Source organism: Macrotis lagotis, chromosome 3, assembly GCF_037893015.1.
Source record: "Macrotis lagotis isolate mMagLag1 chromosome 3, bilby.v1.9.chrom.fasta, whole genome shotgun sequence".
Taxonomy (NCBI): Eukaryota; Metazoa; Chordata; class Mammalia; order Peramelemorphia; family Peramelidae; genus Macrotis; species Macrotis lagotis.
The window spans coordinates 175,658,617-175,910,314 of record NC_133660.1 but is presented as its reverse complement, the minus strand read 5'-3'; the positions used below and the strand labels follow the sequence as shown (position 1 = coordinate 175,910,314).

The following is a 251,698-nucleotide window of genomic DNA, read 5'->3' as shown; positions in this document are numbered from 1 at the left end:
GGTACCACATGATGATGTTTTCAGAATTACAAAATGAATCAGAACCATTTCTAAAATTAACAGCTCATTTCCCCATTTTTATTGTTTATTGCTTTGTTGGTCTGATCTACCATTACAAACATGATCACCAGCTTAAATGTCAGTTGTTAATGTGTTCCCTCTTGCTTGGTTAATTCATTCATGCTATTCTACATAATCAAGCTTGGCACTAGATTGCTGATTGGTTCCAGGGGATAAATGGATACAAATCATTGCACTGTACTGTTATCCTTGTCTGCTTGCTGTTACCTACCTTTTCTAGGCATCATAATAAAAATTAGACAATTTCTTTGGGGCAAAGAGATTTATTTAATGTAATTTAAAGACTTTTCAATAGAAAAATTCTATTGAAAATATATAAATTTTGCAGATTTCAGCAGCCGATGGTGCTTTGTTGTGGTGTCTGTTGGAAGCTTACTGCCATTATAGGAATATTCAACTCTAGCCAAAAAGAACCTGGCTTCTTAGCTTCTCCAAATTTTTAAAATTGTTAGTGATAATGAATTTTATAAGGAGGTTTTGTTTTGAGCCACTAACTTCTTGTAAAGGGAGAATACCATATATAACATTGAAGTAGTGGAGGGGGGATGTGTGTCTTTTGTCTTGGTGGGTGGGGAGGGGAAGGTGGAGGGATAGTGGGTTGGGTTGGGTGGGGGGGGGTTGGAATTTGTCTTGAGAATAAAGACTACAATACACTTTTGTACACAAATGATTTTTTAAAAATAAATACACATTTTAAAAGATGTTGATTTTTTTCACTGGGAATGCTTAATAATAAATGCATGTTTCCCTGAAAACAGTTCTCATCTTCTTTCTGAACATTTATATTTTGGTTAGGCCATTCAATGAAATGTGAAAAGAACAGGCAAAAATTTCTGCTTGACAGATATTTGTAGTGATTACTAAGTACAAGATAGTCATTTTTTATTAAATATTTAACAACAAGATGATGAGCTTTAAAAATTTTGGTATGTCTTGTTTGTTTAAACATATTCTGCTTAGTTTCCAGATCTTTGATTGAGAAATAATACGTTATACAGCTCATAACTCTTACTTTTCTGGACAGGCCTTTTTGCATAGCAGACTGTATGTAGGTAAAGATCTAATAGTATTTTTCTGTTGGTGATTCATAATCACTGCCTTACCACATCTCAGCTTGTCAACAAGAGCTACAACATAGCTCATTTGGGAGGGGATATAGGCCCAAGCGTATCATTATATGTGTATCTGTTTCCCACAGCCAAATTTAAATGATTTAGGAGTTAGGCAACTTCCCAAATCTCCATCCCTACAGATAATTGAAGGTAAAACTTCTTCACTGTTTGATTTAGAAATAAGTTTTCATTTTGTATATGCATTTTTTTATGTCTTGATATCACAGATTATTGATAAATATTGTATGGCAGGCTGCTGCTTGCTTTTTTTAAAAATGGAAATGAGACCCTGGTTGATAATGTTCAAGGCAATGCCATCCCTTATATATTTAGAGCAGGGGCAGGGAACCTCTGGCCCATGGTCCAAATTGGTCTGTTGTTGCAAAAGCAACCACAGTCAGGACTCAACGGTCAATAAATCTAGTAGCTTTTCTTGCGAGGGGGAGGTGTATTAGTTAAATCTTTGACCAGATATAGCCCCTCAGATGATATAAATATTCAAATGGCCCTGGCAGAAAAAAAAGGTTGGTCACCCCTGATTTAGAGCAATGCCTAAAACAGAGAAGTTCCTGTTGGATAATTGAAAGAGTCAATAAAAATGCCTTATGGAGAGTATATGGTTTAATATACTAGTGAACAATTCCTTCTATCTCTCTTTGAAGTGGTATTTTTTCAAAATTAATCTTCTGTCAGATGTCTGTTTTGAAATCTGAACATCAAATCAAAATGATTTATTCACTAGCATGTATTTATTATATATAGGAGCTATTGATAGATGTGTGATAATAGAGATTCACTAATGTTTTTGCTGTTGAAAAATTCTTCCATCAAAACTTATTCTTGGGGCAGCTAGGAGAACTGGCTCTGGAGTCAGGAAAACCTGATTTCAAATCCAGCCTCAGCCTCATGAGAATAGCCTGGCTATGTGACCTTGGGCAAATTACTTAACCCCATTGCTTTAAATAAAATAAAATGGCAGGGTATAGATGACCTTGAATTTTTTTTTTAAGACTATAGAAGGGGAGGGGGAACAGATACTGCCAAGTGGGAAAATCTTCATAAATGGGCCAAAGAATGGGTATTGTTTGAGAATCAACTTGAAGTTTTGAAGCAGTTGCCAAGTTAACTGTATATTTGTATAGGTTGGTCTCCAAATTCAATTTTGCCATTGTAATGCTTTCAGTTGTGTGTAATATGTGTTAGAGAGCAGGTCTCAATGCCAGAAAACCTGGGCTTAAGGCCACCCCTGACACCTGGTTGGGTGACCCTGACCTCTCTTAGACTTGATGAGAGTAGACTGATCTAGTAATTCTTGTACCTTTGAAATCACAGGTACAGTCTCTATGAATATCAGTAAACCAACAGTTTATTAGTTAAACATTAAGATGTTAAACTAGAGTCAAGTATGAATAAGTGGTTCCTCTAACAATAAATATAACCATTAGTAGAGAAAAAGACTTTTGTTGCCAAATTGCCTATTACTATTTAATACTTGTCTAAAGGCTAAACATGTTTGGCATTAAAGACTGATCATAGGAGAATATTTTCTCATTACTAAGTCTCACTGCTTATTCTTGACAGCATTATAGCTTTATCATATGCACAGAACATAAGAAACTAGCACCACTTCTTAATTGACAATATTAAGTTTTTTGCTATTGTGTTAACTTATTTTTATGCTATTAAATCTTATATATTATTTTAAAAATAACGCTTCACATTTCTCAATAACTCCCATCTCACCATCTGTTCTTCTCATAATAAGTAAAGATAGTCAAGCAAAAAAAATTCAACACATTGACCATGTCTGAAAATGTATGCCATCACACACAATGTTATCAACCAACTACTTCCAGTAAAAGGTGGGAGACTTGTTCCTGCATCATTGTTTCTTTATTGGTTTCGTTGAAATTATTGTGGTCATCATATATAATTTTTTTCTTTGTGATATCCATTCATGCAACTCTATAGTTTCCCTAAAATTTTCAGTCATTTCTTATTTATGTACAGGTTTATTCAACCATTTCCCTCTTTCTTGTCAATCAACATTTAGTTTGTTACTATTTCAAAGAGTACTGTTGTAAATTTTTATTTATAGGACCGCATCTTTGACTTGAGTAATAAGGTGAGTATAATTTTTCTGAACTGCATTTGTGATTTCATTGGTATTGGTAAATTTTTTGTTAAGGGAGATTGTCACCTGCTCTGTAGACATAGTTAGTTGGAATATTTTAAAGTTGTGACTTACCCAGCTGGAGTTATGCATCCAGTTTATGTCAAACTTGAAACCATGTCTTCCTGACACTGTCATATGTAGTTAATGTGGCACTTTTTTGAAATGGAGTGGGGTAAGTGCAAAATTTTAAATTGTTTTCCTGATGAATAGCCCAGTTCAAAGCTCTTAATATTTATTATTCATAATAGTAATGATAATAATCCCTCATTATTAGTAGTTAATTTTATTACATTTTTTATTTTGATAATTACTTGTTCATTTCCTTTGACCCATGCTTGAGCCTTTTATTACATTTTCTTTTCTAAATGTATCAACATTCTGCATTTTCGCAATTTTTATTGTTTTATTTATGATGAATATAAGTACTCAAGTCAAAAAAGTAATTTAAATGATTTTTTTATACACCATATAGCATGGCAGAGAGGATGAAGAATTCTGTCTGAAAGCTATGCCATTAACTCTTGATAGTCTTTTAATAAAAAGTACATAAGATCACAAAGTAAACCGATTGCATTAAAAGAAAACTATCAAAATAATATAATCAGGGGTTACAATTAAGAACCACTCTTCTCAGGTTTGACTGGTGGACCATGATTGATAATCCAGGATTCAAAGAGCTTCATTCAACTAAATTAACTCATCCCGTCATTGTGTAATTTTGGTGAAACATCCTTTCTCTTCTATGGTTAAGAAAATTTTCTTTTGGTAATTGTTGAGTGATCCATATGTTTCTTATTCCAATATTAAACCCAAACTACCAAGAGAATGACCTGTGTCAGACCTGCCCCAGAACATTTGGCAGTAGTTTTGTAAGATTGAAAATGGAATGAATTCTTGTAGTGCAGCGGAAGATGAATCATGATTGGCCTCTATACTTCTAATGGTGTTTTTAATAATACTTCCAGAAAGGTTGTGTGTTTGTAAGGCTTCCACCCTGCCTCTCTCCCTTAAGGACTGCTTTTAACACGTTCAGTGTCATTCAGAGTGTTCCCTGAAGGGCAACTAGGCCGTGCAGTGGATAGAGAACTGGTCAAGGAGTCAGGAGGACCTGAGTTCAAATTCAGCTACAGACACTTGATACTGATTAGCTGTGTGACCTTGAGCAAGTCATTCAACCTCATTGCCTCACAGAAACAAAAAGATTGTAGTGTGGTTAGAAATGCTGAAGAATACTGGAAGAATCTGTTGGTAGTTGAATTTGTAATAATATTTTATGTGTTGATAAATATACATTCCCTCTAATTGGTAGGTGTGAACCCCCCTTTTCACTCTCTAGATTGTCATTTTCAACATTTGGGACTTTTTTTTTTTAGGTTTTTGCAAGGCAATAGGGTTAAGTGACTTGCCCAAGGCCACACAGGTAATTAAGTGTCTAAGGCCATATTTGAACTCTGGTACTCCTGACTAAAGGGCCGGTGCTCAATCCACCGAGCCACCTAGCTGCCCGTTTGGGGCCTTTAATGTGACATTTGGGAAGCCACTGAAGTCGTGTATTTTATAGAGAAGCATTAGAGAAGAAACTGCTTTATTTTTCCCAGTAATTGGGAAATATTTCTAGATTTGAGGATATATACCAATTGTGTATCAGTTGATTTCATGGATGGAGTGTTGTAGTATTTTCTAAGGGCTCAGGAACTCTCCCTTACTGTAAGAGCATTGCTATTGGCACAGAACCAGAACATGTGTCTGGCCTGCTGGGGTCTCTGACTTATTTTATTTTTGCTTATGTCTGGGCCCCCCAGCATGAGTGGTCAGAGTCAGGCCTGGGCAAAAAGTGGAAGATGCTCACTTTAGTCTAGAGGGCAACAAGAGCCCAGTTCTGTGAAGTTGAATTGGTTTCAGTTAGACTCGTGATCACCAGGCATCAAATGGAAGCCCTATTGCTACCATCTGGGAGAGATTCAAGGCCCAGTAGAGACCTGTTCCCTGCCATAGGGAGGCAGCATTACTACAGCATTTTGGGGCAGAGTTCAGTTGTAGCAGTAACTTCAATTAAATGGGACAGGATCAGGACAATCACATGACTATTGTCTTGTTCTGGTAGAATAGACAGTGGCAGCAAGTTTCAGCAGGTTTGGCCTCAATGGTAAATAACAGGTCCAGTATAATGTGGATTATCCAAGAATTTATTGGCCTCTCCTAAGTTGTTGCCAGTACAACATCCAGTGTTTATTGGACAATTCTAGGACTAAGGTTGGGCTCTGGTTAGGATATTGCTCTTTGGCAACAAGGAGGAAGAGAAAGTACTTGGAATGGGGGCTGTCCATTAGGAACCTCTAATGGGACAAAAAGATTTAATATTTGGGCCCCTCTTACCCCTCCCACCTCCCATGAATCCTGGTTGGTTTGCAAGGGAAAGGAGGTGGTGGGACTAAGCAGTTCTCTCTAACCTGCTGTGTTTGGAGCAGTAACAATGTAGGAAATAATTAACTCTACTATAATCTTGACATTCTTGGTTCTGCCCCTGCTTGAGGCCACCTTTGTATATCAAAAGACCCACTGGGACCTGTAAAGATTGGCATCATTCCCTACATAAACTGGATCATTTGGATCCCAGGTCAGCCCTTAAAAGGTGGATAGGTAAAAATTTTGTTATTTTCATTTTCTGCTATTCTGTTACTCCTTTGGGGGTAGTTAAATATTTTTGTTTTTACTGACTTTCTGTTTGAGTTTTTCTCTTAATTGCTTTCTACATGAAACATCTTGCTCAAACTCTAAGGTTATATATAAGGGATGGAAAGTCCTCCAAAGCTTCTTGAAACATTAAAATGTAATTGGGAAATTAAAAATAACAAAATAAAAAATAGATAACATTGCATTTCAATACTGTCAATATATGGCCTATAGGGATCTTTATGAATGAATTAGCGAACTCTATTTCTAGTTAAATTTAATGACACTACTCCAGAAAACCTTAAGGACCTTACTTCCAGGGGGATAGACTTGGTGGGAGCAATATCCTAATATTTTACCTCCCATCCTAATTTCCCTTAAAATGTATTGGAATTCTTTGAAAGTTGATTTGCTGAAAAGATTAAAATTAAAATTCTGATTATTGATACTGCTTCTCTTGTTACATAATCATAAAACAACCAGGAAGACTTTCAACCTTGTTCTGAAATTCTTAGATATTAATGATTTACAGATGAAGAAATAGAGGCTGAGAGCTTTTGCCTTTACCAGAATCACACAGTCAGTAAACCCAGGTCTTAGTCTCTAATCCTGGTATTTGTTACATAGATGCCTTCTAGAGCACAATGAACTATTAAATCACATGCATTTGATAATGTGTACAATAATACATTTAATGTCTTTATAATCCATCATACAATTGCATAATGTGACAACAACATTGTCATTTAACAGATGAGGAAATGAGAGATTGAGGTTAAATGAGTTGCCTAGGATCACTGAGCTACGTGTGTATCTGGGGCAAAATTTGACTTCAGATTTTCGTAACTCAAGTAAAGTTTGAATGGATGAACTACTTAGCAGTCTCTTTGAAAAAGATAAAGGACTTAGGTAAAGGTAACAACACACCTTTGCTAGGCTTCTGGATGAATGCTTATACTTGAGTTTCACAATTCTTGGATTTTTAAAAGTTGATTCTATTCAAAAATTGAAAAATGGAATTTTTAAAAATTTATTTTCCCCCTATTATATATGCATAGTTTTCAATATTCATTTTTGTAAATTTTCTCCCTCCCAACTTCGCCCCCCACCCTTAGCAAATAATCTGATTGATAGAGCTTATACTTGCACAGTCATGTCAGCATATTTCCATATTAGTCATACTGTGAAACAAGAACAAAGGGTTTGGAAAACTAAGAGAAAGAAAAAAAACAAATTTGAAAATAGTGTGTTTTGACCTGTATTCAGACTCCATAGTTCTTTCTTAGCATTTGGATGGCTGAAAAGTGAAATTTGAAGAGTCATTACATTTTGTGTCATTTAGAAGAACTTTGAGCAGAAAATTAGTCCACACCAGTTATCTGCCAATTTTTAAACAAGATTTTAAGTTAATTGAGTTATGGAAATAAGTGTTTTCTTGAAAGCTTTCCCAAATCATAAATGGGATGTTGTTGCATGTTATGGAAATCCCATCCTAGACTCAGTGTTTTTATAAACTTGAGAAGATATTTATGAGTTTAGATCTATACTTATTGTGTATCCTGTGGCAGATCCCTTCCTTTTCTCAACCCTTTCCCTATGTGCAAAATGGGGCTAATAACAGTTATCTCAGAGTTGTGAAGATCAATATATGAAAGAAATGTGTTGGAAATATATGAGAAGTGCTTTGCAAGCCTCAGAATTATATATATCCTCAAAGCAACATCATGAGCATAACAGCCAAAATATCTCTTTGATAATGATTCAAATTTTTTGAGATTTTAAGGCTTTTTTCACTTTTCCCTCATTCTCAAAGCTTTATTCTTAAAGGTTTTAGTAATCTATGCATGTCTACTTGGACATTAAACTCAATGCTTTATTTTTTATAGGAGCTTGTGATAGGTATCCCAAGTAAGCTCTTTGACTTTTACAACCTCTGTGAACAACTATAGTTTCTTTTCTTAGCTCAGTCTGTTAACTTTTCTCCATCAATTGATGAACTGTCCGAACCAGGTAGTTTAAGAAACATCTACAAAGGTACTTAATGGGGAGGTGACTAAAACCAAAACTACACAAGCCATTCAGTTATGTGATTATATATGTGTAGTTCTTCATTTTGCAGACTGATGTCCTCCCCCCATAGAATCTAATCAGTTCTTAAGTCTTAATGATTTTAACTTCATTTCTCATTACATTCATCCCCTACTGTCTTCCTACAACCCTAATTCATCTTATCACTTCTCACCTGGGTATACTTTTATCCTCTTCTCATCTGATGCATTTTTATCACATTTTTCTAAGGTAATAGTCCTGAGGCATATTGTCTATTGGTCTAGGCTTTGGAAAGTTGGGGCTTTGGTTTGAGTCCAAGATTTACATGATCAACCAATCAGAAACGAGGAATTCTTATCTTGAAATCATAGAAGTGAGTTCTAGCACACTGATCCCAACATTGCCAATTCTTGGGCTTGACTCCAGAATACCTGCACCTAACCTTTATCCTCCCAAACTTCCAGTCCTATCTCCCTCTGCTGTGCAAGAACCTTTTGGCTTCTTTTAGGTTTTTGCAAGGCAATGGGGTTAAGTGGCTTGCCCAAGGCCACACAGCTAGGTAATTATTAAGTGTCTGAGACTGGATTTGAACCCAGGTACTCTTGACTCCTGGGCCAGTGCTTTATCCACTGCGCCACCTAGCCGCCCCTCGGCTTCATTTTTTGATGGTGGGCAGAGGATCTGGGCAGAAAGTCACATGAGATGAACAGATATGGATGGGTTATGATTTGGATTATAAATAATATCTTACCCCAAAATCATGTCTCTTCCATACTTCATTACTGTCATGGCCACCACTATTCCAGTCATCCAAGTTTTTATAATTTTGTTATCTTTAACGTCTCTTTTCCCCCCACTCACATTCCTATATCTAATGAATTGTAAAATCTCATGTTTTACCATCACGTGTCATCACTTCTCAACTGCATTATGACAAGTTTTTTTTTTTTTTAAGGTTTTTGCAAGGCAATGGGGTTAAGTGGCTTGCCCAAGGCCACACAGCTAGGTAATTATTAAGTGTTTGAGACCGGATTTGAGCCCAGGTACTCCTGACACCAAGGCCGGGGCTTTATCCACTGTGTCACCTAGCTGCCCTACAATAGTTTTCTACTTAGTTCCCCTATTTAAAATTTTTTCCTGTCATTCTCTGCCAAAGTGATTTTCCTAAAGTACAATTTGACCATGACATGTAGAAACTAAGATCTCTCTTCAGTATTAAATATTTCCTCAACTTTTAAAAAATATTTTTTTCATTTTATAATTTTCATACTGATATGCTTAATCAAGAAAAGTTTGGGACCACTGGTCTGTTGGGCAAAATAGAAATTGCCTGCTAATTAATTAATATCCCTGAAATCTAGCTCTCCCACCTTCTAGCAGCAGTTGACTTAGTGGATAGAAGGCTAGAATTGGTTCTGAATTCAAAAATCTGTCTTCAACAGTTGCTAACTGATTTGACTGGGCACATCATTTAATCTTTGTCTCAGTTTCCTTATCTATGAGGATAAGAGCAGCAGCTGCTTCCCAGGGTCCTTGTGAGGCTCAAAAGAAGAAGAAAGGAAACCAGCATTGCTTCAGTGTCACAGTGCTGAGCACTGCTAAAAGCTAGATCTAGATATATCTCATTTGATTCTCCTAAATATCCTAGATAATATTTGTCATGTATGATGCACATTTTAAAATAATCTTTATAAATGCTTGCTGTCATTCTTTACAAACTGTGCTACTTAGCCTGGATCCCTGGTCCCTCTTGGGACATATACTCCCATCTTTATCACCTTGTCTCAAAAATGTTGCTTTTTTTTTTTAAAAGGTGCAATTCCAGTTGCTAATCCTAATTTTTAAAATTGTTCATCATTCTTTCTTCAATTGTTCTTACTCTTTGCTTTATTATGTATGAATGTATTCTTACCCTCTCTACAATTGTAAACTGAATTTAGGGACGGTTCCCATTTTTCTGTATACTTCTAGATACTGCATTTTGCTTGGTATTTAAATTTACTGAATTTCCATATGGAGTCTCAGTGCAATATTTTTGATGTTTTCACTTTTTTTGACTTTATAAAATGACAACAACTAATATTAACTAATACTTTTAAGGCTTGAGTCTCACAAATCTTCAAAATCTAATTAGATACTAACCCTGTGAGATGGGTGGGGGGTAAGTATCCCCGTTTTCCAGAGGAAGAAATTACTCACACAGCTTGTAATCGACTCTCATCTCAAATCACAAATGTCACTGTTTCTTTAAGGAGGAAACAAAGTAAAATACCCTTTAGACCAAGGGTTATTGACTTTTTTTTTTGAATATAAAGAAACTCAATGGCATTAGAGACATATAACCTAGCTGGGAAAATTCAGAACTAAGGCAAGATGAGTAGTTATACCACGTTTCCTAAGAAAATTAAAAACCAAACATTTGGAGACTGAGGGTTATTCCTTTAAAAATCTGTTAAGAAAAATCTGGGGAGTCGTGCTGGTGAATAGAAGCAGTTCACTGAGAGCTTGAACTGGACAAGAAAGTGGGGAGAGCTGACGGTGTTGGCCGGAGACCAGAGCTCGCCATTGGCTGCCCGCTCCACCTAGAGTTGGAAAAAGGTGAAGCTTGTCTGTAGCATTTCTTGCCACCATTAACTTGAGAGTAAAATTTCTGGTTTTGTGCAGTGTTTTGTAATTGTGTTCACGTGCTTCTTGTGTATGCAGCTAAATTCTAGAGTATTTTACAATGTCTGTTTAAAATAGAATTTTCTTACCTTTTCCTCCTATTTTTGTTGGCAATATTCAGAAATGATAATGCTAAGCATTTATGCCCTATAACTTTGCTGAAGTTAATTGTAGTATTTTAGCTCTCTTGTGTTCTCTAACCCATCAACTCATTTTTTTCTTATTAAAATGTTTAACATTTGTAATACAATATTAAATAGTATTGGTGATAATGAACTCTCTTGGATGAACATCACCAGTTATCTTACTGGAAAACCTTTTAGAATATGTTCATTTCAGATAATATTTTCACTTTTTAAATTTTTTTTTAGTTTTTTTTTTTTTTTGCAAGGCAGTGGGATTAAGTGTCTTGCCCAAGGCCACACAGCTAGGTCATTATGAAGTGTCTGAGGTCGAATTTGAACTCAGGTCCTCCTGACTCCAGGGCATGTTCATGTCACTTTATGCTTATGATTTAGGTCAGTTTATGCTTATGATTTTTGTAAGTGAATAGTATTTTTATTATAAGTCTAGCCTAGTTATATTGTATAATTTTGTGATATATTGTTGCAATCTTTTTGCTAGTGTTTTATTTAAAATTTCTGCATCAATATTCATGAGGGAAATTGATCTGTAATATTCTTTCTCTGTTTTGCCCTCCCTGGTTTAGTCTTCAAAACCATATTTGTATTATAGAAAGAATTAGGGAGAATTTAAGTTTGCATTTTCCTTTTTTTAAATTTTTCTATCACCCTCCCTTCCCACCCACCCCCATGGTAAAAGTTGTATATTTACAATAGTGTTTTACATAAATTTCCATATTAGTCATATTATGAAAGAGGAATTAGAATGTATGGGAAAAATCATTAAGGAAGAAAAAACATAAAAGCAGTTTCAAAAAGTGAATATAGGATGCTTTGCTCTGCATTTGGACTATAGTTTTCTCTTTAGATATGGATGACATTTTCCTTAACAAATAGCTCTCAGGATTGTTTGATCTCTGAACTGCTGATCCATCATAGTTGATCATTTTACGATATTGTCAATATGTACATTGTTCTCTTGGTTTTATTCATTTTACCCAGCATCAGTTCATGTAGATCTTTCCTTTTCTCAAGTCCAGCTCCTTCTGATTTTTTGTTTTGGTAGTTTGTGGGTTTAACACATAAAAACGTGCTTTTTACTCTTTTTCTTCACTCAGTCTAGCTGGATTGATGATCTTGATAGCTAGCTGAGCTGTTCTCTCAGCAATGACTTTGCAATTCTTAGAGGAAACAATTTCAGCACAGTAAGATTTGTTGCACATCACGAGCACTTCATTCTCTGACATTGTGCACCAAAAACTCCCTGAATCCACTTGGTAATATAACTTCCTGAATCCACTTGGCAATATATATTTTGTCTTCTTTTTTGCTTCCATAACCAATATTGGGCATTAAGATCTAGCCCTTGAATAGTCTTTGCACTCTGTTGTCATTGCCTCTTCCTTTAGGCCACTTTCTCTTGATCTCGACATCTGTCAGACTGGTATCAGATGAACTTCTTGGTTTTCTTCTTGATGATTTTGGGCTTCATGAGGGATCTGAGGGCAGGCATGGTGCTACCTGCTGCTTTCCCGGGATAAGTGACCCTCGGGGCTACTGATGAGGCAACGATGGCCTGCTCATGATTTCTTACAGAACAATAGGACTCCATAACATTTGTATACCAAAAATAAAAAAGCATGCAAAACTTATTTTGATATTAACCCCATCACAAAAAAAAACAAAGCAAGAAAGTCATATTTCAGTTTACACTCAGAATTTATTATCTCTTTTTGGAGATGGATAGCATGAGCCCTTTAGAAATTGTCTTGGGAGTTGATGATCATTTCTGTTACTGTGCATGATGATTCCCAGGTTCTTCTCACTTCCCTTCACTCAATGCCATGTTTTATTTCTTTTTCTGAAACCACCCTAAACCATCCTACCTCATAATTTCTTATAGCACAATAAATATGCCATCACAGTCATATTCTACAACATTTTTAGCCATTACTCAAGTAATGAGCAGCCTTTCAATTTCCAATTCTTTGTCACCACAAAAAGAGCTATTATAAATATTTTTTACCTTTTTGGTCTTTTGTAAAAAATCTCTTTTGGATACAGACCTCAGTGATATTACTGGGTTAAAGGGTATGCACAGTATTATAGCCCTTTGGATAATAATTCTAAATTATTTCCTGAAATGTTTGGACTGGTTCACAGCTGAACCAATTGTTAGTGTATCTATTTTCCCTCTAACAGTTGTCATTTCTGATAGGTAGTTGTGAGATTATACCTTAAAGTTGTTTCAGTTTACCTTCCTATAATCAGTAGTGATTTAGAACATTTTCCCCCTGTGATTTATAGATAGCTTTGATTTTTTTCCCTGAAAGTTGCCTGTTATATCCTTTGAGCAGTCATCAATTAGGGAATGGGTCTTATTTCTATAAATTAGAATCAGTTCTCTTTATAGTTGAGAAATGAGAAAAACAATTTTTTTGTAAAAGGTTTTTGATAAAAATTCATTGTTTGTGGTACCTTTTTAGCAAAATTTCCTCTTTTCATTAGATCTGTTTTTACTTTTGCTTTATCAGAGATCATTATTGCTATCCCTGTATTTTTTTTTACATTAATTGAAACAAAATAGATTTTGTCCCAGCCATTTTATTTTAACACTGTGTGTTCTCTTGTAAACAACACATTCTGGTTTCTAATCCATTTTGTATTTCACCTCCATTTTATGGGTGAGCTCATCCCATTCATTATTATGATTACTGTGTATTTACTTGTATCCTATTTTTTTCTGCTGATCCTTAATATTTTCATCCCTTCTCAAAAGTCTGTTTTGCTTCTGTTGCCTCTCTTAATCCACTCTTCCTTTTATCAACCCCTCCCCTGCCCTTCTGCAGTTTCCCTCCTAGGTAAGATGAATATGTATTCTTTCTTCTTTGAACCAATTCCAAAGAGAGAAGTTCAAGCATTACTCCTCCCCCATTTTTCTTTGCACCTTAAAAACTCTAACTTGTATGCTTCTTTCATGTCAGAAAATTTCCCCATTCTACCTCACCCTTCTCCCTTCTTATCACTCATTTCTTTTCCCAATTTTTCTTCTACCACTCTTAGTGCTTTCTTTAATTCTTTCAGAAATTCTTGTTGGACTTGGTTCCAATTAGCTTTTTTTTTTTTTTTTTGAGATGTTTGTTTTAGTTGTTTCACATTGTTATCATCCTCTGAATTAATAGCTTGGTCTTACCTGCTACAATAGTAGCTTTTTATGGTCAAGTTTTTTTTTGTTTGTTTGCTCATTTTCTCAGTCTATTTCTTGACTTTTAGTTTTATGTTAATGTTGGACTTTTTTTCCTGCTTGTGAGAAGGCACTGTTCCAAGCATAAGGCTACTTTTGTTTGCAGAGCTATCTTGGGGGTGGTTGGGGCAGGTGGGGGAAGTATCTGCCAGTTTTCAGTGCTCCCTAAGTGGGTGATCTTGAGAGTGATTTGGTTACAACTCTCCTGTTAGGTGCCTGGTTTTTAGCTAAGAAGGGCCCCTGGTTCCCTATACTCCCAATACTCCTTGTGAAAGCCATGGAACTGATGCCTAGTCCTCTGATTTTCTGCAACTGTGAGGACTAGTGTTCTTTTCTACCTTGAAAATGTTAACAGGACCCTTGCTTCCTTTTGAATGGATCAAGGATTTCTATTTGGGGGGCTTAATTTTTATTTTGGTTGCCTGCTCAATTCATCGATCTCTTTTTTACTGTAGACATCTAGAGATATAAAACTTTCCCTAAATATTGGTTTGCCTTCTTCAAACAGATTTTGGTTTTTTGCTTCATTGCTGTTTTTGATCCTTTTTGTTTTAGGACCTTTTTTTTTTTGGTAAGGCAAATGGAGTTATGCCCAAGGCCACACAGCTAGATTTGAGCTCAAGTACCCCTGACTTCAGGGTCTGTTCTCTATCCGTTGTGCTACCTAGCCAACCCTATCATTGATCTTTTATGAAATTATTGGCTTTTTTTTTTATCATCCTATTCCTGTGGATTAAGTTATTTAGTTTCCTTTTATTTTCAAACTCTGCTTCAAGGGTCTTTTGCTGAATTTAATTTGTATTTTTGTCAAAAAAATGCGTTTAATATTTCTGCTTTTCTTTATTAGTGAGATTTTTGTTTCCAAACACAGATCACATTTGTAAAGATGTCATGCACAGTTGAATAACAGCTATTCTCATTCAAAGTTCTCCAAAGTTCTATCATATCTAACTTTTCTAAAATTTTCTTCTTTTTCTTTATTTCATGGTTTTATTTAGATAAATTAGATCTGAGGGAGAAATTATAGTTCTTCTAACTACTACTGTCTATTCTTAAAACTCATTGAATTTTTTCTTTAAAAGATTCTTTAAGAGTCTTTAAGTCTCTTTAAGACCCTTAATCTATATCCTCCCTTTGACTCTATTTTCTTCCCCACCTTTTTCTTATCCTCTCTCATACTTTCCTATTTAGTTAGATGAATTTCTGTACCTTCTGGTCTTTGTGTGGATTCTTCCCTCCTTGAGTTTAGAAGCATGAGATTCAAGTATTTATTTCTGCCCTCCCAAATCCCCACTTCCTGGTATACCCAAATTATGTGTGATAATTTTTCCCATTCTCCCTCATACTTTCACTGTATTTTTCCTCCCTACCTTTTCAAATTTCTTTTAAGATCATCCTAACATAATACACAGGCTTCCTTATTAGATTTCCTCTAAGACCCCTAGTTCTGAAGTGTTAAACTTATCTTTATCCTATAGAAGGATGTATTAGTGACCTTTTTAAGTATTTTAGGAATTCTCAATTGTCTTTAGTTTTCTGTTTTTCTCTTTTTTCTTGTCTTTTCATGAGGAATGAATTTTTCATGAGGAATGAATTTCATTATCAATTTTTTCTCTTGTAGAATTACACTCACTTTTGTGGGTAGGTTATTTTGCTTTCTGGGATATTATTTCTTCATTGTGGTGGCAGCTAAATCCTAACTGTTGCTTGTCATGGCATAACCCACCTGATGTCATGGTCTTATTTGAAAATGAAGGACAAACATCATTAAGTTCCTATGGAGATGATTTGTGAGAACTAGGCAAAAATGTTTCCTTTCTCTTTATCTCTACCTCTCCAATGTCATTATTTTACTGATTGTGTAGAAAGAACACAAAAGTGGATGGGGGTTTAAGAAGCTCGAGTGGCGAGTAGGCAATGTGATGATGGTCTGTCTTTGGGATTTCAGACTTGCTAGAACATTGGAGTGGGCTAAGTAAAAATCTCAGGAACAGGATGTCTCACATTTTACTTTAGGGCAGGCCAGGGGACAGAAAGATTAGGAGCCAGGACTCTCTTTTACTCTTTGCAACTCTTACTCAATCCTATTTGGCTTCCTTATGATACTGAAACATTCAAATTTTTCAGTCTTTTTAAAAATGTATCCACAACTGATGGTATTCTTAAGCCCCCTTCCCCATTTAAAAAAAAATTTCTACTTTGATACACTCATTGTATCCTAAAATTAAAGTTGTTGTCAAGTTATACCCCCTCCCCCCCCGAATTTGTATAGGGAATATAAAATCCCAAATGTTGAACATTTCTGTATTGAATGACCTCAGTTTTGGTCAATTGTTATAGAATTTTTCTGAATCTTAATGCTGTTTTACAGTGGATTAGTTGCTTATTTTATATCTTTTAGAAATTGCCTAAATGTTTTCCATCTTCTGTATCTATTATTTTTGCTTTTATAGATTTAAAGTTTCCATGTGAACTATTTTTTTCCTGCTCTTCTGCCCTCTAGTTTTGTTTTTCATTGAATTTTTAAAATTAATTTTCAAATAAATTTTAATTCTTTCCCTGGATATATCTAAACTGTTATACTGGAATTTTAGTTATATTCTGTTTATCATGATTTTTTAAAATTTCACATTATTCTTGCATTCCAAAGAAATCCTAGTTTCTGGTGTTTCTATGAATTTTTTTTAATGGTCTTCTAAATTTACACTATTCTTTCATTGTGTTGGAGTGCATTTATTTTTTTGTTTTCATTTAAACTTTTTAACTTTTTTAAAAATTTAAACCCAGATTTCCCCATAGGGCAATTAATTGGCACAATGCATATGATGAAGACCCAAGATACTTAACTTACTAGCTGTATGGACAGTATTCTGGTAGAACAGTATCAAAGCAATCATACCCACTAAATCCATTCAAAACCTTCCTTTGCGTTTGATTTCTTTGTGTTACAGTGGGGGAAGTGCCGGAGAGTGAAGACCATGTTCTAGTGACAATATGTTCTGGGCCTGGTTCCTCAACTTTATGAAATAAGGAAAATAAGGAATTTGAATGAATACTCTGTGGTCTATTTCATAAATCCTTTGCTTGTCTGACATGATTTATTTAGGAGGAACCTAAAAGATTCAACATTACGGGTCTACGTGCCTACAGCATGCTCAGCATAGCCATTAGGATTCCTATCTGACTTCAGTCTTCAGTCAAATTGTCCCCTCAATGCCATCTTCCATAACTATTTTTGGTACCTCATAATCTCTAAATTCCTTCAAAGCTGGGGGGGCGCTTTCTCTATCTTGAAGATACTTTGCATAATTTCATGTAGAATGTCAGCTGCTGGAGACTAGATCTGAATGCATTAATAGGTTCTTAATATTTCTAGCTTTTGCAAGTCCTAGTTTGATTTGGTAGCTTCCTCCCTCAAGGGCTGCCTGACAAAAGTATGCTTGGCTTTTATCTCCTTTTCTTTTTCTTTTTTTTTGCAAGGCAAATGGGGTTAAGTGGCTTGCCCAAGGCCACACAGCTAGGTAATTATTAAGTATCTGAGACCGGATTTGAACCCAGGTACTCCTGACTCTAGGGCCCGGTGCTTTATCCACTGCACCACCTAGCCGCCCCTTTCATGTTAAGTAATGAATTCCCATTGTTACTTGTCTAGTTACTTTTCAAAGAAAGCTGTTGAATAAATCACTGAAAATAATTGATACAGGGGAAAGTGTAAATATTTTTCATGAAGATGTGTATCAAAAGTCTGGCTTCATAGACAGTCCTAAATCCTTATCCTGTCTTAAAGATAATTGCTAATTGTATGTGTAGTTTTTGTAACTTCTGGAGAAATTTTATCACCTCCAACTGGCTCCTTCTACAAGGAGTAGCTTTCTGTGTTACTGTTCCTACACTGCAAGTGACTCTTTTCAAGGATATTCACAGCAACTAGACCCTAGTCACATGCCTTCCCAACCCAACCCAACCCAACCCAAACCATTCATCCATGCTATAACTTCCAGATGCTTTTCCCCTCCTACTCTCTACCCTATACTCAGATGGGTCTTTCCATCTTCCCTGCATTTGAATGCCATATCTGTGAGCTGTTTTCAAATGAGACCTATTTCTCTGATCAATATTGCTTGTAATTCCCAATACTTACACATACCCATTTCCTGGGTTTATTTTGAACAAAATGTTCCACATGCCTCTTTTCTCCCTTATCCAAATCTTATCCCTTCCTCAGTGAGCTGCAGAAACCATTTTATGATTTTTCCTGACTACTTTGGGTCTGAAGTTTTCAAAAAAATATCTTTTCCTAATCATATGTTGATTTGAATTTTCTAAGTGAATTTAAATAATTCAACCAAACATTAGCAAATACAATGTGTTCAGACTGAACAGTGTATTTTGCTTAGGATTTATCTAGTCCACACACTTATAGTTCAATATGTAAAGTGAATCAGAAGCATACTGAACTGTTTAAAGAACACATACAGCTAAAAAGAATGTCTTAAGAATAAAATAATCAAATTCTCTCTGGCTACACATTGAATTAGATACATCAATATGCAACAATTATGCAGTTATTTAATTACATTTTCTATACAGAAGTACACCTTTCACTAAGCTCTTGTGGAACAGAAGAATAAATCTTAAAATGTTGGGTACAAACTGAATGAGATTATCCTAAATGTCTTCTTAGATAGCTTTCTCCAGGACAGGGGGAGTAAGGGGGTGGGGTGGGGGTGGGGGGAAGTCAGGCTCCTAACTCATACTAGATCTCTGAATTTCACCAAGACTTCTGGTGGGCCTATGAGAAATGTGTTTTTTCACCAAGCTGACTATATACTTGCAAAAAAATCTGGCTTCACAGACATTCCTAAATCTTTATCATTTCCCATTGTTAATTGTGTGTGTAGTTTTTTTTGAGGTGTTTTGTAATCCACTGGCTGCTTTGACAAGGAGAAATTGCTTTGTAGCCTTGGGAAAGGATAAAGGTCTATTACTGAAAAACGGCTTATTAAGTAGAATTTCTAAGTAATTATTGTTAAAAGTTAAGGAACTTTTTATGAGATAGATCACAGAACTCAACTTTTTTATATTTAATCCTTACCTAGAAACTTTACAAGTAGATTCCTGAGCAGCTTTTAAGTGGAAAATGAAACTAAATGTAGGTTATAACTGGCATTTTTCCTCAAATCACCTTTTACATGGGGAGTGAAAAATTGATATTCCAAACAAATACTAGCTGGGCACTAAAGAACATAAGCAGGGTTGGCTAGGTGGTGCAGTGGATAGAGCACTGGCCCTGGAGTCAGGAGGACCTGAGTTCAAATCCAGTCTTAGCACTTAATTACCCTGGCTGTGTGACTTTGGGGAAAGTCACTTAACCCTAGTAGTGCCTTGCAAAAACATTGTTTTAGCTAATTACCTTTCCTTACAGATGGTGAAATCAGTGTATCCAGTGGTAAGTGCACACTGTGCTTGTGGTCAGAAAGCAGCTAGGGGGAAACCTGGCTCTGAAAGAATCTCTATTATGACTGCTGGGAATCAATCTCGAAAAATTCTCTTTCTTCTGGATTTCTTACTAGCAGAGATCTCTCTGCCATGTAATTAATCACATGGATTTTGATCTATTGATAAAGTGGGGGTGAACAATGACTCACCTGCACTGTGAAATGCTTTAGAGGGATTCCTCAAACTAGAAAATGAAGGTTCCAATTTTTTTTACACAATTGCATAATTTTTGAGGTTCTCTTACCAGCCTTAGGCTCTCCTTGGCTTACAGAATTGATTCAACCATTTAACTAGTGGTTGGCATTTAATTATTGATTACTATTTAACCAAATAGACTGAAACATTTTCTTTTATCTTAAGAAATACAGGAGCATTTAGGGGTCAACATTACTACAACATAATGCTGCATTTCTTGGTTTTATTCAAAACAATCCATGTTTTTAGTGTTTCATGGTTTTTACACTCTGCATTTACACAAATTACAATGTTCTGCTTCATTCTTAAAAAGAAAATTCTAAAAATCCAGCCCATGTGCAGCACAAGAGTATGTAAAACTACTATACACGCTTTGTATCAAAGAGTATAAAATTCTGGTTGCAGTATTAGACAAATTACAAGGATTCTCAAATTAGACACAAAGGGTTAACATTAAGCTCTTAGCTCTTAATTGCAAATCTCAATTTTTCCATTTTGATTAATTTTGAGATGTGAACAACAGTTTAAGAGGAATTAACTTTGCTTAAAAAGAAATCAAGTTTTTGTTCAACTAGGTTTTTCCCCATTCAAAAGCGCTTAATCTCTTCTTAATCCCATTTTCCTTTTTTTACTTCCCTTTAGGTTAAACATTTGAATGCCATAATTAAGTCAGGTGCACAGTCCTGCCCATTCTTTCTATTAAAATCTAGACTATGGTTCTCTGCTTGCTTTTCCCAGTCAACATTCAACTGCAAAAATTCAAAAGTCAGTGCAGCAACACCCCACTATATTTGACAAGGTCCCTGTATCAGTTGCTTTTTGGTTTTCAATAGTGAGTTCCAGGGGGAAAAAAAAAGGTTCTCCTCCTCTCCTTAAGGGCTTGAGGGTGCTGAAGTTAACTGGTCTAATAATAAGAGAACCTGACAAACTCCAATGAGGATGTGTCCCATTTTTCATGGATTACCAAAAGTCACTGTCATAAACTTCTGCATAGTTTTTGATTTTCTTCTTGCCCCAGAGTCAAGGGATCAAGTCTGAACTTCATTTTTTGATTTGCATTATTACAAAGCCATACTTTAAAGAGAAGGCAGTAAAAAGTGGTATAGGGCCAATTTTACAGTCTCCCAGAACAATAATTTTCTAATATTAGTACAGGTCCATCTTATAAACAATTGAATTAAACACCTATATTTTCCACATACATTATTAATATACAGTCAACTCTGGATTATCCTGGGGGGGGAGGGGGTGGTAGAGATTTGTCTAATCTAGATCTTGCTTTCAAATTGATGTGAACATAATTGAACAAAGCAGGTGCTAATTCTTTGTTTAAATAATTCCACACTTGTTTCACCACCGCCTCTGATCAACTGTATAGACACATGGCGCAAGGACCCTGACAGTCTACTCCAATTGAGGCTCATGCTAAAAGCACAGTGGAGGTGCTTGATCAGTACTTAATGACTCTAAGGAGATGACCCTCTAGCAGGGGATGATCCAAGGACCCTCTTTCGTTTCATTTTTGTATGAGGTGCTTCCACGTCATAAGACACATCGTTCAAAGTAATGTGTGAATTGACTACTCTTAACCCTCCATTATCACAGATAACAGAGAGCTGACTGTAATCACATCAGCTAATGCTGAATCCATCTAGCCTTTGCATATAAGAAAAATCCATTTAAGACAAGAAAACATATTGAGAGATTAAAAAGCAAGAACTATATATGATACCTAGAAGCATTTATTTTATGCAACCAACTTAAATATATGATCGTGTGTACACAGTGTACACGTTTAACTTTGCCGAACAACTCCAGGAAACAATATTGGTGCAACAGTTGTCTTCTAAAATTTAAAAAAAAAAAAAGGGTGTGTGTGTGTGTGTGTGTGTGTATGTATGTGTGGGGTTCATACCAGGAAACAAAAGGCAAAACAAACATTCTTACATTTCCAATTTTCCTTATGAAGCTGCCAAAGTCCATTTGCTTAAAATTGACTTTTTTACATCAATAAAAAAAAAAATCTGGTGATGCACATTACAGAACCAAATCCTGAATTGCCTTTACTCCTTTAAAATTTGCAATATTCCAACATAATAAACACTGGAGTAAAAACCTTTTAAAGTGATATTCTTTATAAAACAAACAACAATATGTACATTTATTGTAAATTATATTAAACTAAAGTGAGGGGAAAATTAAAAAATGAAATGTTTACTTGCAAATCAATAATTTTAATTATTTTCTCATTCTGATAAAAATCAGAAAGCAACATTTATAAAATTGCCACCACATGACTTTTCATAGCAGGGAAATGAAATCTGTACATCTTATTTTTGCAGAAAAGTAGACAGGCGGAAAGAATTATACATAAAAGTCTTCAAAAGCCAAGAAGTACTTGTTCCGATCTTTTTTCTCCTTAAAATTAATTCAGTAGGCTTTTTTTTTCTTGTGTAACATGGGCATTCCTGGCTCTAGAATTATGAATTTTCTGTGTCAGTGTAAGGACATCCTGTGACTTTCTTTAAAAAAAAATGCAGCATGGAAAAGAACGGTGTGATGCACTTTAAACTCCAGATATGCAGGAACTGGAACCAAGTGTTAAGCAATTTGCTTAATTATTGACTTTTCATAAAAAAAAAGTCTCAGGGGAAAATAAGTACAGTTGCTTTTAGCACTCTTTCAAGAGTTTCTGCTTTACATTTCCATTCAAGAATTGATGTCGTATGAAAGGGAATAGTTTTTCAGTTTTCAAGGCAGAAATTGGGTATTTTGAAGTAATCTCAGTTTCTGTACAGGTACACTTTGAATTCTAGTTTTTGCAGAAGCTTGAGCCTGTCTTATTTGACCGTCATTTCCTCCCTTTCTGAGTGAGGTTTCTTTTTACCTTATAGAGAGGAAAAAAGTTAATATTAGAATAGACATAAGAAAGGGTAACATAAAGCAACTCCATACACAAAGACCAAACTCAATCATTAGGTTGTGACACTAAATAATGGAGAATTCAATATGGGATTCTACAGAATAAATGTATCTTCTTCTGGAGACTAAATAAGATATGTTGTGCACAAAGTTAGATGCTACTGGACTTGAGAAAACACAGATTCATTTCAAAATACTTCTGAATTTATCTTTTCTCAATGAAAAAGAATAATACAACTACCAGCATGGAAGTAGCTATAGTTTTTTGATGTTAAAAAGGGAAGCTTCATATTCAAAAGGGTTGCCCTAGAAAACTACTTACATTTTGAATCATATCATTTTTCATTTAAATCTTTTTGGAAAAACAACCCCAAACTCATTATTTAAGAAAGTTTTTTTTTTGGTAACTTAAGAACAATAAAATTTAATATTTACATATTCCAACTATGCATTGGGGGAAAAGACCTATTTATTCCAAAAAGTTCAGGAGAAAAGTGCAAGTACAGTGTATCAAAAGGATGATTATATATACTTCAATTTTAAACAACAAATCAAAATCTGACCTCTAAAACCTAAAAGAATGCAAGCTAAGAAAATTCTTGATATTAAAACATGAGAAAAATTATTCTGATTATTTATGGCTGATTTATGGCTAAAATCATTATACTTATATAGAAACAAAATTAACATTTGTATCTATGACAGTCCTATAGAAGCTGCCTTCTGCACCTTAAAGAAGCCTCCCTTTGCTAGTTCTGTATCCTCAGTATCTTCCTGGCTGCTTTCACAGACTTTTAAATGATCCAGGTCCCTGGGAGAATTTCCTGGACTTGACTCTATGTCCCAAAATGAATCTCCATCACTTTCCAGTACTTGGTTTCTGAAAGATTTTACATTATTGTGACATAAGCTCCTTGATGAAAGAATCAGAATAACAATTGAGAAGTGATTACTTTAAAAAGACTTAAAACTCTAATTCTGTGTGAAAGAGAATAAGACAAATAAATAAGAAATATTCAAATAACACTAAAGGAGGCAATGTGCCCATGAGGATTCAAGAGGATCTGGCTTCAAATCCTGTTACTATTATTATTTGAATTTGACAAGTCATTTTACCTAATTGGTCTTGGATTTTTCATAAGTAAAATTAGAGGGGTGGATGAAGACTGAAACAGATAATTGCTAAAACTGTTCCAATTTGATATCCTAGGTACTAATTTCTTCCCAAAGATTTGGAGGAAAGCTTTTTTTTTTATGCTAAATCCTGACCTGGTCTTAAGCTTTTAATTATAAATATGAATTAGATCCCATTCATTCCTGTATGATTTGAGGGCATGGATACCTTTTTTTTCCCTGGAGGTTCAAAACTTACAAAGCACTTTTAGGTTTGCAAATCATTATATAAGTATTATCTGTTGATTTTCATATAACCTTGTGAATCTGGTATTATTATAATTCACATTTTACAAAAGGGGAAATTGAGCTTAATTCCACATTCCTGAACAGAGTCAGAATTCTAAGATGCTAAGACAACTTCCCAAAACTAAATATTTGCAAAATATAATTATCCAAAATTTGGCAAAAAGTTATATTAATCTTTTTGAATAACAAAAGTTATACAAAAAAGTATATTAGTGTAAAATATAAATATTGTGAATGACTAGGTCACATGAGTCAAGTCACATTCTTCAAAGCTATATATATCAAGTTTTCCACAGAGCAATCATGTAATTAACTCCTTTGAATAGTCCAGTTACTATGGAGGATGAATGAGGCCTTGAGCTGAAAGGATAGATTTTGAGAGAGAAGCAAATTTGAAACTCCCCTCCTTGATGTGCTTACAAACTGTGGAGTCTTGGCTCATGCTAGTCCTCCCCAATGCAGAATGGACAATTCCCCTTACCATTTTTCGAAGATCCATGGATCCCTCCTTTCTTACCTTTCTCCAAGTCACAAAACCTCACCCCACCAAAAGCAATCAAACAAATAAGCTATCAGGTGAAAATGATCCTTGCAAGATATCTCATAGCATTCTCTCTCAATCTCATCCTGCTCTGCTGTATCATAATATCCTATAAGGTTCTTTAAGGTAGACTGAATGTTATCACCAGGGTCTAGCACAGTACTGTTAGTATTTTTCTATTACCCACCTATGTCCAACGACTGAATAACTGTAATGAAAGCCATAAATTGTTGCCTAGGATGTTAGGTGGTATATTTAGGGGGATTGGTTTCCAGCCCAAGATTATTTAAGAAACCTGGAAATACTCAAATGTTAAAATATGAAGTATAAACTTTTAGTTTCTTTGTACATAAAATTCTGTTTTGTAGAATAAAATTCAAAATTATTGAAAAGTTAGAGATGATCATTAGAAAACAAAAGCAGTTTTGACTGTATAGTCAAATTATATAGTAAATTTATATTTAAAAGCTTTTTCAGTAACAAAATCATTATAATCAGAAGATACTGTTAATTACCAAGTTAAGTAAACATCTTTGATAAAAGTCAGCTACCTACAATCAGAAGGAAAGTGATATAGTTAATAAGAAGAGCTATTCTATGACAAGTTTCAAAAGAAATATAAACTATCAAACAAAATTGATAACTGTTGCGAGGGTGTTAGGGAAGAAAGTTGCTAATACATTAGAAAGTTGCTAATACATTGTTGGTAAAGTTGTAAAATGATCCAGCAGTGGTGGTGAACAGTTTAGAAACATTTCTAAGAAACTTAGTATTATACTCTCTAGAGTCTTTGTTCTAGAATACCACTATCAGACATTTGTTCCATGGATTCAAAAAGACAGAAAAAGAAAATCATCCTTTTCTTCCATAACAAAAAATTTTAAGTAAAGTGCAAATCCATTTTTGAGAGAACAGTTCAGCAAACAGTAGTTTATGAATTTATGCTACAACAAATAACGAACATGACAAACTCAAAGAAATATGAGAAAACAGCATGAACTAATGCATAGTGAAGGCAGCAGAAATAGGGGGGAAGGTCTACATGATGAATTTAATAATGTGTAAGTAAACCAGAAAAGCCCAGAAAGGTGGGGAGGTTATAGGTAAGGATTCAAACATTTATTTTCCAGAAACAGTCAAAATGTATTGACGTATTTTTCTTAACTAAACTTTTACGCTAGAAAGAGAATAGTAGGGGATGACTGATGTTAAAAAGTGATGTTGAAAAAAAAAAAACCCCAAACCCCAAACAATCCCAAGATAATTCGAAAGGACTCAAGATGAAAAGTGTTCTCCAACTCCAGAGAAAGAAAGGTTGTTTTTTTTTCAATGAATGTAAAAATTGTTTTTACATGTAACTGGAGAAAAATAAAATATTATAGAAAGTGCCAATAATCAGAAAAAAGACCTGTATTTTAATACAAAACCAATGAAAATAGTATATGATTGAAGTGAATTCTATTATATGGAACAGCTTAGCATCCTAATACTACTGGCCTAGACAATTCTGAACATAAAATGTTCTTATTTGTCCCCATGCATATACCAAAGTCAATGAATTTAATGAATATGTACATTTGGCATGTTATTTATATAATAATGGTAGGATTATACCTATGTAATTTAATATTTATATAGACATTATTAAATCTTAACATGCACTTGATTTATTTATTCTTCATTTTTTTTTTTTGGTATAAAGCCCTAAAAGGTTATACCTTTAATCCAAGAATGCCTTGAAGAAAAGAATAAGATTTAGGCAATTTATTATTCAAATAAAGATCAGTTTCTCATAAAAACAGATAAGCTCAGGAAAAGAGAATTTAGTTTGACAGGTAGAGGACAGGCTGAAGGCAAGAGTAGGGGCTTTGGGAGCAGATAGTTGAAGAGTAGCTAAAAATATTTATTTGGAAAAGATAAACTAAAAAGTGGAAGGATTATGTAGGAGAATGGGGAAAGGAAAGGGAATGATTTTGGGAAAATAGAAATACAGACATGTGGGTGGCTAGGCTTTTAAACTTAAGATAATGATCCTGTGGTCATCATATAATACATTTGGATACCTCTGTTATAAACAAAAAAACTAAAGAAGCTTAAAAAAAAACAACTCCAAAGAAATTCTTTTGGCCTAGGCAAGGCAAGGACTGGGACTGGACTGGCTACCTCTAGTTTTAGGAGGATCACCTTTTGTAGGCATTTTAGGTGAACAGGGCCATAAAACAGACAAAACAGAGAAGGAAGTTAATGCTTAACTATCTACTGGAGGGTATGCTAATAGAAAGTGGTGATGATGAATAAAGTAATAAAAGCAAAGGAAGCAGAGTGGGAGGTGGGAAAGAGAGACCCATAGTAGAATGGACTACAAGAAAGGTAAAAGCAAGTAAAATTACACTAAAATCATCTTAAGGTCTGAGATAGTGCAGAATGATTCAGGGTTCATTTCTGCCTAGGAAAAGGAGGATAGAAAAAACTATGGGGGCAGAAATTATTTTATTTTTATCTTTCTATCTTAGCATTTACTTATCAGTACATTACATACATTGTTAATTTAATTAATTCTTTATGCCTGCAATATCTCAAGTTAGTGGTGGTCACTTACATAGTAATTTTTTCTAGTTTTAGGGTACTGAAATACTGAATTATGACACACAAACTCTACATCTAAATTAGAGGTCCTAGATGAATTTCTGCTGTGTTCCTGGGAATATTCATATTCGATCTGGATAACTCCAAATTTCTAAGTCTTTATCTTCATTCTTGATTCTAACTTAGCCATCATGCCTGTCTCCAGACTTTGCTCCTGTAGGTCCACACGAGTCATGTCTCATTTGCTGATAAGGCCCATCAGAGCCAGGTACTGGTACCTCTGTCCTGCCCCTTCCCAGGTCCATTTTTACATGCTGTTTTAAGAATAAAAACACAATGAGGACATGGATGTTCTTTTTCCTTATATTTATATCAGCTCTTAGCACAGTGCTTGATATATGCTTGCTTAATGACTTTGCCTCTTAAAAAAAATTCAGAATTAAAGAATCTTAGAGATAGAAGGGGCAAAACTAGTTAATCTAACTCACACTCCCAAAAGAATCCTCTCTATATTACATCTAAATTTTTAATGAAGAAATACAGTTAAGGAAGTATACCAATGCCCTCAGTTCTGTTTCTGGAAAATTTGTCCTTACTAGAATTTAAACTGACTTGCTGCCTCTACATGATGATCTTCTTGCCTGCCCATTCCCACCACTGGCTTCTATAATCTGCCTCTCCATGTTCTCTGTCAGAGCAGCCTTAACTGTTAAATGCTTTGTTAAAATCTAGGTGAGCAAACATGTACATACATTAAAAGCACTCTCTTGAATGGAAAAGTCTAATGACATGACATGATTCAATAATAAAATGAGTTTAATCTAGTAAGACTTGGTCTTAATAAAAACCGTGTTACTTCACTGTGAACAATGTTTTTTTAGTTATTTGCTAACCACGATTGCTGCCCTAAAAAACCTTTTAACCACAAATTGAAGTCAAGTTCTCTTGCTTTTCTCTTCCTTTTCTTTTTTGTGAAATAAATGCACATTAAACTGGCCCCTGTTCAATTCTGGAGTACTTCCCTCACTCTCTAGGGCAAATCTTTTTCATGGGATTTGCACATAGGTATGCTCCATTGTTGGGTGGAGAACATGCATATTGCTACAGAAATATGAAGTTCTTAGATATTCTAGTTCAGTTGTTGAGTTCCCAAATCTCCCTTTCTTTTCTGCCTGTCATGAGATCTTGCTCTATGTTTCTTGCTTGAGATTTCACATTGTTTAGGAATGCTTTCTTTGATTTCTTCTGGCAGAAACATTTTTTTTTTTTTACCTGAGGAGAATTGTAAGAAATGGGGCAAGACATTTCTTTTTTGTAAGAAATGGTTTGAGGGGGCAGCTAGGTGACACAGTGGATAGAGCACCAGCCCTGGAGTCAGGAGTTACCTGGAGTTCAAATGCAGCCTCAGACACTTAATAATTGTGTGGCCTTGGGCAAGTCACTTAACTCCACCTCATTGTAAAAAAAAAAATGGTTTGAGAAGTTTCAGAAAGTTCTGTCATGCCTTGGCACACACACTCCATCAAGAAAAAAGGTCCTTTTACTGCTTCAAGGAAATTCATTGGGGGCTACCACCTCTGTCGAAGGCTTCTTAGAGCATCCATTAAAGGACAAGAAGATGCTTCACCAGAAGCTCTAGTTCAGGGACTTTTCATGGATTGGTTGCCATTTTTTGGATGAATTAACACTCAATAAAATGGGGTTTTTCTTCATAATCTTATTAAAAACTATTTTTAAAAGGGGTTCACAATTTCCACCTGATTACCAAAGGGATACATGATACACAGAAAAAAAGCTCCAGAACTCATCTGGCTCTAGTTCCATCTTCTCTGTTTGTCCAAATTCTATCTGTCCTCAGCAAGGAACAATGGAACATTTCATTTTCCTTAATAACCTGGACAATAGAAAGCCATTCATTAAGTCCCTTCTATTCTACAAAGAGCCAGTTTGCATTTTAAGCATAGATAAATAGACAGGGCAGTCTCTACTTCAATGGTGAGAAATGTAAAAAAGTATATCTAGGTGAAAAGAAATGAATTCTAGGAAATCTGTGTATAGGATATGGGAACCAACTCTTTTAATGCTGCTTTGTTTAGGAAGAAATACAGGTAAGGAGAAATACAAAAATACACTGTTTCAAATTAAAATGAAGTAAAAATTAAATAAATGTTCTCATTTGAAGGGTAATTCCTGGTGGTTTCTAGATGAGAAAGTGAATTTTATCAGTCTTATAAGTCTCCATTCATCCATCTTCTACCCTTCAGGGATCTTGCTATTCTTGACTATGGTCAGAGTGAAAAGTGCCCATGAACCAGAGGCTAAGTGGCAGAGACACAAACAGGAGCTCCACTCCAGTGGGTCAGAGCACAAGCACACCTGCACAAGACTGGAAAAGGCTACCTGTAGGACATGGTAACAACTGTGCCTGAGAGCTCAAGTGTGTGGAGAAGGGAAAGCATTCATGGCATGGGGACAGCAGAGGAGTCACAAGCCTGCTGTATCCATGGAATAATGCTTGGCAGGGAGGTAGGAGTACGGTGGCAACATGTCAGCCCTGCACTTTAGGGGCTGAAAGGGGCATGGATTGAAATGGTGAACACTGGAGGCAGGCAGACTAACCAGAAGGACAGTGCAATAATGAGGGCGTGAAGTGAGGAGGGTCTGCATCAGGGTGATGGAAATTGGGGGTGGGGTATATCCTAGGGATGTTTAAAAGGGAAAAACAACAAATCTTGGCAATAGCTAGAGAGATGGTAAGAAGCACAGGATGACTCCTAGGTTTTAAGCCTGAGGTTCTGGGAGGGTGATGTTGCAAGAATGAAGCCAATCAGAGATTGAAACAGGAAAAGTAAATTTGAGAATCATTAACATAAAGATGATAATTACAATCCGTGTGATGAGACCACATATTGAGACTGTATAAAGGGAGAACAGAAGAGCACGAAGGACAGAACCATGCAAGACACCTATATAGTCAATCAAAGGGAGAGATCTGGTTGAGGATCCAACAAAAGAAGATAAAGCAGGATCATTCAGATGGAGAGGAGAACTAGGAGAGAGTAATATTGCAATTAATATATAGAGAAGAGATGATTAGGAAGAAAATGAAAGTGATTAACAATATCAAAGATTTCAGAGAAATTGAGGAGAATGAGATTTGGGAAAAGGCCTTTGGATTTGACAACTAAGACATCATTAGTAACTGCAGAAGGAGCAGTTTCAGTGGAATAATAAAGGAAGTAATGTAAGAGTTTTAAGAAGAAAGTGAGAGGATATAAAGTGGAAGCACCTAATGTAGATGGGCCAGAGAGACAAAGGATAATAGCAGAGATGGGGAATGGATAGATCAATCTCCTTAGGATTGAGGAGAAAAGGGCATGTTTACAGTCAGTAGAGAATGAGCAAGAACAGCAAGAGAGGGAGAGATGGAAAATAAGTGATAGTGATGAAGACAGAGGGAGAAGCACTCTTATCAAGAAGGATTTTCTGTTGGGAATGAGAAGGCTCACTATTGTAGGGTAAAGACAAAAGTAATTTACAAAGTAAGAAATAACAGATACATGACAGAAATGACTAATAACTAGGAAGTAGAAAAGAAAGAACTGAAAAATTATATCCTTTTAATCTCCAAACAATTTATTCGTTCCTCTATGATGTAGCAATTGGTAGTATTTTTCCAACAGGGCTCCTGGAAGGCTAGACAAAAATCCTTCCCTGCTTCCCCCATCCTCATTGTCTCCTATTCTTGCTCATTCAGCTTTTCCCTCCAGTTTCACTGTGTTCTCTGGAATCCTGGTTTTATTGTTACCACAATTCCTTTAATTAAGAAGTTCCTCACATTGCTTTTATCATTTTGCACAAACCACTCTCCTCCAATCTTCTGTCCCCTCCAATGCTGCTGTCAACAGCTCCATTTTTAAGGTTAGTTTTATCTTTTGACATCAAACTACTAAATTAATAGGGACAATTCTCTTTCCACCCAATCCTGTCCTAATTAAAACAAGAAATGATGATCTAGTACTGGGAAATTCATCTCAACACAACTTCTTATTTTGCTATTTCTGTGACTTGCACTTCCCTAATCAGTTCTTCATTCTCAAAAATCTTTACTTTTCAGCTGCCTACAAATCTGCTGAAGGATTCCTCTGCTAAAATCCTTTCTCTTCTCACTTTCATGGCCAAACAACTCTCGACAGGCATCTCTAATCAACTTCAGTTCTTCTCCTCTCACCCACTTCTCATCTCCATGGCAATATGGCTTTTGACCTTAATACTTTACTGACACTGTTTTCAGCTAATCAGATGCTGAGAACTCAGCTTGCTCAATCAAGAGTCTTATTATCTTCTTTTTTAGGTTTTTGCTAGGCAATGGGATTAAGTGGTTTGCCCAAGGCCACACAGCCAGGTAATTATTTAATGTTTGAGGCTGGATTTGAACTCAAGTACTCCTGACTCAGGGCTGGTGCTCTATCCATTGTGCCACCTAGCTGCCCCTTTGTTTTTGTATTCTGAAAGTCTTGCAGTTATTTTTTCATTTTTGAAAAGCTCTTCTAAGATCAGGAAGGTAATGTCTTGATTTATGAGTGAGAGAGTTTTGAGAAGTCCTCAGCTTACTCGCTCTTGTAGTATAATCAAAATCTAGTGGCAACACAAAAATTGAGACAAAGTGGTGATGGTCTTAGATTGCAGTACCATGACCTATCTGCCCTAGCTTTAGGGGCTCCCCAGGACCTGCTTCAGCTACTTTTATGGCTGTTGGGGTAGACAATGACTTTAAAAGTCTGTGGGTCACCCTGAGGCTGGCTGATCCTATATGCTGAGATGGTTTTATTGGGGTGCGGCCACAGTCCATGAGATAGATTTTTGGAGCCACAGTTGAAATGCTTAATTATTTGAATCTCAATAAATTCTGTATAAATAATTAAATTTGATAGTGTTAAAAAATTGATTCTACTTGTACACATTTTCAAGCATACTCACTTTAAAATCTCTTAATCACAGTTTTCATAAAATTTTAGTGAAAAGCTAAAAAAATACTGTCAAATATATAGTTTTACAATGCCTTAAGTAGATTAGATAAACTTTTTTACATGTAATGTTTTGTGCTAAACTTAATTTCCAAACAAGCAACATTCCTTTTATTTAAACCTCTGGTTAGGCATTTATATTTGAATGATTAAATATTTTCAATCTAAAAATTAGCTCCCAATAAAAATGCAAATTAGGAAACTCCTAAGTGAATATAAAATTAAGTTCTTCATTAATATGCTTAGGAATATTCCTGACACAATGCTAATTATAATTTCTATGAACAATATATATTTTATTGGGAAGCTTGATGAATGAAACAGTCTCTGAAAATCAAAAGATTCAAAAAGTTCAAGTCAGGAGTGAACTTAAAATTGCCATTAACTTGTTTCCTTGCTGATAAAGGCAATTAATATGCAATAATCAAAATACTTCTTGAGTACTGGTGCAAGAAAAAAGATTTTGTCTTTTTATTTCCAGTGTCTACCATAGTGCTCCTCCATACACGAGAAGTAATTAGACATTTCTTGGTTGACTGACTGACATGTTAGAATCAAGATCTAAATTAATGAGATGAAAACAAAATATTGTAGAAAGAAAAAGTAGGTCGTTTTTCTGGGTTTTATCTTTTTCTATTGCTTCTATAAAGTAACAGACTATAGGAGTTATTCACAGGTTGATTCAAATGTGCTAGCAACTTAAAAAATGTTTAAAATGTTTCTACAATTCAAGATTTCGAGAGAAGTTACTTTATTTTACCTTTGTAAATCAATTTGCCTCTCTGCTGATGCTGCTTTTTTGGCTACATCTTGTAGTTTGGGTGCTTTGGCGTTGCCTGCCTCCAGCCCCCCGGGACTCTCCTGACCAATGGCAGCCCTCTTTCTTCCCCTCCCAGCTGATTTATTTGTCTCATCATTTTTTGTTGCACTGCCCTGAGATTCAGACTTGGGCCGACGTCCTCGTCTGGCCTTGGGAGGAACAGGTGGTCCTGTCTCATCTACCTTCTTCTCTTCAGTTTTCTGCTGGATATTCTCTGCTCCAGATGCTGTTGCCGTTCTTTTCTTTCCTCGGTCAGTGCTAATGTTGCCCTGAGTAGCCTGATCAGAGTTAATCTCCTACAAGAATCCAAATAAAAATCTGGTGAACACATACATTCCCCACATAGTAACCATCTGTATCAAAAGCTATTGAAAAGGAAATGTTAAAGCAGGAGATGAGATTGTGAAGGTCTGGGGGTAAGAAGAAGAAATAGCAACTCACACTTTTCCCATTATCTTAATATGTATACCTGCAGAGGAAACGTATTCAAAATAAATTGAACTGACTATCATCTCCTCAGGGATAACGTTTTATCTTATTATTTAAGAAAAGAATTTATTAAATTCTTATGGGTCTGAAAAAATAAATATGGATAATACCAATATCATACCAATTAAAATTAGTTTCAAAATAAGAACCAATTCACTGAATTTATTTAGCACTGACTGAAAATGGAAAAATTATATAAAAAAACTCCCAACACCAAAAATCTAGAATTTCAAAAGAAATGCAGATAAATTCTAGACGATTTCTCACACAACATTTATCAACATCTAGGGGATCAGTTGAGGATAATAACTTCCAAACACATGGTCTATGTGCAGTATATACAAATACTTTACTAATTTTTAAGGATTTACTCTGGGAGTTGTTTAAACATTAAGATTCAATAATTTGAATGTCTGCTAAAATACTCTGACATAACATTAAAGCTATATATATAGAGAGTACTCAAAAATATGATTGGAAACAACAGTAAACAAAAGAGCAATAGGAAATGAAGAAAAAATGAAGATATATTAAAAAAGTAAAATTAAAATTAATTAAAAACATTTAATTTGTAAAGTTATGCTTACATACAATTGAAGAAAAAAACCTATAACATATAAAGCAAGATATAATGATATTTTTATAGTAATTGAATTTTGGAGTTTTAAGAAGACCAATCATCATTAGACTCTGGGGTTTAAATAATTCTGATCTATTTATTTCCAATAAGTGGCTTATTAATAGTGTAGTCAGAACAACAACTTAGATATGATTCCTAGTCCAATATTTTTTTTTTTGGGGGGAGGGAAGATTGGGAAGCAAGGCAGGGCAGATCACTGCCAATTTTTACAATAGTCAATATTATTGTGTGGGAGGGAGATGACAGACATAAAAGCTATATTCTGAATCCTATTTTCAGATTCTATTGTTAAAATCCCAATACACAAAATACAAGATTAAAAAAATGCCCCAGGCAGAACCAAGAGAACATCAAACACATTAACAAGATTGTGAGTTGATCAACTATGATGGACGCAGTTCAAACAACCCTGGGAGACCTGATGAAAAATGCTATCCACAACCAGAAGGCGGGGAAAAATAAAACTCAACCAAAAAACCAAAGAATCTGAATAGACACTGTATTTATTTTTAAAATCTTCTCTTATGTTTTTTTTCTTCTTATCCCAAGATTTTTTCCTATTCCCTGATCTTAAATACCTCAAACACAAAACAGAAATATGCATATACAACTTTTTCCAGACTCTTTGCCACTAATGGGAAAGGGGGAATGGTAGAAAAATGTGTACCTTATAAACATGCAAGTGGATGGATACTGAAAAACTTTTATAAATGGAAAAATAAAATAAGATATCAATAAAAAATGCCTCAGTTTACAGATAAGGTCTGTTAGAACTTCATATTAGTTTTTAATTTTCTAATTAGTACATTTTCCTCTCCCAAACAGGATTCAATATTCATAAAATGAAGGGCTGTTTAAAAAAAAACAAACTCCAAAAATAAGAAAACTGAGACTCTGAGTAGTCATATGGCTAATAAGTAGAGGAGAAAAGCTTCAAGTCACCTGGCACTGATTTCATATGCAAACTATACTAAGTCTGACAGGATTTTGTTTAAAATTTGAATTTTATGGCTTTGTAGTTTTCATTCTATTGTTTTATGCTTCCTTGGTTTAGGTATTAATTTATAAATAGATATTAATACCTTATAAAGGATTCAGAAAAGGTGTTTTCTCCTTCACAATTAGAGAATAATATCAAATATTCTTTAAAAGTTTGATAGAATTCTCCTATGAATTCATAAGGATGTTTTTTGCTTTGGTAGTTCTTTATAGTTAGATCTATTGCCTTTTCTGAGAAGGGATAATTTAAGATATCCATCTGTTGGACTTCTGTTATTTTGGGTATTTTTAATATTTTTGAAGGTGTATTTGTCATTTCTTTTAGAATTTTAGTTTTGTTAGTATATGACTACTTAATAGATTTTGATTATTATTTTTTATTACAGAATAAAAGTGAAGGGCTAAGAAAATTTATTATGCATAAAATGAATTCAAAAACATAGGAGCTGCAATATAAGTCAAAACCATATTTCATCACTGATAACCTTTCTATTTCATACTGGCTGAATGTTTACTTGAGTATCTATAGGGATTAAGTGTCTGTTTCAGTTTAAAGTGTATAAGGAAGATCATATTATTCACTTGGCTATTTTTGTAAAATAGACCCCAGAGACTGACATATATACCTGTTAAAACAAAGAAAAACAAACCAAAAAAATTTAAAAGTAGGTAAAAAAAAATTTAGTGAATAAAAAATAAAACAATTAGTTTACAACCATGTCCATGAAGCAGGGGAAAACTTTCAAAAATGAGGCACCAGTTAGTTGGCAGCTGTGTGTGTGTGTGTGTGTGTGTGTGTGTGAAACTGGGGAAAAAGAAGAGCTACAATATCTTTACTAATAACTTGCCTACAGTGAAAAGGAACCTGAATAGGTTTGCATAATATTCTCCGAAGAGTCACAAATGGACACATGATTACCTTGTTCTTTACAGGTTCAATCTTTACTGGTGTTACTGAGATGATTCTCACAGGGTTCTCTTCATTTTCACTAACTCCGGTTTCTGAAGCTTCTGAATTTGGTTCCCTGTTAAAAAACATTAACTAAGAAAACTTTACCATATACAAGCAGAACAAAGTGAGTAGTGCAGGTAATAAGAAATAACATCAATGAATTCCAACATATACTTCAACACATTATATTAGAAAATAAAAATTCAGACATAACATTTTGGAATTTGAAGGACTTCAGAAATCACAGTGTGATCCATGACATTTTACAAATAAGGATATGGAAAACCAAAGGAGGTCAGTGACTTGATTTTCAGTCTAAGGTACTTTAGACTATACTAAGCTAAAGATTCATAATTTGTTTCACCTTAGAAGACATAAAAATTTATTTATATATATATACATATATATATATAAAAATCAGGCATTGTGCTAAGGTATAGAAAACATTGACTAGATAAAAATTCTAAGACAAAAAGTCAGTGACTAATGAAAAGGCATAGGAAAAATAGTATTTTACAAAAACAACTATTTCATTTATCTCTCCAGAGAGGGAGAAAACTATCTGATAAAGAAGTAATCATCTTTACCAACGAAATTCTTAAAAGATCTTATTTGGCTACTACTTTGTTAAGCATTTTCAATGGAAACTCAAACTTAGTATTTAAAAGGTGGGTAACACTATCAACATTTACTTTAGTTTTACATGTTTTTATGCACATAATAAGCAGTACATCACTGAATCCTAACTTTTTTAATCCCTATTTTTTCTTACACTTATACATGGTTGACAACATAACCAGATTTATGATTCTTATAAAATAAATGGGGATGGAGGATCTCAATGCACAATAATGCCATTTTAGTAATCTATGCACTGAATACATGCTTTTTCAATTGATCTTATATACTATGAACATTATAATTATAGTTGTAAAGTTCAATTACCTGAGACTGATACATCTGAAATCAAGTTCCTACTCATTTTCTTTCTTAGAGACAATGCCTTCATTACATATAAATGTTTCACACTGTATACATTGTATAAAAGTAGCATCTATTCTGTCTCTCCCCCTTTATTACTATTTCACACAAGCACGTTTCCTGAAGGCAAAAGAACATGATTTGATATAGTGCTTTCAGAATAAATCAAGAGATGAAAAAAGTCAACAAAACAAACGAAACAATTAGAAGGAAATTGCCTTGATCGATTTCCTGTTGAAGGGTTCAGCTCCGAGTTAACATTAATATTGCTTCCAGGTTCTGTTCCTGTGCTTCGGACATATGGTTTCCTTCCTGTTGCAGATAAAGGCTTGTTTACAGCACCTAGTACTCCAGCAGGTTTTGGCTAAAAGGGACAAAGGTATTATTATTTTACTAATAAAAACAGAGTGTTCAGATATTTTAAAAAGTCAAATGATTATTGCTACCTTAGATTAAATGGAATTAAAAAGAATTCTGAAGAAAAATATAATTTTCTGTTATGCTCGAGTAAAATGGTAACCATGGATAAAACAGTTCCGTTGTTGTACACACAAGTTGAAGATATATGTAAACTTGCCATATTTATTCTTCTATTATCATAAAATGATGCTCATTATTGGAATTTTAAATTCCACATTAACATTTAAAAATTTATTTTAGGGAACTTTGTAGGAACAGTAGATATGTTAAGTATTTGGGAAATCAAAGAACTAAAATTATCTGAGAATACCTTTCCTGTTAAAAGGAGAACTCTTGTTTCTTCAGAAATATAACTCCTGTCATTACAGAAATCCTGTTTTAAAAATAAATAGTAATAAAAGTTAGTATGTACTGATTTATTTTGTTGTTAGTCTTTTATTAAGACTTTATTTTGAAAGACCTTACCCAAGAGACTCTAGTGTCATCTTAACTCAAACACAAAATACTTTTTTTAATCTGGCTTTCCAATCCACAGATTAGTTAAAATGGTATCTGAGGTTTCTGGAGCTAGGCATACTGAAACCAAGTACTAAAAATAGGCAACCTTGTGGAGAGGGAAATGACTGCATATAATTTAATAGGATATGAAGGCACTGTTATGTTATGGAATCAGTGAATAATTATAAATTTTCATATTGAAAACCCTGTGTTATTAATAAAATTTATAGTGTGCTATCTGTTCTGTTTAAGGAATCATGGGATAAGCATAACTATCTGTGAATGGGTACCACCATTCTGGAAAGTGATTTGGAATTATATTATACAAAAAGTTACTAAATAAATAGTGTGTTATGTTTTGATTCAGTTATAATCGCAAGGTCTATACTCAAAAGAGACTTTAAAAGTTGGAAAAGGTCTCCTATGTATAAAAATCTTTTTTTTTTTTGGTGGTGGCAAAAAACGTAAACTAAGGGGTTGCCCATCAAGTGAGGAAATTTATGGTGTTTGAATGAAGCAGAAATAGATTTGTTCTATAATAACAGTATTCCAAAAATGAAAATATTTAAAAACTTTTAAAACTGATTAGGGGCGGCTAGGTGGTGTAGTGGATAAAGCACCGGCCTTGGAGTAAGGAGTACCTGGGTTCAAATCTGGTCTCAGACACTTAATAATTACCTAGCTGTGTGGCCTTGGGCAAGCCACTTAACCCCATTTGCCTTGCAAAAAAAAAAAAAAAGCAAAGCTGATTAAAATGAAGTGAGTAAAATCATGCATACATTTTAACACTATAAAGGAAAAATTGAAAGCTGTAATAAAGAACTATGATCAATAGCAATCCTAATTGCTGAGTAGTGATGAAAGATGCTATTCACTAAACAGGTAATAGATTTAGAGTAGCAGAACTGAGAAAATATTTTTTCTATCAGCCATTGAGGAAATGTAATTTGTTTGACTATATATGTTACAAGAGGGGGATGACTAAAGATAGGAAATGTTGCTTACACTCCTACTCAAGATCAATGAATTATTAATTTGAGTTATGTTTTACTTTGCTACAAGAGACTTCTTCATGAAATGGAGAAATCTGCAAATGTATATAATGTAAAAAAGCAAAATATATTCATGAAGTGGGGGAAATCTTTGGTATGTGAATGGGGTAATGCTGAGTCACTTGAAAATTTCATACATAAAGAATATTAATTCTATTATAATTCAACAGAGTATGAAAAGTATAATTAAACAACTTTAATTAATAAAAAGTCTCTGATTAAAGACATCTATTTTTTTACTCTGAACTATTCTTGTCTCCATCCAATTTGCATGGCATAAAAACATGCTTTTCAAGAAATGCAGCAGAAGGGGTGGTCAGGTGGCGCAGTGGATAGAGCATCGGCCCTGGAGTCAGGAGTACCTGAGTTCAAATCTGGCCTCAGATATTTAATAAATACCTAGCTGTGTGTCCTTGGGCAAGCCACTTAACCCCATTGCCTTGCAAAAACTAAAAGAAATGCAGCAGAAAAAAAACCTGCCTACGAATTCATTTTAAAAAGAAAGCTTTTGGTCTAACTTCTGATGACTAATGCAAGAGAACAGAGTTGAAACTAAATGAAATTTAAGTAATTTCAGTATATAGGAAATACTTACCTTTTCAGGTTGAGTGAAAAATTTGGTTGGGAGGACTGGGTCCTTTGGTGAATCTGCATTGCATAAAGCACTTTTACTATTTATAACACAGAGAGCAACATCACATACTGTATAAAGTTTCTGAGGGAGAAAACATAAAAAGATTTTCATGAGATTACAAGATATACTAGTACCATCCACATAAAAACAAAAAACAATTCATATAAAAGAAAAATTATATGGTTACTGATTGCACATCTAATGCCTAAAAGTTTCTGCTGTTTGTGAGCATATTTTTTTTTTTCTGTAGTCTCCTAATATGCTGAAATATTCTTAGAGATTACAATTTGATGTCTGTAAGGGACTGAAGACATGAAAGCTAAACCCAGTTGATCCATGTTGTTACTAAAGATTTAGGGCCTCACATTTACGAGGTGGCATTCAATATGGTGCTCCCCCAGAACAACTAAAGAGAATATTTTGTTTCTTTTCCATAGCACTACAAAATTCGATAAAGCTAGAATATGTTTACAGTGAAGGGCAAAAACAACACACTATTCTAAGGTTTCATTCACAATTTCCAAATCAAAGTTGTTGATTTAACAGAAAGTCAATGGCCATGGAAAAACAGAATGGTCCCTCTTGTAAAATAATAAAGCACCCAACAGATCATACTTCATTAGTCTTAGGCTCATCAGGAGACTGGGCATCTCTGGTTAACTTGATGTTTTCTGCCATCTTCTTCATAAAGGCGTGGCTGTTATTCTCATTCTTTGTCATTAAAACTTCAAGCATGAACCACAGGCACCTTGAATAATTTTATATATATACACACATGTAAGATGCAGGTTGATATGGGTTGATAAACACATACATATACAGAGGCACTGTTAATATGTAGGTTAGCCTTAATGGAGATATATTAGGATAAAATTCCTGTAAAGTGGGATCTAATTTTCCACTTACCTTTTTTGAAAAATCACAGAAAGATTATTTTTAGAAAATATACTTGATACTCAAATAGGAAAAGATAAAAATTGTACTAATTTAAAAATTATAGGAAAAATAATTTTTTGAATTTTGACTCTACTAAAAAATTAGAACATCACCATTTTTTTGATGCCTCCCTTCTTCCTTTCCTCCCATTAGCAACATTAGCATGCTCCAATTAAATTTAAAGACATATATTTATTAAGTGCCTAATATGTAAAAAGGCACTGTATTAAGTAGTGGAGATATAAAAATGAAAAAAAAAACAGGACACATTTAAAGTACTTAGAATTTGTAGGGAACAATTGGATTGTTTAAAGAGATATGATAGAGAGTGTCTTTAACAAAGGTAAAGGAGGAGGTCTCAAGAGAGTGATGAGAAAGCTAAAAAGGAAGGGATAGGAAGAAAGGCTTATGAAATCAGATCTTAAAGAAAGAGATTTCAAGAGGACAGATATGGAGGGCCCACTTGGAGACAGGAGTTTTTCCAGGCAAGGTGAGCTGGACTGAAAAGTTGTGTGGGCAAATGAGTCTGAAACAAAACCGAAATGTTACAGACCAAGGAGTTTATGTTACGTTATCCAACAGTTCATGTGGAGTCACTGAAAATTTTCAGCATGAGTTAAATGTGTGAAAGATCAATTAAAGAAGAGTGTAACTGCAGAAATGACCATTCATAACAGTCTAGCAAGCAGTGAGAGCCTAAGTTGAGGTGGCAGCAATATGAGAGAAGAAAGTTGCACAGGTGTGTAATACGACATATTTTAGATTTTTTTGCATGTATTCATTTTTCCTTTATTTTTTCTAATTATAAAATCAAAATATATTTTTAAAAACTTTATTTAAGGCAAAGGGGTTAAAGTGACTTGCCCAAGGTCACACAGCTAGGTGTGTATGTGAGATGGGATTTGAATTCAGGTCCCCCTGTGCCACCTAGTTCCCTGCTCAAAATTTCTTTAAACGATAATAACAACAAAAATCCCTGAACCAATAGTTGTCAATTGATTGAATATGGATCTAAACATGTTCTCTTTTCTTCACCTGGATGTTTACTCTGTCCCATTACACAATACCCTATGATTCTACTTAGCTGTGTATCCTCCACCTCCACTTAGAATGTAAGCTCCCTAAGGGTGGGGGGATAGAGTAATGTCCTATTTTTGTAGTCACAGAGACTAGATACAAGCAGAATCGAAAATCTTCATTAGCGAACCCAATAATTTTATGAATTCAATGATAATATATCTTTCTTCTCTAGCTAACAGCTATGGGAAAAAGACAAGGCTGCCCACACTGGCTCCATGAAAAAAAGAGTTCACACTGATGCTGAGTGAGATGAGCAGAACCAGAAAAACACTGTACACCCTAACAGCAACATGGGAGAGATGATCAACCCTGATGGACTCACTCATTCCATCAGTGCAACAACCAGGACAATTTGGGGCTGTCTGCAAAGGAGAGTACCATCTGTATCCAGAGAAAGAACTGTGGAGTTTGAACAAAGTTCAAGGACTATTCCCTTTAATTTAGAAAAAAAAAAAAAAACAGCTATCTTATTGTCTGATCTTGTTACTTCTTAAACTTCTCTTTAAGGATATGATTTCTCTCTCAACATACCCAATTTGGATCAAGGTACAACATGGAAACAAAGTAAAGACTGACAGAATGCTTCCCATGGGGGGGGGGGGGAAGAGAACGGAAGTAAGATGGGGGGTGGGACTGTAAAACTCAAATAATATCTTTAATATCTTTAATAAAAATAAATTAAAAAAAAAAGAAAAAAATAGTTCACAAATATAGTCCTAATGGTAAGACGGAGCTTGACTGGGCCTTACTATTGGCCCAGCCTTTCCATCTTCCAGATCCCTGGGCACCACCAATAACCAATATGGCCAAAAGGAGTTGGAGATTATTCTTTCTCCTCTGAAAGTTAACTCCTAGTCACTGAATCCCCCAATTAGAACAAGAGCTCCTTAAGTGCAGACATTATAATCCCTTTGTCTTTCCAACAGTTAAAAGCATAGGTACTTGGCAGACCACTAATGTTTAATAAATGATTTTTTGTTCATTAATCTGTAGAGACAGTGAGATTACCTTAATTTAGAATTCTTTTAAAGGAGAAATTATTTCTAATATGTTTATAATGACATGAATAACAGCTTTCCTTATTTCTGTCTCTTGATTCCCAGGCTGAAGGAACAAATTGACTTGTCCATTAGGTTGTGAGCTTTTCGAGGGCAGGAACTGTCTTTTTCCTGTATTTATGCCTAGCACTTAACATAGTGGTGCTTAATAACTCTTTACTGACTGACTGATTAGAAGAATCACTACTGGCCTGATCTCTATAAGGTGATCCAGTGCAACTGCAGTATGACTTTCTTCTGTTTTATATAAAATTGCTTAAATTATTGATGATGGGGTTGGGGGTTTGAGAATTAGAAAACTGTGCATTTTACCTAAATGTAACTTTTAAGTTAATTTAATTACCTTGATTTTTAAAAAGTAAGGATCTAGAATAAGTAAAAGAACATGTCACATTTATATTCACTTACTCTTCATTTAAAAACACACATCTAAAGATATCAGCAGAGTGAAAAGTAAACATTCCAATATATTTTTCCTTCCAATATGTTATTCATTGTCATTGTTTGAACAATATGATAATTTGAGTGATAAGAAAACAAGTAATTAGGCACAGCTTCCAGTTCAATGTAGGAGAGAGAAAAACAGATGCATCCATTGTGGCTGAAGGGACCATAAAGAAGTCATCTCATTCAGTCTTTAAACTGATGCTGCCAGCCCTTTCTACACTGCTAAAAGTCAGAACCACCTCTGCTTGAGGCACATGATTCCTCTGTTCAGCAGTTTTAGCTACAAGGAAATTCTTTCAGTGAGTCAAATCTGGCGTTCCAAAGTTGTAAAGTATTAATTCTGCGCTCAGAAGCAAAGTCAGGAATACAAAACAGAATATGTTTACCCTTTTTTGTATGAAAGACCTTTAGAAATTTGAAGATGGTGATCCCGTTCCCAATGTCTTTTCCATGTAAATATCTTAAGTGTATATAATTTGCTATAACAAAGATGACAAGAATGTATGGTATCTGAGAGTTAATACATTAATAGCAACACTGTATGATGATAAACTATGATACTTAGGTTTTCTCAGCAGTCAATTGTCTCAAATACAATTCTAAAAGACTAGAGATAGAAAATATATTTGACATAATTGTACATGCATAATCTTTATCAGGTTACTTGATATTAGGGGAAGGGGAAAGGAAAGTAGAAAAATGTGAAACTCAAAATCTTAAAAAAGGAAACGGGCAGTTAAGTGGCACAGTGGATAGAGCACCAGCCCTGGAGTCAGGAGGATCTGAGTTCAAATCTGAACTCAGACACTTAATAATTGTCTACCTGTTTGTGACCCTGAACAAGTCACTTAACCCCATCACATTAAATTATAAATTTTTTTTTTAAAAAGTAGTCAGTTCTTTAAAAAAACCAATAAAGAAGCTAGTGGACAAGAAATGAAAATTGCTCTTAAGTCACTGAATAAGTTGGATTAAACAAAAGGTTAAAAAGACTTTTGGCAAAAATGGCAAACTTTGGAACACTTGTCATATCTTTTTGAGGACAGATTTCTTTCAAAACTTAGAATTATTGAAGAGAATTACACTTACTCTTTGATATCACGAAGTTGATCAACATCTTGAGGTTTTGTAAAATCTGGGTCATGTGCCAGTAAGTGAATCATATATGGAACTACATATTCAGGCAGCAGGGATAAGAGCTTTTCTAAAATGAAAATAAAAAAGCTATAAAAATTGTTTTTGCATACTTCTTTTTTTGTAGGTCAGACATTTTGTGCTAATTTACAAATTAGATATGATTTATAAGGGAGGACAATAGGAAAATATTATTCTATTGTGAAGAAAATGAATGTTAGTACACCTAGAAAGATTTTTTTCAATGTAACAAAATGAGTCAGTGTTAAAGTTATGAAGAAAACATGAGATCCATGTTTCTTCTCCTATCACTGAGGTTCTCCACTTTATTATTTGTATGAAAGGAAAATGAACAGCTTAAAAAAAAAAACTATACACACACACATACAGTGTTTTTGCAATTAGTCAGAATTTCAGTTATTTTTAGGGCATATAAAGTGTAATTGTTAAATATACTCTTCATCTAAAATTATGGCACATTTTCAGAAAAAACACTAATGTCTATTGCAAGAAAATTTCTCTCCCCAAATGCTGTGAAATTTTTACAGTGTATTTATACACTTCGATCCCAAAAGTCCAAAAACAGTGTGAAACAGAGAAATAATGCAGCTTGACATTTTGAAAATAATGAAAATAAAGCCTTCAAAAACTATGCCTCTGATAATTTTTGATGTCATTACTAACCAGTAGCCATGGGGTTCTGTTTAATATACTCCCTTCGTATGCTGATGTTTTTCAGCAGACATTGTCGGGCATGGGCTCTTCTCTCTTTCACAGGATCTTTGGCACACAAGGCAAAGATTGCCATGTACTCCAATGGGAGCAGTAACTTCACAAGAGCCTTGTGCAGCTTTTGAGCAAATATCTGCCTCACTTGGTAGCACTCATCCTATAGCAAAAGAAAAATAAAACAAATCATGCAAATATTAAAAAATCCACAGAGGATGAAATATTAATTCTTTTGAATGCTGAAAAAAATTCTTTAAAATTAAATTTATCAATCATAATAAATTAAAGTGGTTTATCTGCTCACTTTACCTAATGAAAGAAAATATACTTTTCAACCATTTGTAGAAATGTCTTAATTAGGTCAAATTACAATAGACAGTAATTAGTCTATGTAATAAATTCCTACTCAATTGTGGTATTTATTTCTTAAATCTAGGACTGCATTGTTACTTACATTAATAACAAGTGCACAGAGCTGAAACTGTTCTGGCGTGATAATTTCATGGTAACAAGGCTCCTGAGCAAGTTTCATTATGGCACTACCAGCAGCCAGTCGCAAACGAGACATATCAGATTTACTATAAACAAAGAACAGAAAAAAATTTATTCAATGAAAATAAACCAAGGTGTTAAAGCTTTGCTATCATTGACAGCTGTTACTAACTTCATTTTTAGTTCTAATTTGCATTTTCAATTATAACCAAGAAAATATTTTCTGTAAACAGCTTTATATCTCTACATTTTTTCACATCGAATTTTTAGCCCTTTTAAGAGTATACTTCTTTTAAAATGTAATTCCTTCCAAATTCTCCAAAATGTATTATAAAAATACCTGTCTCCACATTCTCTTACTTTCAGGAATAAATTGGTTTGAACAGTCATTTTTTAATGAATATGAGATAGTATGTCATATTACTATGCTCATTAGCCTCCTGACTCTTATCATGTTAGTTCCCTAATAAGAATGAATAATTTCTTATTCTATGCTGTCCAGTTTTCTACAGAAATTGGCACAACTGTTTTAGGGCTTGATGATGTTTTCTTCCTTTAAAACTTAAATGGATTCTATTGATATTTTCATAATGCAAATTTCATTATTTCTCATGGGTGACTCTTGCCCTTGTGTCTTTGCATAAATTATCTACAAAACTATTACCTGAGTAACCCACTTAAGAATTGCTTTTGTCTTTTTATTATTATACAGTGAAGATTTAACTAACAGTGAAGTTTAACTATCAAGTTATTGTATCTACATATGATGACTGGTTCACTTCCATTTCCTGGATAATCTTACTTTGCATCTCAGCAATAGTTTTTTGAAAAGGGTGTGGTGTTCTATGATTCTCACAGTAGATGTTTGCCATGACTAAGGAATTTAGTCCCTGCTTGTCTGCCTAATGGTCATAAATCTCCACACATAGAGAAGCTGGTACTCAGATATCTTACAACAGTTTGTTACTTAACCCATCCTTAAAACTGTTCCAGCATGGTATTGCCTCAAGACCTTGTGCTTTGTTGGCTTATCCTTTAAGAACTAAGGGTCAACTCTGCTATCTAGAGAAATGCCAACAATGATAAAAAGACTGGTTTCTGTTTCAAGAACAGTATAGGATCATTGAAAGTGCCGAATCATTTCATGAAAACACTATTTTTTACCACCTCAACTTGGGGGGCCAGGTCTGAGTTCAAAATGGCCTCACACACTTAGAAATTGCCTAGCCGTGTGACCTCAGGCAAGTCACTTAACCCTATTACCATAAATAAATAAAATTTAAAAAATGTACAAAAATAAATGTATGCTGATGAAGTATTTTAATGGGCTATCTGATTGCATTTCAACGAAGACAAAAAGACATTATACTCTCCTCTGTAGTTCGTTAGGCTGAATTCGTCTGAGTGATTATATATGTTTTCTGAGATCAAATGCTACTACAGTATCCTCATATTACCAAAACATGCAATTCACTCTTCCGTGAATTGAAGATGTGTGGATGATAATTACAGGGGATAGGGAATCATGGAAGGGTTATGACTTCCACAGGTAGAGGCTGGAGTCAGGCTGCTAAGGAGGAGTTTTGTATTTGATCTAAGAGGTAATAGGGAGCCAGTGAAATATAACGGGCAGCAGAGCAGCATGGTCAGACCTGTACTTTAAGAATATCCTTTGGTTGGGGCAGCTAGGTGGCACAGTGGATAGAGCACCGTCCCTGCAGTCAGGAGTACCTGGGTTCAAATCCGGCCTCAGACACTTAATAATACCTAGCCGTGTGGCCTTGGGCAAGCCATTGCCTTGCAAAAGAAACCCTAAACACACACACACACACACACACACACACACACACACACACTTTGGTGGGCTTTGTGGAACATGGCTTGGATAAGAAAAATTGGTGGCAGGGAAACTAATTACAATTTCCTTACTGCAGAAATATATAAATCCTGAACTAGTACATGCAAGTGTAGTGCAAGTGTAAAGCAGGGAAAGAATGTTAGAGATATTGTGGAGGTAGATAATTAATTAGATGTATAGAATTAAAGGGACTGATGAGTTGACTGCAAGGACGGGAAGCTAGGGTGATATGATTTTGCTCAGAGGAAAAAAAAAGTTCTTTTTTAGATATTTTGAGTTTAAGGTAAAGTTGGGGTTAGCTTTTTATATCTGAAAGTAAATAGCATAGCAAAGATAATAAAAACACCTAAAAGATGCTGAAGTCATCATGAGAGCAATAATAGGAACAGAAAGGTAGGAAAGAGCTTTGGATATGTGGCTAATTTTTTTTTAAAGTTATTGCAAGGCAATGGGGTTAAGTGTCTTGCCCGAGGCCACACGGCTAGGTAATTATTAAGTGTCTGAGGCCGGATTTGAACCCAGGTACTCCTGACTCCAGGGACGGTGCTCTATCCACTGCGCCACCTAGCCACTCTGAATATGTGGATAATTTGAAAAGAGATTGAAGTGATGTGAGACAGGACAATCAAGAAGTCCTTGTCATAAAAACCCAGGGGAAAGAGTATCTAGAAGAAAGTATTAAGTAGTGTCAAATGTTGCAGTGAGGTCAGGAAAGATAAGGATTGAAAAACAGACCAACAGATTTAACAATTAAGGTAACATTTGTTGGCTCTGGAGAAAGCAATATAAATTGACTAATGAAACACACATACTAATAGTTGTTTTAGAGGAGAGAAGGAAACAAATGAAGCAAAGGTGATGAATGTAGAAAGATTTTTATCACAGTTTGGCTATGAAATGGAGGAGTTAAAGGAGTTTGCTTAAGGCAAAAAGTTCTAGGATAAGCAAAGATACAGCCAAGTTGTAGGAAGTAGGTAAGATTACAGATGAAAGGGTATGACAGTATACAGATAGTCTGTAGGAGGAGACCTGTTGACAAATTATAAATAAAAAGGTCTGTTTTAGTGAGAAATGTTGAGTTATAATTGAAAATGGGAAGATATGATTTCAAGTTTTGAGAGGTACAGCATATTTCGTATGAAGTATGAAGTGACAGAGTGGGAGGATAATGTGAATGGAGAGGTATTTAAAGAAGAGAATGTAATGGAATTAAATAATAGGATGAATACAGAAGAATAACAACGCTTTTAAAATATTTAGAAATCAACAAAACTAAAAAACCCACAAAACCCCTATAATATAGACAGGGACTTCAGCTATATAAAAATATACTAAAAACATCACTTCCTCCATGAAATTTTTCCATTGCAATCTTCTAGGGGCTCACAGATATTTTGTGATTATTTTGCATATACTTCATATATATATATACTACATATATTGTTCATACCCAATAAAATGTGAGCCCTTTGAGGGGAGAGGCTCTTCTCAGATGCTAGCATAGTATCCTGTGATGTACTCATTAAATGCTTGTTGAAGGGAACAGAATATATATACTCCCCTTTCCCATACATCCACCCCTCAAAAAGATGGTGTTAACTCAGTTAAAGGAGATGGTGGGGGTGGATAGTAGGGGGTAGCTGTCAGGGAGAACAGATTTAGAAATAAAGGAGACATAAAAACAAAAGATATCATTACATCTTTAAATTATTTTTAAAAAGCATCAAAATGAAATGGACATATTTAAGAAGCACATACTTATCCAGAGGAGGAATAATTCCCCTTACCAGTAGGTAAATAACATGTAAAATCCATCAGTCAACATTTAAGGACTTCCTCGATGACAAGCACTGTGCTCTGTGTGTGTGTGTGTGGGGAAGGGAGGTGTACAAAGAGAGGTAACAACAGGTCTTGCTCCGGAGGAGCCAATTTCAATTTGCAAACTACTAAGGAAGTCTTCAAATTAAAAAAATTAATTTTTGTTAAGTAAATGAACAATAACTGTACATTGTGGTGGAGGGAAGCATTAAAAAATGGAAGTAATGTGGTTTTCATTGATAGGGGAATGGCTGAGCAAACTGTCTAACAATTTCAACAGTAAGAAATGACAGTCAATAAAAAATTATAAACTTCCAACAAAGTAAATGAAAAGCACTTTAAAAAGCCAAAGCTGAATGAATGCTACATAATTACACTATTATTATGTTAAGTAAACAGATCTGGAGAAGACTCAAAGCACTGCATCTTCCTATTGCTGCCCAAGAAGTGGGAAACCAATTAAGTTACCAACTTCAGTAAGTGAATCAATCCATCAGCTTTAGGAAAGGAGCATTTTCTTCATTCAGTTTTTCTGAGGGTGGGTGGGTGGGTGGGTAGAAATGCTTTTATAAGTATCTTTCTGAAAAATGTACAGATTACAAGCTTTAGAGTTCAACTAGCATTAATGACATTTTCCCTATTACTTTCTTTAATTCAGACAAACATGCATTGAAATGCAGCTGATGTCTGAACTCCAAGTGCTCACACTGGCAGGAACTGACCCCAGATGCTTGAGTTATCCCCTCAGTTTTTTCTCCTTCTGCCTATTTAGGACATTTCTTCTATGCTCTTAACTAAACAGTAATGATTCTTTCTAATCCTTGAATATTCTGGATAAATGCTAGCTCTACATGCTCTGATGATGGCACAATTGGTTGTGATGGATTTCACTACTATGGGTCTATTTGGCAGTTACAAAGTTAATAGAAATTTATCTTCCTAAATTCCAACAGAAATATATTGGAGGGAGGGCGTGTGGGTCTTTGATTTCTTGAAATCTAGTACCCAGACTCATGGAGTCATTAGAATTGGCTAAATTAAAGCCAATTCTAAATTCTAACTTTGTTCAATAAGGTTTTACAGCTCTTTTACCAAGCTGTTCTCTTTTCATAGTTCTCATTTCTTTTCCCATTTTTCCTCTACTATTCTTATTTGAGTTCCCCTCCCCCCCAGGTTATTGCAAGGCAATGGTGTAAGGGACTTGTCCAAGGCCACACAGCTAGGTAATTATAAAGGATCTGAGTCCTTATGACTCCAGGGCCAGTGCTTTATATTCACTGTACCACCTCCTAGCTGCCACAAGTTTGTTTTTCCTTTAACAAAACAAAACCAGTCTAGGAATTCTTATTGGGTCTGGGACAAATCAGCATTTTTCTTTGAGGATTTGCTTGAAGATATTTTCAGGTAATAGTTTTCCTGAATTTGTGTCTTAAGCTTCCCCAGTCATCTAATATCTCTTCATTTTGGGTTCTTTTTTATTTATTCATTTTTTAGCCAACTTCATTTCAATCCTGGGCTCTTCTTACGTTATGGGGTACATGTGGGGTGGGACTGGGGTGGCAAAACTCTGGCTTTTGTCCTCATGTCTTTGTGCTGCTTTCACAGTTCAGTTTCAGGACCTGCAAGTTTTCAATGTTCCCAAAGAGGCATGATCTGGGAAGAGGTTTGTTCACTATCCTTTTGGTCTGAGCTCTCCAAGTTCCTGACCCAGGTTGGGGTCTATTAGTGTGTGGGTTGCTGCTGGACTCTGGCCACTATCAGCCAGCTAAGAGGCTCTGCAATGGCTAACAGAAGATTCTGTAGGTTCAGAGCTGTGGAACTGCTGGCTCCCTTACTGGTCTAGGTCTCCTGGCCTATGTGCTGACCTAAAAGTTAGAATGGAGAAAGTACTCTGCCCCTGGACTCACAACTGTTTCCAAAACTCATTGCTTGCTTAGTACTCATCTAGGGCTCTGTCAGCTCATGACCACTTCTATCTGTGATGTGGAACTGGGTGATGGAAGAGCTGCCAGTAGGCACCCTTTTCTGTACCCAGTACTAGACTCAGGGATTCTTGGGGATCTCCTCCTATTCCTGTGCTTTGTGTCGTGGTACCCTGTATTTGGCCCCCCTCTCTATTCCTAAGTTCTGGAATACTCTAGGCCATCACTGTCATTAGGCATTCCCATCCTAGGGTCTAAAGTCATTGTAGCTCTGAGTCAGATGAATGGGTAAAGTTGAATTGAGAAACTTGAAAAAGGCAAGGGGCTAGATTTCGCTATAAATAATAATGGGATAAAAATCAAGAAAATATTTGAGAAAAAAAGATGAACCAAATGATGCTAAAATTCACAGAAAACTCATGACAATTTAAAGATTGCATTATAAAATTTAATTACTTATGCAATAATTATTTATTTAGTACAATGATTTTCTAACTATTTGTTGACTGAAGTTTCTACTCAGTGATTTGCATTCTTGGCATTGCTCAACACTAAATATTATGTGTATTATGTTCTAAGCTCTGTAAATCAAATTTATTCTGAGTTGAATTTTTAAAATTTTTAATACAACGCCAGAGCACTTGAAAGTTATTATTTTACATTTTAACTTTAGATCTGGCCAGATTATTTCCCTTCATTCTTACTTTTGTTCTTTATCTCCCTTGATAGGCTTGACCCACTAGTATTGTATCAAATTAGTAACTTTTAAGTAATAGTCATTTTTTCTTTATCAGCTAGGACAAGCTATCAAGTCTTTAATTTTCATTCCATATGGGGTGAATAGGTTATAAACCTAGTTCTTTCATATAAAGGAATCAATACATTTGCATACCCAATCACAAAGAATAGAAAGACAAAGACCAAGGAATATTCTTTACAATTAGCACAACCTGTTCCATTGACAAGTCAGATTTGAAAAATGGATTATTATTATGTCTGTCAATATACAGTTTATTAAAAAATTTTCATGATAAAAATATTCTATGGAAAGTCCATATTCTCTTCCACAGTCTTAATAACAAATGTATTCTATAACTCATTTTATATAATGTTAAAGACAGATATTGCTGGCAAACAAATTGAAAAAATTCTTACCTGATTCTCTTTTGTTCTGTCAGGTCACCCTCACTAACCAGCATTGCTGATAATAATCGAAGAGTTGAATTGGCAGACTTAGACTGGTTGTTTTTCATCCCTAATAGCCATCGTACCAGAAGTTTAATTGCTTGAACCTACAAATAATAAAGAAGCTACAAAATACTACCAATATATAGTCATTATGGACAACTACATCAAAACCATTTTGTTCAGTTGTAGCATTGTTTTGTTTGTCCTTATGAAATAATTTTTCAGAAACCAGGGGCAGGTAGAATTCATTTTTCTTTTTTAGAGTGAAAGTTTTCTTTCTTTCTTTTTGGTTTTTGCAAGGCAGTGGCGTTAAGTGACTTGCCCAAGGTCAAACAACTAGATAATTATTAAGTGTCTCAGACCAGATTTGAATTCAGTTACTCTTACTCCAGGGGCCAGTGCTCTAGCCACTGTGCCACCTAGCTGTCCTTGAAGGCTTTTTTTAAAGGAAAAAGATAATGATGTTTTCTTTGCTCTTCATTATCAAAGAAGACACCATGATATCAGGGAGGATTCTGGATTCAGTGACCAGATATGAGTCAGGAAGACTGGAGATGGCCCTGGATGCAAGTTAAAAGTGACTTGCCCAAGGTCACACAGTTAGTTAATGTCAAATGTCTGAGGCCAGATTCCAGCTCCAAGTCCTCCTGACTCCAAGGTCAGTGCACTATCCACTCCACTACCTAGCTGCCTAAAAGAAAAAGATAAGCTTTATTCTACCTCTGAAAAAGACTGTCACTAAGAAACTATTTATCTAAGATCAGGTAATGCCATTTGTGAGAGAACAAAGATGGCTTCTTATGAGGTTTTGCTGGACTCAATATTATTTAGTATTTTATCAGATCTGGGTGAGGGAATTGAAAATACGCAGATATCCATACTGGAAGAGATTATCAAAGAAGAAAATGTAATCTACATCTAAAAACAATTCACAAAATACTGAATGTCCCTAGAGCCTTAGTTAAAATTTAAAATTGCATTTATGTCTCTGGGTATACCTAATGTATATCTCGACATTCATTTGCGGTCTCTAATTCTACAATCATTCATTTAGTTAAAAAGTTGAGTAGAGAATTTTTCAGAAAGTGAGGTTATATACATCACTGGGAAAACAATATCCATAGAACAAACACATGGCAAAAATAATTATAGCTGTTTAATGAAAACTAATATGAAAAACTATTTCATATTCAGAAATATCTTCATCTGTCTTAAAATGAAATATTCCATGGAAAAATGCTTATATAATGAGAAAAGAGAGTTATCATTGAATTAATAACTGATGTATGACACAGGGCAGTATGAAATATAAAAGGAGTGCTTACTTTGGCTAGTACTTCTGGGGAAACTTCTTCATCGGGAGACCATAATTTTCCATTCTTCTCACCTGTTGACTGTAGATACTTGAATAAATTTATTTTAGAAGAAACATTTTCAAATGCTTTGCTTTATCAAGCTCGTTTTGATATCCCCTTCAAAGTTAAAGAGTACTAAAATGTCTTCCTTCCTGAAGTATACTCAATATCCTAGACAGTCCAATTACTTCTCTGCTCCTATGTCCTCACTCAGCAACATGGATAAGCATGAATAAGACAAGTCATCTCAGTTTGCTTCAGATATGGATATCCTCGGGCTAAGACCCAAGTCTCATTTCTGTCTTTCCACACAGTAATTCTTTCATGTGGCCCACTTCAAAAAAAAAAACAAACCACTTCTTTTTCTGATCAAAAAACTTGGGAAGTAAATACAATGTGAAATAGTGAGCTATTCCTGCTTTTTTCCTTTAGAATAAAGAGAAAAAGATAGTTTAGTTAAACTCAATTACAGGGATTATGTAAAAACATTTGATGAAACTCTGAAGTTTGATTTATAAATCTGAGTTATTTTTCACATGAAGGATTATCTATTTTAGAAAATAAATTGAATTACTTTTCAATAATGAACTCTCACTTCAATTAAAATATTTCATTTTTAAAGTCTTTTAAGAATACTTTATTATATAAAACATGTATTAAAAATTTATAAAAATATCTAAATCCTAATCAATTCATTTCAAACTAGTGATATAAAATTTCAGTACTATGAGAATCCAAATAGTCTGTGAAGTTTATTAAAATGAGATATTTCTTCTTTTACTTTCTTATTTGTTAACTTCATTTTCTTATTTGTTCTTTCTCAACGAGTAGGACCTGGGTTAAAAGCCAACCTGGGTTTGTAGAAGGTTTTCTCTAAGTCTGGGTTGTCCAAAATGTGGCCTGCAGTGTGATTTTTATGCAGCCCCCTGTGAGTTTTCTAAATGCTTTTGCAAACAAAGCTGAGCTACCACAGAGCTCCCACTAAAATGGCAAGTCAAAATATATTAGGTATTGTTTCAATAAAAACTTTGAAAAGTAAGGTTGGACAACCCTGTACTAAGTAATAAGGGAAAAAACTGGAAGAGTAACACCAATATGGACTACTTGAAAATGATGGGGGGTGGAGGGGAGAAGCTAGATGGTAGCTAGATGGCACAGTGGATAGAGTACCAGCCTGGGAGTCAGGAGGACCTGAGTTCAAATTTGACCTCAGACACTTAATAATTACCTAGCTATATGACCTTGGGCAAGTCACTTAGCCCCATTGCCTTTAAAAAAAAAGAAAATTATGGCATGATCATACAGGATAGCATAAATAACAGTGATTATTTGATCTATTTGATCTTATTTTAACATAGATTATCAATTTAGATTTTCTTATTAAAGATAAGGAATGTCTGAAAAACAAAATTAGAAAAAAAGAAAACATAAAAATAAATTAGACTTACCCTGTCATTCATTAGAAGATCTTTCACAATAAAATTTGCTACTACAGATTTCATTGGAGAGGCAAACTGATCTGGAGCTAACATGGAAATATGGCCCAATGAAACTAATGGGGTTATAAGCTGTTCTGGAACATCAGCATTCAGACTCCTGCTGAGAGGCTGGGAAAATAAAATGATATAAATGAAAATTTAAGGGGATAATAGTTAACCTTCAGTGCAGTATCTACATAGGCTAGTAGAGTATGGAATAAAACAAAATCCTCTTTAAATTTTCCACGTGGACATTTTCTTATTTCCTAATATGTATATAGTTACTTAATGGCAACAAAATAAGAATAAAAGATTAATTCTTTTCTCTATTAATTTTAATAAGATAAAATGAATGCAAAGAAGGCACAAAAAAACCCTTTAGAAAAATTTCTGACTAAAAGGAAAGAAAAGAGATATTTATGATATATGGTGTAGAGTTATCATTTACCTACTTCTGCTTCCTCTAGCTTTGACCAAAATACCAAACCATTCTACTATAACTAGCATATTCTGATGGTGATATAACTAAAGGAAATCTTGCACTCCTGGGACATTTAAAATAATTTTAATCTTCAGGAAATGGAACTCATTATGCAGTAAGTCAAATACAAATCCAATTTATGGTGGCATAAACTAAACTGCTTGGGAGTAAACAAGAAACTAATCCAAGGGTAAGGGAACAGATTTCCCAGTAGCATCATCTGGTCTTTTAAATCATGAGAATAAAGCTGGTCATCTAAATTCATATTGAGAAAGTGTGCACTCATCTCTAAAACTACTAGTCAGTCTAAAATTAAGATAGTCCTTTTTATAGCATGATATCTTTGAAGATACTGCCCCTTGAATAAACAAGAATTTAATTTACATAGCTACAAAGCAGACAAACGTTCAAAGCCAACAAAAGTCAACAAAACACAAACAAAAAAACCCCCTGTTATACCTACCTCAAAAATCTGTGCAAGTTGTACTTCTTTATTTGTGAATATGGCATGGATACAATGGACAGCTTGCTTTGCTTGATGTGGTGTACCTCTCTTTGCTTTTTGATGTAAAATAGGAATTAAGGTGCTGTAAATATGAGAGTAACACTCTTAAATTGTAGTTTAAAAAATCATATACTTCATGCAATTCTTTTAATTGGATTAGTCATAACTATTTTAAAACATAATACCTATGGGATCTCTGTCTTCAAAATAATCTCCAGAGTGTACAAACTATTCTTGAAAATCCCTACCCCCAATATGACTATGACATTTTAGAAATGTCTAATGAAATAAATAAGCTACTTGAGGAGCTTGGACATAGAGCCAAAATTTCAATGTAAAAGTTTCTGATCTAGAGTCCACCCAGAAGTTTCTAGATAATAGATTAAATGAAACATTTTCTAAGTTGTTAAAGTCTCAAAAAATTAAAGAAAATAAAAAATTAATTACAAATTTAGCCATAATTGACAATTTTCTGTTATTTTTATGGTAGCCAAAGAACATATTTTTTATGAGAAGACTGAGGATCTTTGATTTTAAAATTCTTTCAAAGAACTTTAAAAAATACAAACTTAAATCTTAAAAAATTTCCAACAAGCCTAATTTTTATCTTTGAAACTTCTGCATATCTTCAGTTTCACTGGTTCAATTTCAACCAGTCCTCAAATATCCTCAACTTTCTTTTCTTCATCTTGGTTGCCTGCTTCTGGATCATATCCCATATGTCTTTTCTAAAATGTGCAGCATAGAACTGATACAATATTATAGAAGTATTCTGGCAAAGGTGGAGTGCCAGATGGACCATCATCTAGATTCTGCTTGGAATCTATTTCATTGTTACCACAGGTCCAAGACAGGACTGTCACAAAATACTGTTATAGAATGTAAGAGCTCAATGAAAGCAGAGATTGTTTCATTTTTTTTTGACTTTGTATTCCTAAAGCGAAACATGTAATAGGCACTTAAATACTTTTCAAATGGATTAATGCATACTGAGGTTAAAACATAGAAATTTTCAGAATTTTTCCCCAGAGAAATTGCTCTCTAATCGTGACTCCTACTGTAGATATATTAAGTCAGTTCCTTTAATTCAAATGAATTTCACCTTATTAGATCTAGCTCAGTTTTCTAGGATGATGATACTTTTTTGAATACAATATGTGAACTATCCCTCTCACATTGTGTCTTCTGTGAATTTTATAAGGATACATCTATGCCTCTTATTGAGTCAGGTTAGTCACAAAAATGTTAACTGACATTGGAAAAAGCACAGCTTGAGGTGACTGTTGGATATGTCCTTGCAAACTGATATGAAATCATTAATGACTAATTTTGGGTTCCAGTCTGTATTCTTGTTTAGTCCACATATCTGCAACTGGTATAAGAAGACCATGAAAGGCTTAATCAAATATGTGGCTAAAATCTTAGATAAACTTTTATTTTCTATATTCCAATGGACCACTAGTTTAAAATAAAAAGAAATAAGGTTACTTAGGCATTGCATACTGATTTTTTAATCACTGCTTTAATATTTTTAACCAATTCACTATCTCTTTAATAACACATTCTAGAGTTCTGCTGAGAAAGAAGTGAAACTCACCAACCTAGTTTGAGGATTATATTCATCTCTATTTTGAAAAGAGGGACACTTGCCCTTCTCCAATTCTGGAGAACCTTTTTTACTATCCAAGGTCTTTCAGATTAGCATTTAGAAGAGCTCAGCAATCACATATACTAGTTCTTTCAGTCCTGAAGATGTAGTTCATCTGGTTCATGTCACATGAACTGATCAAATGCAAGGTACTTTTATTTTGGTTAAAAATTCCTTATTAGCTATTTTGGTTCTTTCATTCCTAGGCAAAGGCCATACTTTTTGGTAGAGAAAAGACATAAGAATGAAGTCACTCTACTTCCATTTGTTATTGAGCAACATGTACCCTAAAAGAAGTGGACCAATTTCTTTAGGGCTATTTCTCTATTCTGCAACAAATACTTGATATTAAAATGATCAAAAACAAACCATAACCACAGAGGAAAAATTTGTGCTGGAGAAAAGGAAAGATTTTTGAGCACGCTAAAGGATCTATTTTCAGGGAAGAAGCAAGAGAAAAAAATGTCTTTTTTTAAACCAAAAAAGACCCCAACAACAAAAAATACAACCCCCCCCCCCCAAAGACCCAACAATATGAAGCTGCTGGACTTCTTTCCCAACTCTACAAAATCTCTGGGGACAATCTACTTATATAGCAAGGTGACTGTTGCTGAAGACATGAAATAGGCTACAATCAGGTAGCTTTTGTAAACTATATTCACTAACAGACTTCATATTGAGAGTAACTCATTGTCTGAGTTTACTATCTGCTACTCCCATTCCGTTGCATCGGTGGCCAGGTTATACTGAGAATGTGTTCTGTATTCATTTCTACTCCCAGAACCCCCAATTCCTTTAAGTCTCAAGGATCATTTTTGACATACATTCTTTCCTGATCTTCTCCACTGATGGTGCCTTCTCTGTCAAGCTTCCTTGTATTTAAAGACCTTATATTGATTTCCCTTATTCCACATCTATCTAGATATATCTCTGGAATTTCACCCATCAGAATATGCGTTCAATTATTAGTCTTAGTATTCCAGAGGAGTGATGGTCCATAATTCTAGAATAAGTCCTCTGTATGGTGTTTAACCCAATCTATCATTTCTGCTACAAAGGATTGGGGCACTAGTTTTGCAGTCCAGCTCTAGCACTTATTCAACTTTGTTCATGGCCAAGATGAGCTTCTTTGCTCACAATTTGTAAATGATACTTGGGTGACCTATTTCCCAGGATTATTTTAGAGAAAGAACTTGGAAAAGCTCAAAATATGATGCAGATGTAAATTACTTACTATTCTCAAAACATGACATGCTAGAGAAACCCTGGGATGAATGATATGAGCATCTAATATTAGTTTTTCAGTTAAAAGCCCTTTATAAAAATGGTTATTCATTGTTCAAAAAATTACTATTACAATGATTTCTCTCATTTATTTCTAAAATAAGGAGTGTGAATGACAACTGCCTTACAATGCAATGAAGAAGGAAGAAGATATAGATAAAGTCTAATTTGTAAAAACCTGTTGACCTATTATTTTTTCTGGTTAGTTAACTTTCGATGCATGTACTGACAATTCAACAGCAAAAGGAAATAAAAAATACTAATTAATGGAAGATAACCTACTGGATACATTCTTCTATAGAAAAATGGAAGACAATAAATAAAAAATGATTCAAACATATTTTAGCAGTGAAGCTTTAGTACACCATATAAAGAAAGCAACTCACGATCTTATTTGTGGAAGGTCTGTTTCTATTTTATGTCCTGTATTCCTAAAAATCTGTATGGCGGCTTCTGCTACTTTGTCATCTTCCATTCTGAGGCACTGCAGCAGGGACTCATATGTCTCTGCTGAGTGAAACGAGGTAGGATGTGTGAAAGATAGAACCTGTGTGACAGACAAAATGCTTTATGAGCATGAATAATCACAAAAATCCCTAAAAATATATTCTACAGTTGAGAAATAAAAACTAAATCTTCTTAATTTTTAGCAAGTACCATATTTCCCCATGTATAAGATGCACCTTTAAAAAAAATTTGGGGTCTAAACACTGAGAAAATCTTTATATAGTGGTTGTAGATTTTTAAAACTTGCATTTCCCACTTTTGCATGCTTATTTTTGTGCTCATTGTTTTGTATTTGGTACTGGTATATTAGGTTACATTTTGCCACATTCTGCCCAGAAATGGCTCAGAAAGATTTTCATACAGTGCTGAATTCAAGTTGAAAGTGATCCAGTTTGCAAAAGTAAGAGGAAATTGTGCTGCTGAATGCAAGTCTAATCCTTCTCCAATTGAAAAAACTGGTTACAGGAAGAAGAAATCTTATTGAAAATGCCCTGGAAGAAGAAGGCCATGAGGGTCAAGTCAGCCAAATGGTCTGATTTAGAGAAGGAATTGAAAAAAGAAGTGACTGGTTTCAAAGGAAGACACAATTAGTGCTTCAGGCTCATGAAATTGAATGGACTAAGTAAACATGCATCCATGCACCAGACTTGCCCAGGGAGTGCTTGTGGTCAACCACAGACCAGAACACAAGCAGAAGAGCAGGCAGAACCTCTCATATGACAGCGATTGGTCATCAAACACAGATGAAGATAAGTTAGTGGATGGGAATTTTGACAGTGATAAGGAGTTGTATGAATTGTGATGAACAAAACTTCCATTTTTTTTTCAAATTTTGGGCTCCAAAATTAAGGTGCATCTTATACATGGGGAAATATGGTACTTTTGAACATTACTGATAATCAAATAATTCAAATGATGACAATTTAAAAGAAGGATGTTAACTATAATAAAAACCTCTCAAAGTGTTGATGTACTTTAATCAAGGCAGGTAAAGATATAATATGGTGCTATTTTGAATGAATAAAATAACTTCAAAATATTCACATCTCTATCTCTAGTGAATAGCACAGTGCTGGCCTTGCATACAAGTAAGCAAATAATGATGCTGCTTCTCTAGCACCAGCACCACCCACCAGCAATGTCAAGTACCTTGTGGTGCAGAGAGGAAAGGAGTTCTGTCTCTTGACAGTGACAAGGTGAGTGACCATAGGTAAGTAATTCAACTTACCTTCTTAAGTTGATTTATCTGTTAAATAGGAATAAAACCAATAGTACCAACCTCCCAGAAATGTTTTGAAACAGAAATGAGTTAATGTAAATAAAGTATTTTACAAATATTAAAGCACAATTTATGCCAGTTACCTTCAATCTTAATGTGATAATTTTTTTTAAATATTTTGATTTTAATTCAAGAAAGACAAAATGCCACTGTACATCTAATCAGCTATAAATAAAAGAGTAGCTTGAAAAAACCTGTAGATGATTACAATTAGGTAAGGATTAATTATTTAATAAAGAAATTTGGAAAACTGGTTGGCATTTGGTTAATAAATAAATTTAGGTCCAACTTTGTATTAGGTACATCAGTGAATTTCAGTGGTATGAGACATTTAAGCATTAAAAACAGCAACAAAAACCCAACAAATATGAAAAAAAAAGTGAATAGATTCATCTTAACAGTAGAATACAGCCAATCAAACCTTGCCCTGTCTCTTCTCATTTAGCAAATGGAAAGAATTATTAGAAACAAAGCAGATTTGCTTAACTATATTAAAAAGTTGAATTTCTGCACAAGAAGTCAGCATAGGTAAAATAAAATCCATGAAAATATCCCTCACCCAATAATATATAATAAAGCATCAAAAGAGAATAGATAAGTTCCAAAAGCTGAAACAATATTTAATTTGGGGTGCAGAACCTCACAAATAATCAAAGTGATTTGAAGTCAAACAACTTTCAAGTACTACCTCACCTTCACAAAACTGGCAAAAATTAATTAAGAGCAGGAAGCTTCAATCCTGAAACAACAACAGTTTGTTGCTGGATGAATTTCAAACTTATGAAATATCTCTGATCCAATAATTTTTTTCCTTCTGTGATGGGTTATTAATGAAACAAAAAATGAATAACTAAAAGGGAAACCTGCTCCAGGGAGGCTTTCAGAAACAAGCCAGGCTTTAGAGCTTATAGATTCAATGATGAAGAAGTTGTCTTCCTGGGGAAAAATTTTTCTGAGATCCATTCAAAGATTTTTTCAGTATCATCAGAAATAATAAAACAAAACAAAACTAGAAATTATCCATGTCCTAACAATAAGAGAATAGTTTTTTATAATTATGGTACCCTGTAATAATGCCAATTATAGTACAATAAAGATTAGTGGGCATAAAAAATTTAAAGAAAACTGCAAATTCTCTTACTAATGAATATAAAATGAAAAAGCAGAACAGAAATTGGATACATATGAATTTCAATCACATATGAATGAATGGATGAAGAATTCTGATGGAAAGTTAAGGAGAGAAAAGTTCTGGTATTTTAAATGCCAAAAATAATTTAAAATAATTCCAAAATTAATTTATTTTGATGGATATTCATGATGCTTTAGTAAATCATAATGTCATTGCTAAATGATAAGATTCCACAGCAACTACAGATAAGAATTATGAATATTAATACTCTCATGAATAGCTTCCCTTTCCGATATTATTTTAATAAATTTTCCTGTATTGAAAATATATTGTAATTAAATTTATTTTATAGTTTTGCTATTGAATGAATATACACACACACACACACACACACACACACACACACACACATACAAACACATCTTGTCACTGAAGACATGGGTTGTGGAGCATATAATAATCTCACTCGAAATGCATTAAAGTATCAAGAGATGAGATAATTTATAAATGCAGAAACAAATAATTTAAGATACTGAGTTTCACAAAAGTCAAAGTCATGATAATTCAAACAACTTTGAACTGATAGCTCACCTTAAAAAAAGTTGGCAAAGGGGCAGCTAGATGGAGAGAGCACCAACCATGGAGTCAGGAGGATCTGAGTTCAAATTTGGCCTCAGACACTTAATAATTTCTACCTCAAAACATTTGCTCCAGGCATTAAACAATTGTCTTCCCAAATAAATTATAAACCCCTAAATTGGAATAATCCATGTCATTCATATATTTCTGAACAGCTAATCTGGTATACTGTGAACCAGCAAGTACTTAATAAAAAGTAAAAATGGTTTTCTTTTATATACAGGAATAAAATTAATCATTTAAGTGAAATATATTTAATCTCTTAGAAGATATTCCTTGATATAATATGGTGCCTGGTAATAGCATATAAGTTGATTTAAGCAAATGCACCACAAATTATTTTTTATTTTATTGATTTAATTATAGATCAAGGTTTTCTTTCTACAAATGTAGAAATGATGAAATTAAAAAAACAACAGTCTTAGAACACATGATAACCTCTGCAAGGTTGCAACCTTCTAGAAGGTAATCTCGATGGTTTTCAAGATGCTTTGCACAATGGTAGGTGTTTAATAAATTTTTGCAAATAAAATAAAAAATATAAAAATAAAATAAAAATAAAAAATAAAATTTTGCAAGTCAGAATAAACAAACCCTAAAATAAAACAAGGCCAACTTTTTAAAAAGTAATAAGTTTAAAATTTTTCTTAGAAGTTGACTTATTGAAAAATCAATGGGAAAATTTTCTTGAATTAGTGAAAAAATTTCACCATGAAATGATTTTGAAATTACTTTAAGGCATTTAAAATGTCAAAACTTTTCTGTCACTATCTATTAAGTGAAGCAACGCATCTAGAACAAGGGAGGTCTTGCTGTACTTTGTCCTATATGCTATAGGTTTGAGAAGGACATTGAGACAGTTAGGATAGTAAATATATAAGAATATAAACATATTCCTCTGGAGAAGAAAAAAGCCTTAAAGATCTTAACCATCTTTAAGTATATGAATGACTATTATCTCTATAGATAAACAATGTTTTACAATTCTGTCTATAGACAAGGGCTGTCCAACCTTACTTTTAAAATTCTATGTGTCTATGAAAAAAGAGTAAGCAATTATATTTTGATTTGGCATTTTTGCAAGAGCTCTGCAGTAGCTTGAACTTGTTTACTAAAGCATAAAAGAATAACAATTTTTATGATTACATAATCCAAAGGAAGAAAAGAAGAAATACGAGAGCTGATCAGTGCAATGAGTACTCATGATTCTAGAGTATGGGACATGCTTCCTATCACTGGCAGAAAAATGCAGAATGAGACATATAATTATACATATGACCAGTGTGTGTATTTTTTTTTTTTTTGCTTATTCACACTTGTTATGAGAGGGCATTTTTAATGGTATTGGGAGGAAAAGCAGGGAGGGAATGTGAAGAAAGGAGTGACAGTAATATATAAGAGAAAAGAACAGAAATGTCAATTAAATATTTTAAAATACACAGAAGAGAAAACAGAAAGTTGTTAGGAAGGTGACAAGCAGGGAAATGATGGAACTACCTTTCTAAATTTAATATATATTTTATAAACGAAGTTGTGCATGAACAAATTTATGGTTTCAAATAAAAAAAAAAGAGAACCAGCTTCTTTGGAAATGTTGTGTGTTATGGGAGGGGAAATACTGTATTAAATATATATTATAATATCAGACATTTAAAATATTATAATTAATTTTGTTGATTGTCGTTTCCTCTTTAATTCTTTGTAAATAGCTCTAGAGAGAGGATAGATGGGTATATTGTGAAATATAGGTTAGAAAAATAAAGATAATCAAATGCAAATAAAAAAGGATACTTTATAGTAGAGTCATTGGAAACTTAAGAAGATGTGGAAAATATAGTATAAATATTGAAAAGTTGTGTCCCATAAATGTATAAAACTGCAACTCCAGGAAGCATCTCTCACTTACGAGAGTCTCATATTTGCAAATAATTAGTAGACTTTTCTGCACTGAAAATATGATTTCACTGGCATAAAGAACTCCTACTTATTTCTGCAACTTATAGTCTTTGAAAACAGCAATATGAAAAACTGAGAAATAAACTCACTTGCCCATTATAACAAAAACCAGTATATGACAGAGCTGAGTCAAGGCCACTATGCAGTACTGTGCTTAGATATCCAATAATAACTTAAAACTATTTATCTAAAACCAAAACCAATTATCTTCTCCATTCACCAACTAGCTTCTACAGTTTTTTCCTTCAATATTCCATTACTGTTTTTTGATGTAGTAAATATTGATGAATATGGAATCAGGAAACCTGGATCTGATCACTGCCTTAAACATTATGACTTATAATATTAGTTTCCTCATTTATAAGAAGGAAATGATAATTTAGCACCTGCTTCAAAGAATTGTTGAAAGCTTTTATTACATTGAAGTCACCACAGAAAGGTGTTATTATCCTTCAAAGTACATAGGTTTATAATCTTGTTATATTTGCATACTCTCTCTTTCTATCCTACGTATGTCTATAAATTTGGCCTATTGCTTCCTTTGAAATGTTTCCTCAGTCTCTCACAATCTCCATTGCTGTTAAATTTCCAATGAAGACCTATACCATTTTATAATGGGGTTACTGCCGAGCTAACGACAGTTCTCTACATTCTATTCTAACCTTCACATCAGTGACAATTTATCTTTAATAAAATCTTTTTTGATGTTACAGCATATTTTTTTTTTAGGTTTTTTGCAAGGCAAATGGGGTTAAGTGGCTTGTCCAAGGCCACACAGCTAGGTAATTAAGTGTCTGTGACCGGATTTGAACCCAGGTACTCCTGACTCCAGGGCCATTGCTTTATCCACTGTGCCACCTAACCGCCCGTTACAGCATTATTTAACTAAGAATTGTTCAAAAGCATTCGTACCAAGTCCAAACGCTTGAGCACTGCATAGGAAATGTTACATAAGTTATACAATGGCCTTTCTTTTCTCATTCCTTCCTTCTTATTAATCCCTAATTAATTAATACTAATCATAATTGGGAGCTTTTCTTCTGACAGACTAGTCTCCTCACTTTCCAAAATAGGCAATGTTCATTTCCACATCTAACTTTTCTATAGCTACAATCAATTTTTTTCTGTTGATCAAATTTTTATTCATTCTACAAGACTGAATTAGTTATCTCCATTAAGACTTGTTGATAATTTTAGCTTATATGGATCTGCCAGTTCTTTGATTATTTAGTATTTACTGATTAATCAAATACCATTACTGATAATTATATATTTCCCATTTGTTTATTCTTTGTTTATTTTTTAACTATTCTTGTTTTTCACATTAAAGTCTTTGCAAGCATAGAATACACTTTAAATCACCCATGGCAATAAATGAGAGATAAACACCATATTGAGTCTGCTAATAGCACCTCTTATAAATATGAAATAATGACCTTGATTCTTTTATGACATAACAATGGAGGGGAACAAAATTTATAATAAAAATACCTTAAGTAGTTCAAGTCCTGCACGAATGGCTGTATCTGGACTCACACCCTCCTCTTCATCATCAGCAGTCCCTTCTATTGACTTGTTCATCAGCTTCACTAGTGCACTATTCAAACAAGAAAGTCTAGATTGGTTTGCAACTATCCCAGAACATTGAAAATTTTTTTTTAACAAATCTGAATTTAAGGTATGTTTAAAAAAATTTATAAGAGCAAATCTTAAGAGCAAGAAAATCAGTTTCTTTCATTTAAATGGGCTGTGAATTTCACAAAATCTTCTATATGATCAAATATTCAATATACTTTTAAAATATATTTATAATCAAATTAAAAATTAAAAGAAATTATATTTTACAATTATCTGGCTACTTTAATTATAATAACTATTTTTCTTTAACTATAAATGTTTTCTTTAGTTCTATAATAAAATGCTCTATTCTCTATTTTTCTTCACTATTCAATTGATGAAAGGAGAGTTAATCTTTATAAAAATGCAACACAGTGAATAATATGAAACAATTTTTAACTAAAAAGTATCTTACTAAATTGATCTCCTATTCAAGGATTAATAAAAGAATTTTGATTAAAGTTCAGCAATAGACTTTAACATTTTACCTATATGTGTTATGCATGAAACTGTTGAATTCTTTGATGACAGAGAGGCTTCTTTCTGTAGGTGACTAAATGTAAATATCTTTAAGTGTCATATATACTAAATGAGAGGCCGAAGAGAGTCAGGTGTCTGTCTACTCAAGAAGAATTGGATTTAAGTGCTACTCTGATGCATAAAGGTTGCATTATTATCATGAGAAAAACTTCTCACAATCCCAGATAAGCCTCCAAAATAGAAGTCTCAACACATACTCCAGATGAATTTAGTTACTATTTTTTTCTAGTTTGGTAAAAGAGTTATTTGGTGTTTTATTGGCTCTGAATAAGTAATTTGATTTGGGTAGAATTGTCATTTTTATTATATTAGCTCTAACTAACCATGAGCAATTGACATTTTCCCAATTGTTTAGATGTGATTTTATTTGTGTGAGAAGTGCATTGTAATTGTGTTCCTAAGAGTTTCTGGATTTGTCCCAGGAGGCAGATTCCCAAATATTTTATGTTGTCTGTAGTTACTTCAAATAAAATTTTTCTCTGTCTTTGCTCTTGGGCTTTGTTGTTCATATATAGAAATGTTGATGATTTATGTGGGTTTATTTTATATCCTGCTTACTTTGCTAAATTTGTTAATTGTTTCAAGTAATTTTTTTTAGTTTTTTTTTTTTTGCAAGGCAAATGGGGTTAAGTGGCTTGCCCAAGGCCACACAGCTAGGTTATTATTAAGTGTCTGAGACTGGATTTGAACCCAGGTACTCCTGACTCCAGAGCCAGTGCTTTATTCACTGTGCCACCTAGCCACCCCAAGTAATTTTTTTAGATGATTTTCTCAGGTTCTCTAAGAATACTATCGTATCATCTGCAAAAAGTGAAAACTTTTTGATTCCTTCAATTTCTTTTCTTTAATTACTACAAATACATTTCAAATACTATACCGAATAGTAATGGGCATCCTTCGTTCACCCCGATCTTAATGGAAATGCTTCTAGTTTAATCCCATTTCTTGAAGTGGAAAGGGGAAAGGCAAGGGGGAATGAGTGAGCCTTCATTTTCATCAAAAATGGCTCAGAGAAGAAATAACATACACACTTAATAGGTGAGGAAATCTATCTTATTCTAGAGGAAAAATAAGAAGAGAGGGACAGAATAAGGGGGAATAGGTGATAGAAGAGAGGGGAAGATCGAGGGAGAGGGTACTTAGATACAACACAATTTTGGCCAGGGCCTGATTGGAGAGAGAGAGAGAGAGAGAGAGAGAGAGAAAATAAAATGAGAGTGGGGAGAAATAGAGTGGAGGGAAATACAGCTAGTAATAGCAACTGTAGGGAAAAATACTGAAACAACTTCTCTGGTGATTTATGATAAAGAAAGTAATTCACCCTAGAGACAGAGCCATTGGAATCTGAACACAGACTGAAATACAATTTTTTTTCCTTCTCTATTCTTGAGGTTTCTCACCTTTTTTTTTTGGGGGGGGGGGGGGCAGTTAAGCTTACTCTTATAACACATTCTATTTACATCAGTGCATAGCCTGAAACAATGTAGAGACTACCAGATAGCCTATATAATTGGAAAACAAATAAAATGTTATAAATGAAAAAAAAAATCCCATTTCTTATTTGTTGATGGTATTAGACAGATACTGCTTATTATGTTAAGGAAAACTCCATTTATTCCTATACTCCTGTGTTTTTAACAGAAATGGATGTTGTATTTTCTTGGTTTTATTATTGATTTGTTCAATTATATCCTGTGTCTTCCTAATATTGAACTATTCCTGCCTAACTAGTATAAATCCTACTTGATCATTTTACATTAGCCTAATTACAATTTCTTGTAATAGCTTTGCTAAAATTTTATTTAAGATTTTTGCATCAATGTTCATTAGGGAGATTATTTTTTTTAATCTTTAGGTATCAGCAACATATTGATGTCATAAAAGAAATTTGGAAGAATTCCTATTTTTAAATAATTTACATAGAATTGGAGTTAATTGTTCCTTAAATGGTAGAATTTAATTAAAATTCTATCTGGACCTGTAGACTTTTTCTTAGGGAGTATCTGAAATGGGTTTATTTAAGTATATTATTTCCTCTATTCTGTTAATGTGGGCAGTTTGTATTTTTGTAAATTTTCATCCACTTCACTCAGGTTATCAAATTTATTGGCATACAGTTTGGCAAAATACTTCTGAATGTCTCTTTAATTTTAATTGCTACATTAATGCATTGTTGGTGGAGTTGTGATCTGATCCAACTGTCCTGGAGAGCAATATGGAACTAAACCCAAAAAGCAATAAAACTGATCATATCCTTTGACCCAGCAATACCAATACTAGGTCAATATTCAGAAAATTATAAAAAAAATGAAAAGTCCCACCCATTCCAAAATATTCATGGCAGCTCTTTTTATAATGGTAAAGAATTGGAACTTGGAGGGATGCCCATCAATTGGGGAATGGCTGAACAATTTTTGGTATATGAATGTACTATTGTTCTGTAAGAAATCATGAATGGTCGGACTCTAGAGAAGCACAGAATGAATTACAGGAACTGAAGCTGAGCAAAGGGAGCAGAACCAAGAAAACATTGTACACATTAACAAAAACATTGTGAATTGATCAATCTAGATGGATGCTATGGACAATGCTACCCATATCCAGAGGAAGAAAAACAAAACAAAACAACCCCTGCAAAATCTGAATGAAGACCACATTCACTTTATTTTTTCAGCACTTACTATTTTATCTTTATTTATTTATTTATTTTTAGGTTTTTGCAAGGCAATGGGTTAAGTGGCTTGCCCAAGGCCACACAGCTAGGCAATTATTAAGTGTCTGAGGACGGATTTGAATTCTGGTACTTCTGACTCCAAGGCCAGTGCTCTATCCACTGCGCTACCTAGCCACCCCCCACATTAACTTTTTAAAAATGTCTATTATGTATTTCTTTTCTATCATGATTTTCTTTCTTTTCCCTTAATCCTAATTCCTCATACAGAGAATGACTAATCTATAAACATGTTTAACACAAATGTGTATGTATAATATTCACCAAATTGTTTGCTGCTAAGGGGAGGGGGGTGAGAAGGGAGAATGCAAGGAAATTATGTAGTTTAAAAATATGCATATGCATGTGGAAGAACATGTAACTGGAAAAATAAAATAGCCACTATAAAAACCCCACAAGTTACTAATATGTATTAGTGGTAGGAGTTTACATATGAGGATTTCCTCTTGCTGATGAGATTATCAGGTCCAACATTTTTTAAAATGAAGAATTTTGAAAATCATTCAGTTATTAATCTTGATACTTTTTTTTTTAAAGATTTTGCAAGGCAATGGGGTTAAATGGCTTGCCCAAAGCCACACGGCTAGGTAATTATCAAGTGTCTGAGGTTGTTCTTGATACTTCTTATATGATGATATCATTATTTAGTTTTGCTATACATTTAAACTAAGCAAACTAAACTTTTCTGAACTTTGAGAACAAGTCTTTTTTTATAACAGGATTAGTTGCTATTAGTAGATTAAAAAGAAGGCAGTGTGACTGATACTGTAGCACACAATATAGCCTTGATGGTCTCAGACTTTATTTTATTCTCATATAAAATCCCATTAGCTGTGACTGACTTAAAGTAAGTTGGCTCATGGGTGGTATTCTAGAACTTTTTGCTAAAAGTGGCTAAAACCACTTAAGTGTCGTTTGGATCAATTCACTGGACAATAGTGTGGCAAGGTAAACCTAGTTCACTTTTTTTGTCCCTGAAGATCAATAATTGCAAAGAGGAAACCTGGAGCTATGGGTCAGCTGACATTCCAAAGCAATCAACTAAATTGAGTATGAAGGATGGGAAGCTTAAAAAAGAAGTTCTGATTATGCTAGGAATCCTTTAAAGATGAGGAAGCCTGGCCTAGGTTGGATTCATGGCTCAGAGACTACAGGTGAGTTACTGTGTTTCAATATCCTCATGTGGAGAAGAAAGATAATAACAACTGGATACCAACTTCAAAAGTTAAAAGGAAAATGAAATTTCATGGTTCAAAACCATTTAATTTGTTAGAAAACAATTTTCCTATCAAAAATAAACCACATAAAATCAGCTATATTTAGGAAGATAGTTAACTTAAGAAGTCTGCAAATTCTGGGTAGTACAATAAAAAAGAAAATTAGTATGTATTAAAGATATGTCTATATTTGTAATTTTGTAAAATGGCAAAGCTGATCACTGATTATAGAATAGAATATTTATAGGTTAACAATGTGTCGCCCTCTTTACCTGATGGCTTCTGAGTCAATGTGCACAGGAGCAATTCTTTCCAAAAGAAACTTGACCATCTCAAGGAAAGGATTAGTTGGCTGCTTGGGGTTTGCAAGCTTGCGAGCTATTTCTCTCTATTAACAAAAACAGTCATGTTACAAACATAAAATTAAATAGGAATTTACCCTACAAAGTATGTGTATCTATAATTCAGATTGAGCAATTATACACTCTAAATAGAGTTAAGTTCACTAAATTTTTACTCTGACATGTCATCATGGTTGCAGGTAACTCATCTCAGGGGTCTAAAATAGGTACTAGTTTAATCACAAATCCAACATTTTCCTTAGAACTGACAGTACAGTTGAAAAACTTAGAAAAAGTTATTATTTGCATATAACTTTTTTTCCAAGTGGGATTAAGTGACTTGCCCAAGATCACACAGCTTTGTAATTATTGAATGTCTGAAGCCAGATTTGAACTCGGATAACTCTTGACTACAGGGTCAGAACTCCATCTACTGTGCCACTACCTACGCCACATATAAATCTTAAGGAGCTTCAAATAAACAACTAAGGTTACATTTCAAATGGCTATAATAAAAATAAAGACTATTTTTACTAATAAAACTAGGGAAAACAAATTATGCAATATGAAACAAAAATGATTAGTATTTTTTGGAAATCAAGCAGTTTAAAAGCACTGAAGGCTTTTGATTTTACTGTATGCCTAAGAAAGTTTCACAAATTTAAGATTTACTAGAAAGCACGTCTTCTACCTCCTAGTCTCATGTTATTATTACTATTCTTATTTTTTGCAAGTTACATATTGACTAAATTTATGCACTAACTACTGTAAAGTCAGTGAATACATAGAAGCACAGTCTTTTCTCTGAAGCAATGTATAATCTATTTTATTTTCCATAATACAAGAATTTGACTATCACATCAAAAAACCAAAAGAAACATATTTTACCTTTCATATGAAATACTGCAAACTGAACTTGTATAATCTCTCCTCTCATATTTCAACATCTCTATTCTGATACGCACAACACCCACTCCTTGAGTTGATGCTCAACTTGTTTTGATAGAGGTGGAGTGGTTAAAGGGATTCAAAGGTATTATGTTTAAAAGAAGTTTTTTAGGAATTTATATAATATGAAGTCAAAGATTAGAATTGAATAGATTCCATTAATTCAAATTTTTCCATGAGAAATTTGCTAATTAAGGTAGCTACTCTTTTTTTCCATTAGAATACAAAAAAAAGATTTAAAATAAAGAAGAGTAAGTATGCATTTCTATAGTTCTTACAGGTTGAGTTATATATGAAAGGAACAAGGGAATGTTCTTCTCTTTTCCTAGGTCTCTTTATTCTAGACATTCTTAATTATTGTGTGTATCTCTTTTTCTTTTCCTTGGCTACAGTGGTAGAAAGAAGACTAGTCTTAGACATTTGAGTTTGGATCCTACTGCTGTGAACCAGACGTGTGGTGGTCAGGGAAACATTGCTAAACTTCAGTTACAATTCCATCTGGGGTTATAAAAATAATATTCTACATACAAAATAGGAGTGTTGGAAAGGTTTCATAAACAGGGTGTATTATTATCTAATAGTGAATTAAGGAAGTCTAGATTAAAGAGACCTAGGAAAAGCAAAAATATACTTACACTTCCTTACCTCTGTACTATCAGAAAATTTCCTACCATAGAAGTTCTTTATAGCAATGAGATATACATGCTCAAAGCTACCCCTAACCCTAGGGCTCAGAATACATTAGAGCAACATTGATGCCGAAGACCCTAGCTTATGAAATGTAATAACTCAAGACTTATACATTTATGTGATCATTGCAAGAAAATATTATATACAAATGTTCCTAAGAAACAACCTTTTATGAATTACTCTACGTTAAGTTAAAGGTAAAAACAAAATTCACTAACCACACAGACATCTGCCTGTTTGCATGAACATGTAGGGCTGATTAGTAACTCTAACTGGGATCGAAGTTTTTCATCATCGCCAAGGACCTGATTGAATTTTTTCACAAAATCTTGTGCTTTTCCAGGATCAGGCAAATTCTCTGTAAAATCAAACATAATTCAAATAATGAATTAGTCACTAATGCAGATTTACAAATAAGTACCATATTTAAAAATATTCCCATGTCCCTGGGAAGTAAATTGGTAATGAAATTAAAAAAAAAAGCATTAGGATTTTCCTTAGACTGACATGAGCAAAGAATAGGTGAGTGTTTATATAACTAATTATAGGTAAAAATTTATTAAATGTTTTATTTACCACTAATATTCCAATTCTCAATAACATTAATGGTAATCTATCAAGTAAAGAGAAACACTTACTTGCTATGGTCATAAGCTTTCCAAACATGGCAGAACTGTTAGCTTCTGACTGAAATAAAACAAATAATCATCTAAGTATACCCAATAGATTTTCATAAGAAAAATAAAATTCTTTTGCTAATTCCTGAGAAAATGAAAGTGACTTTTACTCTAACTGTCCCCGAGACAAAATAGTGAGATCAGAATATAGACTCTAATAATCTAGTTTTTGAGAGAAAATTTCAAATGATAAAATGGAAAAGAACACTACAGTCACTTTTCTGTGAAGTGTTGTTCTTCCTCCTAAAACAAAATTTGAGGCAGCTAGATGGCTTAGTGGATAGAGCACTGAGTCTGGAGTTGGGCAGACTGGAGTTCAAATCTGGCCACAGACACTTACTAGCTATATGGTCCTAGTAACTTAATTTCTCTCTGCCTTAATCTACTGGAGAAGGAAATAAGAAAATACTCAACTATCCTTCCTAAGAAAACCCCATGGACAGCATGACTGTCTAGCCTTTTAGATCTTCTAAGGCCACACACCCCAACAAAAACTTGAGAGTCACAGATGGAATTTAATAATCACTTATGATTACAATGTAATACATATTATCAATGAGTATAATAAGAAAATGTAATAATGAATGGGCTTGTGGTCCGTGCACTTGATGTACAGGGTCATGAAGAGTCAGGCAAAACTAAATCAGTGAACAACAACAAAAACAAAATTAAAGAGGAGAAATAATGAGAATGGATTATGGTGGTTAACACAGGACATTTTAGAGACAATCTTGGAACAATAGAAAAAGAAGGAATAGAGAATAAGCAGTGAATTTACTTTCAAATAATTGATGCCTTGAAAAGAAACATATAAACCATACAATAATTAGCCAAACTTATTGCTCAACTATGTGCTATAGAAAACATGTAATTCACTGTAAAGGAGAAGGAATTTCCCCATCTCTGCAGCAATCCTATTATTGTTCTACTTTTTATAATTTCTTCCTTACTAAGTACTATGTCAAGAATGTAAATGTAAAGAAAATGTCAATGTCAATGTAAAGAAAAATATATACCATTTTTTAAATGTTTACATCATTGTAACTGAAATCAGTTGCTTTCAGAGTATTTTCTTAAATATATGAGTCACTATCTGTTTGGCAGTTATGGCACTTCAATATACCTAATAAGGTACCACAAAGAGTTCATAACAATGATTACAACACACTAGACTAGGGGACAGCTAGGTGGTTCAGTGGATAGAGCACTAGCCCTGGAGTCAGGAGGACCTGAGTTCAAATCCAGCCTCAGACACTTAATAGAAAAAAATTACTAGTGCCCAAGAGAGGTTAAATAACTGAAACACATTATACATTATTTTTCCTCCTACACTCTACGAGCCAAACTAACTGGCCTTATCTTGTCTGCATACACAACACTCCACCTCTTCTCTGGATATCTTTTTTTACAGGTAGGTAGAAAAAGTATTCCTTCTCCTGCTTTTACTCCATAGAATACTTCTTTTCTATAAGAAAAGCCCCTTCTACAAAAAATCCTTCCTGATCTGACAGGATTTTTTTTTTGGCAAGGCAATGGGGCTTAAGTGACTTGCTCAAGATCACACAGCTAGGCAATTATGAAGTGTCTGAGGTCCTCCTGACTTCAGGACTGGTGATCTATCCACTGTGCCACCTAGCTACCCATCTGCAGATATTTATCATACATTTAAGCATTTTGTATTATTAATGACATAGTTTCTATTTTTCTTCTTTATATATATTTATCTTCTTGTCTCTTTGATTAGAATGCAATCTTCTATATGTATAATCTATATCAGACTGCTCATTGTGAGGAGGGGGGAGGGAAAGGAGGGAGGTAGAAAAATGTGTAACTCAAAATCTTACAAAAAATGAATATTGAAAACTATCTTTGAATGTAATTGGGAAAAAAATAAATGAAATAACATTTTAAAAAAATACAATATCCTTGATAGGAATTTTTCTTCATTCTTTAAAGCTGCGTTTCTAGAATCCTGTACAAAATAGGCACCCAATGTTTGTTGATTGATCAGTTCCAAAGGCAAGTTCAGCTATTTTCTACATTATTTTCATGTACCAGAAATTCAGGTATAGTACACAATTAGCTGTGCTAATTTAAATAGCTGATTAGACAGTGAACACAGTATTTCTCTAAAAACTTTTGTGCTGATTTTTAAAATAGATGCAACTATAATGCCTGAAATATGAAACAGCATATATCAATGGACACAATGCTAGCTTTAGAGTCAGAGGACATGGATTCAAATCTAGATTTGCAACCACTGAGCTAAATGATGCCCTTCCCAGCTCTGATTCTATGCTCCCATGATATTCACCTGCAAGAAACAAAGATCTGAGAAGTTTCTTCTCCTTTAATGATCACACAGGTACAAAAACTACAAGACTTTTTGCCAATAAAGGTGTGCCTGTCACATACCCCTTCCCCCCTTTTGCCAAATGAACTCACAGTCGGCTGTTTGTGCAAATCCAGTAACTCCCGCACATGACTCCTGAGTAGATTCTGGCACTTCCACATTTCATTGAGTGCCCTGTAAACACAGTTTTAATTTGGGAAAAAGTAGGCTGCATACAAATGAAGTTATCAAACTTTAGCATCCTTCTCTGACAGGAATATCTATTCTCATGAATGCATCTATTTTTATTTACCTTTCTAAAATCTGAAGCAACATCAAATTTGATTTATATTCTTGCTACTAAAAAGAATTCATTCAAATGACAGTCAATCAAAATAATATGGCAAATTATTCTCTTAAGAAATAAGAGCATTATAAAAAGGACATATAAAGTTGTGAATTGTCTTCAGTACTCCTAGCCTCCTGATTCAGAGTTATTTTCTCACCTTTACTGAAGTGCTCATTCCTACACCATGTACATTAGTATAAATCTGATTTATGAAATTCATCCATGAGTAAAAGATAAATTCAAGTTACCTGTGAGTATATGATTTTTTTCAGAAAGATTTATTTTGAATTTTACAAATTTCCCCCTAATCTTGCTTCCCTCCCCCCAGAGAAGGCATTTTGTTAGTCTTTATATTGTTTCCATGGTAGAGTATATGATTTTTTAATAGTATTTAAAGTCTTAAATAGAAAAATTTCCAAGAGTAAAAATTTAGGGTTGAACCAGTGAAAATCATGGAACATGTTTATCTGTAGCATGTCACTTTCCCCCAAAGTCGTATCGTATAAGCTGACTGTGCTTACTGGCTATCACTGGTTATAAACTGATGTGTTAGTTTACTTTGCAAAAGTAACAAATCTTAAACTAATTTCACTAAATGAGCTATTAAAAATAAATGTTTCTTCAAAAGAGATGAAATAATTTTATAAATGTTTCAAAGATATTCTATTAACTTACTTTACAGCATTTGGATCTAAGCTGGCATACAAATAATACAAACATTTCATTCTCTCTTCTGTTTCAAGATTGTGAGGGACAAGGTATTGAGCAAAGATTTTTTCTACCAGTAATCTGTGAAAGAAAGAAATGACATTAAATTACATTTCTGAACTTTCATAAATTATTACGTAATTTTTAAGGAATTTTCACAAAGTTGACAGGTCTCCTGGTAAATTTTGAATTCATGCAATCAACTAATTCTTTCATCACCACAACTATATTAATTTACTTATAGTTGTACTAGCAGCTTGAAAAACTGTGATTTGTGATTTTGAATTTCCCAGGAAATCAATCATTCTATGATCATTGAGGCTATAACTTGAACTTTTGTAATCATTTTACTTCTCAGATTAGTCAGAGTAATTCACTTTGATTTCATTTCAGTTTTTTAACTAAATGATTTCACAAGTCTCAATGGGATATTTTACTTTGGAATGCTCTAAGAATTTAAATATGATCTGCTAAGTAATATACATCAGAAATTCTATGAACATGTCATTAATGTTTAATATTATACCAATACCATTTTAATCATCTTAGCTCATCCTATATCCAAGTAAAAGAAACTAGAAAACAACAAAGTTTTTTAGGTTTTTGTAAGGCAAACAGGGTTAAGTGGCTTGCCCAAGGCCACACAGCTAGGTAATTATTAAGTGTCTGAGACCGGATTTGAACCCAGGTACTCCTGATTCCAGGGCTGGTGCTTTATCCACTATGCCACCTAGCTGCCGAAAACAACAAATATTTCAAATTATTAAAATAATAGTTTTGCTGGATGTGTCTGTTGGTTCCCTGCTACTAGGGAGACTGAAGCTAGTATAACTGATCAAGTGTCTGCACTAATTCTGACACCCACAGGATCAGCTCTAAGGAGTAGAAATTCACCAGGTCTTTAAGTACAAATTTGTCCAAGTAAGAAACAGAACAGGTCCAGGCTTCCTTTCCCCAGGGAGAGGGAATGTCATTCTTCCACAGTGGAAAACAGTGACGTGGAAAATGTTTACCTCTTTTTTTTTTTTTGTTAAGAAACCAATGTTTATTTTCCATCTGCATTTTTCCGACACTATTAGAGCATCTGGGTAAAACTTAGGACCACTCTGTGGTAGTTCCTACCCATTCAGTGGGCTGAGCAGTAGGAGCTGCAGACCAGTCCTCAGTAGCCGGCTGAGCACTCCAGTCTTCAGTAGGGAGCTGCTGAATGGGCACAGATGGCACCTGGACGCCCTCAGACCAATCAGCCACCTCTGGCTGAGCAGCAGTGTATTCTGGAGTAGGTGCGGTCCATTCACCCTGAAATTCCTCTTTTGTCACTGCCTTCTCAGCTGCAGCCTGCTCTTCCTTTTCAATCTCCTCTGGACCTCTGTAGAAGTAAAGATCAGGCATGACCTCCCATGGGTGCTCACGGGAGATGGTACCACGCATCTGCAGGACTTCTCAGGCCAGCATCCACCACATCAGATGCACTGAGTGAGCTCCCTGGTTGTTACATGGAATGGCAATGTCCACATAGCGAAGTGGGGAGTCTGTGTTGCACAGTGCAATGGTTGGAAGGTTAACATATGATGCTTCAGTCAAAGGCTGATGATCTGCACGAGGATCAGTGACCACCAAGAGGCGAGGCTCCCTGAAAGCTGCCTGGATCTGGTTAATGCAGGTGCCCGGGGTGAAGCGTCCAGCAATAGGTGTGGCGCCAGTGGCAGCAGCAAAATTTCAGAACAGCTCTCCGGCCAGTGTTCCTGGATGAGATGACACTAACATCAGCTGGATTTTCAATGGCAACAATGGCATGAACTGCCAGCAGAAGCTTTTCCCAAGTTCTCTTCAAATCAATGATATAGATGCTGTCACTCTTCCTTTTGTAGATATACTGTTCCATCTGGAAGTCCAAATTGGTGCCACCCAAATGGGTGCCTGCAGCAAGGAATTTGAGGACACCCTCCTCCTTCATCTGCAAGACATCCAGGGCTCGGGACATTGTGAAAGTTTCCCTTGAAAGTTATGACGGAAACCGTGAACAACGCCATATGGACTCCTCTTCTGGGCAGTGCGGAAAGGGTGTTTACCTCTTAAAAAGTGATTACCTTACTAATTTGTGGGAATAGATTTTTTTTTATTTAACTCAACATATTTACATGAAGGAACATATTTTTCTTATCGTGACTAAAATTATAAATTTGAAAATTCATCATTATCATTTTTTAATAATTCAACTGCATGAGTGGACCATTTCAATGATGAAAATACTTTTATATACAATAGTATGGGAGAATAGTAAACTCACTTGTCATCGATGCTATTTTGATAATATATGTGCAAAAGTTTATCCTTTATCCAGCTCACTTTCTCAGCAGCTTCCCTTCCAGCTTCTGCATGAAGACAGTATTTCTTATAAAGTTGGGCAAGGCCCATCATAGCTTCTTTTCGAACTCTCCACTGAAAAAACATTTTCCTAGGTAAGTTTTGATTAAATATTCTAAGGCATACTGACAAAAAAAAGGGGAAAATACTAAGTTTAAGGTGGTATTATGTAGAGGGAATATTCCAAGGAAATTAAACTTCTAGGAGACCAAAAAAGAGTATTATTTCTCCCACTGGCCTTTTAAGAAAGGCACAGAACACTATGGAAACTCAAAACATGTTAGGATTACACAACAGTGTTACTCAAGAGACTAGTTATATAGTATACTAAAGTGAAACAATCATCAATGTACAAATATAATACAACATGCGCATTCTAGCCAATAATTATTATCTAAATCAGCAGTATAATTACTTTATAATAGACTCTTCTTTAATAATTTTGGGAAAAACAATGATCACAAACAACTTAGAAACAAACCTCTGTGGTCAGATCATGCTAATGATGATGGGTGAAACAAATGCCCATTCTGGAATACATAGTATACTATTTTATTATCTACCTTAGTGACATCAAATTATAGTGAATTTTCCAGAGCATTTCAAATTAGGAAACAATATTGCCTTTCAAATTTGTGTGTACTTTGAAGGGACTCCTCTACAAATTATCACAATTTAATTTCTTTTTTTTAAGGTTTTTTTTTTGCAAGGCAAATGGGGTTAAGTGGCTTGCCCAAGGCCACACAGCTAGGTAATTATTAAGTGTCTGAGGCCAGATTTGAACTCAGGTACTCCTGACTCCAGGACCAGTGCTCTATCCACTGTGCCACCTAGCTACCCCACAATTTAATTTCCAGTAATCCTGAGTTAAGCATGGCATTTATTTATAGAACTATAAGCTTTTTTTTGAACTATATGCTTTTTAAGGAAGAGGTCATGTCTTCCCCCCAAAGTCCCCTATAGTGGAATATTCAAGTAAGACAATTATTATAACAGGCAAGATACTGGAGAAATGCCATAGGGAGATGGGGATAGATGGTCGAGGACCCCAAAGTGGGGAGGGGCCACTTCATAAGAATGGATATGACCTGAAAACATTATTAGGCCTAGAGACCCTGCTTATGGAGATTTGCTTCATTAAGGAGAGGTGGGTGAGAAGGGATTGGGGATAAAGGGTGAGGGAGCATGGTTGGAGAGGAGGAAGGAGAAAGAAACTCCATCCCTTGTAGCATTCAGGAAAGCTACCATGAAAGTGAAGGTTAATAGAAGTAAAGCTGAAGTAGATGTTTAAGAGGAAGAAGCATGTCAAAACATTAGCTTTATGGTAGTTAATTTGTAGAAAGATAGTGTTCTTTTCTTTTGCATTTCTGAACACTGGTCAAGTTTTTCTTTCTTCCTTACCTTGAAGATGACTGATTTGTTTTATAGCATGAGAAGGTCATATTTCATTAATTATAGAGAGGCAGGTTTGACCTGGCACTTAATCCTTTCCTGGCTCATGAAAAAAAAGGAAAAATCTTGTGAACTCAGACACAATTAAAAGGTAATGACTCTGCCTGGATATCTAGTTTTCTATTTAGGGATCATATGAGTTAAAATTAAGCACTGATCAGTGAAAACATAACTTTTTAAATTGGGATATATATACATCATGTGTACCATGGTAACCTTGCTATAAATTATGATTCTCCTATATATGTTTCATAGATTTTTATTTGAATCTTGTGAAATGTCTTGCTCCTTTATCATACAAGAACTTATTTAAGAAAATAACTTGAAAATGCTTTGTTGCTTTAATTGTGATATACCAAAATATACCAGAATTTGACTATAATTTGAATGGTTCAGGTTTAATAGTACCACTGTTAAATTAGATTTTGTTAGATTTTTGGTGCCTCCATTGTTTATGACAGAACTGTCCAAAATACGGTCCACAATGTGATTTTATGTGGCCCTCCTGTGGGTTTAGTAAATGCTTCAGTTATCACAACAGAGATATTGCAGAACTTTCACTAAAATGAAAAATCACATTATATTGTCTATTGTTTTAATAAAAAAAATTTAAAAAGTAAGGTTAGATAGCCATGGTTTAAGAAATAGCTCAATTGTGACAAATCAAGAGAAAAAATTATGGAGTAATAAGCGAATTAGTTAAAAAGGGCCACAAGTTTAAATTAATTATACAACTGAGAAAGTGAGATTTTTTTTAAATAAGTCTCATTAGATTTGTTTAACAGCAATGAACTAAAATTATAAAAGGAAATATTCAATGGAATGAATACAGGCTGAAATACACTTTTAAAAGTTTTGTAGTTTGAGTTTGGAATTGATTTGGAAGACCTGGAAAGAGAAATAATAAAGGTTTGTAGGAAAAATATGAAAGGTACGAGATGATTGAGCTTGTGAATCATAATAAAATGAAAGATATTAAATCCTGTTAACAGGATATGAACAAGTATAACTGTGCTTAAGTAGAAAAACTGAGTGTGAAAATTTTGTCAACTGATTTGAAATCAATATAAAAAAACAGAGCAAGGACTCAACTGATAATCTATGTATTTCTTCTGATATTGTGGAATCAAGATTTGAATTAAATTAAAATGTGCTCTTAAGTGTGATCACTGGGGTAAATTAAAAGCTAACCATGGTATTGGCTGGAAATAATAGCTAGAATAAGTAGCATTTGTGTAAAATATAACGCCTCAGTATTAAAATTATGAATTGAGACTTCTTGTAAATACCAGATGAACTTGAATTCATTTTGGTCACATTTTAAGTGAAATGTGTCTCTGCTAATTTAGTGTTTAAGATAAGTAAGAATTAATTACACTACTTGGCTGTAAGACAAATTGGGAAAATGCAAGGATGTGAAATTCATTAATTGGGTGACTTTAAGCAAGTTACCTCAGATTTTTTCATGAGATTGTACTTTTTTATATGATTGTAAATTGTCTAACATAGGGCCTAGCAAAGGGCAAACAAACAATATAAATGTTAACTGCTAACATTAGTTTTTTAAGCAGGTGCAATTATCATACTTGATAGTTTTTAAGGGTTTTAAATGTGAACAGTCAAAATGCTAATGGTGAAGAGAAATCTGATTTTCTGAGTAAGGCAATTTAGAAATACATTCAACTGGATTGGAGTCCCCTTATCAATAATGGGCTTTTTTCAATTTTCAAATATAAAAAATTTCTTGTTATGTTGTGCAAATTGTTAAATTTTTGTATGTTATGTTAAAAGCAACTTTTTATAATTTGGATTAAGTATGAACTGAAAGAAACCAAGATGATGGAAAAATTATTTTGAACAGTTATATACTGTTTTATCAGCCCTGCTAATCTTATATTACAGTATTTTGTATCTGTCATTTAGAGTACTGGATATTTCCACCTTTGTGGAAGCTACATCTAGAACTATTTAACTATCACTTGGTTAAGTATAAGTTATTCAAAGATATTTTTATAATGCTGAAACCTAAAATTGTTAATTAATTGCTGGGGGGAAATTGGTAATTAATTACTGTGTGGGAAAAGTAGGGGCGAGATTTCAAAGAGCACAGTCCACACCAGGGAGATGGGTGGTCAACAAGTTCAGGCCCTTTTCTAAGGACTCTGTTGAATGCCCTTATTTTGTAAACTTATCAGGTTCCTGGAAATCATGTGTGCACAAGTGCACTGGGAAATAAACTAGGTTTGGGTTAGGAAATTCCTAAACCATGAACTTGGCTTGCTGAAGATTTATAAGGTTATATATAATATAGAAATGATTTCTAATAACTGGATTTTACACCAAGACAAATTTAAACTTGAGAAGAATGTTAAAGTGAAATCTCTTAAATATGTCTGATTCCTGATAAACTTTTTATTGCTCATTGAAACTCAATGAGAGGAAAATTAATAGGATTTACCCCTAAGCTTTGATTGATGAAATTTGCTATTTAAGGTAAAAGTTCTTGGCAGTGTAACTGATTTCATTTTGAGGTTTGAATTCAGGTATAAATTCTCTGATGGATTAGAGAAATGTCACAGATACTCAGAGGGAATGTGGTCCTAAATGTGGAGACCCGTATCTGGGAGAAAGCTGAGAAGATAACCTTGACACAAGACTAAGATAGGATCCTTCTGGCTCAGTTTCCCCGTTCTGTATTGAACAGGAATTCCCACATGGATATAACTGAATTTGACTATGAGGTGGAATTGTTGCTGTATGATGAGTTGTCAACTGTGACTCTTACCTGAAGTCAGAGCTTAGGATGTATTATCTTAATCCACCAATTTGACCCAAAATTTCCCAACTATTTGAGATAGGTAGTATTATTATACTATTATATTAAATACTTGAATATCCCACTACAGGGAGTTTTTTGGGCAAGACGCTGTTTATCAATTGCATATAACAAGAACTCAATAAAAAATTTGCTGAAAATGACAAATCAAACAGGATTATGATAAATTGTGTTTACTATATCAAAATGTTATTACTGGGAGGGTTTTCATATTCTCCTACATTCTTGTGGAAAATTTCTTTTAAAAAATTCATGGAATGCAATTTGGTCATAAAATGATCAAAATTTGCCATTAAATATATACTAAAAAAAAAAAAAGATTGTCCAAAATGCAGCCCAGTGTGATTTTTGTGTGGGCCCATGTTTTTACTAACTGCTTTAGTAAACAGAGCTGAGCTAATTGCAGAGCTCTCACTAAAATGGCAAATCAAAATAAATCATCTATTATTACAATAAAAACTTTGAAAAGTGTGGTTGGACAGCCTGGTACTAAGAGAAAGAAGTGATTAATGGTTCATTTACTATATAAAGTCATTCCTGATCCCAGCAGGTACTAATGACACTCCCCCAAAAATTGCCTTCAAATTATCAAGTTTGTATAGCCTATTTACCTATGAGCATGTGTCCTCAAATAGGGAAAAAGAAATCTCCTTAGGTACAGGAACAATTTCAGTTTTATCTTTAAATCTCCAGCACTTCGCACATTGTCTAGCATGCAGTAAGTATTTAATAAATGCTTCCTGATCATGTAGTTCTGCTTACATATTAATAGAAATAGGTGACATTTACAGTGTTTTTAAATCACTTTACACATTTTCCTCATTTGAAGTGACAGGAACTTTTTTTGAGATAGGTAGTATTATTCCCACTTTTATAAATGAAAAAAACGAGGCTGGGGCAGCTAGGTGGCGCAGTGTATGATAGAGCAACGGCCCTGGAGTCAGGAGTACCCGAGTTCAAATCCAGCCTCAGACACTTAATAATTACCTAGCTGTGTGGCCTTGGGCAAAGCCACTTAACCCCATTGCCTTGTAAAAACCTAAAAACACCAAAAAAAAAAAATAATAATAAGGCTCAAAGATATCCAAAGATTTTCCTATGGTCACATCTACTAAGGGTGAGAAAAAGGATCCAAAGACAGGGCTTTCCTGAGTCCAGGTCTCTATTCACTATACTATGCTATTTCTCTATAGATGAAGGAACTGAGATCAATAAATAATAAGTATATAACATGCTAGAATACAAAGCTTGTATTAACTGGGAAACTAGATATTATTTTAAGTATCTGTAAAATTAAAAGAAGCAAGCTAAAATATTTTCCAACCATGAAGACACAATTAACTGTATTCTCCTAAATCATAAAAAATAGTTCATACACTTGAGAAAAATCAACTAAATAAATGAGCAAAAGCTAACCACTAGGTGGAGTATCATATAATTTAAAATAAAAGAAGAAGTATAACAGGATATGCAACTGAACAAGTTTTTTTGTTGTTCTTCAGATGTTCAGTCACATCTGATTCTCTTGAGACCCAACCTTTGGGTTTTTTTCTTGGCAAAGATATTGGAATGTTAAGCAATTTTCTATTCCAGTTCATTTTATAGATGAGGAATGAAGGTGAACAAGGTTAAGTGACTTACTCAGGGTCACACAATAAGTGTCTAAACAAACGAACAATTTAACTTTCTCCACTAAATCAAGAACTTAGCAACTGGAAAGAACGCGTTTGAACATTTTCTTTTAGCTTTTTTTTGTAAGGCAAACAGGGTTAAGTGGCTTGCTCAAGGCCACACAGCTAGGTAATTATTAAATTATTAAGTGTCTGAGACTGGATTTGAACCCAGGTACTCCTGACTCCAAGGCCGGTGCTTTATCCACTATGCCACTGAGCCGCCCCTGAATATTTTCTTTATAAAAATGAAATCCAGAGTCTTCATTATTAATCTATAATTTCACTAAATGGTAGATAGGGAAAGCATTAATAATTTTCCATTTTTATAAAAGAGAGGAAACCAAATAAAACTTCATAATACCTCAAACTATTATTTAAAAATAATCAAAAATAGCTCTAAAGGAAATTGTATACTCATTAGAATTTCAGACATTTAAAATTCAACTTGATTAAATATAAAATATAATTTTTAAAAAATTATTTTTATTTTTAAAAATTCTTTTTTGTTCCATATTCTCTTCAAGTACCATACAAATAATAAAATTTCAAAAAATTATACCCGTTTGTCCAATGTTCTTTCCCTCACGAAGCCAAGTAACTGATCATTGACTAAAGAAAGGTCTCTTTTGCCAGCTGTTATTATGGTAACAATGACGTCATGACGAATAGCTTCTTCTGGATCATGAGACCTAACCTTCAAGTATTCTGTTACAAGAGAAGGAAAAAATGTTGAATGAGAAAATAGATAGGCATTTTTAAAAAATGAAAAACATAGCTTAAATTATTAAATAAATCCTGAAAAAATATTAAGCTTTATTTCTTTCAGAAAACATACAAGTGAAAATACATTTTTTTTTTGGGGGGAACATAAAATTTGGTATGATGGCTACTTGAGTATAAAACTAAACCAAATTACTATTATAAAATACCCATATTATCAGTAACCAAATAAAGAAAATATTTTTTACAGAACCTTTCTTAATTTTAAGTGATAAAAATAGTACAACATAAAATTTCATTAATAAACATAGAATTTCTCTTACCTAGAAATGAAACTATGAATTAAAGGTATAATGTCTTTTAAAAAACCTCGTAACTTACTATATATTAGTTAACATTAAAAATATTTCAATGTCTTTATTACTCAATTAAAAAATACACAATTCTGCTCTAGATTATTTTTTAAAAAAGAAACTCTCCAATGTACGTAAAACTAACAGATACAAATGTCTGTGTCTAATTTGAATAGAGGTAAATTAGAAACTTTTGGCAAATAGCCACAAGCTAGTGATAAACATTTCAAATGAATAAAGGGATAAAAATAATTGAGTTCAGATGCCTTACTGTCCAACTACCACAGTACCAAACTGCATCAATTGATCTGCATAAGCCAATGGAAAAAGAAAATTTGTATCAATATCTCCCAAAACATAAAATTATTAAAACCATATTCAAATAATTAAAACAAAATTATCCACTGGAATTTGAATTTTATTGTATAACGTTAGATTTGTGTAAAATTCAATAGCTTCCTGAAAATCAATAAGATTCATCTATAACTTATTAAAAATTCTTACATAATCCTCAAATGTACAAGAACATTTTACCCCAATTTCCCTCATTTTAAATCCCCTATCTTACCTGTAAGGTCCTTTGCTAAATCTGGGTGATTCATTAAACAATGACTGGCAAATTTCACACTTTCTAACCTCACTGGAACATGAATGTCATTAAATCTACAAGGAGGAAATGTAAAAGATTAATTCTGAGTAGATAGGTTTTCCCCCGACAAAAGAAAATAAAGAAATGTTTCATAAACTACTTAATGACTAGAGAGTTTGCTGATTGTAAGTGAAGTTTCACTAAGATATAAACTTTAAAATGAATGTTTACTATTTTTAAAAAGCATTTATTTGCATATGAAAATAAATAGATAGATAGCTATAAATTATTTTTTAAAAATTAAGAAGTTTTATCAATACATTTTGCTTTTATACTAAAACAATTTTCTGATATACTCTTTGACTGTTATCATCCTTCTATTCAAAAAATAGTCAAACAAAAGCAAGTAACACATATGTTAGCATTTGATACTGGTGGTTCCTTATATCTCTACCCTAAGGAGGCACATTTTATCATCTGTGCTTCTGAGAACCCGAACTGTTCATTACATAAAGTCAGAGTTAAGATACACGCCTTTCTGTGCTTTGTATTTTCATTTATATTATTGTACTAATTTGGGGGTAACTAATCGACTGGTTCTGCTTATTTCACTCCTTAGGACTCTTTTAAAAGAATTGACTTTAAACCCTTTTAAAAATATTAAATACTACTAGATTACTTTTGCTACTTTTGGAATTTCTTGAAGAAATAACACTGGATAAAGTTTAAAATGACATTGTATGTTTTTCTCAATATCATGCTTCATTAAAGTCACTTTAAGAACTAAAATTTGAAATGGTAAACCACAAATCCAGAGGTCTAAAGATAAATCATGTCATTTACCTACCAAAGAGGTGATAAGATTTAGTATCTATAATAAAACATGAATAGTTGGACATGGCTACGGAAGGAATTTGTATTGTAAAACTGTGTATTTATTGTACGGATTTTTTAAAAAAAGCACTACTGGGGGAGTCGTGAGAATGACATAATGAATGCTTTTAAAATAAATGTAAACAAATTAAAAGAAATATAAATTAAAATAAATAAAAGCCATGTACAAAGAGATAGAGAAATAGATTTTAATTTCATTTATGTGCTTTGGGTAAAATGGGTCATGCTATTTTAGAGTGTTAGTCCTAAACAGCAAGCCCTATTTTTATTTGACGTGCTTAATATGTATTTAAAAATTACAAAAATTTCTGATGACCTAACCCGTGAATTAGATTGCAAGACTTCTGTTTGAACTTTCTGCTTTTTCAGTTAACTCTCTAATTGTTATCAAAGTGATCTTCCCTCAAGTGTAGGACTATCTTGACCATGTCACTCCCAAATTAAATAAATTTCTACCCAAGGTTAGCTAAGTGGCACTACTCCTGGAGACAGGAGGACATGATTTCAAAGCTGGTCTCAGACACTTACTAGCTTAGGCAACCTGTTTAATCCTGATTGCCTCACATCCAGAGCCATCTCTGGTTGTTCCGATTCATATCTGGCCCCTTGACCCAGATAGCTCTTGAGAACAAAGTGAGGCTGGTGCCGTTGCACAGCCCACCCCCATCCCCTGACTCAAATTCAATTCACTTGCTTGACCTGACATCTTTGTCAGGTCTTTTTTGAGATTGAAGGACAAAAATTATTATTATCATTAGCAACCTAATACTTCAAGGATTAAATGTAAAATCCACTATTAGGGTTTTAAAGCCCACAATAACCCAGACAGTTCCTCCTTTTCTAATCTTGTGTCACTTTATTATTCTCTTTTATGCATTCCATTTTATAGTGACAGTATCCTTGCAGTTCCTCAGCCAAGATACTCTCTCTTTCAAATCACTGTATTTTCACTGGTTGTCTACCATGCTTAGAAAGCTCTCCCTCCTTGTGTGGCTCTTGGATTCCCCAAAATCTCAGTAAAAATTTCACATCCTTTAAAGAAGCTTATCCTTCCATGCCTCCCTTTTTACAAAGCCTTCCTTCTGAAAGCAACTCCATTTTATTCTGTTTTGTGTGTGTGTGTGTGTGTGTGTGTGTGTGTGTGTGTGTGTGTGTGTATGTATTCTGTTCATTCATGATTATCTGCATGTTTTATTTCTTATTAGAATGAGTTCCTTGAGGTCAAGGGATGGGTTGTGCCTTCCTTTGTATCCTCAGTGCTCAGCAAGCACTTAATAAACATTTGTGGAAGGACTGATTGACTAAATATAAATCTATCCTTTCTAATTTTAAATTATTATTAAATGATTTGTATTCCTTCACATCAGGATTTACACTAAGGTTTTAAAAATGACAAATTAAAACTTCTGAAACATAATGTAATCACAGACATTTTCAAATGCAATTATTTTTTATTTGACAAAACAATATGTTAGAGATTTACTTGGCCACAGATATAAAATCATTATTCTGGCAGCAAGAAAACTGTCACTTTTTTGATTTAACATAATTTAATAAAAGCAATAAAGTATTTAAGAATCTTTTATAGTCCATCATAATAAATCCTTAAAAATTTATTAAACAATATTTCATAAAATGAAGTAAAAACTTATATAAGTACACTGAAATTAAAAAGAAACGGTAGAGGTATATCTTTGCTTTTACCCAACTGAAGACAAAACATGGCTAGTAAGGAATTAGAAGAAGATATAGAATACCTTATTCAGGATGTACAAAAGACATGGTTGCTGAGTGCTGTATCTTTTCTTGGTATTTGGAAATAAGTAATTGGGATTAATTAGCATGACAGAAAGGTTATTTTTAATTAATTGTTATTATTATTTTCTTTTAGGTTTTTGCAAGGCAAATGGGGTTAAGTGGCTTGCCCAAGGCCACACAGCTAGGTAATTATTAAGTGTCTGAGACTGGATTTGAACCCAGGCATTCCTGACTCCAGGGCTGGTGCTTTATCCACTGCGCCACCTAGCCGCCTCTAATTAATTATTATAGTAAACATAATTCCCTCCCCCCCTCACAAAGATAGAGAAACCTCAAGGAAAAATAAAGTGAGAGGGAAAAAAAAAGTGTACTTCAATTTGTGTTCAGTTACCATTAGCTCTGTCTCTGGATGGATCATTCTTTATCATAAGTTCATCAGAGAAGGTACTTCAATATTTTTCTCCCACCCCTATTTATTCTATTCTCTCTTCATTTCACCCTGTCCCTCCTTAAAAGTGTGTTGTATCTGACTACCCTCTTATGCAATCTTCCCTCTCTTCAATCACCCACATCCCCACTTACCTCCCCCATCCTCTTTCTCCTATCTCTTTCTGGAAAGGAAACATGGTTAAGTGATTTGCCCAAGTTCACATAGCTAGGTAATTATAAAGTATGTCAGGCCAAATTTGAACTCAGATCCTCCTGACTCCAGGGATATGGTCTATCCACTGCACCACCAAACTACCCCTAGAAAGGTTATTCTTGAGAAATGTCAGCCTAACCTAAGATACAGCTGACACATAGTAAGGTAGAACAGTAATTATTCAAGATTAAAATTCAAGTAACAAAAGTCTTCATTTTTCCATGAAGTTCTGAAGTCAAGGAAGCATTTAAATGGAAGAATACGACATCATTTAATATCTTTCTTTTCCTAGCTTCATTAAAATACAAATTGCAAAAAAAAAAGCAACCAAAAAACACCTATCAAGATGTAATAAAAACCACATCATATATGAAAATCTGATTATGCAGAAAAGTTCTAGTAATAGGATCACAGAATGACAGATCTGGAAACAGAATGGCAACAAGAGGCCACCTAGTCCAAGTCCTTCATTTTTATAGCTAAGGAAACTGAAATCCATGGTTAACTAAGTGTCAGAGGCAAGATGGGAAAGCAAATTCAGCATTTAATAATTAACTATCCCATAGGGCATAATCAGTCATATCATTAAATCCAAAACAGTGTCATCAGACACCATCATTCGTACATGAAGAAGTACTTATGCTGCCATCTCTTACTTAGATAAATTACTTCAAACAATGACCATTATAGATTCAATTTCAGAAAATGGTTTAAAACCTAAATAAGGAATTGTGAATATTCTCACATATTGCTGACTACTGATGCCTTACTGTAATTGAGGGTAAGTTAGGCAACTCTTCAAAATATGAAATTCAGAATTCATGAAATTTCTTCTCTTACCTTCCAAGAAAGCACTGCCAAAGAGGTCGATTCTGTGTGGCCAAATCAGAATCTTTAGAACCAAACAATTTGGCTAATAATCGAACCACAGCCAAACGCTCTTCTCCATCATTGCTCTAAAAAAGAAAAAGAATAAATGAATTATATAACGTATCCACTAAGCAGTAATTTCATATTCCTGCTTGTTACAGGGAAAAATAACAAAAATTTTTGCTTTTTTCCCTACTACTGGCATTGGGGAAAGAACATCTGACTACTGACTACCTTCTCTATCCTTGCTTTTCACATATATAAAATCAGGCCTTACTTTTTTAACTCTAGGATTCTCAAATCTCTGATATACTTTTGGTTCTTGAAGGACGAGTTTTTCTCACTTGAGAATTATTCAGTCCCTTGTCATTTCCCTCCTATTGACCTTGGAAGTGTTGGAAGAAAGAGAGAGGAATCAGTTTGTTTATTTAAAGCCCCAAAGAGGCAGTGCAGCCAAGTCTTTGTCAAGTTATGTCAAGTTGCTTAATCTTTCAATGATCTAAACAACTCTCTACAACTTTAAGTTATACAAAGGGTGTTGACCTGCATTTGTAGTTTCCTCACCAGGGAGTTCCCTAAATCAACAAAAATCAAAGGTGCAATCTCTCTACTACTAGTCCCATCAAAGAACAAGACAGTGAAAAAATTCTGAAATTGGTCAATTCTATCATTTAATAGTAACCTTTGTTAAAAACATGAGAGAGAAAACTGAAACTGATTCATGATGCCTTCTGATGCCATTTCTTGTCCAAGTTCTACTATAAAGAGCTTTACCTAACATTTTAAGATTTTTTTTAGTGCTGTTTCTTACTATTACATATATATCAATACAGAACATAGGCTGTCAATAAGTTATCCATTGCTCTTGTGACCCTGATAATAGTCTGAGAAATTCTGCTGGCAAAATGTTTTAACTGAATTAAGCCTATAATGTGTCCTTGCAATTTTAATTCTTCTGGAAACCCTAATTATATTAATATCAAATAATATCACTTAGGACTTCATGAAGTTATATTATAGGTCAGTTTCAAGGAAAATGTTCAATTTTATTGTCAGAGAAACCAAAACACATTGAATTCTTATATGTGTATGTTTGTTTATACATTGACTATCTAAAGAGCCTATTATAAGGGAAAAATGATCCAGGAAAATTAATTTTGTCAGCACACAGTGTAGTAATTCATAATGCAAAAGGTTTAAAATAGTTAAAGAGTGGAAAAAATTAGCTGAAGGAAGCTATTTATTGTCTTCTTGTGCTAACTCTATTGGGGGAGGGGAAGAAGAAGAGGGCCAACTTAGGATTTCAAAATATAGTAAATGTGCAATGAGAAAGGTCCTTATAACAATGCAAATAGGCAAATACTGAATAACTTCTGGTCTTACAAAGATGTCTGCAGGACTGAGGGTTGAAGAGTCAGTATGTATCAGAATCAGAATTTAAAACCAAGCTGTCTTGAAAGGGTACCTTGTTCTCTCCATTATTGAACCAAAGGTGCCTTTATAAAAGTCAGTCAATTTAGACAAAAAGATAACTGTGCTCCAGTGGCAGTGCTATACTTTACCTACAGCACTGCAGTTAGGCTCAGATACTAGAAGGAATTCGAAAGTAAAAATGCCTTGATTCTCTAAGAAAAACTAGCTCAGTACCAGAAGTGTTTATTCAGTGACTAAATGTAATGATCACATTCATATTTCAATGCACCTTGGAAGTAACATTGGAATCTAGTTACTTGTATGATGAAGAAGATCAGCAGTACTCAATGTACTCATCATAATAAGGACAAGATAAAAAGAACCATTGAGTCATAAATTAACTTTCATGTTAAGATATATTTTTACCTATAGTTTGTTACTTTCAAAAAACTTCACCACTTCTATTCCTAGTAAGGCAACTGTGCTAACAACAGTTTCTGCCCTGAAGGAACTTACATTCACTGGAGTGATAAAGCTTTTAGAGGACTCAGAAATTCTGCTGTTGAGGAAAGCGGAGGTTTCTGAGGAGGAGATGGGGGTGGATACATGATGAGGGGAACCACACAAAGGCGCAGAAAGATGCGATGTCAGAGCTGGAGGACAGCGACTCTTTAGGTATAGATGAATGCAGACTACCAAGAGGGATGTGGGATGCACCAGTGAGAGGAAGTATAGGGCTTAAGCGCTTCATTGACCCACTAGTCCATTCATTCAGTACAAGCAATAACAGGGGGTTGCTGAGGATCCCTGAGCAAAGGAGTAATATGGTTGGTGTTTTGCTTTCTGAAGAGGATTTTGATCCCAGTGGGGAAGATGAACAGCAGAAAGGAAAAGTTAGAAATGGAAAATAAGGAACCTGATTCTGTGGTGGAGGGATACTATGGTCAATGACCAAATCTGCCTGTGGAGTAAAGGTAGTGAAAGGTTACAGAGAGTGAGGTGTCCAAACTGAAGCATAAAGAACCCAGACAGCTGTAAGATCAGAGGCAGAAGGCAAAGACTAAGGTCCAGGAATACAGGGAAGGACATGATGAGTATCAACAAGGGAGATTGAAAAAGTATCAGTAAGATAGGTGGGTCACTGAAGAATAAGTAGCAGGGAGGTCAAAGAGCATAGATATGAAGAAGGATAAAACAAGAAAAGACTATCAAAAGTAGCATGAACAAAATAGAATAATCTTTATATGAGAACAGTTTCCTAAAATAAAACCAGATTGCAAAGGGTGAAGAAGGAAGTGGAAGAGAAAGAAGAAACACAACAAGGACAAAACCCTAGTTTTCTCATGTTACAGGACATTTAATACTGAATATTATTTATGGCCTACTTCAGAAATAGCAATAGCTAGAACTTATATAGCATTTACAAGCAAGTTATTATACTAAACACTTTATAACTATTATCTGATTTGGTCCTCACAACAACCCTGGGAGGTGGGTATTCTTATACTCATTTTACAGATGAGGAAGTTGAGGCAAACAGAAATTAAATGATTTGCCCAGGTGAAGTCAGCTAGTAAATATCTGAGTTGGAAACTGAACTCAAGACTTCCTGACTCCAGGCCAAGGCTCTATGCACTATGGTGTCACCTGGCTGTGGATGAAGAGGCAGTGTGGTTTAGAAGAATGAAGAAAAATAGTTTGAGTCAAAGATCTGAGTTCAAATCCTACCTACTGTATGATCTTAGGTAAATATCCAAGACCCTAGGTTTCCTCATTTGTAAATTAAAGTGGTTTAAACTAGATAAACCTTCAAAGATTCCTTCCAACTCAAGATCTATGAACCTATAAAGATGAATGAGCAAATAAATTTAATATTTTAAAAATATTTTAACCATCAAAATAAATTTCTAATCGAACATAAAATAAGCAATAAAACAGTCTAGGACACCTATAACATTTAACAGAATATAAAGAATAAAGAATATAAAGAAATTAAAGAAGCAAAAAATGAAATTATGTGTCCCTTTCTGTTTATATAAAATCTTGCTGAATTTGATTTTGTATTTTTAAATATATTTTCTGATCTTAAATTACATCATTTCATACAGGTCTTTCCATTCTCCAACTGATAAGTGATTAAGAGATATATTAAAATAGATCTCAGAAGAATGGAATACTATTAACAGTTATATGAAACAATATTCCAAAAATAACTAATATTAAGAGAAATTCAAATCACAACAACTCAGAGATTTTTACCTTGCACTCAGCAAATTGGTAAAGATGTCAAGAGATGGGGAACAGTCACTATTGGAGGGGTTGTAGAAAAAGTTCACACTAATGCATTGTTGGTGAATCTAGAATTTGGTCCAATCATTCTGGAAAGGACATCTGAAATAATGCAAAAAAAAGTGCTTATAATATTTTTTCTTTGATCTGGAAGCTCTGGATTTTGGCTATCATGTTGCTGGGACTTTTCATTTTGGAGTTTCTTTCAGGAAGTGATTGGTATAGTCTTTCCCACTCTGCTAGTAACAGATTTGGACAGTTTTCTCCAGATTCTAAAATTTTCTCTCTGTGATTTGTTTTCCGGGTCAGCTGTTTTTGCTATGAGATGCCTTACATTTTTCTTTTTTCTTTCTTTTCCATTCTTTTGACTTTGATTTAATATCTCTTCTCTCATGGAGTCATTGGCTTCTAATGCATCCACTACAGTTTTCATAGTTCATTGCTTGAATAAGATATTAAACTTCTTAAGCCAAGCTGTTAACTTCTCTTATTCTTTCTTGCATGGCTCTTATTTCTTTCCAATTTTTTCTTCATGGGCTTTCATTTCATTTATAAAACATTCTTAAAATATTTATGAAAAACTCTTGCTTCATTTCTTCCAGAAATCCTAATTGAATTTATGATTTCATTTCATCTATAAAAACATTCTTAAAAAAGTTATAAAAAACTCAATTCATTTCTTCCAGAAATTCTAACTGAATTTATGCTAGAGCTGTGTTTATTTGAGGTACTTCTTGAAGATGTTTTGGAGTCATTCTCTTCTTCTACATTTGTGCTTTGTGTTCTTTTTTTAATTTGTTCATTCTTCCAAGTGACTTCCTGATTTTGTTCTTGATTTTAAGAATTGAGTTCTAAGTACTGTTGCTGCTTTCTCAGAGTATTTGTTATTTAGTTATATTCTGTTATGCCCAACTCTTCATGATCACTTTTGGAGTTTTCTTGGCAAAAAAACAATAGATTGGTTTGCCATTTCCTTTTCCAGTTCATTTTACACACGAGAAAACTGAGACAAACAGGATAAAGTGATTTGCCAAGAGTCATAAAGCTAATAAGTGTCAAGAGGTTGGATTTGAACTCAGGTCTTCCTAAAAAGGCCTAGCACCCTATCTATTGTCCCACTTATCTGCCACTTCTTAGGACACTTAGTCCTGTATCATTCATTCCAGGCTCCAAGGGACAGTTCCAGCTAGAGACCTGCAACGTTCAGGGATATCAAAGTGGTCTAACTAATGGCCCCTGGTCAGAGTTCCAGGTGAGTTCTCTACCTGAATTTGTCTCAGCAAAAGAATACTAGAATACTCAGCCCTTGTGAGTCAGGTAGAAAGCCCTGAAGCTTGAAAATTATAGAACAACAGGTTCCAGTTTGATCTAGGATTTCCATCCTGATTATTCTTCTGCAAGCTAGGCCAGATGCTCAAGCCAAGACACCTGGCTCTGCTCCTTGGGGAGTAAGCCACACTTATGCTGCTGCTTTTGAACTTCCTCCCTTCAGCCCAGAGACCCATTACAAAAGAACACCATCTAAGGGCATAAATTCTCCTTTTCAATCTATCCTGTGCTTGTTTCATCTGTATTTGCTTTTAATTTTACACCAATGGTTTTGAAGACTAGAAGGCTATCTCCCTTCATTCCTATCTTTTTTCCATTTCGATTTACGAAATGAATATTGATGCTATTTTATTGAATTCTGTAAATTTCCTTTTGGAAACAATTGTTGTAAATATCAAATCTGTAGATTAAACTTTGGAAGACTTATTTTTATTTATCTACTTATTTATAGCAAGGAGTTAAGTGACTGGCCCAAGATCACACAGCCAGGCAATTATTAAGTGTCTCAGGCTACATTTGAACTCAGGTCCTCCTGATTCCAGGGCCGGTGCTCTATCCACTGTGTCACTTTGCTGCCCTGATAGCTATTTTTATTATGTTGACTTTGTCCAATCATTAGCACCGAGGATCCCTCCAACTATTTAATGTAATGTTTCCTGAAAGTATACTTTGTAACTGAATTTATTCGAGGACTTTAGCAGGACTAAATCTCCAAATGCTTTTTTGCATTTTGTATTTACTTTGATTGAAATTTCCCTTTCTCTTATCTTGGATATTAGTAATACTGTTGGGTTTTGTAGATTTATTTTGTAGGCTGGAACTTTGCTCTAGCTATGATTCCCTAAGATATTATAAATAAAGTGTCATGTCATACATAAAAAAGGATGGAGAAAGGAAAACATTGATGAAACATTTAAACTATATGTGCCAGTCCCATGCTATGCATTTTATAAAGTATTTCCTGTGATCCTCACCACAACCCTGGGGGGTTGAGACTTCTAATGTCCTTAATTTACAGGAGAGGAAACTGAGAAAGACAGGAGTGATGTGATTTGGACAAGTTCATTCCATTAATTTGAATTCAGAATTTCCTATGTCCAAATCAAGTTACATTCCTCCTGAACCACCCAGATGCCTCTGGGGAATACAGGCCTTTTAAAAAATGCCTATATCTTCTTTCTTATTTCCATTACCAGCTTTCCTTTTGCACCTGATGAAGACAGTATGTGTCCGAATTTTACAACTGTTTTTAATATGAAAGCTGCTTGGGTATCTCTATTGTAGATGAATGTTTTTGATTTGGGAAATCTTTTTTTATGATATTTGTTTTAAAACCTATTATATGGGGTGGCTAGGTGGCGCAGTGGATAGAGCACCGGCCCTGGAGTCAGGAGTACCTGGGTTCAAATCCGGTCTCGGACACTTAATAATTACCTAGCCGTGTGGCCTTGGGCAAGCCACTTAACCCCACTGCCTTGAAAAATCTAAAAAATAAATAAATACATAAAATGAAATAAAACAAGTTATATTTATGTATTTCTTTTAAAGCATAAGTGACTACACTTTTTCAAAGACTATCTGCTTAATTGAAATAACTGGGTGATTTTGCATGTCTCCATTTTTATTATAATTATTCTTATTTACTTAATGTTGAACATTAAGGACATTAAGCTTCTGCTCAATAAATGTGAGGCACAGGCTCCTAAATAATCTGAAATAAAAAAAGAGAAAAAAAACCACCTGTGTCTGTGATGCTTATGCTTTACAGCTAATTTTAGGTAATGTGATAAAATTTTTAGTGCTCATTTTATTAAATACAAATTATTTTATTATAAAATACTAATTATTTAAATTCATTAAATACTAATTATTATTAAACACAAATTATTTTAGGTTTTTTATTTTGCAAGGCAAATGGGGTTAAGTGGCTTGCCCAAGGCCACACGGCTAGGTAATTATTAAGTGTCCGAGACCGGATTTGAACCCAGGTACTCCTGACTCCAGGGCCGGTGCTCTATCCACTGCGCCACCTAGCTGCTCCGACACAAATTATTTTAAAGTAGGAATTATCAAAAATACTTATATTGGATATTTTTAAAATAGATCAATGGAATGGCCTAGAAAATCAAGAACTCAAAAAATATGCACAAAATTGTATGTCATAAAATGTAAGACTAATCCTTTGAAGTCGTTTTTAATTTTAAAAAATCCCAATGATAAAACTGAAAAGAGTGCTAATGAAGATTAAATTTAAACCTCTGAAGCTTATCCCTCAATAAATTCCAAGTACATAAAAGATGTTAAAGAATTTATTACTCCAAATTAGAGATATTGAAAGCTTCTTTCTTTCACAATATATTGGGGTGGAGAGAGGTTGGGTGGGGGAATGGGGGTAAAATTCCTTACCAGATATAGAACAGAATATATGATAAAATAAAAGACAATTTCAATTATATGGAAAATTTTTAAAACCCAGAAATGAGATAAATCTGGGAAATTAAAGACCTTGTCATCAAATTGCTCTGATAAAAAGTACATCTATATGCAAGTGACACAAATATACATCAAAATCCATTCTCTGACCAAGATGGACTTTTCCAATTCTTTTGAGCACTGTGATGCTTTGATACTGCCTAGTTCTTTTTCTAATTGCAACACAATGGCTTTCTACAAGGACACTATAAAAATTCCTCTTACATGCCTTAGAATTACAAAGATCCTTATTTGTACTATAAAGTTGTGATGTAGACCTGGAGTCAGGAAGACCCGAATTCAAATCTAGCCTCAAGAAACTTAGTAGCTTTGTGTCTCTAGGCATCTCACTTAACTTTTTCTGCCTCAGTTCCCTCAATTCCAAATTGGGAAAAATAATACCATTTCCCTTCCAAGGATGTTACACAGTTGAGATATATATATATATGTAAAAAGCACTTTGCCCAGTGCCTGGTCCATAAGAAACACTGTATTCTGTCTCATCGCACAGCCACTGAACTAGTAAAGATACTAAAAATGAAAAAAAAAATCATTCTTTGAGGGTATATAGTAAGACAGAAATGGAAATTTCCTGCTGGGGAAGTGCTGGAATTGGTTGAGCCATTCTGGAAACACTTTGAAATTATAAAAGTAAAGATGTAATAATTGTTCAGACTCTTTATTTTACCAAGGAGATTATGAACAATTAAGACCCTATATAAAAAATGTTCAAAGAGCAAAACAAATGTGTGCCTGACAACAGGCAAATGGATAGAGTATGACGTGAATGTAAGGGTTAATCATTGTAATCAAAGGAATAAAAAACAAACATTTAGGAACATTGTATGGACAATTATGACGATCACCACTCATTTATAGCATTTACTATGTGACAGGCATCATGCTAAGCTCTCAACATTTATGATACAAACATTTGATCCACAGAACAACCTGGGGAAGTAGGTACATTTCAGAGATGATGAAACAGAGCACAATGCCTTACCAAGGCCAATAATAATAATGTTAATGATAATAATGGTAATAAATGGTAATGATAATGTCTGAGGACATTTTAAACTCAGGTCTTCCTCAGGCTTCTACTCTACCCAAGGCAGTTTAAGGACAATCTCTTTTTTACATGACTTCTAGGGAATGTACTTTGCAAAGGATTTGATGGGTAAAGGATTTGGTGGGAAGTATTTCTCGTCACACAGCAGTTCTTGAAAAAAGGCACGCTCAATTCACATGTCTGTTGTGTCAAAATATAAGACAATAATGAATTACTTTAAAAAGTGAGCCTTTATAGTCTCTGAAGAATATGAACTTTTTGAGAACTGAAGTACTGTCTACTCTGTCTTTCTTTGAACCTAATTCTTCTTGGATGACTCCTTCTAACCCTGGACTTTCAAAGGCAATGACAATGCAGATTCCAGTAAAGTAGAGAGGCTTTACATATGGTGCCAGTGACAAAGTCTGCTGCTTGAGGACAAGCTTGGAGAAGTACAGAGAAAATATATATAGAGAGAGGGGTGTGCTGTTTATTTACAATAGACATGAAAGTAAAATATTTTTGGACCATAATGGTGCTACCATTGAAGAAAAGTCAAACTTGGCTACTGGTACATGTCTGTAAAGTAATTATGGGCTCAGGATATTTGAAATCTCTTACTCCTAATGTTTGAGAGAAAATAACTTAACCTGACTTCTCTTTATAATTTAAATCTGTAAAACGGAGGTGATACTGACAATTACAAAACATTTTACAAAAGTTTCTGCAATACAGCAACAATGTGACGAAGGTAGTGGTATTATAATCCTCATTATACAGATAAAGGAAATTGAAGCACAGAGAGTTTAAGTGACTTGGTCTAAATTATGCAACCCAAGTCCTATGATTACACAGTATTTGCCATACTCACATAACAGGAATATCCTGACACTTGAATATGTCTCTAAAAGGCTTATAAGAAATATAAAAACAATATATACCTATATTGTTTTTATAAGATATGTTATTTTCTAGAGGGCTAGAGCAGAGGTAAAGATATATTCCAAAATCAAATATATGGAATACTAGTACCAGGGAATATTCTAATTTTGATGAGACCTGTTGAATAGACTCCTATAAGAAATGTATCTCCACCAAAGAATATAGATTAAATAGCATTACATCTACAATGTATTTTTTATATTTGCCATTGTTTTCTAACATTTGGCATAAAGAAATTATTATTAAATATAGAATATAACTATGTTTTTAAAAATGTGATTAGTTAATATCTTAATCAAGAATAGAACTGGTAAAAAAATCTGTTGACATTCATTTTACAATATATTTAACTTTTATCCTATTTCATAATTATAACAGAAAAAGTTCTTGTGTAAACATCTTTTTATTTTAATTAACATAAAAGATTTAAGAAAAGTATAGAGTCCTACCTTTAGTTTGAATTCAAGTTGTGGCATAACAGAAAGCAATAAATGAGGATCTATGGCAAAAAGTTCTTGTATCAGATCAAATACGTGTTCAGATAAATCACTTACTGAAGACCTTCCCAACACCAGGACTTGATTGAAAAACTGCAAGAAAGTTTTAAAATTTTAACCAATCTTAACACAATTTAGAAAGTTGTTCTCTTAAAATAATGCAGCATAGATAATGGACCTGAGAATTAATCAAAGAAAGGTGACATTACAACATTTAATGCAATTCTTGCTTTGTAAGTTTATAAACATTTAAAACATTCCACCCTGTAAACAAAACACTATAATTTTGTTTTTAAATTCCCAACAAACAGAATATATATCTTATATATCACTCTGTTAAAAGATGGGGAAAATCATTCTTGGAAGACATGTTCAACTAATCTGGAAAACAATTCTGAATTATACAGAAAAAAAGTAGAGAATCTGTTCATACCAAGGAGATTGATATCCAGGATTCATGTGTTTACAAATTTCATAAGTAGTCTTATTATAGTAATAAAAAACTGGATGGAAATTATTTGTTTAGTGACTGGGGGACAGCTGAAGAATTCATAGCATATGACTATAGTAAAATATTATCGTATGACAAGGAACTTGAAATATGAAAATTTCACAAAAAATGTATAAGATATACAAAATAATGCAGGCTGAAGAAAGGTGAGGCAAAGTAACAAAACATCCAAGGACTGAATCAATCTAGACAAAGTCAAAATAAACAACAAAATTCTAGTCAAAAAAATTGTTTCATTCCAATGTTAGTACAATTCTAAAAAAATTAAAGGATTCATTTGTCATTTCTATTAATAAATGATAGTCTAGATGTTATTGGAGAAGTTACTTTGTTAAAAGTTTGCTTTGTTTTTGTTATGAAGTATCTGTTCTATGCAGTTTTCAGATGAAGAAATTAAAGCCATCTGTAGTCATATTACAAAATGCTCCTAAAATCATTGATTAGAGAAAATGCAAATTAACCACCCATCTATCATATTGGCCAATATGTTAAAAAAAAAATAAAATGATCAATGTAGAAGGGGATGTAGAAAAACTGGGACATTAATGCATTTGTAAATGGAGTTGTGAAAAGATCCAGTCATTCTGGAGAGCAATTTGGGACTATGCCCAAAGGGCAGCAAAATTGTGCATGCTTTTTGATAAAGCAGCATATCACATCTAGGTCAGTATCCCCCAGAAATCATTAAAAAGAGTAAAAATCCCACATGCACAAAAAACATTTGTAGCAGCTCTTTTCATAGTGGCAAAGAATTGGAAATGAGGGGATGCCCACCAATTTGGTTGGTTGAACAAATATTGATTGAATGGTTGAACAAATTGTAGTATATGAATGTGAAAGTAAAGCCTGTAATGAAATGAATCGATGCTGAGTGAAGTGTGCAGAACAAGGAGAATACATATTAACAGCAGCAACACTATGTGATATTGAACCATGAAAGACTTAGCTCTTCTCAGCAGTTCAGTGATTAAGGGCAATTTTAAAAGACTTGTGATGGAAAATACTATCCAATTCAAAAAACTAACTAGGGAGGCAAAATGCAGACCAAAGCAGACTACTTTAATTTTTTAAACTTTTTTATGCTTTATGTCAATTTTCCTTCTCATGTTTAAAAATTTTATTCTGATTCTTCTTTCACAACAGAATTATACATGTATAACCTATATCAGATTACTCATTGTCAAGTGGGGGTGGAATGAGAGGAAAATGTGCAACTCAAAATTTTACAAAAAAAAAATGAATGATGAAACTATCTACAAGTAGTTGGAATAAATTATTTTTAAGAATGAAATGAAATAATTTTTTTTTAAAAAAAAGAAGTACTGGGGTAGCTAGGTGGTGTAGTGGATAGAGCACCCACCCTGCTGGTCAGGAGGACCCGAATTCAAATTTGCCCTCAGAAACTTAATGACCTAAGCTGTGTGTGTGTGACCTTGGGCAAGTCACTTAACCCCACTACCTTGCAAAAAAACAAAAAAAAGAAGTATCTCTTCTACACCAGAGCCAAATTTTTAATTGGTTTTGAGATAGCCAGAAAGGACTAACCCAAAAAGTTCAAGTTTATAAATTATAGATTAAAAGTTGAAACATACATACATTAGCAATGGATGCCTCAATGATCTGAACTGTTCTTTTCAGTAAGACTTTTGCAAGGTCAAATGCTTGTTTATTTAAATTCTGAAACAAAGAATGAAAAGGATTCACATTACAAAAAAAAGTATGCAACCATGAGAAAATTCCATTATTTCCATTCACCAGAATAGTAAGTACACATTTGAGTACAAATATATGCTCATAATCAAGTAAATGAATGTTTTATAAAATTAACTTTCTGCTCTCTACTTTGACTCAAATGGTCAAATAAAACTAAATAAAGAAATCTGATAAACCAATCCATGGATGCAATTTGAACCAAATATAAATCTTTTATTATGCTGAAAACCAAATTCTTTGAACTATTAATAAATTGAACCGATTTCCTACATCTAATAAACTAGAATTCTAAAATATTTTTTATCCGAACTGACATTTCATTCATTTTTACTAATCATACCCTAAAAATCATATGCTATGTTGGGACTAATTGCTCTTCCATTCTTAGTCTACTTTAACTGCTCATCTTATCCATTTATTTCGATTTTTCTCCCTCTTTGAATCTGATTCAGTTTCCTGGCTTCTTTTTCAAAATGTTGCTAGCTTTTTAGAGTATAAATCAATATTTCTAAAATGTTACATTTAGTTGAAAATAGGTTGAACTAGGAACTTAATGCATTTAGGCCTCAGTTTCCTCCTCTATAAAATGAATGAAGTTGTATAATATGAACTCTAACGTCAACTTTAGCTTTCTATGAGATGTTTTACAACAGCCTTAAAAGTATGACTCTAATCTGGAATCTACAAAGAAGAGAGTATGACCACTGAAACAAATATAAAACCCAACTATATCTATGCCTGAAACAAGTATCTGTACCTCAAAGTAGCTCTTAAGATGTACCAAAGTTGGTTCCTCCTAACATAAACCACTATCCATAATTTGTTGAGATTCTTAGCATTGCATAGATCAAGGACAATCCATTTCCCACAATGCTCAGACATCGTTCAACATTTATCACTAGTTTGGAGATCTGACTATCCAAATATGACATCTCCAATTGGTCAATGCTTCAGGAAAATGAAATAAAAAGTTGTTCTTCAAATAAAGGTAGAGTATGCCTGGAATTGGCTCAAAAATCAGAAGCTAAATTTAAAATCATCTTATATTTAGAAAAGAAAAGAAACCAAGAGCTAGCCTTTAAACACAGCACATACCTTTGAGAGAGTTAAGGAATGAGTTATGTAGTTAACACAAAATCAAATGATTCTCTACTCCTAGCAAAACCCAAGAAAAGGAAATGAAACTTTGGGAGAGAAAGGTAGCCAGCTGATTTTTGAATCCCTGATTATTGCTGCAGGGTTGTCAGGTCTGATATAATAAAATTTTCAATATTACAAGGAGCCAGGATAACTGTATAAAATTGAATGAGGAAGAAAAAAAAAGATACAAGGGTTTTAAAGTCTTAATAGCCTACTACTAGCCACTATATATATCCCATATACATACATATATATACATATACACATATACATACATATACATATATGTGTGTGTGTATATATATTCATATCCCCTCCTGGCATACAGTAAGTATACTAGATGAAATAAACCTATTAGCAAAAGGAAACAGTATGTCCCATGTCTTGGAATACAAGGAAAAACCCCCCAACCCTTTTAAGATTTAAAATCAATATTTCTTCTGCAGAAAGAATTGGGATACTATAGAGAATTCTTAACTTAGAAAAAAAAGTATTTACAAACAGTACTTGTTGATTTAGAATTAAGTGGTTAAGATATACCAAGTTAATCTTATAATATCAATAGTTAGACAGTAATGATACTTAATTTTTTTTGTTGATGGGAGAAAAATTAAGGAAACAGGAAATTCCATCATTAATATCTCTATAATAAGCTGACCTTATGGGCAGGAATGAGGTTAATAAGAATAGAATCCAATAATTCTTGGGTTACTCCATCACCTTCCATGATGATAGAACTCATCAAATCCAACATGTGCATTTGTACCTTCTTGTTGTGACTATTGCTAAAAAGAATAAAGGATAAAGCATATTAAAAAATTTTAATGCAGATATTACAGCTCTAAGTAAAATTTAAATTCAGAATGTAAGGGCTATACTATCAAATTTTAATTTACTGCTTTCTATAATCCAGTAAGACCAAGTTGTTCTGAGTTCAACTGTTCTATTTATTTTCTCAACCAACAAACTATTATTGCCAAAGAAGCAGTAACTTATGAAAGAGGAGCTCTAATTTAGTTTTCCCCAATCCATATTCAGGTTGAAAGCAGAGTTTAATTAAAAGGAATTTAATTAAAATCTTCCTGCCGGCCCCAGCAGTCCCTAAAGTATGAACTAGTAAAGCAAAGAATATAAAGCCAGTGATAGACAGCTTTGCTTAGATTGGGAATGAGATCTAAGATCAATTTATCCATGACACAAAATGAGATGACAGGGAAATACTGGTAAGGCAGCAAGCAAGATGAGAAAAGTTAATTTACTAATTCTTTCCATTGTATTCTTTTATTCTTATAATTGAAATATTGAAAATTTCCAGAAAAGTAGACTATCCATAATGTACATCATGGAAACAATGTAAAGACTAACAAATTGCTTTCTGGTGGGGGGAGTGATATGGGGGAAATTGCAAAAAAACAAAAATAAATAAAAATCTTTAAAGATATATAAAAAAAGAGCAAAGCAGATTTTAATCATATACCACTGGGGGGGGGGGGGGAGAGATAGACTATCCAGATTCAAATCTGCACAAAAGCACATCATATCAAATAGAAATGAGTTATTAATGCATTAATAATTGCATTATTGGAGCAGCTAAGCTTTGGCACAGTGGATAGAGTCAGGAGGACCTGAGTTCAATAATTACATTAACATTGAAAATTCAAAGTTTAATCCTATACAGAAAAAACTTCTTCCCTATTCTTTATCAATTAAACTAGACTTTTAATATGACACAACATTGCACATGGGAAAAGTAATAGATGTGGAAGCAGTTCAGTTAATTATAGATGAGATGGGAGTAAGAAAACCCCTCAAAGTCTCTGTATGTTTTTATATATAACATTATAATCTTAAATTTTTGTTTAAATTTAAGACCTTCAAATAGTTTTAAGCCAAGAAAAAAGTAGAATTCAGGCATTTTTATTTCTGTTTACTAATTAAGTCTGAGGCAAGAAATAAAGCATTTTTGCTAAAAGAAAATAAATCTTATCATGAAAGAGATTTCAAGGGAATTTGAAAGAGGAGATCATAATGACTTGAAGTACCAAATCTTAACATTAAGAAAACTGAATATAGAAGTCATGTAATTATTATATATCTAAAATACCTTTCTCAATTATTAACTTACATCTATTAGCTAATATCTCCTCACAGAAGGTGGAGGCAGAGTAAAAAATATTTAGCTAAGATTATTCACAATTTATTTACCCAGTTTAGGAATTGTCAATGCCCCCAAAGTCACAAAACACATGAGTCATTATGTCATTCCAATGTCTCTTCCTTTCACACCTCTAGTCAAATTACTATTTGGAGAAGGCAAAGTGTTTGGAGAGAAAGAAAGAAAAGCTGTCACACTTTAAACTTATTAGTTGCCACAAAAGTGGGATCAGGATGATTAGTAGCACTTTCTCTGACAATTATTTTTTTTTAGTTTTTTTTGCAAGGCAAATGGGGTTAAGTGGCTTGCCCAACGCCACACAGCTAGGTAATTATTAAGTGTTTGAGACAGGATTTGAACCCAGGTACTCCTGACTCCAGGGCCAGTGCTTTATCCACTGCGCCACCTAGCCGCCCCTCTGACAATTTTTAAAAGATCCCTCAACTTATTTGCTCAATTCCATTCATATCCCTCAAATAAGAAAAAACTGCCTATTGTTTTATAACTGGTAGATAATCTAGGCCTTTCTACTCACTATATTTTGACCACATTACTTCATTGACCTTTTTGTACTGCTATCAAAAACTTGAAAAAGAAAAAAAATGTGAAATATAAATTTCTACGTGTAATCATATTAAGTATGAGATCTTATGGAGGAAAAGCTATAAATTACTACTACCACCTTTTCGTGTTGTGTATGAATCTCTTAGTTCCACTTTCTCGTGAGGGCATAAGAATAAAAAATTGACAAGATGGAAAAACAAATTGATATTTAATATTTAACAAAAATCTGAATTTATTGACTACCCTGGATTTTAGTGACAGACTTTACCAATCTCGGCAGCTTAAAGTTCAGAATATTACAGAATAAGGAATAGAGGGTATGGGGATGAATCAAGGGGGTTATCCAGGGAGATGTGCATTCTGCCTGTAAAGTTATTTTTAATAATTTACTTGGGTTGGGAGCCAAACTACATAAAATCTGCCTCAACAATCTAGTCAGACTTACTGTTTTCCACTCAAGTCAATACTACAGAATTAATAACTTAATTGGAATTCTGACTGAGAGGAAGGAAAGTAAGCTAATTTGGGGAAGAAGGAGTATGTAATTTAGAACTGGAGAGAGGAACTCTGGACTACATGAGAACATTGGACACCAAGAAAGGGAGGTAATAAAAAGAGAATTTCTAATTCTGCTTAAACCATAGGCAGAGTGCAACTAAAAATCTTTCTCTCTAAACCCCAGATTCCCCTAGTCATTCAGTGTTTCCTCAACTTAAAAACTGTTTCTTCAAGCTTATTTATCTTCCTATTAAGTCCATACCTCGCCCCTCCAATACTTTCAACATTATAAATGAAATTCATGGAAACTGAGAAAAATCTAGAACGTCATTCATAAATAGTCAGAATCTACTATACAAGATGATTCATACACCATAATAAAAACTCTTAATTTGTTTTACCCCCTATTATATTCAGCTATACTGTAATCTCTTTCGGGAAAGAAAGACTTACTTCTCTAATCTTCCCACAGTAATTAGTGTAGCCCTGATTCCCGAACATACATAGATCTATTTCCATTATTAGCATTTTGATGAAGGTCCTCTCCCTTTTAAATATTTTGCTGGAACATAATTATTACTATTACTATTATTATTATTATTACTATTACTATTATTATTATTACTATTATTATTATTATTATTGTTGTTGTTGTTGTTGTTGTTGTTGTGCCTTGCCCAAGGCCACACGGCTAGGTAATTATTAAGTGTCTGAGGCCTGATTTGAACTCAGGTACTCCTGACTCTAGAGCTGGTGCTCTATCCACTGTGCCACCTAGCTGCCCCTGCATAATTTTATCTCTCCAAAAATCTTGATAATAATGCTATGTCATACCCATCAAATGGAGAGAGACTGAACAAGCTGAGGCATATGAATATGATGAGCAAACAGATTCCACAAAAACCTAGACTCACATGAACTGAAGCTGAATGAAGTGAGCATAAACCCGAGAGAATACTGTATAAAGTGACAGCAACACTGTGTGATGATCAATTGTGACAGACTGCTCTTCTGAGCAATATAATGATTCAAGACTATTTGAAAAGACTTGTGATTGAAAATGCTGTTCATACCCAGAGAAAAGACTATGAAGTCAGAATGTGGATTGAAGCAGACTATTTCACTTTTTAAAATTTGCTTTTTTCTCATGTTTTTTTCTCTTTTGTTCTGATTCTTCTTTCACAACATGACTAATATGGGAATATGCTTAACATGACTATACAAGTATAACCTCTATCGAACTGCTCACTGTCTTGGGAAAAAGGAAAAGAAGGAAAAGAAGGAAAGGAGGGAGGAAAATGTGGAACACAAAATCTTATAACAATGACTTGAAAATTTACCTTAATAAGCAATTAGAAATAATAAAATATTATTTAAAAATAAATGGTATATGGAAATAAAAAAAAAAATCAATGAGGAAATCTAAACAAACCAACATGCAGGGGCGGCTAGGTGGTGTAGTGAATAGAGCACTGGCCTTGGAATCAGGAATACCTGGGTTCAAATACAACCTCAGACACTTGATAATTACCTAGCCGTGTGGCCTTGGGCAAGCCACTTAACCCCATTGCCTTGAAAAAACAATAAAACAATAAAAAAAACCCCCAACATATAGAATAAAACAACTTACTTGATCACTGAGAAGAGAGTTCTAAAAAGCTGAATAAAAATTTCATTGCAATCTTCCAATTCAAAGCAGATGTTATAGGATTTAACCCAAGCTAAATTCTAAAACAACAAAATTATTCAATTACAAATATAGAAAATAACTTTACTAAATCAATACTATTATGCTTATTTTTAAAATGATTAAAAATCAATTTTGGAAAGCTATAGAAACACAAAAGGTGAGCTGAATTTCGAAACATTCATCTGTGATCAAACATTAATTTTCACAAAAAAAGAAAGTATTGAAGATTAAAATCTATTTTGCAATTATTAAATGAATCTGCTTAATGAGAACAAAGCCTTCAGCTTAAATTACATTAAAATGAGAAAAAATTAAGAATAGGATTTTAAAACTTTCATTCTTAATAAAATTTTGAAAAACTTTTACTAGGGTCATGTAAAACTAACTTTTTAATATGGCTAAACTGAAATGTAAAGGAATATAATTATTCTGTAAGAAATGATGAATAAGAATAATTAAGAGAAATAAACTAAATCTTATAAGAACCACTATAGAAATGACTTAGGACTAGGAAGATATAAGTCATAAGCACAATTATTATACTGATACAAAAGTAAACAAGAAGACAAAATTGACAACTGTGTAATTATGGCTTAGCTTGAGAAAATGAACCTCCCTTTTGACAAAAATGATGACTTCTGAGTGTAGATAGTATATATCTAATATATAGTAGGGCTGCTTATTGATGTATTAAGTTGGTTTTGCTAAATTGCTTTTTTCCTCCCTTTTTTTACTCATTGCAAAGAAGAGTTTGTTGGATACAGTAGGAAGATTGTTTATGACTAAATAAAAGTAAGATAAAATAAAAGATCTATTTAAAAAATTTAGGGGCTCTTAAAATATCAACTTAAACTAGGAAAAGTGAATGTTATGATCAGAATAGTTTCATTGGGCTTATTGTGTAAATATAAAGAGCAATATAATTTCTAATAAAGATCTTACCTCTAATAAGTAAAAATATCTATTAAATTGTGGACTCTTAGTATCTTCCAAACCTTTTAACTGTCTTGTAATGAATAAAAATATGTCCTGTAAAACAAAAGTATAAAATATGTTAATGAAGAAGCCAAAATGTTATTATCCTTTGCATCATTAATGTTGTGGCTACAATAAAATAAATAGAAAACTTTCTCCTTAGCTAAAAGGTTTGGACAGATAAGTGAAAATGAAACAAACAAAAAAAAAATACTTCGAACTGTAGAAACGGGACCGTAAAAGTAAAAGCAGCTAATCATTTCCATACATCTTTAAGCGTTCTCAGACTGTGGGGGAGCAAGACAACCTACATGTCACAGTTCCAATTTAAAACACAAATACATAAATATTCCCCTAACATACCACCCCTACTCTCTGCCCACTATCCCATTTCTCCATCCAGGCAGGAAACTATTTCTATAGAATTAAGCCAGGTGTGGGAATTTTCCCCACTATTCAGCCTGTACATACATTCATGTTCAGTACTTAGTCTTGTACATGCGAGACGTAACTATAAAGTAATGAGAGTGATTCTCTTCTGTAGCTTGTGGAAGCAGAGGAGGAATGATCATAGCAGAGACATGTAGCAACATGCTTCAACTTGCAGCAGGAGTAATTTCAAGGTCAGCAGTCAGTCTTGTGCTAGCAGCTGTGAAGAACATAAGTGTGCTGTTTCATGTCAGCATAAAAATGAGTGACCAATTTTAGATCAAAGAATTAATAAGAAATTTTGAGTGAAGTTACACAAATCTGCAAGTGAGACATTCAACATGTTAAAGGAAGTTTTGATTTTTCTTTCAGATTGAGTAACGAGAGGAATAAAAGTTTTTAACTGGCGCAAGAGATGTAAAGAAGATAAGGAAGATGACTATAATAATGCCTGAAAGTCACCAATCACCATGAAACTCATCAAAAGGCTGACTGACAGTCAAGAGCTCTGTTCATTCAAACAATTAAATTAAATTTATGAAAGAGATTGAATTTAAAAGAGAAATTAAATGCCAATAATGTTTCTGGAGAGACCACACTATGTATTTTAAGTGATAAACTGAAACACAGAAGACTTAATATCTTTCAGGAAAATGAAGCTGGAAAAAATAACGAGAACTTTGAGGAAATTTTTGACTCAGGAAGAAACATGTTATTTCTAGTGTACTTGAACCAACTGTCAAAGTCTGCTGTGTAAAATGCCAAAATGAGAGTCCTCAAAAAATATAGCCCTTCCCCCAACAGCATGCATGCATTTCAAAATCACAAGACAGTGATTTTGTTTCACTGACATCAATGTCTTTGTTCATGCAAAATTCATCCCACAAGGTCCAACACAGGTTTATTATGCAGAAATTCTGAAGCATGAAATACTCTGTGCAACACAAAAGGGATGAACTGTGCCCATTAATTGGCTTCTTCAGCACAACAAAACTCTATATAAATCCCATCAGTTGTTGAATAAAAGTATTTCCCAGCTTGATCATCCACCTTATTCACTAGTCTTGGTTCTGGTTGACTTGGACTGTTTGTAAAAAAAAACAAACCAAACCTATCCCTCTTAAAGAACAAAGATTTGCTAATTTAGGGGATAAAATGAAGACTGCAACAAAGACACTAAAGGCAATTCCAAAAAAAGAGTTTGAAAAACCTTAAGAAAGCATCATCATTAAAATGACCAAGTTTCCAAAATAAGGAAAGGAAGGGGAAAACCTATTAGGTCTACAAATTTGTTTTAATGCCAGTCTCATTACTTTATAGTCACTCCATACTTTGCCATCTTCACTCTCTTATTGGGTATATATTTTATTAATGTTAAAACAAAATAAAGTTTTAAGAACCACCCCCAAACTACCCTTTAAAAGTGCTATTATGACTATACAGTGAAGATAAATTATTAACTTTGATATTTCTTAGTTAAGATAATGTAAAGTCATGTACTTTCATTTGATGAAATCATTAATGTGCAATTCATAATAAGAATAGGAAAGGTAACAATTTACAATAAAAAAAGACTTCTAAAAAAACTATTTTACCTTGAGTTTGTCATGGGAAGTATAAGGTGCTTCTGGAGCATAGATTCGGAAAATATCAGCCAAACAACATGCTACAAGAAGACGTACATCTTTGTTGGGATTCCTGAGGAAGAATTCAGATGCAAGATGCAAGGCTAGAGGAAGATACTGCTGCTTTTCATCTTCTGAGTCCTGATCCATGTCCATAAAGGTTTTTACTACCATCTGATATAAATTAAAAAAAAAGTCTAAATAAAAAATATAAAATCACCATCTTAGATATCAATAATAAATGTTTCATTAAAAATCATTATTATGTAAAATTTAACACTTACTATTCAGTTTAAGGCATTACCAATTTTAAAATCTTGATTTCTATTTAATTGTTTTTTACTGAAATCTGAAGAATTTGAATAAAATACTTTCCATTAAACTAATTTTCCAATTAATGCACAAAGCCATTAATGCTTGATTATTCACTTTTGGATTGTATCCAACATTAGCAATAGATTTATTCTTATTATATTGATAAATTGTCTATACTCTATTCATTTCATATCAAGTGAAAAAAAGCAAAATCTCTGAGCTAAGTACCCACTTCTGATTTAATCTGATATTCTTCATATTCAAGAATTAGGTTGTTGTTAATATAAATGCAGTCAAATCTGTGCTGAATGTAGTTGTTACCAACAATATGACTTATTTGCATTTAGAATTTACATTAAGAAGCCATATTCATTTGATTATGAGGCAAAAGGCCTTAATTAAAACAAACTAATTATAATTATGCAAAAATATCATTTAATTTTTAATTGTTCTCTCATTGCAAAAAGCCAGCTTTTTCAATCCATAAAATACCTACCACAGACATAAGGCTTTAGTTCCATGACCTTTTGGAAAAGGCCCCTTCTAGCCATGACTTCCCTTTTACTATCAGATATACTCTAAATTAGTTATACTGAACTGCCCCCCCCCTTCTTTCTCCAATCTTTGTTTATCAGTGCCTGACACCTGCTGCTTGAAGAGATGACTTGCAAGGTAGGGGTAAAGAAGTTGAAAACAAATATGACTGTACGTACCAATAAAAATTTTTAAATGGTATTGTCTGTCAAAGCCAGAGACAGTGTTAGCAAACTGTAATGCTTGATTTTGATACTCTCCTATTTCCACAATGACACTCATTTCTTTTCTCTTGGAACCTCCTAATAACTAGAGCCTAATACAAAGAAACATGCTTTTAGTTCCTATTTCTAAAATATAATAATACAAGAACTATTAATGGCTCAAAGTATGGCATGTCCTAGGGGTATCTGCTTCTTAAAGTCTTTCTAAGACCTCAAAAATTTTAAGATCAAGAAACCAAAATGATAAGATAAGAGGGAGTAAAAATGTAAATATGATGTAAATGATAGGGTTGCTTAGTGTAGTACATAGTAGTATAACTTAAGAAGAGAAAGGCAGAGAGTACAAGATGATAGGGAAGCATAATCATAAGAAGTAGCCCCTTTTGAATATTAAAACTCCCAAAACCTTGAACTTGATAACAGTTCGGGTCCAACCAGGAATCAAATATATATTCTTTGTGTAGTCTATCTTCTGTCTGCATTAATCTTCTTCTATTGGGGAAAAAGTATCATTAGTCAAGGATCTGCTGGGGGGGGGAAAGGAGAGTATAGGATTAAAGGGAAATTTGAAATGGTTGGTCAGTAAGAAGAGGTACTTTATAGAAAAAAAGATACAGCAGGGAATGATTCTAGGAGATGTGAGACAAAAGAAAGAAGAGAGTGCTCCTAGGGCAATGCAAAGGTCCATAAAGAGTAGAAGCAATGGGGGTAAGCTAGGTGGCACAGTGGATACAGTAGCAGCCCTGGAATCAGGAGAACCTGAGTTCAAATCCTGGTTCAGACACTTGATACTTACTAGCAGTGTGACCTGGGGCAGGTCATATAATCCCATTGCCCCCCAAAAACAAACAAACAGGAAGTATAAATGATGAGCAGTCAGACTTTAGAGAAGTATGGAAAGATTTGCATAAACTGATGCTGAGTGAAGTAGGCAGAGCCAGAAGAATGATGCACACATTAATAATAATGTTGTGAGATGATCAACTATGATGGAATCAGCTCCTCTCAACAGTTCAGTTCAAAGACAATCCTGAGACACCTGTTGATGGAAAATGTTACCCACATCCAGAGGAAAAAACTATGGAGTCTGAATGCAGAGCAAAATATACTATGCTCATTTTTAAAAATTTTTATGATTCTTTCTTTCTTTTCATGTTTTTCCCCCTTAGTTCTAATTCCTCTTTCACAACATGACTGATATGTAATTATGTTAAATACATCTGCACATTTACAACTTTTACCAGATTTTTTGCCACCATGGAAAGGAGGGGGGTACTGTAGGGGAAAGAGTAGAAAAATATGAAACTCATAAACTTGCAAATTGATGAATGTTGAAAACTACCTTTGCATGTAACTGGAAAAAATAACATGAAAAAAGCAGACCATAAAGTAATCACAAAGGAATTTCAAAGAACAGCAGTAAAAGATATTATCTAGGGATAATATAAAAAAGAAGAAAAATAAGCTGGTTCAGCAAGGCTAAGTAAACATTCAAATCCAATGGACCATACATCTACTTGAATCAAGCATTTCCATAATTTCTGCATTTCTCCCATTTTATGACCTCAAACCATTAAAACATAATTAATCTGGAACAGAGTAGTCAAATTATCCAAAGCTAAACATAATGATTAAGAATTCTATGCTATCTACTTTATTCCCGACTTTGGAAAGATTTGACTCATGGCTTGTTCCTCAATCCTATTTCTTGGATCAGCTTTAACAAATCTTTAACTCACAGTGCATTCCTGGCAACTATTTTCTAAATTGATGATTCTTTCTAAAGCAAAGAAAATTCCAGGTTCAATTTGAACACAGGCAGTTCAAAGAAGGTCTTCCAGTCAAGAAAGGGTGATTGTAGTTTCAGAATTTTAATTTAAATAAGGAGAAACAGAGTTCTAGTAAGGCTGCTTAAATCCAGGAACATCTGATTCTTGGGGTTAAAAAAAAAAAAGGAAAGCTTAAAGCCATTCTTTCCTGTCCTACCACATGTCAGAGAATGAGGGAAAAAAATTCCATTTTCTGCCACTAGATGGGAATAAGTGGTTAGATATGGATCCCAAATGGGAGAAGGGCATTTAGAAGAAAATGTAAACCTTGCCAATTTACCTGTAATATATATACAGGTATACATTACACAGCAGTAGAGTTTATGGAAGCTCAGAAAAGGTTCTTTTCTTAGGTATAAAAAAAGGAAAGGGAAATCAATAAGCTAAGATGAGTAAGTAAAGAATTCTTTAAGTTAGGTATAAAAAAGAAAAGAGGAAAGGGAATTCAAAAACCTAACAGAAAGAAGTTTTTTTCTTACACATCCCTAAGTTATTCCTACAATTCTAAAATAATTAACTAATTTTACAAAGAGTAACAATACTTCTGGGGCAGCTAGGTGGCGCAGTGGATAAAGCACCGGCCCTGGAGTCAGGAGTACCTGGGTTCAAATCCTGTCTCCAACACTTAATAATTACCTAGCTGTGTGGCCTTGGGCAAGCCACATTAACTCCATTTGCCTTGCAATAAACCTAAAAACAAACAAACAAAAAAACCCAAACAATACTTTTTTTAAATTAAAGATTTTATTTATTTTGAGTTTTACAATTTCCTCCCTCTTACTTCTCTCCCCCCACCCCCACAGAAGGCAATTTGTCAGTCTTTACATTGTTTCCATGGTATACATTGATCCAAATTGAGTGTGATTAGAGAGAAATTATATCCTTAAGGAAGAAACAAAGTATAAAAGATAGCAAGATCAGACAGTAAGATATCAGTTTTTTTTTTCTCTCTCTAAATTTAAGGTAATAACCCTTGGTCTTTGTTCAAACTCCACAGTTCTTTCTCTGGATACAAATGATATTCTCCATTGCAGACAGCCCCAAATTGTCCCTGATTGTTGCACTGATGGATGAGCAAGTCCATCAAGGTTTATTATCGCCCCCATCAAAGTAACAATACTTCTAAAAACTTAAAAAATATTTATTACAAACTAGAGAGGAAGCTAAGGGAAGAGAACAGAGGGCCAGCCCTGGAGTCATAAAGATTCATCACATACATTGACCACAGATAAACATCATAATTTCTCTGCACAGATACCTTTCTAGAAGCGTTGGTTGCTCTCAGAGTCAAAAAATCTTTACTCAAACACATTCTAGCTACTTGACTCCAAGGAAGTCATTTCTGCGTCTCAAGTCTCTTCATTTGTAAAAGGAGGGATTGAGAAGTTGATTCAATAACCTTTCAGTTCTCTTTTAGCTCTAAATCTATGCTCCTATAATCTCTATGCAATAAATTACAAAGAACAGAGATTTGGTACTATCAAGGATAATACAAAGAATGTAATTTTTGGACTTCATTAAGTGATTTATTTCTAGGATTGGGAAGATGATTATTCCCCCATACTCTGCTTTGGTCAGATCATAACTGAAATTCTATTTTCAGATCTGTGTATAAAGTTTTTGAAGTACAATGAAAAACTGGAAAGGATCATTTGAACAAACTGAATGTTTCAATGAAGGAAGAACAATCTCAAGAGACAAACAATAACTATCTTCAAGTATTTGAAGTGATGTCATATGGAACAGGTTTTAGACTGCTCTGGTGGCTCTAGAGATTAGAAATTTGGCCCAATTGAATGGAAGAAGTAAGCTTACAACAACAACAACAAAAAAGTGTCTAACAATCAGAACTGCTCAAAAGATTTACAGGGTTACCTCAGTAGGTATATAATTTATGTTTGGACAGCTATAAAATTATAATGATGAAATGAAGGAAGGTCTAAGTAAATGGCAGTTCATAACAGATTTGAGTAATAAAATAAAAATGACATTTCCCCAAATATTTCATGTACTTAATAGAATACCAATCAAATTTCATGGGATTTATTTATAGAACTTAGTAAGACAACGAAATTTATGCGAAAAAATAAATGTGAAATACAAGAGGCAGGCAGAAAAAAAAGTTTAACAAAGGTGATTATCTCCTAACAAAATTAAAATTTATTTCAAAGTAGATAGCTATTTGGTATTAGGCAAAAAAATAACTAAACAGATAAATGGAATAAGTTCTCCACAAATCCAACCAAATTATTAATCTTCATTAAGTTAGTAAAACTACTAATCATTCATTACACTGGCTACCAAACTGAAAGCTGTCATGCTACCCTCTCTGTTGTGAAATCTCAAGTGTCTACCAGTGCCATGCCAGGAAAATGAATCTCTTCCATTTAAATTGTTTTAGGAAGATTCTGAAGATCAACTGCAGAAGATACCAGACCCTGAGGTCCTTTCTGGAGTTAAACTGCCAAAGCATTCAAAAATTACTACAGAGAGCACAACTACAAGATTTGGCCATATTATCAGCATGTCAATTATATGCATATCAAAAAGACTATTTTATGGAAAATTCACACAGGACAAGCAATCACAAGAGGGTCAGAAGAAGCAATGCAGGAACCCCCTGAAGGTTCTCTTAAGAATTTTAGAACTGATTGTGTAGCATGGGAGATTCTGGCACAGAATTGCCCAGCATGGTGTGCCCCCATCAGAGAGCAAGGCAGAATGGAAACAGCTCAAAGGAAAATATGAGATAAATAAGTAACCACCCCAGGTGTTCATATGGATTATTTTGTGCCCAACCTGTGGTAGAACACTCCAAGCTAGTATTGATCTGATTAGCCATTCAAACATACTGTAATTTATTTATCTCTATAGTGATGTCATTTTGGTCTTCTTTAATAACAAAGGACAATCAACGAACCAATCATTACATAGCAAAAATAGACTCACCCATTTGCTTCAACCATCTCCAAGTCTAAATAACTATTCACTAGCATACATTAATAAAGAATTGTATTATCAGACAATTGAATTTAATGTAGTATCACATTCAAAGATCAATTTTCAAGAAATCTGTCAGATAAGTTCTAAGATGACTGGTCAAAATAATAGATGGTAATTAAGAAACCAATAATTAGCAAACCACATAACTATTTTCTCACCTATACAAAAATTTTTAACAAAAATCTACTCTTGTGTAGAAAATATCCTTTATAAAATAGAACAGAGCAACCAGAATATAACAAGGAAATTCAATAAATAAGTCACATTTTCGGGCATAAAAATGACTGAAATTACTTTCATTCTTATATCTCAGTAGTAATCAAGCAGTTACTGCTGGTTGCTTTGATTTTATAGTATTTCCACATTTCAACAAATAACTCAATAACAATGCTTTAAGTATATTTTATTTTCTCCAGTTTTCTGGGTATGAAAAATCATCTATTTTGTGCTAGCCAAAGTACTTGTATACAATAAATGGCTTGCCCAAGGCCACACAGCTAGGTAATTATTAAGTGTCTGAAACCAGATTTGAACCCAGGTACTCCTGACTCTGGGGCTGGTGCTTTATCCACTATGCCACCTAGCTGCCCTTTTCTCATCTTTTTAATTTTTTGTTATAAGGGATGACTTTCTGAGAAAGAAAGGAATGGGGAAGAGGGTTCTATTTGGAAATAAAGGTAAAACAAAAGAAGTATTAGCAATTAAAAAAAGTAAATTGCCATATTCAAATCTCTTTTCCCTTTACCTTCTTTCTTAGTCATCCCTTTCACTTCAACAGTTGCTGTTAGCATCTCTATGCCAGTGATGCTATACCTAAAGGTTTACCCTTCATTCTAATATTGAATGTCTCCAATTTAATACTTAGTTGACAATACCAGAAACAGAAGCTCCTCCTCTTTTACCAGTATCAAATGATAGCAACACTGTTCTTCCAAATACCTAAGGCTAAAATCATGGAATCAAAGTCTGCTTCCCTTTCCTTTCCTACTTATCTTCTGTACCAAGTTAATAAGCATTTTTAAGATATGCCAGGAATTGTGCTAAGTGATAGGGATACAAAGAAATGCAAAGAAACTCCTAGCCACCAAGGAGCTCATGAGTTTACCTTCACCCTGAAAGTAATAAATCCATTATTAAATCTTTGACCACATAATTTCCCTACTAATGAAGATCATCCAGGTCTTTCTTACTTAGAATGATTTTTTCTATTTCCCCTTCCATAAACTCCAGACCTGTAAACTACTCTCTCCCACTTAATAAATGCTCACTGAACTAACCAGGAGAACACTTGCTAAGAAACTGATAATGTGAGTGAGAAGTAGTGTGATAGATAGAATACTGGGCTTTGAGTTGGTAAGTCTGAGGTGCAAAGACCACAGTGGGTACTATGGCCTAGGGCAAATCAGCTGACCTCTAACCTAAAGATTCCTCACTTGTAAAATAGAAATAAAGAGTTTCTACTGGAAAATTGCTATGAGGACCAAATGAGAACCTAAATAAAATACTATTGAAGACTTTAAAGTGCTATAAAATATGGATTCTTTCTTCTTTCTCCTTCCTTTTCTTCTTCATTTGTCTGACCAGGCAGCTTTGGAAGATGCCCCAAGGGGAAATTCTGTGAGCAATTTTTTCCACATCTTTTAGTGAGACTAAATGTTCAAACATTCCATGGAAACTTAAATTCTAATAGGCCTAGAGCAGCAAGACTCATCCACAAAGAACATCAGAAACTTATTATCAGCTTTGACTTGTCAATAAAGGCAGAGGGCCAAGGAAGCTAGGCACAGCAGGGGAAGGATAAATCCTAATCTAAATCTAAAGAACTAGTTTAAAGCTCGTTTCCTATTAGTTACTCTACTGGGTCTTGACTCTAAAATCATCTTTTCATCCAAGACCACCATCTTGGATTAGAAGCAGCACATGGGTAACTCTCTCAATATTCCCATCCAAACAATTGTGAAATAATACTTCAAATTAAAATGGTTTTCCGGGGCAGAGCCAAGGTGGCAGCAAGAGAACAGCCTTTCCTAGAAGCTCTCTCCAAAATATTTCAAAAACCTTAAAATTATGACTCTTAACTAAATTTTCAAAAGACAGAAAGAACCTACAGAAAGATCCAGTGAGGAAATTCTCCAGTCCAAGGTAACCTGAAAGATCATGATCTATTCCATGGGGTTAGAGGGGACAGCAGTGCAGCTAGGATCACCTTGCTAGAACTGAAGGAGTTCCAGCCCTCTGGGTACAGTCCATGGGGTATCTGGGTCCCTGGGAGCATCGGCTCCTGGCAGTAGAAGTTATTTCCTGACCTGCCAACCCAGGGAACACAAAGCACAACTTGGAAGATAAGCAGGGAAACCTTTGCCAAGAGTGAGCACAAATCCTAAGCCAATGGGGCCCTCAGTGCAGACCCGATTGATGTAAACGGAAATAGGTCCATGGAGCAGTCCATCAGGGAGACGCCCAGAGAGCTGTTTCCAGAGAGTTCAACCCACAGAAGTTAAGGGGGTGGCAGGAGATTGTTGAGGTCTCCCCTCTTTCCCTAGGACAGGACTCTGGGGCTTTGTCCATATTCAGACACTGGTCACAGTCTGGGCCCCCACACTGTCATAGAGCAGTGACCTTCCTCACAGCCCAGGGTAGAGGGTGTGCTTGTGGTCATCCACAGACCAGAACACAGGCAGGAGAGCAGTTGGAGCCTCCCTTAAGATCTTGAAGGAACTATGGTCCTTACAGGACTCAAAAGCTTGGGAAGCACCCAAAAACCAGGGCAGAGGCTGGGGGAAATGAGTAAACAGAAAAAAAAAAAGGAACTTGATCATAATTTCTTTGGTCCCATGGAGGATCAAAACACACAATCACAATGACAAAATCCAAGCTTCTATAATCAAAGCATCCAAGAAAAAGTAGGAGTTGGGCTCAATCTATGGCAAAGCTCAAGAAAGATTCTGAAAGTCAAGCAAGAGAGGTGGAGGAAGAATTGGGCAGAGAAATGAGAAAGATACAGGAAAAACATGAAAACCAAGTCAGAAGCTTTGTGAAGAAGATCCAAAAAACTGCTGAAGAAAACAACATGTTAAAAACCAGTTTGGGTCAAATGGAAAAAGCAGACTTGGCCAGATGGAAAAGATAAGAAAGCTCTCTGAAGAAAACAAATCCTTCAAATGTAGAATGGAGCTAAAGGAAGCTGATGACATTGCAAGGAATCAAGATTCAATAAAACAATATCAAAAAAGAATGAAAAACTAGAACAAGAAATATCTCATTGAAAAACAACTAACCTAGAAAAGAGATCTAAAGAGACAATTTAAAAATTATTGGGCTACCTGAAAGTCATGATCAAGAAAAGAGCCTTGGCTTCATTTTTAAAGAATTTCTACAGAAAAATTGCCCTGATAACCTAGAAGCGGGGGGTATAATAGAAATTGAGAGAATCCACCGAACTTGTCTTGAAAGAGATCCAACCCCCCCCCAAAACAAGCCAAAAAAACCCTCACCAAACCAACCCCCAGTAACATTATAACCAAGTTTCAGACCTTGCAAGTCAACCAGAAAATATTACAAACAGCCACAAGGAAACAATTCAAATATCATGAAGCTACAGTAAGGATTGAACAAGATTTAGCAGCAGCTACATTAAGGAATTGTAGGGCTTAGAATATAATATTTTGGAAGGCGAAGAGCTTGGAATGCAACCAAAAATAAACTATCAAGCAAAACTGAACATCTTCTTCCAGGGAAAAAAGATGGACATTCAATGAAACAAGGGGAATTTCAAATGGTCCTGTTAAAACGACCAGAGACAGACAGAAAGTTTGATATTCAAGCACAGGACTCAGGTGAAGCAGAGAGATGGTGGAAGAGAAGGGTAAATTATGAGAGATGTTGAACTGCTTGTAATCCTGTATGGGAAGATGATACTGATGATAGTCATAAGAACCTTCCCATTTATTGGAGCAATTAGAAGGAGCATATATAAACAAGGCACAGGAAGAAGCTGAATTTAAAAATATAATATATTGTAAAAATAGAATCAATGGGTGAAAAGAGAGAGGGAAAGAAGAGGTAGAATAGACTAAGATATTTCATGTAAAAAAGTCAAGAAACAGCTTTTGCAATGGTGTGGAAGGAGGGGGGGGGGGGAAGAGGGAACCTTCATTCTTATCAGAAATGCATTGTTGGGGGAGCTGTGAACTCATCCAACTCATTCTGGAGAGCAGTCTAGAACTATGCCCAAAGGGCAAGAAAAATGTGGATACCCTTTGATCCAGCAATACTACTACCGGGTCTATACCCTGAAAAGATTATGAAAAAGGGTAAAAAACATCACTTGTACAAAAATATTCTTAGCAGCCCTATTTGTGGTGGCAAAAAATTGGAAATTAAGTGAATGTCCTTCAGTTGGGGAATGGCTTAATAAATTGTGGTATATGATTAGAATTAGGGATAGGAATTCAGACAAACCTGGAAGGATTTGCATGAACTGATGCTGAGCGAGATGAGCAGAATCAGAAGAACACTGTACACCCTAACAGCAACATGGGGGTGATGATCAACTTTAATGGACTTGTCATTCCATCAGTGCAACAATCAATCAGGCACAATTTTAGGCTATCTGCAATGAAGAACATCATCTGTACCCAGAGAAAGAATTGTGGAGTTTGAAGAGACCAAAGACTAATTATCTTTAATTAAAAAAAAACAACATTATCTTATTATGTAATTTTGCTATCTCATATACTTTATCTTTCTTCCTTAAGGATATGCTTTCTCTCTCATCACATTCAATTTAGATCAATGTATAGCATGGAAACAATGTAAAGACTAACAGACTGCCTTCTGTGGGGAGTGGGGAAGGGAAGCAAGATTGGGGGAAAATTGTAAAAATTCAAAATAAATAAAATCTTTCTTTTAAAAAAAGAAGAACAAATAAATTGCAAAAAAAAAAGAAATGGCTCAGAAAGGAAACAACATATATACTTAATAGGGTATAGAAATCTAGAAGAAAAAATAAAGGGGATGGGAGAAAGGGGACAGAGGAGGGGAGGGGGATCATGGGAGAGGACAGTCAGATGCAACATATTTTCTTATTTACTTTTTTGCAAGGTGGTGGGATTGGGTGGCTTGACTGGGACCATGGGCTCAGTGGTTGCTGGGTCTTTGGGGTGATCGGACGTGGGCTTGGCTCAGCTGCCCCACAGCACACATTTGGAAAAGGGACACAATGAAAGGGGAGAGAGAAAATACAATAAATGGTACTGAGGAGGAATGGATGGGAGGGAATTACAATCAACCACAGCAAATGTGGAAAAATATAGAAGTAATTTCTCTGGTGGACTTATGATAAAGAATGCAATCTACACCAGAGACAGAGCTGATGGTATCAGAACACAGACTGAAGCACATTTTTTTTCCTTTTTTCTTTCACTTTATTTCTTGTGAGATTTTTATTTTTGGGGGGGGAAGGGGATTATGTTTACCTTATAAGACTATTTTAGTAATGTGCAAATAAATAAAAATGTAAATTAAAAATAAAGTTTTTCCAACCTAAGAAAACATAAAAGATTAGGAAAGATTTCTCAGTGGAGGGTACAGAGCTGTCCACAGACCACACATGTAATAGGTATGGCACAAGCTGCCATAGCAGCATAGAACATCCAGGAACTCTTAGCCCAGAGATAGTAATGGGGTTAGACAATCATCAGAAAGATTTCAGGGGAAATTTGCTATCACTGGGTATAGCTTTTGCCTACCTACTGGGGATTGGTCTATGGGAGCAAGACCTAGTGCTAGACTCTACAGTTGTGGTTGCAAAAGACCAGAAGCCCATCCTGGGTAAAGACTAGAATACAAATAAGTGACCAAACCTCATCCAGAACCACACAATCTTAGAAGCACCAAAACCTTGCAGACCTCTTAAGGCTAGCTCTGAAAATAGCAGCACAAAAATGCCTGAAAGTTGGGATGGTGTGTCCCCATACCTAAGTGAGCACAGCCCAAGTTTAACATAAAATCCAAAAATCAAGACATGGACTGAGAAAATGAAAAAACAAGCAAACAAGGAATTTGACCATTAAAAGCAACTAGAATGGCAGGGTAGGCTAAGACATAAATTCAGAAGACACCAATGCAAAAATTACAAAAAAAAAAAAACCTCAAAGAATAATAACTGGAATCAAATTCTTTTTTCTTTCCTTTCTTTTTTTTTTTTTTTTTTAAGGTTTTTGCAAGGAAAATGGAGTTAAGTGGCTGGTCCAAGTCACACAGCTAGGTAATTATTAAATGTCTGAGGCCAGATTTGAATTCAGGTACTCCTGACTCCAGGGCTGGTGCTCTATCCACTGTGCCACCTAGCCACCCCCAGTTATGCTACCTAGCCACCCTCAAATTCTTTTTAAAGAATTTCTGGAAGAGTTGAAGAAAAAGAATAGTAGTGGAAAAATTGGGGAAAGAAATTAGAGTTGATACAAGAAAATTATTAAGAGAACAACATGGTAAAAATAGGCACAAACAATACTTAAGAAAAGAGCTCAAAGAAGTGGAAATGGCCACATTGGGAGGAAAGAGTGATTGAAGGGGGAAATGGTAATTAAATTTAATTTCTTAAACACTAAAATTGGCAAATGAAAGCTTATTATCAGCTTTGACTAATCAATAAAGGCAGAGCCAAAGAAGCTGGACACAGTAGGGAAGGGATTAAAACTGGTTTAAAACTCATTTCCCATCAGCTGCTCTGATGGGTTTTGAATCTAAAAACATTATGTCCTCCAAGATCATCATCTTGGAGTAGAGACAGCACCCAGGTAACTCTCCAAAAGACATCAAGAAACAACTACCCCCATATTTCAAAACAATGAGGGAAAAAAGAAATGAAAATGTGAAATATTTTTTGGGGGGGAAGGGATCTACAAAACAGATCAAGTAGAGATGACTTTAGAATTACTGAACCAAATGCAGACAAAACCTTACTATCTTTAATTGTTAAAAGTTGTCTTATGTATTTATTTCTAATTTTTTCCCCTTCTATTTGGATTTGATTCTTATTTCACAAAATTAATATGGATCTATGTTCAACAGATATACATGTAGAAATCATATTAGATTGCTTTCATTCAGGGTGGAGGGGGAGGAAGGGAGGAAAATTGTAAAACTCAAAATCTTGCAAAACAATGACTGTTAAAAATGACCACTGCATGTAGTTGAAAACAAATTATTAAAATGAAAAATTTTTTAAATTACTGGTTTAAAAAATAAAACCAAAGAAAAATTTTAAACCTTACTGACAGCCATGATCAAAGAAAGAGTCTACACACTCTGATTACCCCAAATAAATTCTGGAGGGGCATAACTCACAAAAGGACAGGGTGAAACAATTTTCCAGTCCAAGACAACTTAGAAGGTATCTTTTGTTCCTGCATAAAAATGGAGCTCAATCCACTGCTGGTTGTGCCAGCACAGAAAAGACCCCAACAAACCAGGAGCAGGCTTTGGGAGTGACTGAAATCACTACCAAAGTGGCTGCTTACAGAATTCTCAGCCCAAGACAGCATAAAGGGCACCAAACAAGTGGTCAGAACAAAGATTATGGGGTCTCTTTGTTAGCACCAGGGGCAAGGCTCTTGCTTGCCCACACTTGGGTAAGTAGCGCAGTCCTGGGTGTCCATCTCAGTGCAGAGGAGAGCTAGCACACAAGAGCTTACAGCAGCAGCACAGAGGGGACCTTCATTACCATTCCAGGGCAGAAAAGAGTGCTTGTGGGAGCTCAAAGACCAGAGTATAGGTCAAGAGCTGAGTAATGACATCTCCATAGATGGGATCACCTTAGAAGAACTGAAAATTCACAGGTCCTTAGAAGTATCTCTGAAAATAGCTGCACAAAATCCTTAAAGCTTCCGACAGCTTGTTCTTGAACCTAGAAGTAGAGCCCCACTTTAGCAGTAAAATGTCAAGAAAAAGGCTAGGAAAACAAGCAAACAAAAGAAAAAAATATTCTGAATTAATGAAGAAATTATGGTAACAAGGAGGATCAGAAGAAGACAACAAAGTCAAAGCTCCAACATCCAAAGCCTCTGAGAAAAATATGCACTATGAACTGATGCTGAGTGAGATGAGCAGAACCAGAAAAACACTGTACACCCTAACAGCAACATGGGGGTGATCAACCTTGATGGACTTGCTCATTCCATCAGTGCAACAATCAGGGACAATTTGGGGCTTTCTGCGATGGAGAATATCATCTGTATCCAGAGAAAGAACTGTGGAGTTTGAACAAAGATTAAGGACTAGTACCTTAAATTTAGGGGGGGGCTGATATCTTATTGTCTGATCTTGCTATCTCTTATAATTTATGTTTCTTCTTTAAGGATATGATTTTTCTCTTATCACACTCAATTTGGATCAATGTATACCATGGAAAAAAATGTAAAGACTGACAAATTGCCTTCTGAGAGGGGCAGGGAAGTAAGATTAGGGGAAAAATTGTAAAACCCAAAATAAATAAAATCTTTAATAAAAATAAAAATAAAAAGAGAAAAATATGTATTAGTTTCAGGCCATGGAAAAACACAATCATGAGAAAAGAGTCAATGACTTGCAAGGTAAAAGAGGCACAAAAATATTTTTTAAAATAATATCTTAAAAAAACAGAATAAGCCAAAAGGCAAAAGAGGTACAAAAATTCAATAAGTAGAAAAATACCTTAAAAAAGCAGAACTGGCAAGATAGTAATAAATATACAAAAGAGAACTCCTTGAAAAGGAGAATCTGCCAAATGGAAAAAGAGGCAAAAAAAAATTCACTGAAGAAACTCCTTAAAAATTGAAATTAAATCATTGAAAAATGAGGAACAAAAACTCATAGAAGAAAATGTCTTAATAACCAGGATCAAGGCTGCCAGTCTCTGACCTATTGGCCCAGCCAACTCTGCACACTCACCCCCCATGTGTTATAATTTCTTTTAATAATTTTTTTCCTTTACTTCCACCCTTGCTTTCCTGAGTCAGAATAATGATTCCTCATAGGTAAAACTGAACTGAAGTAGCTAGCAGCTACATAATGGCAAGCCATCCAGGATTCTCTGCCCTTTTTTAAATCCTAGATTTTTAGAGAAGTAGACCTCTAGCCCTCCTTCTGTATGCCTTTTCCCAGAAAACAGGAAAATGTTGAGTTTTGTGGGGAGTTAGCTAAGCTGATCCCATGTGGTGTTTCACAGTAGTCCTGGTGTGGGCCTGCCCTGTGTTGTTCAGACTGACCAGAGAAGGCAGTTCTGAGGTGTGTTTGGTTTATATCCCAGTGTGGAGTGAGGGTTGTTTAAGAAGGACGTTTGAACTGTTGGCCTACCTATGAATTGATCGAGAATTAAAACATGGGGAAAACTTGTTACCAAAGACTCCCACCACGCAGCTGTGTGTTAGCTCCTTGAAAGGAATTAAATTTGATTAGCAAAACACAAGATGAAAATTATATTTTTGAGTGGTTCTCTCTTTCTCTTTGAAATGCTCTCATTCTCTGCCGCCCCCACCCTCTGCAGGGTTGGGGGGGGGGAGTAAAATCTTCCTTTTTAGAACTTCAAAATTCAAATCAATGTCTCAGATGGAATGCATGCTTCACTGCAGGAAGAGTAAGACCCCCCCCAAAACTTGTTTTAGCCCTATTGGGTATAGGGTCAAGTGTTTATTAATAGCAAGCCCCACTTAGCTGGGCTGAGAAAGTCCCACTCTTGGGAGAGGGGAAGGATAAATGAGATTGATTGAGAAGCCTCCTGGTCAATTCCTTAAGAAAAAAAAAGGGGGGAGGTAACTTTTTCAGGGACTAGGAACTTCAGATTTCATCTTTTAATTAAGGCTGTGCTAATTATATCTCTGTACTAGGGTAACTGGATTTGAACTTTATAAAGTTACTTAAGAATGCATTCAATTTTAACTATTGGTTGGCTACTTCACAATCTTAATGAATGTGTGTGTGTGTGGTTCCTCAAGAAATTATGATTGATTCTTAAATTTACTTTTTTGATTGGTCTTAACTGGTACATTCTAAAATATTTAAATTTAACATACATATATATTTATGTATGTATGTATATGTGAGTATATGTGTCTTTAAACATCAATGGGACATTGGTGTTTTGGTACCAGTCAGGGTATCCAACAATCTCACTTTGAAAATTTGAAATTTTTATACAAAAGAACTGTCTCTGTGTGTATGTAATTCAGATTTGAAATAGTTAGCTACCTGAGTTAAATGTTCCTCTTTTTAGTTTGGGTTTTGAATTTAATTGCTTAAAATGATCTAATTTTAAGTAATTAATGAAGTAGGGATCCGATCGTATCCCCTTATACCATTTGAAAGTTTTTTTAAGTTGCAAAATTTGTGAGTAGGCTTCCTGCTCTCAAGTGGCTTTGTAAAAGGACAGGAGACCTCTGATAGGAAAAGATCACCACCTTGTGTATAAAAAAGAAATTATCTGAGAGCTAAATGAGAGTAATTTAGTCACCTTTGAAAGCTCTGTAAACAAGTCTTGAAAATTTGTGTGTTATTAAGAAGGAAAATATAATTGGGCTAAATTATATGTCAAGGAATTTGGGAATAGTGAATCAAATATAATATATTTACTGGTTTCTTTTGGGAAAGAGAAATAGTGTACTAAATTTTATAAACTGATTTGTTTTGATGTTAAATCAATACTGAAAATGCATTGTCAACAATCTCACAAGGTCTTTTGTTGGTAAAGGAAGAAAGTTTAAATATAATTAACATTTGATATTTGAAAATAAGAAAATGTAATAGCATTGTCTAGCATTTATGTATACCCTAACAGCAACATGGGAATGATGCTCAACCTTGATGGTCTAGCTCATTCCATCAGTAATTCAGGGACAATATGGTGTTATCTGCAATGGAGAATACCATCTGCATCCAGAGAAAAAATTGTGGAGTTTGAACAAAGAATAAGGACTATTTCCTTTAATTTAGAAAAAAACCCCAACCCTGATATCTTATTGTCTGATCTTGCTATCTCTTCTACTTTATTTTTCTTCATTAAGGATATGATTTCTCTCTTATCACATTCCATTTGGATCAATGTATACCATGGAAACAATGTAAAGACTGGCAAGTTGCCTTCTGTAGGGGTGGGGGAAGGGTAGTAAGATTAGGGGAAAAATTGTAAAACTCAAAATAAATAAAATCTTTAAAAAAGTAAAAAAAGGAATTTAAGGTTACTTAAGATATTCTAATAGGTTTATTTCAAAGAATTCTGAAAGTAATAATTTGTATTTTGAAGATGGCTATTAGTTAAAAGTTTATATATAGAAATTTCTAGCTATAAATGTAAACTGGGACTAAACTGGTTATTTGCTTTGAGGAAAAAGCATCTATGTAACATAAGGAAGATAAAATAATGATGATAATTTGAGATTTCTCTGTTTTAATCCCTAGCTAATTGTCATATGAGAAGTATGGAGATGATGGGCAACCTCCTAGCCACAAAGAGATGTTAAACATAGTTAATAACTAAATGGTTCAATGCAAAAAAGTTGATTTTATAAAAAATATGAATTAGGGTTATTGCAGTTTTTTCCTTCTCAAAATCTGTTTACTGCATTTCATTTTACAGCACTGTCCTTAGGTACATGAGCAACAACTGAATTACAATTTTTTCCATTGATCTCTTATATTAAATTACAGCCTGGCACATACTTTGTTCTCCTTAGTGCTCAAGTCACCTGAAGCTCTAGTTTATAGGTAATTGCTATATTATCTGCCTGACAAGTATGTTAAAATAGAAAGACAATATGCCAATGAAGCCATTTAGCCCTATAAGGTTTGATGTTAAATGCTGCAAATGGAGTAAGTGACCTTAGAAAGAACAGCCCTAGCCTCAACTGGGGTAGGATTCTCTTAAAGGAATCCCTCACCTGGCTCATTGAAAAGAATTGTGTGACTTCATTAGGGAACATGTCCTCATGTCTCTCTCTCTCTGCTCTGTAATAGCAAATTGCCAGGATTATTCCAGGTGCATTATACTTAAATATAAGAGTGAGCCACTCTAATCTTCTATATTTTAAATAATTGGCAAGTATTCTTGACTTGGCCTTTTATTGAGATATGTTTTTAATTCCTTCAAAAGAGAGAGTCATTCTTCAACTTGAATTTTGTTCATTCTATACATGGCCAAAGCAAAATAGAAAATTCTGTTGCAAATTACCTTTTGGACACGTGCAATTTTAAAATGTTTTTTTCAGTACATATTTATACTATTTTTGAGCTTCTATTTTTCAACTTACGTGGCATTCATCAATGAATCTATGTTATATTGGAACCCATGTTCTTATAAAAGGCATTTTGATACAGGTTTAGGATCATAAAGCATAATTCTTGCCCTTATAGACCTTCTAGTTTTTCCTAATTATTGGACCTCTGTTAAATAGCCTTCTTTGTTATAATATCTCTGGGTTTTTTTTTTTGCTAGCTCAATTTTTTCCTTGAGTTTTTTTTTCTAGAGCTATATATCTCCAAGACCAGCCTCTGCAGGATGCCAACCAGCTGTGCTGGTCAATCATTCTCTGGACCCTGCCTCAATGAACTCGCTAAATGGACTCTGAAAGGCCCAGAAGAATCTGGGTCCTGGATAATTTTGGGGGGGGGGATGATGCAAAGAATTATGAATATAGAAATTGGGTAGAGATGTAAATTGACTAGAAGTAGAGAATTATGTAACAGAAACAAAATTTGTCAACTTAAAGACTGCTAAATCTTGTCAAATTGGGTGAAGATCCCCCATTCTTGATGTAAATCAACTATCACTGATTCATTGTTTCATGTAAAATTTATATCCTGATCTTCTTAGGCTTCACCTTCTACTTAATTCCAGGTCAAGTAAGAGGAAGGGAGTGCACCTTTTGCCCTCTGGATGAGAGAGGTAAGACATAAAAACCTGAGTTGGACTCCACTCAGGGCCACCAGTCTTATCTGACCTTCTGGCCTAGCCAATGCTGCTTAGTTAGTGTGTTCGTTCTCTCTCTCTCTCTCTCTCTCTCTCTCTCTCTCTCTCTCTCTCTCTCTCTCCCTCCCTCCCTCCCTCTGTTCCCTCTGTGTTGTAACTTCTTTTAAAAAGTTTGTTTTTGGGGGCGTCTAGGTGGCGTAGTGAATAAAGCACCGGCCCTGGAGTCAGGAGTACCTGGGTTCAAATCCGGTCTCAGACACTTAATAATTACCTAGCTGTGTGGCCTTGGGCAAGCCACTTAACCCCATTTGCCTTGCAAAAAACAAACAAAAAAGTTTGTTTTATTTCAAAAAAAAAAATTAGACTCAACAAATGAAAGCTGAGCTTGAATTCAAACCTGGGTTTGAATCTGGCTTAATAATTTCCTAACTCTCTAGCCTTGGGCAAAGTCATTCAACCCCCATTGCCTTGCAAAAACCTAAAAAACACTGAAGAGAAGATATAATGGGGGGGGGGGGAAGACAATTTGAAATCTCATTGGAAAATAGACACAGATTTCCTGAAAGTCATGGTCAAATAAAAAGCCTAGATATCATTTTTCAAGAAATTATTAAAGGAAAACTTCCCTAATATTCTAGAAACAGCAGGAAAAAAGAAATTGAAAGAATCCATTGATTACCTTCTGAAATAACTCCCAAAAAGAAAATTCCCAGAATTATAGTCAATTCCCAGAGCTCCCAAGGAGAAAATATTGCAAGCAGGCAGAAAGAAGCAATTCAAGTATTGTGGAGCCAGCTTCTACACTGAAGGATCACAGAGTTTGGAATATTATATCCTGGAGGGCAAAGGGGTTAGGATTACAACCAGCAAAACTGAGTATAATTGGGGCGGCTAGGTGGTGCCATGGATAGAGCATTGGCATTGGAGTCAGGAGTACCTGAGTTCAAATCCAGCCTCAGACACTTAATAGCTGTGTGGTTTTGGGCAAGTCACTTAACCCCATTGCCTTACCCCCCCCCCCCCAACTGAGTATAATTCCACTGGGAAAATAAATGGAAATTCAATTGAGGACTTTCAAGGATCCCTGATGAAAAGACCAGAACTGATCAGAAAATTTGACTTTCAAATACAAGAAGTATAAGAGTATAAAAAGTTAAGTATAAAAAAGTAAACAAGGGAAATCATATGGGACTTAATAAGGTTAAACAGTTTACATTCCTCATGGGAAGATGACACATAATAACGTTCTCTTTATTAGGGCAATTCAAAGATGTATTGCTTTTAACTGTTAAAGGATGTTTCCTTTTAACTGCCCTAATAAATGAGAACATTAGAGGATACAGCTGCGAATTGATTATGATGAGATATATAAAACAAAATTAAGCAGTGAGAAACAAGAATGCAATGGGAGAAAGGGAAAGAGAAAAGTAGAGGAAAACTGAGTGAAAAGAGAAGACATTTTATAGTGAAGGGGAAAATAGAGGAAGTAATGGGGAATGCTTGAAATCTAAATCTCATCAGAATTGGCTCAAAGAAGGAATAACACCCAATCGGGTCAAGAAATCTATCTTCTCCTTCAGCAAAGGAGGAGAGGTAAAGGGTTAAGAGAGGGATAGGGGACAGCAAATAGTAGGGAAGCTAGACTGGAGAAAGTAGTAGTCAGAAACAAAACACTTGAATAGGGATAGACTGAAAGGAGACAGGATAAAGAGGGAAGAAATAGGGTGATTCTGGGAAATACAGGTAAGTGATCAGAGCTGTGAAATTTTATTTTGAAGAAAATTTCTCTGATAAAGGCTTCAAATATTTAAAAAAATGAATCAATTTCATGAAGTAAATGCCATTGAAAAGTGATCACATATGAAGAAATTTGAGGAAAATTGCCCTGACATATTAGATTCAGAAATTAAAATGGAAACTGAAGGAATACATAGTTTACCTCCAGAAATGAAAACTCCAAGGAATATTATAGCACAATTCCAGGTCAATGAAAATATATTGCAAGCAGTCAGAAAGAAACAATTCAAATATCATGCAACCAGTCAGGGTCACTTAAGATTTAGTGGCTTCCATGTTAAAGGAGAAGAGGGTTTGGAATAAAGGATTTTAGAAGCCAAGATTACAACAACAAAAAAAATTTATCCAGCAAAACAGTATAATCCTTCAAGGAACAAATGGATATTTAATGAGGACTTTCAAGGATTTCTGATGAAAAGAATAGAATTGAATAAAAAAATGTGACATTCAAATGGAAGACTCAAGAGATGCATAAAAGAGTAATCATAGACACTCAACGAAGTTAAATTGTTTACATTTCTATACTGGGAGATAATACCTATAACTCATCATTAGGGCAGGTAAAAGGAATTTACATGGGCAAAAGGTATGGGAGCTAGTCGATTATGCTGGAAATTATCTCAAAAAATTATGAAGGCATGAGAAAGAGGGATGCACTGGGAAAAGAGGAAAAGGAATACACACACACACACACACACACACACACACACACACACACACGGGCATGTGTGTCTGTCTGTCTTTCTCTCTCCTCCCATTAGACTGCAAGCACCTTGAGGGCAGGGAATATTTTCCTAGGTTCCTTGAAGGTAGGTACTATTTTTCTTTTTGGAATTTTATCTTCAAGCTTTGCATGGCACTCACATAGTAGGCACATACTATGACTAGGACTAACAGGAAAAGTCAGTATATTTGTTAGAACTATATCAGATGTTACTATCTAACCTATATCCTCATCAGACTATAAATTCCATGATAGAAGAGCATCTTAATGATCTTTGTACCTTCCCTGAATGCACAGTGCTTTGCTTAAAAAATGGCTTCTGAATGATTATTAAATCTTAAAGATGAAAATTATGTTTCAAATATTTAATAAAGAACATGAGAGAAAGGACCAGGGGTGGGGCCAAGATGGGTGAATAAAGGCAGGAATTCCCACAATTCTCACCCCTAGACCTCTCCAAATACCTTTATATAATGACTAATTCCAAAATGACAGAACCCACAAAAAGACAAAGTGAAACAATTTTCAAGCCCAAGACAGCTTGGAAGATCAACAGGAAAGGTCTGTTGCACTGGGGTTAGAAAGGGCCTGCAGCACAGCCCAGGATGTGCCAGAGTGAACAGGTTCCAGTCACCCAAGAAAAGAGCACCAGATATCTGGGTCCCTGGGAGCACTTGCATCTGTGGAAGTGGTGGCAGTTTCCAGAACTCTCAGCCCAGGAATTGCCAAAGACAATTGAGAAGCTCAGCAGAAAAATATTGCTGCATCAGGGGCAGGGGGGAGCCCAGAGCAGCACAGGCCTCAGCACAGATCAAACACCGGGCTGGGGAGACACCTGGCAGCTGCTTTCAGAGCACTCGTCCACGAAAACTAAGGAGGTTGGGGACAGATCGTGGAGTTCTCTCTGTTCTTCTCTGACCACAATGCCATAGTAGAGCTGGGGCCCTCCTTCCAACCCCAGGGCACAGGGGTGTGTTTGCAGTCATCCACAGAACAGAGCACAGGCCACAAGAGCAATCAGAGCCTCTCCTAAGACTCTGGAGGAATTAAGGTCCCTGGAGGGAGCTGTGGCCTGAAAACATATGCAAAACCCCTCAAAAGCTTGGGACAGTTTGTCCTTTCCTGTTGGAAGCAGAGCTCAACCTTAACAAAGCGTTAAAATCAAGTCATTGGCTGGGGAAGTGAGCAAACAACAGAAGAAAAAGAATCTGACCACAGATAATTACTTTGTTCCCATGGAGGATCAAAATACATACTCAGAAGATGACAAAGTCCAAGTTTCTGTATCCTAAAGCCTTTAAGAAAATGGGAATTGGTCACAGGCAATGGAAGAAGTCAAAAAAGATTTTGAAAATTAAGTAAATGAAGTAGAGAAAAAATTGGGAAGAGATGATGCAGGAAAATGATGAAAACCAAGTCAGTAGCTTTAGTGAAGGAGATACCAAAAAATACTGCAGAAAACATCTTAAAAACTGGTTTGGGTCAAAGCAGTTTGGAACAAGCAGTCAATGAGAGGAATGCCTTAAAAAAGCATAAGTGTTCAGATGAAAAAGAAGAATATAATTCCGTCAAATATAGAATGGAGCTAAGGGAAGCTGATGACTTTGTGAGAAACCAAGAAAAAATAAAACAAAAACAAAAGATTAAAAAACTAGAAGAAAATGTGAAATATCTCATTAGAAAAACAACCAACCTCATCCAGGAGAGATAATTTTAAAACTATTAGGTTAAATAAAAATCATGACCAAAAAAAAAAAGTCTCCATTTTCCAAGAAAGAATCCAGGAAAATTACCCTGATATTCAAGGAGAGGGTAAAATAGAAATTAAAAGAATACACTGAGGGTGGTTAGGTGCCACAGTGTACAGAGCACCAGCCCTGGAATCAGGAGTACCTGAGTTCAAATCCAACAGCAGCAACTTAATAATTACCTAGCTGTGTGGCCTTGGGCAAGCCACTTAACCCTGCCTTGCAAAAACTAAAAACAACAACAACAACACAAAACCAAACTTGAAAAAAAAAAAAGAATACACTGATCATCTCCTAAAAAAGATACCCAAATAAAAACTGCCAGAAATATTACACCTGAATTTCAGAACTCCCAAGTCAAGGAGAAAATACTACAAGCTTCCAGAAAGAAACAATTTAACTACTATGTCAGGTTTACAGAGGATTTAGCAGTGTTTACATAAAGGGCTTGGAATATGATATTCTAAAAGGCAAAAGAACTTGGATTACAACCAATAATCAACCACCCAGCAAAACTGAACATCTCCTCTCAGAGGAAAAGATGGACTTTCAGTGAAACAGGGGACTTTCAACTTTCTGGTTAAAATGACCAGAGCTGAACAGAAAGTTTGATATTCAAGTACAGGATTCAGGTGAAGCATAGAAAGGGTGAATGGGAAGGGTAAATTATGAAGGGACTTAATCATGTTGAACTGCTTGTATTTCTGCATGGGAAGAAGATATTGATAACTCATATGAATCATTTCCTTTATTAGTGCAGTATATATATAGATAAGGCACAAGAGGGAGTGAATTTAAGGTATAATATATATTTTTAAAAAGGAGTTAATGGGAGCGGCTAGGTGGCGTAGTGGATAGGGCACGGGCCCTGGAGTCAGGAGTACCTGGGCTCAAATCCGGTCTCAGACACTTAATAATTACCTAGCTGTGTGGCCTTGGGCAAGCCACTTTACTCTGTTTGCCTTGCAAAAACCTAAAAGAAAAAAAAAAGGAGTTAATGGGGGACGGAGCCCAGATGGCAACATTAACTCCTAAGAGCCAATCTTGTCTTAGGCACTCTCTCCTAAAACTACGAAACTAAGGACTCTAACTAAATTTTCGAGAGAAAGAACCCACAGAGGGACACAGTGAGGCATTTCTCCTACTCAAGGTAACCTGGAAAAGAGCAGAAAGGCTCTGCTCCCCAGGGTCGGAGGGGCGGCCTGCCAGAGTGAAAGAACTTCAGCCTCCCGGAGGCAGCCCCAGGGCGCTGGGAGCCTTGGCTCACAGCAGTGGGGGAGTCTCCTGAGCTGCACCCCGGGGAGCACCAGCACAAAGCTGGGGAACAGTGGGGGACTCTGCCAGAGCCCAGCCCTCAGGGCACACAGAGAGCAATCCAGTTCCAGGAAACAGAAGCAGTCGGAGCTGGTAAGCAGGAGCCTCCAGGGTATGAGCCCATTGAGCTGAGGGAGGGGAGTGAATAGAGACTGCGGACCTCTGTCCTCTGCCCCTGGAACAGGACTCTGGGGCTCTGACCACATTCAGATCCTGATCCCAGTCTAGGCCCCCCAATAGAACAGCTGGGCCCCCCCACCTCAGCCCCGTGGCAGGGGGGGGCGCTTATGGTCATTCACAGACCAGGAGGGAGGACAGAGCCTCACACACTGAGACCCTTGTGGGAGTGTCCCAAAAGCTCAGGAAGCAGGCTGGGAAAATGAGCAAGCAGAGAAAAAAGAACACCACTGAGAAATACATTATCCATGAGCCCAAGAAGGATCAAAACACTCAGTCTGAAGATGAGGAAACACAAGCTCCTGCATCTAAAGACTCCAAGAAAAAAAAACAGAAATGGGGATCAGGCTATGACAGAGCTCAAAAAAAAAGACTTTGAAAATCAAATGAGGGAGTTAGAAAAAAAACTGGCAAAAGAAATGTGAGAAAGATGCAGGAAAAACATGAAAATGAAGTCAGCTGCCTAGTCAAGGAAATCCAAAAAAATGCTTAAGAAAATAGCATGCTAAAAACCAGCTTAGGTCAAATGGATAAAACAGTTCAAAAAGTTAATGAATAGAAGAATGCTTTAAAAAAAGCAAAATTGGCCAGATGGAAAAAGAGATAAGAAAACTCTCTGAGGAGAACAAATCCTTCAGACAAAGAATAGAACTCAGGGAGATTGATGAATTTATGAGAAATCAGGACTCATTACTTCAAAACCAAAAAAATGAAAAATTAGAAGAAAATGTGAAACATCTCATTGAAAAAACAACTGATATGGAAAACAGATTTAGAAAAGATAATTTAAAAATTAGTGGAATACCTGAAAATCATGATCAGGAAAAGAGCCTTGACATCATTTTCAAAGAATTACTACAGGAAAATTGCCCTAGTATCCTAGAAGCAGAGGGCAAAATAGAAATGGAGAGAATCCACGCCCCCCCCCCCCGCCCCGGAAAAAGAATCCAAACAACCAACCCTTAGGAATATTATAACCAAGTTCCAGAACTCCCAAGTCAAAGAGAAAATATTACAAGCAGCCAGAAGGACACAGTTCGTGGAGCTGCAGTCAGGATCACACAGGACTTAGCAGCAACTACATTGGAAGCTCTTAAGGCTTGGAATACAATATACCAGAAGGCAAAAGAGCTTAGAATGCAGCCAAGAATGAACTACCCAGCAAGGCTGAATGTCCTCTTCCAGGGAAAAAGATGGACTTTCAATGAACCAGGGGAATTTCAAATGTTCCTTTTGGAATGGCCAGAGCTGAACAGAAGGTTTGATCTTCAGATACAGGACTCAGGTGAAGCATGGAGATTGGCGGGGAAATATGAGGGACTTAATGAGGATGAACTGCATGTATTCCTGCATAGAAAAATGACACTGATAATACTCATATGAACCTTCTCAGTTAATAGAGCAGGTAGAGGGAGCTTTTATACATGAAGCACAGGAGAAAGCTGAATTTGAAGATAAAATATGGTGTACAAATGGAGTCAATAGAAAAAAGGGAAATGTAATGGGAGAAAGAAAAAAAAAGGAGAGGGGGGAATAGGTCAAGATATTTCATATAATAAGATTTTTCTTTATTCCAGTGAGCTATTGCAATGATATGGAAGGGGGAAGGCAAGGGGGAATGAGGGAACCTTTGCTCTCATCAGAGATGGCTAGGAGAGGAAACAGCAAATATACTCAATGGGGTATAGACATCTGGAGTAAGAATGGGGGGGGACAGGGGGAAGGGGGGGTGATGTGAGTGATGGAGGAGAGGATGGACCATGGAGGGAGAGTGGTCAGATATAACACATTTTCTTTTTTACTTCTTGCAAGGGGCTGGGATGGAAGGCCTGTCGGGGCCACAGGGCCAGGTAGATTCTGGGCCTAAGGGGTGGTATGGGGGCTCAGGGCTTCTTGGCCCCAGGACCAGGGATCTGTCTGCTGTGCCACTCAGCGACCCTACAGCAGAGTCAGAGTGAAAGGAGAGAGAGAAAATATAGTACATGGTAGTGGAGAAATACGAAAGGAGGGAGTTGCGATCAGCAATGGCAATGGTGGAAAAATATGCAAGTAACTTTTGTGATGGACTTATCATAAAGAATGTGATCCACCCACAACAGAGTTGTTGGTGTTGGAACAAAGAATGAAGCACATTTTTTATTATTATTATTATTTTGGGGGAGGGTGCAGGGCAAATGGGGCTGGGTGGCCTGTCTGGAGCCACATAGCAGGTGATCACTGGGTTTCTGAGGCTGGATTTGGACCCGGGTTCCTGGCTCAAAGGCCAATGCTCTGTCCGCCACCCAGCCACCCCTACTATTATTACTATTTTATTTTGGGTCTTTTTCTTCTTTTTTTTTTGCAGGTCACTGGGGTTAGGGTGGCTTACATGTCACACGGCTGGGTGATTGTTGGGTGTATGGGGCCGTATATGGGATAGGGTGCTCCTGGCTCCAGGGCTGGTGCTCCGTCCACTGCGCCACCTGGCCATAACTACAATTATTACTATTATTGTTTTTTAATTTTAATTTTTTCCTCTCCCCTTTACTTTATCGCTCAAGCGAGTCTTTATTTTTGTGGGGGAGGGGGTATTTTGTTTACTCCTAAACAATATTTTGTTAACGTATAAAAAACATTATTTGTACAAAATGAGAATATCAAAAAAATAAAAAGGAGTTAATGGGTGAGAAAGAAATGTACTGGGAGATGGGCAAAGGAGGGGTAGATTAGGCTAAAATACTAGCTTTTGCAATGGAGTGGCAAAGAGGAAAGATGAGGAGGATTAAGTGAGCCTTACTCTCATCAGAAGTGGCTCAGAGAAGAAATGACATACACATTCAACAGGGAGAAGGAAGGGAGGGGAGTTGTAGGTGATAGAAGAGCAGAAAGATCAGGGGAGAGGGTAGTCAGATGCAACACACTTTTGAGGACAGATAAGGTTGAAAGGATAGAGAGAATAGAATAAATGGGGGTAGGGAATTACAGCTAGCACTAGCAATTGAGGTAAAAATATTAAATCAATTTCTCTGATGGACCTATGATTAAGAATAATATCCATCCTAAAGACAGGACAGATGGTATCTTAATATAGACTGAAACACTCTCTTATTTTTCTTGTGGTTTCTCTTTCTTTAGGAGGGGAGAAGAAATACATTTACTTTTACCCAACACAACTATTGTAGTAATGTGTTTCACCAACAAATAACTAGCTTTCTGGGGGGAGGGGGGGAAGAGCATGGGATGGGAAGAAGGGAGAAAATTTGGAAATCAAGGTTGAGAGTTGCTTTTGCATGTTGCTGAGATGAAAAAATGTATAAATAAATAGAATAAACAGCAACAATAATTTAAAAAAAGACAAGAGCTTATTTTCTGAAATCATGTTAATCTCATTGGAAAGCATTAAACTTTAAGTCATTAACTCTCTGTAATTCTTTTTATTAATAGGAACTTGACAAATAGCAAATATGAACATTTCCTTATATAAAGATCAGAAAAGGAGCATTGTATAATACACTATAAACCACTATTATGTAAAACTTGGATTAATTAAAAGGTTATATAAAACTTAGTACCACAGAGGTAAGCTCGATGGGGCAGTAGATAGAGCACTGGCCCTGGAGTCAGTAATAATTACTTATGTGTGACCTTGGGCAAGTAACTCAAAACCATTGCCTTAAAAAAAATGAAATTTTTAAAAATTTAGCACAACAGTTAAACATGTTTTCATCTTCAAACCTTTTCCTTTCCTACTTCCCCTCCTCCTGGCATTCCCTGAATTCTGACTCCCTCTGGGTAACAGTGGTCCTTCTTTCCAGGACAGCTTGTGCTTTCAGTCATATGGGGAAAGGGGGGAGAGGACAGTTGAAATGCTGCTTTTCCCCCCACTGCCACTTTCCAAGACTTTCCCACCTCATCTTTTTTTGTGGTTCATTACATCCAAATTTATCACACAATCAATATTTTTGGTAGCTATTATCTACTGACTGACCTCCTTAAACACTCTGCTGCCTTTCCAAATGAATTCAGTGCCTGGCTGCTTGCCAACTTCTGCCCTCATTCTAGGGGACTTTGATATATCTCTAATTTCCCAGCTCCTCAATTAACTCAACTCCCATGACCAGTACTCCTCCACTGCAGCTCAACTAAGGAGACTGTCAGTCACATCTTTGATCTGGATCATCCTCTTTAATTTTAGTGTCTCCCTCTGTTGATTATTTTCTATTTTTATGTATAAAGCTTGCCTGTATATCCTTTTTGCATGCTTTCTCCACTAAATACTCACTGACTGAATAAAGTAATATTGCAGCAATACTGCAAATGTAATCTGACAAAGGTAAAATTCAGCAGGGCTACCATTTAACTCCTTATTCCTAGAAGCTCTGACTCTCAAAGCAGTTCAAAATTAAATTAGGTTTTGGAGTTTTTTTGGTTTCTGTATCACACTTTTGAATTGTTTTGAGCTTGCAAACTGGTAAAATCCATTTTTTAAACCACTGTTATATAATCCTTACCCTAAGAACCAACCCATTTGACTGATGACAAAATGAATGCAAATTAACTTATTTAGTATACTTTAATCAACTAACTGGTCTTAGACACATGCAATCCAGCTGTCTATACACTGTCTCATTGCTTGTATAAATAACCTTTCATCTACCCTATTTCCCTCTTCAACTTCTTTCTCTGGACACAGGTTAAAAATAAATTGTGCTTTTATTTCTGAAAAGGGGTAATATCACTGATTTTCTGAATGAAAACTGTTGCTAATCACTCCTCCATGTTTTCTTTTAAATCGGCTGGAAACAAGGAATTTTTTTTTATACCTGTATCTTCAGTATTTAGTGCACTGCCTGAAACATTTAAAATACATTACAAATGCATGTTCAATCCTTTATTACTATGGCCTCTCCATCTTGTAAAGGTGAAGTTGATTTTTTGAACCCAATTTTGCATTTCATATTTCACCTTATATTCTGGCTCATAAACTGGTAGGATAAACTGCCCGGATAAGCATGCAATCTATTGCTTTATACAATTCATTTATAAAACTGCTAAATAGTATTTGGCCAAGTGCAGAGGTCCAGGATTCTACAATGGACAGTTCCAATTCTAACAGACACAACACAACATTCACCAAAACATTCCTGAGAATTAACTTTACTTTATCATAACTTTATTTAAAATCTAAAAAAAAAATGTTACCCACTCTAATCAATAAAGCTAGACAAAGAACAAAAACAAATCAGGATTATACAGGAAATAATTTTTTAAAAAAGGAAAATACTGTCAACACATTTGCTTATACCAGTCTATGACACTTTTTACCAAAATAGAAGTGAGAAGAAATTAAGAAAATAAATTCTATAGGGGCGGCTAGGTGGCACAGTGGATAGAGCATTGGCCCTGGAGTCAGGAGTACCTGAGTTCAAATCCAGCCTCAGACACTTAAGAATTACCTAGCTGTGGGGCCTTGGGCAAGCCACTTAACCCCATTGCCTTACAAAAAAAAAAAAATTAAGAAAATAAATTCTAAAAAGGCTGTAAATCAGAGAAGAGAAGGAAGAGGTGAAAAAGGAAAATAAAAGGAGCATCATGGGGCATGGGGTGGGGGAATACAGGTAAATCTATTGGTAAAGGACTTAAATTTCTTCCCCTATAGCACGTATAATGAGTTCAAGCAAACATATAATAATAATAATAATAATGCTGGTTTTTGTTTTAGAATTATCTTATTCCATTTATTTATAACAAATTGAAAATTCCCCACAGAAGTTAACAATTGTGGATTTTAAGTCCAATACTTTTTATCTATGATTAAAATGGTTTACACAAAATCCAGTTTGTTCTATTAAATGACATTTCCTTTTTCATCTGTTTCTAATCTTTTAGACTTTGCTACCAAGATCCAGGTGCTAACTCCCTCACTCTGGAACATCTCTCTCCCAGGATGGTCCCTTTTTTCCCATTTTTGGAAGTTGGTTAAGACCAGTTTCATTTCTCTTCTGGTTCTGTTTCTAATTTCTAGATTTTTTTCCTTGTTCCCCAATGTCTTTTCAGGCCTTTTGTGAGTGAACTCCTCCCATTAAAAGTTAAGTTTTTCTTAAGACAGGGACTGGGGGGGGGGGGGGGGGGAGTGTGGAGCAAAGATGGCAGCTGGAAAATATGAATTCCCAGAAGCTTTCCTCCAGACTACTCCAAATGCTTGTAAAAATATGACTAAACAAATTCTAGTGTAGTGGAACCAAGGGAGAGACTGAATAAAATCATTTTCCAGCCCAAGACAACTTAGAAGATCTGCGGCAAAGACCTGCCAGAACAGGGTTGGAAAGAGATGCAGTACAGCCTGTACTGCCAGAGCAAAGCTTTCCCAGTCTTTCAGGAACAGTCTGTGGGGTGTGTGGGTCCCTGGGGGCACCTGGGTCAGTGGTAGTGGGTAGTTTTCAGGTCTTTAAGCCCAGGGATTGCCAAGGGCAACTAGGAAGGTCAGTGAGAAAATTGTGCTGCACCAGAGTAAGCATGGAGCCCAGGCCCACACAGCCTCAGCGCAGCTCCTCCCTAGGAATCTGCAGAGCCATCCAGTAGCTGCTTCCAAAGCACTCAGTCCACAGTTGGTGAGGGGTGGGGGAGACAGTAGAAGTCTCTCTGCTATCCCTGGGGCAGGACTCTGCTGCTTTACTCATATTCAGATCCAGAACCCAGTCTGGGTCCCCATATTGCCCAAGTGGAGCAGGGACCCTCTGCACAGCTCCAGGGCTGAAGGGCATGCTTGTGGTCATCTACAGAGCACAGGCCAGGAAAGCAGTGAGAGCCTCTCATAAGACATAAGAGTTATTAAGATCTGGGGGGGGAAGAGAGTGTGTAATACCAAAAAACACCCCAAAACTTTGGAAATGCATTAAAATCAAGTCATAGGCTGGGGAAATGAACAAACAGAAGAAAAAGAATCTGACTACAGACACTTACTTTAGTCCCATGGAGGATCAAAATTCACTCAGAAGATGACAAAGTCAAAGCTTTTGTATCCAAAGCCTCCATGAAAATTAGGAATTGGTCTCAGGTTATAAAAGAACTCAATAAAGACTTTGGAAAACAAGTAAGGGAGGTAGAGGAAAAATTGGGACGAGAAATGAGAGTAATGCTGGAAAATCATGAAAACGAAGTCAGCAGCTTCCTGAAGGAGATACAAAAAAATTACAGAAGAAAATATGTTAATAACCAGTTTAGGTCAAATGGAGAAAGCAATCCAAAGGGTCAATGAAGTGGAAAAGGAGATTTAAAAAAAAGCTCTCTGAAGAAAATAACTCCTTCACGTGTAGAATGGAGCTAAAGAAAGCTGATGACTTTGTGAGAAATCAAGAAACAATGAAACAAAACAGAAAGAATGAAAAATTAGAAGAAAATGTGAAATATCTCATTAGAAAAATAACTGTCCTGAAAAACAGATCCAGAAGAAATAATTTAAAAATTACTGGGTACCTGAAAGTCATGACCAGGAAAAGAACCTAGATTTCATTATAAAAGAAATTCTCTAGAAAAACTGCCCTGAGATCCATCCTAGAAGCAGAGAGTAAAATAGAAATTGGGGGAATCCATTGATCACTTCCTGAAAGAGATCCCCCCCCCCAAAAAAAACTCCCAGTAATAGCATAGCCCAATTCTAGAATTCTCAAGTTAAAAAGAAAATATCACAAATCTTCAGAAAGAAACAATTCAACTACCATGGTGCTACAGTCAGGTTTAGCATTATTTAGGGCTGGGAATATGATGGTTTCAGAAGGCAAAAGAGCTTGGGTAACAACCAAAAATCAACTACTCATCAAAATCGAACATACTCTTTCAGAGGAAAAATATGGACATTCAATGAAACAGGGGAATTTCAAACTTTCCTGGTGAAATGACCAGAGCTGAACAGAAAGACTGATCTTCAAGTACTTGAGTCAGGTGAAGCAGGGAAAGGGTGGATGGGAAGGGAAAATTATAAGGGACTTAATGAAGTTGAACTGCGTGTATTCCTGCATGGGAGGATAGGGATAACTGATATTAACTTTCTATTTATTAGAGCAGTTAAAAGGAGTGTGTGTGTGTGTGTGTGTGTGTGTGTGTATTATATATATAATACACACACACACACACACTTCTCACTTTATTTTTCTTGATGTTTCTTTCTCTTTGTGGAGGGAGGGAAGATTATATTTACTTTTGCAACAAGATTATTATAGTATTGTGAAACTTTGGTTTTAATGTTATTTGTATCTCTCACTTAGCAATGGTTTTAATGTTATTTGTATCTCTCACTTAGCAAAGGGCTAGATATTTGAATGCTTAATAAAAGCTGTTGCACTGCTTTTCATATAGTATCCTATTCAAACAGTTAATTCATTTACTTAAAAACTCTGAATCACATGTGAATAATGATAAGAATACCAGATTTTGGGAACTAGCACCTTTAGCTAACATTTTAATTGAATAAGCAAAACATACATAGAGATGGCCTTGGAGACAGGAGGAGACATCAATTTAGCCTTAACTCTGACACTATTTTTGTGATATGGAAAAAGTCACTTTAAATTCTCAGTCCCTCACTTAGTTCTTCTTGAGGGAGATGAAGTGTTGAGTTTCCTAAAAAGAGATATTCTCTCTCTCTCTCTCTCTCTCTCTCTCTCTCTCTCTCACACACACACACACACACACACACACACACACACACACACACACGATGTAATGAAGCTGAATCTTACTGTTTCAACTTCTGCATTTCTCACACGTAACACCTTTTCTCTACTCACAGAGCTATTAATTTGATTCAAACCTCCCAAAACCTTTGTTGGAAGGGATGTGGGAAATCTGGGACACTAATACATTGTTGGTGGAGCTGTGAACTCATCCAACCTTTCTGGAGAGAAATTTGGAATTAGGTCCAAAGGGCAACAAAAATGTGCATACCCTTTGACCCAGCAATACCACTACTAGATCTATACCCCTGAAGAGATGATGAAAAGGGTAAAAACATCACTTGTACAAAAATATTCATAGTAGCCCTGTTTGTGGTGGCAAAAAAAGTGGAAATCAAGTAAATGTTCTTCAACTGGGGAATGGCTTAACAAACTGTGGTATATGTATGTCATGGAACACTACTGTTCTATTAGAAACCAGGAGGGATGGGAATTCAGGGAAGCCTGGAAGGATTTGTGTGAGCTGATGCTGAGTGAGATGAGCAGAACCAGAAAAACACTGTACACCCTAACAGCAACATGGGGGTGATGATCAACCTTGAAGGACTCACTCATTCCATCAGTGCAACAATCAGGGACAATTTGGGGCTCTCTGTGATGGAGAATACCATCTGTATCCAGAGAAAGAACTGTGGAGTTTGAACAAAGATCAAAGACTATTACCTTAAACTTAGGGGGGGAAAAAACCCTGATATTTTATTGTCTGATCCTGCTATCTCTTATACTTTATATATACTCTATATGATTTTTCTCTCTTATCATACTCAGCTTTAGTTTTTAAAGTTTTTAAAATTTTAAAACAAAACTTGTTTTAGCTTCACATGTGGTCTCAACCTATGTTTCAAACATCACTAGACATTACTTCCCCTCCTGCACTCTATAATTCAACGTAATAGGCCTTCATTCTATTCTTCACATATGACACTCCAGCTCATTCTGTCTTTATACCTTTACATCTGGCAATCGCTGGTACCTAGAATGTATCCCTTATCACATGTCACTTCAAACCCCCTCCTCTTCAAGATGCAGCTCAAGCATCATCTTTCCTGATTACTCCCCAACTACCAGTGCCTGTCTTCAAACTATCTTGATTTAAATACATGTAGTTATGCTCTTTGTATTTATTCTTCACATACTTACATATGTACTTGTTGACTTTCACATCAGAAAGGAATACAACTAAAATATTAACTCTGAGAAGGGATCAACAAAATTTACTAGATTGTCAGATGTAACACAAAAAACTTAAGAACTCCTAGATCTAGGATAATTAAAAACATCTGTTTGCTATATAAAGGCCTTCCAAATCTAACTCCAGATGACCTTTCCAAGGTTATTACACAAATTATCCCTTTCACAGGAACTGTGGTAACATAACACTCCATACCCCACCTCTTCTATACCTCTGCATAGGTTGCCCCTCACCTCTGCTCACAAATCCTTTTAGAATCAGTAGATTCCTTCAAAGATCTGCTTCAATAAGAACCACCTTTCCTCCAAAATGGTAATGTTATCCCACACCTATTACTTTGTATTTACTTATACATTATTTCCCCCCCTTTAATCTAGTTTTTTTATTTTATCTTTTTAAAAGACTTTGAGTTTTAAAATTTCCCCCTTAATCTTACTTCCCTCCCCCCACCCCCACAGAAGGCAATTTGCCAGTCTTTACTACATTGTTTCCCTGGCATATATTTATCCAAACTGAATGTGATGAAAGAGAAATCATATCCTTAAGGAAGAAATATAAAGTATAAGAGATAGCAAGATCAGACAGTAAGCTATCAGGTTTTTTTTCCTAATTAAAGTTAATAGTCCTTGGTCTTTGTTCAAATTCCACAATTCTTTCTCTGAATACAGATGGTATTCTCCATCACAGACAGCCCCAAATTGTCCCTGATTGTTGCACTGCCAGAGGGAGTGAGTAAGTTCATCAAGGTTGATCATCACCCTCATATTGCTGTTAGGGTGTACAGCGTTCTTCTGATTCTGCTCATCTCGCTCAGCATCAGTTCATGCAAATCCCTCCAGGCTTCCCTGAATTCCCGTCCCTCCTGGTTTCCAATAGAACAATAGTGTTCCATGACATACATATACCACAGTTTGCTAAGCTATTCCCCAATTGAAGGACATTTACTTGATTTCCAATTCTTTGCCACCACAAACAGGGATGCTATGAATATTTTTGTACAAGTGATATTTTTACTCTTTTTCATCATCTCTTCAGGGTATAGACCCAGTAGTGGTATTGCTAGATCAAAGGGTATGCGTATTTTCGTTGCCCTTTGGGCGTAGTTCCAAATTGCTCTCCAGAAAGATTGGATGAAGTAAGAATGTCCCAGATTTCCCACAACCCTTCCAACAATGATCATTATCCTTTCTGGTCATATTGGCCAGTCTGAGAGGTGTAAAGTGTGATACCTCAGAGAAGCTTTAATTTGTATTTCTCTAATATTACTTATACATTATTAAATGTCTCATAATTTATGCTCCTTTAAAGGCAGAGACTATTTTCTTTTGTCTTTTTATCCCCCAGGGACCACTACACAATAAATTATAAATTGAAATCCTTCTGAATTCTATTTCCATAAACTGCAGGTTTTTTCAAGGTCAAATGCTACATTCATTGTCTAGAATCTCAAGACAAATAATGAAGAAAATTAAGTGATAGTGGCATAGTATTACCAAATCACTATATCAAAAACCTGAAAAATTACATGATATTGGTTAAAAATATTTTTTTAAGATAAATGGAACATACTGGATACACTCAATACAAAAACAACTGAAAGTCCAACATTCTGTAAACTCAAGGAAAATTACCAGGGGAAGGATTGTTTCAAGAAAAATTACCAGACTGTTCCTTAAAATAATAAGCAGTATCTATCTGAAACCATCAACAAGCATTATATTCAATGAGGAGAGCATTCCCAATAAGATCAGGAGTGAAACAAGGATGCCCATTATCACCAATACTATTCAATATCGTATTAGAAATGTTAGCTTCAGCAATAAGAAAAAGAAATCAAAGGAATTAGAATTGGGAAAGAAGAGACAAAACTCTCACTCTTTGCAGATGACATGATGGTCTACCTAGAGAATCCCAAGAAATCATCTAAAAAAACTACTGGAAAAAAATTAGCAGCTTTATCAGTTGCAGGATATAAATAAACCCTCATAAATCCTCAACTTTTCTATTTATGACTAGCAAGATACAGCAGGAAGAGCTAGAAAGAGAAACTCCATTCAAAGTAACCACAGATAATATAAAATATCTGGTAGTCTATTTGCCAGGGCAAACTCAAAAACTTTTTGAAAACCATTATAAAACACTTCTCACACAAATAAAATCAGATTTAAATAACTGGGCAAACATCAACTGCTCATGGACAGGTCAAGCTAATAGAATAAAAGTGAAAATTTATCAAAACTAAACTTACCTGTTTAGTGCCCTACCAATCAAAATTCCAAAAAATTATTTTAATGAGTTAGGAAAAAGTGGTAAGTAAATTCAAATGGAGAAATAAAAAGTCAAGAATTTCCAGGGATTCAATGAAAAAAAATTCAAAAGAAGGTAGCTTAGCCCAACCAGATATAAAATTATTTTATAAAGCATCAGTCATCAAATCTGTTATTGGCTAAGAAATAGAATGATGAACCAGTGGAATAGACTAGGTGCAATAGCAGGAAATGGTTATAGTAATCTGTTTGATAAACCCAGAGTCCATCTATTGGGATAAAAACTCTCTCTAAAAACTGCTGGGAAAATTGGAAGTTAGCATGAAGAAACTTAGATTAGACCAACACCTCACACCCTATACCAAGATAAGATCCAACTGGATACAAGATTTCCACAGAAAAAACATTATAAGCAAACTAGAAGATCAAGGACTAGTTTACTTGTCAGATCTAAGGAAAGGGAAGCAGTTTATGACTAAGGAGGAGATGGAGAACATCACTAAAAACAAACTAGATGATTTTGATTACATTAAATTAAAAAGCTTTTGGACCGACAAAACCACTGTAACCAAGATCAAAAGAAATGTAATAAACTGGGAAACAATCTTTACATCTAGTATTTCTGACAAAGGGCTCATTTCTAAAATATACAGAGAACCGAGTCAAATTTTTTTTAAAAAAAGCCATTCCCCAATTGACAAATGGTCAAAGGATATGCAAAGGCAATTTACAGATGAGGAGATCAAAGCGATCCATAGTGCTATGAAAAATTGCTCTAAATCATTACTTACCAGAAAAATGCAAATTAAAGCATCTCTTAGGTACCACTTCACATCTCTCAGACTGGCCAATATGGCCAGAAAGTACAATGATCATTGTTGGAAGGGTTGTGGGAAATCTGGGACATTAATACATTGTTAGTGGAGCTGCAAACTCATCCAACCTTTCTGAAGAGCAGTCTAGAGCTATGCCCAAAGGGCAACAAAAACGTGCATATCCTTTGATCCAGCAATACCACTACTGGGTCTATATGATTTCTCTCTCATCACATTCAATTAGGATCAATGTATACCATGGAAACAATGTAAAGACTGGCAAACTGCCTTCTGTGGGGAGGGAGTAAGAGTAGGGGAAAAATTGTAAAACTCAAAATAAATAAAATCTTTAAGTCCTAGCTTGATCTAAAGGCATTTATAATTTGACTTTTTAGCTAGTACTCTAAATTAAAAACATCAATCAAGCACCTACATGCAAGATACTGTCAGGTGTCAGTATTATAAAAAACAAATGATAATACCTGTATTTTATTGGATTTTGGAGACCAAAATTACTCTTTTAAAATTTCTGAGTGGAAAGGCATTGAATTTATTCTCCTTGTTATCTCAAATTAAGGTCAATCAATGGAAATTACAGGAAGGTTAATTTAAATTTAACAAATAATTAAAAAAATTACAAATGTCCACTAATAGAATATACTGCTTCTCTGTTCCTGGAGATGGAAATAGTTTAGTATTAGTGAAAAAAGCAGTGGTCCTGGAGTCAAGAAACCCAGGTTCAAATCTTATACTTAATGATGAATGACCTTGGGCAAGTCATGTAACTTACTGAGTCTCAGTTTCCTCATCTATAAAATGAGGTAGGTGAACTAGATGGTCTTTAGAGGTCCCTTCCACATTCTAAATCTTTGTTTTCTTCAGATAATTCTTTGTGATCACTTGCTGGGGGATACTGTAAGAGACTCAGACTTCAGCAGACTAGGAACATGTTGATAACATCTCCCTTCTGACTCTCCCTGAACCACACTGTGATATAATCCCTAGCTAGCCGATTTTGCTCATCTTAGTTTTGGCAACCAGATGTCCTCGTCCTCATTCCCCCTCTGACTCTTAATAGGCAATTCAGTGTAACAGAAAACATAATCTGAAGTCAGATAAGCAGGGCTGGAATCTGGACTCTACTAGTTACTAGCCTGTATAACCGCTGAGAAAACATGTAACTACTCTGAGCTTCAATTTCCTCATCTATTAAAAGAGAGGTTTGGACTAGATGACTTTTGTGATTCCTTATAGTTCTAAATTGATGATTTTATAAAAGTGGTAAAATAATTTAAAATGACTTTCACATAAAAAGCTATGATACAGACTAAAGGCCATGCACTAAGCCTACTGTGGGAGATCAAACAAATTGACAATGGCTAAACTTAAAAAAGCAGTTTTATTAACATATATTTCTTAGTCTACAGGTTTACAGGGGTCTATTCAAAACCTAAATAAAAAAAGTAACCATAATAGAATGTGATCAGTGCAATTATACTATGCTGTGCTAAGATTTTCAATTTCAGTTACTCAAGTCTGTCAAATTTGACCTTTACTAAAACAAATTTGACTTTTATTTATAATTAATTCTATGTTTTGAAATAGGAACTTACCTCCCTCAACAAACCAAACCTAATAAATGGAGAATCGTTATAAAATTTTAATTTTTAAAAAAATCCCAAGGATTTAAGTTTTTTTTAGTAGTATTTAAATAATGTGAAATATACTACCGTTTTGCCCATCTGACAAGACTATAAAATCCCCAGTCACTCTGCATAAATTCAATAACCTACTGATTAATCTCCTGCCTCAAGTCTCTCCCCACTCCAACCCCCTCCACTTAAGACATCAAAGCAATCTTCCCCAGGCATAGATTTGATGATTCCACTCCCCTCTTCAGTTAACTTCCAGTGGTTCTGTGTCAACTCTAGGATAAAATATAAATTTCCAATTTATCAGTTTTGTTACACTTTACTCCCTTTTACATAGACTGTGTACTCCATGACATAATGACACTGGCTTCTTTGCTGTTTCAAACACAAAACATTTCCATTGGTTATACTCCATACTCAGAAATCTCTCCCTCACCATTTCCATCTCCTGGCTTCTCTGATTTCCTTCAAGTCCTAGTAAAAATCTCACCTTCTACAAGAAGTCTTTTCTAATTTCACTTAATACTAGTACTTTCCCTCTGCTGATTACCTCCAATTTAAACTGAATATGTTTTACCTGTACTTAGTTGTTTGTCTCTCTTGTTAGGTTCAAGCTCCTTGAGAGAAGGGACTGTTTTTTGCTTTCCTTGGTATCCCTAGATCTGACTCTAAGGTAGGATTCAAACCCAGATTTTTCTGACTCAAGTCCAAAGCTCTAACCACTATGTCATGTTCTTTTTAAATCTTATTGAAAACTAATCAATCTGAATCATTCTAGAGAGTAATCTGGAACTATACCCAAAGGTCTTTAAAACTGTGGCTATCCTTTATTCTAGCAATACCACTATTAGGGCTGTATCCCAAAGAGATCATAAAGACCAACAAGTACAAAAATATTTGTTGCAGATCTTTTCGTAAGTGGCAAAGAATCAGAAATTGAAGGGATGTCCATCAAATGGGGAAATGGTTAAACAAACTGTAGAATATGAATGTATAGGAATACTACTGTTCTATAAGAAATGATGAGCAGAAGATTTCAGAAAAACCTGGAAAGCCATGAACTGATGCTAAGCGAAGTGAGCAGAGTCAGGAGAACACTGCACATAATGACAGCAAGACTGTGTACATAATGATAGCAGGACATAGCTCTTTTCAGCAATAGAATTATCAAAGATAATTCTAAGGGGCGGCTAGGTGGCATAGTGGATAAAGCACTGGCCTTGGAGTCAGGAGTACCTGGGTTCAAATCCGGTCTCAGACACTTAATAATTACCTAGCTGTGTGGCCTTGGGCAAGCCACTTAACCCCATTTGCCTTGCAAAAACATTAAAAAAAAAAGATAATTCTAAAATATTTGTTTTGGAAAATGTCACCCACATCCAGAGGAAAAAACTATGGAGCCTGACTGTAGATCAAAGCATACTATTTTTACTTTTCTTAATTTTTTTTCTTTCTAGTGGTTTTTCCTTTTATTCTGGCTCTTCTTTCACAGCATGAATAATATAGAAATAAGTTTAACATGATTTTGCATGTATAACCTATATCAGATTACTTGAAGTCTTGGGAAGGGAGAAAATTTTACAAAAATGAATATTGAAAACTATATATGTAATTGGAAAAAATTTTTAATAAACTAAATTATTATAAAACAAAAAGAAAATTAATCAATTAATAAGATATATACTGATGTGGAATTATAATACTGATTATAATAATAACTGACACTTCGTATAGTGCTTTAAGGTTTATAACTTGAAGAGGCTGAGTCAAAATGGACTGTTCGCTCACTCAGCATAATCCCTTTACAAAGAACTAGAAAATGCACTATATCAGATATAGATTAAGAATTCTAAAAAAAAATCACTATCATGGGGCAGCTAAGCAGTAGGGTGGATAGAACACTAGCCCTCAAGTCAGAAGGACATGAGTTCAAATTTGGTCTCCAATACTTCATACTTACTAGCTGTGTGACATTGGGCAAGTTACAACCCTGTTATCCCACAAAAACAAAACAGAAATTCACTCTCATTTTTAATAACACAGGTAGGCACAAGGGAGAGAAACAGGTCTGTGGTTAGTGATGGTGGGAGTAGGATACTGCTAAGCAGAACATTCAAGCATCCAGGGACTGAAACAGAACCAATACAAGTTTGTGTACCAGAAAGGTCTCAGACCAGTGAAGCAGGGCACAGGTGCCAGTTTGTGACTTTGCCATCTATGTTCTAAGTCACAGATCAAGGTAAGAATAAGGGTGAAATCTGCACCCAGAAGGGGTAGAGGATATCAGACTCAGCTATTATAATTGTATACTGAGCAAGGTTAAGTTTAGAAGCAAGTAGCAACTGTGCAGCTTTGACCCTAAGAGGGGAGAGGGGTCTCAGTGCTAGCCTCTTATCTAGCCTGAGGCTGGTAGTGTTAATAACCAGGACAGAAATCCTAGAGCAGGGGGTAGCTCTGGGCACAGAGAAATGTTATAATGTTAGAAAAGAATCTTCAAATGAACAAGCACTGTTAAATTGGAAATCTCCTCCAGATATCCCAGTGTCTAGGCTTGGTGGCCCGATATCCACCTCGGTCATAGCCTGGAGGCAAGACCATGCCTGGTGCCAATAGATGCCAAGCTCAATTGGCAATAAGAGCCATTAAGGAAGCTGTGTATGCACAGTTTCTCTCTCTCTCTTTTGGAGTAGTTTGTGAACTTTCTGTGGTAACTGTGAATTAAAGTCTAAACCTTTCTCTCCCCTCCCCAAGTCAGAAATTGTTAAGTTTTTTGCTCAAATGAACCAAAGCTGTATCTCCCCACCAAAGTTGGCTGAGTCTAGCAGTAACTTTATGGAACTTTCAACCAGGGAAAACAAAACTTGTTGATCAAACCCAAATCAGGGATTTTGGAGCATGTGATTGGGGATAAAGGGCCAGGGTGGGGGTGGGGGTGGGGAGTGACCAGATCAACCCTGAATTTCAACACTCTTATAGCACGGGAAAACTTATAGATTTTCAGCTTCAACTGTCCTTGGGAAAGACTCAAAGAAGGCAGATTAAGACATTAGTTCAGACATTCTTTTCAGAAGAGGCAGAGATCTGCTGTAGAATAAAGGAAGGTAAAAAAAGTAGGCTAGAAGAATGAGCAAACAAAAAAAGAAACCCAGATAAAAAACTATTGTGGCGACAAGGATAATAAAGATAAATTCAGAAGACTCCAAAATATCAACAAGGAAATTGATAACAATGACAACACCACAGCTTTAGCCTAAGTCCAACCAGGTCTCTTGGGAAAAAAATGAAGCAATAGAAAGAGCATGCCAAAATATTTTTGTTATAAATACACATAATAAAACACCCTAGAGTGGGGTTGAAGAGCTTTTACTAACCAACATCCCTAAAAAAACAGACAATTCCCCTAGAGGGAAAAAGTCCTGAATTATGACAATGTCCAACCTCATACAGGAAGGCTTTTGTTTACTTCCCAGTACTGATAGATCCTCGTCATTAGGAGTGCAATCTATAAAATATGCCTACCTCCATGATACCCCTAAACATATTTTCCCCCTCCCTGGTCAAACAAGGCATGTTATGCTGCTGAACCACAGGGGGAATGAACAGTAATATGCATGGACCTCATCAAGGAATCACACTTGCAAAGATCAGAGTCCCTCAGTCAACTTCTGAGTAAGTTTTTGACCTCCCCCTAGCTATGGGGGCTTCATGTGCAGTTTGGGATCTCTTGGTCAAGGACATCTCTTTTATCACCCTTCCCTTTTTTTAACCTCCACATTCCTGCAGGTAGATTGGTTTTTTTTTCAGCCTAATCAATAGCCCAGAGACTCTACCTTTGTCCTGTATTGTTCTAACAGATACCTGTGAGATGCTAGCATTATCCTCTCATATCCTGTGGAAACCAAACACCCTATAAGTTCTCATATTTTTAAAAAACAAAACAAAACAAAAAAGAAAGTAGAGCACTAAAGGGGAAAATGAGAGGCAATAAAACTATGGAAGAAAGAGAGAATGACTAGGTTAGGACAAGAGGTACTAAACTTTACCAAAAAAAAAAAAAGGAACATAAAAATGAAGATTAAATGAATAGAAACTAATGACTCAGAATAAACAAGAATTGTTAAAACAAAGTGAAAAAAATTGAAAAAATTTCTCATAACAAAAACAAATGATCCTAAAAAAAATAGGGAAAAAATGGAATAGTCCTTGTACAACCCCTGGAAAAAGCAGTGGCTAGAGTACCAAGCCTAGAGTCAGGAAAACCTGAGTTCATATAACCTCCAGACACTTACTAGCATTGTGATCCTGGGAAAGTGACTTGAACTCTGTTTGCTTCAGTTTTTCCAACTGTAAAATAAGGAAAATAATAGTACTTACCTCTCAGAATTTTGTGAGGATCAAATGAGATAATATTTGTGAAGTGCTTAGCATAGTGCCTGGCACACATAATAAGCAAAATGTAAGCATTTATTCCTCCCCATCTAATACCTAAAAACTATGACCAAAAAAAAAAAAATCAAAAGATGATATGTCACACATTTCAAGGAAATTTAAAAGAAAGCCACCCAAATTTTAGAAGTAGAGGACAAAGTAGAATTAAAAAAATTAACTAGTTACTACCTGAAAGAAACTCCCCAAAAGAAAACTCCTTAGAATATCATATAACAAAAATCTAGAGATTTGAAATTTTAAAATTATAATAGTCAAAAAGAAACAATTCAAGTACCAAGGAAAGATATACAGCCCATGTCAATTTAGCATTCACCATCATCAAGCAGTAGAGATTAGAATAGAGAATTTTCAAAGACATAAGTTCTAAGCTTACAAAAAATAATTTACCTAACAAAACTGAATATAATCCTAGAGAGGAGAAATGGACTTTAATGAAAGAAGACAAGGAAGATTAGAACAAGAACTCTGACATATAAATAAAGAGAAGCATAAAAAAGGGTAAACCTGAAAGAGCAGAACTCAAAGATAAACTGTTTGCTTTCCTAAGAAGCATTTCCCACACAGTATTCAATTCTTCATCAGGAATCATGCAAGGAATCTAATTAAACAAATGGTCTGGGAGTGGTTTGTTGCATTTTAATGATCTTAAAAGAAGAATGGAAAGAGAGAAGGGGGGGGGGGAGAAGGATGGGGAAAATGATCTCATAACTGCAGGCCACAAACAGAAGTCTATAAAAAAAAAGAAGGGGTTAGGAGAGACTCAATTCAGAAAAGGAGGAAAATACAAAATTAAAAATAACAAATGTGACTGACATGAACTTTCCTATAAAATGGAACCAAGATAGCAAAATTGGTTATAAACCAAAATGCAATAAAATGTAATTTTAAAAAAACTCACTAGGAACAAAAAAATGCACACAGTTAAAATAAAATAGGTTATGCCTCAATCAAAGTAAATTATGCTAAGGCGTAAATTATGATCTCAGATAAAGCAACAGTTAAAAACATACTGAGTTAATTGAGAAATACAGGGAAACTTCATTTTGCTAAAATCAGAGAGAATGAATTAATATTTTAATATTTTAAATTAGGCAAAGAGACTGGGGCGGCTAGGTGGCGCAGTGAATAGAGCACTGGCCTTGGGAGTCAGGAGTACCTGGGTTCAAATCCGACCTCAGACACTTAATAATTACCTAGCTGTGTGGCCTTGAGCAAGCCACTTAACCCCATTGCCTTGAAAAATCTAAAAAAAATAAAATAAAATAACAGAAAAAATTATACATTATAGGCTGACTGAACTTACACTAGTACTGCAAGTTCAAATTAAAAAAAAACCAATCTATAAACATAATAGGTGATATTAATAAGAACACAAAAATTTATTATCAATAAAGAAAAAACTTTTGACAAAATACAATATCCACTCAGTTTAAAAATAAAGGAAAGCATACGAATGTATGAGTCTTTCCTTAAAAGATAGTATCTACCTACAAGAACCTGAATGGAGCAACATTTATATGAATGGTAATAAACATGAAGTCTTTTCCAAAGAAATCAGGGGTAAAGCAAGAATTCCATTTGTCAGTATTCCTTTTTAATAGCAAATTAGAAATACTTGAAATAGCTATAAGAAAAGAAATTGAATTCAGGAAATCAATATAAAAGCAGAGACATAAAAATTATCACTTTCTGCCGATGATATGCAGTATAAATAGGAAATCTAAGGGAGAAGACTGAAATAAACATAAAGCTCAGGAAAGTTGCAAGATATAAAATAAGCCTATATAAATATTACCACCCAAATCCAGCAAGAAGAAATAAAGAAATTTCATTTTAAATGACCATAGAAGGCATAAAATACTTAAAAGTCTACCTGACAAAGCACAGGAACTATATGAACACAATTACAAAACAAAAATATAGATCCTTTCATAAACGAGTAAAATTAAAAAACAAATTAAGAGTTTCTATTATTGGAGAGTTTGATTTTTTAAAAAAAGAAATATATTTGATGGCAATGTTGCAAAATAGGTCAGTCAAAACAAAAAGTATCTTTGAAGTAAAATAAAATGAATATAATTGGCAACTTTTTAAGAGCATCGTAATTTAAATATGAAGATATACCATTATTTGGTTGTTTTTTGTTTTTAGGTTTTTGCAAGGCAAATGGAGTTAAGTGGCTTGCCCAAGGCCACACAGCTAGGTAATTATTAAGTGTCTGAGACCGGATTTGAACCCAGGTACTCTAGACTCCAGGGCCGGTGCTTTATCTATTGCACCACCTAGCTGCCCCCATTATTTGTTTCTAAAGGAAAAAAAAAAATCAGCATTTGAGAGGTAAGAGAAAATGTCATAGGTGAGAAGGCCATTTTGGCATAATAATGGAGGTGGGGGTTAATGTGCAATAAGTCTAAAAATGTAGGTTGGAGTCAGGTTGTAAAGGGCTTTTGATAATAGAGAAAAGCTTGTTTTTTTTTTATCCTAAAGCTGTTGTAAGCTTTGAATTTTAATAATATCACTTGGGGAGGAATATTATAAAGAAAGCTTCAACTAAATAATGAGGGCTGAAGCCAAATTGAAAAAGGGATGAGGAAATGGGTGGGAAGAGAAGAAATACAGACAATGGCTTTTTCTAGGAGTTTGGCTATAAAAATAAGAGAGGGCATAACAAATAGGATGAAAAATCTGAGCCAGTAGGCACAAGGGAAAAGCTTTCCTGTTTGGTTACAGCAATAGAGAAATTTTGAATGCTGCAGTTAAGTTCACTTACTTTGGCTGTATATTTTCCAAGGATATAGACATAGATGATGAGGTTGACACGTGTGCTGCCAGAGCCAGCTCAGTGTCTGGGAAGCATCAAAGACAAGTGTGGGAAGAAGTGATTGGCTGCCTAGCAAACTGAATGTCTACAGAGCCACTGTGCTGACTCATTGTTGAATGCCTGTGAAACCTGGACAATATATACCAGCATCATAGCAGGAAACTCAATCACTTCCATTTGAATTATCTTAGGAAGATTCTGAAGACCACCTGAGAAGACAAGGCCCTTTTTCTTGAGCTGAACTGCCAAGCACCCAAATACAATAAAGGCAACTCCAATGAGCTAGTCACATTGTACATTTGCCTATAAAAAAGCTATTTCGCAGAGAATTCACACAAAACAAGCACTCACCATTAGAAGAAATGAAAGAAGTATACTCTCAAGGTCTCTCTGAAGAACTTTGGTATTTGTGGGATATGGCAGATAAACTGGCATAGGATCATAGAGCATGGCTGTGCCTGCATCAAAGTAGGTGCTGTGCTCTATGAGCAAAGCAGAATTGCAATAGTTCAAAGGAAACATAAGATGCACAAATGTAGAGACATCTCCACTCCAAATGTTCATGTTACCTAAGTGTGTCTGACCTTTGGGAGAACCTTTCAAGCTATTATTAGCATGACTCCAATATAGTGAAATTATTTTGGTCCTCTTTGAGAATGATGGACAATAATCAACTAATCAATTCCTTGAGGGCTGAGTCTATTGTCTTCATTTTTGTATTTCCAAAAACTTAGAATACCTTGGCACAAAAATGGACACTTAATTAAATTGAAATTTTAAGGAAATAAGCTACATGCATAATTGAAGTTTTAAGGAAATAAGTTACATAAATTTTTATCATTAATCATTGGAAACAATTATGCTAAATACCATTCAAAAATATTAGTAGGGTTCTTGAAATCTATCCAGATTATAAAATTTCATTAGTCAAAGGATTTAAGTTAACTAACAGATAAACTAATTGCTATTAATTCTTGGGATTTTTTTTTAAACTATAGCATATGACATCATTAAGTAAACTCTTCAAAAAGGCTCAGGTTCTCTGTATTTTATAATAGCCATAAACAAGACAATATCCTTGTACATGTTGAATTGACCTAAAAGCAAATAGCACAGTGGGAATTTAAAAAAACAAGGTTGATTAATGAGGCCTGGGTTTGAATCCTGACTCTGTGACCAGGGGAAAGACAATGAACTTCTCCGAGTCTGAAAAGTTCCTCATCTGTGAAATAGAAATACTATTATTACCACCCTACCTCAAAAAGTTACACTGAACAAGAGATAATGTTATCTCTTTTGTTTCTAGTTCTCTGATACTTCAGAAAGTAGGAAATAAATGTCCGTGAATTAGGGAATGAGCTGAACAAACTGAAATAAATGAACCTGATAGAATGTTATCATGCCACAAGAAAAAAATAAGCATGAGAGGCGGCTAGGTGGCACAATGGATAGAGCACCAGCCCAGGAGTCAGGAGGACCTGAGTTCAAATGTGACCTCAGACGCTTAATGATTACCTAGCTGTGTGGCCTTGGGCAAGCCACTTAAACCCATTTGCCTTGCAAAAAAAAAAAACCTAAAAAAAATAAGCATGAAGAATATAAAGAAACACAGATTCACATAAACTGATCCCACGTGAAGGCAGGTAAAACTAGAAAAACAGACATGTCTATAATAATGTGCCTAGAAAGAACAACAAAAATAGAATGGTGGATAATTATGATGATAAATCTTTACTCTGAACAAGAGATAAGAAAATGCACCCTCCTCTTCTCTTTGCAGAAGTGGAGGACCAAAAAATGTGGAGCAGTGCATAGGCTGTCATAGTTTTTTGTTTAATTGGTTTTGCTGAGCTGCCATTTTGTCATTTTTTTCTTTTAAAAATCTTAGTTACATGGGACAAAGAATACACAAAGATAATGTAAAAATGTAACAAAAATTCAATGATGTTTTAGAAAGAATATATCTAAAGTGCTATAAAACTTGTTATTAAACAATTATATGGATTATGAAAAGTACATGAATTATTTTAAGGTTAGCAAAAGAAAAGTTTGATCTTTTCCAGTGTAAAATAAGTTATTAAGCACTGAAGACTACTAAACTGTGAAAACATATGCAAGGACTTATTTACATAAGCCCCCTTTAGACTCTATATAAACAATACAAATAAGAGAGACTTTTATAGGTAAGTAGTTAAAACTACCCAAAAATACTACTGGCTTTATGATACTATAAGGGGCAGTCTTCTATCCTCATAATATTCATCAGCTGACAGAAAATTATTAAGTCCTACACTTCATCATGGTTAAAAGGTAATCCTGGGATATCAAAAATTATGACAGCAGAAACTAAAGAAGGTTGAATAGTCTCTGAATGTGGCCTCAATAACAGGTCAATTTGTTTCTAGTTGGCTGGTCATTTGCAGATGATTATCTCTGCCCTGAAAAAAACCATGAAACAAAGGAAAATACAAAATGGTTTTCAGTCCTACATATTACTCTTCCATTTCTGCTGTGATAGCTAGAGTAGGCAGACTGAAAACTCTAATTTAACTACTGATAAACTGAAATGTGAAATCCCTGTCCAGTGACTGAGTGAATCATATTAATTCTGACAATATGCTATGACTCCACTTAACCCCATTGCCTTGTAAAAACAAAAAAATATGCCATGACTCCATGGAAATAGCAAAGTAAAAAGAAATAATTTTATAGGATGTTCGCTCATCATATACTTGCAACATTGATGTCAATTGATGTCAATCATGAAAATAATATTAGCTGCTGTTAAGAGATAAAAAAAACTCTACAAAGGCCTAGACAAGAGCCTATAAATTTAAGAAGAAATATAAACTTCAAAGGCTTACAGATGACACAGAAGGCTCATAAGCTTTGTATACTTTCTTCAAGAAAATAATTGAAGGGGCAGCTAGGTGGTGCAGTGGATAGAGCACTGGCCCTGGGGTCAGGAGTACCTGAGTTCAAATCCGGCCTCAGACACTTAATAATTACCTAGGTGTGTGGCCTTGGGCAAGTCACTTAACCTTGCAAAAAAAAAATCTAAAAAAAAAGAACTGAAAAGTGCTGAACAAATAACATCATGAAGTAAAAGAGACTATATCTGAACAGATTTGCTACTGTATATGAAGACTCCTCAAATCAATTGTGTACAGTCAGACCACCAACTTATCAGAGCTAAGATCAGAATTAGTAACAAGCAAGAATGATGAGAAAAGAATTCGGTATCAAATTGAAATAGCTCAATCTAAATCTAACTATTCATCTCATTTAATTCTTATTAATATCCCACTGACGCAATTACAATAATTTCATGGATAAATTCAACCAATGTAAATTAATTACCTCAACATGTATACAAAAAAAAAATCCCCAAACAAACCTCAGAAGAGCTTCAGTCTTCAAACAAATGACTTATTTGCTAAACGGAGAGCAGACAAAAGGAACACAGTAAAGAATACTGGGACAGCTAGGTAGAGCAGTGGATAGAGCACCAAAGTTCAACTCTTACCTTAGACACTTAATAATTGTCTAGCTGTGAGACCTTGGGCAAGTCACTCTTAACCCCATTGCCTTAAATAAAAATATTTAAAAAAAAGAATACTAACTTATAACCAGAAAAATATTATACACACTAACAATAGCATGGGATGATGATCAACCATATGGACTTGCTCATTCCTTAAGTACAATAATCAGGGTGAATTTTAGGCTATTTGTGATGGAGAATATCATCCATATCCAAAGAAGAAACTGTGGAGTTTAAAGGAAGACCAAGCTTATTATCTCCAATTTTTAACATTTGTTTTCCAATTATATACAACAGTAGTATCATCATTTTTTGTAAGGTTTTGAATTTTACAATTCCCCCCCCCCACAGAAGGTTGTCTGATAGTCTTTACGTTGTTTTGATGCCATACATTGATGTAAACTGAATGTGTTATAAGAGTAAACATAACCCCCCCACCCCAAGAAGATGAGCAACCTCAAGAATAGAGAGAAAAAAATGTACTTCAGTCTGTGTTCAGATTCCAATGGCTCTGTCTCTGGGTTAAGTTGCTTTATCATAAGTCTACCAGTATCTCCAATTTCTAAAAGTCTTATGTAATAAGTAATTTTGCTATCTCTAATGTTTTCTTTCTTCCTTTTGGATCTGATTCTTCTCTCACAACAAGTTCAATTTCCATCTATGCTTATCATGGATGCAAATGTAAAACGTATATCAGATTGCCTTCTGTTGGGGGGGAGGGGGAGAGGAAAGAAGGGAGAAAAACTGTAAAACTCAAAACCATGGAAAAAAATGATTGGTAGAAACTACATTGAATGTAAAAAACAAAATATTTCTTGACTAAAAAAAGAATACCACCTTATTAAAATTCCATCCTCATCCAGAGGAGAAATCATGGAGTCTGAATGCAGATCAAAACTTACTATTTTCAATTTTTAAAGTTTGTTTTATGCTTTATGGTTTTTTCCCCCCTCATGCTTATTCTTAAGGTTCTGATTCTTCTTTTACAAGATGATGATTACATGTAAAACCTATATGAGATTGCTCTGTCAGAAGGAAGAAGGACAGAAGGGAAGGAGGGAGAAAAATATGAAGTTCAAAACCTTACGAAAAAATGACTGTTGAAAACTATCTTTGCATGTAGTTGGAAAAATAAATTAATAAAAAGAATTTTAAAAGAATACTGCCTTATTTGTAAAACTTATAAAGAATCATGCTGACAATTGTTGAGTAGCAAAATCTTATAAAGCAAAGAGAAGGGCAAAACAAGTGTAAAGCTTTAGAAGATAGCCTAATGGCACTTAAGTATGAAATAGAAGTACAACAAATAGAAGAATGGAAAAAGTTTTGCAAAAGTTTTCTTAAAAAAAAAAAGTAAAGTTTTTTCATCAATAACAATGGAACTACCATAAAAGCTGATGTCAATGATTTTACAAGCTTTTTTAACAAACTGTCTCCTATCTGTGTAACAAAATTATTTAAGATTTAACAGAAATAATCCTGTTCAATAACACTCTAAATATAAGGCAAAACATAAAACACCTTGCTAAAGGTGTATACCTTAGTGATGGAGGAGATAGACTGGTTCTACAGATGCTCATCTTTGTGACATTATGTTAAATGCATCATGTCCTGGGGACACAGCAGAGCCTCAATAATCTGTAATCACTCAAAGGAGTTTAGCAACAGCATCCAGACAAAAAAGATTAAGTAGATAAAGAATGTCCACTGCCCAAGATTGTCCATATCCATTTAGATAGACAACTCTGGGGGAGATGTTAAGACAAAGTTGATATATAGCAGACAGTTAGTTGCCTTCAGAAAAGTGCAAAACTCCTTTTAAAAACATCCCTCCCAAACTTCCTATGAAAGTAAAGACTCCTTTTTTAAAATTTTTTTATTATTAATTAAAAATTTTTTTTGAGTTCTGAATTCTCTCCCTCTCTCCAGTCCCTCACCATTCATTGAGAACACAGGCAATATGATTATTGATTTCATATGTGAAATCATGCAAAACATATTAACAATGATAGAAAAAAAGCAATAAAAAGTAAAAGTGAAAAAAATCATACTTCTTTTTGCACCCAGGCTTTTTCCTTTGAAACTGAATAGCAATTTTCATCATGAATATCTTGGAATTTGTCTTGGATCACTGTACTGATCGGGGCATCCAAGTTGTTTACAATTCATCCTTGTTACAATATTGCTATTATTGTATAATGATCTCCTGGTTCTGTTCATTCATTCTGCATCGGTTCATATATGTCTTCATAGGTTTTTCTAATACCACCCTAGTCACCACTTCCTAACCAATAGTTTTCCATTGCAATCATATATCACAACTTGTTCTGCAGTTTCTCAAATAATAAACATTCACTCAATTTCCAAATCTTTGCCACAACAAGATCCTTTTCCTTTTCCTTTAATCTCTTTGGGATAAAAGCCATCTTTTTAACACTAACAATCTCATAGTGTTGCAGTGTGGTAACAAAGTATAAAGCTGTTGTTCAGATGTCACATTCTGGTGCTTGCCCAGGGCTGATAATTTGCCTTGGTGCCTTGCTGATAGGGGAGCTAGACCAAATTAAGGTCAGGAGCGTCCCACAGCAGCATCATGTTTCCTATTAATCAGGCCATAGGGTGGAATCATTCTGGTAAAGGCAAGTGAGAAGGATGCCTTACACCAAAGGGCACAGTATACCCTTCACTATATAATAAATATAATGGTGCAGCTTATGCCATTGATCACTTGGTTAGTTGTTGTGATCTTCTTCAATACTAAAGGACATAGTAGTAAGTAATATGTTGTTCAGTTGGATCAGTGGAGTCTTCCTAATCTCATAGACCACAGCACACCAATACCAACTGAGTTTTCTTGGCAAAGATTCTAGGATAGCTTGCCACAGCTTCTTCCAGAAGATTATGGAAGATAGAGGTTAACTGAGTTAACTAAGTGAGTTTGAACTCAATCTTGCTGATTCCAGACCCAGTTCTCACCACAGAATATAAATATTTAAAGAATTAAAAGTATGTATCAGGGGACAGGTAGCTGTGAAGTGGATAGAGCACCAGTCCTGGAGTCAGGAGTACCTGAGTTCAAATCCGGTCTCAGACACTTAATAATTGCCTAGCTGTGTGACTGACGCAATTCACTTATCCCCACTGTCTTGCAAAAAACAAAAAATGAGTATCACACAATGGACAACTAGAACATTCAGAGTAAGCGTTAAGAACTCTGCGACATATAACCAATGAGGAATTCTGAAAAAGAAAATGTTACTGAGGAATTGTATGATAGGAAAAAAATATACGTTAGAAATATGGTGAGTGGGATGACAAGTGAACAATCTGAATGCTCCACCAGAATCCTCTCAATGTTAGGAAAAAGTAAGGCAGGCCTCCCAAGAAAGTCAGGAAAAACACTACTGCAATATTCCTGGTGTTAGTAAACATAACTCCACTCTCTTGCACTCTTACTCCCTACCCAGAAAAGAGAAACCTCAAGAAAAATACATTAAAAAAAAAAGTATACACCAATCTGTATTCAGATACCATAGGCTTTGTCTTTGGTATGGATAGTATTCTTTACCATAAGTTTTAGGTAATTCCTGGACCCTCAATTTCCTAATCTATAAAAGGAAGTGGTTAGATATGACTAATATGGAAAATATTAAACATGATTGTACATATATAACCTAAGTCAGATTACTCACTATCTTGGGAAGAGGGAAGGGACAAGGGAGGCAGAAAAATGTGGAACTTAAAAAATATTGAAAAACTGTCTTTACCTGTAACTGGAAAAAATTTTTTAACATGAGCTAGTTAGAATAGCTATCTCTAAGGTCCCTTTTATCTCTAGATCTGTGAGCTAGATTATTCTTGATTTCTTCCAGATGACTAGTGCTAAAACATTTTTCAACCTCAGTAAACTATGAATTGAGAATTTTCTAGTTTCTGTCATCCAAAGCCATTGTATCAGGTGGTTTTGATTAACTGTTTCTATGATTGTTCTCATATTAGTACAAGACTGTGCTTGGTTTAGTCCAATGAGATATCTATCTTTAGCAAAGGCATATCAAATATTCAAAAAAATGCAAAAGTTGGGAAAGAGAGTTCAATTCATTGAAAGAACCAAAATTCAAAATAATCTTGACAGGCTAGAAGGGTGAAATTAAATAGTGGTAAATAAAAGTTCCATAGTTGGGTTAAAAGCACCAACTATACAGCTAAACAATGAAGGACATAGGATTCAAAAACAATACTGAATATTTTTGATGTTTTAATGAACTATAAACTCAATTAAAGTCAATATTATGATGATAATCAAGAAGAGACTAATGGAATTTTAAGTTGTAATAACAAATATAGTATCAAGTGCTTGCAAATTATAAAATACCATTAATTTCTGAAGACTCAAAATGGCCACGACAAAATTGGGCAGAGGTCAGCTAAAGCATATTACCAACTACCTACATTTATGTAGCACTTTAAAGTTTGAAAAAGTGCTTCTCGGGTATTACCTTATTTTACTACTACAAGTACTATTATCCATATTTTATAAATGAGAAAATTAAGGCTAGGAGAGATTAAGTGATTTGACCTGACCATGCTTGAATGGATAATTGTCAGAATTAGGATTTTGAATCTAGGATTTGACTTCAAGTCCAGAACACTATATATTTTCAATAACACTCTAATAATGATAACTTATCATTAAAAGTGGCATAAAAATATCAAAGAAAATTAAGAGGCTAGGAAAGCCATAGAGAGAAATTGCAGGATAACAAATGAGTAATTCAGATGCTATATGAAAACTAGTAATACTGTGTAAGGATCCAGCATAATAATTCCCATGTACTGAATAAATCATCTAAGAAGAATTTCTGGGAGAAACAGAAACAAGAATTGGCTAGGACCACAGATCTAGGCTGTACTGAAATACATTGATTAGATTACAGATACACTGACAGAGAGTCCAGACAGAATAAGCAAGGAGATAGTCCCACTCTACTGTCTAGTTAGACTAAACAAATTAACTCTCCAGTGACTAGTGGACATGTGTCCACATTTTATATGGGACAAAGAAAGGCTGTACTAAACACAGAGGTGGATGACTAGGATAGACTGAACTAGAAATAATGTCATAGGAAGAGAAAGTTAAAGAGCTGGGGATGTTGAGAAGTCTCCTAATTGAGTCCCCTGACTCATTTTCTTCTACTTCAATCCATTCTTTCACTATTGTCAAGTGATATTTCCAGAGGTAGCTTGGTGGCCATGTGCATAGAGCACCAGCCCTGGAGTCAGGTGGACCTGAATTCAAATCTGGGCTCAGATACTTAATGATTACTTTGCTGTGTGACCTTGGGCAGGTAATTCAACACCACAGCCTTGCCAAAAAAAAATACGTAAATTTTCTTTAAGCACAAGCTCATTATATATCTAATTCAATCAACCAGGCATTCCAAGAGATATCATTGAGGAAAAGCCCTTTCTAGTCAAGAAGGACAGCCAGTGAAAGAAGATATTGTCATGTGAAGAAGAACAAGACCAGTGTAGGGTAGAAAAAAGTTAGAAAGTTAGTAGGGGGCCAGTTTATGAAAAGCACGAAATACCCAAGATATCATATTTGATCCTAAGAGGCAACAAGAAGTCACTTTAGTTTATTGGGTTAGAAAATTTACTTTGGCTTGTAGAGAATGAATTGGAGTAGAAAGAGAAATGAGGAAGAGAAATCAGCTAGAAAAGTACCGTTAAATAGTCAGGTGAGATACAATGAAGACCTTAAGTGTGATGTGGCAGCCAGATGAGTGGAGTGATGACAAATGTCTAAGAAAATAAGACAAGATATTAAAACCAAGTGTATATTTAGGTAAAGAAGAAAAGAGAAGACAGGGTTAACATGGAGATTGTGAATCTGAGTAGCTCTAAGAATGGTGGTGCTTTCAAAACAGGAAAATTCAAAAGAAGGATAGTTTAACAGGAAAGGGAATGAGTTCTGTGCTAGACATTTTGAGTTTGAGATCTAACTTCTGTTCAGTTGCCAAAGTGATTTTGCTAGAACCTAGGTCAGTTATGTCAACCTTCCACTGCCAATACTCAAGACACTCTGGTAGCCTCCTATTACCTCCAGGATCAACTACAAACTGCATTTGGCCTTTAAAGCTCTTTATAATGTAGCCCCTTACTATTCTTCCAATCATAATACAGTCTAATGGCAGCTTATTATTCCTTGTCCAAGACACTCTGTCTCCCAGTTCAGTCCCCAACCATGCCTGAAATGTTCTCTCCCTCCTGTCTCCTGCTGCTCCCTCCTGTTCTCCCCAAATGCTAATGCCAAGCCACTCTAAGGTTACTTTTCATTTATTTCATATTTTATCTTATAGCTTCAGATGTAAGCTTTCTCCCTATTTTCTCCATTATTAGCATGCAAAGTCACAGACTATTTTTGTTTTTACTTTGTATACCCAGAGATTAGCACAGTGCCTGGTACAAAGGCTAACAATTAATATTTAATACTTTTTGACATGCTTATGATAAAAATAACAAACAGCAAGGACATATTTGTTATAGAGAAAAAACAGAACTTTAGATGCCAACTTGAGGAGCAGAGGCTTAATCAAGACCACTGATTCCTTTCCTTTTCAAATATGAGGTCCCTTTTCAGTCAACAAATCTCAAAGACCATACCACATAAGTTTAAGTACTTGAATCTATTAACTTAGAAAATAATGACAAAAAGCAACTATTTATTTGTTAGCACAAGTGAATTTATATTTAATTCATCACAATATCTGTGAGCATGTGAAAAATTACAATATGTATCTGTACATTTGCTAATTATAGTTAATAATTTAATGACCTGACCACTAAAAAAATTCTGATGGTGCACCAGGCATTCATGACCCATAAATTGGGATCTTAAAAAAATTAAGTTCTTAAGCAAGAGGAGTTACATGATAGAAATTATGCTTTAAAAATTTAATCTCAAAGGGGTATGCAGAGGCAAGGTGAAACTAGACAAGATAGATCACATATGAAATTATTAAAATCTTCTAAGGCAAAAGAACCTAAAGTAGTAGCAGTAGGAATAATGAGAAAACGAAGAATCTTAAACATCTTAAAAGGAAAAAAATACAAGTTTAGTTTACTTATTTGAGGCAGAGAGCATAATGAAGTAGACGCAAAAATGAAAAGCTTAAATTTACTAAAACTATAGAAGCAAAGAAAGAATTTGAGTATGAAAATGAAATGTTTAGGCATGTAGTATGATGTAACAACAGGATGCTTAAGTGGCAAATTTCTACAGACAGCTAAAAGACTTGGAACTGACTGGTAGGAAAACTTGCAACAAAACAAGGAAGATCCAGCAGAATCATTATTAAACTACAGAGATCAAAGAAAGAGGAAAAAAAGATGCATATGTAAAAAATATAGCAGTTCTTTTTGTAGTCAAAAACTAGAAAATATAGGGGTACCCACTTCCAGGGGAATGGCTAACTAAATTATGACATATAAATGTAATAGAATCCTACTGTGCCATAAGAAATGATAGAATGGAAGTTTTAGAAGAAACTGAGACTATGGATTGATTCAGAGTAAAATGAGCAGAAATAGGAAAAATATATATACAATAAAAAATTATAAGGAAAAGGAAATTTGAAAAGACTTTAGAAATCTGATCAATGCATACTCTTTTCACTTCCTACCAAAAGGTGATAGACTTAAAAATGAAAAAAAAATCGAGAAATAAATTTTTGGACACGGCCAAATTGGAAATTTGTTTTGTGGAACTACGAGTAATTGTTATTAAGGTTTTCTTTTTGTTTTTTTTGTTTTTATTGTTCAATGGGGGAAGAGAAAAGTAGGAAGGATTTGTGGGAAAAGTTCCATCATCCTGATGGATGTTGAGGGAGATAAATAAAGGACGTGACTTTGTCTACTTATGAAAATTTACCTACTTAGGGAATTAGTTTTGGTTCAACTTTGGTTTTTTTTTTTAATACTCCTCAAATTTTTTGTTAACCAATTGCTGGAATCCAAAAAAGTGGTAGGAGACTGTAAAGTCAGGGGGGAAAAAAGGAAGACACATTTAAAAAAATACACAGAAGTGAACAGCAGTTCAAAAGGGGGCCATAAACAAGCAGAGCAGTGTTGGAACAACCACATTAAATACATACTAGAAATGTGTGTGAATATATACATATAAAGAGATCATGACTCCATATATCATCTATGCTATTCTTTTGAAATAGAAGTGTTTAGGCTTTGTCACTGGTAAATTCCATAATACTAGCAAAGAAAAAAATAGTACAAAACATTATTCTAGTAATATGATTTCCAGCTAATGTCCTTGAAATTGAAATTCTTGAGTCTAAACAAATCCCCTCATCCTTACATTTCTACTACTTACTCCTGTATCAGAATTACTGACCTCTAGGACTTTGACTCATTCCTATTCTCTCATCCATCACTACCATTATATTATGGCTTCCCTGTATGGAAGTCTTTAATAGCACTGTCCACCACTTGATATCTGTACTACCTATGAATGTCCTGAAATTTCTTCTTTGACTTTCTTTTGTTTCTAGTTTGGGAGGGAATAGATTCCTCTGCTTCTGCTACAGAGTTGCTAAGCAGTAGAAAAAGATGCAAAATGAAGCTGATTTCACTCACTTCACCACTTATCAAATATTATCAGCCTATGTTTAGTCCAAGTAAAGTATACTGTGCTCTGTCAAGCACATACTGTCCCCCTCACATCTATGGCTTTGCTCACACTTTTATCTACCTTTACAATTCAATTCAACAAGCATTTATTAAATGTTAGTATGTAAAAGACACTGCGTTTATGAGGTAAAAAAACCAAAATTGTTCTTAGTTCTTGTCCTCCCTGGGGCAACACAAAAAATTTCTAGGGGTTTATAGATAAGTAAATACAATGTAATGGAGAAAAAGAGGGAAGGCCACCTAACAATGGTGAAGAGGAGTAATCAGCTATTATGAAAGGAGATGGCAAGCTGAATTCTGAAAATTAAAAGGGAGAAAAGAGAATATTCTAGATACAGGGTCCGAGTGAAGACACCACGATTAAACAAGTACCTTCATTGAACACTTAGTTTTAGGGCAACTAGGTGGCACAGTAGATAGAATACTGTTCTTGGAATCAGGAGGACTGAGTTTGAATTTGGCCTCAGGCACTTGATATTTACTAGGTGTGTGACTTTGGGCAAGTAACTTAACCTGAGTGCCTCACATCCAGGATCATGACCATCTCCAGTCATCCTGATCCTGGCTACTGGACCCAAAATCTGGGGCTCTGGAGGAGAAAGTGAGGCTAGTGACTTATCACAGTTCCCCCCTCATTAAAATCCAATTTATGTCCTTGTCATTTCATTGCCTGATGTCTTCTTTGAGAATGAAGGACAAACAATCAAAAAGTTTGTTTTACATACATGATTTTAGTTGAGTTTCAGAATAATCCTGTGAAGAATATACTAGTTACCCTAGTATTACACAAATGAGGAAACTGAAGCTCAGAGATGTGAATTTTCCAGAATCAGTTAGTAAAATGTTAAGAGGCAATATCTGAATCCACATTTCCCTGACTGAAGGGAAGCACCATTCAGCATTCACTAAATCATGGCACTCCCACTCCTGTCCCAGCTAGGTTAGATCAGATGTGTGTGTGTATTTTTTTTTTTTACAAGGCAAACAGGGTTAAGTGGCTTGCTCAAGGCCACACAGCTTAGGTAATTATTAAGTGTCTGAGACTGGATTTGAACTCAGGTACTCCTGACTCCAGGGCTGGTGCTCTATCCACTGTGCCACCTAGCCCCTTAAATTTCTGATACATCCATTTTGAACCTCTACTAGTCACTACGGCTAAAGGACCTCTTAACAAAATAGTCACTAAGCAGAATGCATTTTGAAAGTCCTCTGATTAAAACCTTGTCTCCAGATTCCATGGATGGCAGGCAAATGAAAAATTAAAAGTTCCCTGATGGCAACCTAACTTAAAAGTCCGGTCCTTCCAACTTTAAGATGAAGATTGACCCAATTACCACACTGAGTTATTTCTGCAATAGCAGCGACAAATTATGTGTCTATAAATCCACAACTAACTGCAAAATGAATGTGAAGCCGATCCAGGGGTAGGGAGACGAGCCTATAGCTACACCACATCATTAAAGACACTGGCACAGAAAACTGCCCTGCCAATTGAACAAATTAGTCATACGTATATACATATGTATATACATATATCCATATATATATGTCCATATATATATATATATATAGTGTATAATAAAGTTATATACATATATAGTATATCTATACATACACAATTCCTTTATATATGTATATAGTACATAAATTTATATACATATAGCATATACATACAATTCATTTCTATATATATAAATTACATATGCATATGTAGTACATATACATATATAAATTTATATATATAGTGTATATACATACAACTTATTTCTACATATGCAAATTTATATACATATAATATATACACACAATTCATTTACATAATATAGTATATATAAATTTACATAGTATGTATAAATTTATATACACATATAGTATATGCACAATTCACTTATATACATATACAGTATATACAAATAAATTTATATACATATATAGTATATATAACATACACAATTCATTTATATGCATATATAGTATATACATATGTAGTATATGTAACATACAATTCATTTATACACACATGGTATATACAAATAAATTTATGTACATGTATAGTACATATAACATACACAATTCATTTATGTACATGTATAGTATGTGTAAATAAATTTGTATGCACATATAGCATGCATACATACACAATTCATTTACCTACATATATTATATATATATATATATGTACACAATGTTTTAAACTTTCTTAAAAATCACATAGAGCCCACTTTGTACCAAAGTGCAAAAAAGCAGTATTATTCATCAACAGCTTTATCAAATAATGCACAAATTAAATCTTGCAAATCTTAGAGGCTAGTTTTCTTACAGGAAAGTAGAAACTCACCTTTTTGGTGGGGGGGGGGGCATTTCTAAAAGTACAGCCTGCCTTGCACTTACAAAACGCCTCGAGGCTGACACTTCACTCCCAACGCCCCTTCCATCTTTTGCCTCAACAGTAACATTTTCCGATACAACTGACACTTTCCCTTTTCCTGAGAGAGGGGCTCTCGAAGTCCCCCATAATGCAGCGCCACGAGCCCACCCCTCAAAGTTGTCAAAAGACACAGTCTCTTTTCCTGGGGGGGGGGGCGTCCTTCCCAACCTGAGAGGCAAGGCCGGGGCCCCGGCGGTCGGGGCCCGGTGTCTGGGGCCCGGCGTCTGGGGCCCAGGGGCCCGGGGCCCGCTTACCTTGAGCCGCTTCACCACCTCGTCGTTGGTGATCTTGTCGGTGATCTCCTTGACCCCCGGCGGGTAGGCGATCTTGCCGTCGGCGGCGCCCAGGCCGCACAGGGCCGCGGGCGGCTTGGGCTGCGCGGCGGGGAAGTCCATGCTGGGGACAACTTTCCTGCCTCGCTCCTCTACCGGCCTCTATCGGTCAGAAAACAAAAGTTCAGCGGGAAATGGACGACTTTCTAACCTCTTTTTCATTTCAAAAAGCCTGAGCTCGGGCCGGGGCCGGGCCCAGGCCCCGCGGGGCCGGCCCGGGCGCCGATCGGAGGCCGCCTCCCCGCGCCCCGGGGCTCGCCCCCCCCCCCCCCCCCGCTCGGGCCCCGGCCCCCCCCCCCCCCCCCGTTCCACAACGAGGGCCGCCCCGCGCACGGCCGAGGCCCGGAGCCCCGCGGCCCCGGTGGGGGGTGGGGCGGAGCGGAGGCCCAGGCCTCGGGCCGGGCTCAGGCCGCGGCCCGGCCCCGGAGCCCCCCGGGGAGGGCCGGCGCCCCCCCCCCGCCCCGCGGCGGCCCCCCCCCCCCCGCCCGGCCCGAGGCCCGCCCCGCCGCCGCCTTTACCTCGTCCTCATGCGGGCGGGAGGCGCATGGAGCCGGGGCCGCAGGTGGAGCCGCCGCCGCGGCCTCGGGCCGCACACAAAGCGCCCCGCGGGGCCCGCCGCGGCCGCCGCCGCCTTCCCCGGAGCGCCGCGAGGAGCGGCCGCGGCCTCGGCCGGGGGAGGGGAGCCGGGCCGGGCCGGGCGCGGAGCGGAGCGCGAGGCGGGCGGCCGGGCCGAGCGCGAGGACACACTGCCGCTCGCCGTCCGGCCGAGGAAGAGCAGCGGGGCCGGGCCCGCTCCGTGCGCTCGGAGGAGGGCCCCGCGCCGGAGCCCGCCACCGCCTCCGCCAGGCCCCGCCCCGCCCGCCGCTCGCGCTCAGCCCCGGGGCCCGCGGGTCGCGCGCCGGTGGCCGCGGGAGCGCCGCCCGCCTCCCCCCCCCCCCGCTCCGAGCCGCGGCCTCGCCCGCCCGGCCCCGCCCGGCCGCCTCCGCCTCCGCCTCCGCCTCCCCCGCCCGGGAGAGGTGCGGCTCGGCCGAGGAGAGCGCCGCCTCCCGATTGGCGCCAAAAGCTGCAGCGCCCGGAGGCCCGGCCCGAGGGAGGGAGGAGGGAGGCTGGCGGGGCCGGGCCGGGCCGGGCCGGGCCTGGGGGGCCAGAGACGGGGGCCGGAGCCGGAGACGGGGCCGGGGGCCTGGGGGGTGGTGGTGCCAGAGACGGGGCCGGGGGCCGGGGCCGGAGACTGGGCCGGGCCTGGGAGGGCCAGAGACGGGGCCGGGGCCGGAGACGGGGCCGGGCCTGGGGGGCCAGAGACGGGGCCGGGGCCGGAGACGGGGCCGGAGCCGGAGACGGGGCCGGGGCCTGGGGGGGGGTGGTGCCAGAGACGGGGCCGGGGCCGGGGCCGGGGCCGGAGACGGGGCCGGGCCTGGGAGGGCCAGAGACGGGGCCGGGGCCAGAGACGGGGCCGGGCCTGGGGGGCCAGAGACGGGGCCGGGGGCCGGAGACGGAGACTGGGCCGGGCCTGGGAGGCCAGAGACGGGGCCGGGGCCGGAGACGGGGCCGGGGCCGGGGCCTGGGGGCGGGGGTGCCAGAGCTCCAAGGGAGACACGCCGCCCCAAGAGGAAGCGGACGCGGAGCAGGCACCGGCGGAGCGGGATCCCGCCTCGGAGGCCGAGCGGCGGCCGGGGGGCCCGGGTCCGCCCAGGTGCTGTCCGGTAGCAGAGCGGCCTGGTGGAGACCCCAGCTGCCGGGTGACCGCCGCGCCCGACCCAGGGCCGCGGTGGCCTCCTCACATGCTTGTGTGCTTGGGGGGCACCGAGGCGGCAGAGGGGCCTCAGCACCCAGGTGATGAGCTGCCCGGGCCCACTCACAGACGCAGCACCAAGGGGGCATCCTAGCCTAAATGAGAGCGAGTGAGCCACGATATTAAACCCCAACGTTTTTTACCTTGTTAAACATTTTTCTTCTAGTCGAGTGAATGAAAAAAAAAGATACCATCCTTGAAAACGATATTTATACCAGGACTAAACTAATTTAATAGAACCAGACAAAAACTTTTTTTTAAAAAAGTGCTACTTATTGAAATTTTTTAGTTTTTTTGGCAAGGGTCACATTATTGTCTGAAAGCACATTTGAACTCAGGTCTTCCTTTCTCCAGGCTGGTACTCTGTACTGCGCCACCTAGCTGCCCCTACCTATTGAAACTAAAAACTTCACTCCCTTTTTTTTTTTAAGGTTTTTAAGGTTTTTGCAAGGCAAGGGGTTAAGTGGCTTGCCCAAGGCCACACAGCTAGGTTATTAAGTATCTGAGGCTGGATTTGAACTCAGGTACTCCTGACTCCAGGGCCGGTGCTCCATCCACTGTGTCACCCCTTAAGTCTATTTCTAATATGATCATTATGCATGCCTAATATTTATTTACCTTAAACAGATTAGTTATATTTGTGATTACCAGAGAGAAAATCTGATACTGCAGAAAGAATACACAGTAGTCAAAGAAATTGGGTTCATATCCAACCTCTGTTATTTTTACTACCAGTATGAGCTTGGATAAGTTTCTTACTCTCCTTGTGTTTTTGGTTTCCTTGTAGATGAACTGAGAGTTGGAAAGGGTAGCTTTTGAGATCCTTTACATCTGTAGATCTGTTTCTTATGTGAAAATGTCAATCTTTTTAGATGTGTATCAGTTTTATCTTACTGTTATGCATAGTTATGGTGAAACTCAATAAAGTTTTAATTTCTTCCAATCTCTTTCAAAACATGTGCAGAAAAAAATGAAGTAAGAATCGGTATAATCTGCTCTGATCTACACTTTACTGTAATATGTAATATATTTTTTATATTTATATATTTATATTTTATGTAATATAGTAACAAAGTTTTTTCTTTGTTTTCTAAGGCATTAATCTGCACAGTTAAGTGAAAAAATATATATTAAACACCTACTACTCATAAAGCACTGTACCAAGCCCTGGGGAAGCTAAGAAAGGCTCCAAAGGAACTTAAGAAGGTCCAAGAAAGATTTTCTTGAAGGATGGGATTTTAGTTGTGACATGAAGGAAGCCAGGAAGTGAAGATAAGAAAGGAAAGTATTTCAGGAAAGGGATAGAGTATTTTCTTCAAGGAAAAGCAAGTTGAGTGTCCCTGGATCAAAGAGTACAACATGGGGAAAAAAGCAGGAATAAGGTCTAAGAAGACTGGAAAGGCAGGGGGCAGGTTAAGAGGAAAGAGTTTTGAACACCAGAGGATTTTCTATTTAGTCTTGGAGGTGGAGATTAATGAATACAGAGGAGTGACAAGATCAGGCTTGTACTTGCAATTTACTATTTGCTTCAGTATTTTAAAAAAAATGGGGATAATAGCACCTACTTCCCAGGGTGGTTGTGAAGATTAAATTAACACATAGGAGATGCTACAGAAATCTTTATTCCCTTCCCCTCCCCCAACCCACACCCTTTAGAGAGATCATTTTATCAATCAACTAGAAAGCTATTTACTTAAGTCTAGAAACCAGGTTTTGAGGACTTGTAGCAATGTGGAGTCAGTCAGTGGAGCACAGAAAAAAACCAGACAGAAGCAAAAGTAGAAGCTACTGAACTCTGTAACCTTTTGGATGTTGGGAAGGGGGAGGGAGAAGATGGTAAGGAATTGAGGGTAACCTGGCTGACTGGGAAGATGCAGGTTATGTGACCCACAGAGAGGTTGTGAAGAGAACAGTGTCATCAAAATCAATCAACAATTTTCAGATGAAAGATAAATATTTGTTTTGGGTACATTTCCTTTCTTAAGATAATTTTGACCAAAAGCCCTAAATTACTACACAGTTCTCAATGAATTCTATTATCTCTCAAAATAAAGACTTTAACAGCCTTTCTATCTACACAGGAAAAACCCAGTGAAAGAGGAATCTCTACTGCCCTTATTAGAACAATTAGACAATCCATTGAGTGAGTATATATGAATGTGTATGTGTATATACACACACACACACACACATGAATATATAAATTTTTTTAAAAGAACCTCTCGAACAAATGAGCTATCTCCACAGTTTCTATTGGAAGGGGATTAAGATGAATCACATTTGGGAAATTGCTTGACATTTTCAAAGATTCCAGCTTGCTCAACTGCTGCAAAACAATTTTTTTTTAGGTTTTTGCAAGGCAAATGGGGTTAAGTGGCTTGCCCAAGGCCACACAACTAGGTAATTATTAAGTGTCTGAGACCGGATTTGAACCCAGGTACTCCTGACTCCAGGGCCGGTGCTTTATCCACTGTGCCACCTAGCCACCCCCAAAACAATCTTTTAAAAAAACATAAATATTCTCTAACTTTATTCTTCAGAAGTAGGTATTCTATGGTTCAAGGTCACATAACCACACCAGAAAAATTTTAATAGACATTTATTTCAGAAGAAACTAAGCATTACTAAAGATATTACAGTCTGCTTCATTCTGGGACCACTCTAATGTCCATTTGCATGTAGTGATGCCATGTAGTGATGAATACCTTATATAGTCTTGAAATAAGACATTTTTCATTCTCTTGGTTTTTCCTGTATAGATAAGTAAGTGAAATTCTTTTCAATGACTATTTACAAGGTTATGCAATATGCTAGGGTTTGAAGTAATCAGTACAATGTCACACAAAAGAGAATCTAGAGGACCCCAGCATTTATAGAGAATGCTTCTGCTGTATATAGGACTGTAGATCACGGAATAACTATATAATCTGAAAAATTAAAGTGTATCACTCAAAGGGGAACACATGGCAGTTATGAGCAGACAGCAAAATGTTACCAAAGTTGACTTATGAGTTAGTGACAGAAGAAATATCATCATGTATGTCTAGAAAAGATGTCTTTGTCATGTATTGAGAGTAAGGGCTAGAGATTCACTATTAGACAAAAACTATAGCTTTAATTGTCCCTTTGGGAGAGCAGTTGGAGGGACAGGCAATAAGGGCTCATATAAATAGATTTTTTAAAGTTTTCCTAACAACGAGAAAGTTCAACAAAAATTAGGTATGAAACAACATTGTATAACCAGATAAGTAACATATGGATATATTACTCAGACATAAAAGGTAACGTCATAAATGAATTAGAAGGGCAAGGAAAGAATGACCTTTCTTCAGATAAAGAGGGCAAGTTTTTTCTTAAGCAACAAGATCTCCAAAAAATGAAGTTTTTAAATATAATTTTTAAGTTTTTATACAAATCTAAAAGTTAAAATTAGAAAGGAAACAAGTGGCTGGGGGAAAACCTTTGAAATAAGTTTCTTTGATAAAAGTCTCATTTCAAAGATAATATAAGGAATGGATTCAAATTTATAAGAATTAGAGCCATTCTCCAATTGATAAATGATCAAAAAATTATCAAAGGAAGAGCTCCAAAATATCAGTAACTATATAATATGCATTCCAAACCATCAAAAATTAGAGAAATGTAAATTTAAAATAACTCTTGAGTTCTATTCATACATTTCAGATTGACAAGATACCAAATATTGGAAGGGTTGGGAATTAATGGACATTTTGGGTGGAACTAAGATGATCCAGTCAGTCTAGCAATTAGTTTGGAAGTTTATCCCAAAGGGTATTAATTATACTATCCTTTAACCCAGAAATCTACCCCTAGAGTTCAAGGAAAGAGAGAAAGGACCCATATATATGAAAATATAGTATCTTTTTTTGGTGGTAAAGAACTGAAAACTAAGGAGATAACTTATTTTTTGAAAGTAATTAAACAAATTGTGGTACTTGAATGATGTAATGGAATATTATGCCCTGAGAATTGATGAACTAGAGAAATTCAGAGGAAACTTCAGAGAGATTTTTGTGACATGATGCAGGGTGGTGTGAGTAGAAATAGGAGAAAAATTTCCACAATGACATTATAATAGAGAAAAACAACTTTGAAAGGCTTCAGAAATTAAGTTAATATAATAATAGAAAAACATAAATTCAGCAGAATAAAAATGAATCACCTGTCAGCAAAATGATGAGACATGATATTGACTTGGTCAATCCCAATACAAGGATTTTCTTTTGCTAAACTGAAAATACAGGGTTTTTTTGGTAGTATTGTCTAATTATGGGTGGTATTTTCTATTGAGGGAGCAGTTGGAGACAAAGGCTTATAAATCTAATTGACTTTTTAAGCAAAAAAGAATTGACAAGTATGGGAATACACTCCTATAATTACTGCTACCAGGGGAAACAGGCTGATAGATTATTTGAGCTAGAAATTCTAAGCTGCAATATAAGACTAACCTGATCACATATTTATACTATCTGGCATTAAGATGGTAAGTACCTCAGGTAGGGGCTCACCATGCTGCTCCAGGAGGGGTGAGTTGGCTCAGTCAAAGCTCCTGTGCAAATTAGTAGTAAGAGCAGGTCTATGAGTAGCCACTTGCACTTCCAGACTGAGTGAAATGTGGAGACCCAACCCCCCCCCCCAAAAAAAAGAGCAGAAAGGGAGTAATCGGAGGATACATCAAGCATTACATTGATATTCAAGATATTTAAATAGAAAAAAGACTTCTAATGAATTGAGTAAAACCTCTGTTTCAGATTGGTATTAAAATAAGGGCAAAAATTACAAGGGATAAGAGCATGAATAGATTGTTAGGTACACAGTTATTAGGTGAGTGCTGATCCTCAATTTAAGAAAGCCTGAATTCAAACCCATCCTTAGAGACTTTGTGACCCTGGGCATGTCACTTAACTTCCCTTTTGCCTGTCTCTTAAATGGGGATGATAATAGCATCAGTCTCCCCATGTTTTTGCGAGAATCTAATGAAATAATTGTAAAATACTTAGCACAATGACTGCCACAAAGTTACTTGTTGTATAAATATCAGCTCTAAGTTATTTTTATTCATTAACAAAAGGAATATTCACATTGATAATATGGAAGACCTATTGAAATATTATAATATTGAAGATGATGATTGACTTGAATATTTAAATGAATTTGAGACCTTATTGATTTGGGTATTCCCTCCCCAGACCACAAAGCATTCATGCTTTCTTCCTATTGCGCTCTTTTCAGTTAGGTAAATCATAAACAGGGCTTCTTCCATTCAGTATTCTCTGGATATCAAAAATAATGCATAAACTCAAATTTTCATCCTTTGTCCCTGCTACACAACCAAGCCATCTCAGTTCCCAGTCAGATATCTCTGATGATAATTTGTATGCGGTAACTTCTATTAATTAAATTGATGGTACACTTTAACCTTTTTAGATATATCATGTTTCTCATCATTGCCTTAGATGCATTACAATTTGATTCCTCAGAAATTGTGAAATTCTGTCATTCAAAGCAATATGTTTTCACTGAAAGAAAATTGACTTTTAAAAGTTAGAATATTGTATTGAAGAAAAGATTGAAGAAATTGAAAAAATTTTCCAATAGCCATCCATTTCCCACGTCTTATTCCATTCCCTATCCAGCTCAATGTTTATTGACAGGACCTATCCAAGAGAGATAGGTATATATGGAACTGTTCACTGACCTCTCCATCCATTTGCTTATTAGTAAGTCAGTCATTAAGCATTTACTATGTGTCAGTCACTGGATTAAATGATAAAAATACAAAGAAAGGTGAAAATATGGCCAATGTCCTCAATAAACTCACATTCTATTAATAGAGACAATATGGAAATGCTTGTTGATACAATGAAAGGCAACCCCAGAGGGGAAACAAAAGTACAAAACTTTCCTGCAGGTAAATTTGAACTGGGTTTTAAGGAACCAGGATGTGGAGGTGAAGGAGAACATTCAAGACATAGAGGATAGCCATGTAAAACCAGTAAGTTGTAATAAGGTATGTCATGTAAGGAACATAAAGAAAACCAAAGTTAATAGATTGTAGAATATGTCAAATGTGGCAAGAGGTCAAGAAGGATCAATATTGAGAAAAAGGCATTTGATTTGACAATATTGGTAACTTTAGAGAATTAAGAAAAGAGGAAATGGAGGCACCAAGTGTAGATGACTTAAGTTTGGGGGTGGGGATGGAGCTATGATAGTGGCATGAGAGGAGGAAATCCCAGAAATTCATCCCCAAAATTTAAAGGGGCAGAACTCACAGAAAGATTGATACAATTTCCCAGTCCAAGACAACATGGAAGATCCATGGGAAATGTCTGATTCACTGGACTGGGGTTGTAAAAAGCTGCAGTGCAGCACAGCCTCAACCGCACCGTGTTGTAGCAAACCAGCTCCAGCCTTCCAGGAACAGCCTGGGGGAAGCCAGAGTCCATGGCAATGGGGTAGTTTCCAGACCTTTTGGGCCAAGAATGGCTTAAAGGGACGGTGAAAGAATTCTGCACACCAGAATGAGCACGCAGCCTGGGTCAGCATCAACCTTGGAGCAATCCCACCCTGGGATCTACCCAAGGCACCCAGCAGCTGCTTCCAGAGTGCTTAGCCCACAGATGGTAAGGGGGTGGGAAGAGGCTGCAGAGGTCTCTCTGCTCTCCCTGGAGCAGGACTCTATTGCTTTGCCCATACTCAGATCCAGGGTCCAGTCTGGGCTCCCATATTACCATAGTGGAGCAGGGGCCCTCCTCAGAGCTCGAGGGCAAAGGGGAGTGTTGGTGGTCATCCACAGGCCAGAACACAGGCAGGAATGCAGTCAGAGCCTCTCATAAGACTTTGAAGGAAATGGGGGGGGCATCCCAAAAGCTTAGAAAGTATGGTGAATCAGGGGTGGAGCCAAGATGGCAAGAGCGGATTGTGTCTTAGGTGCTCTCTCATAAATCTTCAAAACTAAGGACTCTTAACTAAATTTTTGAGAGACAGAACCCACAGAGGGACCCAGTGAGGAAGTTCTCCTACTTAAGGTAACCTAGAAAAGAGCAGAAAGGCTCTGCTCCCCGGGGTCGGAGGGGCAGCCTGCCAAAGGGGTGGCCCACCAAAGCAAAAGAACTTCAGCTTCCTGGAGGCAGCCCCAGGGCGCTGGGAGGCACAGCTCACAGCAGCAGGGGAGTTTGCTGATCTACACCCCGGGGAGCACCAAGCACAAATTTGGGGAAATGGGGGGGGGGGGGGAACCTCTGCCAGAGAGAGCACTTGAAGTCCAGCCCTCAGGGCATGCAGTGAGCAACATGGTCTTGCAGCAGCCCAGATCCAGGAAACGGAAGCAGGCAGAGCTGGTAAGTAGGAGCCCCCAGGGCATGAGCCCAATGAACCTAGGGAGGGAAGTGAGAGACTGCAGAACTCTGCCCCTGGAACAGGATGCTGGGGCTCTGACCACATTCAGATCCTGATAGCAGTCTAGGCCCCCCCCAATAGAACAGCAGCCCCCCCCCCCAACAGCCCTGTGGCAGAGGGGGGCGCATATGGTCATTCACAGACCAGGAGGGAGGACAGAGCCTCACACACTGAGATCCTTGTGGGAGTGTCCCAAAAGCTCAGGAAACACCCCAAAACAGGCTTAGGCTGGGAAAATGAGCAAGCGGAGAAAAAAGAGAAACACCATTGAGAAATATTTTGCATATCAGCCCAAGAAGGATCAAAACACTCAGTCTGAAGATGAGGAAGCACAAGCTCCTGCATCTAAAGACTTCAAGAAAAACAGAAATTGGGCTCAGGCTATGACAAAGCTCAAAAAAGACTTTGAAAATCAAATGAGGGAGTTAGAAGAAAAAAAACTGGGAAAAGAAATGAGAGAGGTGTGGGAAAAACATGAAAATGAAGTCAGCAGCTTAGTCAAGGAAATCCAAAAAAATGCTGAAGAAAATAGCATGCTAAAAACCAGCTTAGGTCAAATGGATAAAACAGTTCAAAAACTTATTGAGGAGAATGCTTTAAAAAGCAGAATTGACCCAGCAATACGTGGGAACAAAGTAAAGACTGACAGATTGCTTTCCGTGGGGGGGGGGGGGGGAGTAAGATTGGGGGGAAATTGTAAAACTCAAATAATCTTTTTTTGTTTGTTTCTTTTAGGTTTTTGCAAGGTAAATGGGGTTAAGTGGCTTGCCCAAGGCCACACAGCTAGGTAATTACGAAGTGTCCGAGACCGGATTTGAACCCAGGTACTCCTGACTCTGAGGCTGGTGCTTTATCCATTATGTCACCTAGCCGCCCCCAAATAATATCTTTAATAAAAAAAAATAAAAAAAAACAAAATTGGCCAGATGGAAAAAGAGATAAGAAAACTCTCTGAGGAAAACAAATCCTTCAGACAAAGAATAGAACTCAGGGAGAGTGATGAATTTACAAGAGATCAAGACTCATTACTGGGGCAGCTAGGTGATGTAGTGGATAAAGCACCGGCCTCGGAGTCAGGAGTACCTGGGTTCAAATCCGGTCTCGGACGCTTAATAATTACCTATCTGTGTGGCCTTGGGCAAGCCACTTAACCCCATTGCCTTGCAAAAAAAAACACCTAAAAAAAAGACTCATTACTTCAAAACCAAAAAAAATGAAAAATTAGAATAAAATGTGAAACATCTCATTGAAGAAAACAACTGATATGGAAAACAGATTTAGAAAAGATAATTTAAAAATTATTGGAATACCTGAAAGTCATGATCAGGAAAAGAGCCTTGACATCATTTTCAAAGAATTACTACAGGAAAATTGCCCTGATATCCTAGAAGCAGAGGGCAAAATAGAAATGGAGAGAATCCACTGATCCCCCAGAGAAAGAGATCCCAAAAAAACAACCCCTAGGAATATTATAGCCAAGTTCCAGAACTCCCAAGTCAAAGAGAAAATATTACAAGCAGCCAGAAGGACACAATTCAAATACCGTGGAGCTGCAGTCAGGATCACGCAGGACTTAGCAGCAACTACATTGGAAGCTCGTAGGGCTTGGAATACAATATACTGGAAGGCAAAAGAGCTTAGAATGCAGCCAAGAATGAACTACCCAGCAAGGCTGAATGTCCTCTTCCAGGGAAAAAGATGGACTTTCAATGAACCAGGGGAATTTCAAATGTTCCTTTTGGAATGGCCAGAGCTGAACAGAAGGTTTGATCTTCAGATACAGGACTCAGGTGAAGCATGGAGATTGGAGGAGAGGGGGGAAATATGAGGGACTTAATGATGATGAATTGCATGTATTCCTGTATCGAAAAATGACACTGATAGTACTCATATGAACCTTCTCAGTTAATAGACCATGTAGAGGGAGCTTTTATAATTGAACCACAGGAGAAAGCTGAATTTGAAGATAAAATATGGTTTACAAATGGAGTCAATAGAAAAAAAGGGAAATGTAATGGGAGAAAGAAAAAGGAGAGGGGGAATAGGCCAAAATATTTCATATAATAAGATTTTTCTTTATTCCAATGAGCTATTGCAATGATATGGAAAGGGGGAAGACAAGGGGGAATGAGGGAATCTTTGCTCTCATCAGAGGTGGCTAGGAGAGGAAACAGCATATATACTCAATGGGGTATAGACATCTGGAGTAAGAAGGGGGGGACAAGGGGAAGGGGGGTGCTGTGAGTGATGGAGGAGAGGATGGACCATGGGGGGAGAGTGGTCAGATATAACACATTTTCTTTTTTACTTCTTGCAAGGGGCTGGGATTGGATAGCCTGTCCAGGACCATAGGGCTAGGTGGATGCTGGGCCTAAGGGTTGGTATGTGGGCTTGGGGCCTCTTTACCCCAGGGCTGGGGATCTGTCTGCTGTGCCACTCAGTTACCCTACAGCAGAGTGAGAGTGAAAGGAGAGAGAAAATATAGTACATGGTAGTAGAGAAATACGAAAGGAGGGAGTTGTAATCAGCAATGGCAATGGTGGAAAAATATGGAAGTAACTTTTGTGATGGACTTATCATAAAGAATGTGATCCATCCACCACAGAGTTGGTGGTATTGGAACAAAGAATGAAGCACATTTTTATTATTATTATTATTATTATTATTATTATTATTATTATTATTATTATTTTGGGAGGGGGGTGCAGGGCAAATGGGGCTGGGTGGCTGGCCTGCCTGGGACCACATAGCAGGGTGATCATTGGGTGTCTGAGGATGGATTTGGATCCCGGTGCTCCTGGCTCAAAGGCCAATGCTCTGTCTGCCACCCAACTAATCCTACTATTATTTCTATCTTGTTTTATTTTGGGTCTTTTTTTTCTTTTTTTTTGGTTTTTTCAGGGCAGTGGGGTTGGGGTGGCTTACATGTCACACAGCTGGGTGATTGTTGGATGTTTGGGGCTGGATATGGGCTCGGGTGCTCCTGGCTCCAGGGCTGGTGCTTTGTCCAACTGTGCTACCTGGCCAAACCTACAATTATTACTATTTTTTTTATTTTAATTTTTTTTCTTTCCCCTTTACTTTATCGCTCAAGCGAGTCTATATTTTTTTGGGAGGAGGGGGTATTTTGTTTGCTCTTAAGAATATTTTATTAATGTATAAAAATATTATTTGTACAAAATGAGAATAAATAAATATTAAATATAAAAAAATATCCTATATTAACAATTTCCATTTTAGCATGCTACTTCTTGAATCAAATACAGTTAGTTCCCAATTAATATGCATTATGTGGATTCAAACAACAAATTTCCTTTGGACTTTAACCAATAATCATATTTTACATAATGAAAACTTCAAATAGTATGAATTTCAAAACATGAGATTTTCACATGATTCATTATTTGTATTAAATAGACTTATTATAAATATGACCATCTGCAAACAGACCTCATTTGTAAATACCACAGTAAATATATATCTCATATGTTACTCAATTCCCAAAAGGAAATAAACTTCAATAACTATCAAGATTCCTTACTGATAATCATCTATATGTGTGTATGTGTATATTTATAATATATATAATTTTTAGAAACATGAACATCTCATTTCTAACCTTTGAATATAATAAAAATAATTAACCCAAAAGTATGGTAAATCAGTCATAGACTGAGGAAATGAGCAAACAACAGAAACAGAACCTGACCATAGAAAATTACCTTGTGTTGGTGGATCAAAATACCACTCAGAAGTTGACAAAGTCAAAGTTTCTATATCCAGATCTTCAAAAGAAATAGGAAATGGGCCAAGACTAGTGAAGAACTCAAAAAAGCTTTGAAAAACAAGTAAGGGAGGTAGAGGAAAAATTGAGAGGAAAAATGAGAACTGTCAGGAAAAATCACAAAAACCAAGTCAGTAGCTTGGTGGAGATACAAAAAAATACTGAAGAAACTAACATGTTAAAACCCAGTTTAGATTAAATGGAAAAAGCAGTCCAAAAAGCAAATGAGAAGAATGCTTTAAAAAGCAGAATTGACCAGTTGGAAAATAGTTAAAAAGCTCTCTGAAGAAAATAACTCCTTCAAATGTAGAATGGAGCTAAAAAAGAAAGCTGATTGACTTTTCAAGAAATCAAAAAGCAATAAAACAAAGCCAAAAGAATGGAAAAACTAGAAATGTGTAATGTCTCATTGAAAAGCTACTATTCTGGAAAACAGATCTGAAGAGATAATTTAAAAATTATTGGGCTACCTGAAAGTCATGACCAGGAAATGAGCCTAGACTTAATTTTTCAAGAAATAATCTAGCAAAATTGCACTAGATCCTAGAAGCAGAGAGTAAAATAGAAATTGAAGGAATCCTCTAATCACCTCCTGAAAGAGATCCCTCCCCCAAAAAACTCCCAGGAATATTATAGCCAAATTCCAAAACTCCCAAGTGAAAGAGAAAATACTACAACCTGCCAGAAAGAAACAATTCAACTACTGTGTCAGATTTACACAGGATTTAGCAGTGTTTACATTAAGGGTTCGTAGGGCTTGGAATATGATATTACAGAAAGCAAAAAAAACTTGGATTACAACCAATAATCAACTACCCAGCAAAACTGAACATCTTTTGGGGGAAAAGATGGACTTTCAATGAAACGGGTCTTTCAAACTTTCCTTTTGAAATGACCAGAATTGAACAGAAAGTTTGATCTCCCAAGTACAGGGCTCTCAGGTGAAGCAAATTATGAGGGTCTTAACGATGTTGAACTGTGTGTGTGTGTGTGTGTGTGTGTGTGTGTGTGTCTGTGTGTCTGTGTGTCTGTGTGTCTGTGTGTCTGTGTGTGTGTGTGTGTTCCTGCATGGCAAGATGATACTGATAACTCATATGAACCATTTCATTTATTAGGGCTGTTAGAAGGAGTATAGATAGACAAGGCACAGGAAGGAGCTGAATTTGAAGGTATAAAATATAAAAAAAAAGGAGTTAATAGGTGAGAAATGTACTGTGGGAGATAGGGAAAGGAGAGGTAGAATGGACTAAGATATTTCACATAAAAAGTCAGGAAAAAGCTTTTGCAATGGAGCAGAAGAGGTGAAGACAAGGGGAAGTGAGTGAGCCTTCATACTCATCAGAAATGTCTCAGTGAAGAAATAACATACACACTCAATAGGATATAGAAATCTATCTTACCCTAGAGAAAAATGAGAGAAAAGGGATGGGTTAAGGGGGATGGTGGAGTGGGGGGGGTGTAGGTAATAGAAGAGAACGAAGATTGTGGGAGAGGGTCAGATACAAAATGCTTCTGAGGAGGGATAGACTGAAAGGAGGAAGAGAATAGAATAAATGGGAACAGGGAAGAATAGAATGGAGGGAGATACAGCTAGTAATACTAACTGTGGGAAAAGACACTGAAGGAACTTATTTCATGGACTTATGATAAAGAAAGCAACCCATCCCAAAGACAGAATTGATGGAATCTGAACACAAAACTAAAGTACACTCTTTTCCTCACTGATTTCTCTTGAGGTTTCTCTACCTTTTTGGGGGGGAGGGGGTTTATGCTTACTTTCACAACAAGTTTATTGTAATAATATGAAAATAAATAAACTGTAAAAAAAGTTTAGAAACATACAGAGGGCAACTTGGTGGCGCACTAGATAGAGCACCAGCCCTGGAGTCAGAAGGACCTGAATTCAAATCCATTCTCAGATGCTTAATAATTGCCTGGTTGTGTCATCGTGGGCAAGTCACTCAACCCCCCATTATCTTAAATAATTTTTTTTTAAATGAATGCAAGCAGAGATCTAGGATGATAGTTTGCAAAGATGTAATGATCAAGTGAGAGCTTTTGAAGACAGAAGAGGCATAGACATTCTTATAGGAAGTAGGTAAGGAATCAATAGGTAGAGATTAAAAACTTAAGAGTGGAAAGGCTAGAAGGTGTCCTCTAGAAAATACAGAAAAGGATAGGATCAAAGTGATTGTAGAAGGCTTCATTAGAAAGGAAAAGTGAGTCAGGAGTAAGGGAGAAGATGATGATATCTGAATGATGTGAGATGAAAAGGAGGAAATAAGAGGAAACTTTCAGCAAATAGCCTATTTTTTGACAAAGTATAAAATTGAGGGATGAAAAAATCTATGATATTTAATCAAATTCATTAGGTAGGTAAAAAAAGGATTACCTTTCTATAGAGAGGGTCCAGCTGATCTGCAGTAGAACATTTGGAGGACAGGGTTGAAAAGGTAAAGGAGTGGGGAGTTGAGTTTTGTGTTTCAGTAGCTAGAAGTTCAGAATCATTAGAATTAGGAGAGTGGAAATGCATAGGAGTTTGTAAATTGAGGAATGAGGACAGTATTAGTGACTGGAGAGAGGTTCCCTGAGGGAGGAAATTGATTATACTGTTCAAGATTTTCCCTTGAGACATAATGGCCGATGGGTTATGTTGGGTCCTGTGAAGACTCAGGAAAGTCATCTTTCCACAGGTAGGAGCACAAAGATATGATCATGGAGAATCCTGACAGGAGGCAAAAGGTGATAGTGGAATGTTTGTGTCTCCTTCAGTTATGGCCTCTGGAGCATTGTAAAGGGCTCTGGAACTGAGAGGCCAGAGATTGTTGCAGGATGTGCTGAGAAGGCCCAGGAGCATTCAGATATGAGTGGTCTACTATAAAAGATAGATCTTCCTTAAGTGAGGAAAGGTCCTGGTTGGGTTTGACCTGTTGGAAATTAATATATATTAACCTTCTCAGATTTTGTCCTGATCAAGGACGAAAGTTACTAGAGGTTTTGGGCTTAGGAAGCAAAACAATTAAGTTAAGCATATTTAATAATATTTCTCTAAGTCAAGAATTACAATGGCTTAGAGTGTTGAACTTAAAGGCCAGAACCCTCATTGATGGACATATCTCCTGACTTAAATAGTATTCATTGGTAGGTGTGATCTGCAATGCCACCTCCGACTTATCCAGTCAAAGAAGGGTATAGCCCCCATCATACTTTGGGGAGGGGACAAGATGCAGAAGTGGAGGGAACCCAGAAAGAGGTGAAGGAGGAAGGGGCAGGGTAGGAGGCATTCCAGTAAAGGAAGTCTATTCCTCAAGGGTTTGTTGATAGCATTAAAAGATGACTCTTTTGTTTTACTATTAAAGTACTCTCTTATCAAATGCTAATTGGCATAATTAATAGGAGATATTTATTGGGTCTTACTCCTCTCTAATTTGATCAATGAAGATTTATGAAATAGGGAAATTTCCAGTCACTAGTTATAGAAATATATGGTTAAAACTTATTCACTTTTGACATTTACCCCATTCTGATCAAAGGGACAGTCTAATGTCAACTACAGATCAATAAAGAAAAGGTGTGGAGAGGTGAAGGACCAACTGGAGCCAACTGGCATCCCCTAAAGCAAAAACATTACCAAACCTAGGATTGTTAGGAGATAGGGGCAGGCAGTGAAAGATCTATAATGGGGCACAATGATAGACAAGATGTTGACAGAGACAAAAAGGTCTTAGTCCCCTTTGGTAAGTGAACTGTATAAATAAGAGATGTTTTGAGGGGAAATAAAAGGTGGGAGGGAGAGGGGTGGCACTGAAGCAAATTCAAGTCTGTTCTGGAAACATTCATTGTTCTGTAAATATTTTTTTTCTGGGAAGAACTGATGTTGTCTCTTAGTCCAGAGAGAGTTTTTCTCCAACTCAGATTATTTGGAGAGATATTCATCTCTGGTAACAGAATATCTTTTTTTTTTTTAGTTTTTTTGTTTGTTTGTTTTTTTTTTTTTTTTTTGCAAGGCAATGGAATTAAGTGGCTTGCCCAAGGCCACACAGATAGGTAATTATTAAGTGTCTGAGGTCAGATTTGAACTCAGGTACTCCTGACTCCAGGGCTGGTGCTCTATCTGCTGCGCCAGCTAGCTGCACCAAAAGACTACCTTAACACAATTTTTTTCTTGTGAAAATAATCAGGTCAAAACTTAATTTCTATTATTAGAAAAAGAAATTTGGAACTTTTTAGACTAAGGAATTTACAATTTTCATTGACCAATTGTCATGCTAATATACATAGATCATATACATAGTTACAAATAGCAAATTAAAACCCAGTTTATACTTGGCATTACTCATTTCCCCCATTTCGCTGGTGACTTTCCACTAATAAATAACACTTTTAGAAGAATATGAATTCTAATACAAAAGTGAATTCATTAAAAGTCACCAGATCAACTTTAGTTGATATGGATATCTAGATATATACTCACCCACACATGTACATTGCATAATCATTTCAATATAGTATATATCAATAACAAAACCTATGAATGAAAAATGGGTCTCATTTTGACATTTTTAATATAGACCACTAGGTCTCTTTCTTCTGATATAACTAGTTATGCTGACATTTCTTTTCTAAAAGCAAAAACTGAGACTTATGATAAAGAATCATATCCTTATGTCACAAATCTATATCATTTGCCTAAATATCATCATAGCATTGTGAGAAATTAAAGGATCTTAACATAAGAATATGTAGCTAGTAACAGATATCAAAGCTAAACATTTACTGTTACAATTTAGGAAATTGTAGTTAACGTAGCTAACATTTAATATCTGATTTAATATTGTTTTTATATTGATCACCAGGCAAGATTATAGCATTTGCCATAAAGAGCAGGAACAAAAGTTCTCTTTTGTAGTTAGATGTTGGTTCTAGACAGAGGATAGATAGATGGTCAATTGCAACAAGCTAGGCTTAAGATCTGACAGTTAACAATTTTACAGTTTTATAAGTAATAGCCAAATAACATTGTGCATGCTATATTAGGGAATCCAGCTAGAAGAATCCTACTTCAGTGGTGCCAATAGTCGTTTTCTCAACCTTTCCCATGAGAACTCCACCTGCACTTTATGAATATCAAGCCCCATGGGGTTGCTGGCATTGGAGTTTATTGGCCCAATAGTATCCCTTCGATGACCATACCTGGTGGAGTCAAACTCAGAATAAATCAGTTAACAATCACAGTAACAAAGGGCCTTAATAGCAAGTTCCCATAATTAGAGCTTCAGGTGAATTCAGCTTCAAAGAATCAAAAATATGCTATATGATGACTATAATCTCATGCCAATATCAGTAAGACATCCAAAGCATTGTTCACCAATGAGGGGAGGGGAGAGAGAAGGAAACTACCAAAGCATGTAATTAAAAAAATAAAATATCAATTAAAAAAAGATCTTTAGCACAATTATAATACAAATATTGCAGAAATGATTTTACTTTAAGATGCTGAAATAACAAACAACAAAAGCTTGATATGTATATATACAGTAATTCCAAATGACATAGTTATTTTATGAAAACTTGCCTATTAATAATGCTCAAATAGATGAACATAGAATACAATTCTTTGAAATTAGGTATTTTGAACATATCTCTACAAATATTCTAATTTCAAATTAAACAGCCAAAAATCAGATTGTTCTAAATTGGACACACGAATTCTTCACCAACACAGTTCTATACTTAAAATCTTATTTCTTAGAACAAAAATAAAACAAAAGACATTCTTTGGGAATTGCATATTATTTTAGGACCTGGACTGTTGGCAAAACTTGAAAGAAGACAACAAAAAAGATTGACTTTGAATCCAAATGTTTAGCTTACTTGATTGTTTCTGAGAGAGCAAAACCTATGAAACAGCAACCTTAATAATGAAACTTCAAAAATATTTCAAGGAGGGGCAGCTAGTTGGCGCAGTGAATAGAGCACCAGTCTTGGGGTCAGGAGTACCTGGGTTCAAATCTGACCTCAGACACTTAATAATTACCTAGCCATGTGGCCTTTGGCAAGCCACTTAACCCCATTGCCTTGAAAAATCTAAAAAAAAAATTTCAAGGATCCAACATATTAAAAACAGTAGGTTGGGCATAAGTGTTATCAATATCAAATTAATATTACAATGCATTAGTTTATAGATGAAATTTTCTTTGGAAAGAACTTTTATAAGTTTTTCCTTGAATTTAAATATTCTTGAATTTCTTTTTTTTAATTTCTACAATGACAAGTATTGCTTTTGTATTCAGTTTTAACTTTAATTATCATAAATGAATTTCAACAATGTTAGCAAAAATTAATCCCTAATTACCACTTGGTCAAAGGTGTTTATAACAGATTATTATAACATATATTTTTTATTCTTACATAATAGAAATAATCCTAAAAAGTTCATTTGAATTGCACTGACTAATGGACTTCAAGTCTTCCCAATTAAAAGTATAAATTACATCCTTAGATGAAGCAGGATTTGACAATGACCATTACACCCTTATTTTGTACAAGGATTTCCATAATAATTCTACAGCATTGAGACTCTTGCATAGTGTAGAAATAAGATTGCAGAGGGACAAATTAATTAAGGAACATATTTTTCTTAACATTTCCTCTATTTCACCATAATTTGTTTAGCCATTCCCCAATTTCTAGTTCTTTGCCATTACAAAAAAGAGCCACTACAAATATTTTTGTATATATGGGTCCTTTTTCTCTTTCTTTGATTTCTTTGGAGTAGAAGCCAAGTAATGATATTGTGGGGGGTCAAAGAGTATTGACAATTTAGTTTCTTTTTAGGCACAATTATAAATTGCTTCCTAAATTGATAGGATCAATTCATAATTCCATCAACACTGTATTAATGTACCTCTTTCCTCAGCATTTTCTCTTATGTGAATGAGAGGACATAAAGATCTTATAAAGTGCAGTCTCTTGAAGGATACCGATGATAATGAGATTGTATTAACTTTCCTGTTCAAGATCTAACTCAGGTGGAGGTAGCCATGGTGTTTTGCTCAAATCTAGGTGGGGCATAAATTTTTTTATTACATTACCCAAGTTTGGGGTAGTCAGTGTATAAAGATAATCTGTCTGTCCTGGGGTGACATGATGTGTCACTTTCATTCATTGTAATATCTGTTCTCTCATTAATTACTAACCAATCAAAATTGAACTAGTTCTGGCAATGCATATGTGGACCCCATTATCTATGTGTACATCCTTGGAAAGTTAATTTCCAAGGTAATTGAATATGTTATCCACAGCATTCATAGTTTCTCCCTTGTGGGTTCCATTTCTAGATGCTGCAGTACTCCTGGAGTACCTGTGTTTTAATGAGTTAATTGTTAAGCCAAAATTAGTAAAAGTGGCAGAGAACTGATCCGTACTTTGTTGCATCTCAACCTCAGAAGCTGTATTGAGTGCATAGTCAAATCATCTTTGAACAAAAAGTTACTTACCAAGTCTCCCTTCACTTTAGTCTTGGCTTGTACTCTTTTTCAAGTTAAAATAACATAACTTTTGTGTGGGTAGCTGATACCATTTTCATTCTTAATTGAAACCATCTGACAACATTGTTGAAAACATCATGCTACAAGGCATGGGAGCAAGACTACTGTCCCACTTCCCTAGATTGGTGGCTGGGAAAACATGAGAGCACTGTTCATTATCCACAACCTATACAAGAATGCCAACTTGAAATTGGTGTACAACATTGGCGAACTTTTCTGGGTAATCAAATTTCACCATGATCTTTCACAGTCCCTTGTGAATAACAGTATCAAAGACCTTGGTTAGATCAATGAAAATCGTGTTTAAATAATGCTCTACTCCTGTTCTTTCTGCTGGAAATGGTTGGGCAACAAACAGTATATTGACCACAGTGGTGGTCAGGAAAGAGATCATCTTCCACATGAAGAACCAGCTGATTAAGGAGGACTCTGGCAAAAATCTTACCAGCAAGAGTTAAAAAGAAAGAGAAGGACCACACACATGCCCCACTCCTACCCTACCCCACTTCATTTCCATCACAAAAAAACCTATTACTTTTTTTTTAAACGTTTTCCATCTATAAAGGTGGTGAGGACCTTTAAGAGTTTGACCTTAAAAAGTAGTAATTAGCTTAACTATATGCAACTTTCAGAGTTCGTCTTAATAAGAAACAAACATTAACCTCCAGAGTTTAGCCTCAAGAAAGAGCAAAACAGAATTAGGACAAATATACATTTATTAATATTTCTCTAAAACTATCTGATTACTCAGGTATGCATGGGGGGATCTCATTAGAGAAACAGACCCCCCCCAAGTTACAGCTTGGAACTGGGTCCTTTCATATTCTACTGTCAAAATTCAGAATCTGAAAAGCTACTTCCTTTTTTTAAATATTTATTTATTCTTTTTGTACAGATAATTTTTTATACATTAATAAAGTATTCTTGTTTAAGAGTAAACAGAATACCCCCCCAAATACAGACTCGCTTGAGCGATAAAGTAAAGGGGAGAGAGAAAAATTAAAATTTAAAAAAAAAAGCAATAATTGTAGGTATGTCCAGGTAGGACAATGGATGGAGCCCCAACCCTGGATCCAGGAGCACCCAAGCCCATATTCGGCCCCATGCACCCAACAATCACCCAGCTGTGTGACATGCAAGCCACCCCAACCCCACTGCCCTGCAAAAACCGAAAAAAAGAAAAAAAAAGACCCAAAATAAAATTAAATAGTAATAATAGTAGGGGTGGCAGGGTGGTGGACAGAGCATTGGTCCTTGAGCCAGGAGCACCCGGGTCCAAATCCATCCTCAGACACCCAAAGATCACCCTACTTTGTGGCCCCAGGCAGGCCACACAGCCCCATTTGCCCTGCACCACCCCCCAAATAATAATAATAAAAATGTGCTTCAGTCTTTGTTCCAACACCAACAGCTCTGTTGCGGGTGGATCACATTCTTTGTGGTAAGTCCATGGCAAAAGTTACTTCCATATTTTTCCACCGTTGCCATTGCTGATCGCAACTCCCTCCTTTTGTATTTCTCCACTACCATGTACTATATTTTCTCTCTCCTTTCACTCTGACTCTGGTGTAGGGTATCTGAGTGGCGCAGCAGACAGATCCCCGGCCCTGGGGCCAAGAGGCCCCGAGCCTCCCTACCAGCCCTTAGGCCCGGCATCCACCTGGCCCTATGGTCCTGGGCAGGCCTTCCAATCCCAGCCCCTTGCAAGAAGTAAAAAGGAAAATGTGTTATATCTGACCACTCTCCCCCATGGTCCATCCTCTCCTCCTTTATTCACATCCCCACCCCTTCCCCCTGCTCCCCCCCCTCCTTCTTACTCCAGATGTCTATACCCCATTGAATATATATGCTGTTTCCTCTCCTAGTCACCTCTGATGAGATCAAAGGTTCCCTCATTCCCCCTTGCCTTCCTCCCCTTCCATATCATTGCAAAAGTTCATTGTAATAAAGAAAAATCTTATTATATGAAATATCTTGACCTATTCCCCCCTCTCCTTTTTCTTTCTCCCATTACATTTCCCTTTTTATCTATTGACTCCATTTTTACACCATATTTTATCTTCAAATTCAGCTTTCTCCTGTGCTTCAACTATAAAAGCTCCCTCTACCTGCTCTATTAGCTGAGAAGGTTCATATGAGTGTTTCAGCGTCATTTTTCTATGCAGGAATACATGCAGTTCATCATCAAGTCCCTCATATTTCCCACCTCTCCTCCAATCTCCATGCTTCACCTGAGTCCTGTATCTGAAGATCAAACCTTCTGTTCAGCTCTGGACATTCTAACAGGAACATTTGAAATTCCCCTGATTCATTGAAAGTCCATCTTTTTCCCTGGAAGAGGACATTCATTTCTGCTGGGTAGTTGATTCTCGGTTGCAGTCTAAGCTCTTTTGCCTTCCGGTATATTATATTCCAAGCCCTACGAGCTTCCAATGTAGTTGCTGCTAAGTCCTGTGTGATCCTGACTGCAGCTCCACGATATTTGAACTGTGTCCTGTCCTAAGCTGGTTTTTAGCATGCTATTTTCTTCAGCATTTTTTTTGGATTTCCCTGACTAAGCTGCTGACTTCATTTTCATGTTTTTCTTGCATCTCTCGCCTTTCTTTTCCCAGTTTTTCTTCTAACTCCCTCATTTGATTTTCAAAGTCTTTTTTGATCTCTATCATAGCCTGAGCCCAATTTCTGTTTTTCTTGGAGTCTTTAGATGCAGGGACTTGTGCTTCCTCATCTTCGGACTGAGTATTTTGATCCTTCTTGGGCTCATATGCAAAATATTTCTCAATGGTCTTTCTCTTGTTTCTTTGCTTGCTCATTTTCTTAGCCTAAGCCTGGTTTTGGGGTGCTTCCTGAGCTTTTGGGACACTCCCACAAGGGTCTCTGTGTGTGAGGCTCTGTCCTCCCTCCTGGTCTGTGAATGAACATAAGTGCCTCCCTCTGCCATGGGGCTGAGGTGGGGGGGCCCTGCTGTTCTATGGGGGGGCCTTAGACTGGGATCAGGATCTGAATGTGGTCAGAGCCCCAGAGTCCTGTTCCAGAGGCAGAGGACAGAGCTCGGCAGTCTCTATTCACTCCCCTCCCTCAGCTCAATGGGCTCATGACCTGGGGGCTCCTGCTTCTGTTCCTGGATCTAGGCTGCCCAGAGACCACATAGCTGGATGTGTGCCCTGAGGGCTGGGTTTCACATGCTCGCTCTGGCAGAGCCCCCCCCCCCCGGCTGCTGTTCCCCTACTTTGTCCCCGTTGCTCCCCGGGGTGCAGCTCAGGAGACTCCCCCACTGCTGTGAGCTGCGGCTCCCAGCGCCCTGGGGCTGCCTCCGGGAGGCTGAAGTTCTTTGGCTCTGGTGGGCCACCCCTCCAGCGGGCTGCCCCTCTGACCCCGGGGAGCAGAGCCTTTCTGCTCTTTTCCAGGTGACCTTGAGTAGGAGAACTGCCTCACTGGGTCCCTCTGTGGGTTCTGTCTCTCAAAAATTTAGTTAGAGTCCTTAGTATCAAAGTTTTATGAGAGAGCTTTTAAGACTAGTGCTCTCTTGTCACCATCTTGGCTCTGCCCCCAAAAGCTACTTCTCTATCAAGAAAGGGAATGGCCTTCAACTTAGGATGCAAACCTCGTAGGAGGTATGTCTAGGAGGATGCACTGAGAAGGATAGCTCCTTCCAAACCCAGGATCTTTGTGCCTTATTCTAAGACCTTCACAAATATGATCTTCCCTCTTCAGGATGTTGGCACATTCAGAGCCCTTTAATACAATGGGATTTGTTATTAGGAGTCAATAATGGAAAGTAGAAAGATTCTTGATCTCCTAGTGAATAACCTACTCTTCCATATAAGAGGGAAGATTTCCGTCAACTTTTGTATGTGGATCTCCTACCTTGAAAATCTATGGGGAATAGGAAGCTCCACGCACTTACTTTGCCATTTGAGAGGAGCCTAATGACATTCAAAATGTTCTCTTCAGTTGAAAGTCTGACTAAACAATACCACTGCTGGGCCTATACCCTGAAGTGATGATGAAAAAGGGTTAAAAACATCACTTGTACAAAAATATTCATAGCAGCCCTGTTTGTGGTGGCAAACAATTGGAAATCAAGTAAATGGCTTAGGAAACTGTGGCACATGTATGTCATGGAACACTATTGTTCTATTAGAAACCAGGAGGGATGGGAATTCAGGGAAGCCTGGAGGGATTTGCATGAACTGATGCTGAGTGAGATGAGCAGAACCAGAAAAACATTGTACACCCTTACAGCAACATAGGGGCGATGATCAACCTTTGATGGACTTGCTCATTCTATCGGTGCAACAATCAGGGATGTCTGCAATGGAAAATACCATCTGTATCCAGAGAAAGAACTGTGGATTTTGAATAAAGACCAAGGACTACTACCTTTAATTTGGGGGGAGGGGAAACTAATATCTTATTGTCTGATCTTGGCTATCTCTTGTACTTTATGTTTCTTCCTTAAGGATATGATTTCTCTCTCATCACATTCAATTTGAATCAATGGAAACAATGTAAGGACTGTCAAATTACCTTCTGTGGGGGGTGGGGTGGGGGGTGGGAAGTAAGGTTAGGGGAAAAATTGTAAAACTCAAAATAAAAAAAAAATCTTAAAAAAAAAAAAGTCCGACTAAAGAGGTAATGACTTAAGGTAAATAGTCAATGGTTCCAACATTGGTTGAGGATGGTCTATTGAGAATAAAATGTCCATTTCTCCATGATAATATCCTTCTTATTAAGTGTGGTTCCATTAACCTGCGTAGTTGAGATGTACCAAAGTTTTTTGGTTCATAAATAGCCATTATGCATCCTGAAAATGTTTTAGATTGTTACCAGTGAAAAATTGAATTTCTCTGCCTTCGTACTCATGAATCTTTTATTTCTTTAACTTTTGCTTATACTTTACTTTTGATGGATTTAAACACTGTTTTTTTCCATCAAACCAATCCTGATGTTTGCAAGTATTCTGGTCCAGATGAGCAAATGTGGTGCTGTATGCCAAATCTTTGAAAACTATCCACAACTTTTCTGCTCCACTGTATGTTGGCTCACCTTTTCCTCCAAGTCAGTAAGTAACAAACTGTGCACATGTTGAAAAGTCCTCTAATTTGATAGTTGTTATGCTTTGGAACTTATTTTGTTGAATCAAATATTTAACTTGAAGAAAATAAGTCTATGATTGATTCAGCACTCTGTACCACACATCATCTTCATCTCTCTCACATCTTATCTGTTACATCTCCTTACAATGATATAGTCTATTAAATATCAATGTTTACTTGGAGGGTACATAAACAAAGTTTTATTGTGTTTAAGTAAACAGAAGACAGTTTTAGATGATTATGAGTCAAATAAATCTTTAATTTTGAGTGACCATTGATGTTGCTGTTTCTGACCTCATTCTTCCCAAGGACTCACTGCCATATCTAATAGTCTGTTCCTACCATGGCATTAAGAGTCACCCAGAATTATAAACTTGTCTTCTTTCAATTCATTGATGATGGTCTCCCAGTCTTCATAAAAATTTTCTTTGATCTCATCAGGGTTTGTCATGGTGGGAGCATTTGTACCAATGATGGTGTTGTGGCCTTTTCCTCAAGTGGTAATGGCAATTGAATTGTTATGAGTCTGACATTCACTCTTTTGGGAAAGCATTTAGCCTTGTTGACTAGATTTTTTTTAATGGTCATACCAGCTTCACAGTGCTTCCCTATCCTAAAACCACTGTAGAGAAATGTGTTTCCAGCTCCAACTTTGGTAAGTTGGCCTTCTTTGACAGCAAGACTGCTATTTGGATATGATACCTGCTGAATTTCTATCACAATAAGAGCTGTTCATCTTTCAAGTTCTCCTAGATTTTGTCTTGTTAATAATCATGTACACACTTCATTTTTTTTTGCAAAGCAATAGGATTAAGTGACTTGACCAAGGACATACAATTACATATATTAAGTGTCTGAGGCTGAATTTGAACTCAGGTCTTCCTGACTTCAGGAAAGGTGCTCTTTCCTGTGCCACCTAGCTGGCCCAGTGGAATCATATTTGCAAAAGTTTTTGGAAATGTTTTGATTTCAGAGTAGGATCCTCACCTTCCAAAATAAGCAGGTCAGAGTTAGATTGGATAAAGCAGGCAATTTTTAGGGTACATTTTCTCCTCCTTTCTTCCTCATAGTAGGATTTGAACAGTTTCTTAAGAAGGCTGTTTATGCATGAACTGCTACTGAGTGAGATGAACAGAACCAGAAAAACACTGTATACCCTAACAGCAACATGGGGGCGATGATCAACCCTGATGGACTCACTCATTCCATCAGTGCAACAATCAGGGACAATTTGGGGCTATCTGCAATGGAGAATACCATTTGTAGCCAGAGAAAGAATTGTGGAGTTTGAACAAAGACCAAGGACTATTAACTTCAATTTAGAAAATTATTGTCTGATATTGCTATGTTTCTTCCTTAAGTATATGATTTCTCTCTTATCACATTCAATTTTGATCAAGGTGTACTATGGAAACAGTGTAAATACTGGCAAATTGCCTTCTGTGGGGGTGGGGGAGGGAAGTAAGGTTAGGGGAAAAATTGTAAAACTCAAAATAAATATAATCTTTCTAAAAAAACAGAAGACTGTTCAATTGTTGGTGAAGGTGTGAGCTAATCCAACCATTCTGAGAGAGATCTGAAACTATGCCCAAAGAGCAATAAAGCTGATCATACCCTTTGACCCAGCAATATCAATATAGGCCTATATCCAAAAGAAATCATAAAAAATGGGAAAAGTCCCACATATTCAAAAATATTTATAACAGCTCTTTTTGTAATGGCAAAGAATTGGGAAGTGAGGGAATGGGGGTGAGCAGGACCAAGATGGTGGAGTAAAGGCAGTCTCTCCCCCAGACCAAAAACCGTTAAATAATGATTATCACCAATTCCAGAGTGGCAAAAAGCCTGAGTGAAATAATTTTTCAGCCCAAGACAACTTGGAAGATCCATGGGAAAGGTCTGTTACACTAAGGTAAGAAAGCCCTGCCACATTGGAGCAAACATTCCAGCCATCCAGAAATAGCTTGCAAAGTGCCTGGATTCTTGGTGGTGCCTGGGTGCATGACTGTGAGGGCAGTTTCAAGACTTCTCAGCTCAAGGATTGCCAAGGATAATTGGGAAGGTCAGTGGGGAAAACTCTGCTGCACCAGAGTGAGCACAGAGCCTAGTCTAATGCAGGCCTTGCTGCAGCCTGTAACCAGAAGCATGCCCAGGGAGCCACCCAACAGCAGCTACTTCTGGAGTACTCAGCCCACAGAGGGTAAGAGAGGTTGGGGGAGATTGTAGAAGACCCTCTGCTATCCCTGGGGCAGGACTCTATTGCCTTACCCATACTCAGGTCCAGGTCATAGGTACTCTTCTCACAACTCTAGGGCAGAGGGTAGTGCTTGTGGTCATTCACAGACCAGAGCACAGGCCAGGAGAGTAGTCAGAGCCTCTCATAAGATCTTGGAGAAATTGAGGTCCCTGGGGAGTGTCCCTGAAAACAGCTGCAAAAGCTATTAAAAAGCTTGGGACAGTGTATCCTCCAGCCTGGAAGTAGAGTTCTACCTTAACAATGAGTTAAAAGCAAGACATAGACTGGGGAAATAAGCAAACAACAGAAGGGAAAAAAAATCCCACCATAGTACTATGGACAATCAGATACACACTCAGAAGATAACAAAGCAAAACTGCTGTGTCCAAAGTCTCTGAGAAAAAATAGGAATTGAAAAATAGGAATCTTAGGCTTTGGAAGAGCTCAAAAAAGATTTTGAAAATCAAGTAAGGGAGGTAGAGGAAAAATTGGGAAGAGAAATAAGAGTGTTGTGGGGAAATCATGGAAACCAAATCAGCAGCTTGGTGAAGTATTTACAAAACAATACTGAAGAAAATAACATTTTAAAAACCAGTTTAGGTCAAATGGAAAAAGCAGTCCACAAGGCCAATGAAGAGAAGAATGCCTTAAAAAGCAGAACCAGTCAGATTGAAATGGAGATATAAAAAGAAAATTATTACTTCAAATATACAATGAAACTAAGGGAAGCTGATGACTTTTTTTTTTGCAAGGCAATGGGGTTAAAGTAACTTTCCCAAGGTCACATGGCTAGGTAATAAGTATCTGAGACCAGATTTGAACTCTGGTCCTTCTGACTCCAGAGCCAGTGCTCTAACCACTGCACCACCCAGCTGTTCCAAACAGATGATTTATATGAAATGAAGAAATAATAAAACAAAAAAAGAATGAAAAAGAAGAAGAAAATGTAAAATATCCCATTGGAAAAACAACTGATCTAGAAAACAGATCCAGAAGAGATAATTTAAAAATTATTAGGCTAAATGAAAATCATGACCTAAAAAAAACCCTTCTTTTCAAGAAATAGTCCAGGAAAATTGCCCTGATATCCTAGAAGTAGAAGGTAAAATAGAAATTGAAAGAATCCATCAATCACCTCAAGATCCCAAAGTGAAAACTGCCAGGAATATTATAGCCAAATTTCAGAACTCCCAAGTCAAGGAGAAAATATTACTAGAAGCCAGAAATAAACAATTCAATTACTATGGCACTATAATCAGGATAACTGAAGATTTAGCAGTTTCTACTTTAAAGGTTTGTAAGGGCTTGGAATATGAAGAAAGCAAAAGATCTTGTTTTATAACCAAGAAACAACTACCCAGCAAAACTAAGCATACTCTTTCAGGGGAAAAGAGGAATTTTCAATGAAATAGGGGACTTTCAAACTTTCCTGATGAAATGACCAAGAGCTGAACAGAATATTTGATCTCCAAATCCAGGATTCAGATCAAGCATAGAGAGAATGGCTGGGAAAGGCAAATTATGGGGCATTTAATGATATTGAACTGCATGTATTCCTGCATTGGAGGATGATATTGATAACTCATATGAACCTTCTCATTTATTAGAGCAGTGAGAAGGAGCATATATAGACAAGGATATGGAGGGAGTTGAATTTGAACATATGATATATTAAAAAAAGATAGCATTAATGGGCCAGAAAGGAATATACTGGGAAATAGGAAAGGGAGAGATAGAATGGGCTTAGTTATTTCACATAAAAGTGGCAAGGAAAAATTTTTGCAATGGAGTGGAAGAGGGGAAGAGTGAATCTTTACTCTCATCAGAAATGGCTCATAAGGGGCAGCTAGGTGGTGCAGTAGATAGGGTACTGGCCCTGGAGTCAGGAGTGCCTGGGTTCAAATCCGGCCTCAGACACTTAATAATTGCCTAGCTGTGTGACCTTGGGTAAGTCACTTAACCCTATTGCCTTAAATTAAAAAAAAGAAGTGGCTCAGAGAGAAAATAACATACATATTTAATTGGATATAGGAGGAAAATAGGAGAGAAAAGGGATGGGAGAAAGGGGGAGGGGAGGTATAGGTGATAGATAAGAGAGAAAATTGCAACATACTTTTGAGGAGGGACAGGGTAAAATGAGAGAAAATAGAATAAATTGGGATGGGAGGGAATAGAATGGAGGGAAATACAGCTAGCTATAGCAACTACAGGAAAAAAATATTGAAGCAATTTCTCTGTTGGACTTATAAAGAATGCTATCCATCCCAAAGAAAGAACTGGTGGTGTCTGAATACAGACTGAATTACACTCCCCCCCCCCCCCATTTCATTTTTCTTAAGGTTTATTTGTGTGTGTGTGTGTGTGTGTGTGTGTGTGTGTATGTGTGTGGCTACACATTTTTAACCTACACCAAGTAACTTTCACAATGGGGGGAGTGGGGAGGAAGGGAGAGAATTTGGAAATTGAGAGTATGCCCATCAATTGGGGAATAACTGAACAAATTATTGTATATGAGTATTATAGAGTACTATTGTTCTATAAGAAACCATGAACAGTTGGACTTTAGAAAAGCATGGAAAGAATTACATGAACTGATGCTGATCGAAGGGAGCAGAACCAAGATTACATTGTATACATTAACAACAACATTGTGAATTGATCAACAATGATAGATGAAGCTCCTCTCAGCAGTTCAGAGATGTAGGTCAACCTTGGGAGACCTGTTGTGACAATGCCATCCACATCCGGGGGGGGAACAAAAACAAAAACAACAAAAGAACCAGAATCTGAATGGATATTATGTTCACTTTTTTCAAACTTATGTTTTTCCTTCCTAACCCATAATTTTCTTTCTTTTCACTTAAGAAGCACAAGCACAAGCACAAGCACAAGCTCCTGCATCTAAAGACTCCAAGAAAAACAGAAATTGGGCTCAGGCTATGACAGAGCTCAAAAAAGACTTTGAAAATCAAATGAGGGAGTTAGAAGAAAAACTGGGAAAAGAAATGAGAGAGATGCAGGAAAAACATGAAAATGAAGTCAGCAGCTTAGTGAAGGAAATCCAAAAAAATGCTGAAGAAAATAGCATGCTAAAAACCAGCTTAGGTCAAATGGATAAAACAGTTCAAAAAAGTTATTGAGGAGAAAGAATGCTTTAAAAAGCAAAATTGGCCAGATGGAAAAAAGAGATAAGAAAGCTCTCTGAGGAGAACAAATCCTTCAGACAAAGAATGGAACTCAGGGAGATGGATGAATTTACAAGAAACCAGGATTCATTACTTCAAAACCAGAAAAATGAAAAATTAGAAGAAAATGTGAAACATCTCATTGAAAAAACAACTGATATGGAAAACAGATTTAGGAAAGATAATTTAAAAATTATTGGAATACCTGAAAGTCATGATCAGGAAAAGAGCCTTGACATCATTTTCAAAGAATTACTACAGGAAAATTACTCTGATATCCTAGAAGCAGAGGGCAAAACAGAAATGGAGAGAATCCACCAAATCCCACCTGAGAAAGAGATCCCCAAAAACCAACCCCTAGGAATATTATAGCCAAGTTCCAGAACTCCCAAGTCAAAGAGAAAATATTACAAGCAGCCAGAAGGACATAATTCAAATACCGTGGAGGTTCAATCAGGATCTCACAGGACTTAGCAGCAACTACATTGGAAGCTCATAGGGCTTGTAATATAATATACTGGAAGGCAAAAGAGCTTAGACTGCAACTGAGAATCAACTACCCAGCAGAAATGAACGTCCTCTTCCAGGGGAAAAAAGATGGACTTTCAATGAACCAGGGGAATTTCAAATGTTCCTGTTGTAATGGCCAGAGCTGAACAGAAGGTTTGATCTTCAAATACAGGACTCAAGTGAAGCATAGAGATTGGAGGAGAAGGGGGAAAATACGAGGGACTTAATGATGATGAACTGCATAGAAAATGACACTGATAATACTCATATGAACCTTCTCAATTAAGAGAGCAGGTAGAAGGAGCTTTTATAGATGAAGCACAGGAGAAAGCTGAATTTGAAGATAAAATATGGTGTACAAATGGAGTCAATAGAAAAAAGGGAAATGTAATGGGAGAAAGAAAAAGGAGAGGGGGAATAGGCCAGGATATTTCATATAATAAGATTTTTCTTTATTCCAGTGAGCTATTGCAATGATATGGAAAGGGGGAAGGCAAGGGGGAATGAGGGAATCTTCGCTCTCATCAGAGGTGGCTAGGAGAGGAAACAGCATATATACTCAATGGGGTATAGACATCTGGAGCAAGAAGGAAGCGGGGACAGGTGGATGCTGGGCCTAAAGGGTGGTATGGGGGCTCGGGGCCTCTTGGCCCCAGAGCCAGAGATCTGTCTGCTGTGCCACTCAGCTACCCTACAGCAGTCAGTGAAAGGAGAGAGAAAATATAGTACATGGTAGTGGAGAAATATGAAAGGAGGGAGTTGTGATCAGCAATGGCAACGTTGGGAAAAATATGGAAGTAACTTTTGTGATGGACTTATCATAAAGAATATGATCCACCTGTGACAGAGATGTTGGTGTTGGAACAAAGACTGAGGCACATTTTTTATTATTATTATTTTTGGGGGGGTGCAGGGCAAATAGGGCTGGGTTAAGGGCGGCTAGGTGGCATAGTGGATAAAGCACTGGCCTTGAAGTCAGGAGTACCTGGGTTCAAATCTGGTCTCAGACACTTAATAATTACCTAGCTGTGTGGCCTTGGGCAAGCCACTTAACCCCATCTGCCTTGCAAAAATCTAAAAAAACAAAAAAAACAAAATAGGGCTGGGTGGCCTGACTGGGGCCACATAGCAGGGTGATCGGTGGGTGTCTGAGGCTGGATTTGGACCCAGGTGCTCCTGGTTCAAGGGCCAGTGCTCTGTCCACCACCCAGCTGCCCCTACTATTATTACTATTTTATTTTAGTTTAGGTCTTTTTAAATTTTTTTTGGTTTTTGCAGGGCAGTGGGGTTGGGGTGGCTTGCATATCACACAGCTGGGTGTTTCTTGGGTGTATGGGGCCGGATATGGGCTTGGGTGCTCCTGGCTCCAGGGCTGGTGCTCCATCCACTGCGCCACCTGGCCATACCTACAATTGTTACTATTATTTTTTTAATTTTAACTTTAATTTTTTTCTCTCCCCTTTATAGCTCAAGTGAGTCTACATTTTTATGGGGGAGGGGGTATTTTGTCTACTCTTAAGCAGGAATATTTTATTATTGTATATAAAAAAATTTACAAAATGAGAATAAATAAATATTTTAAAAATAAAATAAAATGTCAAACTGGAAAAAAAAATAAATCACTTATTTAAGTAGGGTCTGATGTCTTCTCATTTTTTACATCTTTCTAATTTGATGCTGGTTTTGATCTTTCTTCTAACATGTTGATTTGACCAGCGAATTTGAGAATCAATAATTGTCATTTCTTATCTATCAAAGTATAGTCAGTTTAATTTTCTATAATATCATTTATTACTTGATATTTTCAACACTTTCTGACTCTTTTGACAGAAAGTTTTCATGATATAGGATCATGGGACTAATATTTGTTACAAAAACCATTTTTAATTTCTCTAATTTCTCAATCTTCAGTTATATTTTCCAACAAACTTTTCACTGTTCTCTCCATACCTAGCATTATATTTGATTTAATTTAGAGGTTCTTATTGAATTTTTTGCTCTCTATAAAAGATGTTCTTGCATAACTACTGTTATTTTCATGACAAATCTTTATGCTAATGCTCATCATGATCCTTTTAATAAGAAATGATGCTTCTTGTTACCTCTGAATACATAATAAAACCAATTCTAACTCTTTAATATGCCTCTTCAAGAATAACCTGTGAATCTTATTTCCATTAAGCTTCAACTTCCTTTTGTCTTCTGCTTTCATTTGTAGTCAAAATGTCAACAATGGTATGATTCAGTTCTAGAAATATGCTAATTCCTCAGTTATTAGACAAATATTTCATATTTCAAATGCCAACAGATATGTTATTTTATAGATGATCTAAAATTGTGATATTTAGCAATTTCTGCTGCCTTATACATCACTCTACCACTATTATTGAAGAAGGAGGAAGAGAAGAGAACAGATGAATTAGGAATATTTTTATTTCTTTTTTGGTTAATGGGGTGCCATGGTCAAAGCATAGCTTAACTATCACTAGGAGAATACTAAAAGCCTTTCTAGCATGTTAAAACATATTATGTTTTACTTTGCTAACTTTTTTGGGGGTGGGGCAATGTGGTTAAGTGGCTTGCCCAAAGGCACACAGCTAGGTAATTATTAAATGTCTGAGGTCAGATTTGAACTCAGGTTCTCCTGCTTTCAGGGACAGTGCTCTATCCACTGCACCACACCTAGCTACCCCTTTGATAACTTTCAAAACTGTCTACCAAATACTAGGAAGGGGCATCAAATTAGGATTTTTAAAAAGACTAAAAGAAAAGGAAGAGTATGAACAGAAGCAATGATAGAAACCAACAAAATCTTCAGTGAAAGATGACAATGTAATAGCATTAGAATGCCCTTCATGGAAATTCTTAGGTGTTTACAGTGATATGACAGAGTAATTTATTGGAAAATGTTCCAGATTATCAGGTATAAAATAGGTTTCATTCCTGTGTGCCATACCTGCATCTGAAAGGGAAGAAAAGACATATGGGGCCAATTTGAAAGGGAATCAAGAGCCCTGTGTAACTGTGAGCTGAGAATTACAAAGAGAGGCAATGGAAGTAAAATATAATATAGAGCCTTGGAGAGTACCATAATATGAGCAGAGATGGATATGAAAGCTCTAGGCTATGGTGAGAATAGAAAGATGGAAAGGAAAGCACATAGAACAGTATTAGCAAAGCATCTCTGAAACTAGAAGAACTAGCATAATCCTGATGATTCCCACAACCAATACAGCAAATTCTAGCTCTCCTCAAGTGGCTAGCTGATCTTCATGCTGACCACTGAGAATATGGTAAGAAGAGATATATAAATGATAGAATATTTTCTGGTTCTGCCCACACACTAGGGGATGATATTCAGACCTCAGTCCAGGCCAAGCTTGCTGGAAGACAAAATATCAGACAAAACTAATCCTCCCAGAAGGGCAAAGGAGTTTGAGAACCATGGTCAAAGTATAGCACCACAAGTCAAAACCAAGGACTATGAGCAATCTTTTGCTGTAGCTGTAGACAAAACAAACACATGTAAGCTGGCTACATTCAAGAAAGGAATTTGGAATTATTTTGTCTACAAGATTGATATTGAGAAACAAAGAGAAGGGCAAGAGGAAGTAGAAGTCTTTTTATTTCTGAATGACTCTAACTTTTTCTTGGGAAGCATTGGATGTTAGTAAGTTGGATACTAATACCTGCTATGTCCAGATCATATATGGAGGGAATTAATTAGGAAAGTGTAAAAAGATTTCATTGTTTCCAGATGGAATAATGTAATATGAATTTGTAGTAGATTCAGTTTGATTATGTGGTTTTCTGTAGTTATGTTTAGCATCAAGTGAATAGGAATAAAGGTTACAGATGATAGAAACAGTTCAGGATTTGAGTTTGGCAATACATAATTGGTGAAAGAAAGAGGAACAAAAGACTCAAGTTAGTTTTTAGCATGTTGCTATTGTTGTTGTTTGGCCTTAATTCTCAAGAAGACCATAATATCGTGGAGGTGATGCCATGATATGCAAATGAATTGGATTTAAGTGAGGAAAGGGAAGGCTATGTAAAATCACCGGTCTCACATTCTCCTCTGGAGCCATGGCCCAGTGTCCTGAACTCAGACTAGAGATGACCTGGGTCTCATAGATTGATCAACAATAGCCAAGCCCCACTTGGTCATTGTTTGGGTCCTCATTGCTCAGAGTGAATGGAAATAGCAATTATTTCTGTTTTGGCCTGAAAACCTGAGAGTCTTCCTGTAAGAGACTGGTGAGGTCACAGGAAGGTCCTCTTGCCCACGTACATCAATGGCCTACTTACCTGGGTTGGCACTCTGGATCTTCCCATCTGTTCCCTATGTTTTGGCACTTCCTGGAACATTGTATGAGAGTACTAGCCTGAGGAAGTAAACTTATCACCTGCTGTCCATGAGCACTGGCTCCGTTTGACTAGTAATTAGAGAATGCCATGGGATTGGGAGTAAAAAAGGGTATTTAAGCACCTGCTTTGGGTTGAATAAATGGAGAACTTGTCATCTTTGTCTCCTGCCTCTTCAACATTCACCTGAGAACTTGACTATAGCTGGACTGAGTCAAGTCATAGGTCATGAGTAAAAGATAAGTTAGCCAGCTGGCACATAACATCTTCCTCTTCAAAATTGATTTTTTTGACTATGTGAAAAAGACTACTGTATTTCCCCCATGTACAAGATGCACCCTTTTTCGAAGAATTTGGAGGTCTTAAAAACTGGGAGCATCTTATACAATGATTGTAGATTTTTTTACTTGAATTTCCTGCTTTTTTCATGCTTGTTGTTTTTGCATTAAATTGTTTTGCATTTGTTACTAGTATAATAGGTTATGTTTTGCCACGTTATGCCCAGAAAGGGCTCAGAAAATACTTTCATATGGTACTGAATTCAAATTCGAAGTGATCCAGTTTGCAAAAGTGAATGGAAATCGTGCTGCTGAGTTGTGCTACTCCTCCTCCAACTGAGAAAACAATCCAAGACTGGCTCCAGGAAGATGTAACCCTATTGAAAATGCCACGGCAGAAGAAAATTGTGAGAAGGCAAGTCAGCAAAACAGCCTGATTTAGAGAGGGAATTGAAGAGATGGATTGAAGAGCAAAATGCCATTGCAATTCCTGTGTCCACAAAGATAGTTCAGCAGGAGGCAAGAAGAATAGCTGATGAAAAGAAATTACTGATTTCAAAGGAGGACACATATTGTGCTTCAGGTTCATGAAATGGAATGGACTAAGCATGAGGCCACGCACCAGACTTGCCCAAGAGATGCCAGAAAGCTATGGGCAGAAGGTCCTTAAATTTCATGATGAATAAAACTTGAGTTTGATAACTTTATGTAATACATTTTTTCAAATTACAGACCCCCAAATTAAGGTATGTCTTACACATAGAGTAATACAGTATTCTTTGCTTTATTTCTTTCTTCTCAGCCTTAATCACTGAGAAACTTTCATAGTCTTGGCCTCCCAGCCTTCGCAGCTGCTAAAGACCTCAGCTCAAAAAGGTCAGGGTATAGCATAATAATAACATTCTTGAAGAAGACCATGACATCAGGGAGGTGATGACAAGCACATGAATTGGATTTAAGTGAGGGGGTACTGTGGTAAGTCCACTAGCTTCACGTTTTCCCCCAGAGCCATCTGGGTCCAGTAGTCAGATATGAATCAAGGCAACTGGAAATGGCCCTAGATGCAAGGCAATCAGGGTTAAGTGACTTGCCCAAGGTCACAAAGCTAGTAAATATCTGAGGCTGGATTCAAACTCCTGTCCTCACTCCAAGGCCAGTCTTCATCTACTAGGTCATCTAGCTGGTATAGTATAGAGGTGAACTAATTGAAATTGGGATCTAGGTAGGAAAGGAAGGAAAATATAACAAATTCAGAGGTAATGGGGGTTGGAAAGAAGCAAGGAGTGGAGGGATTGGTGATTATGTTGAAAACAAATATATGGTTGGAGGTTGAGGGGTGGAGGGAAAGTTGGAATATTATAAGATAATCAGATAAATAAATACTGGAACTAACAAATAATGGCTACCAGAATCTGAATTGGATGATAAATTTCAATTGAATAAACCTCATAGAAATTGAAATTACTGAATAAAGATGTTAAAGGGAGAGCCTAGAAGTTGATAGGAGGAAAAAGTATTTGTGACTCTAGCAATAAGACTCATGAAGGAATTATGAGTGAAAGAACAACTTGTGTGATTAGGAGTAGCCAGGAATTTAGAAAGCAACCAGGTCTCAGTAAGAGGAATGACAGAGGGAGTGAGAAAAGAAAAGGGTAGAGATGAAAGCATGTTCACTAATTATGAAGATTATTATAAGGGGCTGCTAGGTGGCGCAGTGGATAAAGCACCAGTCCTGGAGTCAGGAGGACCTGATTTTAAATTCAGATTCAGACACTTAATAATTACCTAGCTGTGTGGTCTTGGGCAAATCACTTAACCCCATTGCCTTGAAAAAAACAAACAAACTAAAATTAAAAAAAAGAGACATTATAGAAACCCCCCTTCCTGTCCCCTTCCCAACTGGGGATTCCTTTATGCCTGCTGGGGCAAAATGGCCTCTGCCCAGGGGTCCTAAAGGTCCAGAAGTACTCCTTAAGGGCAGGATACTTTGGTGCTTTTTGTTGTTGTTGTTTTTGTGATGAAATGGGGTTAAGTGACTTGCCCAAGGTTATCCAGCCAGTAAAGATCCAGTGTAGAGTAAAAGTCATAGTGATATTCCTTTAAGTTGATCCTGGTTGACATTTTTATTAAAACAACAACAAAAAACTTTTATTAATTCCCCCAAATTTATAATAATTTCTAAATTATACTCTTCACTCCTCTTACCCCATGAGTCTTCCCTTTTTTTTAAAAAAAAAGTATATATGGGGGGGTAGTAGTTAAGAGAAATCAACTTCCTCACTGATCATGTCTGATGGTACATGTAATATATTCCATATCTGTAGTGTGTCTGTTGAAGTCAAATTTGAACTCAGATCCTCCTGACTCTAGAACCAGGCCTCTAGTCACTGCATCATCTCACTGCCCCCCTTCCTCCTTTTTTTTTTAACCTTGGCTCTTAAATGCTAATTAGTTAGTCTCTAGCAGATTCCCTAACCTTCAGTGGAGGCTCTGGCCTTTCCTTTCAAGTCCATAGTTTCCATTGAGGGTGGGAAGAAGAGAAAAGTGCCCAAGAAAGTTAAAATGACATAGAAGAAGATAAAAGTAGCTGTTCTGGACCAAATATATAAAGAAAAGGTAAAATTTTTCATTGCAGGTGGCATAATTTTGAAGGTTTAAAGTGATCAAGCTTCAAGGTCTCTATTTGTAAAAAAGAAAGATACCCAGTCATATAAAATATTCAGAAGCTCATTTCTTTAAACCGATCTATGTGATTACATTGATATGGGGATCTCCAGATGAGGAAATTCTTTTTACCAATGTAGATCAGCATCTACTTTGCAATTTATTTTTTTAGAGAGCTACCTCTGGGTACTTACAGGTTAAGGGATTTGCCCAGGGTCATAAGATCAGTACGCACCAGAGACTGGTCTTAATCTTTGGTCATCCTGACTTCAAGGTATGTCTATCCTTGATTCTACTAAAGACACAGGTCTTAAGACCATATTATTCCTAAAATGGTGATTAAGAGTACATCAATAACTACCAGCCCAATCCTACTTTCCAAATGATGTAAAAATTTGTGCAAATGATCTACATAAGCATTGAGAATACCCTTGATAAGATTAGGAGGTAACAAGCATGATTTCAAAAGTAGTATTCCATAGTAAGTCACAACTTTACCACCAATTCAATTGACAGAAGATCATAGAGATTACAAGATCCTACTGTGCTGATTGCTTACATTAAAAAAGCATTTTAGGGGAAGATAGGTAGAGCAGTGGATAGAGCCTCAGCCCTGGAGTCAGGAGGATCTGAGTTCAAATGTGACTTCAGATTCTTGATACTTACTAACTGTGTGACCTTGGGCAAGTCACTTAATTCCATTACCTCATAACCCCCCCCCCCCCCCCAAAAGCATTTAATTCAATAGAGTAAGAGATTGCCTTAAAGACTTTCCTTAAACAACATCTTCCCTAAACAGGTCACTGTTTGAAAGATAATAACAGAAACAATCATGTCCAATGACTTAACAAAGGGAGAGGTGATCAAAGAAAGTATTCATCACCATAATGATGATCCAGTACAGAATAAAAATCATAGTGATATTTCCCTAAATTGGTAAGGTTCTCCATATATTCCTGTTTGTGGATGGCATTTTTATTTAAATAACAACAATTGATTTAAAAAAATCATAGGGGGTGGCTAGGTGGTGCAGTGAATAGAGCACCGGCCCTGGAATCAGGAGTACCTGAGTTCAAATCTGTCCTCAGACACTTAATAATTACCCAACTGTGTGGCCTTGGGCAAGCCACTTAAACCCACTCATTGCCTTGCAAGCCCCCCCCCCCAAATCACTTTTACCACATGAGTTTTCCCTTATTTAAAAAAAAAGTATATGGGAGGGATAGTAGTTAAACAAAATCAGTTTACACATTGATAATGTCTAATGGTGCATGTATTATATTCCATATTTGTAGAAACACCTGCCACACCAATACTGAGAGATGTATTTCCTCATTTCTTTTCTGGGGGTCAAGATTATATTATAGTTCCACAACATTTGTGAGGGCCCTTACGTTTATTTCATTAAGCTCTTAAACATGGAGGAAACCTTATAAAAGAAATTTATAATCACTTAACCTTAGGTCTTTCTTGACCTTCGGTCTTGAAACTGCAAGTGACTATTGAAAATCATGCTCTGAATGTCCCATAGACATCTTAAAATCAGTTTGTGCAAAACTAAACTCATCATCTTCTATCCTCCACCACCCTTCTTTTTTTTTTATTGGCAAGGAAAACTGGGTTAAGTGGCTTGCCCAAGACCACACGGCTGGGTAATTATTAAGTGTCTGAGACCAGATTTGAACCCAGGTACTCCTGACTCCACGGCCGGTGCTTTATCCACTATGCCACCTAGCTGGCCTTTACCCTTCTTCTTCTTCCCAACTTTCTATTACTGTTGAGGTCATTGCCATCTTCCCATTCACAAAAGTTCACAACTTTTATACATCATTCTCAGCTCCTCTCTCTAATCCTGCTTATATCCAACTGTTGCCAAATGCTGTTCCCTTCTTAAAATCTTTCATCCGTGCTCTCTTCCTTAGAGCAAGCATTATTATTTTATACTTAATCTGCTGCAATAGCTTACCTCCCCCCTCTTCCAATCCAATACATAGTCTACTCAAGTGTCAAAGTGATCATCTTAAAGCAGTTAGAGGTCTGACCATGTCACAAAATAAACTCCAGTGGCTCCCTGACAGCTCCAGGATCAAATATAAGATTCTGTTTTCCTTTTCAAGTCTTTCCAAAACCTGGCCTCTTCCTATCTTTCCAGTTTTCTTTTACTTGACTCCCCTCCCTATTCTCTACAATCTGTAATATTGACCTTCTTAATGTTGCTCACATAAGATATTCTATCTTGGGGTGGCTAGGTGGCGTAGTGTATAAAGCAGCGGCCTTGGAGTCAGGAGTACCTGGGTTCAAATCCGGTCTCAGACACTTAATAATTACCCAGCCGTGTGGCCTTGGGCAAGCCACTTAACCCCATTTGCCTTACAAAAAAAACCTAAAAAAAAAAAAGATATCCTATCTTCCAATTCTGTGCATTTTGTTCACAAAATGTGCTCAGAATGCTTGAGCTTCTCATCTCTGTCTTCTGATTTCCCTGACTTCCTTCAAGTCTCAGCTAAAATCCAACCTTCAGCAATAATCCTTTTCCCCTCAAGATTAGTGTCTTCCCTTGCAGATCACCTCAATTTACTCTGTCTAGATCTTGCTTGTATGTAGTTGATTGTGTGTTTCCTCATTAGGATAGGAGCTCCTTGAGGATAGAAATAGTTTACCTTTCTTTGTATCCCCAGAACTTAACAGGGTACCTTACACATAGCAATCGCTTAATAAATACGTATTTACTTGTTCTCAAAGAACTTGACCTGATTGTTTACTCAGTAAAGACCAAGAATGTCTATTTTCCAGCATATGGTTTGAAGTTAGATGAGCAATCTACATAGATTTTTCCCTATATTCATGTGCCACTGATCCATCAGTACATATATTTCAGGCAGGTACTACAAAGAAACAATGAATTGGATCAAGTTGAACTGGAGGAAGAGAGAGCAGCTTGGGTTGCTTTTAGAAAATAACAATTCTCTTACTGACTCTAACCTTGTCCCTGAAACAAAGGCTTAATTTGTAATTATCATACTTTTATTGTTATATTATGTAACTCCAAGTTGTAGTGCATCATAATTTGAGTTATTAAAATAGATCAGTATATATTGTATGTGAAGTTTAGTGTAGGCTAAAATTCATTCCTAAAAAAAAAAAATTTTCAAAAGTGGTGTAAATTAAGATTTAAAAAAAATGTAAGATCCAAAAAGAAGGTGGATTGTTGAGGTGGCAAACCCAAGAAATGGACATAGCCCATTTATTCTACTGAGCTGTCTTCTACTGTTCTGACAATCTTAAGAGAGCATGGCAATACTGCCAACATGTTTTGTGGCTCCCATCTAATGAGCTCATGGATAGGTTGGGATCAACTTTGCTGAAGGAAATATCCAAATCCATAAGGGAACAAATCCTTTGGAGCAGTGATATCAAACTCAAATCGAAAGAAAAGCTACTAAATCATACATAAAGATTCCTACTGGCAGTATATTGACTAAGAAAACTATATATATTAAAATTATCTATGTTCTACTATATTTTTGTTTTGTTAAATATTTTCCAAATACTTTTTAATCTGGTTCAAACACACTCTGGACTTTTGTGCAGCCCCCAAGTGTTTGTCACCTCTGTTCTAGAGTAATTAAATAATTTAACAAGGGCTACTTTAAGAATATTATTATGACTGTGGAATAGGATGAATTGAAAGAGGAAGAAACAAGAGAAAAGAATACCAGTGAAGTCAGACTTTTAAAAAATAAATTCTTATTAACATATTTTGTTTTCACATCACTCAACATTTCCTCTGTATTTCTCTCTTTCATGGCTCCCAGATAACCATTTTATATAACAAACAATTTTTTCAAAAAAAGCAAAAAAAAGTAAAGCTGACCAATACATCAAAAAAAAAAATCAGACAGTATATGCAATGTTGAACATTCAACCCCTCCCCACCATGCAAAATGGAGGGGGGGGATACATCTTCATATCTCTTCTTTGAGACTAAATTTATTCTTTATAATTTTACAATATTCATTTGTTATTGATTCATAGTGGTTATCATTTTTGTATATTGTTTTCTTGGTTGTCCTTACTTTACTTTCCTTCAGTTCATGTCTTTCCATGCTTCCTCTGTATTCATCATATTTGCTTTTTATAGCACGGTAATGTTTCCCCTACCTTCATGTACCACAATTCCTTTAGGGGTTCTCCAGTTGATGAGTATCTATTTTGTTTCCTGTTCTCTGCTATCATAAAAGTTACTACTGCTGTAAATATTTTCTTGTATATAAGATCTTTCTTAACAGTCACCTTCATGAGGTCTATGTTCAGCAGAAGAATCTCTAGGAATGTTAGAATTAAATTAGAGAACCCTTTTGTTTCAAACAGTGGATAGAGCACTGACTTTAGAGTCAGGAAGACTGGGTAAGAATCCACAGACACTTGACCCTTACTAGCTGTGTGACCCTGGGCAAGTCACTTAACCCTGATTGCCTGACACCATCTCCAGTAGTCTTGATCCATATCTGGCCACTGAACCCAGATGACTGAAGGACTCAGTGAGACTAGTGACTTAGCACAGCACCCCCTCACTCAAATCCAATTCATGTGCTTGTCATGGCATCACCTCTCTGATATTGTGGTCTTCTTTGAAAATGAAGGTTAATGGGGCGGCTAGGTGGTACAGTGGCTAGAGCAATGGCCCTGGAGTCAGGAGTACCTGAGTTCAAATCCAGTCTCAGACACTTAATAATTACCTAGCTGTGTGGCCTTGGGCAAGCCACTTAACCCCATTTGCCTTGCAAAAACCTTAAAAAAAAAAGAAAGAAAATGAAGGACAAATATTATGGGAATTTAGTAGTTTCCCTAAGAAATCTAGTTCAGTTTACAACTGTCCTTCCTTTTTCTCTTTAAGCTATTTTCTCTTTAAGTTGCTTACCCCCCTACTAGCTACTGCTGATCAGTTCAGCTGCAAAACTCTTGTAACCATGCTTACTTCTCTTTATTTTGCTAAGTTTCCATTACTATTTAATCACTTTACTATGTTAGCTTTACAGAATAGTTTTTGTCCCAAATACTTCTCTTCACCATCAAGATTAGCAATTGCCCTCTCTCCTCCATATAGAGGATCATCCAATATAGGTCATATCCAGTGGGACTCCACCCTAAATATGCCCTTCTATATTCAGATACAGAGCAAGTAAAAGGGAGCAAAGGAAGGCTGCCAATATCGATGTCATCTAAAAACAAATATTAATTTCATCCATTTTTTTCCCTCTCTAAAAACAAATATGAATCTCCTAATTGTATGAATGGTTAGTGATAGCACCGACATCCTGGAAGGGGAAGATTCACATGCTTTGGGGAGTTCTTTAGAAAAACTGATAAAGCATAGAGATTCTGAGTTGGGAAGGGGCATTCCTTTTAACCTAATGGAATGTTTATCTAGCTCCATCAGGAGATCTGGGTCTCCTTGCTCCCTTGATGGACAAACTAGAAACAGAAACAAAAATAAAACAATTTTTTCAAGAAGCCTTCAAGAAATTTACATTCTATAAGAGATGCACACATAAAGAAATGAAGTAATTTAGTAAGGAAGGATTCCTTCATAGAGGATGGGAAAAGCTTCATGAAGAAGATATTTCAACTGTCTGGGGACACCATAGTTAATAGTAATATTCAATAGACAACCCAAGAAAACTCAGAATAAGGTCAGAATCTTGCAGTTGTAGCTTAGCTTCAGATCTTCTCCTGTCCTTAAACTGATTTAGGATTATAGGATCATAGACTTAGACTTTAGATTTAGATTTAGGATTATAGGATCATAGACTTAAGATTTAGAAGGAATCCTAGAGTTCATCCAGTCTGGCACCTTCATTTTATCTAGGAAAAAACTGTGGCCAAGAGAGAATTAGGTGACTTAACCAAGGTCACAGGAAGAATAAGTAATAAGCCCAGGTACTCTTGACTCCAAATGCATTGTTCCATTCTGGTACCCCATTTCTAAAATAGAGCTCATTATCTTTCTCCCTAAATTTGGTACTTCTGATGCCAAAGATTTCTGTAGCCAACTAAATGTTCAGGTAGAATATGAAAGAAATCATGTAAAAGATTGACACTGACCTTGAAGGAATTTTAGGAATAAAAAGGTTTATTTAAATATTCCTTTGATTGGCAGAAGCTGAGAGAGAGAGAGAGAGAGAGAGATTCATGAGAGATCCATAAGTAGTCAGTAAAAGTCTATAGGGGCATGAGAGGTTATTTGGGGGATCACACTACCCCAGAGTATACTGCCCTCCCAAAGGAAGATGAGCCATCGGGGATAAATAGAAAAATATAGAGGCATGAGAGGTTATTCGGGGGAAATCATGCAGGCTGGTCTGCCAAAGGAAGACAAGCAACTCAACTGAGGAGAGGAAGAAGAGCTAATTTATAGGTTAATGTTGATGTTTTTGTTTTGGCAAAATTTATCTATATGAGGGGTTACCTGGGGATTATGCTCCCCAAGAACAGGCAAGAAGCAGAGTTCACTTCACCAAGCAACAGATTTATCTAAGCAAAAATGTTTTACCTCCAGATAAAATCTATGACACCCATGGAAGGCCTTTTGATTCCATTCTTAAATCTTAGCTGTTTCATAGATTTTTACTTAACATTGGACAAATCTAACGGCACATACTGTTGCTTGATGAAGTGATGGAGCCTATGTTTGTAAATAGTATAGAAGACTTTGTTAGGGTATATTATATACCTATTATGTCCCATTTCACAATTCTGAAAGTTTAAAGATTTGTATATGTTTTAATTGATTCAAATATTTTCATCTTAAGTTTAAGCTTTGATTTTAGGATACCACTAAGCTTCTAGGCATACTTATTCATAGCTTTCTCCTTCAAAGATTTATTCCCAATGTGTCTTTTGAAGAAAAGATCAAAGTATTCATTCATTGGTATTATTTGACTTCTGGATTCAAACTCAAACTTTTCAATCTCCATCTTTCCTTTTCATTCAATAAGAATTTATCCTTATTAAATTCAAATGATAATTTGGTATCATTGGAGAAATATTTCAAAAATGGGAAAGTGATTTAATTTCAATTTTCCAGTTTAAATGTGTTCCCATCTGCTTCAAAAATCATTTGAGATACTGGTAATTATTTTTGTCATGCATTTTCTTATTAGGTAGAATTTCTGAAGTTTGTATTAAATGAAGATTTTTCAATGTCCTTTATGTCTTCAATTTTTTCCTACTTAAGATTTTAGTATCTCCTAATTTTTAACTTTTTTCATCCTGTCTAGATTTAAGGATGAACCATGCAATTTTTCTGCAATTTGTTATGTATTTTGAAACTGAGGCTATTATTGACAAAAAGCAATATGAATCCCTTATCTATAGCTATTAAGGTTTTAGAACTGGTATGTAATGAAAGCATTCATACTTTCAGTCTTTGCTAGTCTGCCTTAATGATCAGTACCATCTGTACAAAAGCCTTTCCAATAGGTAGGGTATTCGTATTTCAGATTTCGTCTAGTGAGTCTTGCCTTCTTGTAGTGGGAGAACAAGGAGTGTCATCCACTCTATTGAGCTCCCTGTTAACCTGACCACCACAAATAGCCAAAATTTAGAATTCTATACTGCCCTTTCTATTTTCCTGACTTTTAGGAGTAATTATATCATACTAACTAGGGAGATAAATGACTAAATCAGTGTTATTTTCAGAGTCTAACCTAGCAGGGTTTCATGGTTCCTGCTAGGCTTTCAAGTTTCCAGCTTTTGCTGTACATCATTATGGGCAATATTTCTTTATTTTGTTTTCTTCTACCCACCATGGATTGGGCTTTGAGGGAGGATATTATTATTATTACTATTGTCATTATTATTTTTAAAAATTATATTTAGTATTCTATTTTCCCCCCAGATATATGTAAAAGCAATTTAAATTTTTTTGTTTTTTAAAATGATTTTCCAATTATATGTAAAGATAGCTTTCAGCATTCATTTTTTGTAAGATTTTCAGTTCCACAATTTTCTCTCTTTCTCCCTTCCCTTTCCTTCCACACCCCCCTGACAGTGATTAATCTGATACAGGTTATACATGTACAACTATTTAATATTCATTTGTAAAACTTTGAGTTCCAAATTCTCCCTCCCTCCTTGCCCATCCTTTTGATTAAAGCAAGCTATTTGATCTATGTTAAACATGTGTAGTCATGCAAAACATCTCCATAATAGTCATGCTGTGAATATATAGAATGAAAATATAGTATGTTATCATGTTATGTTATATGATATATTACATCCCTCTCAGTAGGAAATAAACTCCTTGAAAGGAAAGATTATCTCAAATGCTTTTTGTATTTGTATCTTTAGCATCTAGTATAATTTCTTTTTTAATTTAATATTTTATTCTTTTCCTCAATTACACACATTTTTGACATTTGTTTTTAAAAGTTTTGACATTGAAATTCTCTCTCTCCCATCCCTCCCTGTGAGACAACAGCTATTTGATATAGGTTATATATGTGCAGTCAAACAAAACATATTTTCATGTTAGTCATGATGTGAAGAAAACCAAGAAAATTAAAGACAAAGTAAGCTTTGATTTGCATCCAGATTCCATCAATTCTTTTTTTTTTGGAGATCGATAGCATTTTTCATTGTCTTAGATCATTATATTGCTAAGAAGAGTTAAATTATTCACAGTTTATCATCATATAGCATTGCTGTTGCTGTGTACAATATTATCCTGATTCTACTCATTTCATTTTGTACCAGTTCACATAAGTCTTTCCAGGTTTTTCTGAAAGTATACTGCTCATCATTTCTTTCTTTCTTTTTTTTTTTTAGCAAGGCAAATGGGGTTAAGTGGTTTGCCCAAGGCCACACAGCTAGGTAATTATTAAGTGTCTGAGACCGGATTTGAACCCAGGTACTGCTGGCTCCAAGGCCAGTGCTTTATCCACTATGCCACCTAGCCGCCCCCACTCATCATTTCTTATAGCAAAATAGTATTCCATCATAATTGTGTATGGTGGCTTGTTTAATCATTCCCCAATTGATGGACATTCTCTCAATTTTCAATTCTTTGCCACCACTAAAAGAGCTGCTTTTAATATTTTTGTATATATAGGTATTTTTCATTTTTTTAAAAAAAATCTCTGGGACACAACTTAGTAGCTGTATTGCTTGATCAATGGTAATACATGGTTTTATTATGACTGGGCATAGTTTCTAAATTACACTAAAGAATGGATGAATCAATAGATAACTAACAATAATATATTAAAGTCTCAATTTTCAATTTTCTTTTTAAAAAAATTTAGCATTTTATTTTTCCCCAATTACACATAAAAACAATTTTTAACATTCATTTTTAAAATTGAATTCCAAATTCTCTTCCTTTGTTCCCACTCTCCTCATTGAGAAGGTTAGCAATTTTATATGGGTTATACATGTGTAATCAGGCAAACCATTTCTATATTAGTCATGTTGTGAAAGAAAAAAGGCCAAAAAAACTCAAAATACCCTGAAGAAAAAATCAGATATAAAAAAAAGCATGATTCAATCTGTATCAGACTCCATCAGCTCTTTCTCTGGGGATGGATAGCATTCTTCATCATAAGTCCTTCAGCATTATCTTGGATCATTGTACTGCTGAGAATAGCTAAGTCATTTATAACTGATCATCTTACAATATTGCTTTAACTTTGGACATAGCACATTTCATTTTGCTTCAACTTATGTAAGCCTTTCCAGTTTTTCTGTGAACATCCTGATCATCATTTCTTATAGCAGAATAGTATTCCATCATAATACATACCACAATTTGTTTGGCCATTCTCCAATTGATAAGTATTCCTTCAATTTTAAATTCTTTCACACCAGAGAAGAGCTTCTACAAATAGTTTTGTATACAGAGGTCCTTTTCCTTTTTGTTTTTGGTCCCTTTTGGAATACAGATCTAGTTATAGCATTGCTAGGTGAAAGGATATGTATGCATGATTTTATAATTCTTTGAGCATAATTGCAAATTTGTTCTTTAGAGTGTTTGAACCAGTTTACAACTCTACTAACAATGCACTGTCTCAATTTTCTCAAATTCCTCCAATATTTGTCATTTCTCTGTTCTATCCTATTAGCAAATCTAATAGGTATGAAGTAGTACCTCAGAATTATTTTAATTTGCATTTCTGCAATCAATAGTGAGAGCATTTTTTCATAAATTATAGATAGGTTTGGTTATTTCATCTAAAAACTTCACATCTTTTGATTATTTATCAATTGGGAAATGGATCTTTGCTTTTCAAATTTGACTCAGTTCCCTATATGTTTGAGAAATGAGACTTTTATCAGAGAAATGTACTTCAAAAATTTTTTTTTCACAGTATTGCTAACTACATACTGCATTTCCCTCATGGTGTTTTCCCCATTTATTCTATTCTCTCTCCTTTCACCCTGTACAGTCTCAAAAGCACTTAGCTTCTGACATATACCTCCTCCAATCTGCCCTCCTTTCTATCACTGCATCCCTTCTTTTATCTATCCCCTTCCCCTCCTACTTTACTGTAGGGTAAGCTAGATTTCTATATCTAATTGAATGTGTATATTATTTCCTCTTTGAGCCAATTCTGATAAGAGCTAGGTTCACTCATTCCCCCTCACCTTCCCGGTATTCCCTTTAGATCACCAATAAAAAAACATTTTTAAACTTTTGACAGTCAAGAGAGAATGCTGTTTTCCTGTTTTGTCTAAAAGAAAAAAAATTGTTTCACTCCCCCCACATACTCCAGCCCCAGGTAATCAAGAATTGTGAATTCCCACCATTTGAGGGATTTGCACCTCACACCTCTCAGATTGGCCAATATGACAAGAAAGGATAATGATCATTTTTGGAAGGGTTGTGGGAAATCTGGGACACTATTACACTGTTGGTGGAGCTGTGAACTCATCCAACCCTTCTGGAGAGCTATTTGGAATTACGTCCAAAGGGCAACAAAAATGTGCATACCCTTTGACCCAGCAATACCACTACTGGGTCTATACCCTGAAGAGATGAGGAAAAAGGGTAAAAACATTACTTGTACAAAAATATTTATAACAGCCCTTTTTGTGGTGGCAAAGAATTGGAAATCAAATAAATGTCCTTCAATTGGGGAATGGCTTAGCAAACTGTGGTACATGTATGTCATGGAACACCATTGTTCTATTGTTCTATTAGAAACCAGGAGGGATGGGATTTCAGGGAAGCCTGAAGGGATTTACATGAACTGATGCTGAGTGAGATGAGCAGAACCAGAAAAACACTGTACACCCTAACAGCAACATGGGAGTGATGTTCAACCTTGAAGGACTTGCTCATTCCATCAGTGCAACAATCGGGAACAATTTTGGGCTGTCTGCAAAGGAGAGTGCCATCTGTATCCAGATAAGGAGCTGTGTGTGGAGTTTGAACAAAGTGCAAGGACTATTCCCTTTAATTTAGAAAAAGACAGATATCTTATTGTCTGATCTTGTCACCTCTTAGACTTCTCTTCCTTAAGGATATGATTTCTCTCTCATCACACTCAATTTGGATCAAGGTACAACATGGAAACAAAATAAAGACTGACAGAGTGTTTTCTGTGGGGGGGGGAGGGAAGCAAGATTGGGGAGAAAATTGTAAAACTCAAATAATATCTTTAATAAAAATAAAAAAGGAAAAAGGAAAAAAAAGTCTTTCTCTGGATACAGATGGTATTCTCCATCACAGATACACCAAAATTGTGCCCGATTGTTGCACTGATGGAATGTGCAAGTCCATTAAGGTTGACCATCACCCCCATGTTGCTGTTAGGGTATACCGTGTTCTTCTGGTTCTGCTCATCTCACTCAGCATCAGTTGGTGCAAATCCCTCTAGGCTTCCCTGAATTTCCATCCCTCCTGGTTTCTAATAGAACAATAGTGTTCCATCACACACACACACACACACACACACTCACTCACTCACTTAATTTCCAAATGGGGCTGCTATGAATATTTTTGTCCAAGTGACATTTTTACCTCTTTTTATAATCTCCTCAGGGTATAGACCCAGTAGTGGTATTGCTGGATCAACCCTTTGGGCATAATTCCAAATTGCTCTCCAGAAAGTTTGGATAAGTTCCCACCTCCACCAATAATGTATTAGTGTCCCAGATTTCCCATATCCTTCCAACACTGATCATTGTCCTTTATGGTCATATTAGCCAGTCTGAGAGGTGTGAGGTGGTACCTCAGAGATGCTTTAATTTTCATTTCTCTAATAATTAGTGATTTAGAGCAATTTTTCATATGACTATGGATCACTTTGATATCCTCATCTGTAAATTGCCTTTAAATAAAATTTTCTTAATGACTGACTATTAGTTTTTAAAATTTTATGACGATTATAGAGATCATCTCAATTGTTATTTCTTTGATATACTTTTCACCAAAAAGAAGAGTAATGCAAAATGTGGGATTTACTTGACTTTCTTAGATAGTGTAAAACTTCATATATTTCTAACTTGTAGGTGTGTAGAATCATATGTTTCCTCTTTGCTTTTCATACTTCAGAAGGAATGATACCGACGGATTAGTAAGCAAGGAAAAAAAGGATGGAAAGAGTCCTACCATCAGCAGCAGGAATCTCCCTTTGAAGAAAAGGAGTTAAGAATAATCAAAGAGGACAAATGAATTAGAAATGTGGTTTGTGCAAAGTGAGTGATACCAATTTGCAGAGATTAAACTAAAGGAATAAAACTAAAGAATATCACAGGATGATCAATCAGTCAGAGGTGATTTCAGAAGCTGGACAGGAACCAAAAAGAAAAAAATGAAAGGGAAATGAGAAAAACTAACAACTCAGGAATTCTCCCAGCAAAGGAAAATCTGTCTTCCTGCATTAAAAGCAGATCTTTTAAAGGGCTGCTTTCCTTTCCTTTCCTTTGTTTACACCTAAAAAACACTTTTTTTCCCCTCCCCAGAGCTGTTAGGGATTTAGAACTGATACTTTAATGCCAATATATTTGCATAATACCACATTGCAGTTACGGTCACAGAAACAGCCAATGTTGGCTATGTCTAATGCAGATACATATGGAAGTGTTAACTGACATTACACAATAAACACAGTACCTAGAACATTGGCAAATGGAAAATTTGCTTTAGCTAACTTTGATACCTACTGCCCAACAGGAAGTAACAGATGTATAAATATATTGTTGAAAGTCCAGATTTCTGAAATTAGGTAAATCTTTCACGGGCTGACAGCATTGGGAAAAAATAGGGGGAAAATTGGCATAAAGAAAGTCAAGTAAATCCCACATTTTGCATTACTCTTCTTTTTGGTGAAAAGTATATCAAAGAAATAACAATTGAGATGATCTCTATAATTGTCATAAAATTTTAAAAACTAATAGTCATTAAGAAAATTTTATTTAAAGGCAATTTACAGATGAAGATATCAAAGTGATCCATAGTCATATGAAAAATTGCTCTAAATCACTAATTATTAGAGAAATGAAAATTAAAGCATCTCTGAGGTACCACCTCACACCTCTCAGACTGGCTAATATGACCATAAAGGACAATGATCACTGTTAGAAGGATATGGGAAATCTGGGACACTAATACATTATTGGTGGAGGTGGGAACTTATCCAAACTTTCTGGAGAGCAATTTGGAATTATGCCCAAAGGGTTGATCCAGCAATACCACTACTGGGTCTATACCCTGAGGAGATTATGAAAAGAGGTAAAAATGTCACTTGGACAAAAATATTCATAGCAGCCCCATTTGGAAATTAAGTGAGTGAGCGTGTGTGTGTGTGTGTGTGTGTGTGTGTGTGTGTGTGTGTGTGATGGAACACTATTGTTCTATTAGAAACCAGGAGGGATGGAAATTCAGGGAAGCCTAGAGGGATTTGCACAAACTGATGCTGAGTGAGATGAGCAGAACCAGAAGAACATGGTATACCCTAACAGCAACATGGGGGTGATGGTCAACCTTAATGGACTTGCACATTCCATCAGTGCAACAATCAGGCACAATTTTGGTGTATCTGTGATGGAGAATACCATCTGTATCCAGAGAAAGAATTGTGGAGTTTGAACAAAGACCAAAGACTTTTTTTTTCTTTTTTCCTTTTTTATTTTTATTAAAGATATTATTTGAGTTTTACAATTTTCCCCCCAATCTTGCTTCCCTTCCCCCCCCCCCCAGAAAGCACTCTGTCAGGCTTTATTTTGTTTCCATGTTGTACCTTGATCCAAATTGGGTGTGATGAGAGAGAAATCATATCCTTAAGGAAGAGAAGAGAAGTCTAAGAGGTGACAAGATCAGACAATAAGATATCTGTCTTTTTCTAAATTAAAGGGAATAGTCCTTGCACTTTGTTCAAACTCCACAGCTCCTTATCTGGATACAGATTGCACTCTCCTTTGCAGACAGCCCAAAATTGTTCCCGATTGTTGCACTGATGGAATGAGCAAGTCCTTCAAGGTTGAACATCACTCCCATGTTGCTGTTAGGGTGTACAGTGTTTTTCTGGTTCTGCTCATCTCACTCAGCATCAGTTCATGTAAATCCCTTCAGGCTTCCCTGAAATCCCATCCCTCCTGGTTTCTAATAGAACAATAGTGTTCCATGACATACATGTACCACAGTTTGCTAAGCCATTCCCCAATTGAAGGACATTTATTTGATTTCCAATTCTTTGCCACCACAAACAGGGCTGTTATAAATATTTTTGTGCAAGTAATGTTTTTACCCTTTTTCCTCATCTCTTCAGGGTATAGACCCAGTAGTGGTATTGCTGGGTCAAAGGGTATGCACATTTTGTTGCCCTTTGGGCATAGTTCCAAATAGCTCTCCAGAAAGGTTGGATGAGTTCACAGCTCCGCCAACAGCATAATAGTGTCCCAGATTTCCCACAACCCTTCCAACAATGACCATTATCCTTTCTGGTCATATTGGCCAATCTGAGAGGTGTGAGGTGGTACCTCAGAGAAGCTTTAATTTGCATTTCTCTAATAATTAATGATTTAGAGCATTTTTTCATATGGCTATAGATTGCTTTGATCTCCTCATCTGTAAATTGCCTTTGCATATCCTTTGACCATTTGTCAATTGGGGAATGGCTTTTTGTTTTAAAAATATGACTCAGTTCTCTATATATTTTAGAAATGAGTCCTTTGTCAGAATCATTAGTTGTAAAGATTGTTTCCCAATTTACTACATTTCTTTTGATCTTGGTTACATTGGTTTTACCTGTGCAAAAGCTTTTTAATTTAATGTAATCGAAATCATCTAATTGGTTTTTGGTGATGCTCTCCATCTCTTCCTTAGTCATAAACTGCTCCCCTTTCCATAGATCTGACAGGTAAACTAGTCCTTGATCTTCTAATTTGCTTATAGTATTGTTTTTTATGTCTAAGTCCTGTAAACATTTGGATCTTATCTTGGTAAAGGGTGTGAGGTGTTGGTCTAATCTAAGTTTCTTCCATACTAACTTCCAATTATCCCAGCAATTTTTATCAAAGAGGGAGTTTTTATCCCAATGGCCAGACTCTTTGGGTTTATCAAACAGCAGATTACTATAATCATCTCCTGCTTTTACACCTAGTCTATTCTACTGGTTCACCACTCTATTTCTTAGCCAATACCAAACAATTTTGATGACTGATGCTTTATAATATAATTTTAGATCAGGCAGGGCTAAACCACCTTCTTTTGCACTTTTTTTCATTTAGCTCCTGGAAATTCTTGACTTTTTATTTCTCCATATGAATTTACTTACAATTTTTTTCTAACTCATTAAAGTAATTTTTTGGAATTTTGATTGGTAGGGCACTAAACAGATAGTTTAGTTATGGTAGAATTGTCATTTTTATTATATTAGCTCTACATATCCATGAGCAGCCGATATTTGCCCAGTTATTTAAATCTGATTTAATTTGTGTGAGAAGTGTTTTATAATTGTTTTCAAAAAGATTCTGAGTCTGTCTTGGCAAATAGACTCCCAAATATTTCGTATTGTCTGAGGTTACTTTGAATGGGATTTCTCTCTCTAGCTCTTCCTGCTGTTTCTTGCTAGACATATATAGAAAAGTTGAGGATTTATGAGGGTTTATTTTATAACCTGCAACTTTGCTAAAATTGCTAATTATTTCCAGTAGTTTTTTGGATGAGTTCTTGGGATTCTCTAGGTAGACCATCGTGTCATCTGCAAAGAGTGAGAGTTTTGTCTCTTCCTTCCCAATTCTAATTCCTTCAATTTCTTTTTCTTCTCTAATTGCTGATGCTAACATTTCTAATACAATATTGAATAGTAGTGGTGATAATGGGCAGACCAAAGACTTTTAAAAAAAAACCTGTTTATGTAATTTTGCTATCTCTTATACTTTATGTTTCTTCCCTTAAGGATATGATTTCTCTTCATTAAATTCAACTTAGATCCATGCATTCCACTGAAACAATATAAAGACTAACAGACTGCCTTCTGTGGTGGGTGGGTGGGTGGGGGGGAGAGAAGTGAGATTAGGGGAAAATTTGTAAAATTCAAAATAAATAAAATCTTTCTTAAAAAAAAGAAAGTTGCATTTATTAATTACCATTTACTTTTATAATAAAGGATTGTCCGATGAAGACCAAGTTCTTAGAAATACAGTGATTCCCTGGGTCAAGAAGAGACTTGATGAGCATGCTTCCGTACTTGTATAATATACTAGCCCTTCCTTTCAACTTTAGAGCTTTCCCAGTATCTGTGAGTCTCTCTGGTTATTTTTATGAATGTTATTCAGGAGTTTTTGAATTGACTTTCAATTAGAAGGAATGATGGAACTAGAACTGAGTTTGTTTTTGTCCTTTTTGATTCTTTCTTCCCTAGAATTAAATTAAACATTATAAAATTTAGTTTAAATTAAATTCCTTGAAAAAATTTGAACAATCCTCTGAAGGCTTTACATTCCTAAACCTGCTGCATCATTTCCCAGAAGTCACAGTCGTCTTTGGGAACGAAGGACAAACATCATCATCCCACTCCATTAACCATCTTGTGCTAATCCAAAGGCCAGGCTCCCTGAAATTCCAGCAAAAAAAGATATTTCTACTTCATAAAGAGAGATCACTAAATGCTAAACCTTTGTTAACACATTAATAGAATAAATATTTATTAAAGCTTCCTATTTGCCTGACACTGTATTAAGAGGAAGGGACACAAATAAGAAAGGGAAAGAAAGCCCTTGCACTCAAGGAGCTTACAGTCTAATGGCATTAACACCTTCTCATCTGTGTCAATTAATCCAAGTAGAACTAGGAGACCAGATCCCCCCTCATTTATAAAAATAAAAATGAATGGGCTGCCTTAAGAAGTAGCAGAATGCCACTCTCTAGAGGTTTCAAGTACATTTGTAATGGTGATTTTTAGAAGAAGACAGTGAATGATTGGGGGCAGGGGGGAGGCATGGGCAGGGGGAGGCATTATAGATGCTACTGCTACAGTGGCTCTAAAAGATGGCTCAGAAGTTCTTCGGTATCTACAGATATGTGTGTATGTTTGTATAATATATATATATATATATATATATATATATATATATATATATATATATATGTAGTTTTAAAGTATATATATATGCCATTTAAAAACCGAAGTTTTGGAACACTATAGGCTTATGAGTGTGTGTATACTCTTTTCTCAAAACCCTTTGTTTGGTTAAGGAGTTTGGTTTTGATTCGCTCATACAAAATGACACTTTCATACCAACAAAACTAAAAAGAGTATTATTTAATAAAGTGATTATAAAACAGGTAGAAATAAATCAGTTTTACAGCAAAAGTAACCAATAAGTCCCAATATATATAAAAAAGAAGAGCAAAGCCTACCTAAAGATAGATATTAAAAGAAAACATCACCAATTGGGGGAGCTCCAACATCTGAACCAACAGCGGCTGGGGAGTCCCGGGGAGTACAGCTTTCAGAGTCCTGATTGGGAAAAACTCCAGGCAGAGCATACTCTCCATGGACGAAACTCCAAGGGGCTGCTCAATGCTAGGGACTTTTAAGGGGTCCTAGACAAAGGTGGCACATTGCCAATAGGTTTATATAAATTTTTTTGGCACTTAACCAGGACATGTGAAGAGTACATGCATGACCTGGGAAGGCTCATGGCCAAAGTTTTGAGATTAATTAAATGTTGAACCTCTGGGTGGGTAGCCAACCCTCTCAGGATTCAACCTCCAGGAATGGATAGTTCCTAAAGGGAGTATCTGGCACATGCAAAGGTAACCAAGTTCATGCAAAAATGATGGGGGACCTTGGATGGGGGAACCATATGGCCTTGACCAGGATCATAATGGGTATTAACCTCTCATTTGGCCTTGATACTGGAAAGGGCATATACAGTTCCCACTAATGGAGAAACATTATGAAAAATTCTTCTTATCCTAAAATATAGCAATAATGTAGCAATATGTAGCAATTACATATAAACAAGAAAATAATATTAGTAATAACAAAAATATAGGAGGAGCTATAAGCATTAAAATATCTAGTGGCATTAAGAAAGGAAAATATGAATTCATACCAATGATGATTAGTATCAATAGTTACAAGGTAAGAGACCTCAAGTAGTTTATCAGAAACTATGTGGGTCTGTATTCAGTGTTCATCAAGAGCTCTTTCATTTTTCTCTAATAGTTGCTTTAGAGAATCAGAATCACTTAATATTTGTATAAGAGGTTCTAAAGACAGATATATATATTTGGAAGAGATAAAGATTTGGGTACCCAGTTAAGAGTTACTTTATCCACTTGGTAAAAGTAAAGAGTTACTTTATCCACTTGGGAAAAGTAAAAACCATCACCCTGCCAGTGGAGATATGAAATATTGGACAGGAAGACTGAAAAAGGGGCAGTTTGGCCAACAGAAGACAGATCACTTTGAATATTAGAGGTAATACTTCATATGGCAGAGAAATTAGACTGAGAGTATATTATCAAAGCACAAAGATTAGAGGAATGGTCCAAAAGACAGGGCTCCATCTGCCATGTAACCATTCCATACCTATTCCTGAATTATACACAATACAATCAGTAAACTATGAATGCAAAGTAATCATATAGCACAAAAGGAATAACATGAAAATTTTGCATGATCATAGGAGTATTGACCTTAAAATAAGTAATAGTGCCTGTGCAGGAAGTATAAGTACAATGAGAAGAAGTTACAGATGTTACAATCCCATTATCTCTCGGGGTAAAAAAGCATTTTCCCACAATTTGGCCATCTCTTGATTGTAGTAATCACTGAATATTCTCCTTTTGCAACAGCATATACATGTTTTCCAGGGAACATCAAGTACAGTTAAATAGGGCAGAGATATCAGCATCAATATGCAAGTTAGTTAAGGTAGAAGCATTAAAAAATGGTTAAAAATTGCTTTTCATATATTAGGGTCAGTTGGTGGGGTAGGACCGTCGTGGGTAGCCATTGAACATTGTTAAAGCCTCAGTGACATCCTGTCCAGCATTGTGCAATCTGCTAGCCGGGGCCTCAAGATCTACTGAATTTACTAAACCCAAACCAGTTCTAGCCCCACCAAGCAGGGTATCCTATCAAGCACGTTTTTCCCTTTTGCTAGTACAAGTCTTTAATATGGGGAAAATGATATTATAATGCAACAAAAATTTTGGGGAACTTTGAGATACATTAACACAGCTATGGGGAGCTCTAATAATTGAAGGAGGACTTTGTAATAGCTTTTGCTGCCATAATAATTTAACATAATGTTGATGGAATTAGTACACACAATTTATTTGTCCTGGTCCTTGGTAAGATTGAATGACAAAGTAGTTTCATGGGTAATTATCCATCTAGAACAGTTTTGCATGGCAGCATCAAAATGGGAAAATCTAGTCTGTGGGATATTAAATGGAATGGCCTTAAGGCAGCATGAGGTATTTACCCAAGAACATACAGTGATATTCACTATAGGGGTATTGCATATCAATACAGTTCACACAGGGAAAGGAGCTTGCCAGAAAGTAGCATTTACAGTAGTTCAATTAACAACATTGCATGGTTGGTTAGGAGGACAGGTGGAGTTATCTTATTGTCTGGAAGATGTGCAGTTCCTCCACCACAAATGGACGCGACTGTGATTGAACCTCAGGAGGGCTCCAGGAGTCCATGAGGCTGATCCATGCAGAAGAAACCACAACAGGAGGCACCGTAATAAACACTTCATTCATGTAAAAACATTTGAGTTAATGGAACAGTATACCATTTATCACTCCCTGAATAACAGATTACTGCAGTATTATCTTTGCCTTCCACAATAATTTCCCTGGCCTTAGGTGTCTCATGGAAATGTGTCCTTATCCAAACCTTAGCCCCCACTTTAATATCAGTGGAGCCAAAACTTCCACTGTGAGTGGTACTGTGGAGGGTGGCTCATTGATCTGTTCCCATTCTACTTTTAAACATGGTACAATTATTAATTGACACACTCTTGCTCCTTTAAAAGCTATGAATGTATTAGAGGGGCTAAAATAATGAAGATAAACCTTGATTTCCCCTCTATAATCATTATCTATAGTCCTACCCACAACTTGTACATTTTGAATAGCAATATTTGATCTGGTGATTTACTGACCATAATATCCTTTAGGAGGTCAGTTTCTTTGTCTTTAAAATGTGACCCATTATCACTCTGTATTTGCATAGGAGAACCATAATATAAAGTTACAATATCTAATGTTTTACAGGTATTCTTTTGAGTAGCTCTTTTGTAGGGGCAGGCTATGAATAGGTGTCCGCGCAGGTTCAGGCATATTGACACCCTGGACTTAAAGACAAAGGCCCAATAGAATCAATTTGCCAAATTTGGGCAGGCAGAGTGCCCCTTTCTATTTCCCCAATAATAGCGTTGGGAATTTCTCTTTCTTTAAATAATTGACATTGGGTCCTTGGATCAGTAACTTGTCTTAACAGTGAAAGGGGAATTGATATGCCCCAAGCAAGGGCCCACCTGTGAGAGGCTTGGGGTCCTAGATGTCCTGCAGTTACATGGAGCTGTCTGGCCAAATTCAACAAGTCTTCAGGTTCCTCAGTTTCTTTCGGAGCAATTGTATGATTCCATTCTTTGCCAACCCATCTACATATGCATTGTACTCATGTTTCGGAGTGTCCACACTGGCATGGGCATCTACATGAAAGACTGAGATGTTAGTATACTGGACCCAAATACATATATCTTTTCATATTTCATGACTCCAAACTTGTTTCCTATGAAAATCTCAATTTTGTGCATGCCACGTAGACATCTAAGTGGTTAGGCCATTTGCTACTGCCCAGGTGTCTATAAAATATATAACACCATCTCCCCTTCTCCTGTTTCAATATTTGATGTACAGCCATCAGTTCTGTCCACTGACTGCTTTCCTGTTCTTTCTAAAACATTATTTGCTACAGCCTTCCAATGCCTAATTTGTCCTAAATACTTAGCAGAGCCATCCATGAACCAAGTGTGTTTCTTTTGTTCAGGACTCAAGGTATCAAATCCTTGATTCCATTTGACTAGTGAAACTCCCTTCTGAGGGGGAGTGATCAATGGGGACTGCACTGAGGTTAATTCATGTACTTTCTTAAGCAGGGGAGAGACGCCAAATTTTCCTGGTTTAGCTCTGTTCTGTATGTACCATTTCCATTTAATTATACTGGACTTCTGTGCATGACCTATCTTATGAGAGGCCAGAATCCCCATTTATCCAGCTCATAATACGTATTTGGGGTCTTAACAGAACTTCATGTTTTAAAGGGAGCTGTTCAGTTTCTACTACTACTCAGCATGCAACCAGAAATTGTTCAAAAGGAGTATAGTTCTCTCCTACAGGTAGCAGTCTAATGTTTTTAAAATTGCCCCAATCACTTTTAAGAACACATCTCAATTTAGAACAAATCTGGGTTGCACAATCCCAGAAAAAATTCCATAACTTATTAGATGATTCATAGCTCTCTATATTCTTTCCTACTTTACATTGATTTTAAATCAATTTTCAGAACTTCTAAAACCAATATCTTATTTATACAAAGTCACTTGTTCATACCTTCATTCTACATGCTTTAGCTTCCATAAATTTGGTATACTTCCAAAAAAAAAAGAACCCAACCTTCTCTATGCCTCTTCATTTTTCCTTGCACCCCTTTCATTACTCTCTTCACAGGTCCTTAAATCCAGTAATCAGACTGCACAACTTGCATTTTCTCTTAATATACTATTTAAGCATATTTCTTTTTTATTTTCAGGAAGTAACATTTTATTTTTTCCAGTTTTTTATTAAAGATTTTATTTATTTGAGTTTTACAATTTTCCCCCCAATCTTACTTCCCACCCCCACCCCCCCACAGAAAGCAATCTTTATTTTGTTTCCATGTTGTACATTGATCCAAATTGAGTGTGATGAGAGAGAAATCGTATCTTTAAGGAAGAAACAAAAAGTATAAGAGATAACAAGATCAGACAATAAGATATCTGGTTTTTTCCCCCTAAATTAAAGGGAATAGTCCCTGTACTTTGTTCAAACTCCATGGCGCTTTGGAGTGTGCAGATACAGATGGTATTCTCCATTGCAGACAGCCCAAAATTGTCTCTGATTATTGCACTGATGAAATGAGCAAGTCCAAGTTTGATTATCGCCCCCATGTTGCTGTTAGGATGTACAGTATTTTTTTCTGGTTCTGCTCATCTCACTCAGCATCAGTTCATGCAAATCTCTCCAGGCTTCCCTGAATTCCCATCCCTCCTGGTTTCTAATAGTACAATAGTGTTCCATGACATACATGTACCACAGTTTGCTAAGCCATTCCCCAATTGAAGGACATTTACTTGATTTCCAGTTCTTTGCCACCACAAACAGGGCTGCTATAAATATTTTTGTACAAGTGATATTTTTACTCTTTTTTCATCATCTTTTCAGGGTATAGACCCAGTAGTGGTATTGCTGGATCAAAGGATATGCTCATTTTTGTTGCCCTTTGGGTGTAATTCCAAATTTCTCTCTGGAAAGGTTGGATGAGTTCACAGCTCCACCCACAATGTAATAGTGTCCCAGATTTCCCACAACCCTTCCACCAATGGTCATTATCCTTTCTGGTCATATTGGCCAGTCTGCTAGGTGTGAGGTGGTACCTCAGAGAAGCTTTAATTTTCATTTCTTTAATAATTAATGATTTAGAGCAATTTTTTCATATGGCTGTAGATTGCTTTGATCTCCTCATCTGTAAATTGTCTTTGCATATCCTTTGACCATTTGTCAATTGGGGAATGGATTTTTTTTTTAATGTGACTCAGTACTCTGTGTATTTTAGAAATAAGTCCTTTTGTCAGAATCATTAGTTGTAAAGATTGTTTCCCAATTTACTACATTTCTTTTGATCTTGGTTACAATGGTTTTATCTGTGCAAAAACTTTTTAATTTAATGTAATCGAAATCATTTAATTTGTTTTTGGTGACATTCTCCATCTCTTCCTTAGTCATAAACTGCTCCCCTTTCCATAGATCTGACAGGCAAACTAGTCCTTGATCTTCTAATTTGCTTATAGTATTGTTTTTTTATGTCTGTGTCCTGTAACCATTTGGATCTTGTCTTGGTAAAGGGTATGAGGTGTTGGTCTAATCTAAGTTTCTTCCATACTAACTTCCAATTTTCCCAGCAGTTTTTATCAAAGAAAGAGTTTTTATTCCAACAGCTGGACTCTTTGGGTTTATCAAACAGTAGATTACTATAATCATTTCCTGCTATTGCACCTAGTCTATTCCACTGATCCATCACTCTTTCTTAGCCAATACCAAGCAGTTTTGATGACTGATGTATTTAAGCATATTTCAGACTTTATTCACTCCCTTTTCTTCTTTTTTTTTTCTTTTCTTTTTTTTTAGGTTTTTGCTAGGCAATGGGGTTAAGTGGCTTGCCCAAGGCCACACAGCTAGGTAATTATTAAGTGTCTGAGACCAGATTTGAACTCAGGTACTCCTGACTCCAGGGCCGGTGCTCTATCCACTGTGCCACCTAACCGCCCCTTTTTCTTTTATTTTAACACACACTATTCTTGACCAGATCCAATGACTTATTTAAAACCTTACTTTTACAGCTGAATAGACATAGTTCTATTTACAAGCTCTTGGGCAAGATTTTTCTATGTTCCTGATTCCATTGTATACTTAAAATTTTATAGATTGTGATGGTCCTTCTACTTTAACAAGAATAATTTTTCATCAAGTAAATTAGAGTCATCCCCCTTAAAATGTACTAATGTGTACTCTGGGAGAAAGGGAACAATCATCACTGAGTACTCCTTTTTTGGGTAATAACTTGTTTCACCTAAATTTCTTTTCCTCCCAAGCCTGTAATTTTAACAGACATTCCATTTCTAAATATACTAGGATTGCCATACATCAAAGAGGTCTTGCCCCAGTATGAAAACAAAACAAAATTAAAAAACAAACTTTAGTATCTGTTGTATATCCATTTTTCCAATTTATTATTAATTAACCTTATGAAAGGCCAATAATTCCTCTGTCTGATCTCCTTACTGGGGTTTGGTCTCTGTCTATTATTTTCCTTTAAGATGAATCAATTATGAATAAAGGGAGAGTTCCAGTGGAGTAGCCCTAATTTCCCTATTTCTACTTTCTTGTCCTTTCTTCTTATTATTATTCATCCTGAACAAGACAGGAGTAGGGAGTCCATAAATCTTGTTCCTATCCACTCCTGCTTGTAGCAGGGCAATAAACAAATCTTTTTGGGACGTTCTATTTTTGTAATTATCTTGAGACCTGAACAGCAGCACACTCACCACTCCTATATAGAGATTTATTGCCATCAGTATACTCGCAGTTGCATGAATTCTCTAATTGGGAGATTTTGTCCAAAACTTCTGCCAGAGGCTTGCCTGCTTCACTAAGCAGCAATGCCGTTATCAAATTTTTGTATCCAGAGGGGCCCCTCTGACTTAAGGTATTACAGCAGACCTCTCCAATCAAAGCCAAATCATACATATCTGCATCCCCCACCATAGTATGAACTTTCTTTTTATCAATCTTCCCTTTTTTCTTACTCTATTTACATTCTAAAGGCATCTTTTTCAACTACACTCTGATAATTATATACCTGATCTCCTAAAAATAAAGTTCTGATATTATAGAATTTCTTCCACAGCCTTATCTCTTTGATTCCACCCCCTTCTACAGACTCCTGCCATTCCTTTGCCTTTTTCCACAGTTATTTGCTTCAAACACTCAGTTACTTGTGTGGGAGACCCTTGTTTCATACAACTTCCCCATCTTCACATGGTCCAGTGCCATATGCCCATTCTCTAGCAAGGGATGAATAGCGTAAATCTTTCCAACCCAGTATATACATATCTCTTTCTTTCTCTACATTTTTCTTTAAAAAAAAAAGGATTTTGTAGAACAAGCCTGTTCATGACACCAATTTCATTTGATTAAGGAGTTTTGGTTTCGATTTGCTCCTACAAAATGACATGTTTACACCAACAAAACTAAAAAGAGTATATTTAATAAAATGATTATAAAACAAGTAGAAATAAATCAGTTTTACAGCAAAAGTAACCAATAAGTCCCAATATAATAAAAAGAGGAGCAAAGCCTACATAAAGATAGATATTAAAAGAAAATATCACCAATCGGGGAGCTCCAACATTTAAATCAACAGCAGCCAGGGAGTCCTGGGGGGGTACAGTCTTCAGAGTCCTGATTGGGAAGAACCCAGGCAGAGCATCCTCTCCATGGGCAAAACTCCAAGGGGCTGCTCAATACTAGGAATTTTTAAGGGGTCCTAGACAAAGGTGGCACACTGCCAGTGGGTTTATATAAGCTTTTGGGGCACTTAACCAGGACATGTGAAGAGTATGTGCATGACCTGGGAAGGCTCATGGCCAAAGTTCTGAAATTAATTAAATGTTGAACCTCTGGGTGGGTAGCCAACTCTCTCAGGATTCAACCTCCAGAAATGACTAGTTCCTAGAGGGAGTATTTGGCACATGCAAAGACAACCAAGTTCTTGCAAAGGTGATGACGGACCTTGGATGGGGGAACCAGCATATGGCCTTGATCAGGATCAGAATGAGTATTAACCCTTCACCCTTCTTTCTCACTATTAGGTTTCAGTGAATCTAGTGTCCCATTTAACCACTTAACATCAATTAAGTTTTAGAAAGTCACATTTACTTTAAAGATAAAAACAGAATAAAATACAAACATCTCTCTACCCCACTCTCTAAAGCACAATTTCTTTTTTTCTTTTTTAAAAAAGTTGGAGGATTCAAGCTAAGCATTCTACAATATTTCTTTTACTTTGTACATTTAACATTCTTAGCACAATTTCTACACAGTACTGGTCCAAAGAGGTTTGTGTCCAAATGGTACTTTACTGCCAGATGGGGCACTATCTTGGTGACCCCCCCAATTGGGACATAAGATGACTCTGAAAGGTCACTCTTTGTTGCTTAGATTACTGATGGAGCTCCTAACCATAACAGAGACTGGCTTCTGGGCACATGAACTCCAAGATTCCCATCTTCTTTTGGAACTCATAGAGTCAGAGCTTCCAGATGAATCACCTCTTAAAATAAAAGAAAAAATACTAAGTCTGGCAAAAGTTCAAGGCATCTCCCTTATAATATTTTCCTCATTGACAGTAAAGGTATCAAGCCAAAGACAAAGGTCTTCTTAGAGAACTGAGGAGAAAGACTGAAGTTTTGATTAAGGGGCAACATTTAGAGCCACCCCTCTAGTTCTAGTTCCACAACTGCAGCCATTCAAATAGGTATTGATCCACCACATGGTTAATAAGCAAGAAGCAGTTACAGAATATCAGTGCATGTTTTATGGCTTCGTCAAGGCCTTCATGTTACATTCGTATCATCATCTGCCTAGCTTCCATCATATGGGGTGGTGCATCAGATAGTCCCTGTTATCTCTATCTCTATCTAGATCTATAGACAGATATAGAGATAGCTATAATTAAGTATATATGCATAAATATATATTTATGTATATATTTATATATCTTATAAATGATATATCTATATTTATTTATTACATAGCATATATACAATATATTTTATACACATGTAATATTATATATAAATATGGTTGTTGCTAAAATTATATCAATATAAATACTTTTATAAATTTATTATAAATTATATTATGGTTGGGGAGCAAGGTAGCACAGTGGATAGAGAGCACTGGCCCTGGAGTCAGGAGGACCTGAGTTCAAATCCAGTCTCAGACACTTAATAATTATCTACTTGTGTGACCCTGGGCAAGTCATTTAACCCCAGTGTCTTACAAAAAATAAAGTAAAATAAATTATAGTATAAATTATAAATATATATAATTATAAATTTATTGTATGTCATTATGTGGTTGTTAATATGTTAAATCAGCACATAATATGTAGAATCAATAAATTTATTTAATAGACTCACATTAATATAGTATTAATTTATTATATACACCTACCTGTATATAATTACATATTGCACATTTATATGTGAATGCATATATGTTTATATATATATAATATATATATATACTTACATATATATATATATATATATACATATATATATATATATGTAAATAAGAATTATCAGAGTGCCACTCATGCAACTTCTCACATGGAGGAGGTGGGGCAGTAAACAAATATATATACATATATATATATATATTCCTCATCGATACAAAATCCTTATAAGAATAATTTTTGGACACAACCAAGGGATCCTTGATGCAACAATATGAAAGTAATTTGCAGGTTTTTGCAAGTGATACTCAACAATGTATCTGAATCAACTGAGAGGTACATAGTTGAAGTCCAAAAACCCCAAGTAAACCCCACATGGAATCACAGTCAGACATGATTGAACAACAGGAACAATACATAGACTACAAAACCCTCTGTGCTTATTGTCTTTTGATTATAAATAATGTTTCTATGGCACAAGCTGTCTTTGTAATGGCTATCCTCTAACATTCATATGGTAAAATAATAAAAAAATTCCTGGAAAAGTTCAACAGAGATCATTAGGCAATCTTCTGTTTATAAAGTAAGGCATAAAAACAGAGAGATATATGCCTATAAAAGGTTTTTGATACTTCAGAGGACTGTAGTATAGTATCCAAATGGAAGAGAGATCCCATTGAAATAAGATAGTCCAAACATCCTAGTTGCACAAAGCTCATAAGCATTTTAAATCTATTATGAATTCTATAATCCTAAATGAGAAATATAATCATTTAAATGAATTCAGGCTATCTATACAGTAAAAACCAAATAGATGAAGAATGCCTGTTGTTCTGTTTATGACATACAGTTGATTGGACAACCTGGAGAGCTGTTCTATCTGTAAAGCCTGTGTCTTAGATAGACCTGGTGGATGGACAATGAACTGAAGACAGGACTGAATGGAAAAAAAATCGTTTTTGGTTCACATTGTTTGCACAGCACTTTCAATCATGCCAAGCTCCTCTCTGAAACAAAAACTCAATGTCCTACTACTGTGACACCTAAAAGATTCTGACATTTGCTAAATAGTCTTCCACACATTTTAGATTCCTTTTGAAAACAGGACAATATGTTTTATATTCCACTAAAAAAAAGAGGAAACAAATCTTTACATTTTAATGCCAGTATTATCCCTATGAGAGACAGAACAATGCATAGGGTAGAGATTTAGTGTTGGAGTCAAGAAGATTGGGGCATAATTCCTGTTTCTGACACTTGTTCATCATGTGATATTTAAGAAACCACTTAACCTTTCAATGACTCTAGGGAATTCTCTAAGACTATGTGTTAACAGATGAATTACAAATCTGTCCTAAAAGAGATACAGATTTCTTGACTAAGTTTCCTACTCAAGTGAAATCATGGGTCAAGTTCTCACATCTTTAGGGCTGTGAATCACAGAATACCACAAGTTCTCAAAATTGTAGGTCATCCAAAGGGCTACAGAAAGATGCATGGTGAGAGTAAAAAGGATGCAATGATAAATTATATAGAGAAAATTGTGTAAAAGCATCATCAAAGAGATATATGTTAGGAAAAATAGGCAGACTGGTCATGTAACATGAACTAGGGATAACAGATGGACAGCAGCCCACACATTTTTTCCTTTTTTTAAAATTTTATTTATTTATTTATTTACTTGTTTTATTTGTTTTGAATTTTACAATTTTTCCCCAATCTTGCTTCCCTCCCCCACCCCCACCCCCCACAGAAGGCAGTATGTTAGTCTTTGCATTGTTTCCATGGAATACATTTATCCAAGCTGAATGTGATGAGAGAGAAAGAGAAATCATATCCTTAAGAAAAAAATAAAGTATAAGGTATAGCAAAATTACATAATAAGATAACAGTTTTTTTAAATTAAATGTCTTTGGTCTTTGTTCAAACTCTACAATTCTTTCTCTAGATACAGATGATATTTTCCATCTCAGAAACTCTAAAATTGTGCCTGATTGTTGTACTGATAGAATAGTCCATTAAGATTGATCATCAACTTGATGTTGCTGTTATAGTATACAATGTTCTTCTGGTTCTGCTCATTTCCCTCAGCATCAGTTCATGCAAATACTCCCAGGTTTCTCTGAATTCCCATCCCTCCTGGTTTCTAATAGAACAATAGTGTTCTATAACATACATATACCACAATTTGTTCAGCTATTCCCCAAATGATGGACATTCACTCAATTTCTAATTCTTTGCCACCACAAACAGGGCTGCTATGAATATTTTTGTACAAATGATATTTTTACCCTTTTTCATGATCTCTTCAGGGTATAGACCCAGTAGTGGTATTGCTGGATCAAAGGGAATGCACATTTTTATTGACCTTTGGTTGTAATTCCAAATTGCTCTCCAGAAAGGTTGGATGAGTTCACAGCTTCACCAACAATGTATTAGTGTCCCAGATTTCCCACATCCCTTCTAACATTGATCATTGTCTTTTCTGATCATGTTGGCCAGTCTGAGAGGTGTGAAGCGTTACCTTAGAGATACTTTAATTTTCATTTCTCTAATAAGTGGTGATTTAAAGCAATTTTTCATATGACTGTGGATCACTTTGATTTCCTCATCTGTAAATTGTCTTTACATATCCTTTGATCATTTTTCAATTGGGATATGGCTTTTTTAAAAAAAAATTTTACTCAGTTTTCTGTATGTTTTAGAAATGAGTCCTTTGTCAGAAATACTGTTGTAAAAATTGCTTCCCAATTTGCTACATTTCTTTTGATCTTGGTTATAGTGGTTTTGTCTGTGCAAAAGCTTTTTAATTTAATGTAATCAAAATTATCAGCAGCCCACATATTGAAGAGCATAATTTCATACTTAGTATTTTAGAAAGAAAAATATTACTTGCAACAAACACTTTTTTTTGCCAAAAATCCTATTAATAGGGTTTGAAGGGGCAGCTAGGTGGCACAATGGATAGAGCACAGGACCTGGAGTCAGGAATATCTGAATTCAAATCTGGCCTCAGACACTTATGAATTACCTAGCTGTGTGGCCTTGGGCAAGTCACTTAGCCCCATTGCCTTGCAAAAAAAAATTAGATTCTGAAAAATGCTATAGTAGATCAATGTGCCTTCCCATTTTTATTGTTTGATTATCTTGGAAAAAAGTACAATCATGGGAGAATAGCAACAATCATTTTGATTACCAAACTATTGACAATCAAGTTTAATTGGATCTTCCAAATGAGAAAATCAAACTGATTCTGATTCCATTTTGTAATTGATTCTATTCTGTATAACCTCCAACATGTACAATTGTCTAAGCCATGTTTTTTTGTCTCTAAGTTCAGAGGTTTGGTTTCCTTCTCTGAGCAAAGTTGTTTCATAAATCACTTACTTCAAAGAAATATATCCTCTCTACACATCTTACAACTCATGTACAATTAAGGCAGATCTGTTACCTCACTAATAAGCCTTGCGCCTGGAAGTCTGTTATCTCTGCAAAGGTGGCTTGTCCTTCAAAAATCTGAACTATTTTCCATGCAAGGTGGATGCCATGAATTGAGCTTTCTATAATGATGATGTTTGTCTTTCGGTCTTGAAGAAGAGCATGACCTCATGGAGGTGATGCCATGATAAGCACATGAATTGGATTTGAGTAAGGGGATGCTGTGTTAAGTCACCAACTTTACTTTCTCCTCCAGAACTGTCTAGATTCAGTAGCCAGATTTGAATCAAGATGACTGAGGTTGGTCCTGGATGCTTGATGCAAGGCAGTCAGGATTGCCCAAGTGTTGCTACCTTGCTGGCTAACTTATCTGTTACCCATAATTAATACTTGTCTCAGACAAACACTGAAGAGGTGAGAGATAAAGATGACAAGTTCTTTATTTTACAAAGCCAGAGCTTAAATATCCTCTTAGTCCCTGGTTTACCCCCAATTCCTGTGGAGTTCTCCAATTACCAACTCAAATAAATGCCTCCCAGCTAGTGGACAGCAGATATAAAGTTTATTTCCTCAGGCTAGTACTTCTCACAGAAAGATGCTATAGCAGAAAACACAAAGCTCCAGAAAGTGCCAAACAGGAGAAACAGATAAGAAGATCCAGAGAGCTGATCCAGAAGATTAGGCCAAGGGTAAACCTGGGCAAGAAGACTGCTAGGCCATTCCCAGATATGCAATGACCTCAACAGTCTCTTACACCCAAGGTCACACGTCTAGTGAGTACCAACTGTCTGAGGCTGGATTTGAACTACCATTCTCCTGACTCTAAGGTTAGTGCTTCTCCACTGTGCCATCTAGCTTCCCTAGAGAAGAAAGTACAAATGAAAGAGTGGAAAAGAGAACTCTCCCTTCAGCAGAGCAAAGATACAAGATATATATATATATATATATATACATATAGATATACATACATATAGATAGATAGATAGATAGATAGATATAATCTTGGGTAATGATTCCTCAAGTTGGCCACCTGGCCTGGGCAAAGCATTAATAGGGATGAATAGTATAAACTGAGGAGGTAGACAAAATCTTAGGGATTAAAAATTAAAATTCTAATGCTGTCCTCTTTCAGGCCATTCATAGTGACTGATTTTGGAGAATGGTAGAACTTATTTTTAAGGATCAGGAGTCAAAAAGTTGATTGACTGAGGTTATTAGAAGTTTTGGTTTCTTAGTGAAGCTAGTTGTAAAAGAATCATGTAATTTAACTTGGTATAAAGTATAATGTAAGGAGACTCAGAGAAATTGCAAGAGACAAAATTGAGTAAAAAACAGAGTATCTCAGGCAGCCAGTGGTGCAATGAATAGAGCACCAGCCCTGGAGTCAGGAGGACCTGAGTTCAAATGCAGTCTCAGACACTTAATAGTTACCTAGCTGTGTGACCTTAGGCAAGTCACTTAACCCCATTGCCTTGCAAAAAAATCCCCAAGCAAATAGAGTATTGTATGGAATGAGTTTTCCCACTTAAATAAAACTGGGAGATCTCTCAAGGTATGAAGAGAAAAGTTTTGGATCTCATTCTGAGAGACAGGAGGTATGGAACAAGGAATCCACAATCTATTTATTCTAAAGCAACCCCCCCCATCACCACCACTGACCCATCCTCATTAGTGAGGAATGCTTACTCTAAAGAAAAAGCATATAATTCAAACAGAGACAGGTTCTCCCCCTCCAGTACAAGGAATGTAGAAATATCTGGACTTCAATCCAGATAAGACAGAGTCAGTTTACTCTTTATATTTTGGTCAAGGTAACATGAAGTTGCTTGTCAGGGAGGAGGGGCAGAAAAGGTATAACACACAGCTCAACTATTTCTAATCTATAATATTCTACTGAAGAAATCTCAATTTTTATCCCATTCAATCCCTCCTCTTTATTTTGATGAGATTTCTTCAAATTTCTGTAATATAAACTCACAATGCTGGTCCATCTGGTCATCATACTCATTTTCCTTGCAAGTCCACATTAACTCGTAGTCATTGTTTCCCTTAACAAGTCCCCTTTTTTGTGCATCTTTACAAGGGATCCAAGTACCATCATTAATCTCACATGAATGTGAGTCTCGAAGTTGTTCAGTCCTAAATATATGTACCCTGCTTCTGAACATGTCTAGACATTTGCTACTCCTCAGGCAAATATCCTGGCCAGTCAGTTATCAACAATAGTCACCCCGAACTGACTCAGTTATATATTACTGGTGATTCTCTCCTCTGGCTCAGAATTGGTTTTCTAAGTGAATTCTTGCATGTTTGCTCAACCCCTTGAACCCTTTAGCTGGACACATTTTCCAGAGTCAAGGGGAAGTTACAGATAAACAATGTACACATAGGTGAGAAATGCTGATGAACTGGTCCAGTGTCTCTCCTCTCTTCTCTTCTCTCCTGGAGACATTTAATGTCCTTCTGCATCTTCAGAATCTTTTCTAAAAGGTCCTCTCCAGCTCAGGTGTCTAGTTGAGACTGTCTTCTGGTAAAGAATCTGCTTAACATTTTACTTGGATCAGGGGCGGCTAGGTGGCACAGTGGAGTCAGGAGTACTTGAGTTCAAATCCAGCCTCAGACACTTCATAATTACCTAGCTGTGTGGCCTTGGGCAAGCCACTTAACCCCATTTGCCTTGCAAAAACATAAAAAAAAAAAACATTTTACTCAGATCAAAGCACATTTTCATCACAAGACAATGAGATTTTTGGAGCTTATTACGATTTACGTTTTGCCTTATTGCCACATTGATGCACATACTTCACTTTAACACAATAAATTTCCATTAGTGTCTTTTACTAGATGATCAAACTCCTAATGAGAATTATCATCCTGACTTAAGCTTGTAACATACATTCAACAATCATCTTAGTTCAGAGTACTCAGCATATGGTTTAAAAATAAAACAATCTTAGCCTTTACTCTTATTACAATAATGGCTTAAACATCCTTAACCAAAGTGAAATTTTTCAAAATATTCCCAAATATAACATTGATTTTTCCTTTCTTGATATACTTATCTCACTCACATTCTTCTTCTTAAGTTAGGTCTTAAAACTGTAATTATCCTAAGAATTTCCCTTTCTTCTGCTTACCTAAATATCCCTTCTAAAAATTAAAAAACTTAATTCCCATCTTAACATGTAGCTGTTGTCAGGTGTCAGAGACACATACCTAACACACCTAACCTATCTCTGGCTATTATATCCAATTCACCTAAAACTTCTTTTTCTAGTTTGCTCAGTAGCCATACAAATCCAGGACATCAAGGAAAATTCCCTTATAGATATAAGTATTGAATATCAGTATCCAGGCAGAGGTCATGTGGGTAGTCAAATGTCTTAGGCCAGATTTATTCTTCCAGGTGAGACATTATCCAAATGTCATTCTGGGGAAATCAAGTCAAAAGACTCCAACCTTCCAATACTGAGAAGCTGCCCCTTTGGCTGCATATCCCTGTCACCTGACATCTTGGCTTCCCTGGCTGCAGGAACATGACATTTATCCAGAAGCATTTCCTTTTGCTGACCATCCTGGTATCTGATATAAAAAGAAAATTGATTACAAGCCCTGTGATCTAAAATAGTTGTTTTACCTAATTAGATCTCCAAGTGAATCACTTCGCAATCTAGATTGGGGCGGGGGGGGGGTTCATAATCAGCTCCCTTCCTTACACATATATCACACATATCTACTCTTAGTGTCCCTGTCATCAGAATACATTAAATAAGGTTATTCTAAACATTCAAAAAGCAGTCAAGTTCTCTCAGTATCTGGAGTATTCCTTGAGAGATTTTAGCTGTAAAGGCAAGGCCATTGTCTGACCTGATTCCTAGCAGGAGGTCAAATGGGGAGGGACTCATTCAGAATTTCTTTTAAAACTACTTCCAAGGCTGTTTCATTAGCTTCTACCCATTCTGAAAATGTGTCCACATAAACCAAGAGATACTCAAAACCTGTTGCCGGCATTTTTACTGTTTCTCTTTCTACTGTTTTTGAGATAAGAATTTTTCTACCAATTCTCCACCATCCTCCTGCTGCTACCTTCTTCTCAACTTTTTTTTTTTAGGCCTCTGTTTGTTGCCTCTGTTTAATAATAAAATAAGGCTAATAATAGTTCTTACCTTCTAGAGTTATGGTGAGGATAAAATAAGGTAATATTTATAAAGTATTTATTACAGTGTCTGACACATAATAGATATTTAATAAATTATTGTTTCCTTCCTTCCACTTAATAAATGTTTGTTGAAAATGCTGTTGACTTAAATTTAAAAGAATGAATTTCATTCAATAAATGTTTATTAGGGCTAGCTAGGTGGTGCAGTAGATAGAGCCCTTCTTCTCAACTTTTGATCTAGCAAAGGAAAATTCCAAGGGGGAACAGATAGGACCTGGTGACAGGGGTGGGGGATGGGGTTTGGGAATTCAGGGGCTGAGATCTCTAAACTTAACAAAACAGTAATAAGTGTAATACATTAAGTGTAATACAATTAAGTGTAATACATTAAGAACTAGATTTCACAAAATAATCTTTCCTTTATTACACTTATACCTGGACCTACAAGTCTAGAGCAAGGTCCAACACATCATTTCAAATTTCAGCGAACCCAGAGGGTCATGACCCTTGATAATTTTCCTCATTAATAATCATTAATTACAACATTGACATCAGAACAGTAAAATAGTTTATATTTCCAAAAGTAGATCCCATGTTTGATAACACCCTTCAACATCGTACTTATTGATAAGTCATCTAATTAGGATCACATAATTTTAATTTCCCAATTATTTTCCAAAGCTCCTCACGTTTATTCAACATTATTGGAATGGGTATCTTGCAGTTAAGATATACTGTAAATATTAAATTCTTAACCTATATGAAACATAAGATGCTGACATCTCATTCTCTTAAAGCAACATAAAACAACAGGTTCTCATAAAGTTAACCATATAATTAGGTATCTTTTACACACAAACCTCTTCTGAATTTTTGCTTTACAAGCTTATTTTATCTCTTCTTCCAAATACACTTCTGTTTTCAAAGAAAATAAGATCTTCTATCAATGTTAGTTTTACACAATAATTTCAAAAGCCCAATGTACACTTATTACCCATGACAGTATTACAGTTATATGTATAATTTCCTCTTTTTTAAATAACAGATAATAAATAAGCTACATTAATCTCACTTATCTATATTCCTTTTCATAAATATGAGGTGAAAAACAAAGCCTTTCACAAATTTTCTGGGCCAAAAAGACCTTGAGAACTATAACCCATTGGCAAGGTAGTCTCTAGTTTTTTTTTTTCTCATAACAAATGTTTACAAATGTTTACAAATGTGATAGATGAAACTTCAATTCATTCATTCTTATTATAAAACAATTTTAAAATCTCAAAAAGTAGAGCTTAAATTTTTCTTATACTGGGACAGCTAGGTGGCACAGTGAATAGAGCACTGGCCTTGGAATCAGGAGTACCTGGGTTCAAATCCGGTCTCAGACACTTAATAATTACCTAACTGTGTGGCCTTGGGCAAGCCACTTAACCCCATTTGCCTGGCAAAAAACTAAAAAGAAATTTTTTTCTTATACAAAGTTTATTAATTGTACATAAGCATATTTCAATTGCATGTATGTTTTCTTTACTCCCTAAAACTTTATAATACAAAGAATTTTTTTTATCCACTGTGCTACCTAACCACCCCATTTTTTTTGCCAGGGAAATGGGGTTAAGTGGCTTGCCCAAGGCCACACAGCTAGGTAATTATTAAGTGTCCGAGACCGGATTTGCACCCAGGTACTCCTGACTCCAAGTCTGGTGCTTTATCCACTACGCCACCTAGCCCCCCCCCCCCATACAAAGAATTCTAAGACCAATTGTTGCTAAAAAAAAAAAATCTCTTTTTATAACTACAAGATTTTCCTTATACTTCTCTTAAATTCCAAAAGTCATATTCAAATTAGCTTTAAATCATTTTCTTTTCAAAGCCTAAAAAGTTTGCAGATTCTTCTTATCTTTATCAGTGCAATTCTAACTTCTCAATGCTCTCACTTAAAGAGCTTTCTATCTTCCCTGTCCAACATTTCTTAACATTAGAACATTCTATGTTCTGGGAATTGGGGATTCCCCACAATTTCAGATATCAAAGTAATATGTATTAATTCTTTACCTTTACTGTTTAACATTACCCACTCACTCCAGATTTTTCCCAAAGACATGAAGTACATCCCAATCAATGTAAAATATTACCTTCCCCTTGTTTAGTAATTCTAAAGCTTGATTAAGAACTCACAAGTCTCCTGAGTCCCATGACTCTGGAAGGATCATAAAATATCAGAATCAAAACAAACATTTTTACAAACCCCTTAATTCAATTTACATGTATCTTTAGATTAGCACATTATAGGATCAAAAATAACATAATAAAATTAACATTTACCTAGCAATTGCTTTCATATCAAAATTTTCACTTTATGGGGGTTTATTACTTTTCCTTTTATTAAATTTATTTTTATTAAAGATATTATTTGAGTTTTACAATTTTCCCCCCAACCTTACTTCCCCTCCCATGAAAAGCAATCTGTCAGTCTTTACTTTGTTTCCATGTTGATCCAAATTGAGTTTGATGAGAGAGAAATCATATCCTTAAGGAAGAGACAAGAAGTCTAAGAGATAATAAGATCAGACAATAAAATATCTGGTTTTCTTTTCTAAATTAGAGGGAATAGTCCTTGCACTTCGTTCAAACTCCACAGCTCTTTATCTGGATACAGATGGTACTCTCCTTTGCAGACAGCTCCAAATTATTCCTCATTGTTGCACTGATGGAATGAGTGAGTTCATCAAAGTTGATCATCACCCCCATGTTGCTGTTAGGGTGTACAATGTTTTTCTGGTTCTGCTCATCTCACTCAGCATCAGTTCATGCAAATGCCTTCAGGCTTCCCTGAAATCCCACCCCTCCTGGTTTCTAATAGTACAATAGTGTTCCATGACATACATGTGCCACAGTTTGCTAAGCCATTCCCCAATTGAAGGACATTTACTTGATTTCCAATTCTTTGCCACCACAAACAGGGCTGCTATAAATATTTTTGTACAAGCGATATTTTTACTCTTTTTCCTCATCTCTTCAGGGTATAGACCCAGTAGTGGTATTGCTGGGTCAAAGGGTATGCACATTTTTGTTGCCCTTTGGGCGTAGTTCCAAATAGCTTTCCAGAAAGGTTGGATGAGTTCACAGCTCCACCAACAGTGTAATAGTGTCCCAGATTTCCCACATCCCTTCCAACAATGATCATTATCCTTTCCAGGCATATTGACCAATCTGAGAGGTGTGAGGTAGTACCTCAGAGAAGCTTTAATTTGCATTTCTCTAATAATTAATAATTTAGAGCAATTTTTCATATGGCTATAGATTGCTTTGATCTTCTCATCTGTAAATTGCCTTTGACCATTTGTCAATTGGGAATGGCTTTTTGTTTTAAAAATATGACTCAGTTCTCTGTATATTTTATTTTATTTAGGTTTTTACAAGGCAAATGGGGTTAAGTGGCTTACCCAATGCCACACAGCTAGGTAATTATTAAGCGTCTGAGTCTGGATTTGAACCCAGGTCCTCCTGACTACAGAGTCAGTGCTTTATCCACTGTGCCACCTAGCTGCCCCCTCTGTATGTTTTATAAATGAGTCCTTTGTCACAATCATTAATTGTAAAGATTGTTTCCCAATTTACTACATTTTTTTTATCTTGGTTACAGTGGTTTTATCCGTGCACAACCTTTTTAATTTAATGTAATCGAAATCATCTAATTGGTTTATGGTGATGCTCTCCATCTCTTCCTTAGTCATAAACTGCTCCCCTTTCCATAGATCTGACAGGTAAACTAGTCCTTGATCTTCTAATTTGCTTATAGTATTTTTTTTTTTAATGTCTAAGTCTTGTAACCATTT

At 35.8% G+C, this 251,698-nt stretch overlaps 1 protein-coding gene across 7 annotated transcripts; it reads right to left on the bottom strand.

The window, feature by feature from the left end:
• Positions 1-21,664: 21,664 nt before the first annotated feature.
• Positions 21,665-174,374, bottom strand: PDS5A (PDS5 cohesin associated factor A). Of its 7 annotated transcripts, XM_074229595.1 has the most exons (34): positions 174,360-174,374; positions 173,764-173,943; positions 112,290-112,493; positions 110,233-110,319; positions 109,231-109,328; positions 105,042-105,168; positions 103,127-103,207; positions 100,972-101,112; positions 91,000-91,115; positions 86,844-86,938; positions 85,762-85,907; positions 79,165-79,316; positions 76,842-76,955; positions 75,931-76,012; positions 73,447-73,495; positions 73,027-73,166; positions 71,102-71,217; positions 66,216-66,321; positions 59,598-59,758; positions 56,238-56,361; positions 55,264-55,422; positions 53,786-53,854; positions 52,428-52,564; positions 45,637-45,760; positions 45,138-45,342; positions 44,409-44,523; positions 40,414-40,546; positions 39,760-39,879; positions 37,925-37,987; positions 37,413-37,558; positions 36,181-36,286; positions 33,074-33,429; positions 23,467-23,617; positions 21,665-22,702 (listed from the first exon to the last, which is right to left on the bottom strand). In XM_074229595.1, exons 2-34 carry the CDS (start codon positions 173,902-173,904, stop codon positions 22,667-22,669), a joined length of 4,200 nt encoding a protein of 1,399 aa, XP_074085696.1. In that variant the 5' UTR covers positions 173,905-173,943; positions 174,360-174,374; the 3' UTR covers positions 21,665-22,666. The 7 variants fall into 7 exon arrangements, 6 of the variants coding, with proteins under 6 accessions (XP_074085696.1, XP_074085698.1, XP_074085700.1 ...); XM_074229597.1 differs by lacking the exons at positions 23,467-23,617; positions 174,360-174,374; XM_074229599.1 differs by lacking the exons at positions 23,467-23,617; positions 174,360-174,374 and having other exon boundaries at positions 33,316-33,429.
• Positions 174,375-251,698: the final 77,324 nt, after the last annotated feature.

Excerpts from the sequence above, each read along its gene's own strand:
- PDS5A (XM_074229595.1), bottom strand. The coding sequence starts at position 173,904 with ATGGACTTCCCCGCCGCGCAGCCCAAGCCGCCCGCGGCCCTGTGCGGC. Across the intron at positions 73,167-73,446 it reads AAAGCTTATGACCATAGCAA|AGAATTTGCCTGATCCTGGA; the intron begins GTAAGTGTTTCT and ends TTGATTTTACAG. Across the intron at positions 39,880-40,413 it reads ATGAGCCTAAGACTAATGAA|AAACTTTATACAGTATGTGA; the intron begins GTATGATCTGTT and ends TTTCTCCCTCAG.